Below are 288,358 nucleotides of genomic sequence, written 5' to 3' on the forward strand. Positions count from 1 at the left end.
TATAATAGTAGCTTAAAGACAATTCTTTCAAAGGCAGGGATCCATTTTTAAAAATATTTTGTTTAAGGTTTTGAGTTTTACATTTTTCTCCCTCTATCTTTTCCCTCCCCACTCCCCCTGAAAGAAAGCAATCTAATATAGAGTATATATGTAAAGAAGAATCAAATTAAAATGGGAAAAAAATTAGAGAGAAAAAAGTCATAATACATTAAACAACTTTAAAAATTGAAGATAGTAAGCTTTGGTCTGTATTCAAACTTCACAGTTCCTTCTCTGGACATGGATAGTATTTTCCATCATAAGTCCTTTAGAATTGTTTTCAATTATTGTACTGCTGAAGTGAACAAGTCCATCCAAGTTGATCATCACCTAGTGTTGCTGTTAGGGCATTCTTCTGGTTCTATTCACTTCCCTCAACATCAGTTTTTCTTATAGAATAATAACATTCTATCACATTCTTACACTACAATTTGTTCAGCTATTCCCCAAAGGATGGGCATACAGTTATCCATTGTTTTGTCGATAAGGACTAATCTTATGCCTGGGGGCAAGGACCTACTAAATCTTTGCGGGGGGGGGGGGGGGGGGGGGCAAATCATTTCAATGGAGTTCAGTGACCTCATCATTTGAGTTGGATAAGAATTCCAGGTGAGTCAGATCATAACTCAAATTTATATCTGAGAAGAATCCACAGAGCTAGAACATGGCATCATATTCCTAATATCATGGTCTTCTTTGAGAACAAAGGACAAGGGGCAGCTAGATGGCACAGTGGTTAGAGCACTGGCCCTGGAGTCAGGAGTATCTGAGTTTTAAATCTGGTCTCAGACACTTAATAATTAGCTAACTGTGTGACCTTGGGCAAGCCACTTAACCCCATTGCCTTGCAAAAAAAACCCGAAAAAAAAAAAAGAAAGAGAACAAAGGACAAACAACAAGTGAAGGGGATAAAGCAAGCACGAGTTGTGTGTTGTTCTAGCCATAAATGCTTCCTACTCCTAAGTCTCCTTGCTATGGTTTTGTAAGTTTATGCTATCTGCCGTGGAAACCACATGCATAGGTGAGAGTTGTTTCTGATTTGTAGACAGACTATTCTTATAATTTATCTTTGGTTTATTAAATATTTCTGATTAAGAATCAATGGGAAGTAGGGGCAGCTAGGTGGCACAGTCGATAGAGAACCTATCCTGGAATCAGGAGGACCAGAGTTCATATCTGACCTCAGACCCTAATTACCTAGCTGTGTGACTTTAGGCAAGTCATTGCTTTGGAAAAAAAGACTCAATGGAAGGCTCATCTTTTTTCAGCAATAAAAGATGCAAGATAATTACAAAGACTTTATGGAAAATGCTATCTGCATCAAGATAAAGAATGGATGGACTCTGAATACAGATTGATTTTTATTTTTCTTTGTTTTTTTCCCTTTTGGTTTGTTTGTTCTTTCACAACCATGATTAATACAGAAATGTTTGACATAATTGAACACATTTAATTTATGACAAATTACTTGCCATTTTTTAGAAGGGGGAAGGGAGGGAGAAAAATTTGGACTCAAAATCTTGTAAAAATGAATGGTGAGGGGCAGCTAGATGGCGTAGTGGATAAAGCACCGGCTCTGGAGTCAGGAGTACCTGGGTTCAAATCCGGTCTCAGACACTTAATAATTACCTAGCTGTGTGGCCTTGGGCAAGCCACTTAACCCCGTTTGCCTTGCAAAAACCTAAAAAAAAAAAATGAATGGTGAAAATTGTCTTTATATATATAATTGCAAAAAATAAAATACAGTGGCATCTCAATACTTGTCATTAAGTTGTTCTGGAACTCGACAAGAGATGAAAATGATGAGTAGGGAATGAATTTTTTCCATAAGAAATGATGTAATTAGAAAATTATTCTCTCAAGAGCCTGTTTCTTGTGTTACCAGGAAAGGTCACTCATCCCCCAGAAAAACTCACAGTGGCAGTTCAATCCTATATTTGGCTAATATTAAGGGTATGTCTTTAAGCTAAAATTAAGTAATGAGATTGTTTTATAATATAGAACCTTTAAACTAAATAGATATGCGTAAAAAAGCAATTAATAAATAAAATGTACCTTTACCTGACTGAGAGGAGTTCCTGGCATAATGTTATTTGTCCTTCAGTTTACTGTGTAAAATCACAGGTTTCACTTTCTCTTCTGGAGTCATCTGAGTATGAGGTCATAGATATGAATCAGGACAACTGAAAATGGCCTTGGATGCAAGTGGGAGACTTTGGTCTTTTAAAATGAAGGTCTTTCCCAGGTCACAGTTTACCTGAGGCAATGCCCATGTCTTTAAGTTAAGTTAACTAATTAATTAGAGAGAAATGAGACAAAGAGGCCAAAAATGGCTACTTTTACTGAGTCAAAAAAAAATTAAACTGGGAGGCAAGATGCTCAGGGTTCCTCAGTGATTAAGGCAGGTAAGAAAGGAAGCAAAGAATAGCCTCTTTTAAATAGTAAAAAAAAAAAAAAAAAAAAAAAAAAAGGAAATCTGGGAAGGGAGATCCTCCTGGTTTCTGGTCAAAACAAAAATTATTGTTACTTATATTCACTCTGAAGTAAGCAATGAGAAAATGGGTTTAGCTTGGGGTTCTTTCTACACTATTTATGCATTCCCTGAGACTGGGGGTTGGACTTCTGTTTCATCGAGAGGGGCTCTGAGTGGCAAGCAAGGGACAAATGACAAAGCTGTGTCATGACTTGTGCAAGTTCTATGATGAGTCTCCTGCAAGTGCAGAAAGCTAAAACATTTTTTCATCAAAATACGACCAGGAACAGGTTTGATGAGTTCTGAAGCCCACAAGTATAGAAGTACCACTGTATTATTGAAAAAAAAAAAGGAGTTAATGGAGTACAAACTATATAGGATTTGAGTGGGGAGAGGCTTAAAACAGGGAGACCAAATAGTTGATTATTATAATAGTTCAAGTAGCATGTGATAAGAACCTGAACTAGTATTGTGACTATATGTGCAGAGAGCAAAGGATGTATATGAGAGATACCATAAAGATAGAAAGGATAAGATTTGATTAGGGAGAGTGAAGAATCAACGATGATACAAAGAAACCTAGGTAAGTGGAAAGATAAGCAGAGTTTGGAAGATGAAGGTTTTTGAACCATGTTTTTGAACATGTTGAATTTGAGATGTGTCCAGGATACCCAGCTCAATATATCTAATGGGCAGTAGATTGTTGTTATTGTCTGTCCTTTCTCCTCTAAGAGGATCAGGGTAGTTAGTAACCTAGACAGGAGAGAGATTATAACTATATATAAGTATTGTTTCCATATTGCAGGCAAATGCAATCTGGAAAATCCTCATAAGATTTTGGGGGTTTCCCTTTGTACCAGAAACAAAGTCTGAATTTTTTCTTCCATAGGGAGTTTATAGTATTTTATTATAAAATTCAGGTTGATATTATACAATTCTTTTCATATATTTTATGCATTTATGAGTTTCTATACCTTTTCTTTGTTATCTGTTGGCCTTTGAATGTTGTCTGTGGCTTCCACAAAGCTCCCAAAAAATTCCCATTTAATTTTTTATGCTAACTTGTGACAATGTTAAAGGAATAGCTGTAAATAGACCTGGGAGTCATCAACATAGAAATGATCATAAAAACTCAGGGGTAGGGGCGGCTAGGTGGTGCAGTGGATAAAGCACTGGCCCTGGAGTCAGGAGTACCTGGGTTCAAATCCTGTCTCAGACACTTAATTACCTAGCTGTGTGGCCTTAGGCAAGCCACTTAACCCCATTTGCCTTGCAAAAACTTTAAAAAAAAACTCAGGGGTAGAGGGGGAAGAGAGGGGATGAAGGCAGGGAGATTGCAAAGTAGGGCAGAGAGCAGTTTATGTGGATACCAATAGAGAGAATACAGCTAAAGAGAAAAAGGCCCAGGACCAGCATTATGGTAGAACCATATTTAGTTTCTCTGATAGGGATATTGAAAGAGCAAAAGAAACTGGGAAGCCATAGCCAAACAAGGTAAACTAAGGGAGCGCAGTGTCACTAAAACCCAGAGAGGAAGTCAGTTTCTAGGAGTGTTGCTGGAAAGGGGGATAGCTGTGGTTCATTTAGTGAGGAAATCACAGAACTCTAACTCAGGGAGGTGAGAAAGGCTTGACTTCAATTTTCAGGTTGCACAAACATTTCATAGATTACTACAAAAGTTCACAAGTTACTAAGAAGGTTTTTGGAGAAGCAGCAAGATAAGTTTCAGTATTAACTAAAAGGTCAGACTGATTACCAGAAGCTGAGGGAAAGAAGGGGTAAAATGAAGGCAGGAAATCACTGATCCCTAATAAGGGAAAGTAGTCACATGGGAAGCAAGCTTAGGTACTTCAGTGAGGTGAAGATGAGTTTCTAAGAGGGAAATAAAGTTAAGCAAAAAGAGACAATTACAAGCTAGAAAAGGTGAGTTTCTAAAGAGTAGTTTCTAAGGAGACAGTCAAGTTAAAAAAGATAGCTATGAGCTGGGGAAAAGGTGAGTTTCTAAGATATGGGATTACATGAATCCAGCTTAGAGAAAGGAAGGGGAGATGAAAACAGGCAGCAACCCTGAAGTCAGAAGGACCCAAATTCAAATCCAATCTTAGAAACTTGACACTAACTGTGTGACCCTGGGCAAGTCACTTAATCCTGACTGCCTCATATATAGGGCTGTCCCAGTAGTCCTTCATATCTAGCTATTGGACCCAGATGATTCCTGAGGGAAAAGTGAGACTGGTGAATTACTATAGCATTCTCTCACACAAATCCAATTCACTTACTTGTCACAATATTACCTAGATGTCATGGTCTTCAAGAATGAAGGCCCGACTTCACTTAACTAGGAGTTAAGTACCTGGGTATGTTGGGGGGGGGGTGTAAAGTATGAGAGAAAGCAATCCATTCTTCACTTAACAAGGGGTTAAGTACCTGGGGGGGGGGGTAAAGTGTGAGAGAGAAAATAGGCCCTTCTTCACTTAACCAGGGGTTAAGTATGTATGTGTGTGTGTGTGGGGGGGGGTAAAATGTGAGAGAAAATTGGCTTGGGGGAGGGGCACAATTGTTCAAGAAATGCTCTGGCTTTGGATGATACTTTGGTTCATGAGGAATACTCATTAGGAAAATTTAATGGGGATGGAAAAGGATATATCTTTTTCTCGGCAGTACATGGTACCTTCACCAAAATTGACCATGAATCAGGTCACAAAAACCTTTTAATCAAAAGCAGGAAGGCAGAAATAATAAATACACACCTCTCAGACCATGACAATAAAAATTACATGTAAAAAAGGGTCATGGAAAGATAAAACAAAAACTAATTGGATATAAATTCATCTTAAACAATGGGTGTATTGAGCTGGCTAGGTGGTGCAGTGAATAGAGCACCAGCCCTGGAGTCAGGAGTACCTGAGTTCAAATCTGGCCTCAGACACTTAATAATTGCCTAGCTGTGTGGCCTTGGACAAGCCTTGCATTGCCTTGAAAAAAATCTAAAAAAAAGGGGTGTATCAAACAGCAAATGATAGAAAAAAATTAATAATTATATCCAAGAAATGATACAAATGAAACCTCATACCAAAATTTATGGGATGCAGCCCAGGTAGTTTTGAGTGGAAATTTTCTATCTTTAAATGCCTATATGAATAAAACAGAGAAAGAAAAGACAAATGAATTGGGTATGCAATTAAAAAGCTAGAAAAAGAACAAATTAAAGATTCTCAATTAAATACCAAATTAGAAATTCAGAAAATCAAGGAAGAGCTTAATAAAATTGAAAGCAAGAAAACCATTGATCTCATAAATAAAACTGAGTAGGTTTCATGAAAAAAACAATAAAATAGACAAACCTTTGGTTAATCTGATTAAAAAAAGGAAAGAAGATAAGTAAATTACCAATATCAAAACTGTAAAGGGTGAACTGACCATCAGTGAGGAAGAAATTAGAGAGATAATTCAGAGCTACTTTGCCAAACTCTATGTCAATAAATTGGACAACTTGAGTGAAAAGAATGAATGTTTACAAAAATACAAACTGCCCAGATTAACAGAAGAGGAAATAAATAATTTAAATAATCCCATCTCAGAAAAAGAAATTGAGGAAACTATCAATAAACCCCCTAAGAAAAAGTCTCCAAGTCTAGATGGATTTACAAGTGAATTCTATCAAACATTTAAGGAACAATTAATTCCTATTCTATATAAACTATTTAAACACAATAGGAGTGGAAAGAGTTCTGCCCAAACTCCTTTTATAGCACCAACAATGGTGCTGAACCTTAAACCAGGAAGAACCAAAACAAAGAAAATTATAGATCAATCTCCCTAATGAATATTGATGCGAAACTTAAATATAATTTTAGCAATGACACTTACAACAAGTTATTATTAGGATAATACAACATGATCAGGTAGGATTTATACCAGGTAGATAGGGATAGTTCAACACAGAGCTGTCTGCTCTAGTAACAAACCAGCTATTGTGGAAGCTGGTGGAATGCAAGCTTTAGGACTTCACCTTACAGATCCAAGTCAACGTCTTGCCCAGAATTGTCTCTGGACCTTAGGAATCTTTCAGATGCTGCAACTAAACAGGAAGGAATGGAAGGTCTTCTAGGGACTCTGGTTCAGCTTTTAGGCTCAGATGATATCAACGCTGTCACCTGTGCCGCTGGCATCCTTTCTAACCTCACCTGCAATAACTACAAGAACAAAATGATGGCGTGCCAAGTTGTTGGAATTGAAGCTCTCGTTCGCACTGTTCTTCATGCTGGTTCTAGGGAGGATTTCACAAACCTGCCATCCCTGCACTCTGTTGTTTGACCTGCAGACACCAGGAGGCTGAAATGGCTGAAAATGCTGTCGCCCCCCTTATGGACGCCCCGTGGTGGTGAAGCTTTCACATCCACCATCTCATTGGCCTCTGATAAAGGCTACTGTTGGTGTCATCCGAAAGCTTGCCCTTGCCCAGCAAATCACGCACCTCTAGGTGAGCAGGGCGCGGTTCCCGGTTAGTCCAGCTGTTGGTGCGAGCGCACCGGGACACCCAGCGCCGGACCTCAATGGCTGGGACCCAGCAGCAGCTTGTGGAGGGAGTTCGTAAGGAAGAAATTGTGGAAGGCTGCACCGGGGCCCTTCACAATCGAACCATCATCAGGGCCCTAAACCCCATTCCACTGTTTGTGCAGCTGCTGCGTTGCCCTGTGGAGAGCATCCAGAGTGCTTGCGGGGTGCTCTGTGAACTGGCTCAGGACAAGGAAGCCCTGAAGCGACTGACGCTCCTCTCGAAACCAGCTTGTGGGGGCCCACGCAAGCTGCAGTGTTGCTCCGGATGTCTGAGGATAAGCCACAGGACCACAAGAAGCGTCTCAGCTGACCAGCGCCCTCTTCAGAACCGAACCGATGACTTGGAAGGGGACTGCTGATCTTGGACTTGACATTGGTGCCCAAGCAGAACCCCTGGGTTACCGTCAGGATGATCCTAGCTATCCTTCTACTCACCATAATTAAACATAACAATAACAAAACCAACAGAAATCATATGATTATCTCAAGAGATGCTGAAAAAACCTTTGATAAAATACGACATCCATTCCTATTAGAAACACTAGAAAGTTTAGGAATAAATGAAGTTTTCCTTAAAATAATAAATAATTTTGATCTAAAAATCAACGAATATTATATGTAATGGCAATAAATTCAGAGCATTTTCAGTAAAATCAGGGGTCAAACAAGGATGCCCATTATCATCATTAGTATTCAATATACTCTTAGAAATGCAATAAGAAAACAAAAAGAACTTGAAGGAATCAGAATTGGCATTGAGTAAGAAAAACTTTCACTCTTTGCAGATGATATGATGATATAGTTAAAGAACTTGAAAAAATCATCTTAAAAACTCCTTGAAACAATTAACAAATTCAGCAAAGTAACAGGATTTAAAATAAACCCACAACCATCAGCATTTCTATATATATGCACAACAAAGCCCAAGAACAAGAGCTGGAAAGAGAAATTCCATTTAAAATAACTGTAGACAAAGGGTGGCTAGGTGGCAGTGGAGAGAGCACCAGCCCTGGAGTCAGGAGTACCTGGGTTCAAATCCAGCTTCAGACACTTAATGATTACCTAGCTGTGTGGCCTTGGGCAAGCCACTTAACCTCATTTGCTTTGCAAAAAACCTAAAAAATAAAATAAATAAAATAACTGTAGACAACATTAAACACTGGGGAATCTACTTCCCAAGAAAAACCCAGAAACTGTGTGAACACAATTATAAAGCATTTCTCATTCAGTTAAAGTCAGATCTAAATAACTGAAAAAATGTCAAATGCTCATGGTTAGGTCAAGCTAATATAATAGAAATGATAATTCTACCTAAATTAAATTACTTATTCAGTGCCATATCAATCAAACTACCAAATAACTACTTTACTAAACTAGAAAAATAGTAACAAAATTCAATAGCAATAAAAGGGCAAGATTAGCAAGGGAACTGATGAAAAAAAAATATAAAGGAAGGTGGTCTAGGTCTACCAGATCTAAAACTATACTATAAAGCAGCAGTCATCAAAACTGCCTGGTACTGGTTAAGAAATGGATTAATGGATCAGTGAATTAGGATAAGTTCAAAAGTAACTGCAGTAAATGACTAAAGCAATCTACTATTTGACAAATCCAGACATCAGCTTCTGGGATAAGAACTCACTATTTGACAAAAATCTTTGGGGAAACTGGAAAATAGTATGTCAAAAACCTGGCATAGACCCAAATCTCACACCCTATACCAAAATAAGGTCAAAATGGGTACAGGATTTAGACATAAAGGGTGACACCATAGATAAATTAATAGACCAAGAAATATTTTATCATATCTATGGAAAGGGGATAAATTTATGACCAAACAAGAATTAGGGCATATAATAAACTGCAAAATAAATGATTTTGACTATATTAAATTGAAAATTTTTTGCACTAATAAAATCAATGCTGCCAAAATTAGAAGGAAAGCAGAAAGCTGGGAAACAATCTTCATAACCAAGAATTCTGATAAAGGTCTCATTTCTAAATTAGAGAATTGCATCAAATTTATAAGGTTAAAAGTCATTCCCCAATTGACAAATGGTCAAAGGATATGAATAGATATTTTCAAATAAAGAAATTAAAGCTATACATATAATCATATGGAAAAAAGTTCCAAATCATTACTGATTAGAGAAATGCAAATTAAAACAACAATGAGGTTATCATTTCACACCTATCAGATTGGCCAAGATGAGAAAAAGGGAAAATGATCAGTGTTGGAGAGGTTGTGGGAGGATTGGGACATTGATGCATTGCTGGTGGAATTGTGAGTGGACCCAACCATTCTGGAGAGCAATATGGAACTATGCCCAAAGTGCAATAAAACTGTTCATACCTTTTGATACAGCAATTCCAATTCTAGGTCTAAATCCAGAAGAAATTTTTAAAATGAGAAAAGTCCTACATGTTCCAAAATATTCATAGCAGCCCTTTTTGTAGTGGCAAAGAATTGGAAATTGAGGAGATGATCATCAATTGGGGAAATGGCTAAATAAGTAATGGTACTTGAATACTATGGAATATTATTGTTCTATAAGAAACCATAAATGGTTGGACTCTAGAGAAGCATGGAATGACTTACAGGATCTGATGCTGAGCAAGGGGAGTAGAGCCAAGAGAACAATGTACACATCAACAACATTATGAGATATTCCACCTGAATAGAAGCACCTCCTCTCAGGAGTTCAGAGAGCTAGGACAACTGTATTAAATCAGCTATGGACAATGTTATCTCCATCCAGAGGAAGAAAAATAAAACAAAACAAGTGATTAATAAATTTGCTGAGTAGTTGATTTTTGGTTGTATTACAAGTTCCTTTCACTTCCAGATCCTGTAAAATAGAAGCTTCCTAGTTTTGTGTGGTTAAGTCCTGGCTGTGACTCTTTAGTATTTAATTTTTTTTTCTTTCTGACTACTTGTAGTATTTTTTTCCTTGACCTAATAATTCTGGAGTTTGGCTGCAATATTCTTTTGAGTTTTCATTTTGGGACTTTCAAAAGGTGAATAGTGTATTCTTTTAATGACCAATTTACCCTCTGGTTCTAATATATGAGGGCAGTTTCCTTGATGATTTCTCGAAAGATAATTCCCAGGCTTTTTTTTTAATCTTGGCTTTCAGGTAGTTCAGTAATTCTTAAATTTGCTCCTGGATTTATTTTCCAGATGAATTTTTTTTTCCAATGGAGTATTTTACATTTTCTTCTATTTTAACATTCTTTTGATTTTGACTGATTTTTTTACAGAATACCTAGTTTCCACTTGCCTAATTCTAATTTTTAAGGGATTATTTTCTTCAGTTAATTTTTGTACTTCCTTTTTCATTTAACCAATTCTACTTTTTAAGGAGTTATTTTCTTCAGTGGATTTTTTTCCTATTTGATCAATTGTATATTTTAAGGAATCATTTTCTTCATTCAATTTTTGACTCTTTTATTTCTTTTCCTAGTTTTCTTATATCTCTCATTTGATTTTTAAAATCCTTTTTATGCTTTTCCAAGGCAACTTTTTGAGTTTGAGACCAATTAATATTTTTCTTTGAGGCTTCACATGTAGACTTTTTGACATTGTTATTCTCTTCTGACTTTGTGTTGGATCTTCTCTGTCACCATAGTAGCTTTCTATGCTAAAGGCTCTTTTTTTTTAAGGTTTTTGCAAAGCAAATGGGGTTAAGTGGCTTGCCCAAGGCCACACAGCTAGGTAATTATTAAGTGTCTGAGACCGGATTTGAACCCAGGTACTCCTGACTCCAAGGCCGGTGCTTTATCCACTACGCCACCTAGCCGCCTCTTAAAGGCTCTTTTCTATTTTTTTTTGTTGTTGTTGTTGTTCATTTTTTAGGTTATTTTGTGACTTTTAAAATTGAGCCTTACTTCCCGACACAGGGAGTACTGTCCCAGGTTTCTGGGTGTTGGGCCATAGGCCTGCTCCCTAGCTTTCTGAATCAAGGTGCTAGTGGCTTTCCCACTGTCGTGGAGTCACCTGGTCTAGTCATGCTTGTTGTTCCAGGGTCAACAGTTTGCTTTCTGGGCCTAGATATCTAGAAGCTGTCCCACTGTGCCAGAATGGAGGGGCCTCATTTCCTGATCCGTGCTGTGGCCCATTGCTGACTTGTCTGGACATCATCTGCACTAGGCTATGCTCCCCTTTTATCCAAGGGAGACAGGCTTTTTTTTGATGTCCTTCTAAGTTATCTTAAGCTGAAAAATTGTTTCATTCCATTGCTCCAGAATCCATTTAGAGAATTGATTTAACATTGCTTTGGAGGAAACTGGGGAGAACTTAGGCAACTTCCTCACTTTTCTCCATCATCTTGGTTCTGTCCTTTCCTATATAAATTGTACTTCTGATTCTGCTCACCTTATTTTGTATCAGTTCACATAAGTACTCTTAGATTTCTTAGATCTACTTCTTTTGTCCTTTCTAGTAATTCAATAATAATCCATCACATTCATCTATCATAATTTACTCACCCATTCCCCAAATGATAGATACCCCTTTAGTTTCCAGACTCTTTACTATAACAAACAATAATATTATAATTTTTTTGTATATTTTATCTTTTCTCTATTTTTTTGCTCTCTTTGGGTTTAGAATTTGATAACACTGAGTCAAAGGATATTCAGTTTGGTGATATTGAAGATATAATTCCAAATACCTTTCTAGAATGTCTAGAACAATTACAGATCCATAATAGTACATCATGTCTTTTTTTTCCTGCCAGGTCTCCAAAAATATCATTTTCCTTTTTTTTGTCATCTTTGTCTGTTCGTTAAATGTGAGTTAAACTCTGAGATTCTGATTATTAACAAGTAATTAGGAACATTTTTTCACAAGTCTATTGATTATTTGGATTTCTTTCTTTGAGAACTACCTGTTCATAATCTTTTTATTATCTAACTTTTAGGGATGACTGTCATTTGCATAAGGGAATAAATTCAGACTTTTAGTTGAGTAAATTACTGCAAAAAAAATTTTTTTATCTCAGTTAACTATTCTCTTCCCTTAGAAGAAGAGGATTTCAATTGATTAGAAGAGAGTAGGAAAATACAGGGTACCACTGGATAATCGTAAATAGTACAGTATGACTATAATACAGAATACATGAATGAGAATAGTGTGAAAGAAAGATATAAAGATAAACTGAAGCCAGATTGTAGAGAGATTTGAATGCTAAATCAATGAGTTCATGTACTATAGGTAACAGCAACTTGTTAAAAGTTTTTTGGGCACAGATTGATATGATCAGATCTATGTATTAGAAAAATCAGCCAGGTTACCTGATAAATGTGGTCCTCTTTCCCTCCATTTGAAAATCTCTGGTTAGCTAAGTGGAGTGTGAAAACTCATCAGGCCTTTAGAACATCAGTCCAAGTCCAAAGGGCCTTATTCTATGTGAATTGGTCGGTTTATGTCCTTAGTTGACCATAAAGTCATTGGCAATAAGTCATCAAAGTATCTTCACTCCCTGGGTCAGTGAAGTCTTAGGGACAACTTCCTTACCTTTGGGAAAATTAACCTAACTGACATGGGAGGGGGGGAAACCCATGATGGACATTGACTCTATGGTTAAATGTAAATATAAGCAACTCTAAAAGTATTTCATATCTCTACCTGGAAATAATAAATACATCAAAATGTTCATTGAATTCATTCTTTTTTTTATTCAACTCACACTTGAAGGCCTATAATATGCCAGCTAATTGGGGATTCAGAGATGAGAGTGTATTTCAAGATGTGATCACTGTTTTCACAGAGTTCACCTATATCATTGTGAATCAAAATAAGAGTAAGATATATTTAACTGTCACCCACAGAACTGCCTCTTTCTACAGGAGTGACTAAGCCTCATTTTCAATCAAGATGAATTATTTTTGGAAAAGAAACATGACTTCCCATTTCTTTTTTTAGGTATAATACTTTTTAAAAATTAATTTTTAAAATTCTTAAAATATATGCTTTAGTATTTATAAAGAGAAATCATCATATTCAAAAAACATATTCTCCAACCATGAATAGTCGAATAAACACAAGTCGGAGGTATCAAACCCAGTGATGTCAGGAAATCTGAGTTTGTTGTTCCTATAGCAACATAAATTCATTTCCTTTCCATGCCATAAATTGATAATATAAAGATTTGGTGCTACTATCACGTGGAGAAAAAAATTACTTTTTAGCCTTCTCTGCCTATGCACATTTCCATGTGCAAATAACCATAAATGTATATTGTTGTGGTTTTGTGGACAATGAAAAAGCTTCTTCTCAGGGTTGTGGTAATTAGAAACGTGGTGTGAAACTGTCCTTCAACACTTACCTCCTGCCTGATTTTTGACTAATTTTTTAAAACAGAAAAGAAAAAAAAAACAATTCAGCTTCTAAGAGCATAGATACAGGAGTACCTGCTGTCTCTCTTTCCTCAGCAACGCCCTCAAACTGAATAGTGACTGTGAAAATAAAAAGCAACCCTTTATTTATGTGCAAAAAAATCAACAGTTACCACAGATAAATATAACCATAGATTCTCAAAGTTAGAAGGTACCTCAAGGATCAGTTAGATGAACTGGAATACTTTCTAAAACCTCCCTAGCAAGTACTCAGTTTCTGAAAGGGAAGAATCTGATGATGATGATGATGTTGATGTTTGTCCTTTGTTTTTGAAGACCATGACATCAAGGAGGTGATGCCATGACAAGTATATGAATTAGGTTTCAGTGAGGGGTGCTGTGCTAAGTCATCAGTCTCACTTTCTCCTCCAGAGTCATTTGGGTCCAATAGCCAAATATGAATCAGGATGACTAGAGATGACCCTGAATGTGATGCAGTCAGATTTATGTGAGTTGCCCAAGGTCACATAATTAGTAAATGTCAAGTATATGAGACTGAGTTTTGTTTGGGGAGTGGGGCAAGAAAGGGTTTCTTTTTTTCCCCTCTCTTTCTCATTAACCATAGCATCTAATATAGGAACCACATACCCAGAAAAAGACATCACATCTAGTGGGCACAGTTGAGGGAGAGATCCACAATAAAAACAGACATGAATATAGAGAAGTTATCATTTGATGCCAGAAGTAGCTTCCAGGAGTAGAACCCTTAGCAGAAAAAAGAAAAGCAACTATGGACTTGAGAGAGAGCTAACTCTATCTATTGAGCATTGAATTTTGTCAAGATTCCAGGAGAGAAAAGTTTTTGAGACTTTGCAGTGTCATAAGACCATGTGTGCCTCAAAATAATTGTACTCCATTTGATCTTACTCTTCCTTAAGATTTTATGTGTATTTGTGGAGAATGCACCTCAGAATAAGAGAGGAATGTTTTGTAGCTACTAATCTTACTCTGCCAAATTAACATTTCTGCTAAAGCTCATTTTAACAGACTATTGTTGGGAAATTCACTGGTAGGGGCTCATATGTATGACTTCAATAATGCAAATAAAAAGCACACTGAAACAAAATCAAATGCCAGGGAATAGATGAGGATATTTACCTTCTTTGTTTCCCTGGAGACCTAAGGGACCATGAGAAAGTTGCCCTTATTTAGCCCTATAAGCTACCCTAGAGCATATTGTAGAAGTTGCCTTCTGAAATACAACCAAAAACTAAGATTTTGAAGTGGGTAAGCAGTCAGGAGGAGTGGGGTTATAAATGTAATGGAATGTTATTATATAGAATAAAAGAGGATGAAAGTAACGAAAAGCAAAATAACCTTGACAATGTAAATTAACAGACTGCTAAAAGGAAACCAAACTGAGTAAATGAAAAATTCAGTGAAGTATTTGAAAAAATGGGCAATGAGACAAATCTCCCACCTCACTGCAGAGAGGTAAGGAGGATTGCTGGCCAGGATGAGTCACTGCATAGTGGTTTGTTTGTTTAGTTGTTTGCCTTTGTTACTGGGATGAATCCGCTCTAGATGAAGGGTCTTTTCCCCCCTTTCCAGAACTGTAACATAAAAGTAAAAGTGATCAGTTAAATTTTTTTTTTAAAGTATGGTCCAGTTCCTATGAACTGATGCAGGGTAAAGCACACTAACTCAGGAGAATAACATGTCCAAAGACTATAATAAGGTAAATGAAAAAGACACTAAAATAAAGTTACATATTGTGTAACTATAATGACAACTCGACCCTGTGGAAATGATGAATGTATATGCCTCTCTTCTTTCCTCAGAGAGCTAAGGATCATGGGTGTAAAATGTTGGATATTCTCTCAGATGCATTTGCTATGTGGATTTTTTTTTTCTTTATTGCTTAATTGTTGTTCTGAGAGCTAACCCTTGGAGGGGAGCTACCATCAAAAGGGAATGGGTCAGAAAGTGAGCAGCAGGGGAATATGAGGAAAGAGAACTGAAATTATCAAAACTCTTGGGCAATTAAAAACACTTGAGCACCAGCATATATATCAGCAGAGTAAATATTAATAACAGAAAGGAAAATGGCTTCCAGGCTATCTAAATGAATCCAAATATGTTTAAATTAATATTGCAAGACAAAATAAAATGAATCTAATATTTGATGAGCCAGGGGACCTGGTAGACTTTCTAGAAAACATGAAATTACAGTAGGATATTCCCAAATGGTTAAGTGAGAAAAGCAGCATTTATAGTTTGTAGAGCAGAAATAAATAGCAAAGTAGGAAAATTTCAACCCAGAGTAATAAGTCTTAACAAAGAAGTAAAAGAGAGAACAATTGATTGGTATTAAACATAAAACACAGAAATGAAGCACAATCTGAAAGAAGAACAAAAAGCAAGAACATTAAAGTAAGTGTGATATTTATATAAGTAAAACATAGTGTTTGGGGCAGCTAGGGGGCACAATGGATAGAGCACCAGCCTCGGAGTCAGGAGGAGCTGAGTTCAAAATCAGCCTCAGATGCTTAATAATTACCTAGCTGACCTTGGGCAAGTCATTTAACCCTATTGCCACCCCTCCCAAAAATCCATATTTAGATATATATATTATATATATATGTAAATATATATGATCATATATATAAATGTTTTGCTTTTATAAACATCACATTTTCTTGTTGTTGTTGTTGGTGGTGGTGGTGGTGGTGGGGTGTGTGTGTGTGTGTGTGTGTGTGTGTGTGTGTCTTATTTTACCCCAATTACATATTAAAATAATTTTTTACATTTGGGGTTTATTTTAACTTTTGTGTTCCAAATTCTATCCCTCCCTCATTCCTTCTTTTTCATCCCCTGAGAACAATAAGCCATCAGAAAACCTTTCCATATTAACTATCTTGTATAAGAAGACTCAAATAAAAAAAATGAAAGAGTGAAAAATAGCATGTTTCAGCCTCTATTCAAACAATATCAATTCATTCTCTGGAAGCAAATAGTATGCTTAATCATTAGTCCTTTGGGATTATTTTAGATTATTGTATTACTGACAATTTATCATACATTATTGCTGTTGCTGTGTACAATGTTCTCCTGATTTTGTTCACTTTACATCAATTCATGTAAGTCTTTCCAGGGTTTTCTGAAATCCAATTTTTCCTAGTCATTTATTATAGCACAATAATATTCCATCACAATCATGCCACAGTATATTTAGCCATTCCAAAACAGATGTACATCCTTTCAATTTCCAATTCTTAGAAATCACAAATAGGTTTTCCCCTCCCCTCCCCCCTTTTTTGGATGTCTTTGGAATATAGAAATAGCAGTGGTATTGCAGGATTAAAGGGTATGCACATTTTATTGCTTTTGGGGCTTTGTTCCAAATTGCTCTACAGAATGGTTGAATCAGATCACAACTCCACCAACAATGCATAGTATGCCTGTTTTCCCACATCCTCTCCAACATTTATCATTTTTCTTTTTTGTCATATTAGCTGATCTGAAAGGTGTAAGGTGGTACTTCAGAGTTAAAACATATTGTTTTTGAAGCAGGTTGTGCACTGATAACTTAAGCATTATAGGACAACCAGAAAAAATAAATAATAAACCTAAATACCATAATGCAAGAAATAATACAAGAAAATTTCCCAGAACTTCTGAACACAGAAAATAAAGTATTAGTCAAAATAAAACACAAATCATTTCCAAAAAGGAAAAAAAGAAATTCTAGAAAGCAACTCCAAGACACATAGTAGTTAAATTTAACTAATTACAAACATCAAATTCCTTAAATGATCTTTTATATATAAAGGTAAGGAATTTGAATAACTACTCTGTATCTACCATAAACTTTATAAGGAAATAGAAAATTCAGAAGTTCTCTTTTTTCTCCCCAGGTAAAAGGGTCTCCCTTAAGGGCAGGAGGAAAGGGCAATTAACAGTTATAAAGGCTTCAAAGAAGTTACAAGAATTAAGCAAATGTCATTGAATTTAGTAGTTAAGAAATAATTGGCAACAAAGGTAATATAAATAATTCAAAGTAACTTAAGAATTCCATAAACTGTCCTGGAACCCATTAGTACTGTGGTACCTCAATACTCTTCGGCTTCATAACTCATCAAACTCATTACTTGTCACGTTTTGACAAGATAAAGCAATGTTTTAGCATTCTGCACTTGCTTAAGATTAATCATTCTTGCTAGAACTTGTATGAGTCTTGATGCAGTTTTGTCATTTGTCTCTTGTTTCCAACTCAGAACCATTGTCAACCATCAGTCTCAAGGTAGCTCCTGAACCCCAGGCTAAGTTTATATTTTCTTTGATTGGTTCAATGAATGAAACTAGAAATTGTTTCTGTTTTGACCAAAAAACCCTAGGGCCTCCTCTCCCAGATTTATTTATTTGTTTGTTTTACTATGAAAAAGAAACCATTTTTGTCTTCATTTCTTACTTGCCTTAATCACTTGGAAGCCCTGAGGGTCTTGCCCTCCTAGTTTAATTTTTTTTTTGGGGGGGGGAGGCTATAGAGGACTAAGAAAAAGTGACCATTCTTGGCCTGTTTATCTAATCTCTCTACCTAGGTAGGCTTAATCACTGAATGGGCTTTGCCTCTATCAGACTGTGATCTGGAAAAGATCTTAGCTTTAAATGACCAGGGTCTCTCACTGCACCCAAGGCCTTCTCCAGATAACTCTGGAGGAGAAAGTGAAGCTGGTGTAGTCTGTAGACTGAAGAAAACCAGATTCTTTCTCATTGTGACATTCTGGGTTCCACACCCAGCCCTGCTGAATGAAGGGGAAATATAAAGGAAAAATATTATCTGTGCTTACTTGCCCAGCATATGCTGTGGATATTTGACTTTCTTTCAATTGTTATGTAGTACCTCAATCTCTTCTGAGATATAAATCCACTGAGATAATAGGGATAACCCCAACTCTTTCCCTCCCAATTCCTCCCTTACTCTTCCTAAAGCATGTACCATCTGCCCTGCTCCCCTCATCAAAGTGTATATCTATATCAGTCACATTCAGGTATTGGCAGTGAAGGGGTGCAGAGCACTGGCCTTGGAGTCAGAAGAATGGGACAGCCTCAGACATTTGACACCTACTAGCTATGTGACCTTGAAGTCCAAGGTCCTCATTCAAATTCAATTTATGTGCTTGTCATAGCATCACCTCCTTGATGTCATGCTTTTCTTCAAGAACAAAGGACAAACATCATCATCACAGCCAGGTAGCACTCCTTAGTACCTCTCTAGCTCCACTACTACACCTCCCAACATAGACAGCATGCTAGGCTCCCTTTAAAAGCACTGCCCTTTTTGTCTGTCAGGCTGTTGCTGTTTTTACCAACCCAGCTATAAGGATGGTCTTTCAGCTGTCTTCCCCTCTTTTTTTCAACTTTACTTCCTTTCTTAGGAACCTTACTGCTCTTTGTAAATTTCTATGGGAAATCTAGCCCATTTTGCTATACAAATCTCTGTACTTTGATATTTATTACCTTAAACGTTTGTAGAAATACAAGAAATAAAGTAAAATCTGTAAGTTCTTACACTACTTGGACAGAGCAATGTGAATTTTTCATGAATTTATGAATTCCCAACAGTCTTGTTAAGCCACTAGTCAACCTACCAGCTGGCATCAATGCCACTAGAAGATATTTTTTCTCTCACATCTTCAGTTTCTTTATCTGTAAAGGGAGTTGAACTAAATTTCTCTAATAGCAATAAAGTTGTATTTGTGGGGGGGGGGGGTTTGTGTGTGAATCTGTGAATTTTGTGACAACCACTTTGAATCTACTTAGTCATTACTCCAGGAAACTAACTCTCCTGGCAAAGATGAAAAATGTACTTTAAAGGAAGCTTATTTGGAACAGTTTTGGATTGTGTACTTTGATTCCATTAAGAGTATGACTTGATCAGGACCTTGGCCAAGTTGGACTCTCCTGGTAGCAGAAGAAAAATGGTTTGATATTTTCTCCCAAGAAATATGTCATCTTTGCCTCTTTCTCTATCCAATGTGTCTCAAGATGTTTAAATATAAGGCTGTTATGTAATTTGCAGTAAATGCAACAGAAAGTTCTAAGGGTACTTTTAATTCAGGTCTTTGGGAAGGAAAACCAGTCCACAAGCATTTATCAAGTGTCTGTTTTATGTGAGGTACTTGGAATAAAAAGGCAAAAGTCAAATAGCCCCAGTCTCAGGGATTTTAAATTCAAAGTTCTTCACAAACTGGTAACCTGCCTTTCCAATCTTCTTGATCTTTACTCATTCCAACTGACATCCAATCTCTTTACTATTGATTCCATACATTTTCACTGCTGTCCCCCATACATGGAATGCTCTCCCAACTCTTTTTTTGCTTTTTGGCTTCCTTCAAATCCCACCTAGAATTTGACTTACAGGAAACCTTTTCCTATTCCCCTTAATATTTGTGCCTTTCCTCTGCTGATTATCTCCAATATGTGCTGTATATTGTGTGGTAGTTGTAGAGAGTTGTTTGCAAGTTGTCTCCTTTTTTAGACTGTAAGCAAGGCCTTTTTTTTTGCTTTTCTTTGTAATCCCAGACTTGGAACAGTAGGCACTTAATAAATGTTGATTTGACTTTATTTTATTGGGGAAGAAAACATGTTCATAGAAGCAACTTACATTGAGGTATCACTGTCAACTTCCTAAGCTGTGTTCTAAGTGTCACTATTAATACTTAATGCCTTGATATAGAGGGGCATTAACTTCTCCAATATGTGCTGGATTGAACAAAACTCAAGTTTTGGTGCAGAATGTGCTGGATATATATATATATATATATACACACTTACTGTGTCAGGTTTAATTTAACTCTTTTTTTTTTATATTTGTAAAACTCTCTCTGGGTTATTCTTACAAATTGCAGTTGCATTCAAGGATTGATTGTATCCCCAAAGTACTATTACTGTCTCAGGTTTTACCACATGAATGTTTACACCTAACACTATATCTGTGTATACTATTATCTGTGTTTGCCATTAACAAGTAGATATAATTAGTTCTTCTCAAATGAATTTACTCAAGTGACATAACAAGAAAAGTAGTGATATAATTAGTTCTTATCAAAGGCATTTACTCCAGTGACATAACAACCTCCCCCTCTAAAAAAAAAAACCCTAGGGTACACTTTCCCACAAATACAATATGGTGGACATTTAAAGAAAGAGTGGGCTCAAATTTAGAATGAGGGAGTGAGACACAAGTGTAACATCTATGGGTATCAAAGGTAACTCCCAACTCTTGGTAGACAGGGTCTGAAAACCCCCTTTCTCTTTGTAGAGAATTCAGTCTGGTTTCCTATGGCTGTTGTTCTCAGTTTCTTGAAGCTCAATTACCAAGACTCAAGTTATTTCCTAAAAGTTATTTCTTCCCTCTAGTGATTACCTCTCTGTATCTATCTTTGCCTGGAAAATGTATCTTTATTCTCATTGGATGAAGATTCTTCTACAGGTATAACAGCCCTACTTTGAAGTTACATGATAAATATGGAAAGTAGGAGGGAGAAAAAGAAGACTCCCTTCTACTCATCCTATAGGGATCTCACTCCATTACTGTTCTGAGTTTTGTCTGCCTTGAGATCTTCAGGGTTTAGCTATTTAATTCCACAGACATGGCTAAACTATTTGCTTGACCAATCACGTTGTTTTTTTCTAGATGGAATTAGAGAAATTTTCATATTTCATAAAGGGAACTATATGTTTCTACATCACCATAAAAAGAAAAGTCAACAATTAATCTTATGTTAACCTTTTTTGGCCCTACCCACACCAAAACACTGACTTGGGAACTTTCTGTATTTACCCTGTTTCCCTGGGATAGGTTTTATCCACCATTTCTCCAAGTTCTAGGATCCATTTTGACTGATGTTGAAGAGGCTTGTAGAAAGGAAGGAGCTGGGGTTTTTTTTTTGTTTTTTTGTTTTTTAGTTTTTGCAAGGCAATGGGGTTAAGTGGCTTGCCCAAGGCCACAGAGCTAGGTAATTATTATGTGTCTGAGGTCGGATTTGAATTCAGGTACTCCTGACTCCAAGGCCAGTGCTCTATCCACTGCGCCACCTAGCCATCCCTGGAAGGAGCCTCTTCAACATTGTCATAAAGACCTGCTTATTAAGAGGAGCTATTAGAGATGGCGATAGGGGGAAGGTTACCAGTTGCAAGTAGATTAGGGATTTATGAACTAGAAAGGATAGAGATGATCTGCTCATGATCTATAGATTGAGTGAAATCTTTACTGCTAATCAAGCAGGAGACAGAAGAAAAAAATAATAACCTATTCTCTTTCCTTTGTCTCTCTCCAAGGGGAAGTCAAGTGTTCTAATGCATGGTCTACTCACTTTCATTTCCTTCTTCCATCTATCCCTGTGAAAGACAATCAGGGTTATGATTGATTGAATCATTTCCTATATAGTTAGAGTAATTTCTAAGTCTTTAAATTGTAATAAAAACTGTTGGTCCACAAAAAACAAAATTATTTAATGTATTCTATTCAATGTGTAGTCATAAAGATTGGGATGGAGGGAGTTCCTCTTTCAAAACAAGAAACATTTTAGTCCCTAACTGAACAAGGGGCAAAAGGGGGAATTGTGTGTGTGTGTGTGTATGTGTGTGTGTGTGTGTGTGTATAAAGATGACATATTTTCATAAGAACTAGAGAACCTGAAGCCAAATATACCATGAGACTCTAATCATCCTCCTTCATAGATTTAAGCTTTAGAAACATCCTTGGAGAGGGGGGAAAAGTCATATCCTCTTGGATGAAAGTGACTTGGTAATTGATTGGCTCTCATACACATTTTGAAGGAATCCTAACTTTCCTGAGGAGGAGATCAAGACTGTCATGCAAGCTCAGAAAATTAGCAAATCAAAAACATAGGGTTGCTTGCTGAAGTGATACTACTGTAACCTAAATTAACTCATGAGATCATTTTAAAAATATGAATGAAACATCTATGTTTTCTGTCACTTCCTAACTGGCATTTTAATGGTGTAATCTGTTTACTTTTCGGTACTACAAATAATATCTTAGCATGTAGAGCTGGAAGAATCCTTGGAGATCTTTAATCCTTTTCTTTTTAAAGAGATGAAAAACTGAGGTTCAGAGCTGTAAAATTTGTTGAGGGTCACTCAGTAGTATCAGATTCAGGATGGAATTCAAGTTCTCTCATTATAAATACAAATGTGTGTTCCATTATACCAAATAGTCCTAGTAGGACAATCTTTGTAGAATCACGGAATATTAGAGCTAGAATGTACCAACTTTTTCATCCTTTCAGATGAGGAAACTTGAGTGTCAGAGAAAGGAAATGATCTTCTAACAGTCACATAAGAAGTAAGTGAGTCAGCATGAAGTACTGATGGACTTGGATTCTTCCTACAGTCCTACTTTCGACAATTAACAATCATCTCAAATCTTCTCTGGTACATTTCTCTACTTTGGTTCAAGTTTTCTTACCTTTAAAGTGTGAAGGGATTAGACTAAAAAAAACATTTTGGCAAGGCAATGGGATTAAGTGACTTGCTCAAGGTCACAAAGCTATTTGTTAAGTGTCTGAGGTCATTTTTGAACCCAGGTCCTTCTGACTCCAGGAGTAATGCTCTATCCACTGTGCCACCTAGCTGTCCCCTGGACTAAGTTATTTCTGAAGTATCTTATCTCTTTAAAATTTATTTTCTTTCTCAACTTAACAAATGTCAAATAAAATGAAAATTTCCTTTAATATTGGAGAACAAGAAAGGATCATTTATGAAACTGCATTTTTTATTATGTAGAACTTGCTTTTCTTTTTAGGAATGCAATAAATTCAACATATTCCTTTTTTTCTTTTTAAAAATTTAAATAGTATTTTATTTTTCCAATTACATATTGTAAAAAATTTGCAAGATATTGAGCTCCAAATTTTTCTCCCTCCTTCCTTCTCCTTCTGTCTTCTGAAAAAAGTAGGTAGTTTCATATAGCTTATATACAACATGCTACTGTGCTATGTATTATTCCTTCTGGTTTTCTTTGAGGATAGAAAGAGGGAGACCCCTTCTCCTAATATTCCCACCATTGGGAAAAAAAGAGAAATTTAAAGAAAGAAAAGAGGAAAAAACCTTTGTAAGAAATATAGCTTAAAAAAACCCCAAATCTCCACATTGGCCTTGTCCAAAAATGTATTTCTCATTCTATATCTTGAATCTATCACCTCTCTACCAGGAGGTAGGTAGCATGCTTTGTCATTTTTTTTCTGGAATCTTTCTTGGTTATCACACTGATCAAAAAATTTCAAATCTTTTAAAGTTGTCGTGTTTTTGTATCGATTGTCATCCTGGTTCTTCTCACTTCATTTCAGAGCAGTTCATATAAATCTTCATAGTCACTTATATACCATCTCTTTTATATAGTCTCTTATAGACCATAATTTCACTCATTCTTCAATTGATGGGTACCCCTTATTATTCAGTTGACAATATAAAAAGGAATGAATATATACATATAGTTATAATATGAAATTTTTTACACATGCTTGTGTATGTTTTTTATGATCATACATATATATGTAGTACATGTAATATATTACATATGAGTTTCATTTCTTTCATCTCTGGGGTATTTCTTGGTTAAAGAATTCACAGCTTAGTGATTTTTGATGAATAGTTACAAATTGATTTCTAGAATGACTTATTTCTCTATTTCCTTTTCTATATTCATTTATAATAACTCTTTTCACTTAATTCCAATTGTTTTCAGTATAATTTCTTTCCTGAAGCCCTCCTTTTTTTGAACTATTCTTTTTTTTCTAAATTATTTTGTAGTTGTTTATCTATGTGAATGTGGTATCTCCTTAGTAGACTATGAGCATCTTGAGCACAGAGACTGGTTTTTTTGTTATTTTTTGATTTATCTTTAGATAACCAGCACATGGAACAATGTCTCATACATTATCGATGCTTAATAAGTACATATTGAATGAATGTCTATCCCAATATTTAAAAAAAAACCCTCAATGTTCTGACTTTTTCTTTAGATGAAAAGCTCATTGAGGATAAAGTGTGCTCCTTTTATATTTTAATGTAATTCCCAGGGTTCAATATATGATCTCACATTAGAGTTTTGTTTTAGTCTATCCAAATCTAACCCAGCCTTTTGCACAGCAGATGAAAACACCTTTTACTTTACTGGGGAGACTGAGGACATTTGAAATAAACTTCCTTAATTCCCATCATCCTTTTTTCTTTAGTGCTGAATATCCTCATGTATCTTATTTTTTCCTCCATTATCAAAGGAAAAAGCTACTTTTTTTTAAGGCCGTCCAATTCCTTCAGGCCATCAATCATCCCTCTTCCAGAGTCTGGTGCCACTCTATCTTTCCAGCCATTACTCCTTTCACATATTCTGCATTCCAGCAAAACTGTACTACCCACCATCTGTTCTTATCCTGTTCTCTCTGGGCTCTAAGCCTTTGTTTACAAAATCCTCATTCCTGGAATGGGATCCCTTTGCTCATTTCCATCTGTTGAACTCCTTCATCTCATTCAATGCCCTACTTGGATGCCACCTTCAGGAAACTTGGCCTCTCCTTTCCTCCCCCCCCCCCCCACCAAAAAATTCTCTCCCTCCAACCCACTTTTTTTTGGCAGAAATTTTACAGGATCGATCCTTTGCTCTCATCATATTCTGTGTTACAAGTATTCCAGTAACTTGTGAACATACAATATTCTCTTTCTTGAATGGTAAGTTCTTTGAAGGCAGGCTCTGAGTCATTTAAAATTTTTGTTTTCCAGTGCTTCACACAGGGATTTGTACTTTAAAATATTTGCTGAATTGAATTGAATTCCAGGACAAACTCAAAACCTACTTTCTCTGAAGCTTTCTGACCTCTCACTTTTTCAACTCCTATAGTTCTCTGCCCCAGATAAGAAGCTACTTCATTATATTTTTGTATTGTTTTCTAGGTGCTTCATGTGGGTCAGTTTTGCTCCCCAATTGCTTCATAACCCCCTGGAAGACAGGGACTAAAATCTTCAATTTAATGGAATGCAACAGATATTTGCAAATGTCTATTATGATGATACAACTGGAGAAGAAACAAAATTCAACTGAGTCTCATGCATAGACTTTACAGTTTGCACAGAATTTACAGTTTAGTAAATGGATCAAACAAAAATAGATAATCATATTTCACGATAAGAGCATCAAAGACAGTAAGCAAAAATCTGTGTTAAATTTGAGAAGCAATTTTTTTTTAACCAGATTGGTTGTTATTTGAATTGAGCTTTAAAGAATAGGTAGGAATATGATTATTTTTTATTTAGGAGATCTGGGTTCAATTTTACCTCAGATGCTTAATGGATGATTACATTCTTTAACTTCTAAGTCTCACTTTCTTTATCTGCAAAATGAGAATAATATTGCATCAATATTGAAGCATTGTTTGTGTCTGTTATTGTATTTATCATCAATAGGTGAAAGGGTAAAGAGACAATATTCTATTTATAAAGAACATCTTGAGTAAAAGCAAGAAGGCAGGAAAGTGCATGATATTCAATCTGACTGGCATATACAGTACATGGGACTTTGCCTTTCTCATGGCACAGTAGAAAGTATATTCTACTTGGAGTGCTGAACTTGATTCCAGACCATATCTGGGGCTGCATTCTAGGTCTGCCACTTTACATGACCTTGAACAAGGTTCTGGGTTCTCATTTACAACATCTGTCAAATTAGGGAGTTGGGACTAGACGGCCTGTGAGATCCGTTCCAGCTCAAGATCTATGATCCTTATACAGCTCTTAGGCTGTCTACCACAAATTGTTCATGTTTGACTGGTTTTGCATTGATTACAGGATGCATAAGCAGAAGAAACTGGTCTTTCTGCATCGGTATCAAGCATCTTGTATTTTCAGCCTTTTATAGCTCATAGGTGCACCTGTTAAATTTCTAGATGATACATTGGCATTTCTTTCTTCCTACCCAAGCCCTCTGTTCATCCCAGTTAATCTCTCAGGATAGTGAGCTCTTAAGATCATAAGCTATTGGAGCTGGAAGGGACCTTAGAGATCCTAGAGAAAAACCTTTCCTGTTTTCCTTAGTTGCTAGTGTTCTCTCAAATTATTTGATATATGTCTCTAGTAGAATGTAAGCTGCTTGAGAAGAGGTGAAGTTTTTCATTTTGTCTTCACATCTCTATCCGTGAAAAAATGATTTAGATTCAATTACCCAACACTTCCCTCTTGGGCTTCAGGTTCCAAATCTGTTGAATAAGGGGATAGGACTAGGTCTCTTTAAATCTTTGTCCCCCTCTACAACCTATGCTCCTATCTTTGACCTTATAGATTGTGTTTGGTAGGCAATGGAAAGTCAGAGAGCATTTTTAAGCTGGGAGAGAGGGGTGTGTGGCGGGTGGGTAGGACTTGACCGGAACCTTTTATTTTTGTCTTCTCGCTCTAAAGTATGGTCTCTTGTATCATCTCCCAGACTGTGGAGCTTGGTTCAGCTTAAAGCTGAGCAGGAAGGGAAGATCTGGTCAAGAAACCAAACATTATGGAGCAGAACACCCACAAGGTGGACTTTCCCAGGAGTCCATAAAGGGAATTAAACTCCCTTCCAGGGAAAGGGGATAAGGGTTGAGAAAACTGGATCTAGAAGTCAGAGGACTTCACTTATCATGCGACCTTGGGCAGGTCAGTTGCCTTCTCTGGGCCTCAGTTTCCCCTTCTGTAAAAATAAGGGTTTGAATCAGACTCTTAAACCCAAACCCTAAGAATCTTCTCCCACCACTGGCTCCACCTATTCCCCTCACTACCTTCTCCCTCTCCTGCCCATCCCGACTTAGCCTCCTCCCCGCCCCCCCCCCTTCCTTCCCTCCCTGACAGGAATCCGGTCGCCCTTAGCAACAGCAGCCAAGGCTTGCCTCTTCCCGCTTCGACTATTGGTCGAGTCTGCTGCGGAGGGGCGGGGCCCGGGGGGTCGGTCATTTCCGCTCCCGCCCGGGGTCGCGAGGGGAGCCGGAGGCAGCGGAGGAAGCTGGGCGGCGGCCATCTTGGATCTCTGAGGAGAGGCGGCAGCGGCTTGCGGAGATCCGAGCGGGCGGCGGGCGGGGCCGGGCGGCGGGAGACGCTGAAGGGAGCCGGCAGTTCCCAGGCCCCTTCCATGCCCCGCACCCGCGGGCCTCCCCAGGCTGCCCTCCGCTCCTCTCTGGGGACGGCCGGCGCCGCGGTGTGGAGGCCCCGGCGCTGAAAGCCGAGGCGAGGAAGAGGGGCAGCGGCGGCCGGGCCCCGCGTCCTCCCTTCCCCCGCCGGGCCCGGCTCTGCGCCGCTGCGCCCGGGCCGGGAGCCGGCACGGACCCTAGAGCCCCCCGCGCCGCGCCGCGCCGGGCCTCGCCCTCCCCCCGGCTCGGCTCCCCGGACTTTCCCACGCCCGAAGCCTCCCCGCCCCTCCAGCTGCCCCGGGGCGGGGAGGGGGAGGGGAGCCGCGTCCTGCCCCGGCCCGGGGGGTGCGGGGCGGCCCCGGCACCATGCAGCCCGCCGCCTGCCCGGGCATCCGCGGGGCCGAGCCCGGGATCTAGAGCGCCGCGGCGGGGGGAAGCCGCCTCCCCCATGCTGCCCCTTCGGAGCCCCCACTGAGATTGCCCCGGGGCCGCCGGACCGCCATTCTTGCCCCTCGCTTCTCGGGCAGCTTTTCTTGTTTTTTCTTTTTTGTTTTTCTTCTTCATCGTGGGGGGAGAAAGTGAATTAAAATGTCCACTAGGACCCCTTTGCCTACGGTCATTGAGCGAGACACTGAAAACGTAAGTAACCGCGATCCGGCACTTAGTTGGCAGCCTTGGTCTCCTGGGAGAGGTTTCACATAGTGAGCACTCCTCTTTTCGGAAGCTAAATATCAGCGGGGGGCATTCTGCCCCCAAATCCGAGAGACACGGTCTTCTAATAGTCAGCCTCCAGCAAAGATTAGACGCCTGTTGTGTGCAGCAGCGTGCGGCACTCCACAGCTGACAGATCCCGGCTAGTGTATGCTTGAAGCAGCTCTACATTGGAGATGACCCGTGCGAAACCCAACTTGTAGGATTACCTTGCTGACCTTGTCTCAGCCTCTCAGAGACTCAGTTTCCCTTTTGCTAAATTGGGTGTAGTAATACTGGCGGTACCTTCCACATGGGGTTACCAGGAGGAAAGCTCTGTGTAAACCAGAAAGCGCCACATACTATATAAACTGTCAGAATTTTTCCTTGGTTCTGGGACAAATTCTAAGTTTTGCATTGTTCTGAACAAAGCTGCACACAGTGGACAGTTGAAAAATTTACCATCAAAGAGCAGTTTGGCTTGTTCTCTTGAAATATTTTCGAACTGTTTCGATATAGTGAAGCAATATCTACTGATTGGGCTGAGAATGTATTTTGTGTTCCGTTGATGGGAATGTTATTGACTCTTAAAGTCTAAAAGTTGCTGTTAGACTGACTAGTCTGTGTAACTGACCATTCCATCAGGATGTTTTAAGACATTGCAGTTTTGGTTTCTCTAGACTTTCTAATTTGGGTAATGCATATCTAATAAGATTGTCAGTTAAGGACTATAAGTTTTAGTACTTAATAAAAATAAAAAATAATAATTTGGACAAAATGAGCATGGCATATTTTATGACATATTCTTTTTAAAATAAAAAGTTTGAACTGGCAGAAATTGTCTTACAAAATGCTGCCTTTAAGAAGTCCTTTATGGGGGCCGCTAGGTGGTGCAGTGGATAGAGCACTGGCCCTGGAGTCAGGAATACCTGAGTTCAAATCCGACCTCAGATACTTAATAATTACCTAGCTGTGTGGCCTTGGGCAAGCCACTTAACCCCATTGCCTTGTTAAAAAAAAGACCCTAAAAAAAAAACAAATCCTTTATGATCCCTTTGGGTGATAGTGAAACCCCCCCTAGATTAGAAGACATTCATTACTCATACACTTAGAAAAGAATGGTTTTTGAAACATTTGTTTTTGAGGAGGGGAGAAAACTTTTTTTATTAAATCAGTTACTGCTCTTTGTAATTCTTAGAGAGAAGTCCTTAATCTATTGTCCTCAGAAGCTTTTAAAAAATATTTTGATAACTGAGTTGGTATTCTTGTAATCATGTGTATTTTATTTTATTCATTTAAAAAGTATTCATTGAAGGTCCATGAGTTTATCAGATTGCCATAGGGTTGTCTGAAATTAAAAAAAAAGTTAAGAATCCTTGTTTAAAGTGTGGACGTAAATCATATCTAAATGATTGTCTGAACTCAGTTTTTATAGAAGAACTGATTTAATTGTTAACTAAAATTCTTTGTGGTAAAATATCTACTTAATTACTGGAAGCTAAATGCTGTACTCAAGATTTAAAAGCTTTTTATTACATGCCTACTATGTGCTAGATTTGGGACTACAGAAATATAAATAAAAAAGGCCCTTCCCACTAGGACGATATGCATTCTATGGGGGAAACTATATACACAGGCAAATAAAAACACAAGATTCAAATAGATTACTTTGATGAGCATTGAAGAAAACTTGGAATTCTAGATGGTAGAGATGGGCAGGGAAAGCCTTCCAGGTATGGGGAACAGGGTACAAGGTATGGGGAACCGGTACTGAAGTGGAAGATTTATAGAAGCACCAAGTGGGACAGTTCCATTGGACAATAGTGAAAATGTGATCAGTTTTAAAAAATGTTCAGGCCAGACCATGAAACACTATAACAGCCAAACAAAGTTGTATTTTAATCTTGGGGTAATAATGAACCGTCGGGAGTCTGAGTAGGATAGTAAGCTGGTCAGACCTCTGTTTTAGTAGTATTATTTGGACACTTTTGTAGAGGATATATTAATGTTGGGGAAGGCAATGAGATCAATTAGAAAGGTTGTAGTCTAAATGGAAAGGTGAAGGAAGGCCTATACTTGGACTGAAACCAGTGATAGGGGAAGGTGACTGATTTTAGATTTAGGAAGTTTCCTTCCTAAATGTTCTTCACACAAAACTGCCACATTGAGCAGTAGTTATCCAGAGTTATCAAATGCTTTCTTAATCTTCACACTGCTATTTATTTGTTGGTTAAGCCATCTGGTAATTTGTAAAATCTGGGATAGAGTATCTCTAGCATAATGTTGAGGATTGTTAATAACAATTATAAATGGTATGTTTTACTTAAAGGCACTAAAAACAGACCTGTACAATAGAAAAAAATCTTAAATATTTAATGGGTTAAATATTTTTTCTTTGAAGAGCTAGTCATTGATTTCTGACTTGATTTTTTTTTCTTGGAATGCAAAGTGGTGTGGAGTAAGCAAAAGGTTAGTTATATTTGGAATAAGGTCACAAACAACTCTAAATTGAAGCTAAAAACTAATGTAGCAGATCACTATTGATTGTAGTGTGAGGCAAAAAGCTTATACCTGGTATTTCCTACTCAAACATATATTTTAGATTGTAAATCTGGATGAGGGGAAAATGTACATTTTTAACTTAGGAACAAGTGCTTTGGGACTTTTTTACTGCTATATGCAATAGTTTCCAGATTTAACTTTTTGCCCCCTTTAATTAAGTGCTGTCATATAAGTTGCAACATATAAGTTGAAACAAAACTGTCCCTGCTCTAAAGGAGCTTTCATAGGATGAGAACTCAGATAACTATAAATACAAGCTTTATGATGTTGTGTAGGTAGGAAGAATCTACAGTAGAATGAATGGTAAATAGTTAAAAGATATTATAGTTTGAGAACTGAGAATCTAGTCCATTTCTTTTATTTAAGAACTGAGGCTCAGAGAGATTAACAGGGTCCTGCAGGTAAGTAGGTAAGATTGGATTTCAAATCTAGGTCTCCTGACTCTAGAAGTAGAAAAGGAGGGAACAAATAAGAAATTTTAGTGTTGACCACTAATTAGATATTGATGAAAAAATCAAAGGTGACTGAGGATTTTTGCTTGAGTAATACTAAAGAAGGTGATGGTTACCATCAACAAGAAAAAGAACAATGACTTGTACAAATAGAGAAGTAACTTTCAGTTTTGGACATGCTGAGTTTGGGTCTCTGAATTTTGATTTATCAGGTTGTAATTTTGAGAGTTAATTTAAGAAATATATAAATTCTTTAGGTTTTAAAAGCATCCATTTCTTTGATTTTTTGAGTTACATATTTTCAACTTGGAGCATGTATTATGTAAATTCTTTATATAGTATATTTATATTTCTTACCCTACTAAATGAGAATTGCTATATCTGTTTCAGCTTTGTTCACCAAAACTTGTTTATAGTAACTCTTGTCTTGACTTGTTCAAGAAAGATTTGAGATACTCCCTGAAGTATATGTCTCAAAACTACAGCTCTTATTCATATTTGACACAAGCAGTTTCTTTCTTCTCAGCTTCTTATAAATTAAGTTTTAAGTTTTGCTTGCCCTAGTACTTTTAGTTTTAAGAAGTAGACAGTTTTCCTAATTTTAGATGATGCTTCAAGGGATATATATTGTATTGTGTACTGAAATTCAAGAACTTTATAAAATAATTGATCCTAAAAAATGTTTTACGTTCATTCTTGCTTAATCTCACAATCAAATGAGATGGATACTGTATCTATTATCCCATTTTACAGATGAGGAAACTGAGGCTTCAAGAAGATATCACGGTAGTTAATATTGCCATTAATTTAAAATAATGAAATATATCCTATTGTAAATTGAATACTGTAGTATTTCATTACTACCCCCACCCTCCAAACCTCTATTATAATTTGTTATCTGAATCTCCAATAAACTGATAGGTATGTAAAATGATGAAAGATTTAGAATTTTAAACTTTAGAAAGAATTCTTTTTTTTTTTTTTTGCAAGGCAAATGGGGTTAAGTGGCTTGCCCCAGGCCACACAGCTAGGTAATTATTAAGTGTCTGAGACTGGATTTGAACCCAGGTACTCCTGACTCCAGGGCCGGTGCTTTATCCACTGCGCCAGCTAGCCACCCCTAGAAAGAATTCTTAAGAGAATTCTTATAAATGTTGTCCAACAACATTTATAGTTTAGTTAAATAATCTTGAAGCATCATCCAAAATTACCAAAATTGTTGACTGCTTAGAATTTCATTAAACAAAGGAAGAAACTGAGTTCTAGGCACTTAAGGGTCACATGCCAACACAATGGATGTTGGAATTCATTACATACCTATGTAATTATTAAGTGTCTGAGGCTGGATTTGAACTCAGGTACTCCTGACTCCAGGGCCGGTGCTCTATGCACTGCGCCACCTAGCTGCCCACATACCTATGTTTTAAAGAACTTTTCTGCTACCTTAATTTGTTTTTGAAATGATTTATTAATATAGTTAGGAAGGCCCATTACACCTATAAAATCAGGTATAAAGAAAGCAATAGTTGGTTAAAAGCAAATATTTAAAGACTATGGAGAGTGGATCTTAGTAATAGATCATAATAAAAAAGCTGAATTTTGACTGTTCTGTTACTGACATGTTTTCAGACCCTGGAAAACTTACCGAAACTCTAAAGTGGATGCATTAAAAAAATTACCATACACATCCTCTATTTGTAAAAGTGACAGATAATATACTTCCTGCCAAAGATTTAAATCCTGATAGATGTAAAATGGAAAATAAACATGTGTTTAGGATTTCCTATAGAGAATGAACTTTGCCACTATAGATAGTCACTAGTTTCTTCTCTCTGTAAAATGACTAAAATCATGCTTAAAATCTAAGGGATTGTAAAAATGAATTCAGTGTCTAGAGTTAATATAGCATATAATTTCACAGGATTACTCTTTGTGGGTGTGAAAAATTTTTAATTTTTTCAACAAAATATTTTCTCTTCCATTGGAGGGGGAAAAAAAGACAAAACAAACTCTTATAACAAGCATTCATAATGAAGCAAAATCAAATTCCCACCTTGGTCATGTCCAGAAAATATTCGATAAATATTTGGTCAATGAACATTTATTGAATCCCTACTCTGTGCTAAACAATGGGGATACAGAAAAAGCAATGCTCCAAAGAACTCAAAATTTAATGGAGAAGACATCATGCAAATAACTATGTATAAACAAATTATATATGGAATAAATAAGAAATAATTAATAGAAGGGACTAGAATTAAGAGAGATTGGGGATTTTAGCTGAGAATTGAAGGAAGCCAGGAGGCTTTTTCATGTATGAAGGCAGGCCACCGAACATACAGAGTTAGAAAATAGATTGTCTTAGATATGAGGTATGCAAGGAAGCCAGAATCACAGGATTAAAGAATATAGGAGAGTGTAAATTTTAAAAAATAGTGGAAAGATAGGGGGGAAGCCAGGTTAATATGATTTTAAAACAGAACTTCCCTCAGTTTTGGCACTTCCTTCTTTCATTGAAAAACTATACTCCTTTCAAGAGTTTTATCATGCCTAAAACCATAGTCTTAAACTAGATTCCTTGGGAAATCCTAGTTTCTCTACCAGGGCATTGTAAGAATAGGTTTCCATAGCAAGCATGTTTAAAACTCCGTTTACTTCATAGCTTCTGGCAAAACCTGAAATGAACCAGGTCTTGAAAGTTCTAGACCATAAGATACAGAAGGATTGCACAGCACCGTAATTTGAAACCTTTCTTTTCCTTCAGTCATACGTCCTTCCAACACATTTTCCTGGAAGTGCTTTTTGAATCAAAGTACTAAATCAAAATAGATATATTTGATGTGTGTGAGACTGGAGAAGCAGTGTGGTATGAGGAAAGATTTGAAGTTGGGAGGACAATGATTTGAATCTTTTGTTTTCTTTTTTTCCATCTGCATAACTTTGGGCAAGTCACTTCCTTTCTCTAGTCCTGTTTCCTCCTTTGTAATGAGGAAGTTGGACTAGATTATCTCTAAAATCCTGTCTGTTCTGAACTCTGATCCTATAGTTTCATCACTAGCTTGTTTCTGGAACAGGATCAGTGATTTTAGGTAATAGCCAGGAAAGCTTGCCCTTATTGGCAGAACTGGTAGAAGAGCAAGACAAAATTTTTTCTTGTTTTATCTTTACTTAGGTAGCTATTTGAATATTCTTAAGTGAATAGGATAATCTTTCCAGAATAGCTTGAAAGCTCCTTTGTATAGGGATAATAAGCATTCCAAGTATTAAATTTTGAATCTCCAGTAACATTTGGAATGTTTGCATGAAGGATATATTTGCTTGAAATTTTTTTCCCCTTAATGATAGTAATTGATTTCATAGGATTCTAAGATTATAGATTCTAGAACTAGAAGAGACTAGAGATCATCAGGTTCAGCTTCCTCATTTATAGTGAGGTGTGAAGATCATAGGGGTGTTGGAATACATATTTACCTACTGGTTCTCTGATTTCAAGTTGGTGAATTAATATTTTTTTGTCCTTTGCTTTGTGTTAAAATGTCAACCTGAGAACAGAATGGAGTAAATACTTGGTAGAATAGAGAATTTTTCCTATTCTGAAGCTATTTTACAAGAACCAAACCTTCAGCTTGAGCTTGATGAGTACCATACTTCAACTGAATGTATTGAAGGCTTATTAGAAAATGGTTTCTAAATGAAATTCCTTATTGATGAGATTTTCAAATGTTAAATTTGTAATTTTGAACCATACATCTTAAAATATAAAATTTTCCTCCCTAAGTCCTCTATTCTGTCTGTGTTATTCCTATTAAATTAAACCCGTGGATAGGTGAGTTTTAAAAACCTTAGAACAGGAAGTATTTTCTAGAGATCAGCCAGGCTAGTTTCTATCTCTAATTAAAACTTTTAGACAAAGTAATACTTTAAATCTCAGCCAACTTCCTGCATGTGATACAATTAATAGCATTCCTAGCCCTTCCCCTTCCTCCTCTTGTCCCTATTTCCCCTCCTCATCAGTTCTTTTCTCTTCTCTTGGACCTGTTAGTGCTAGATAAGTCTTTTCCAGTTTATACTGGATGGTATTAAAGAGGTTGCTGGCTTTTTTTTCATATGGCATCAAAAAAATTGATTAGAATTAAATTTATTTAGAATCTGTGATTTTCTTAGTTTGGAAACCCTTCCATCTGAATCTCAGGTTATAATAGTTACATGGTTATTAAATGTCACACCTCTGATGCCAGGTAAGGACTATTTGACAGAAACCTATGGGGAAAAAATAGACAGCAGTCTGGTAGAAATTAGGTTTGGATCCCATAGCTCATACCGTGTATCAAGATAAATTCCAAATGGCTATGTGGATTAGATAGAAAAAAATTGCATCATAAATAGAAGAAATTGCCTATAGGTAGGGAAAGAGTTCATGACTAATCAAATGATAGGATCACATAAGATGAAATGAGTAATTTTGATTATCTAAAAATGTTTTTTGCAAATAAAAATTTGAAGGAAACAGGGTAGCTGGGGGTGGGGGGAGAAGAGAAAGGTCTCATTCAAGATAAATAAGAGACTTATTCAAAGTTATAAGACACAGACATTGTCCAGTAGATTGATGGTCAAAGGATGTGATAGTTTTCTGAAGAAGAAATCTAAGTTATCCACAATCATTAAGAAAAAAACCCTAAATCACTAATAGAAAAAAGACAAAGAAAATTCTTCTTAACCTATCAGACTGACAGAAATCTTAAGAGAGTTCATAATTGTTGGAGGAGCTGTGGGGAAAATAGGTAGACAAATGGACTCTTGTGAAACTTTTGATTTGGTCTCTATATTCTGGAAAGCAGTTTGACTGCTATGCCCAGAAAATTACCAAACTGAATTTACCCTTTGACCCTGCCACAATACCACTACTTGGTCTTTACCCAAAAGAAATTAGAAGAATCTATATGTACAAAAATATTTATAGCTCTTTTTGTAATAGCCAAAAATTGAAAACTAAGTGGCTGTACTTTAGGGAATGACTAATCAAATTGTGTTATGTGAAGGAAATGGAATATGATTATACCATAAGAAATGATTGTTAGGGGCGGCTAGGTGGCGTAGTGGATAAAGCACTGGCCTTGGAGTCAGCAGTACCTGGGTTCAAATCCAGCCTCAGACACTTAATAATTACCTGGCTGTGTGGCCTTGGGCAGGCCACCTAACCCCATTTGTCTTGCAAAAACCTAAAAAAAAACCCCGATTGTTTTAGAAGAAACCAGGAGACCTCTAAACAAAGCAAACCCAGCAGAACTAAGAACAGTTTACACTGTAATTTAGAGAAAAACAACTTTAAAAGACTTTAGAACTTTGACCAATGCAATTAAAAGACTAAAGAGACTAAAAGGACAAGGCTTAAACATGCAACTTATTTTATTCAGAAGAGAGAAATGATTAACTTAAAATCCAGAAAGAGATATACATATTTAGACATGGTTAATTGGGGGTATTGGTTTTGGTGGATTATTTCAGTATGTATGGAGAGATTTTGTGAATTGAAGAAAACTGGTTTGACTGGTATATCCTCAGACTCTCAGGATGCATGGAAGACTTGGAGACCGGGCATTGCCATCTCCCCCCTGGATGGCAGTGAAAAGTTAAGTTCATTTTGAACTTATTATTCATTCTTCCCTTTTTTATTGGGCTTTTGGAAAGTTTGAAAAGGTCTCTCATTTCATTGATCTTGTTCAAATTGTTATCTTCCCCTGTTGATCATAGGTCAGTCCTATTTATTAGTGTTATATTATCTCATTGTGTAAAACTCTACTTAAAGTTTGAGTCTTAAGGGTCTCTGGGCCTTCTACTAGAGTGTAAGATACTATTGCATTGCCAGATGCATGTCTCATCAATCCTTCTCCCACCCCTCATCTCCCAACACATGCTGTCTTTCTTTGGATTTTAGGCAAAGAACTCTGCACACTGAGATAGTTGCATCTGTTTTCTTACCCTTTTGAGTATATGACTCTGTTCATCCAAACTATCCTGCACTCAGATTTTTTAATAATTTGCTCAGTTAGGGAGGAATTAATGAGAGGGCCAAATTTATAGAAAATTACTTGAAAATTTTTGAAAAGTAAACTTTTTAAAAAACTAACAAATTTGTAGTAATCCTAGTTGGCACAATTCTGTGACTTCCTCCAGCAACCTAAGAATTAGAGCAGAGGGGAAGCTAGGTGGTGTCAGCCATGGCATCAGGAGTTCAAATCCATCCTCAGACACTTAATAATTACCTAGCTGTGTGACCTTGGGCAAGTCACTTCATCCCATTATCTTGCCAAAAAAAGAGAATAATTAGAGCAGAGAAGTGGTAGAAAGGTGGGAGGCGGGACTAGTTAAAGTCTTTGAAGAAAGGAAAGTGAAGCCCTAGATAGGGTGATGGATTTATAGAATAATCCCATCCCAAAAGCATTTATTAAATATCTATTATACACAAAGCATTGACTTAGAGTATATGAAGACAAAAGAAAACAAAGCTAATAAAAAAAGTGACTCAGAAACAGAGGAAAGATTTGGAAATTATGATTAAAAAAAAGAGGAATTTCATAATCTGAGATCAGGGGGGGGGATGGCAATGAAATCCACGAACAATGTAGTGGGTAACAGTCGAAGTGAAGATTAGGTCACTTGAGAGTTTGGGTTGACCTAGGAAACCAGTCATAGAGTATACAGTTAGCATGCATTATGTAGTCTTCAAGATTGAGAAAGGGGATTACAGTTGTAAAGATTGTGAATTGGATACTAAACTCCTTGAGAAAGGGAATCTAGTATCTTTTCACCTGAAGTATCTGGACAGGGTGATAGGGATTGATGAGAATAAATCACGAAAGAAGAGAAAGATTGATAATGGCAGGGGGGAAGGGTTTGGAAATAGCACTGGAGAAAGGAAAAAAATACTCTTTTCTACCTAGTGAATTTTGGCTTAATGATAGGATAACCTGCTCTGAAGACATCCAGGTTTCTTGGAAGTGATGAAGTTTGGAAATTGTGTGAGATCAAACATGGATGCAATGCAATGACTATTTGGATTTTAAGAAGGATAGAATTGAAATTGTTTTCTTATATAGAGATAGTGGATTTAAAATCTAGAAAACAACACATGTATTTAGACGTTTCTTGGTTCTCTGGAAATAACATCTATCTGTTTCAGTTACCTCATTTGTAAAATGAGGATAACAACAGCATTTACATCATAGTTATGAGGATCAAATGAGATAATATTTGAAAAGCCCTTAGCACCAGTACCCATCCCATAGTAAATACTTAAGAAATGCATGTTCCTTTCCCTACTCCCTTATCTTTTCTCATGATATTCAAAGTATTTCCTTTGTCATACTCTTTGCTCCTACAATGGTCTATCCTTCCTACACATCCTTCTAAGATGTGCCTTAAAAGCAATTTCTGTTATTAACTTTTCCTGAGATTTTCTTGGCTACCCCACCTCCCCCAAAGTAAGAACTGTATAAAGTTGGACTATATCTCTCAGTGATCATTTATTCCAACCTATACCTAAAAGATTGCCATCTCTCTTCTACCTTCCACTACAACATATCTGACAGGAGGTCACTCATGGTCTCTGTTAGAAGACTTTTAATGAGGAGGAACTACATCCTAAAGCAAGCCCATTCTCCCATTATGGATAGCACTTATTGTTAAGAAGGGGCAGTTATGGAATATAATATTCCGGAAGGAAAAAGAGCTCAGAATGCAACCAAGAATCAACTACCCAGCAAAACTGAACGTCCTCTTCCAAGGGTCCTCTTCCAAGGAAAAAGATGGACTTTCAATGAACCAGGGGAATTTCAGATGTTCCTGGCCAGAGCTGAACAGAAGGTTTGATCTTCAAATACAGGACTCAGGAGAAGCATAGAGAATGGAGGAGAAGGGGAAAATATGAGGGACTTGATGATGAACTGCATGTATTCCTGCATGGAAAAATGATGCTGATAATTTTCATAAATTTCTCATTTAATAGAGCAGGTAGGAGCTTTTATAGATGCAGCACAGGAGAGAACTGAATTTGAATATATTGTAAAAATGGAGTCAATGGCTAGAAGGGAAATGTAATGGGAGTAAGAGAAAGGAGAGGTGGAATAGGCTAAGATATTTCATATAATAAGATTTTTTTTTTTTTACAATGACCTGTTGCAATGATATGGAAGGGGGGAATGAGGGAACCTTCACTCTCATCAGAGGTGGCTCGGATAGGAAACAGCATATATACTCAATGGGGTATACACATCTGGAGTAAGAAGGAGGGAAGGGGGGGGATGTGAGTGATGGAGGAGAGGGCGGACCATAGGGGAGAGTGGTCAGATATAACACATTTTCTTTTTTACTTCTTGCAAGGTGGGGCTGGGACAACAGGGCTGGGTGGATGCTGAGCCTTAGGGGTGGTATGTGGGCTCAGGGCCTCTTGGCCCCAGGGCAGGGGATCTGTCTGCTGCACCACTCAGCTACCCTACAGCACATTTAAGAAGAGGGACAGAGTGAAAGGAAAGAGAAGATAACAGTGTATGGTAGTGGGGAAGTATGAATGGAGCGAGTTGTGATCAGCAGTGGCAACAGTGGAAAAATATGGAAGTTAGCTTTTGTGATGGACTTGTCATAAAGAATGTGATCCACCCGTGACAGAGCTGTTGGTGTTGGAACACAGACTGAAGCACATTTATTATTATTATTATTATTATTATTATTATTATTATTATTATTATTATTATTATTAGGGTTGTGGGCAAATAGGGTTGGGTGGGTTGCCCAGGACCACACAGCTGGGTGATTGTTGGGTGTCTGGGGCCGTGTTTGGGCTCAGGTTCTCCTGACTGGGGCTGGCGATCTGTCCACTGCGCCACCTCGCTGCCCCTATAATAATTTTTTCTTTTTTTTTTAGGTTTTTGCAAGGCAAATGGGGTTAAGTGGCTTGCCCAAGGCCACACAGCTAGGTAATTATTAAATAGTGTCTGAGACCAAATTTGAACCCAGGTACTCCTGACTCCAAGGCCGGTGCTTTATCCACTACGCCACCTAGATGCCCCTATAATAATTTTTTAATTTTAATTTTTTTCCTCTTTTACTTTACCGCTCATGAGGGTCTATTTTTTTGGGGGGGTATTATGTTTACTCTTAGACAAGAATATTTTAGTAATGTATTAAAAATCATTTGTACAAAAATAAAATAATTTTTTAAAAAAGGAAGGAGCAGATAGATTGTCCAGCAGATAGAGTGCCTGACCTGGAATCAGGCAGTTATTGTTCATTTATTTTAGTTATGTCTGACTCTTTATAACTCTTGAAGGGTTTTTTGGGCAAAGATAACTGAAATAGCTTATCATTTCCTTCTCCAGCTCATTTACAGAGGAGGAAACTGAGATAAACAAAATTAAGTGACTTGTACAGAGTTACACTGCAACTAAGTATCTGAGACTGGGTTTGAATCCAGAAAGAGGCATATCACCCTATCCATTGTACCTACTATTCTGAACTTTACTTGTCATTCAAGATTTCCTGGTTTGGTTTTTATAACCTGTTTTATTCCTCAAATTCCTGACTTAACTACCCAAACTACATTGGACTTATTTATTATTCCAAACTCTCTCTTAACCGGTGGTTTAGCTACTAGAGTCAGTACTAGCTGTATGATTCTGGTCAAGTAATTTAATCCTGTTTGCCTCAGTTTTTTCATCTGTAAAATGAGCCAGAGAAGGAATGGCAAACCATTTCAGTAGCTTTTGCAAAGAAACACTCCCTCCCCCCCCCCAAAAAAAAAAAAGAGGTCACAAAGAGATAGTTGGGACTAGGTGAAAAAACAAAACAGTTGTTGAGAAATTTTTTTTGACCTCAAGCTTAACTTTGCATCACTGCTGGTTTTCCTAAGATCAGCAGGGAACTTAAGAGTGTTGATCTTCTTTACCCCCATCTCCTCCAGGTTAATATTCCTTTCCTTCATTGGCGCCCAGTATGACATGAACTGAAGGGCCGCTCATTCTATATTTTGGATGTTTTCAACTTAACAGTATTCTTCCTAGAGTTGATGCCCAACTTTATGATATTCCATATTTTTTCCCATCTCATCACATGATAAAATGAATTTATGTTCTTGTTTTATATTATGTGGTAGAATTATATACTCCTTGAGGTCATTTACTGGATTATGTCAGAAAATCTTTTCCTGCACAAAGCTCTGCACGTAATAGATTTTCAGTGTTAATATTTCTTGAATGAATCGCTCTTGTCATTAACTTTTCTTTAATACCTATGCTGTTTTATATTTGAGAAAATTTTAAGCATCTTCCACTTTATTTTTTGAATGTTATTTTATTTCATTTTTTTCAAATAAGTTTCCAACGTCCTTTTTTTGTAAGATTTTGAGTTCTGCATTTCTCCACCTTCCTCTTTTCCCCATGACAGTGAATAATCTGAGATACATGCACAGTCATGTTAAACATATTTCCATATTAGTCATTTTGGAACATCTTCCACTTTAATAAGAATTGATTACAATTTATTTTCAGTTGAGTTACTGTCAGATGGGTCTCCTGAAACCATCCTATGTATTAATATTGGTTTAATTAGTACCTATGTGTAAGGAAGAAGTTTAAATAGTCAAAATTTTGAATTAAATTCAGTGACTTTTATTTTGGTTATCTACTGTATGAAAGACAAGTTTACTGGGTGGATAGAGCTGGCCTCAGTTCCTGCCTATAATGGACAAGTCACTTAATGGAAAAGTATCTTAAGACACCCCCCCCTCTCTCTTTTCAATTTATTTATTTATTTTTATATTTTATGCATTTTATTTTTTTAATTTATTTTTTATTCTCATTTTGTACAAATGTTTTTCTTTACATTAATAGAATATACTTGTTTACAAGTAAACAAAATACCCCTCCCCCATGAATATAGATAGCCTTGCTTGGGCAAAAAAGTAAAGGGGGGGAGAAAAAATTATAATTAAAAAAATAATAGTAATAATTGTAGTTATGGCCAGGTGGTGCAATGCACGAAGCACCAGCCCTGGAGTCACGAGCACCCGAGTCCATATCCAGCCTCCTAAACCCAATAATCACCCAGCCATGTGACGTGCAAGCCACCCGATCCCCACTGCCCTGCGAAAACCAAAAAGAAGGGAAAAAAAGACCCAAAATAAAATAAAATAGTAATAATAGTAGGGGTAGCTGGGTGGCAGACAGAGCATTGGCCCTTGAGCCAGGAGCACCTGGGTCCGAATCCAGCCCCAGACACCCAATGATCACCCTGCTATGTGGCCCTAGGCAGGCCACCCAGCCCCACTTGCCCTGCACCCTCCCCCAAATAATAATAACAAAAATGTGTTTCAGTCTTTGTTCCAACATCATCAACTCTGTCGTGAGTGGATCACATTCTTTATGATAAGTCCATCACAAAAGTTACTTCCATATTTTTCCAATGTTGCCATTGCTGGTCGCAACTCCCTCCTTTCTTATTTCTCCACTACCATGTACTATATTTTCTCTCTTCTTTCACTCTGACTCTGCTGTAGGGTCGCTGAGTGGCGCAGCAGACAGATCCCTGGTCCTGGGGCCAAGAAGCCCTGAGCCCCATACCACCCCTTAGGCCCAGAATCCCCGTGGCCCTATGGTCCTGGGCAGGCCATCCAATCCCAGCCCCTTGCAAGAAGTAAAAAAAGAAAATGTGTTATATCTGACCACTGTCCCCCCATGGTCCATCCTCTCCTCTTTTATTCACATCCCTACCCCTTCCCCCTGCTCCTCCCTCCTTCTTACTCCAGTTGTCTATACCCCATTGAGTATATTTGCTGTTTTCCTCTCCTAGCCATCTCTGATGAGAGCAAAGGTTCCCTCATTCCCCCTTGCCTCCCCCCTTCCATATCATTGCAATAGCTCATTGTAATAAAAAAAAATCTTATTATGTGAAATAGCTTGGACTATTCCCCCTCTCCTTTTTCTTTCTCCCATTCCATTTCTCTTTTTTTCTTATTGACTCCATTTTTACACCATATTTTATCTTCGAATTCAGCTTTCTCCTGTGCTTCAACTATAAAAGCTCCCTCTACCTGCTCTATTAACTGAGATGGTTCATATGAATATTATCAGTATCATTTTTCTATACATGCAGTTCATCCTCATTAAGTTCCTCATATTTCCCCCTCTCCTCCAAACTCCATGCTTCACCTGAGTCCTGTATCTGAAGATCAAACCTTCTGTTCAGCTCTGGCCATTCCAAAAGGAACCTTCGAAATTCCCCTGCTGGAAGAGGACATTCAGCCTTGCTGGGTAGTTGATTCTTGGCTGCATTCTAAGCTCTTTTGCCTTCTGGTATATTGTATTCCAAGCCCTACGAGCTTCCAATGTAGTTGCTTCTAAGTCCTGTGTGATCCTGACTGCAGCTCCACAATATTTGAACTGTGTCCTTCTGGCTGCTTGTAATATTTTCTCTTTGACTTGGGAGTGCTGGAACTTGCCTATAATATTCCTGGGGGTTGGTTTTTTGGGATCTCTTTCTGGGGGGATCGGTGGATTCTCTCCATTTCTATTTTGCCCTCTGCTTCTAGAATATCAGGGCAATTTTCCTGTAGTAATTCTTTGAAAATGATGTCAAGGCTCTTTTCCTGATCATGACTTTCAGGTATTCCAATAATTTTCAAATTATCTTTCCTAAGTCTGTTTTCCATATCAGTTGTTTTTTCAATGAGATATTTCACATTTTCTTCTAATTTTTCATTTTTTTGGTTTTGAAGTATTGATTCCTGATTTCTGGTAAATTCATCAATCTCCCTGAATTCTATTCTTTGTCTGAAGGATTTGTTCTCCTCAGAGAGTTTTCTTATCTCTTTTTCCATCTGGGCAATTTTGCTTTTTAAAGCATTCTTCTCAATAACTTTTTGAACTGTTTTATCCATTTGACCTAAGCTGTTTTTTAGTATGCTATTTTCTTCAGCATTTTTTTGGACTTCCTTGACTAAGCTGCTGACTTCATTTTCATGTTTTTCCTGCATCTCTCTCCTTTCTTTTCCCAGTTTTTCTTCTAACTCCCTCATTTGATTTTCAAAGTCTTTTTTGAGCTCTATCATAGCCTGAGCCCAATTTCTGTTTTTCTTGGAGTCTTTAGATGCAGGAGCTTGTGCTTCCTCATCTTCAGACTGAGTATTTTGATCCTTCTTGGGCTCATTTGCAAAATATTTCTCAGTGGTCTTCCTCTTGTTTCTTTGTTCATTTTCCCAGCCTAAGCCTGTTTTTTGGGGGTGCTTCCTGAGCTTTTGGGACACTCCCACAAGGGTCTCAGTGTGTGAGGCTCTGTCCTCCCTCCTGGTCTGTGAATGACCATAAGCTCCCCCACTCTGCCACAGGGCTGAGTTGGAGGGGGCCCTGCTGTTCTATGGGGGGGCCTAGGCTGTGATCAGGATCTGAATGTGGTCAGAGCCCCAGAGTCCTGTTCCAGGGGCAGAGGACAGAGCTCTGCAGTCTCTCTTCACTCAGCTCAATGGGCTCATGCCCTGGGGGCTCCTGCTTACCGGCTCTGCCTGCTTCTGTTTCTGGGTTTAGGCTGCGGAAAGACCAAGCTGCTGGCTGTGTGCCCTGAGGGCTGGGCTCCACGTGCTCGCTCTGGCAGGGGTCCCCCCCGCTGTTCCCCCACTTTGTGCCGGTGCTCCCTGGGGTGCAGCTCAGGAGACTGGCCCGCTGCTGTGAGCTGAGGCTCCCAGAGCCCTGGGGCTGCCTCCGGGAGGCTGAAGTTCTTTCGCTCTGGGGGGCCACCCCTCTGGCGGGCCGCCCCTCCGGCCCCAGGGAGCAGAGCCTTTTTGCTCTTTTCCAGGTTACCTTGAGTAGGAGAACTGCCTCACTGGGTCCCTTTGTGGATTCTGTCTCTCGAAAGTTTAGTTAGAGTCCTTAGTTTATGAGTTTTTATCAGAGAGCTCCTAAGACTGGATCCCTTCATGTGGCTATCTTGGCTCCGCCCCCTCCCCCCAAGACCCCTCTCTTTAAATAAATTGAAAAGAAGCTGCTGACATTTTTTGGTAAGGACTGTGTTTCTTAAACCTTGATTGCTCTCAGTAATCACAGGTCTAGTCTGTCTTTTATTCCTAGCTACTTTGTGTCTAAGATGTCTGAATATTGTGGAATTTTGCTTCAGGAAAAGATAATAAAATTGACAAATAGAAAGTTGATAAATAATGAGTTGTTTTTGATGAGTTCAAGCCACCTGACCTGTATTAATTACCTTCTAGGTTATTGAAAAAATTGGCATTTGAGATTGAGTCATTATCAGTGATACTTGAAAGATAATATATGCAAAATGCCTTGTAAAACTTAACTTCTTTATAATTTTGTTGTGTCTGGAAATGATCTGCAATATTGTCCTCCCCCAAACTGCCCTTTCCCCATGTCAATTACCAAATGGATTTAAAGAAAAGGGAAGAAAATAGAACCTGAAACTAAGTACAGTGAACTTGACTTGCTTCCAAAATTTCCAAAATGTATCATTAAAGGTTAATGATTCATGAATGCCTTGGAAAGGAAAATACTGATAACAAAATCTGCATACATTCAGGGTGAATCTAGACTCTCAAGATATTGGAGTGACTGTGGAAGCACAATCATTTAGACTACTCCAAGGATGAAAAAAATTCTTTAGACTAAATAATGATCAAGAAATATGAGGAGAAGCTATAATCTTTGCATTTTGCTAGCCTAGAATTGCACAAAAAGATGGCCAAAAGACTGCTGTCCTAGGAAGGGAATCCAGACAAAAAAGTGCAGTTCGGTTTCATGGAAACCTTCCAGTTTAGGATGAGGGGTAAACCAGGGAAACCTGTGCCTGATCGTGTGGCTATCAGGACATGGGAACCAGATTCAGGGTATGTTTAAGGACATCTGGAGCATATATTTGAGCTTCTCCTTAACCTGGGCTTGGCACCCTATGGACCCAGACCAGAAGAATAAGAACCAGGGCTCACACTGGATAATATTAATAATATTTATATAGCTCCTCCTATGTGTCAGACACTGCTAAGTACTTTACAAATGTTATCTCATTTGATCCTCACAACAACCCTGTAAGGGAAGTATTATTATCATCTCCATTTTAGAGTTATTTGCCCAAGATCATAGAGCTGTTAAGTATTTAAAGCCTATGTCTTTCCGACTTAAGACCTGGGGCCCTATCACCTGTGCCACCTAGTCTCCTGTACTGTAGCTGCTCCTGAAGTCCTTCAAGAATAGTTATTAACAGGGTGGCTAGGTGGCGCAGTGGATTCAGGAGTACCTGAGTTCAAATGCTGCCTGAGACACTTAATAATTCCTAGCTGTGTGGCCTTGGGCAAATCACTTAACCCCATTTGCCTTGCAAAAAAACTAAAAAAAATGAGTTGAAAATGATACTAGAAAAAAGTGCAATATGCAAATTAAGAAAAGAGAATTTGAAAGAAAAAGAATTCAGTTCAGTTTCAGATATATTTAAGTTTAATATGTCTATAGAACATCCAATTCAGAATGTCTACTAGACAAGAGAAGAGAATCTGGAGGGTGAAAGTGGTTGATTGAATTTATGTGAGCTTATGAGATCAAGAAGTGATCTCAAGTATAAAGAGAGAAGAGGGCCCAGGATATATTATGGCACAATGACTGACCTCACCTCTAACCATTTTTGAGGATTAGAGAGAGGGCAGTACCATGGCAGCATAGCCATGTCTGTCCCTGTCATTGACAGTTAATGCGGACAAGGATGGCAGATACCTTCTTAATGAGAATATTCTTAGCCGCACAAAACTGTTAAATTTTTGGTGGGAGCATTCACACCTCATTAAACCATACAGATCAAGTCATGATTTGATGCTTTTCTGTAGACTTTTGATGTAAATGTTAATGCAATTTAAGCTTTAAATTGTGCCATTTGCACTTTTTTTCCTTGAAAGTTAATGGTTAAATATTTACCAGACTACACAATACTACATATTTTCCTCCATTATGAATATGTTGAACCTTGATGGAATTGGACTGCATGATATACATATAAATGTGATTTTTTTTTTCCCTTTAGAGTAATTGAGATGAGATTGTCCTAAGAAAAATTAAGCAACGGGTTTAAGCTTTAGATGACCTTGAGTCTTAAAACATTTCCTGTATTCTCTAAAATTGAAGAGTAAACACTTTTTGCTTAAAATTGAGTGTAGTGTTATTTGTGTGCCCCATTTTTAAGAAGACATGATATATACGGGGCGCTAGGTAGCACAGTGGATAAAGCACCGGCCCTGGAGTCAGGAGTACCTGGATTCAAATCTGGTTTCAGACACTTAATAATTACCTAGCTGTGTGGCCTTGGGCAAGCCACTTAACCCCATTGCCTAGCAAAAACCTTTAAAAAAAAAAGGAAAAAAAAGACATGATATATGAACAACTGAATTTACAAAATAACTGGGGATGTGAAGAAAGTTTTAAAAAAAGCCACTGTTCTTAAGGAACTTGTATTCTAATGAGGATAGACATATGACAAACAATTGTGGACAAAATAGAATTGGAGAAAATCAATAGAGGGAATGCAGTTCTAGTGTCAAAAGACATATCAAGGAGACTGCTTGTAGAAGATGGGATTTTAGTTGTGATTTTGAAGGTAGGAAAAACACAGATAAGGAGGGGGAGAATTCCACATATGAGGAATAGCTAACCAGTGAAAATTCCCTGAGTTTGGAGATATGGAATGGCTATGGGTTAAGATGTGAATAAGGTATATAAAGACTGGAGAGTTGAATTTTAAGTTATGAAGGGCTTTCAATGCCTGAAGATTTTATGATGTCCCAAAAGTCTAAATAAATTGGAAATGATGAGGAGTCAGTGGAATTTATTGATTAAGAAAAGGGATAACTTGATCAGGTGAATTTGATAGCAAAGTGGAAAATGGATGGGCCTCCATGGGGAATGGTTTGGGATCAAATTCTAGTCTCAGGGAAACCAACCAGAAAATCAAGTGCATAGTAGAAGTTGAGCAGAAACCAGAGAAATGTGGGGATGAGGGAAAATTACTTCTATTTAGATCTGAGGAGGAGGTACACTTGAACTGGACTTTTTTTTTTCTCTTAAGATTTTATTTTGAGTTTTACAATTTTTTTCCCCTAATCTTACTTCCCTCCCCCCACTAAACTGAACTTTTAAGATGCATATCATTAGGTCTAAATATCAAGAGACATGGGGAGTGTGTTAATCGTAATTAGGTTTATTTTGGACCATGAATGAAAAATAGGACAAGAGAGAGATTTTTCCTCAACAAGAGAAAAGTCACTAAAAGTGTCTCCAATACAGTTGTCCTGAAAGGTGGTAGTAGAGCTCATTGGGAAGAGACTAGTTAAGTGAGACAAAAACTTGGGCCACCTCTAGTACTCCAAGACAACTTAAGAGAACAGTTTACAAAAGGTATATATGTCGCCTTAGAGGAGGTAGGTGAAGGAGAGATGGTCTAAAGATGCTATTTAGTTTTAAAAGTTGTATTTAAAAGTTGAGAGCTTATAACTTGGAAAATTATTTAAGTTAGCAACTTATGTGGTTATGTGACTAATATTAGTGTTTAAAGGTGTACCTTTTGAATATTGAATAGTGGAAATTTTAGGAAAGCTTGATTTTAGATAACTTATACAGAATCAGTTTTGGTCTTGAGCAAAATTACTTCTAACTGTAAGTTTAAAGTTTGTAAATGAGGATGGTACTTGTCTGCAAACTTATTCCATATAGGTTTGTTGTGAAGAGCAAATATAATTATGCACAAATGCTTTTGGGAAAGGGTTCTATAAACCTAAATCCTTATTATCGGTGTTTTAAGAGAATCATAATTGTAAATTAGTTTGCTTTTTCAAATCAATAACAATTTCCTACATTTCTATTCTTTTCCTCTTAAATTTAAGATTGAGAGGTTTTAAATAAATGCTTACAGAAGTTGATGACATTAGGAAGCTAAAATTCATTTTAATTTATAAGCAGTAATGTTATTCTACTAGAGACTCTTAACATTTGTCAAGTACTGTGTGTTCTTTTATATCCTTATTCTCGCACATGTTGTTATTACCTTAGCACACATCTCATGGAGATGGACGTCAAGAAATTACCTCTCGAACTGGGCGCTCTGGAGCTCGCTGTAGAAACTCAATAGCTTCCTGTGCAGATGAACAACCTCATATTGGAAACTACAGACTTCTGAAAACAATCGGCAAGGGAAATTTTGCAAAAGTAAAACTGGCAAGACATATCCTTACAGGCAGAGAAGTAAGTATGGATTATTACATTTTTTTTTGTAAAGAAAAGTGTCTATGATAATCTGTGTCTGTTAAATGTTAAAATGAATATGATTCTTCAGAAGTGAATACAGAAGTTAATACATAAAATAATACAGAATAACAATAGGTGTTTTGTTTTTATCCCCAGCATCTCAGACCAGACCTGGCATTCACATAGTAGACTTTTATTAATTGTATAGTGCAGAGATAAAGTAAATTAACCATTAATTTTCAGTGAGTGCTGGAACCAGAATTTGAACTCAGGTAGTCTGACTCTAATGTCATCAGTTTTTCCATTGTATTGTGCTTCAGTCTCTGAATGATTAAAAAGCTAATAATGGTCCTAAAGAATAGAAGCCTAAAAGTGAAAGCAGAATATTAAGAAACTAGTTGGAACAGTTTGAGTGATCTTGAAGTGAGGAAGATTTGGGATCACAACCTTCTCAGATATTCACTATCTATAGTCAATCAACCTAAGATAAGTTTACTTATCTTTAAAATGGAAATAATTGTAACACCTGCCTCGCAGATTTCTTATGAGGATCAAATTAAGTAATATATAGTGTTGAAGAGCTTAAAAAGCAAAATCTCGTACAGCTATATAAATGCTATCATTATCTTTATTATATGTATTATCAGAAAGGGTCATTTACAATTACTATTTTTGCTTAACTATTTTCCTTTGTTCCAAGAGAAGGTTCAATTCCAAGAAGGTTGATAGGATGGGATATCCAGTCCCCACTGTGAATTAAAAACAAACCAAAAAATATATTATTAATACAATTTTTTAAAGCTCACTAAGTATAGAAAGAGACTTTGATGATTTAAGACCTTGATTTCATTCTGAACCAGTTATTAACTCAAAGCCCTTACTTACACTGTATTAGTACTTAGTTTCATCTTTAATAGTCTTATAGCAGAATGAATGCTGAGTGTTCAACCTAGCTATTGTCTGCATTTTGTAAGGTAGAGAAAAATCTTCCCATTTCTTACCTCATAGGATTTTGGTAAGTATAAACAGGAAATATTTTGAGTTCTTTTGAAGAAAGGTATTACTTAGTAAGAATGATAACTTAAAAAAAAATACCAAATCCTTTCCCTTCTGTTATTTAAGGGGTCAATTTCTAGTTGTGGGTATGATACTCTAAGCAGTGCTACAGAAATGGTGCTTGTATATTTTATCAATCATTGTTAATATAAATGTAGTTTTAAAAAATTATTCTTGCTACTAATATGGTCTGTTATGTTTATTATTTTTCTTATATTGAAATTTTAGCCTGTCAAGGGGTTTTTTCCCCTTAAATTCTGAATGATAGGAATAATGAAAGATACTAAAGCTAGACCCAAGATAGGTATGTGGTGTCAAAGAATCAATAATAGGATAGTGCAGACAGGAAATTTTATTGGAGAAATAAAAAAGCAAAGAAAATATTTTTTACTCCTAAAGGTGTCTGTTCAATTCATTGTTGGCAGGAAACTAGCCTGATCCCTCTTGAATACCAGGAATATGTGGAATGGGGAAGGAAGGAATTTCCAAAAAGAGGGATTATAGAAGTGTTTGCTGTTTCCTGAAATACTTTGAGTATTCCACTTTATCATAAAATAATTATTTCTTTGACCTACATGAAGCATATTTCTCTCATAAAAGGGTTGCTTCAAAGGAGACTTTCTTGGATGAGGAAGTATAGATTAGAAGTAGATTGTGGAAGCACTTAGTTGTCAGACTGCAGAATTCGTATTTTGTCTTGTAAACGGTTGGGGGTGCTCACTAAAGACTTTTCCTTTCTTTTACATTGATAGACCTATACTTTAGAGAGTTTATTTTGCCAGCATTACTGGGGTAATTCATTATTTCATAAAAACTGTTCAAAAAACTGTTAAGCAGCATGGCAGAAACATGATTTAAACTAGTCAGTAACATCATACCAAGATATACTACAAATGAATATAAGATTTTGTGTCTACATAAGAGAAAGAAGGAAGAAATTGCTTGTTAGATTATATATAGATAGGAGAACCAAGACCAAACAAGACTCAGAAAAATCACAGAAGGGTAAAATAGAATAGTTTGATTACATTACATAAAAAGTTTTTACTTGAATAAAACTAGTACAACTAAAATTAGAAATAAACTTAGGAAAAGGTAAATGGGGTAAAGTTTGATAAAAGTCTTATTTCTATGCTATATAGGAACTGACAATTCTCAATTTGATAGTGAATGGATAATAAAGTCTTCAGGGAAAGAAAAGCAAGTTAGCAATATGAAAAAATATTCTAAGTCACTAAAAATTATGAGAAATATAAATTGAAAAATTTGAGGTTTCACTCAGATTGGCAAAATTAACAAAAAATGGAAATGATATTCCAGAAAGGCTATGGAAGAAGGTCTCATTTACTGTTCATGAAATTGTAAATTAGCATTGGAAATGATGGAATTCCTGCTGAGATGTTAAAACACTTAAAAGATGATGTTAAAGTGCTGTACTTAATATACGGCAAATTTGGAAAAGTCTGCAGTGGCCATTGGATTGGAAAAAATCCATTTATTCCCAATCTTTAAGAAGGACAATGTCAAAGAATATTCAAATTACCAAACAGTTCACATGCCCCAAGGTTCTGCTTAAGATTTTGCAAACTAGGCTTCAGCAATGAATACCCTGAAAATTACCAGAAGAGCAGATTGGTTTTTCATAGAGGACAAGAGACCAAATTGCCAAAATTTGCTGGGTTTTGAAGGAGGCAAGAGACTTCCAGAAAATCATCTGCTTCTGCTTCATTAATTACACTAAAGCAAAACTATGTGGATCACAACAAAATGGCAAGTCCTTCAAGAGATCATTTTACTTGTCTCCTGAGGAATTTTATGTGGGCCAAGAAGCAGCAGTTAGAACCAATTATGGAATAGCTGATTGGTTTAGGATTGGAAAAGGAGTATGACAAGGGGATGTGTTGTCATCTTATTTATTTAACTTGTATGCACAATCTTTCTTGTGATGTGTCAGGTTGGAAAAATCAAAAGCTACAACTAGTTCCATCATTCGTGGCAAATGGAGGGAGAAGAAATTGAAACAGATTTTATATTCTTAGGCTCAAAGATCATGGTAGATGGTAACTGTGGTCATGAAATTTAAAAAAAAATGCTTCTTGGAAGGAAAGCTATGGCAAATTTGGAAAGCATAGTGAAAAGGAGAGAGACATCACATTTTTGACAAAGGTCTGTATAATTAAAACTGGCATGTGTGGTGGTGAGAGTTGGACTATAAGGAAAGTTGAACACTACAGAATTAACACTTTTAAATTATGCCAGAGACTACTTCAGGAGTCCCTTGGACAGCAAGGAGATTAAATTAGTTAATACCTAAGGAAATTCATTCTGTCTATTCACTGGGAGGTCTAATACTGAAACTGAAGCTTAAATACTTTAACTTCACAATGAGAAGACTGGACTTAATGAAAAAGACCCTGATGTTGGGAAAGACTAAGGGGAAAAGGGAATGGTAGAGATGGATAATTTCTCTCCTAGTAGCAACAAACATGTGCTTCTATAAAATAAAGGAGATAGAGGAGAATTGATGAGCCTCACATACAATAGTCCATGGAGTCACAAAGAGTTGGGAAATGACTAAGCAGTTAAATCATTCTGGAAAATATTTTAGAACTCAGTCCTAAAAGTTAGTAAATTTTGCATACTCTTTGACCCAGCAATACTTACTCTTTAACTCAAAGAAATCAAAAAAGAGGAAAAGGACTTTTTTTTAGGTGTTTTTTTTGTGTGAGGCAAATGGGGTTAAGTGGCTTGGCCAAGGCCACACAGCTAGGTAATTATTAAGTGTCTGAGACCGGATTTGAACCCAGGTACTCCTAACTACAGGGCCCGTGCTTTATCCACTGCGCCACCTAGCCGCCCCAGGACATTTATTTATAAAAATATTTAGAGCAGCTCTGTTTGTGGTTTTAAAGAATTGGAAACTAAATGAGTATCCATAAATTGGGGAGTGGCCAAAAAAATTATGGTATATGAATGTGATGATACATCATTGTGTTGTAAGAAATGATCAAGGGAATGTATTAAATGATCAAGGGAATATTTTTAGAGAAACCTGAGAACCGAAAGAAAATCATCACCTTTGAAAGACTTAGGAATTTTGATCCTTACAGTGACTGACCACAATTCCAAAGAACTTCTGATGAAACATGCTACCCAGAGGTATATAAATGGTAGATTCAGAGTGCTGATTAAGATGGATTTTGGGGGACATGACCAATGTGAGAATTTTGTTTTGTCTAAATATACATGTTTGTAGAAGAGATTTTGTTTTTCTTTATTAGTTGAGGAGTGGAAAGGAAAAAGGTGGATTTTCACTGGTGCAAAAAATTAACTTACAAATTGAATATTCATTATTTTCCTCCTAAATGTTCTATAAAACTTCCATATAGTAAATGAACCATCTTCTTATTAGTCCCTCAAGTTTAAACTCCCTTCTCAAATTATTGTACTCTTTATATATAGTGATCTGTGATTCAAAAGTGAGCAATGCATAATTGAATTGGTTGATTCTATGCATCAAGACTGTGAAAGAAGAAAATTACCAGAGTAGGAATTTTGAGCAGGAATTGTGAGACTTGAACAATAGATTTAAGAGTGAAGTAAGGGGAAGAGAGGGAGAGAAGTAAGGATAAGTTATTAAAATTGAAGAAAAGCATTTTTAGAGTTAAAAATCATGAAGGTAGAGTCATTTTATGATAGATCCAAGATACAATAATCTCTGTTGATGGATAAGGTAAAATGAAGATCTAGCTTACATAAGTTGAGTAAGGAAGAATAGGATATTTGTGGTAATATCTCCATAGGGGTGGTGCTTTGGATAGAATTATGGAGTCAAGAAGACTTGAGGTCAAAACCAATCTTATGCATTAGCTTCGTGATCCTGGACATGTCACTTAACTCATCTTATTTTCTTCATTTTTAACAGAGGTAGTAATAACTCTTTCCTTTTAACCATTGCTGTGAATAAAATGAGATGTTTGTAAAGTATTTTACAAACTTTTAAGCTCTGTATTACCAGCTGTGTGACCTTGGGCAAGTCACTTAACCCCATTGCCTTGCCAAAAAAAATCAAACAAAAAAAGCTCAATATTAAAAGCTAGTTTTTATTATTATTGTATACTGTTGTCCAAGATGAAGTCAGGGATTTAGAATGGAGAATAAAGACTATAAACCTTATCTTTTCACATAAGACAACAGTACTAACCTGTAGACTTTGACCATGAGATTTTAGGCCCAGTGTATTATATTTGAATAATAGCAAATAACATAATTCAATTGTTGTCAATGTATTGAAATGTGACATTAGGGACAGCTAGATGGCACAGTGGATAAAGTGCCAGCCTTGGAGTCAGGAATACCTGAGTTCAAATCTGGCCTTAGGCACTTAATAATTGCCTGACCTTGAGCAAGTCACTAAATCCCATTGCCTTAAATAAATAAAATTATAAAAAAAAAACTAGAAATGTGGCTTTACATGGTACTCTAGATTGAGATTGATGTGAAATTAATTGAACTATGAGGGCCAGAAAATACTGATTAGTTAATGTCATTTCAGGGGAGTGTGGAGGTTTCTACTGGTGGGTTATAGGTCCCAAGGCCTAACAATTCTAACATTTTTTAAAAAAATTAATCATACTTATCAAATATATGGGTAACAAAACTTGAAATACTGCTATTTGATATAATTGATGTAAGTTGGGTACCTAGGCCCTTTTTCCCAAAAATAACCCATAGACTATTAGGGATGAAGATAGAAGAAATTCATGAATTGGTTATGGTTTTGTACTGGATCACCTCTAAAATTTCTTCCACTTCAGATTCTATAAAATAGTCATAGCAAGCAGTTAAATAAGCCTTCCTAAAAATTGTTGGGATTTATTTTATCTGTAGTCAAACTTTGATTTATTTGATCATGATTGGTGTATATAAGGTCTACCTGTACTGATATGATAAAAGAGCAGACTACATCTCATGAGGTGTCGCCACAATTAAGCATCTGGTCATTAAGTTATTTAGTTCTGAAACTTTGCATGATCAAGACCTATGATAAAAGGATCTGAGTATCCAAAATCTCATGAGACAGAACTGAGTAAAAAAGCTAATTTTAATGACGTATTTCCAAAAATGTCCTGTATGTGATTGCAGCCACTCTGAATGCAAGCAGCGTGGTACAACCATAATTTCAGAGTACAAAGAGTACAGTTTTCCCAAATTCAAGTTTATAAGTATCATGCATCTGTTACGTGTCAGGTACTGTCCCAGTTGCTAGGTAACAGTGAAGTATAGTGGGAAAAGTGATGCTTAGAATTGAGAGACCTCTGTTCAGAAAACTCAGTTGAGGGGCAGTAGGTGGCACAGTGGATAGAGCACTGGCCCTGGAGTCAGGAGGACCTGAGTTCAAATCCATCCTCAGACACTTAATAATTACCTAGCTGTGTGACCTTGAGCAAATCACTTAATCTCATTGCCTTGCAAAAAAAACCCCACCAAAATACAATAAAATGTATACTCAATCTTTTTAACTTTTAAAACACTAACTCCTAGTGTTGACCCTGTCTTTCCAGTTTTTTTGACCATTATTCCTTTACCACTCTACTGTTGTATTCTATGTACTAGTGTGATTTAGCTGTACAAAACAATCTTTTTCTCATATAAAATACTCAAGCTCTCATTTCTCTGGATTTGCCCTGGCTATCTTAAATGTTTCCCTTCTTCCTTTCCTCTCATAGGTTCTCATTCTATTTCTTGATTCAATACTTCATATTACATTTATATTTTTGCAATATATTTATATGTGTACTTCTAGTTTCTCCTATTAGTATGTAGTGAATTCATTCTTTGTTTTGTTTCTCTTGTATGTATCATGCTTGATATATTAGGGACTCAATAATTTGTGAATGATAAACTTCTTTATTTTTTAAAAGAAATGTAGCTCCAATTTTTCTTTGTAATTTCATTAAACATAACTTCCTCTTCCACTCTTTGTTATAGCCAGTATGACCCATGACCTCATACTTAATACTCCATCTCTTTCTCCTGTCTTCTTGCCTTTGTTTTGGCTATCTCCTACCTGAAATATATTTCATACTTCTCATAGTAACCTTTTCCTTTATGATGCAATTCAAATATCCCCTTCCTTTTTTTTTTTAATTTTATTTAATTAAGGCAATGAGACTAGAAGTGACTTGGCCAAGATCACACAGCTTAGGCAGTTATTATGTTCCTGAAGTTGTATTTGAACTCAGGTCATCCTGAGGGTCGGTGCTCTATCCACTGTGCCACCTAGCTGCCTCCAAACAACCCCTTCAAATGAAATCTCTTGATTTTCTCAACTGCTAGTTCCTTTCCTTTTAAGCTGTTTTATATTTAATTATTTTGTATCTATTTTAATTTCTTCTCTTTATCTTAATTATATATTACTCATGTGAACTTATTGTCTTTTCCTGTTAGTATTTCCTTTGGAGTAGAGATTGTTTTCATTTGTTATATTTATATTCCTAGTGCCTAGCACAGTGTCTGGCACATAGTAATACTTAATGACATTCTTATTGACTGATTTGTAAATCTAAAGCATTTTGCAGACTTTTAAGCATTATACAAATGACATTTGTAATTATTGCTATGGTGCTTAGGACAAGTTGAATATAAGGTAATGAAAAGTAATGTGAAATAAGTTTTAAAAGATAGACTGTATTTTGAAGAGTTTTAATTGTCAAAAGTAGTTTTTATTTTATTCTAGAGATCATATATGTGTTTTAGGAAGATTAAGATGTCAATCTTACTTAATAATTGCCTAGCAATGTAACCTTGGGCAAGCCATTTAACCCCATTGCCTTAAATAAAAAAAATTTTTTTAAAAGATGTTAATCTTGTAGCAGATTTATACAAGTGGAGAGAGACTGGAAACATAAAGACAGTTTTAGTAGTTTATGCTGGGAATGAGGTGATAAAGGGGCCTGAACTAGGGGTGGTGACCATATAATTGAAGAGAATGAGAAAGCTTCAAGAAATGTGGAGAATGGACAAGACTTGGCAACTCTTTAGGTTTGAGAGTCTAGGGAGAGGGAGAAGTTGAAAAGCTTAAAAAGTGGACAACCAAAAGAAAATTATGTTTTCTACAAAAATGGGAAAGGGTATGGTTAGATGAGTTCCATTTTGACTGTTATTTTGAGATGCATAGAGGACATTTAGATGTATAACTAGCTGTCCAGGAAGAAGTTAGTAATGTCAGACAGGAACTTAGGAGAACTACAGATGGTGATAAGTAACTCCAAAATTCACAAGAATTAGAAGAGAGACAACAGGAAGAGGAAGAAATGGATAATGATTTTATAAAACTTCTAAAAGTACTCTTTAGGGGCAACTAGGTGGCACAGTGGATAGAGCACCAGCCTTGGAGTCAGGAGGACCTGAGTTCAAATGCAGCCTCAGACACTTAATAATTACCTAGGTGTGTGGCCTTGGGCAAGCCATTTAACCTCATTGCCTTGCAAAAAAAAAAAAAAACCTAAAAAATAAATATAAAAAATTAAAAGTACTCTTATTTTTTCTCCCTTATATTAAGATGTTAGCATTCTATTATATAGACCCTTCTAAATGTTGTAACTTAATTTTTCTAGTTTTCTCTTGCCTCTTGTGTTTGTATTACAAAGTTCTTGGAAGTTTTGTTCAGAAATGATAACAGTTCTAAAGTGAATTTCCCTTCTGTAGCACATAACTTAATTTTGTGTAGATGTTACAATTGGTTGCAAATTCTATATTTTATTTCTGCTATTTTTTTTTTAATTTGTTTTATTTTTCCAATTACATGCTTTGGTAGTTTTTCAACACTCAAATTTGTAAATTTATAAGTTGCACATTTTTCTACTACTCCTTCCCTCCCTATTTCCATTGACAGTGAACAGTCAGGGTAAAAGTTGTACGTGTACATTTCTGTTTAACATTTACATATTAGTCATTTTGTGTAAGAGGAATTGGGATTAAGAGAAAAGAAAAAATATGGAATAGAAAGGGAAAAGATAAGCTAATTTTTAAACATGGTCTATTTGTTCATATTCTGAGGTTTTGGTTTTTTTTCCCATCTGGATGTGGATGGAATTGTTCATTACAAGTCTCCCAGTATTGTGCTATATCTCTGAACTGCGGAAAGTAACTACATCTATCTTAGTTGATCTACTCACATTATTCTTGTTAATGTGGTCTTGGTTCTGTTTCCTTCACCCAAGTTCAGTTAATGTAATTTTTTTCTATGCTTTTCTAAAGTCTGTCCTCTTATGGTTTCTTCCCCACCATTGATATTTTACTAGTTTGATAGTTTCCTTCCACCCTTCCCACCCTGCTTCCCTCAGCAGCACACAGTATGATGAATATTATACATTTGTGTTTAACATGTTTACAGATGAGTCATTTTCTGTATGAGGAATTAGGACTAAGGAAAAAGAAAAAATCAGGAGTTATATAAGAGAAAATTTTTAAAAGTGAATACAGCATTCATTCTGATTCTGTGGTTTTGGTTTTGGTTTGTTTTTCTTCCTCTGGATGCAGATAGCATTGTCCATAACAGGTCTTTGAATCGATGAGAGGAGCTGAATCCGTCAAGGCTGATCAACTCACAATGTTGTTCTCTTGGTTTTGTACAGTTCTCTTGATTTTTGTACAGTGTTCTCTTGAGTTTGCTCTCTTCATTCAACATCAGGCCCTGAAATTCTTTCCATGCTTCTCTAGAGTCTGACCATTCATGATTTCTTATGGAATAGAATTCCATAACATTCATATACCAAAACTTGTTCAACCATTCCTCAATTAATGGAAATTCCCCTTAGTTTTCAATTCTTTGCCACTACAAAAAGTAGTGAATATTTTGAAACCTGGGACTTTTTCCATTTTTTATGATTTCTTGTGGATATAGACCTAGTAAGGACATTGCTGAGTCAAAGGGCTTGATCAGTTTTATTGCTCTTTGGACATGGTTCCCACCATTGCTGTTCAGAATGGTTGGATTAGTTAACAACTCTACCAATCCTCCCACCATCTCTCCAACATTTATCATTTTTCTCTTTTTGTCTTCTTAGTCAATCTGATAGGTGAGGGGTGGTGTCTCAGCTGTTTCAATTTGCATTTCTCTAATCAGTAATGATTTTTCATGTGATTATATATAGCCTTAATTTTTTCACTTAAAAACTGCCTGTTCTTATCATTTTGACCATTTATCAATTGGGGGAATGACTTTTGTAACCTTATAAATGAGATGCAATTCTCTGTATATTTTAGAAATGAGATCTTTATCAGAATCCCTAGCTGAGAAAATTATTCCCAGCTTTATTTTTTCCCCTCTAATCTTGGCAACATCGGTTTTATTAGTGTAAACCCTTTTTGATTTAATAGTCAAAATCATTCAATTTGAAATTTATAATGTACTCTATTTCTTGTTTGGTTATAAATTTCTCCCCTTTTCCTTAGATCAAATGGATGAATATTTCTTGATCTGTTAATTGTTATCTTTTATGTCCAATTCTTCCTATACCCATTTTGACTTTATTTTGGTATAGGGTGTGAGATGTGGGACTGTGCCTAGTTTTTGCCATACTATTTTTCCAGTTTGACAATTTCTTCATTTGAAAACTGTCTATTCATAGTCTTTGATATTTGGAAATGATTGTAACTGTATAAATGTACTGCAATTTTCTATATATTTTAGAGATGAGGTCCTTATCAGAACTCTTAGTTGTGAAGATTGTTTCATCTATGGTGTTACATTTTATGTCTAAATCCTTTACTTTGTTGTATTTGTTCATTGTGTCCAGTAGTTTTTGTTTTGTTTTTGCTATGCAGTAGGGTTAAGTGACTTGCCCACATAGCTAGGTAATTAAGTGTCTGAGGTTGTATTTGAATTCAGGTCTTCCTGACTGCAGGACTAGTGCTCTATGCACTGCACCACCTAGCTGCCCTCCTAATAGTTTTTTAGATAATTTTCTCCAGTTGTCTAAGTAGACCATCATATTATCTACAAAGAGTAAAAGTTTTGCTTTCTTATTGTTAGTTTTAATTGCTTCAGTTTCTTCTCATTGCTAAAGCTAACATTTCTAATACTTTATTGAATAGTTTTGATGATAATAAGTATCCTTGTTTCACCCCTGATCTTAGTGAAAATGTTCCTAGTTTATCACCATTACATATAATATTTGTTGATGGTTTTAGTTAGATACTGCTTATTATTTTAAGGAAAACTCCATTTATTCCCATACACTCTAGAGTTTTTAATAGGAATGGATGTTGTATTTAATGAAACACTTTATCAGCATGTATTGAGATAATCATAATATCTGTTGGTTTTGTTATCGATATGTTTAAATATGTTGCCACTCACAGAATTCTTTTAGAAAATAGTACTCCATCAATAGATAAAAGGGAAATGTAACAGGAGAAAGAAAAAGGAGAGTAGGAATAGGCTAAGATATTTCATATAATAAGATTTTTCTTTATTACAATGAGCTATTGCAGTGATATGGAAAGGGGTAAGACAAGGGGGAATGAGGGAAATCTATGCTCTCATCAGAGGTGGCTAGGAGAGGAAACAGCATATATACTCAATGGGGTATAGACATCCAGAGTAAGAAAGAGAGAAGGGGGACAGGGGTAAGGGGGGGGTGTGAGTGATGGAGGAGAGGATGGACCATGGGGGGAGAGTGGTCAGATATAACACATTTTCTTTTTTACTTCTTGCAAGGGGCTGGGATTGGATGGCCTGTCTGGGACCATAGGGCCTGGTGAATGCTGGACCTAAAGCGGGGTGGTATGTGGGCTCAGGGCCTCTTGGCCCCAGGGCTGGGGATCTGTCTGCTGTGCCACTCAGCTACCCTACAGCAGAGGAAGAGAGAAAATATAGTACATGGTGGTAGAGAAGCACGAATGGAGGGAGTTGTGATCAGCAATGGCAACAGTGGAAAAAATAATGGAAGTAACTTTTGTGATGGGCTTATCACAAAGAATGTGATCCACCCACGACAGAGCTGTTGGTGTTGGAACACAGACTGAAGCACATTTTTTATTGTTATTATTATTATTATTATTATTTGGGGGGGGCGCAGGGCAAATGGGGCTGGGCGGCTTGCCTGGGGCCGCCCAGCTGGGTGATTGTTGGGTGTCTGAGGCCAGATTTGGACCCGGGTGCTCCTGGCTCAAGGGCCGGTGCTCCGTCTACTGCACCACCTGGCCATACCTAAAATTATTACTATTATTTTTTTATTTAATTTTTTTTGTTTTAATTTTAATTTTTTTCTCTCCCCTTTACTTTATCACTCATGTGGGTCTGTATTTTTTGGGGGGGTATTATGTTTACTCTTGAACAAGAATATTTTATTAATGTATAAAAACATTTGTACAAAATAAGAATGTATAAATAATTATAAAAAAAGAAAATAGTACTCCATTACATACATGTATATATATGTATGTATGTATATATATGTGTATGTATGTATGTATATATACATATACATCTAGATAGATAGTTATACACACACCCTAACTTGTTCAGCTATTCCTTAGTTGCTGGGCATCCCCCTGAATTTCCAATCCTTTGTCACTACAAAAAGAGCAGTTGCAAATATTTTTTTCCTTTGAATATTTTACCTCCCAACTCTATTCTCATTTATATTAGAATCTGACAGTATTTCTGCTGTCCTTCTTTCTTACTTGGTACTTGTGAGAGCTCTTTGGTTATGACATTTTTGAACTTTTTCTTTTGGACTTTCAGGAAGTAATCAGTGAATTCTTTTTTTTTTTAACATTTTATTTGTTTTCCAATTATATACAATAGTAAATTGTACCCATCATTTTTTTCAAGGCTCTCGAATTCTACAATCCCCCCCCCCCAGGCTGTCTGGCAGTGTCTACATTGTTTCCATACCATACATTGATGTAAATTGAATGTTATAAGTGTAAACATAAGAATAAACATTAACCCCTCCCCCCCCCAAGAAGATGAGAAACCTCGAGAATAGAGAGAGAAAAAATTGTACTTCAGTCTGTATTCAGATTCCAACTCTGTCTCTGGGGTGAGTTCCTTTCTTTATCATAAATCCACCAGAGAAGGTGCTTCAATATTTTCCCCTCAGTTGCTATCACTAACTGTACCTCCACTCTATTAGGAATTCTTTCTTGCTTTGGCTTCTGGTTCTATTGGATCTGAATAATTTTCATTTATTATTTTGAAATAAAGTATTCTGAATTTTGTCTTTTTTAAATCATGATTTTTAGTATGTTCAGTGATTTTTAAATAATTCTTAAACTTTTTCTTGATCAATTTTTTTTTTTAGGTTTTTGCAAGGCAAATGGGGTTAAGTGGCTTGCCCAAGGCCACACAGCTAGGTAATTATTAAGTGTCTGAGATCAGATTTGAACCCAGGTACTCCTGACTCCAGGGCTGGTGCTTTATCCAGTACGCCACCTAGCCGCCCCGATCAATTACTTTTAATGGTGGAGACTTTTTATCTTTTTATTTTATTCTAATATTTCTTGTTGTATAATGTCTTTGATTCTGTTTGACATTCTCATTTTCAAGGTCTCTGTAACTTAGACAAGGTTTACCACTTTTGTTTTCTAAACTATTCTCCTTCTAGAGCTTTCATTTCTTTTTCGTTTTACTTTTTCCTATCCATGCATGTGGTCCTTGTAGGAAGATATCATCTACATTGTAGGGTGTGTGTGTGTGTGTGTGTGTGTGTGTGTGTGTGTGTGTGTGAGAGAGACAGACAGACAGACAGACAGAGTGTGTTCAACCTATGGTCTGAATTGTATAACCTGAAAATGAAGGAACATGTGACTACATGCTCCAACAGTGCAACATCACAGTTCAAATTAACTCATATTTAACATGACTTGACTTTTTTCACATAACTAATGTGGTCTCATAAACTCCCAGCATTTTTTTTACAAAAGATATGCATAAAATCTTTCTTAAAAAACAACAAAATATATACATATAAGAATTAGAATCCTTATTTTAAACTGGTATATGATTTGTAGTACTTGCAATAGACAACATTATTGTATGCAGCATTAATTGAAATTTTGTTATAGAACTTGAGAATAGATTTCAAGATTTCAGAAAACACCAACTGCATTTCAGTATATTTGCTATTCCATTCTCAGTTAATGTCAACATGTTGCTTGTAAACTTCCAAATAGAGTAAATAGAGTTCAATCATATATAAAACTTAAAAAATTATTCAGGTGTCTTTATTGGTCTTTTTATAGGTTGTACCTGTCTAAAGAAAACTATCTGGCATTTTGTGATCATGCCTTGTTCATGATGTCTCTTTTGGGAAATATGTATTTATTATATTTGTAGGCAACTTTTTTCCCCTGTGAAGCATATAAAAAAGTAAAAATAGAACAAAAATTTCAGATGAGCATCTTGAAAGTATTTTTCACATTACCACAATCTCTATCAAATCAGATATAGATGTATGGGTATTGAAAAACAGATTCAGTTTTCACATTAAAAATGGCATCTTATTTTTTTTTCTTTAAAAAGTAAATGTTTTAGGGGTGGCTAGGTGGCTCAGTGGATAACGCACCCGCAGTACCTGATTTCAAATCCAGCCTCAGACAGTTAATAATTATCTAACTGTGTGGCCTTGGGCAAGCCACTTAACTCCATTGCCTAGCAAAAAAGAAAAAAAAAGTAAATGTTTTATACTCATTTTTATTATAATTTATTACATTTAATTATACTTTACGTTATTGCATTGTATTATTATGCTCATTGTTGAAATGGGTCACACTATAATCATAAATAAATCTTAAATTCTATATGTGGCCCTTGACAAGTTTTTGTTGGGCAGTGTGCCCTGGAAGAGCTAAAAGGTTGAACACCCATGATTTACAAAGATTTAATAAATTCCTACTGTGTGCCAGACTCTTGCTAAGCACTAAATATAAAACAAGGGCAAAAATATATCCCCTGCACACACAGAGCTCATCTTCTAATGGGGGGAATCAGTATTCAAATAACTGTGCATACAAGATATCAAGTGGGTCATTATTTCAAAGGGAAGACTCTAGCAGTCCTCAATAACCAGGAAAGGCATTCTTAAAGTCAATGAGATTTGAATTGAAACTTGAAGAAAGCTAGAGAAACCAATAGGCAGAAATGAAGAAGAATATTCTAGGCATGGAAGATAGCCATTGCTAAGTGGTGCAGTGTATGGAGCACCGGCCCTAGAGTCAGGAGAGCCCGAGTTCAAATGCGACCTCAGACACTTATTGATTACCAGCTGTGTGACCTTGGACTGGTCCTTTAACCTCATTGCCTTGCAAAAAAAAAAAGAAAAGAAAAGGCATAAATCATTACATAAAAGGAATAGTAAAGAAGACCAGTGTGTCACTAGAGAACTCAGAAATGTAGTAAGGTATCAAGTTGTGAAGGGAGTTAAAAGACAAACACAACATTCTAAATTTGATCCTAGAAAGCTGGAGCCACTGGAATTTATTGAGAGGAATAATATAGTCAATCTATACTTTAGGAAAATTCTTTGGGCAATTATGTGGACTGGAGTAGGAAGAGTGGGAAGAAACTTGAAGCAAGAAAGCCATTCTGGTAGTCCAGAGATGACATGAAGTGACTGTGACCTGCTCTTGGATGGTGGCTTTTTTAGTGGAGAGAGGTGTGTACAAGCAGTACTATGAGTTTGAATATGTAGAATTAGTATAAAGGAGGAGTTGAGGATGATGTGTAGGTTACAGGCCTGGGTTACTGAAAGTTCCAGGGTGGAGTGGGGGATTAATGGTCATGACCTGGAGGAAAAAGTACCAAAAGAGACTGAGAATGAGCAGTTAGATAAGTAGGAGAACCAGAAGAAAGCAGTCCTAGATAGGAAAGAGCATTCACTTTTTAACAGTGTCAAAGAGTAAAGAAGAAAGTCAAGAAGGATGAAGATTGAGGAAAGACCCTTAAGTTTGGCAATTAAAAGGTCATTTGAAATGTCAGAGACAGTAGTTTCAGATGAAGGATGTGGTCAGAAACCAGACTACAGAAAGTGTAGAAGAGAGTAAGCGGAGAGGAAATGGAGGAACCAATTGTAGACAACTTTCTCAGGAAATTTAGTCATTTGGAGAAGGAAACAAAGCTGGTGGAAATGAATGGATCAAGTGAAGGGTATGTGTTAGGATGAGGGAAACATGGGTGTATTTTTAGGCAGTAGGGAAGCAGCCACCAGAGAATGAGAAATTGAATATTATTGAGAGTTGAGGCAGGTAGAATGAACAACAGGAATAAGGGTACATAGAACATGGAGGCTTTGGGATGGTTTGATATGTTTGGTCCTCTGCTTGGTCTTGATTTATGTCATTTCAGTTCCTGTGTTGACCTCTGCCTCCTAAGGTTCATTCCCCTGGGTCTTTAGGCCTTTCTTTGAGTCAGGAGAGACAGAGAGAGACAGAGTGTGTGTGTTCAACCTATGGTCTGAATTGTATAACCTGAAAATGAAGGAACATGTGACTACATGCTCCAACAGTGCAACATCACAGATCAAATTAACTCATATTTAACATGACTTTTTTCACATAACTAATGTGGTCTTTACTACCACAAAAATGCTGTTATAAATATTTTCAAAAATGGAGTCTTTTTTTTAACTGGGTCAAAAAAAATGAACATTTTAGTAATTTTATTTCCATAATTCCAATTGATTTTTATAGTGGTTGTCCTTTTGCTTCACCAAAATTGCATTAGTGGACAGTTTGATCTTTTATTAGAATGTCACAATAGCCAACATTTTCTTCCTTTCTCTAGTCTTATTCTTTACATATGTCCCTCTTTTTTTTTCTTTTTTTTTTTTTAGGTTTTTGCAAGGCAAATGGGGTTAAGTGGCTTGCCCAAGGCCACACAGCTAGGTAATTATTAAGTGTCTGAGACCAGATTTGAACCCAGGTACTCCTGACTCCAGGGCCAGTGCTTTATCCACTGTGCCACCTAGCCGCCCCTGATCTTTTATATTACCAATTTACTGGCTGCAAAATGAAACCCCCTGTTCTTCAGCTGTGATTTTTTTAGCATGGCACAAAAGAGTGTATATGGTAGTAAGAATCATACAGTTTTTGAATGTCTTATAAATATAAATTTAGCTATTCTCTTAAATGTTAGATCCTTGCTCATTGGGTCTACTATTAGAGGAACTGTGTTTTTATCAGTTTTGAGATCCTTGCTGTAAATGAAGCTAGAAGACAAGATGTTTGTAACTAGATGAAAATATAGCTTTCTTTAGTGCATTCAAAGTCATCAAGAATCATCTTTTTGGGGTGGCTAGGTGGCACAGTGGATAAAGCACTGGCAAGGAGTACCTGAGTTCAAATCGGCCTCAGATACTTAAATAATTACCTAGCTGTGTGGCCTTGGGCAAGCCACTTTAACCCCATTGCCTTGCAAAAACTTAAAAAAAATGAATCATCTTTTCATGGGATCATCTTTTGCTGTGCTCAGAACTATTTGGAGAAAGGCCAACATCTTTTTGCAAAAGTTGCAGATGTAGAGAAATTCTATGATAACTCAAGACCTTGCAAATTAAATCAAAATGTGCTTTCACATATATCATTGCTTGCCTTCTCAATAAATGGGGGGAACTAAAAGTGAGAGAATTTAGAATTCAAATTTTTTTAAATGAACACCAAAAATAACTGATTAACTTTTTTAAAAAGAAAAATGTTAGGAAAATGTCATTCCAGGAATAAGGAATGAGAGAGACCCAAAACCTTATAGAATACACAGAAGCCAGATTGCCAGTATACAAAGAATATCTTCTACAAGAAAAGAGATAAAAAAGTATAATGAAGTTTTGATAAAGGCTCCTACTCAGCAGAATTTTTAAATTGAATCTTGTGAGTACCAGTTTTCCATGCATTGTGTGTGAGAAAGAATTTAGAGTAGCATATTAGAAAGTGGGTTTTTGAGTTACGATGACATAGTTTGAAGTCCCAGTTCTGGTATTAGTATATGATGATTATGATATTCGTCCTGTTTAAATATATTTTACTATTGTAAGAAATATAAATGAATTTTTGTTAAAATATCCTAAACATTAACTTCCATAGAAGCATGCTTTTGTTTTGATTTAAAAAATAACAGTCACAAATAAAAAAAATCTTTGCAGAGTTTGATTTATGTCTGGTTCTTAAATTTTGCTTATTACTTTTTGGAAATAGGCATTTTTAGAATTTTTTTAGCTATACTTTTAAAATTCAAATTCTTAAAAATTTATAATTTTTCTTTTTTCCATTAGGTTGCAATAAAAATAATTGATAAGACTCAGTTGAATCCTACAAGTCTACAGAAGGTAAGGCTTTTTATCTTGTGAACATTTTGGGGGAAGATAGTTGTTAACCATCATTCTTTCCCATTCTATTAATTCTTTAATATTTGTTCATTTCATTCTCGGTGTAATAAAACTTTTCACCCCAAGGTATTTTGGCAGTTTGAAATGTATGAGAGAAATTCCTTAAACCTATTAAAATTTCAATCTTTTATGAGTTACCAAGACCAAAAAGTTAATTATTTGATAGCTGTTCTTCTATGATGAACTTCACCATGCTATAACTTTATTTTTGCCCTGTATGAAGAAATTTTCAAATGGAGATGATTGTATTAAAAAGTGTCATTCTAAATTGAAACTAGTAATTAATTACCTTAAATTTTAAATTTACAAATATTGAAATTTACCAGAAACTTGAATAATCCTTATTGGCCACTTTCATTAAGGAAGACAATAAAAATTCAAAGAATAAAAATGGAGAGGCAGCCTTGAACAGTAGGAAGGGTATTATATTTAGAATCTGAGGACCTGAGTTCAAAATGTGACCCTGCTGTTCTACTCATTGACTTTATATAAGTTACTTACCTTCTCTGGGCCTCAGTTTCCTCATTCATAATGTGAGGGCATGGGACTAGATAATTTTTAAGGCTGTTTTTTGCTCTAAAACCAATCTGATACATACTAAAGAATCTAAAATTAAGACTTTTAAAATAGACAAATCATTTAGCATTATTGTCTTTAAGTAGTTAGAGCATGTTGAAGGGAAGAATTATAGTAAATAAAAATTAAAAGATCTAATTATTATACCTTCATTTTTACATAGTCCAGACTATATACTGCTGAACCACAATGGTTCAGTGAGTAAAGGAATGATAGAGGTCAGTGATTTTTTTTTTAAAGTCTTATTGGTTTGCTTGGTGTTTTTGACCAGATGGCACAGTGGATAGAGCACTGGCCTTGGAGTCAGGAGGACAGAAGTTGGAATCCATCCTCAGACATTTACTAGCTGTGTCACCTTGGGCAAATCACTTAACCCTGATTGCCTCACATCCAGGGCCATCTCCAGTCAAACTGATTCATGTCTGGCAACTGGACCCAGATGGCTCTGGAGGAGAAAGTGAGATTGGTGACTGATCACAGCACCCCCTCACTCAAATACAGTTCATATGCTTGTCATGGCATCTCTTTCCTGATGTCATCTTCTTTGAGAATGAAGAACAAACATTAGTGGCTAGGTGTTGATATCTTTAATTAGTTTCATGCTTATTTTTAAAGCATTAAGAAAAAATTTTGAATTAATTTTCAGTGGTTTTTGTTGTTTTTAGTACTTTCATTGTTAAGATTTCAAAATACTTAATATTCAAATATGTTTTCATGGTCAAAAAGCTTTTCTGGAAAAGGGCAGCCTGATGTAGTTTGTTTTACTTTGGGGGGATTTTTTCTTTATAAATTTTGGTTTTCAAATTCTTTATTTTCCTTTAAACCACTAATCCCTCTTCTCCCTCCCTCCAATTTCTTCATGTGAGAAAAATTTTCTTCTTTCTGCCTCGCCCTCCTCCCCTCTCACCATGAATGCATTTTCCCATCCCTCAATTTTATTTTTTGGGAGAGATTATCCCATCATGTTCAACTCATATTTATTTCCTTTATCTGTGTACTGTTACTACCCTTAGAACTGTTACCTGCCCTAAGAACTACTGTTCTTAGCAGTTTGTTTAGAGGAGAATAATTAAAGACTTCAGCTAATTTGCCTCTGATCAGTGGATCTTGGCTCTGCCACCCTCAGACCAAGAGTTTATGAATCATGAGGAAAGAGCCAATAGCTGATTAGTTTGAAATGGAAAGTTACTAAGGAAATGATCAGTGGAGCAGACTTCTGGAGGATATAGGAGAGAATTGGGATTGAGCATATAAATAAGAATGCTTATCTTAATAAGGAAATGATTCACTTTAATCTTCAGACTAGAACAGGTGATGAAGTTAGTAGAGAAGTTGTAAGGTGTATTGTTTAGAGGGAGAATTGAGGAATGACTTGTATTCCAAACCGAAATCCTGATTCTGAAATATCTTTTGATTAGAGACTATGCTTCTTCTGATAATAATACTTCATTTAAAATGCCAGTCTGTTCAATTGGCTTGTGTAAAATCTTTTTCCCGTTCTGTTTTCTGATCACATTCCTGATTTGTGTGTGTGTGTGTGTGTGTGTGTGTGTGTGTAGTTAAAAGATATATATGTGTGTGTGTGTGTATGGGGGGGAGACTGACTTGTTTTCAGATGTCACATAACCTTGTTAAAATTTACTTTATTGGTTTTTATCTTTGAAAAGCAAGTGATTGTTGACTTTTGTGGAGTTAATTAAATTCTGACAAGCTTGACTTTGAAGAAGAGATGAGAACATGTATCTAGGTAGTAGGAGAGTCTGGATATGAAGCATTGCCTATACCTTCAGATTTATTTGAAGTATTTGAAGTTTTACAGAATGGCTTTTTTTTCTTTTTCTTTCTTTTTTTTTTAAAAAAAGGAGACAGAGCTAGAGTTGGAGTCAGTTCTTAATTTTTCAGTGTGCCCTAAAATTGATGTTTTAGAGAAGATTGTGATATACATTGGAAGAGAAAGTTGCTTACAATAAATATGTATGAGATCAGAGGTCTGATTTCCCCACAAAAATAAAGCAAACTATGGCTCTATGAATGGGAGTTAGAGGAGTATACAAACATATGATGTAACAATTATATAAAATATTGATCAGAATGAAAAATTTAAGGGAATTTTATATATTAGGATCCAGGGGAATGTTTATTAAAATATTTTATTTAGTATTAATGAAGAGACATAATGAAAAGAGAGCTGGCCTTGGAGTAGAGATGATAGGGTGACCAGTCTTTTTTCCTCACACTGATTGACCCTGGACATGTTACTTGTTGGGCAAGTCACTCAACTTCTTAGTCTCTAGGCAACTCTTGCTACTTGGAGAAAAGGAGCCCATGACCTCCTACTCTCTTCTGCTACTGCCAGGGAGTTCTCTGCTGTCACTTGAGAGTGAATTCCCAGGAAGAAAACAAGAAAATGTCTGCTGACAGGAACATCAAGGTGTAGAAGAGCAAGAAGCTCATCAAGAGTCTGAAAGACCCCCATGGCAATGGCACTTGCATGATATTATTGATCATTCTTCCCAAAAAATCTCAAGTGACAATGTTAGCAGATGAGCTTGAAAACTTTTATAAACCATTTTTTTCAGTTCTGGGAATTATAATATCTGTACAATAAAGACTCCATCTCTATAACAAAGTACTGTCAAATGTTCTGCTTGTTTACTGTGGAATAAGTTTAGCAGAATAAGAAAAGAAAAAGTATTGATTTTGAACCTTTCAAACCAATCTGTATATCATTTTATCTGTAACAGCAAATTCCATATGGAGGGGGTCTAAGGTAAGCAAATTTAACTTTATTGTGATAGATGGTAGTAGTGAACTATCTGACACTCTCTCCAAGGATACTGAGAAAGCCCTGAACAAATTCACCAAAGAAGCACAGCTATGTAATGAAGGTAGTGAAGACTACTGTGCGGTTGTTTATTTCTTGGAATAAAAGAAGTGTGATTGGTTCTTGGATCATTTCTTATAACAAAACTTTATACCATCACTGTATTAAATCAATATGACCTATTTGATCCGACTGTTAACTTTGAAATTGGGCAAGACACTGGGAAATGCTGTTTAAGACTTTAAGATTTTAACAAGAAGAACTAAGAGATTCTTCCAATCTTTGAAAATCTGGATATAATGAAATATGTTCTTCATTACCAGAGCACTGAATTTGACTTGAGAGCAAGAGGATGAATCTCAATTTACGGACAAAAGGACAAGAAAGGAACATGAGTTGATATGAGTATCACAGAAATATTTACTAAAAACCTTTTGAATTTATAGCACCTTTGGAAATTTGACAGACAGGTCACAAGGAAGAATCTCAGTTTGAAACTTCCATCTCTCTTGAAATCACATATATTTTGTGGTAACCAGTAGGTTTCCAGATAATAGAATACCAAGGGGAGACGATACATTTTTTTTGCCCCGATGACATCTAGATAGTATACCTTTATCCATCAAAATATACTTTATCTTCCAGAATCTACCCAAGGAGTTGAGAGTATGGTGAAACCAAAATTGATCTCTGTCTTATAATTGGAAAATTTTCAGACCTAGATCCATTAACTTTGGATATCGAAAACAAAACCTCAAAATACCCCTGCTTCATGCTTTGATTTGTTACCTCTAAGTATAGTAGCAAAAAAACTAAATTTCTAAATGTAACTTTGGACTAATTTGAAAAAGTCACAGTTTTTCAGTTTTTACTCATTGGTGATATTGCTCTTTTCATTTAAAAAGCTACTTTGTTATCATCATGTAGGAAGCAAAAATTCTTTAATTGTTATAAAATATTGAAAAGTAAATAAAGGTAAAAATCTAACTGGTTTATTATTTTGAATAGAGAAAATTTCAAGCACTGCATTTTGTGTTGATTCATTTACATGCTGTATTTAGCTTATATTGCTTAAGAAGAAGAGGGGCGTGTGTGTGTGTGTGTGTGTGTGTGAGAGAGAGAGAGAGAGAGAGAGAGAGAGAGAGAGAGAGAGAGAGAGAGAGAAGTGAAAGCATTGGAACCAAAAAACCAAATAGCAAAACCACATGTCAAAAATATCTGCATTGGTGGTAAATGTTCTCAACAAGAACTCCCTCTATGTTCCTGAAATTATAAATCCAGTATAAAAAAATTAGTATAATGTTTCCTGGAGTTTGTATAATTAAGCTTTTGTGTTTACTGAGTTGAGTAACAATTTTGGTCACATTCCTCATTGATTTGTTTCCCATTGGTTGCAATTTTGTATGTACTTTGGATTTGGTCTGTTTTATTAGGATGCCTAAAACAAAGAAGGGGCATTAGATTTAAGGCAAATTTGTTTTAGTAAAATATTAAGGGGGGTAACTATATATTTAAATGGGTAAGAGTCAGTTCGTAGACTCATTGGAGAATTTCTACAAGCCCAGTTTTTCCTCAGCTATTTCTGTACAGAAAAATTAATCTAAAATTAGTTCTACTCCTGGTTGTCTTTGGATGCTTTTGATCAGTTCTCTCTAGAAGTGGCTAACATTTTCCATCACGACTCCTTTGAAATTTTTGTGGTTCATTGTATTAAATAGAGTAGCTAAGTCTTTAACAGTATCATCAAATAATGTTACTGTTACTATATACAGTGTTCTCCTTGTTCTGTTTACTTCACTTTGCATCATCAGTTCATATAAGTCTTCCCAAGTTTTTCTGAAATCATCTCTTCCATCATTTCTCATAACAGAACAGTATATTATCACCATCATTTCCAACAACTTATTCTTCAATTTCCTAATTAATGGGCCATCTACTCAGTTTGCAATTCTTTGCCACCACAAAAAAGGAGCTGCTATAAATATTTTTGTGCATATAGGTCTTTTTTTCTTTTCGTTTATCTCTGTTATATATCTCTATGCAATAAGTGGTATTCTTGGGTCAAAAAGTATTCAGTTTTATAGCCCTTTGGGCATAGTTCCAAATAGTTCTGAAGAATAGTTGGACCAGTTCACAACTTCCCCAGTACTGTATTAGTGTATATTTTACATCACCTCCAGTATTTGTCATTTTCTAAAAGGGGTTATTTTTTTTATTTCTATAGCATTTTATTCATGTAAATTGAAATTTCTCTTATTATTTCTTTTTTAATTAAAGATTTTATCTATTTTGAGTTTTACAAGTTTTTCCCCAGTTTTACTTCCCTCCTTCCACTCCCCACAGAAAGCAATTTGTCAGTCTTTACAATTTTTCCATGTTGTACATTGATCCAAATTGAGTGCAATGAGAGAGAAATTATATCCTTAATGAAGAAACAAAGTATAAGGGATAACAAGATCAGACAGTAAGCTTTTTATTAAAGGGAATAGTCCTTGAACATTGTTCAAACTCCATGGTTCTTTTTCTGTATACAGATGGTATTCTCCATTGCAGACAGTCCCAAATTGTCCCTGATGGTTGCACTGATGGAATGAGCAAGTCCATCAAGGTTAATCATCACCCCCATGTTCTGTTAGGGTGTACAGTGTTTTTCTTGTTCTGCTCATCTCGCTCAGCATCAGTTCATGCAAATCCCTCCAGGCTTCCCTGAATTCCCATCCCTCCTGGTTTCAAATAGAACAGTAGAGTTCCTTGACACACACACACATATCGCAGTTTGCTAAGCCATTCCTCAACTGAAGTACATTTATTTAATTTCCAATTCTTTGCCACCACAAACAGGGCTGCTATATAAATATTTTTGTACAAGTGATGTTTTTGATCCTTTTTCATCATCTCTTCAGGGTATAGACCCAGTAGTGGTATTGCTGGATCAAAGGGTATGCACATTTTTATTGCCTTTTGGGCATAATTCGAAATTTCTCTCCAGAAAGGTTGGATGAGTTCACAGCTCCACCAACAATGTAATAGTGTCCCAGATTTCCCACAATCCTTTCAACAATGGTAGTTATCCTTTCTGGTCATTTTGGCCAGTCTGAGAGATGTAAGGTGATACCTCAGAGAAGCTTTAATTTATATTTTTCTGATAAGGTAATGATTTAGAGCAATTTTTCATATGACTACGGAATGCTTTGATATCCTCATCTATAAATTCTCTTTCCATATCCTTTGACCATTTGTCAAACTGGGGAATGGCTTTTTTTTTTTTTTAATATGACTCAGTTCTCTGTATATTTTAGAAATAAGTCCTTTGTCAGAAACATTAGTTGTAAAGATTGTTTCCCAGTTTACTACATTTCTTTTGATCTTGGTTGCAGTGCAACTTCTGTGCAAAAGCTTTTTAATTTAATGTAATCAAAATCATCTAGTTTGTTTTTGGTGATGTTCTCCATATCTTCCTTAGTCATAAAACTGCTCCCCTTTCCATAGATCTGACAGGTAAACTAGTCCTTAATTTTCTAATTTGCTTATAGTATTGTTTTTTATATCTAAATCCTGTAATCATTTGGATCTTATCTTGGTAAAGGGTGTTAGGTGTTGGTCTAATCTAAGTTTCTTCCATACTAACTTCCAATTTTTCCAGCAGTTTTTATCAAGGAGAGAATTTTTATCACAACAGAATAGTTGGACTCTTGGGCATATCAAACAACAGATTACTATAATCAATTCCTGCTATTGCACCTAGTCTATTCCACTAGTCCATTTCTTAGCCAATACCAGACAGTTTTGATGACTGATGCTTTATAATATAATTTTAGATCGGGGTAGGGCTAAGCCCCCTTTTTTTAAAAGGGGTAATTTTTAATAAATGGAAAGAATATTTTTAAAATCAGAAACTTATTTTAAATTATACAACAAACTGAAAATTTAGAGGAAATAGATGAATATTTTTTCCCAAAAACTGTAAAAACTTAATAAAAAATACATTGATTTGATAATCTGTATAACCTACGAGTACATGAAAAGAATTTCTATGATAAAACTATTTTCAAAGACATAGTAACTGACCTGAGGAAGTAGAAAATTCAAGGTTTTGTCTGAGAAGAGGATAATACAGTAAAAACCTTGATACTCATTCTACAGATTTTCAGTTATGCCAGTAAAATCCTGGGGATGGGATGACTGTTAGGAGAGAGCAGATTGTGGTGATTCTTTTTGAGATTGGACAGAATGAATGGTATTCTTAAAAAGTTAGTAAGTAGGGCAGCTAGGTGACACAATAGAGCACCAGCCCTGGAGTCAGGAGAACCTGAGTTCAAATGTGGCCTTAGTTATTTAATAATTCCTTAGCTTAGCTGTATGACCTTGGGCAAATCACTTAAGGTCATTGCCTTGCCACGAAAAAAATTAGGAAGTGAAGGAGGCGGTAAGAAATTAAGGAAAGATATGGGGAGACAGACACACACACACACACACACACACACACACACACACACACACACACACAAGGAAAAAAACCCAAATTAAGGAAGTAAATATGCATCTATTTGAATATCTTACTATATAATTAATTATCTAAATATTTTTCTAATATTAAACTATCCTAGTAGATATTCCTTGTATGAATCACAATTGATTGCAATGAATTATTTCCTGGATACAATTTTATATCTCCCTGCAAAGATGTTTTCTACATCAGTATTATGAGATATATCTATCTCTATATATCTATAGAGATAGATATATAGATAATTATGAGATATATCTATATAGATATAGAGATAGAAAGAAAGAACGAAAGAAAGAAAGAACGAACGAACACTGGCTTTCCTGTTTTATCACCTTAGGATCATATTTGGATTAAAATGGTGTTAGATGGCTTTATGTCTTTTTAAGAATAATTTTGGTTATTGTTTGAACCTGGATTCCTCATACTCTGTTCCTCCATCCCATTCTGGTCTTCCCTTCACCCCTTTGGCAGATCATTTGAAGCTAGCTCAGTTTTTTCGAGACTGAATTATTTTTTTTCACCTACCTTGAGTAGTTAATGATTTTGTTGGACTTTTAAAATGGTTGTTAAAATTATTTTGACATCTTGTCTGAATGTACCCCTATTCTTCCTCTACTCAGTGAGCCATTTCTTGTTATTTAGAATAAAACAAGCTACAGAGAGAAAAACCAGTCCAGTACAAACTAAGCCTCATCCCACCTGACTATGATAGTATATAAAGTGCTCCATGCTCCCACTTCTGCAAAAAAGGGAGGGATACGTGTTTTCTTGATTCTTTAGGAGTTTAAATTTGGTTATCACAGTTTCATTAGTTTTGTTATTTTTCTAGAAAGACAATTCTCAAAGAGAAAGGGAATAATTAGAAATGAATTTGTGATAGTTTACAAATGTATTTCTCATGTGGTCTTGAAAAGGTGTTTCATCAATCATATTTCAGCCACTTTAGAAGTTTGAAAGTTTAAATGAATCCTAATATGACATGTTTTGTGAAGCCCTATCTCCCATTACTGTCTGGATTCTGGTGATTTTTAAATCTTCAAAATGAAAAGTTTCAGATCAAATTTTAAATTCTGTTAGCCTGAAATAAGGATAAAATCCAAAATGTGATTGGTTCCCATCTGACCTAGACTTAAGATAGGAAACTAAAACCTATGCCAGCACTATTCCTATTTCATAAGTTAGTCATAGGCAAGAAACATCAAATATGTGAAATTAATCTGTAGGAAAGGAATGTGTATGTGTTCATTTTTGCCTATGAAATTTTGTACTTCACCAGTGGCATAGTCTGTTTAGTAAATTTTATGTATTTCATTTTCTTTTGTTTTTTTTCTTCTTTTTAGCTCTTCAGAGAAGTAAGAATAATGAAGATTTTAAACCATCCAAACATAGGTACTTTTGTTTTATTTTAAATGCTTATTGAATCAGATGAATTCTGGGAAAGGCATGTCAAAAAGTTGAATGTCTCTTCCAAGCAAGGTGGCCCTTATGTGATTATATTTTCTTAAAATGTAAAATTGTTATGGCTTTGATTTTCCAGAATTCCACCTAAGATTATATGTGATCTGTTTCTTAAGTCTGTGGAATTCTTGCCCTGATATAGTGAATTATTAGATGTTCAATTAAATGTTTGTGAATTTAATACTTAAATATAATCATTTTGTATCTGATTGAATATTTTAAATAGGGTTTAATATACTTTTCATGTGCCACATTTGTTACTGTTGCAGAACTTTTACCCAGACCATTAATTCTTAAATGGATAGAGAAGAAAGAGATGAAGAAATGGAAATTTTTTATAGGTTATAAATCTATCTTCCTTTATGTAAGAAGTGTGTTCCTGAAAAGTTGCTTATATATATCAATCCATGTTTTAAGTCACTAAGGAAATTTGCATTTTAAAGTGCCTTAGTGTGATACCACTTTTGAAGCAAACAGTCATCCCCCTTTTTTATTTTGTGTAAACCTGATTTTCATGTTTCATATTATATTTCAATTAGGATTATGCCCATACAGCAAATAAACAAAAGATGGTTTAAAAATAGTATAGAATATAGGGAAATCATTGTTTTAAAAAATAGATACCATTTTCAGCAATTATGTGGTTTGTAAAAAATCAGGTATTTCACTTCTTGAAAAAGTTCATATATATATATCTTTAATAATTAAAGATAAAACAAATTAGAATTCATTTTTCTGAAACAGTAGGAAATTATATTTTTCCTTACTAAAAATTAAAAATGGTCCTCCCAGAATTCATGAAAGCACTCTATAAAAAAAGTCTAACTGCCATAATCTGTTATGGTATGAAGTTGTAATCTGTATCAGTGGAAGAAACACAACTTCTGATCATATATGTGAGTGCAGGCGATGATACTACCAGAAGGAATCTAGACAGCATGACTAAGAACTATACAATTTTAGTTCAATTTAGGAAATTGAAGATTTTCATGGTTTAAGGAATATTTTCATTGCTTCTATCTGAAAACAAATGTAAAAGAAGAGAAAGGGCATATTTGGCAGCAAAATAGCTAGTTAGTGAAATTTGTGTCTAAAACAGGATTTGAATTTTGGGCCTATATGTTAAAATCTAAAAGAATGGTATATTGGCTATCAGACAAAGGTGGAGAAAATGTTTTTTGCCTGGTGTCTAGCAACTCTAATCAAAAGGGCTTCCTTTTGGAAAGGGGGAGAAAGGAAAGTGCTGTGTATTTCAGCAGTTTTGATAGCATAGAATACTAGCTCCAGTTTAGTAGTAGCAATGCCAAGAAATCCATGTGCAAGAAAGATGCTCTTAGGAACTTCATGCCTTCAGATGATTGAAAAAATGAAGAAATTCATTTAATGAGCTTGAGATTCTAAAGCAAAATACCATACCTGTCTAACTTTAGTAGATAAAACAAAGTTTTGGCAACATAAGACTTACTCTTGTAATATGACTCAGGAAAATTCTTCTTTATTTGGAAGTAACCAGCTAGGTAAAGGAGGAATGTAAGGTAGAATTATATATTAAGAAACTATATTGATATTTGGAAATTTAGAAAATTGAAGCAAAAAGAATATTGAAAGATTTTAGAGTGAAAATTAATGGAAGAGTTCAAATGAACTTTTCTTATATCAAAAACACTGCCTCATCAAGACATGAAAAAGATGAGTTCTGGAAGTAGACTACAAGTCTAGTATGGAATCATGAATAGAAATAATGGAGGACTTCAATTATTTAAACATTGGAACTCTCCTGTAAAAGTCTAGAAATTGATTTCTTAATGATAATTTAATTCTTCAAAAAAAGAAGGAATCAACAAAGAGAACTCTCATCCTGGACTTGATAATGCATAGGCAGAACTGGTTGCTAAAGTAGAAGTGATACTAACCTTAAGAGGACTTGGCTATTCTATCTTAGAATTTTGTTACAGAGTAGAGGACAATTGACCATAAACACCACAGATTGTGGGAGTGCAGATTTCTAAGGATTCACAGAAAGGACTATAGAATCCAATGGATTAAAATTCTACATCAAAATCATTTCCACTGAATTTAATTTTCCTTAGTAAATATTTGGCTGACAACAAAAAACAATTCTGAAGAGTTGGAATATGGGAAGTCTTTGAAAATACCAATGTGAAAACATGGGGAGAACTTACAGATGCTTGTAGGAAATGGAAGCAAGGTCAGGTTACAAAGCATGGATAGAAACAAATTATCTCTATAAATACAATGACCAAACTTAGGCCAAGAGGAGATAAGAAAATGTACCTCTCCCTTCTTTGCAGAGGTTGAGGGGCAGGGGAGCTTTAAGCACTTGGGACATAGCATATATACTGTGAGATTTGATAGTAAGTATACTTTGCTGAGCTGATTTTTCTTTTTTATTATTTTTTTTTCAAGGCAATGCGGTTAAGTGGCTTACCCAAGGCCACATAGCTAAGTAATTATTAAGTGTATGAGGTTGGATTTGAACTCAAGTACTCCTGACTCCAGGGCTGGTGCTCCATCCACTGCGCCACCTAGCCGCCCCTTCTTTTTTATTCTTTGCAACAGATGATGGCTCACAGGGAATTGGAGGGAAAAGATAGATATTTTGAAATTAAGATAAGAAAATAAGATAAAGATATAGATTTTTAAAAAGAAAAATAAAAGTAGCATAGCCCTATGGCTATGACAGAAAGATTGTTGACTTATTTTAAACTGTAGAGAAAAAGATCAAAGAAGAAATAGGACTACTCAGGATAGGATAAAGACAGTGGATGATAGGTATTTGGCAGAAGAATGCAACTCTTGTTTACTTCTGTTTGATACGTCAAGGAAACTCATTTAAGAATTGGAAAGAACAAGAATGACTAATGGGAACTTGAAAATCACAATAACTGTGGAGATCGTAAAGGAGATGTAACTAACTTTGAAAAGTTCAAGTTGCCAGCCCCTAGTAGACTTTGTAACCCCAGGTACTGAAAAAATTGATGATTTTAATTGCTAAGCCATTGTGATCTTTGAAAGCTTGCATTAAATGACATTATAAATTTATATAGTGTTTTAAGGTTTGCCAAGCACTTCACATATCTCATTTGATCCTAACGACAACTCTGTGAAGTAGGTACTATTATTATTTTCCCCATTTTTTAGAGGAGGTGTCTGAGGCTGACAGAGATTAAGTGAAAACTTGCCCAAGGTCACACAGCTAGTTAAGTGTCTGAGACAAGATTTGAACTTCAGGTGTACCTGACTTCAAATCTATCTAAGCTGGATAGCAGGTTGGCTTACATTAGTTTTCTTTTCTTTTCTTTTCTTTTCTTTTCTTTTCTTTTCTTTTCTTTTTTTTTGAAAGGCAAATTGGGTTAAGTGGCTTGCCCAAGGCCACACAACTACATAATTATTAAGTGTCTGAGACTGGATTTGAACTCAGGTACTCCTGACTCCAGGGCCGGTGCTTTATCCACTACACCACCTAGCCGCCCCGACATCAGTTTTCAATCTCCATCTTACACCATATACCATAATGAACTCCTTAGTACTTAAGGTTGCATTATAAAAAACAAGATCAGGTAGCTTTCATAGTTGTCAATAATAAAGCCAGTAAACATACTAAGCACCTATTATGTGCTAGGCACTGGTAAGTGCTAGAGCTAGGAGCTCCCAATCTAATTGGGGAAAAAATATGAAAACAGCTATGTACAAACAAGATATATAGAAGATGACTAGTAGATAATAGAGAGAAGGCACTAGTATTAAGAGGGATTCAGGAAAGGCTTCTTGTAGAAGATAGATTTTTACTGTGACTTGAAGGAAACCAGGGAACAGATGAGAATGGAGAACATTACATCCGTGAGAGACAGCTAGTGTCCAGAGTGGAGAGTGATGGAGTATCTCTTATGAGGAATAATAAGAAGGCCAGTGTCACTGGATTTGAGTATGTCTTGGGTGTAAGAGGCAAGACTAGACTAGGGGAGGGAAAGAGATGGAGTGCCTTTAAAATAAGATTTTATGTCTTATCTTAAAGATGATAGGACCAACTGGAAGTTATTGAATAGTTAGAGTTGACATAGTCATACTTAGACTTTAGGAAGATCACTTAGGCAAATGAGTGAAAAATAGTCTGGAGTGGGGAGAGATTTATGGCAGGAAAACTAACCAGCAAGCTATTGCAGATGTCCAAGGGGAGTATTTGAGAGATTTTAGGTTAAGTAAAATTGATAGTATTTGCCCCTACGTCATTTTTAATAATGGTAATTGAATCCAACTGGACAAAGATTCTGCAAAGGAGACTAAAAGAAGGAACCGTCATTCAGAAAAACCTTAATGAAGTAGTGAAAAAGAAACCTAGAGAGAAGAGATTATGAAGAAGACAGTGATTGACAGTGTTAAAAGTTTATGGAGAAATCAAGAAGGAAGAGGATTGAGAAAAGGCCTTTATATTTGTTGATCAAGAAATCATTAATATTAGAGGAAACAGTTTTAGTTAACTCATGAGTTTGGAAGCCCCAGTCTATAAAGAGTTATGAATAGGGAGGGAATTTTTTTTAACAAAATGGTAGCAAAAGGTAAATTAGATTATTTTATGTGAAATTGTAGGATTTTTTACGTTAAAACCGGGGTCCAAGATAAATGAGTAATACTCTGTCTCGCTCTTGCTCTTTTTCTGTCATGTTCTCTCAAACACAAATGCATGTGCACACATGCACACATGAATAAATGGTGAAAGGAACTCTTAATGAACAATTCTTTGGCAAATAAGTTGCGATCTATAATCAGCCATATGAAAATGACTAAATCCTTAATTATAGAAATACAGATTAAAATAGCTGTAGCTTTACTTTATTCCCAATAAATGGATATAGAGGATAAAAATTAGTTGTAGACTTTTTGGAAAGATAATATTACAGCTATAAAATTGTCTGTTTGTTTTGGTCATTTGGAATCGTGCTAAGAAAGGTGACCAGAATATTCTTATTTTTTGACCCACTGCTAAGGTGTTATACTCCAAAGAGATAAAAGACAGAAAGATTTCATATACACTAAAATATTTGTAACTGTATATGAGTAGCAACACAAAACTGGAAATGAAATCGATGCCCCTTGATTGAGGAATAGCTAAACAAATTGTGGTACATAGAGAATCCTAGCAGACCTTCAGCTGATGCAAAGTCAAGCACAATCATAAAAAAGTACAAGTGAGATAATATAAATAGAATGAACAGTAACATTTCCAATCAAAACTGAGTGCTATGAAGTTAAAACTGTCTGATCTTGAAGAAGAGTTGAAAATGTACCTTACTTTTCATTTCTCTCTCTCTCTCTCCCCCCCAATATATATGTGTGTGTATATGTATGTACATATATGTGTATATATACACACACACATATATATTGGGGAATATAGAATCCTCCAACACTGTATATAATGTTAAAGTTGTTTGACAAATTAGTTTTGAAGCTTCCCCCCCTTCTTTTTTTATTCTTTGTTTTAAGGGGTGGTTCTCAGAGAGGAGGTAGCATATATTTCTAAATGAAAGTAATATAAAAAAGGTTTATCAACAAATTAATATAAATCCTTTTTAAAAAATGATCATGATTATTGGGGCTGAAGAAAAGCATTAATTTTCCTCTCAGTCTTTCCATCTTTGAGCTGGTCTCTCATATCTGAAAGTTTAGAGTTAAATTTGGATTTTTCTCTCTTTCATCTCTGATATCCTATTACTGACAGTACAACATGTGTAATAATCACTTTCACTTTGTCCTGCATTCCTTTTCCATGACTACTGTCCTAGAATAATCCCTTATTACCATTTTTCTATACCATTACACTAGCCTCTTAATAGATCATCTAACCTCTTAGTGAATAAGAGAGTGTGCATAGGTCCAGAGAGAAAGCAAGAGAAGCAATGGATAGAAGTTAAAGAGAGGTGGAATTCAACTTGACATTAGAGAAATTTCCTCATGATTAGATTTATTCTCTCTGAAAGTTGTCTGATAGAAATGATCACTTTGGATATTTTAGAATGGACTCTTATTGGCCTAAATGATCTTTGCATTTTTAGCATTGAAATCCTTATGTTAATCCATTCTTTCTAACTTTTCTGTCAATTTATTAATTTATATGATTTGGGCAGATTTCTTAATCTCTTCAGGCCTGTCTTCTCAATTATAAAATGAGGCAACTTGGGTAGACATCCTCTTTTATTTAAAAATTCTATGGGGTACAGCTTGGTGGCGCAGTGGATAGAGCATCAGCCCTGGAGTCAGGAGGACCTGATTTCAAATTTGGCCTCAGACTCTTAATAATTACCTGGCTGTCTGTGACCTTGGGCAAGTCACTTTTTTTTTTTTTTTTTTTTTTTTTTAGGTTTTGCAAGGCAAATGGGGTTAAGTGGCTTGCCCAAGGCCACGTGGCTAGGTAATTATTAAGTGTCTGAGGTCGGATTTGAACTCAGGTCCTCCTGACTCCAGGGCCAGTGCTTTATCCACTGTGCCACCTAGCCACCCCAAATCATGTCATTCTTAAAAAAAATAAAGTACCTGTAGTTAAAGACTCAGTTGGATTTTACTTTTGATTTAAATTTTGCCACTTTTGATTTAGATTTTGCCTTTTCATTTTCTAATATCTTAAATGTTTTTTATAGTTCATTTAAAATTTGATTCTGTGAATGCCTCATGAGAGCTTTTACTGTGCAATTTTGTTTTACAATAGTACATGATAAGCCAAAGATTCTCTTCATGCTGTGATTTTTTTTTATTAATAGTTCTTTCACCTGCTGTACCAATACAGTTAATTTCCTGACTCAAAATTCTACATTTTGAAAAAAGTTGAATTAGTATCTTAATGCTGTTATCATTTCAATGTATTGCTGATTAAGTATAATGGTACTTTGGGTGACCATTGATTAAAAGGTGAAATTTGAAGTATTAATGATTAAAGTATCAAAGCCAAAATTAAAGAACTCAAGTGAGGTTTGCTTCTTAAAAGTTTAGATTATGAGATAATTCTTATGACAGATTTAGTTGGTTTAAAATTCAGAAATATGAGCTATCAATGTCTGTTATGATTATAGGCTATATATATTAGTGTTTTGTTATGATTATATACTATATGTTTAAAGGAAGAATTATATGTAATACCTTTTTGGTAGAGATGGAAAGCGCTTTTTTTACTTTATAAAAACAAAACTTATTACTATCACGCTCCATTAGTCCAACTTAAATTTCAAATTATCTTTCAATTACTTTGATAGTCTGATTCTTTTCCAAACATTTTATCAAAATCATTAAGTGATATAAACCCTAGATGATTTTAAAAGTTTCCATAATTTCTACTGCCTTAAAAGAGATTAAGTATTTTATTTGTTTTTAGCTTTAGAGGAGTTTGAGGTCCACTTCTTTGGTTTTAAAAGAAAAGAAATGGTAACATTTTCTAGTAATGGTTATTTCATGGCGACTTCAGTTTGCAAAATAAGGCTTTGAAGGAGGTTACTTCAGATTACATGTATCAAAGTATCAGAAAATATTAGTCCCTTTCTCTATACTCATAGTCACTGTCATCATCTATAACTTGGATTGTAATAGCTTTCTAAATTTGTGTCCCTGCCGCAGGTCTTTTAATTCTAATACATCCTCTCCCCTTCAAGATAATTTTTTAAAAAGCATAAATCTTATTATGTTACCTCCCTAATTGATAAATGGTTCTCTTGTTACTTCTAGGGTGAAATATAAAATCCTTTGTTTAGCACTGAAAGCTTATTATAGCCCATCCCCTTCCTATTTTCCCAGCATTTACTGGTCTACTCCCTGTTCCTTGAACAAGAAGATTTCCATCTCTCCTCTCCCTACCTGACTATCTCTCTTCCCTTCTGCCTCCTAGTTTCTCTGTCTTCCCTCAAGACTTAACTGAAACCCACCTTTGCAAAAGAGGCTTTTCCCCAATCCCCCCCCAGCTGTCATCATCTCTCATTTTTTATCTATTTTGTGTACTCCTTATGTACCTAGTTGTTTACATTTTGCTCCTCCTTTAAAACATATACTCTTCAGTGATAGGATATGATTTTTACTTTTCTTTGTGTCCCCTCCTAATTTAACACAATGTTCAACACATAGTAGAATAAATGCTTGTTGTTCTCCTATAACAAAAAATAGACATTTACTTTCTATTTATCTTGTCTTTTGGAAACCCTCAAACCTAATTGAAAGCAATTCACCTTGACTTTGGAATCTATTTGCTCTGGGGGACAGCTAAGTGGCATAGTATATGGAGTACTGGCTCTGTAGTCTGGAGGACCTGAGTGCAAATCCAGCCTCAGACACGTAATAATTACCTAGCTGTGTGACCTTGGGCAAGTCACTTAACCTTACTGCCTTGCCAAAAATAAACAAAAAGAAAAGAAATATTTACCCTGCATTGTAGTTTTTTAAAATTAATTTGACATGCCAGGAAATTAAGATGGGAATATTATCCAGAATATTGGCTTTTTAGATTCCCATGTGTTTGTGACTTATTTTAGAATTTCTACATTTCTAATACTAAGCTACCAGAGTGCATCTTTTTTGCTAGTTCTGGTAAAAGTAGGAACAACATTCTATAACTAAGGGAATGATAGAACAAGACTCTCATTCCCATAGAAAGTGAATTCATTCTCTCTGAAAACTAGTATATTCTGAGGATACTGTCTCCCATTTATCACAGAATCTTCTATTTCTTTCAAATTTTGCTTCAGATAGTTATTTTTTATAGGTCCTTGTTCTTTGTGGAACATTGAAATTTCACAACTCAACCAGTAATTTTAACTAAAATAATATCCCAAAAACTGAAATAAGAAAAGTAACTGAGTTGGTAGCTTAAGGAAATTGTAGATAGCCTATAATATTGTTGCCCTAGTTTAGGGTTCCTTCTGTCTTTTCTTAATTTGTCTCCTTAAATACATTTTTTTCCATAACTGCAAAATTAATATTTCTATTGCTGGTCTGATGATATTTCCCTTTGATTGGTTCCCTTTTTCAGTTAAAATAAGGTAGACATTTAACTTAGCTTAGCCTACTTTTCCAGCATTATCCCATACAAATTTAGTCCTTGTCTTCTATGTTCTGACCATACTGTCTACCTGTTAACTGAACTTTTCAATCTTTTTCGTTGTTTTTTTTTTTTTAATAGACTCTCCCCTTATCGGGAAATACACTCCTTTTTCTACCTGTTAAAATCTTTCATTTCAGTGTTTGGCCAAGATATCATGTATACCTTCCATGGAGCCTTTCCTGATCTCTACCTCTGCTCTCAGTGGAAAGTGCTCTTCCCTTCAGATTTTTTCCTTTTGCTACCATTGGAATGAACATCCTTCCTCCAACCAAACCAGGATCACCCTGAATTGCTGGGGAAAACCTGACAAAGCAGGGACAGGATGCTCCCCAGCTACTCAGCTTGTTTGCTTTGCTGACAAGGTTTGAAGGAGTTGGAAGAACCACTGATTCTGCTCCTTCCTAGGTGATGGAGGTCCACAGGTCTTAGCATGTGCCCTGCCTCTGTACCTTTGCAGACTTCTGATGCTTATGTCTGACCTACTAATAGAACCTAAGGATTCTGTATTCTTAGGATTCCTAAACTTTTCCTTCCAAGTCTGAAGTTTGAAACTTATAAAGTCTTGAGTACTATTTTGAAGGTGTATATGTGTATATAAGAGATGGTGTTGAAGAATGAGAGGGTTATGTTCCTTTGAAATATGAAGAGAAAAATAGCAATTTTATATGTGAAGAAAATTTACAGGTAAGAGTCAGTATTAAATATGATTTATCATGGTCTGCTACGTACAAAGTGAATTTATTAGAGTGTATTAGTAAAAATCTGTATTTTCATTAAATTTCTGATTTTAATCTTTTTATTTGCTAAAGTATATGAATGTGTGTATATGTATACATATAAACACACACACACACACACACACACACATATATATATAGTAACCAGCTGTCATTTTTTTTAAAGGGATCTGTTTTTGAAAACTTTAAAAGGGGGAAAAAAATCTATGAACTTAAAACCATAAGCTTAAACAAAATATATATATATATTGACTCTCAACATTGCTATTAAATAATGCTGAAAACAAAAGTATATGCTCATTTTGTTATAAATTTTACTTACATTTCCTAATCTCCCCTCAGTTAAGTTATTTGAAGTAATCGAAACTGAAAAAACACTGTATTTAATCATGGAGTATGCAAGTGGAGGTAAGTACATTTAGTTTTTCTTTCTTACTAATATATGTATGTTTTTAATTTAATTAATTAATAAGAAGATTACATAATCCAGATAACTAGTATGCTGACTTTAAGATTTCCTTTAAAATTCAAAGTTAGCATATTTGGGGGCTACTTAAGAAAATGATCCAAAATGTAGGTAATTGTTATGTGATTCTTTATTACTATGTTTCTGTGGCAAAGTCTCATGGGTTCTCTTTAATATCTTTAATATTCTTTTAATATCTCTTTAACAATAATAAGGAAGTTTATTAATATTATTTTATGTTGTTGGCTTCTTTCAGCTACAGTACTTTGTTAATATGATCCACAGTAATCATTTGTGTATTATAAGGTTTCTTTTTAATAGTATGTATTTCCTGAAATCTTAGGGATCACAAAAAAATAGTGAAATTGTGAAATAGTTAAGCGAAATGAAAAGCTATTATGTATTGCTTTAAATTTGAATGTGGGTAACAATTGTTGGATAAGAAGGCATGGATATATTTCAGTATTTTCTTAGGAAAGGAATACTAACTTCTAGAAGCAGGGAGGGGTCCAGCCTTTTAGCTCTTTTATTGGACTGCAGAACCCAACAAAAACCTCAGGGACCACATAGAGAATTCAATAACCATTCACAAAAACAACACAACCATACTACCTACCAGCATAACTGGCACAAAGGGCTTGAATGGACCTGGAGGACCTCTACACATTGGACATACCTGAAGAAAATTCCAGAGCTATTGAAATACTGAATTGGGAATAAAGTGATTGATTACTGAATATTTTTATATATATAGCAGTTCTATATAATTGGCTTCTTTTTAGTCAATTAAGTTTTCCTTCTCTTGAATTTTCTATAGAGTATTATTTAATTTATAGTATATTCCACAAAACTCTGAAAAACTTTTCTTTTATTAAAATCTTGTTTTCCATGAGTACATTCTAATAATCTTAATAATCATTCTACAGAACCAGGAGATATAAATGGTTAATAAATACTTAATTTTTCTTTAATGAACTTGTAAGTAAAAAGTTGTACTCTGAACCCAGTGGAATAAAAAGTTTTACTTTCTTTTTTATTTTCTAACCCACTGAATATGATGACAAGATTTTTCTGAAGTGGCAAATGATGACAATTGGTTCATTCTAACCTTTTCAATTAAATACCATTGTCTCTGGATTATCTGCTGTAACAGAGAATGTTATTTTATGTTTTTTAGGGTTTTTTGCAAGGCAAATGGAGTTAAGTGGCTTCCCAAGGCCACATAGCTAGGTAATTATTAAATGTCTGAGACAGGATTTGAACCCAGGTTCTCCTGACTCCAGGGCCGGTGCTTTATCTACTGCGCCACCTAGCTGCCCCGAGAATGTTATTTTATAACCTTTCCTTTCATTCATGTGCATTTTTCACCTTCTTATTAAAGTATATTTTAAGTAGATCCAAAAGGAGTTTTGAGAAGAACATTTAATTCCTGTCCTTTGTAGAAGTGGAAACAAATTTGCCTCAGGTTACACAGCAAATTAGTTGTAGAACCAGGACTATTTCTAGACTGCCTTACATTTTTTTTCTGCAACATACTGCAGTCAGTAATCAACATACATACTGCTGCAACACTGTCACAGAATTATAGTTTCAACAATGAAAGGACAGCTGGCTAGACTTAGGTGAACTTAGAAAAACCTACCTAGTCCAATCCATTCCCAAATAAGAATTTCTTATACATTGTACTCAGCAGAATACCCAGCCTTTTTACAAGTTCTTTTTTTTTTTTTACAAGGTCTTTACATGGAGATATTCATTACTTAACGAAGGTAGCCTATCTTACATTGGAACTGAACGGTCAAATATTATAGTGAGTAAAGGTTTAGATTTGGAAGCATGAGGTCTAGGTTTGAATCTGGCACTTAATTTTGTAATCATGAACCAGTCACTTTTCAGGGTTCATCATTTGTTAAAGGATAATAGTGCTTTCACCACTTATCTGGTTGTTGGGAGGAAAGTACTTTGCAAATCTTAAAAATGCTGTAGACATATGAACTTAGGAAGATTTGTTTGTTTGTTTGTTGGTTGGTTTGCTTTTTCCTCTAAACTTCTGCCTCCCCACAGCACATGTGGATATAGTTGTGAAGTTCCCCTTAAATAATCTCTTCTTCAGGCTAGCCATTGCCAGTTTCTTTAGCTTGTACTCATGATTTCAAGATTGATCTTGTTTTTACAGTTCATTGGAAATCTCCAGGTTATTGTTAGTCTTCCTGTGATACCCTAAAACTGATGTAGTATGTGATATGACCATATGTTTGGACCCTGACTATTTTCTATTAGTTATCCCTAAAAATATGAAAGCCTGCCTATTAAGCCATTTTACAAGTTATTAGTAAATTCTATACAGCATGGGCCCAGAACAGATCCTTCAGAGATTCTACCTTCAAAAATGACATCAAACCATGAATGACTGTACTTTGGGTTCAAGTATGTAATCAATTCCAAAACTACATAGTACTATGTTTGTCTGACAACTCTTTTCCTAATCTATAGCATTTCCTTAAACTTTCCCCAAATAAAATAAAATAAAACTCCTACTTGATTCACTCTTTCTTACTTAAAAACAAATAATATATCTTCTCATCTCTAGTCTTTTTTTCTCCAGTGGTTTATTGGACACAACTTTAATGAATGTCTCATATACTTAAACTCACTATATTACAAATTGAATTTATAATCTTTCTTTAGAAGACACTATTTCACCTTCCTCCCACTTCCAATCCCCAACTTGTGTCCTCTTGACACAAACTAAACTCTGGTACAGACCCTGATTACTTCATTCCTAGACTTCTGCAACTTCTAGTTGATCTTCCTGTCTTAAGAGCTCTCATGGCTCTAGTCTACCCACCACTCCGCATCCTTAAAGTGTTGGTCTGACCATGTCATGCTTCTCCCCAATTTAGTAAGTTCTAATGTCTCCCTTTCACCTTCAGGATCAAATATAATATCCTTATATGCCCTTACTTCCCTTCCAGTGATTTGGCCTCTTTCCTGTTCCTCATGAAATACACTTCATCTCCTAACACTTCATTTTTACTGATTGTCCCATATATCCTCAAGTTCTCTTCCTTCTTAGCTTCACCTCTTTTCCTTTTAGTTTATTTCTAATTTGTTCTATTTATTTTAATTACATATGTATCCTAAAATTTATTTCAAAATCTGTTGGACAGTGAAGTCCACTTTCCTTCTCTTCAAATTGTCTTAAAATTTTCATTTTAGGCCTCTTTTTCTTGATTTCTGAAAAATTTTATTACATTAACATGCCTTTCTCTGAAATATTTGAAATATGCGCTGCCAAATTCTAATTTGTGATCAATTCCAAAATTCCCCATAATTCTACCATAGCTACCAGATCTTCCTAGTTAATGAAAATCAAGCCTAGATTTTAGAAATTCTTGGCATTTGAACATTAAAATTCTCTTTAAGGAAAGAAAATAAGTTATCATTTGGTATCCTTTTGATGAGTGAATTCTGATACATTCTGGATAATCTACATTCTCATCCCTACAGTTCTATATTTTAATGTCATTCTTGTGATCTTTCCTCCAACTCATTTATTTCTACTTTTTCAGATTCAGACATCAACTTTTTGGGTCATTCAGTACAATTCCTTTATTTTACAAATGAGGGAACTAAGACCCAGAAAGAGTGAGTGACTTCCCCAACTCTACACAGGCATTAAGTGACAAAACTGAGATTTCATTTCAGGTTCTGCAACCTATCCACAATACAACATTGCTTCTTTTTATCCTGATTGTCTGCAGTGTATTGAGCTAATAATACTACTTCCACTCTTCCTTCTATTAATCTTTACCCAAATGTCATTCGAAATACGCTTCTCTTGCCTGAATTACTTTGCCATGAGTATGTTGTCTACTTCCTTCCCCTGTCCTCTTTTACTTGCCCTATTCTTTTTGAACAAGGTATACTCTTCCTTAATCATAATCCATTCCCCTTCTGATAACAGATTCAAATTTGCCTCATTTTGTTAGAATCTGATTCATTTCTTTTGTTATCCATACTTTGTTCACTTGTATATAATTATGAGGCCTTAAACTTTTAATGACTCTTTCCTTGGATTTTGTCTTCTACAAATTTCTAGTCATGGGTCAACAATATAGCTTTAGTTTTACATTGTCACTTTTTTCTGTGATGTAAAACTTGTGGCAAAGAACAGTAACACGTAAGCATGTGTGATCTTGGGCAAATTAGATTTCTTCATCTGTTTAATTGGGAAATGAAATGAATTTGTTTCTAAAGTCTATTGCCACTCTAAATCTATAAGCCCATGTTCCTATTTTGCTGTTCCTTTGCCAAATCTCCCTTCCTTTTCCAAGACTTTTGCTTCTGTTGACAGCATTTTTGAAAACATCACTCATGAATACGAGCTTATCCTGCCAAGATTTCTTTTTAGGTTTTTGCAAGGCAAATGGGGTTAAGTGGCTTGCCCAAGGCCACAGAGCTAGGTAATTATTAAGTGTCTGAGGTCGCATTTGAACTCAGGTACTCCTGACTCCAGGACTGGTGGTGCTCTATCCACTTCGCCACCTAGCTGCCCCAAGGACACTTTTGACTTATTTATCATCACTTGTTTTAAAAGACACTTAAACCCATTTGCCTTGCAAAAAAACAAAGAAAAGGAAAAGGGGGGGGGAGACAAACACTTCAGTAACACTAATTTTTTATTGAGTTGCTTTTTAAACTATTGGTTCTCTTTCTCATGATTCTTCTTTGTACATTTAAAATATGTAAAATTTTCTGAGTTAGTATATTATAACTTTAAACAATTGTATGTTTTCCCCAATATTATTAATTTAAATTAAAAAAAGAATGTTTACAGTATTTAAAGATATAGTGATTTTGACAAATGTTTTAATGCCTTTCCCTTTTTTGTATCCTCTTTCAATCAATACTGAATTGATTGTGAAATCTGAAGTTTTCCATACTATTATTTAATTCTTCCTGTATTTAATCATGTTTCTATTAAAATCAATGCCAAGTCTTGGGCATTATATGCAAAAATGATTCTTCACTGATAAAGAATTGATTAAATTGGGATATTTTGAAACAGCTTTTAGTGCCATGTTCTGCTACCAATTCTTTCAAGTAATTAAACAAAATTAACTAACATTTTGATAGCTCCCACAATACTTTACATGTATAAATCTTATGTTTTCTACTGAGAAGTCATACATATATTTCATCAGCTGTTTTCCAGGACTGAGAGTGATCATATCAGTTAATCTTAGTTTATCGACTATAATTTTTGTTTTCATATGTCGCTTTCAGTTAGTTACCTTATTTATTGTTATCACTGTGTATGTTCTTTTCTTAGTTTTATTTTCTTTGCTTTCTATGACTTCATTTCTTCTCATAGCTCTGAATCCATTATGTCCGGGGTCTTCTTCCCCGGACTCCCGAGTGAGCTCCTCAGTGGGCACTGCTTCAGGCGTCCCTGGTGTTTTCCCTCCCCCGGGGATCAGCGAGGAGGGACTCAGGCAGACACGTCTTCAGGAGGCATATGTTTTATTAGGTGCAGAGGGATCCCCCGAATAGCTCAGGGTGATGGCTAATATAGGGGGTTCGTTCTGGGCTGCCACCCCGATCCGCCCCGAGGGCAGAACCTACCACCCGATTGGAGCAAGGGACACAGGCCAACCAGGTGAAGCCACTGCTCCCCTTAAGGAACCGTGTCTTCTTTAGATTGGCCTGACCTCACTCTCGGGGAGGTCCTATCCACTCAGGCAGTCAGGGCCGACCCCCGACACCATTAGGTTCATTGCTTCTTCCAGAACAGTAGTAGTATTCCCTTGTATTTTAATATCACTTTTTGTTCTGCCTTGAACTGTGAGCATCCATATCATTTCCAGTTTTAATACCACAAAATGTTACTAAATTTGTTTTTAGTAGATTTTATTTGAGTGTTAAAAGTAGCCTTATAATGATACTTTACTTCATGAAGTAGATGTAGCTTGGTCCTGAAAAGTTATATGCAAGTTGTCATTTTCCCATTTGTTTATAATTTTAATGGCATTTCATTTTCATTTAAATTTGAACTTCATTTGGTTATTTCTAATCACTTATTTTTTTTAATTTTTTTTTTTTATTTCTACACATTTCTCTACTTTTCCAACATTGGTCTATAAAGAAAAACCTGAATGTCTCAGATAGCCACTCTTTTTGGGGGGGGGGGGCACAAGGTCACACTGCTAAGTAATAAGTATTAAGTGTCTGAGGTTAGATTTGAACTCAGGTCCTCCTGACTCCAGAGTTCATACTCTATCCATTGTGCCACCTAATTGCCTCCCAAAATAGATACTTTTTAAAGGAAGTTTGAAAACTTTTTATGGAAACAAAGAATTTAAAATTTAGTAGGATCTTATTGAGAGACTGACTAGAGATTGTGGTACGTTAATATTGGAGTATTACTTTCCCAAAAGAAATAAATGTGATAATGAAGAATCAGAAAAGCATTAAAAGACTTAGAGAAATTGATGCATAATGGAATGGAGAACCCAAAAACCATATGTAGAATGACATCAAAAATTTTAAATGGAAAGGATACAAAAAAAGAAATCTGAATGCTGTGTAATTGTAATGGCCACACTTAGTCCTGAAGAAAAATTTCCCTCTTTTTTTCTAAGAAGGTATTCAGTATTCACATATTATTAGTTTGATTGGTTTATTCATTTTGGGACAATAGGCATAGTAAGTTGTGAAGAATGGAGGGCATTTGACTTCCACAGAATGTAAGAAGAGATTGTGTTTTAAAAACATATATATATATATTTTAGAATGACTAGGGTCTGCCTGTGTCTGTTGTGCCTAAGTGAGTGTAAGACAAAAGAAATGACCCTGACCAAACATGGAGCTGAGTGAAGGAGACCAAAAACTTGGTCCAGTTAATCAAGGCTTGACCCAGGGTCCTGGTCCTCTACAAGTACACCTCCTTAATGAAGTCCATACATATTACTATGATTCCCCTGTTCTCGTCAGTATAATGACCGGGGTGGGCGTTTTGATTAGATTGTAACCCTGATGATTTAGACCAATAACTGACTCAGAGGGGAGGAAAAAGGGTGAACTTTCAGTCTATGTATGAGACTAGACATTGTCAAAATTCAGGGCCTTTCCCTCTAGGGGAAAAGGGTCCTTTTCTGCAGAAAAGTTAATTAATATTTTAATCAAACTGGATTAAGTTGTAATTATGAGCCATTTATAAGATAAGTGAAGGTGATGGAAAAACAAAAGATAAATAAAAGCATACTGAACACAATGCCATGGGAAAGCTATTAAGGAGCATCATGGCTTATAATCGTTATTAACAATAAACTTTTATTTAAATTTGTTTTGATAAACACATATATATATATTCCCCAAAATTTTAATTCTGAAAGTATAAGCTGCATAGTGAATAGAGTTTGAATCCTGACTTTAGCTATATGACCTCTGTCAAATCATTTAATGTTTCTCATTGTCTTCTCATCTCTTAAAAAAGGGAATAATATCACCTGTACCACAGGAAGGTGACATTATTTTATGATCATCAATGAGGATCAAATCAAAATATGTAAAGAGCTTTAAATGCCTTAAAGAATAATATAAATGTTGGGGTGGCTAGGAAGGTGGCACAGTGGATAAAGCACCGGTCCTGGAGTCAGGAGTACCTGGGTTCAAATTCGGTCTCAGACACTTGATAATTACCTAGCTGTGTGGCCTTGGGCAAGCCACTTAACCCATTTGCCTTGCCAAAAAAAAAAAAAAAACCCTAAAAATAATTTTATAAATGTTAACATTCAGGTGTCAGAATGTATAATTTTAAGGGAAATGTTTTTAAGTTAGATTTTACTGACAAAAATAGTATGATAGTAATTAAGCTTAAAGCTATCTGTAGTTAGAATTTCATATCTTTTTTTGGTTGGATTTACAACTGATTTTGAAAGGTTGCTAGAGAATGAAGCTTTTTTTAATTAAGTAGAGATGAAGCTTTTAAAATTCATGTTAAACTTTAGTTCTCAGTAGGCTTCGTTCTACTCACTATTATTTTTTCTCAATTATAGGTGAAGTGTTTGACTATTTGGTTGCACATGGAAGAATGAAGGAAAAGGAAGCCAGAGCTAAATTTAGACAGGTATGCACAAAGTTCACTTCTGGACTAAACTGAGAAGCTAACAAACATTTATTTGGTTTTATAATCATTTATGAGGTGTAGAACAGTGGTTTCAAATCTTTTTGAGTATGAAGGCTCCTTTTATTAGTTTTCAGAAGGTGTCTTTCTCATATTTTGTTAAAGTTCATTAAGCTCATAATGACAAGTCTTGCTGTGCATATGGATTTGTGTACCTCTAACAATAACTTCATGGTAAAGATCCTTCTCTGATACTTAATATAGTGGGAATGTTGCTCTGGGTTTTGAAGGCTGTGCTGACAGTAAAAGCTCTTGTCAGATTTTATCAAGCTAGAGAGGCTTTTGAGTATGGACCCTCTGTTTAATGGGCTTTATGTTTTCCATCTGAGAAACAGCACCATATTGATTTATCACCCGAAGTTTGGCCACCAGATTTTTATGGAAACAAGAATCAGTTCATCAAAGACATTTTATCATAATAGGATCATAGAAATCACAAGAACTTTAGAGTTCATCTACGAAGAAAGTAGAAGATAAGTTGCTTATGGAACCAGGTACTAACTGATTTTGGCCTTTGTATCTTTAACACCTGGCACATCATTGTAGGCAGCAACTGACTTTTTGATACCCTTGTTCTTCCTTAAAAGTATGATGAGAGGAAAGGCTTTAGTATTCTTAGTATGTAAATAGTAAATTTCTTTCCTGAACTCAATAACCCATTATATAATAGTCTGCCATATCATACAAATCCATTTTCTTGTTGTGTGACTGTTAACTAAATCCTTCTTCCATGCTTAAGAAGCTGAGATTATAGTTATCATATGCAGATGTAGCAGGAAGGGTCTAACCTAGATAAGTAATGAAGAAGCCCTTTTGGCCTAAGAACTGTTGAAACCAATAGTACCTGGGTGTATATATAGTTATAAAAATTTGCCTAGATGAACAGAGTTGTAATTTGAAGCCTACAAACTTTGGAAATGTGCAAAACTTATCCATTTGTAGTTAACTCTAAACATGAACTGCTTTCTTGAGCCAAGTCATCAAGTCAAGCAAAATTATTCTTTAAAGTGAAAATGACCATATAGTATAATTTCATTTTTCCATTGTTTGACAAAGTCTTGAATGTTAAATGTAAAGTATACAACACCAAAAAAAATCTTGTAACAGTTTTTCTCTTCAATTTTCATGCTGCTTTACCTAGCTCCAGGTAATTTTGTTTTTGAATTGTGCAGTTATTAAGAAATGAAAAAACTGTAGATTACCCATGAACTAATTAGGGATTTCAAAACTCTGACCTAGAGTTTTCTACAAGGGCTTCTTAGGGATTTCCTTTAAAGTAAGTACAGTCGGGTGGCTAGGTGACACAGTGGATAGAGCACCAGCCCTGGAGTCAGAAGTACCTGAGTTCACATGCAACCTCAGATGCTTAATAATTACCTAGCTGTGTGGCCTTAGGTAAGCCACTTAACCCTATTGCCTTGCAAAAATAAAAATAAAGTAAGTAACAGTTGTGGAAGACCAATTTTATTTTATTCCTCACTTCTTACAGCATTCCTGTAAAGTAGATAAAATATTTATCTCTATTTTATGGTTAAGGAAATTTATCCATAGGACTCAATTTATTAGTTACCCAAGGCTACAAAACAAATAAGTCATAGAGTTAGTGCTAGAACCCATATGTCAACCTGCAGGTGTTTTTTTTTTTTCTAGTGAGGCAGCTTAGGTATAATTGGAAACTGCATTAAATTTGGATTTAAAAGATAGTGTCACTGTCACAATCTAATCTCCATAGCTAGCATTTACATAACATTTGTTTACAAATTTTATCTCATTTGAATTTCAACACCCTTAGATGATAAGTGCTATTAAATGTATTTTATAGATTTTTATAGATGAAGAAACTGAAACAGAAGTTAACTCACTTTCTTTAGAGTTGTGCAACCAGTAAATATCAGTGTGGATTTAACCTGAGGTCTTCTTGACTCCAAGTATAGTGTTTTACCTACTTTATCAAAGTAGTCACAGCTTTTCTGTATCTGTTTCCTTAAATTGATATATGATTCTTGTTATTAGTGGTATATTTTTTAGACTATAATAGTAGATAGGTAGTTTTATTCCAATTTGCCAAGTACAGACTAAATTTTTGCTTTCAGAAGCTCTTTCCTGAGCTATTTCATATATTAGTCCTTTAGGTGTCATAGTGGATAGAGCACTGGCCTTGGATTCAAGAGGACGAAAGTTTGAATCCAACCTCAAACACTTGCACTTACTATCTGTGTGACGTTGGGCAAGTGACTTAACCCTAATTGCACCCAGGGCCATCTTCAGTTGTCCTGATTTGTATCTGGCCACTAGAACCAGATGACTCTGGAGGAGAAAGTGAGACTGGTGACTTAGCACAGCATCCCCTCACTCAAATCCAGTTCACATGCTTGTCATTGCATTATCTCCCTAATGTCATGGTCTTCTTCCAAAATGATGGTATTCTCCATCATAGAAACCCTGATGAAATGAGCAAGTCGATTAATTAATCATCAACCCATGTTGCTGTTATGGTGAACAGTGTTCTTCTGATTCTATTCATCTCACTCAGCATCAGTTCATGCAAATCCTTCTAGGCTTCTCCAAATTCCCATCCCTCCTGGTTTCTAATAGAATAATAGTGTTCCATAATGTACATATACCACAATTTGTTCAATCATTCCCCAATTGATGGATATGCACTCAATTTCTAATTCTTTGCCACCACAAAGAGGGCTGCTATGAATATTTTTGTACAAGTAATGTTTTTACCCTTTTTCATCTATTCAGGGTATAGACCCAGTACTGGTATTGCTGGATCAAAGGGTATTATGCATATTTTTATTGCCTTTTGGGCATAATTCCAAATTGCTTTCCAGAAAGACTGGATGAGTTCACAGCTCCACCTACAATGCATTTAGCATCCCAGATTTCCCACATCCCTTCCAACAATTATCATCCTTTCTGGTCATATTGGCTAGTCTGAGAGGGTGTGAAGTGGTACCCCAGAGCTGCTTTAATTTTCATTTCTCTAATAAGTAATGAGAGCAATTTTTCATATGACTATGCATTACTTTGATTTCCTCATCTGTAAATTGCCTCTCCATATCCTCTGACCATTTGTCAATTGGGGAATGGCTTGGTTTTTTTTTAAATTTGACTCAGTTCTCTATGAGTCCTTTGTCAGAAATACTAGTTGTTTCCCAATTTACTACATTTCTTTTGTTCTTGGTTACAGTGGTTTTCTGTACAAAAGCTTTTTAATTTAATATAATGAAAATTATTTAGTTTGTTTTTAATGATTTTCTCCATCTCTTCCTTGGTCATAAACTGTTTCTCTTTCCATACATCTGACAGGTAAACTATTCCTTGATCTTCTAGCTTGTTTATTATACTGTCTTTTATGTCTAAATGCTGTACCTATTTTGATCTTCTATTGGTATACGATGTGAATCTTGGTCTAATCCAAGTTTCTGCATTACTAACTTTCAGTTTGCCCTACAGTTTTTATCTTAGAAACTGGACTCTTTGGGTTTATCAAACAGCTGATTACTGTAATCATTTCCTGCTTATTTCTTTTGCACCTATTCCACTCATCCACCACTCTATTTCTTAGTCAATACCAGACAGTTTTGATGACTGGTGCTTTATAATATAATTTTAAATCTAGTAGGGCTAAGCCTCCTTCTTTTACATTTTTTTCCATTAAATCCCTGGATATTCTTGACTTTTTATTTCTGCATATGAATTTACTTAAAATTTTTTCTAGCTCATTAAAGTAATTTTTTAGAAGTTTGATTGGTAACGGCATAAATAAGGAGTTTAATTTAGATAGAATTGTCATTTTTATTATATTAGCTTAGCCTATCCATGAACAGTTTATATTTGCCCAATTATTTAAATCTGATTTTTTGTGTAAAACGTATTTTATAGTTGTTTTCATAGTTTCTGAGTCTGCCTTGACCGGTAGACTCCCAAGTTATTTTATATTGTCTGAAGTTACTTTAAATGGGATTTCTCTTTCTAGCTCATGCTACTGTATCTTGCTAATAATATATAGAAATGCTGAGGATTTATATGGATTTATTTTATATCCTGCAACTTTGCTAAAGTTGCTAATTGTTTCCAGTTAATTTTTAAGATGATTTCTTGGGATTCTCTAGGTTATACCATCATGTCATCTGCAAAGAGTGAGAGTTTTGTTTCTTCCTTCCATTTCATTTTCTTCTCTTATTGCTAAAGCTAACATTTTATGTTTGAAAGATTTATTTATGGGAAAACAGTGTGGTATAATAAATAGAACACTGGGATTAGAGTAATCGGATTCTGATCTTATTTCTGTCTTTACAAGTAACTTGAATATTAACAATTCTATGACCAATCGAACTCTTCAGCTTTCTTATTTGAAGGCCTTTCGAAATATGGAGTGGGTAAAGGGATTTCAGAGGAGTTGCTATGTCTAGAAAATCAGAGAAGTCTGACATACAGACATTGAGACCCAGATTACTTCCTAATCTGGAGCTGGGACCTCAAACTCCCTTGACCTGGTGAAAGATTAGGTTATTGTAAAGCTGTAATTTTTTGGCATGGTTTTTGTGTTTGTTGTTTGTTTGTAATTAGGTTTGAATTTCATCTTCAGAGGCCTGTGAAGATAGGGAAACTTCTGTAATTGACGTTGTTATACTCCCTCTTCAGGTATCTATGAATGATCCCTTTTTTTTTTAGTTCACAATTTTTGGTTTATTTTATAGTATTGCAATAATCTTGTTATAATAAAAATAACCCCTCCCTTCCCCCCTACCTCCCAAGAAGATGGGAAACCTCAAGAATAGTGAGAGAGAAAAAAAAAGTATTTCAATCCGTACTCAAATTTCAATGGCTGTGTCTGGGGTGAGTTGCCTTCTTTATCATAGGTCCACCAGAGAAGTTGCTTCAGTATTTTTCCCACAGTTGCTATTAGTAGCTGTATTTCCCTCCGATCTATTCCTCCCCGCTCTCATTTATTCTGTTCTCTCTCTTCTTTCATCCTGTCCAATGAGTACCCTCTCCTATGATCTTCCCTCTCTTCTATCACCTACTTCACCCTTCCCTCCCCCTATTTCCTCCTTATCCCATCCCTTTCCTCTCATTTTTTTCCTCTAGGGTAACATAGATTTCTATACCCTATTAAGTGTGTGTGTTATTTCCTCTCTGAGCCATTTTGGATAAGAATGAAGGCTCACTCTTTCCCCCTCACCTCCCCCCATTCCACTCCATTGAAAAAGCTTTTTCTTGACTCTTATATGAAATATCTTGACCCCTTCTTCCTCTCCTTTCTCTTCCTCCCAGTACTTTATTTTATCATCCATTTAATCCATCTTTTTACTATATTATACCATTATATTCCACTCCTTCCTGTGCCCTTCTAACTGCTCTTTATGAGTTATCAGTATCTTCTTCCCATGCAGGAATTCAAACAGTTCAACTTCATTATGTTCCTCATAGTTAGTCCTTCTCATGCACCCCCTCTATGGGTCACCGAAGTCCTGTACTTTTGAAGATCAAACTTTCTCTTCAACTCTGATTGATTCAGTAGGAAAGTTTGAAAGTCCCGTTTCATTGAAAGTCCATCTTTTCCCCTGAAAAAAGATGTTCAGTTTTGCTGAGTAGCTGTTTCTCGGTTGTAAACCAAGATCTTTTACCCTCCGGAATATCATATTCCAATCCCTACGAGCCCTTAATGTAGTTTCTTCCAGATCCTGTGTAATCCTGACTGTAGAGCCACGGTAGTTGAACATAGTTGAATTGTTTGTTCCTGTCAGCTTTTAGTCTTTTCTCTTTGACTTGTGAGTTTTGGAATTTGGCTATAATATTCCTGGGAGTTTTTCTTTTGGGATCTCTTTTAGGAGGTGATTGCTGAATTCCCTCAATTTCTAGTTTACCCTCTGCTTCTAGGATCTCAGGGCAATTTTGCTGTATTTATTGAAAAATGAAGTCTAGGCTCTTCTCCTGGTTGTGACTTTCAGGTAGCCCAATAGTTTTTAAATTAATTCTCTTGGATGTTTTCCAGGTAGGTTGTTTTTTTCCAGTGAGATATTTCACATTTTCTTCTAATTTTTGGCTTCTTTTTGGAAGAGTTTTATTTCTTCCTGATTTCTTTCAAAGTCATCAGCTTCCTTTAGTTCAATTCTGCATTTGAAGGAGTTATTTTCTTTAGAGAGCTTTTTTACCTCCTTTTCTAGCTGGCCAATTCTGCTTTTTAAGGCATTCAAGTCTTTATTGAGCTCATCCATAGCCTGAGCCCATTTTCTATTTCTTTTAGAGGGTTTGGATACAGAAGCTTCGAGTTTATCATCTTCTGAATCTTCCATGGGACCAAAGTAATTTTCTACAGTCAAATTCTTCTTTTTCTTTTGTTTGCTCATTTCCTTAGCCTAAGACTAATTTACCACGCTTCCAAGGCTTTGGAGGGTTTTGGGGATACCCCACTGGGACCTTTATTCCTCCAAGGTTTTTATGCTCTCTTGCCTATGCTTTGATATGTAGATTACTACAGGTGCTCCCCTCTGCCTTGGAGCTATGAGAAGGGTCCCTGCTAGACTGTCTTAGTTTGGAAGCCCAGACTGCAACCTGGATCTGAGTGTGGGCAACCTGGGGAGAGCAGATAGACCTCTGCAGTTTCCCCTGACCCCCTTTACCATGTATGACCTGCACTCTGGAGCTGCAGGCTCGCTTCCCCCAATTCCTGCTACAGGTTCTCACCATAGGACTGTTCTGAGGCAGCATTCCTGCACTCAACTATGGTGCAGCAGAGTTCTCTTACTGTCCCTTTAAGTTGTTCCCAGTGATTCCTGGGCTGCCCTGCTCTGCGGCCATGAATTTTTTCCAGCCCCCAGTCCCAGTGAAACATACCTTTCCTGCAGAACTTCTTAGTTGTCTTGGACTGGGAAATTTTGTCCCTTGGTTTTTCTATGGGTTCTGCCTCTCTAATTTGACATCTTTTTGGAGTTTTGGGGGGAAAGAGTTTCTGGGAAATCCTGCCTTCACGCTGCCATCTTAGCTCTGCCCCCCTAACATTTCTAACACAATATTGAATAGTAGTGGTGATAACAGGCACCCTTGTTTCACCCCTGATTTTATTGGGCGTGCCTCTAGTTTATCTCCATTGCATATAATGCTTGTTGATGGTTTCAGATAGATACTGCTAATCATTCTAAAGAACATTCAACTTATTCTTAGGTTCTCTAGTTTATTTAGTGGGAATGGGTGCCGTATTTTGTCAAAGGCTTTTTCAGAATCTATTGATATAATCATAATTAGCTATAATAATACCTAACTGGGATAAATCCTGCTTCGTCATAGTGTATTATCCTAGTGAAAACTTGCTGTAATTGATATGCTAAGATATTATTTAAGATTTTTCCATCTATATTCATTAGGGAGAATTTAACTCTTTTATAGAGAAACAACACACACACATATATGAGAATAGAAAATATGGCAAGAGGTTATTAAAAATCTGTGCCCAAACTCTCTTATCTTCAATTGTTTTTATTGGGTTTTAACTTACAGCAACCACTTTCATATGGGAGGGGACTGTTTCAGTGTTACAAAATTTAGCACTTCTTTCTCTTCTCAAATTATATGACTTGTTTTATCAGTGGCTAAAATATTTACCAATATATAATAGTAAGAAATTATTTAGATCTTATGAAAATGAATCACATGTAATAGTTTAGAAAGAAGTCTTTGGGTTTACTTTGATTAAGTTTAAATTATTTGATCTTGAAGTAGACTGGGTTTTGCAGAGACTAAGTAAATTTTCAAAGCACCCAATAAACTAGAACAATAAGCCTAAACTAGTAAGATGAATTAAATTAGAGCCTAGACCACTTGTTTCCTAGTCAAATATTCTTTTATTATGCCACATTTTAGATGTAATAAACATGAATTCTTGAATACCTTGAACTTCCGGTGTTCTACCTTATCAATTTGCAATCGTGGGTGTAAAAACTTCACTTTCTTCATTCTTTATTATAAGGATGCCAGTTATCATTAGAAAATATACTACAATGCTCCAATTAGCTGCACAATTTTTGTTTTGTTTTGCTTTTTAAATCTAACCTTACATCTTCACCCACTTTCTGGTGATCTTTTTGGCTTATGCCCCTTGATCACTCCCAGATGGCCTGCTTAGAATTCATCCAAGCTGCTTTACTGTTCATATAATATTGGTTGAATGAGAGTAACCAATTAATTCCTTTCCTTCCTGTGATACTGTTGACCAACAGATGTATTTGCAGTTCCTTTTAAGGTCCTCTAGGCTTCTATATTGTAGTGCAGTTACCTGACCTACTCTGAGATAACTTATAAAGATCATTGGAACTTCCCCATCCCAAACTTCTTTTTGTATTCTTAGCATTTTGTGTATTGCCTGGTACGTTTTTTTCATTTGTGTCTGACTCTTCATAATACTAGTTGGAGTTTTCTGGGCAAAGATAATGGAAGATTTGCCATTTCCTTCTCCAGCTCATTTTACATATGAGGAAACTGAGGCAAACAGAGTTTGTACAGGGTCACATAGCTGGTATCTGAGGCAAGACTGAAATTCAGTTAGATGGGTCTTCTGTTTTCAATCCTGGCACTCCTTATCTACTGTACTACCCAGCTGCCAGCTTAGGACATAGTAAATAATAAATCTTTCATTCATTCATTAGCATTCATTTTTTTGTTTTATTAAGTGTCTGAGGCCGGATTTGAAATCAGGTCCTCCTGACTCCAGGGCCAATATTCTTATCTACAATACCACCTAGCTGCTCTCATCACTTTTTTAAAAAGTCTTTTCCATGCCAAAATGTCTTCAGTTGTTTCTATTACTGTCTCTTTTAATGGATTTCCTCAGCTCAAAATTCGCAGAATTTATATAAATTGCTTTATTGATACAAATAGCTTTTATAGTAGCTGTTGCATGTAAACTCTTAGAAGGTATTCTAAGAAAAACAGGATTTTCTTCACAAAACTTATCTCACCCACCACAAATGCCACTCAAACAGTCAATCAAGTTGTCCTCTTTGGGTTCTTATTTACTTTTGTTATGATGTCATCTGACTTACATTAACATAGTCCTATACATACCTACACATACAAACTGTGCTCTGGAAAGCACATTTGATGTCTTTTAATATTCTTGCTATGGGGCGGCTAGGTAGCATAGTACATAAAGCACTGGCCCTGGAGTCAGGAGTACCTGGGTTCAAATGCGGTCTCAGACATTTAATAATTACCTAGCTGTGTGACCTTGAGCAAGCCACTTAACACCTTTTGCCTTGCAAGAACCTAAAAAAAAAAAACCAAAAAATTCTTGCTATGCTTGAGTATTAAACTGCCTTGGTTTTATTTGGACTATACTGACCTGATCCTGAATAATTTGGCATTCCTGTGACTTTTGAGGTCTCTTACTGACGATTAGCCCTTTCTATTCCTTGCAGTGAAATGTTTTGGGGTAGGGGGAATTGAGGTTACATGCAAATGATAAGAATGAAACTTAATGGATTTATTTCTAAAATAATAACTAATTTTTTCCTCAAATTTAAAGAGTTCTATAACAATCTTTGTTTAACTCTACCTATCTTAAGTACTATCCAAATATAAAGTATTGTGAAACCAAAATACTACTTTTCCAGCATACTCCTCATTTGCATTCCATCTATGCTTGCAAATTATTCCTCTCTCCACCCCCACCTACCCAAAGACCTCTCTTAATCCTTCTAACTTCTCAGTACATCTTTGATTTTTTTTCTTTCCTTTCACATATAGCAAAATTTATCAAAGAAGAGTTTACCCTAGAGGTAACTTGACCTACTGGTTTCATTTTACTCCTAACACTCCTGAATGAGACCAAACCAGATTAAAATGTAGTTCCTATCTGACTTTAATATGTTTGATGTATTCATTTTAAAAAATTCTATCAATGAATTTATAAATCATAAAACTTGCAGCAGGAATCTTATGTATGGTCTAGTATCTGCCTCCTTTCCTAACTTCCCCCCCTCCCCTCCCACTCTTTTGACACCATTGATTTTCAATTGTAAATACATCTACAGAAATTCTTTCTTGCTATTCAGTCCCCAAAACCATGTTGAATTTGCTTTGAATAAGAGTCATTGGTAACTACTAATTACCATAGCTCTTGGATTTTTTTTTGTAAATGAACTTTCTGTAGTATCTCATGACATTAAACTACCATTTTCTCTCATATTCTCTCTTTAGATTCTCTAACATTGTTGTTATGCCTCTTCTGTTGCTTTTCTTATTGCTTTACATTCTTTACTAGGCTCCTTTTCTTGCTGCCTCTCCTTTTCCTGCAAGGCTTGTCCTTAGCCTTCAGAAGTTGAACCAGTAGAGATCCAAGTGCTGGAAAGTCTTTGAAAACTGCCCTGCAGCAGACTGCGTAGTTTCCAAGGGCCAGTCTACATAAGTACAAAGGCTCATTAGCAATAGTCTTTACACTTTGCAACGAATTCTTTAAACATGGCAATCTATTAAGAAAAAAATGCCAAATGGCCATCAGTTTTATTCAGGCCTCTTATTCTTCTACAGTGTCGTGTTGTTAGAAAAATCAGAAGATGGTACTAGGAATCATATCAACGTTAGCCTACCTGGTGCTTGAAACTTAAAAATGCTTGTCTAGTTACTTAGGTAAACATATTACTGCAGAAATTCAGTATCAATATCACCACTGACTAACTCTCCTTTTAAGTAAAACCAGAAGACAAAAGGAAATTCTCCCTGAATGGAAGGATAGACAAGCACATTCTCTTTCTCTTTCTCTCTCTCTCCCTCTCCCCTCTCCCCCCCTCATTTTTTTACAAGGCAATGAGTTGACATGCCACGGTCACACAGCTAGTATCAAGTGTCTGAGGTCAGATTTAAATTCATTTCTTCCAAACTGCTTGGCTGGTGCTCTATCCATTTCACCCCCTTTCTTCTCTGGCTTCCCTTCAGATCATATAAATCTTTCATGTTTTACTGAGAGTGTGTGTGTGTGTGTGTGTGTGTGTGTGTGTGTGTGTGTGTGTGTGTCTGTTTTTGCAAGGCAGTGAGGCTAAGTGACTTGCCCCCAAGGTCACACAGTTAGGTAATTATTAAGTGTCTGAGGTTGAATTTGAACTCAGATCCACCTGACTCCTGGGCCATTGCTCTATCTAGCTAGCTGCCCTACTTATTTTATTCTCTTTTGAAAGAAAAATAAAGGACTTTGTTAATTTCTTGTTATTGTGGAATATGTCAATATGGAATTTTTTTTTTTTTTTTTTTAGATTTTTGCAAGGCAAATGGGGTTAAGTGACTTGCCCAAAGGCCACACAGCTAGGTAATTATTAAGTGTCTGAGACCGGCTTTGAACCCCAGGTACTCCTGACTCCAGGGCTGGTGCTTTATCCACTACGCCACCTATCTACCCCAAATATGAAATTTCTGATAGAGCATTTGACCATCTCCTATTGCAGTGTTCATGATCAAATTGCAAGAATACCTCGAAAAAAATTTGTTTATATTTTGGGAAAACAATTTACTGATGTTTTTATTTCTGTGAAACAAGATTTCTGATTTTGCTGTCTCTGGTATATTTGAGCAAAGATCAAAATATGAGTATCACTATAGAATAAAAAATAATGAAATGTAATAATAGTAATAATCAAGCAACTTGCTGATGTTGAAAAGTGAGAGATGGAGAAAACACAGACTTATTATTCTTTCCTAAATATATTGAAGCAAAATCACATTGAGGAAGCCAAAAAGGCCTAGAAACTTCATCATCAAATATATACATAACAGAAGAAGGCAATAACAGTACAAACTCACTTGCAAGTTCATATGGAAGAAGATAGTGACTGGAAGATCATGATTAGTATTGTCTCTGGTCAGTAAATATTCAAGATTCATACTCTGTAATTTGGGCTGTGCTAAGCTGGAGCAATACAAATTAAGGTTAAAGACAAACAAGGAATTCATAGTATAATGAGGGAAAATTATTACATATATACAAACTAAATACAGGACTTTGAAGTAATCAAAAGAGTAATTAGGAAAAAATCCTAAGTAGGACTTTAGCTGGATCTTAAAGGACACCAGGAACCCAGGTGATATATTGAACAATCTAGGCATGGGATATAGCAAACCAACATGCTTGGAGCTTGACAATGTGAAGTGATTTCTGGAGGAAACCATAAGGAGACCATTGTTATAGGATTTCAAAGTACCTAGGTGATGGATATTGTAAAATATAAAAAGACTGGTGGCGCAATGGATAGAGCACCAGCCCTGGAGTCCTGATGATCTGACTTCATATCCAGCCTTAGACACATAATTGCCTAGTTGTGTGACCTTAGGAAGTCACTTAATCTCATTGCCTTAAATTAAAAAAAAAAAGAAGAAGAAAATATAAAAAGACCGTAAGGTGTGAAATAGGACCAAAGAGAAGAAGCAAAAATCACTGAATAATTAAGAATGAAATTAGGGCAGTTTGGTGGCACAGTGGATAAGAATACTGGCTCTGGAGTCAGGAGTACTGGAGTTCAAATTCAGTTTCATACATTTAATAATTACCTAGCTGTGTCACCTAGTGCAAGTCATTTAATCTCATTGCCTTTCAAAAAATAATAATAATAATGAAATTAGAGTAGAAAGGCAAAACAATAGATGAAAAATGGAAAAGATTTGTAAAAATTTTCAACATTGAATTATAATAGAACTACTATATCTGGACCCTAGCATCAGTCTTTTTTAACTCTTAAATGACAGAATAGTTACCTAGCTGTGTGGCCTTGGGCAAGCCACTTAACCCCGTTTGCCTTGCAAAAACCTAAAAAACAAAAAAAAAAAGACAGAATAGTTCTAGAGTAGAAAATATCACAGGCTTAACAATTGAACTAGATCATTTAATTATGCAGAAAGGAGAGAGTCATACTAGAAGCGACATAATTTTAAGTGTTGGAGGGATAAGTTCTCAATGCATAAGAAAAGGGGAGAGATGCCAAGGCCTGGAAAAATCTTGGATTTTTATTTAGTATTATTAGAATTTTGGATTTATTTATTCTTATTCTTAATTGGTCCTATTAATACCAGTTCAAGTTATAATCAGTTTTTAAACCCATCCTTAAGGAAAATAGACACAAAAATGTATTTGCCAAATTCATTTTATAGCATACATTTAACCACTCTTCATATAATATGTTGGGAAAGATAAAATAGCCTAAGAACTCTCTAAGTCTTATATCTTTTGAACATTACTGTGTTTCTAGTTGAGAAGAAAACACTAATTTTCATATGATTACAGTATATGATTGATGTGATTTTAGAAATGCCTGTTTAGGGGTGGCTAGGTGGCGCAGTGGATAGAGCACCGGCCTTGGAGTCAGGAGTACCTAGGTTCAAATCCGACCTCAGACACTTAATAATTACCTAGCCGTGTGGCCTTGGGCAAGCCACTTAACCCCATTGCCTTGCAAAATCTAAAAAAAAAAATGCCTGTTTATATCGAAATGCAAGTAGCTCCCAGCAATATTTCTAGGAAGGCTCATAATCAGAAATTAGAAGTACTTTCTTATCCTTTGAATATATTGAAGAATTTTTAATTTATACTTTCAAACTATTCATATATATATACATATATATATATATATATATACTTTATTTAGTCAGTATTTAAACATTTGATGCAAATGAAGCACTGTACTAGGTATTGTTGATACAGATAAAAAGAAATAATCCTTTATCCCAAGTTTATATTCTGTTGAGGAAGACATATATAGGTGTAAAGGTGGTGCAATTAAATGTATAGAACCAAATACGAGTTAAGAAGAGGAAGATACTTAAAAATGAGAAGGAACAACATTTTTGTAGAAGGATGGTACTTGGACTTTGTCTTCAAAGAAGAAAGTCATGTATGATAGTGGCTTCCTTAGTCATACTCCTTCCTAATAAAGGGATCACTGAGCCAATATTTTTTTGTAGGTTATAACATTTTTGTAGCTCTTAAAAGATTCTGTATTGCTTTCATTAAATTCAGCTAGCATTTGTAAGTCAGTACTTTGTGCAGAGATTATAACACTACCTAGTTCCACTGACATCAGACATTTCCTAGTCCTTTGACCCTGTACAATTCACTTAACCTTTGTTTACCTCAGATCAAATGACAGAATGGTAAATGCTTTATGGATGTTGGATATCATTATCATTATTTACTTGTATATATAAAATAAATAATCATGTTCCTTTTCCCCTATATTCCCATCAGTTTTGAACTTTGTGATTCTTGGCAATTTAGTGAGTAAAAGATAGTATCAGCTTCAATTTGATTTTTCTTTGATTTTTAAAGAACCTAAACAATTTTAGATGATTATTGATTCTTTCTATTCTCTTCAAGAACTGACTGTTCCTATCCTTCAACCACTGTATGTTAGAAAATGTTTGATATTCTTATTCTTTTTATCACTTCCTTGTATCAGTGAGTCTTGGTTTCATTTATGTCAGTCTGAGAAACCTTGAGGGTATTTGTAATTTCATCTGTGAGATCAGACTTTTGTCAGCCAAAATACATTGTTATTTTTCATGATTTATATTAACAGGTTAAAGTAGGTATGTTGTTATTTTTAATTAAATTAATATTATTAATTAAAATTTCAACTTTTCATTTCCAATATGTTAACATTAGAAGATATGTCACATAAACAAAGTTTTTTTGACCCTCTGTAATTTATAAGATTGTAAACAGGTTTTGAAACTAAAAAGTTTGAGAATCACTGCCTTCTAGCATAATTTACGTCCTTTAAGTCCACAAATATTTTCAATTTAGAGTTTATAAATCATTCCTATTCACTTTATTTTTTTTTTGTTAAGGGAATTCAGTCTGTGCCAATTCAATTAATTTTTCATTATTAAGAGGCAATAAAGTTTTCTTTATTTCATGAGTATTTTTCTTGTTTCAATCACCACTTTCACAAAAGACACTTGCTTAAAAATTATATTGTTTGCTCTGTATGTTTTTTGAAAATTTGGCCTCTTTTTTCCCACCAACCTTTGAGATAAGAGTATTGCTCTGTGATTGTCTCTTTCACTTTTCTCTCTTTCTTTATCTGTGATTTGCATGATAAACTTTTTCTTTTCCTTCATCCATTTTATTCTCCTTCAAGCCTTTTGCACATATTTTGCGTTCTTTTTTTAAACAATGTTGTTGTTTTCTTACCACAAATATGGATTGCCTTGATATTTATCAACAAGCAATTAAGTGCCAGGTACTTTTCTTTTTCTTCTTTTTTTTAAAGGCACTTTTCTAAGTACTAGAGATATAAGTAGAATGGAATTCAACAATCCTTACTCCCAAGACTTACATATATTGGCAGACAAGGTGAAAACTTTGGTTTTTTTAGTTATTAAACCTTTTTCAGCTAAAACAGTGCCAAAGCTTTTATTGTTATTAAGTGACACCATATACCATAGCATTCCCATGCTATCCATGAGATTTTCTTGGTTAAAGATACCAAAGTGGTTTGCCATTTCCTTTTCCAGTAGATTAAAGCAAGCAGAGGTTAAATGACTTGCCCAGAGTTATATAGTAGAAAGTGTTTGAGGCCCAGAAGATGAGTGACTTCAGGCCTATCCTTTGACCAACCTAGTTGGAACCCTCTATATAAACAGAATGAGTACAAGGTGAATAGATGAATCGATTATTATCAGTTTGTGTAGAAGGTAGTGCTTAAAATGCATCTTTAAACTAGACTAGATATTCTCTGAACCTGATTGAGGAGATCACATTCTGGGCAAGGTAATCATCAGTTCAGAGGGAGTCATTTGTTAGGGGAAAAGAAAGAATAAATTTTTCTGAACTTGTCAAGTACAAGAAAGGAAGTGATGCCTAATGAGTCTATAAAGATAGGACTAGGTTATGAAGTTATTTTTTAAAAAAACTATAAAGTGGTTTTTTTAAGTTTATTATTTTTATTTTTCCCCACGTAGCTCTGTAAAAACAATTTTCATCATACCTCCTTTTGAAAAGGCAAGCAGTTCGATATTGGCTATACGTATGCAGTCATGCAAAACATTTCCTTAATAGTCATATTGTGAAAAAAATACAGACCAAAAAATCACCCTCAAGAAAAATAAAAGTAACAAAATATGCTTCAGACTGTATCCAGAATATCATCAGTTCTTTCTCTGAGGATTGATTATATTTTTCATCATAATTCCTTCAGAGTTGTCTTGGATCATTGTATTGCTGATAGTTTTTTGTACACAGTATATTTCACTTTGCATCAGATCATGTAAGTCTTTTCAGTTTTTTCTGAGACCATCCTGCTTATTATTCGTACACCATTATAATCACATGCCACTATTTATTCAGCCATTCCCCAATTGATGGGCATTCCCTCCATTTTCAACTCTTCGCCACCTAAAAAGAACTGCTATTGACAGTTTTATACATTAAGGTCCTTTTTCTTTTTTTCTTTTTCTTTTTTTTAGGTTTTTTGCAAGGCAAATGGGGTTAAGTGGCTTGCCCATGGCCACACAGATAGGTAATTATTAAGTGTTTGAGGTCATATTTGAACTCAGGTACTCCTGACTCCAGGGCTGGTGCTCTATCCACTGCACCACCTAGCTGCCCCTCCTTTTTCTTTTTTGTTTTTTAAATCTTGTCAAAGAAGTTTACAGTTCATTCTAAAGGCAACAGGAGGCTCTAGTATTGAGACTGCATAGTCGTGATGTCATATTTGTGCATTAAAGAAAATTGATGTAATAATTGTAGCTAATGGATTGGAATAAGGGTCTGTTTGTGTCAAGGAGAGATATAGAAGCTTCTAAAATTGTGACAAGATGTAATGAGGGCCTGAACTAAGGTATAGACAATTTGAGTAGGGAGAAGGGCTTAGAATGCAGAGATTTTTTTACAAATAGACATCAAGGTTTAACAACTGATAACATAGGAAGGAAGAGATGGAGGTATCCAGGTTATGCCAAGGTTAGGAACCTTTGTGCCTCAAAAGATGATGATACCTTTGGCAGAAATAGAGAAATTTGGAAGAAAGAGTTTGAGAAGAAATGCAATGAGTTTTGTTTTAGACTTGCTAAATATGATGTGTCAGGAATACCTAGAGACAACAAAGTGATTACGTTTCAAAAGAGAAGGATGAGAACTAAGAAAAGTATTTTCAGATTTGTCAATTAAGAAACATGCTAATTCAAATTCGGCCTCAGGCACTTAATAATTACCTAGCTGTGTGACCTTGGGCAAGCCATTTAACCCCACTGCTTTGCAAAAGAAAAAAAAACACTGCTAACTTTGCAGATGGTACTTTTGAGTAATGAGGTCAGAAATACATTATTTCTCAGTTGCATGTAAAATAAAATACATGCTCTTTTATATTGTAATCCAACTAACCCTTCCAAAACCAGTGTGACCTTTTAATCTTCCATTAATTATTTCTGTACTCTATGCTTTAGTCTGGTGGTTCTCAAATTTTTTAGTTTCAAAAACCCCTTTATACTGTTAAAATTTATTAAATTTTCCTCCCCAAAAGAGGTTTTGTTGATGTTTATCTGTCAGTATTTATTATATTAAAAATTAAAACCTCTGACCTTAGGAATCACCCTAGGATCTTGAGGACCTCCAGGGATCCCTGGACCACACTTAAAACATGACTGAATTAATGGCTGCTTCTTAACCCCACACAGGTTTCCAACTTCTGTGTGCCTTTTGCTTATTTCCTTCACCAGAAATTTTCTCTCCTTTCTTCCCTTCTCATACACATATAGACATCTGACTTGTGCTTCAAAGTTTAGATAGAATCTCTTCCATGGAACCTTCCTTGATGCCTCTTTCTGTACTCAACAAAATTCTAGATTTAAAGTTAGAAGTGTCATTATAGATTTTCTTTTATTCCCTCATTTTACATATGAAGAAACAGATTGAGAAAAGAAATCTCTTTCCATAATACTTCATTTATACTCTCCTTCCTCACATCATGTTTTTCTTTGCATTATAATTGCTTGAATATATTCTATATTATAAATTCCATAAGGATAAAGGCTGTTTGATTAATCTTTGAATTCCTCATAGGGCTTTTTATGTAGGCATTTAGTAAGTGTTGAATAAATGAATTTTGGTTCCGGAATGCCTGTACTTAGAGTTGACTTTGAATGTGACTAACATTCTAGAAATTTCACTTGAGATTAAATAATGTTATTATATTACAAAGACCTAACTCAGGAGTCATTCCAATGTTGAACCTAGTCAACATTCATTTTTCATACTGAGGCAAAATCCCAGTCTAAGTAAAATTGTTTTCTCTGAATGTTTTGTTAATTATGGATATTTGAAACCCTCCCTCCCCAACCCCATCCATTGAGTTGGTGGCCATATAAAGTTAAGAGTTAGTAACATGATTGGTAGAATTGGAAGTTTTTACCACCTTTTGTGGAGAGCAGTTTAGAATTATGTCAAGAAATTGGCTAACATTTCCATACTAGATATAAAGCCCAAAAAATTGAATGATAAAAAGACTAGATACTTCAAAATTGTTATGGCAGGCAGAGAACTGGAAACTAAGCTAATATATCTATCAGTTGATAGGTATACTATGCTAGATGAATGTTATACTCTATAAGAAATAATGAATAGTGAATACAGAGAATCACAGAAAGACTGATTCAAAATGAAATAAACCGAAGCAAAAAAGTTGAAAATGAATGTTGTAAAGTTAAATGACCAGATTTAATCCTCAAGAGGAAATAAAAAAGGTACATCCCTTCTTGGCAAAGACTACAGGTATAGAATTATAAACTGTTTTAGAATTGTGCTGTTTGATTAGTCTTGCTGAAATGGTTATCTTTTTATTCTTTGTTATGAGGGAAAGGTCTCTAAGGTGGCGGGGGGATAGAAGAGAAATACTTTGGAAAATATTGTAGATATATTAAAAAAAAGAGGCAGTCACTTATCTCTAGGAACTCACATTCTTGTGAGAAGAGAACCCATAATAGTAAGTCTCAGATATAGTCCAAAGCCCCATGGTCCCTAAAGTATAGCAGCAAAGCATAGTAATTTGTTGTTTTTCCATCATGTCCATGTCTTCAATACCTCATTTTCTAGGCAGAGTTACTAGAGTGATTTACCATTTCCTTCTCCAGTTCATTTTACAGATGAAGAAACTGAAGCAAACAGAACTTATCCAGGGTCATACAACTTGTAAATGTCTGAGACCAAATTTGAACTCAGGAAAACGAGGTTTTCTGACTCTGGTCCTGACTTTCTTTCTCCTGTGTCACATAACTAGTAATATATATTCTCTAACGATATTTCTGTTGATAAAGCAAAATTTGGTTTCTTAGGATTTTGGTAACAAAATCTTTCTCTTTCTGATCTTTAAAAGCACTGACTGCTGTGGAGGCAGAAGCTGTAGCCCCAGCAGAACCATTTGCCAGATCTCATCTCTACAAGTATCACATTAGATGCAGAACTAGTGATCTAATGGCATAATAACTATATCATAGGCTCTTAAGCTCCAGTTTCAAAATCGTCCCTATGTAACTGTTGAGATAGTAGCGATAGTTTGATATATTATTTTACTTAGGAGTACTTTGTCTTTCTCTGTTGCAGGTTTACATTTCCAGGTGTTTTTGTTAAATAGATAGAAGTTTGAATTACATGAAATCTACACATTGGGAAGATTAGAAGGGAAAAGTGTCTAGTATTTAAGATTACTTAGAAAAGTAGATCCTGACATTGATATTTTCTTGTAAAACAATTTTACATCAAGAAGTATCTTAGAGGTCATTTAATCCGATCCCTTTATTTTGTAGAAGACAGTTGATTCCCAAATGATTAATAATGGCCACACAGAGAAGGGGCAAAGCCAGAACTGGAACTCAGTATATTATTAATTAAACCACACGGAGAAGTGCATCATATGTCAATAGGTGACATACTAATGCTTTATTGGTGGGACTGTGATTGAATCCTAACTATTCTGGAAAGTAATTAGAATTTGTTCAAGAAAGTGACTATAGTGCCCTTGCCCTTTGATTCAGATTCCTCTACTACTAGGCATACAGCTCAAGGAAGTAATGATTTAAAAAAAGGAAAAAGACTCCACACTCCAAATTATTTATGTTTTGTTTTGTTTTGTTTTTTAGGTTTTTTGCAAGGCAAATGGGGTTAAGTGGCTTTCCCAAGGCCACACAGCTAGGTAATTATTAAGTGTCTGAGACCGGATTTGAACCCAGGTACTCCTGACTCCAGGGCCGGTGCTTTATCCACTACACCACCTAGCTGCCCTTCCAAATTATTTATGGCTTCACTTTTTGTTCAAGCAAATATTTGGAAACTAATACATGAGATGCACATGATTGAGGAAATAATTGAACAAATCATAATAGAACATGAAAAATTATTATTGTTCTTTAAGGAATACTAGGGATGAAGCATCAAGAGGAAGATGTATTATGAACCACTGCAAAGTGAAGTAAGCAGAACCAGGAAAACAATACATATGAGGACAACAGCAGTGTAAATGGAAGAAATAGGAACAAAAGGAAATGCAGGGAAAGAAAAGGCTAAAGAAATAAGCATATATATGGACTTTACTGTGTGTCTAATCAATGTACTTAATGATTTTTACAAAATAATTACCTCATTTGATCTTGACAACACCCATGCAAAGTATGATTTATTCCCATTAGTTAAATAAACTAAGAAAAATGAGTTAAATGACTTGTCTAGGGTCACACAACTACTACATGACTGAGGCCGGCTTTTTCTTAAGTCTTCTGGTCTCTCAACTGGAGCTTTGTGTTCCTTCTAGAATGAGATGGTAGACTATACTTTTATTTTATTAGAGATGGTTTGTAATTATTCCTGCTTTGTCTCCCTTAAGATTATTTAAAATCAGAGTGCTGGATCTTCAGAGTCCACTACAACATGTCAGAACAAAGGGTTAGGAAGCCCTCAGCCCTTCTGTGGAAGTTCACACTGAATATCTTCTATTTCCCTCCATAAGATATCTTATTATACCACCTTTCACTCACTCCCCTTTCTAGTGGAATTCTTGAGTTCTCTTGGGAAAGGGGTATCTGACTTTGCTCAAAGGTTTTTTTTTTTGTTTGTTTGGGTTTTTTTGCCCTTGCTGTTGTTGATTTGGGAGAGGGGGATGCTGTAATCTATATGAGTTTCAGGTTAATGTTGGATGAGTTATGTGAAACTGGGTAGTCTGCCTTCTGTTCAAGTAGACATCTTAACCAAAAATCCCAACTTGAGCCCTTTTTTCCCCACTATATTGGTTGGTTTTGCTCAATTTTTACCCCAATTTTATTATTATAAAGTGTGACTTTCTGGGAATGGGAGGTATAAAATAAGAAATTTGTCTATTATATTCATTTACCAACAATGGTTTTTTAATAGTTCTAATTTATAAAAAGCATTTCCTTTTTATTGTAAATATCATTCATGTAGTCATCATGATGAAAGCTACGAATTCAGCTAGTTCATTCTTAATTAAGGAATAATGTGAGTGGTATAACTCAAGCAATATAGTACTACCTTTCTGAACGCTATAGACAATGATACAATAATCCAAAGAATAATAGTCTTGTCATGAAGAACTTGTTTGGAGACTTGACTCCAACCTTGGCAATTCATTTTACTTTCCTCTCCTTAATTTACTCATCAGAATAATGATTTCCTTCTAATGAAATTGTTTTGCAGAAAGCTATTTTGAATCACAGAGATATAAAGATAAGGGCAGCTGGTACTACAAGTGGTTAGAGCACTGACCCTGGAGTCAAGAGGACCTGAGTTCAAATTTTGTTTCAGACATTTAGTATTTTTGTGACCCTGGGCATATCACTTAACCCTCAATTGCCTCAAAAATAAGCACAAAAAAAAGAAAAGAAGGAAAGTTGTGCATTTTTAGTTATTAATGAGGTACGTGTATCTTGAATTAGTTTTCTAAGAATAGCAAACTTATTCCAAGCAGCTCTTGGCACTTCAGGTCAGACTGGAAGTGTAAGGGCAATTCACTTATCAGTAAGGAGAGTAGTTATGGAGTAGAGAGAAGAGAGACTTTTACTAGATGATTCACTTGAATCTAATTAGACCTAGATTTTAACATATCAAAAGTGTAGTCCAAAATCTATTAGCATAGTTATAAATGTAGAGCCTATTTTTACATTGCTTACTGTCAGGGTCCGGGGGAGGAAGAAAATGTGAAAAATAGTATAATTCACAAGAATATTGTTTTCTGAGACGGCTGGTAATGAATTTATATTCAAGTGACTAATATTTTGTAGAATATTCAAATACTGATTGCAAATGTGTAATGGCGATTTAACTTAAGTTAAAATTTTAAGTCTTGGCTTGTTTATAATTAATTCGTGGTGATTATTTAACCAAGCACTTTTTTTCTCATCCAGATAGTATCAGCAGTGCAATATTGCCACCAGAAGCATATTGTTCACAGGGATCTTAAGGTAAGTATAAATAAATAGAATTTTACTAGGTTCTGAATGAAATTTATTGGTACATGTGTATCTCTTCTAGCTGTGCTAATAATAAATAACCAATTAAATCTGACTTTTAGAGAAGAAATTTATGCTTGATGATATTTTTAAAAAACCATTTTTAAGCCACATTGGAGAGGGAAAAAAGAAAGAATGTTAAGAATTTTTTGCTGTGGTAGTGTCATTTATAGTCATTATTTTGTCGGTACATAACTACCTGAGTCATTTTGACAAGACTTCCCTGGTTTCAAACTATTTATCTCCTCAGCATCCTTTTGGAAACTAAGTATTTTTACTTAAAGTAAAAAGATACTTTAGTAAGTTTAGTCACTGAATAAAAAAAATTTCAGTTGTATTTGGTTAAGAGTCCTCTAAAAGACGTTAATTACTTTGTTTATGGCTTAAACTGATGTAGAATGAAGTCAAATCGATGTTCTTGTTTTATGGACATAAAAACATGAATTCTAATTTATGTTCTATTTTTTCTAGAAAAGCTTCATTAGATAACTAAAGTTTTCTTCATTATATCTTGTCTATAACTTTTTTTTTAATAGAAAAGCTAGGTGATGAGGTGGATAGAACACTGGATCAGGAATCAGGAAGATCTAAATTCGTATTTGTCCTCAGAAACCTCTGTGACCCTGGGCAAGTCCTACTTGCCTCAGTTTCCTCAAATGTAAAATGATCTGAGGACAGAAGCAACAAAGCTAAACTCAAGTATCTTTGCCAAGGAACTTCCACAGGGCATCATGAAGAATTGTATGCAATTAGGGGTGGCTAGTTGGCTCAGTGGATAAAGCACTGACCCTGGAGTCAGGAGTACCTAGGTTCAAATCTGGTCTCAGACACTTAATAATTATCTAGCTGTGTGGCCTTGGGCAAGCCACTTAACCCCATTTGCCTTGCAAAAAAACCTAAAAAAAAAAGAATTATATGCAACTAAAGCAACATAGGTTGTTTGTACTTAGTTGTTTGCATGTTATTTCTACCCCTTTCAGACTGATTTCTTTGAGAGTACAGACAATTTTTTTTACTTTTCTTTGTATTCTCAATGCTTGTCACAGTTCTTAGCACCTAGAGACATTTAATAAATGTTGTTGACTTGACTTGTAGATCATCCGTAAAAAGACATTACATTAAAATTAGTAATTATGCTATTTATTTTTGTAAGAAACCCATTTTTCCTTAATGTTTTTCTTCTAGGCTGAAAATCTGTTGCTAGATGCAGATATGAACATTAAAATAGCAGACTTTGGTTTTAGTAATGAATTTACTGTTGGAAATAAACTGGACACATTTTGTGGCAGTCCTCCATATGCAGCTCCAGAACTCTTCCAGGGTAAAAAATATGATGGGCCTGAAGTGGATGTTTGGAGTCTAGGTGTTATTCTTTACACTCTTGTGAGTGGTTCCCTTCCTTTTGATGGACAAAACCTAAAGGTATATATATAGTGATTTCATTCTTATTATTAAATTCCACCAAAACTGGTGATATTTTCAAGTACCACCAAATAAAAAATTATGTCAGCTAAAAAGTTGTAAAATTGTATCACAATAATGTTATATTTTCCTTATCTGACCTCCCAAAAGGAACTGAGAGAGAGAGTATTAAGAGGAAAATACAGAATCCCTTTCTACATGTCCACGGATTGTGAAAATCTCCTCAAACGTTTCCTGGTGCTAAATCCTACAAAAAGAGGCACACTAGAGGTAATTGTCAATAGGAGAAATAATAGGGAACTTTGAAAGTTCTTTGATTGTTTTTAGAGCTTTGCTTGCTTACCTTGTCCAAAGTACTTGATTTATTCTGAAGACTTTTAACTTGAAGCATTTAAGAGGACCAGAGAAAAGTAAATAATAATTCTGATTATCCAGAAAAGGAAGAATTCAGTCAGCAAATGATAGGCTAGGGAGCTTGATTTAAATTTTTTGCAGTGTTCTAGAAATATTAAGGAAGTGGGTAGTGAACATTTAAAGAAAAGAAGTAGTAATCACAAAAAGCTGTATAACTTAAAGACTAACTTCATTTTTTTATGGGATTACTTAAATTAGTCAAACCAAGAAAATACTGTTGATAAATTTAACAAGATATTTCTTTTAAAAAAAAAGAATAGAATTGTGGACAAGTTGGCAAGATGTGGACTAGGCAGTAGTACAGTTTAGGGTATTATAAACTGGTTAGAGCTAAGATTATTCATGACTGGTTCAGTATCCACTATATAAAAGCAATCTCCAGGAGAGCATCCCAAGGATTTTTCCATAGATTTTTGCTGTCTAATTTTTTTTTTAATAACGTGGATAAAGATATAGAGACCATGTTCTGTTCATAAAATTGATAGCCAGGTAGAATGGCCAACCTAGATACTGAGTCAGAATGGGTGAGGGGATTCTCACATCAAACCAAATATAGTAAGCAAAACTTTAAAAGAAGTAAATTTAGTCTTATATTCAGGTTGGAAAAAATACAAGCTTTACCAAATACATCATTTGAAAACTACATGTTGAGTTGTAGTGGAATGAAGTCCACTTAGAGGGAGTCGGCTCTATTATATGAAAACATAAATGGAGAGGAACCCACCACCAATCCCTTCCCCACCCCACCCCAAAAAAAACAACCCAGACTAATTCAGTTTTAACCCTTTTTTGAAAGGAGCATATAGTCCTCCTTGAAAATAATCCTACTTTACTCTGCTCTGGATAACATTACATTTCTGAATGCCATGCTTTAGAGAAAGTTTTGATAAGCTAGTACATAATTAAGTTGTAGTTTAAGCTTATCCCATATAGGAACTATGTATATACAATCAATGAAGGAAACCGGGGTGGGGTGGGGCATGGGAGTGATCTTGGAGTAGAAGAAATCAAAAGAACATGATAGTTTTCTTCAGATATTAGAAAGACTGTCATGTTAAATGTTAGACTTGTTCTGCTTGGCTCCAAAGTAGATAAGAGAATGAGTAATTAAAGCCATTTGAAGGTAGAATGAACTGCCTTAAGAGGTGGTGATTTCTACTTGACTGAACACCTTAAGGCAGATCATCATTTGTAGCTTATGTTGTAGAAAAGCTTCTTAAAGGAGCAGCACAACAATATAAAAGTCTTGAGAAAATGATATGCTAAGAAAGTATAAAACTTTTTCCCTTTAGTTTTATATAATGAAAAATCTGAAAATTTTAAAATTCAGAAGTGTTATATATAATGAAGTAGTTAAAGTATTCCTGTGATGTTGTTTTTGATTTTTACTCTTCTACTTTTGAAAAACAATTAATAGTTCACTTTTTTGTAGCAAATCATGAAGGACAGGTGGATCAATGCAGGACATGAGGAAGATGAACTTAAACCATTTGTAGAACCAGAACTAGACATCTCAGACCAGAAAAGAATAGGTAATCTTGTGTGGATTGTTGGTGTATGGGCGTGGGTATATGTGTGTTACAGAAAGCGGGGGAGTGCCGGAAAGATTATTTTAATGTTTGTGTGTGTGCATGTTTATTTTATATGCATATAAATATATTGTTGTCACTGACATTCAGAAGCATACATGAACTGTACAAGGAACAGGTAATAATTGGTTTACATATGCATCCATTTTAAGAAAAATAGAGTCATTTTAAGTCAGTAGAACATTTGATCCTGAAAAATAATGTTTTGTTATATAAACTTTCTTGTACCCTTCTTTTAGATATTATGGTGGGAATGGGATATTCACAAGAAGAAATTCAAGAATCTCTTAGTAAAATGAAATATGATGAAATCACAGCTACATATTTGTTGTTGGGCAGGAAGTCATCAGAGGTAAGATTAATTTCAGAAAGGAATGCTGAAGATATCTTTTGTAATCTTTTTTTTATTTAATACTTTTTATACACAAATAAGTCCAATGACTTACTCCTTTTTTATTAACTACTGTCTTTTCAAGGTAATGCCTCTTAAGTGTCACAGATAATCTCTGCTTTCATAACATGTCTACGATTAGTATTTAAAAACAACTTCACAGCGGCCATGGAGTCAGGAGTACCTGAGTTCAAATCAGGCCTCAGACACTTAATACTTACCTAGCTGTGTGGCCTTCGGCAAGCCACTTAACCCCATTGCCTTGCAAAAACCTAAAAAAGAAAAAAAACTTCATATGTCAACTGGTTGTGGGAGTAATGTATATTTAACAAATGTATTTGTTTTCTGCCTTTTGCAGCATATTTTGGAAAAATATATATTCCATTTCCCTCTTTCTTTATTTTTGGATGACCATCAATAATGTCCTTGAGTTTTCAGCTAGAATTTAAAGATCTCATTAAAATAACTCTTATTATGTGAGGTTCGTGTTTTATATTTTTATAAATCGTTTGTATTTGTATGTATGTTGTCCTTTTTCAATTTTTCCCTAGCTGGATGCTAGTGATTCAAGTTCCAGCAGCAATCTTTCACTTGCTAAGGTTAGGCCAAGCAGTGATCTTAATAATAGCACGGGACAATCTCCTCACCACAAAGTCCAAAGAAGCATTTCTTCAAGCCAGAAGCAAAGACGATACAGTGATCATGGTGAGTGATCCTAGCAAAGAATAGTCTTTGCTTTTCCTTTTAAATAGGTAGACTGATTGTGACCAGTGGCCATATGAAATGATATAAAGCATTTACCTCACTGCCTAGCCAGGTGCCTTTTTCTTTTTTATTTTTCTGAGTTCTTTTGACTTCTGCTAAAATCCTGATATGGAATAAAGAGAGATGAACTCTGGATTTCCAAAGGTTGCCACAGTGCAGCTGAAGCCCTGATAGGTTTCACTAAAATGAAGCATCTAGCACAGTAACTGATTTTGTGCCTGCTATTTGAGGATCAACCTAGGCCTTAAATAAATAAAATTTTTTAACAATGTTTCATCAACACCTGATTATTGGGTTATCTAGCTGGCCCAGTGGCTAGGGCACAGGCCCTGGAGTCATGACTTCAAAACAGTCTTCAGACACTTTAATAATTGCTTAGCTGTGGGACCTTGGCCAAGTCACTTTACCCCCATTGCCTTGCGGAGGCGGGGGGGGGGGGGGGGGGACAAACAAAAACACCTGATTATTCAGGTCTGGGTCAGAAGACTATTTGTTACAAGTAGTTTTTGTATTATATTTTACCTTTATATATATATATATATATTTCTGTTTTTATGTCCCTATTTTGTTAGTGATTTGTACTGTGTGTGACATTGCCCGGTGAGCAAAGAAGCAGTTAATTGATGCTTTTTTAATGATATTAGAATTTGTATATTTCAAGAGTTTATATAAAATATTTCTCTTTCCTCTTTTCCCCCTCCAAAAAAATAGCCAAACAAAACTGTGGTCTGTAAACAATTCCCTTTGACTAAATAAAATGAAAATATCACTCATTATGTTATAAGAACATGAAAATTTTTTATTGGAATTTGGACTTTTTCTCCTTGATCTTCCACCTCATGGTTCACCAGAATCAGTGAATCTGAATTTTGTTTTTTCTCCTTTAGCTCAATGCTGCCTACCCCTCATTATGGAATGTCTTTTTTTTCCAAATTATTTAGCAACTAAAATAAAACTTTTGAGTCACCTCGACAACCCCCTTCCTTCTCACTTTCTTGCTCAAGTGTGTGTGTGTGTGTGTGTGTGTGTGTATTCTAGCCAAAAAGGGCATTTCTCTATGGTCCAATCTTGTTTTTGACTCTCTTTTTTGTTGTTGTTGTTGTTATTACTATTACTAGAATGATCTCCTTTCAGATCTTCTAACAAACCTCTTCTCTTAGTAAAAGAAAAATAGAGTGATAGTCTAATGTTTTTCCCACTATATATTCTCTTATCTCAACTTGATGAGATTTTTTAGCATATATTTTTATTGTCTTTTTTTATAATACATTTCCTACCATCACAGAACTTTTAGTCTAAAAAAAGAATGTCACATAAGAATATTTTTAAACGAAATTAATAAGAAATTAACAAAATTCATTCAGTTCTTCTGTATGGTTTGCTGCCCAGAGCTCAGGGAGATTCATAAGCTGATAAAGGAGGTAATCATTAAGAATGCTGTGTTCCTAACTCATAGGGGAGAAAGGATGAGCCAGTCAGTCAATAAACATTTGTTAAACACCAGCTATGTTCCAGGCATTCTTGCTGAGTACTAGTGATACAGATATGATAAAGAATAACAGTCCTTAGGGGCGGCTAGGTGGCACAGTGGATAAAGCACCGGCCCTGGAGTCAGGAGTACCTGGGTTCAAATCCGGCCTCAGACACTTAATAATTACCTAGCCGTGTGGCCTTGGGCAAGCCACTTAACCCCATTTGTCTTGCAAAAAAAAGAAATAAATAAATTAAACCTAAAAAAAAGAATAACAGTCCTTGCCTTCAGTGAACTTACAATCAAAAAGGGGAAAGGTAACACCCAATCCTTCCAATCAGAAAAAACAGAGGATAGGAAATATACTGATGAGGTGTAATAACAGATACAATGGAGTTTAGTCCAAAGAAGTTTGACCAAATGAGTTTAAAAAACAAACCCAAGCATAGGCATTTGGGATATGTATCTGTTATAATTTGTTTGACATAAAATTATACTTTAAAACATGTATCTAATGAGTGCACACACAATTTAGGATGGAATGAAAAGAAAGGAAAAATTATCTGTCAGCTAAGATATACCAGTTTTTATAAACATATATTTAGTTTGTATGAAATGAAAATTCTTAGCCTTTAAGATATTAGTTTTTTCTGAATTATAAATATGAATATTGGATAGGATTCATTGGCTAAAATTTTCAAAGATCCTGTCATGAAAGGTGATGTGTATATAAGCATTTATAGGTTGATTAAAACCTAAATAATTCCCTCAAACTTCTCATGTTTTTCATTGATTTGAATATTTATCTCTGTCAGTCAAAATTTTACATGAAGTCAGACCTGGCTATCTTTTTACCAAATGAAAAATGTTATAGATTTGAAACAAATTAATGATTGTCTCAAAGTTAAATAGATCAGGCAATGTTAGGCTTTTTCATAAATGGGAAAGACAGATAAAACATTTTGAGCTAATGACATGTCACCTGTACTTTATGTTTTTAGCAGTATTCTACTGGGGGGGGGGGGGGGTTCTGTTTTGAAACTACCAAACTTCATCCTTCTTTCCCAACAGAAAGTTTTATTCACCTAATTTTTCTCCAGTATTCTTAATTTAGAATTTTCTGGAGATGAGCCATGTTTTCTTATAGCTATAAAATCTAACTCCATCCCCCTACCAAATAAAGAATATTATAGATTTATATGGTGATATATAAGATTTTTTTTTTTGCAAGGCAGATGGGGTTAAGTGGCTTGCCCAAGGCCACACGGCTAGATAATTATTAAGTGTCTGAGACCGGATTTGAACCCAGGTACTCCTGACTCCAGGGCCAGTCCACTGCGCCACCTAGCCGCCCCAACTATATAAGATTTTTAAAGTATTTTTCTTAAACATGTTAAAAGGGTATTTTTCTTTTCTCCTGTATATCTGAACCTCAGAGGTAGAATAACTGGCTGTATTCATACAACTAATAAGTATAGGTACCCAAGTCACCCAAGTTTACTACATTTATACTGTCTTTGAAAGTATGGTCATGCATTTTCGTTTTTCATCTATAAAATTGAAATGATTAATTTTTCAAATTCTTTGTATTTTGAATTCTCTGCTACTGCTTAAGTGGACACCGGCTCTTTCTATGCTTTTTCCTGCCTTTGTGAACCACAATTTCATTGTATTACATAGTTAAATTCAAGGTAAAATTTGAGACAACTTAAAGGAAATATTTTGTAATTATGTAATACTATTCTGTTCCAAAAGGTGAAGGCCTCTCTTGTACAAAAAAGGATGTAATTCAGTCAAATTTCCAAGGTGAAACCATGGCTTCTGCATGATTCTGTGTGCATCAATAGCATAGTTGATTTGGTATGACTACAGTAACATCCTCCCAAGATGTTTTCCACAGGATAGCTACCAAAAACTTCTTGATTGTGAGATCATTTAAAGGAAGGATTATGGAAAGTAGATAGCACCTAACAATTTCGATTTATTTATGGAAAATTTGTTTATCAGGGGGAACTTCAAAGAGGATTTTACTGCATTATCTTTTTATTTCTTTGAAATAGTTCTTTTTTTGCCCTGCTTGTTAAGTACTCTATTTTCAACAAGTCAGTATTAGAGATTTATTCTAATTTGAAACAAAAAATTCTATATTTCAGCTGGACCATCTATTCCTCCAGTTGTGGCATATCCCAAAAGGAGTCAGACCAGCACTGCAGATAATGACCTCAAAGAAGAAGGAATTCAGCCACGTAAATCCAGCAGCAGTGCTGTTGGAGGAAAGGGTTTAGCACCAGCTAGTCCCATGCTGGGTAATGCAAATAATCCAAATAAGGCAGATATTCCTGAACGGAAGAAAAGTGCCACTATTCCTAGCGTAAGTCATGTTTGTTCAGTAGAGGTACTTAATGTTCTTTTGTAATATCTATTTAGAACATTCAGATTTTTGTCCATGATTCTGATTTTGTATAGTATAGTATAGCAACAACTGTCCTTTAGTTCTCACCGAGACAGAGTAGTTGAAGAGGAAGGAAGTATGATTTTGTAATCATAGACCTTGGGTTCAGATCCTAATTCTATTACTTTCTATGTAACTTTTGATAAAACACTTTGTCTTTCTGGATTGATTTCCTAAGCATATAGTTCTAGATTTAAAACAGAATCGTTTGGAATCATCTGGTCCAAATGCTTCATTTGAAAGTGAGGCCCACAATGATTAAGAACTTAAAATATTACTTAATTGTCAAAAGGGTTCATTATGTAACCCTAGAGACAGGTAGCACAGTGATAGAGTGTCAGGCCTGAAGTCAGGGGGACAACATTTAATAACTGTATGAATCTGGACAAGTCACTTAATCCTGTTTGCCTCAATTACCTCATCTGTAAAATGGATTGGATAAGGAAATAGCAGTCCACCACAGTATCTTGGCCTTTAAGAAATTCCCAAAGTGATCACAGAAAGTTGGACACAACTAAAATGTTTGAACAATCATCACATAATCATGTGTCCTTGTTTCTATAACAGGTAAGTAAGATGAATATTAAGGAAAGAAACAAAATATTTGTTATTTTTAATTTTTAGACAATGTTTTATTCTTGCTGAGAATAAAGTCTAACTAGTTAATCAATTTCCTAAAGGTATACTGGTTATTCAAGTTAATTCTCAACTTTACCCACTTTTTTGACTTTTGCTTCTGTCTCCTTAACACCTCTGGATTATTATGCTAATTTTATTTTTTAATTTTATTGGGAGTCAGAAAAGTTAAGAATTTTCATTGACTATTATATTTGGAAAAATCCTTAGTACATATATAATCCAATTTCCTCATTTTATACATGTGGAAAAGAAGTCTTAAGAGAGAAGTAGTGACTTAAAGAGACTGCCCTAGTTATATTCTTGTGACTGCCTTTTCCTGTTCTCTTGTTTCTCCTTTCAGTCATTAGAAAGTTATATTCCTGTACATTCCTGCCTTAGTATTTTAATAAATGTGATTCATGATTTCTCGTTTATGATTGTGACTTTTTCAAGTTACCTTTCATTGTGTTTCACCTGGGTTGATTTTGGGGTACCGTGTGTAAATTATTGAGGGCATTTTTGAATAAGGTAACATTAATGGACAATTATTGATCAGTAAAGAAAAATGGTAATGCTCCTCTAAAGTATTGTGTGACCCATATTTGGGCCTCAATTTCCTGTTGTATAAAATGAGAGAATTGGTCTATGGGATCTCAAATTTTTCTTCCCATCTATGATTTCCTATTATTTAGAGATGCTTGATTTTAAATTATCTTTGAATATATTTAATTGTAAATCTGTTGACTTTGCTCTTGATATCCTATACTTGATTTTTGGAGTAGCCCTGATTTTATGAATACTTTTTCATTTATTCTTCTGCTGTACTTTGTCTGCTGAGCAGCTAACTCTGAGAAAGATAATTCCGTAAAATTTGGAGTGTGCCATTGAGATCATCTTGTAGTGAAAAACATGAGAAATAATTTCTTTTGTGATTATTTTTATAAACTTTGCATTAATAAATTGAACTTTTCTTTATAAAAAATAAATGCTATTCTTTTAGAATAATTCAACATCTGGTGGGATGACACGACGAAATACTTATGTTTGTAGCGAAAGGACTACTGCAGATAGACATTCAGTGATTCAGAATGGCAAAGAAAACAGGTATGGAGCTTAAACTATTAGCAAAGATGTTTGATTGTCTCATGTTTTTTTCCATAAAGTCATTGTTTGTGTGTGTGTTTCTTCATTGTGATTAGCAAGAAACATAAGACTCCTAGTTTGTCTCTTATTATTGTCTGTACTTAATCACAGAAACTCAAGTTGTAAATTCCTTCATGGTTAAGGCAATAAGTTAAGTTAAAAAGTAGATTATTGGCAATTAAACTAATTGGAATAATTAAGTAAGAAAAAACTGGGTTGTGATATAGGAAGAACATTTTTACTTCCATCTATATCAGGCAATAGTCATAAAGGCCCACAGGCAGAAAAATAAGGAACCTGATGCAGAACACTACTATTAGGTCATGTTGGAGTGGGAACTGTGCTCTTAAAATTAATTATAATATAATATTACTTATAATTATGAAGTATTATGAGGATAATAGCCAGAAAAATTTGAAATCAAAGTTCAAATCTGAATTTGTTCTGGAGGGTATTTGGACTATGACTGGAGAACATGTTTGGTCCACGTGTAAGTATTTTGATGGATATTCAAATTATAAAGTTTAGCTTTTTAAAAAATACATGTGTAAGTTATACAACATGGCTAGTTTATCATTATTATTTGAATTCTCTTCAGTGCTATCTAATTCTTATGTGTAACTACAAGTTGCTGCTTTTGCTTTCATGGAATTAATTATACCCATCTGTTTTTATTTCATTAGATCCAGTAAACTTAACAATCACTGAAATCTTAACTCAGTACCCGTCTTCCTCTATCCTTCAAACATCTGTTTTATCATCATCCTCTTTTAATCAATTTCCTGTCAGATTCTGTTCCTCAAATCTTGTACTAGTTGAATTTGACATGAAAGTAAAAATGTGTCTGTTGTACTATAATATAGTTCACTTGAAAAGTTCACTTGATAGAAAACATTGATGAAGGTATGCTGAATGAAAGTTCCTTCCTTAGAAGTCATAATTTTCTGAAAATGGAATTTTGTTGTTCTGATTTTCCAAATGATTCTTGAGTTTGAGATGCACTTTTTTCCTTTGGTTTGTGTAGATTTTTTAAAATTCTAATTTCCTAATAAGATTCATTTCCCTTAAAAAGAAAGTTTTTTAAAATATAATTTGATTCATTGATTTAATTTTTCACTTAATTGACCATAGATACCTAAATTCTGGGGCGGCTAAGTGGCACAGCGGATAGAGTGCTGGCCCTGGAGTCAGGAGTACCTGAGCTCAAATCTGGCCTCAGACACTTAATAATTACCTAGCTGTGTGGCCTTGGGCAAGCCACTTAACCCCATTGCCTAGCAAAAAAAAAACTAAAAAGAAAAGATATCTAAATTTCAGACTCCTATTTCTACCTTTTTCTGTTAAGACTATATTACTGGGGTGGCTAGGTGGTGCAGTGGATAAAGCACTGGCCCTGGAGTCAGGAGTACCTGGGTTCAAATCCGATCTCAGACACTTAATAATTACCTAACTGTGTGGCCTTGGGCAAGCCACTTAACCCCATTGCCTTGCAAAAAAAAAGAAAAAGAAAAGATTATATTACTGCCTTTTTCCCATTACTTTATATTTTTAAAAGCATATGATCTTCTATATTATTTTTTTCAGTTCCAAATTCTCTGCCTCTTCCTCTCCTTTTTTTACCAAGTGAAAAGGAAAGAAAAACAAAACCTATTACAAATATGCATAATTAAGAACATTCTACACTGCCCATGTTTCAAAAAAAAATAAAAACTTTTGGCTTCCCCACCAGCAGTATTCTAATGTGTTATTCTTATAATCTCATCATGATGCAAATGTGTCCCTAAATTCCTAAAAGACATTCCAGATTAAGTGTTTGCTACCACAAAAAAGAGCTGCTATAAATATTTTTGCACATGTGAATCATGTTTTCTTTGATCTCTTGCCCTGTTAGACATATTATTACCAGGTCAAGTGGTATGCAGTTTAATAGTCTTTTGAACATAGTTCTCATTTGCTGTATCTTTTAATCTTTAAATTTTTTTTATTTGCATGTTCAATTTTCAGCATTTGTTTTTAAATTTTTGAGTTCCAGATTCTGTCCTATCCTTGCAAGCAATTATTATTTTATACATGTTTAGCCTTATAAAACACATTTCTGTATTAATCATCTTGTATAAAAGAATACAAGAACACCCTCACTCCCTGCAATAAAAACACCAAGTAAAATAAAGTAGAAAAATGTACTCTTTTTTTCTGTACTCAGAGTCTTATCTGTTCTTTTTGTAGAAGTAAGTAGCATTTTCCATCATGCATCTCTGAAATTATTTTGGATCAATGTAATGCTGAGATTAGCTAAGTCATTCAAAGTTGATTATTTTATAATTTTGTTGTTACTGTAAACAATGTTTTCCTGGTTATGCCCACTTCAGTTTGCTTCAGTTCATGTAAGTCTTAACAGGTTTTTCTGAAAGCATATCCTATTCATGATTTCTTTTAGCAGATTATTATTCCATTATAATCACATATCACAAGTTGTTCAGCCATTCCCCCGTTGATGGGAATGCTTTCAATTTCCAATTATTTGTATACAAAAAGAACTGCTACAGATACTTTTTTGCAAAGAGATCCTTTTCTCTTTTGTAAATCTCTTTGGAATGTATTACTGGGTCAAAGGGTAGACATAATTTTATAGCCCTTTTGGGCTTTGTTTCAAATTGTTTTCCAGAATGGTTGGATCAGTTCACAATTCAGGAATGATTCATTAAAATTCCAATTTTCTCATATCCCCTCCAACTTTTGACATTTTCATTTTTTGTTTAGTAGTAAGTGTAAGATTGTTTTTTTTGTGGGGGGGGTTACATTTTTTGCAAGGCAATGGGGTTAAGTGACTTGCCCAAGACTACACAGCTAGGTCATTATTAAGTGTCTGAGGCCGGATTTGGACTCAGCTTCTCCTTGATTCCAGGGCCAGTGCTGTACTACCCAGCCATCCCAACCTCAGGTTGTTTTAATTTTTATATCTCTAATCATTTGTCATTTAGAGCATTTTTTCATGTCATTATACATAGCACTGACTTGTCTATGGTGTCTCTAGAGCTTTTATTTGGAGTTTCAAGAGGAGACCAGTAAATTATTTTTATTTCTTCTTTACCCTCTTTTTCTAAGAGATTTAGATGTCTTGAAATAAGAAGAATGAACTCTTTTTTAGGTCACAGTATTTCAGTGATTTCTTAATTTTTTTTTATTTCTTTTCCAAGTCATTCATTTCAGCTATGAGCTACTTTAGAATTTTTTTTTTCAGTATTTTCATTTCATATTAATATTTATTGCTTCATGGAATCCTTGGCTTCTATTTTGTTTTATTAATTTTCAGGGAGTTTCTTGCTTGAGTAGAATTTTATACCTATTATTTCTAACTTAATTCCCTTTCCATTTCTTTATGTTGCTATTGAATCTGTGTCCAAGCTGTGTTTTTCTTTTAGGATTTGCTGAAAGATGTTTTAGAATTATTCTCTTGAGGCTATATTTTGTGGATTTCTCCTACAATTCTTGCTTAGGTGATTGCTTAAGTTTCTTGGTATTTCAATTGTTTTTCTGAAAAGTTTGCAGTATTCTTTTGTTTTATTTTGTTTTTCCATGTTTATAAAGATTTTTATTTATTTTGAGTTTTACAATTTTTCCCCTAATCTTACTTCCCTCCCCCCACCCCAAAAGAAGGCAGTCTACCAGTCTTTACATTGTTTCCATGGTATACACTGGTGCAAATTGAATGTGACAAGAGAGAAATCATATTCTTAAGAAAGAAACATAAAGTATAAGAGATAGCAAGATCAAACAATAAGATATCAGGGTTTTTTTTTCCCAAATTAAAGGTAATATAGTCCTTGGTCTTTGTTCAAACTCCACAGTTCTTTCTTTGATTACAGATGGTATTCTCCATCACAGACAGCCCCAAATTGTCCCTGATTGTTGCATTGATGGAATGAGCGAGTCCATAAAGGTTGATCATCACCCCCATGTTGCTGTTAGGGTGTACAGTGTTTTTCTGGTTCTGCTCATCTTGCTCAGCATCAGTTAATGCAAATACATAACTCCAGGCTTCCCTGAATTCCCATCCCTCCTTGTTTCTAATAGAACAAAAGTGTTCCATGACATACATATACCACAGTTTGCTAAGCCATTCCCCAACTGAAGGACATTTACTTGATTTCCTATTGTTGGCCATCACAAACAGGGCTGCTATGAATATTTTTGAATGTGATGTTTTTACCCTTTTTCATCATCTTTTCAGAGTATAGACCCGGTAGTGGTATTGCTGGATCAAAGGGTATGCTCATTTTTGTTGCCCTTTGGGCATAGTTCCAAATAGCTCTCTAGAAGGGTTAGATGAGTTCACAGCTCCACCAACAGTGTAATAGTGTCCTAGATTTCCCACAGTCCTTCCAACAATGATCATTATCCTTTCTGGTCATATTGGCCAATCTGGGAGGCATGAGGTGGTACCTCAGAGAAGGTTTAATTTGCATTTCTCTAATAATTAATGATTTAGAGCATTTGTTCATATGGCTTTAGATTGCTTTGATCTCCTCATCTGTAAACTATTAGTTGCTATAAAAATGTAATTGACTTTGTTGGGATCCAGAGAGTTCATTCATTTGCTAACATTCACAGGTTAGTTGTAACATCAGTATTAGAACCCAGATCTCTTCCTAACCTAATGTTCTTTCCTTTAGACTTCTTTGTTTCCTGTCTATCATAATATCTCCCAAAACACTATTTCTTATTCATTAACGCTGATTTATGGAAAGCAGAAAACCAGGAGACAATTTTTTAGCAAGTTTCTCTAAGAAAGACTTAATTTCTCAAATATTTAGAGAGCTGAATCAAATTTATAAGAATACAAGTTGGGGGCAGCTAAGGTGGCACAGTGGATAGAGCACCGGTCCTGGAGGCAGGAGTACCTGAGTTCAAATCCAGCCTCAGACACTTAAACGTAACTGTGTGGCCTTGGGCAAGCCACTTAACCCCATTGCTTTGCAAAAAAAAAAACTTGAAAAAATAAGAATACAAGTCATTCCCCATTGGATATGTGGTCAGATGATATGAATAAGCAATTTTCAGATATTCTATAGTTATATGAAAAAATGCTCTGAATCATTTGTGATTTGAGAAATGCAAATTTAAGTACCACCTCATACCTTTCAAATGGCTAATGTGACAGGAAAGGAGAATGATAAATGTTGGGAAAATTAGGACACTATTTCATTGTTAATGCATTAATCATTCTAGAAAGCAATTTGACACTGTGCCCAAAGGACTATAAAACCGCACACTCTTTGATCCAGCAATACTACTACTAGATCTGTATCCCAAAGAGATCAGAAATAGGGGCAGCTAGGTGGTACAGTGAATAGAGCACTGACCCTGGATTCAGGAGGACCTGAGTTCAGATTTGCCCTCAGACACTTAACAATTACGTAGTGTGTGGCCTTTGGCAAATCACTTAACCCCGTTGCCTTGCAAAAATGAAAGAGAGAGGGATATTAGAAGTGAGAGGCTAGGTGTTCAAGTCTGTTTCAGCTGCTTTCAGGTCTTAGATATTTTCACAGAAGCATTGCCTGACTGATGATACAGAAGGATTAAAAATGCAAAGAATCATGGGCAGTGTGGTTAAGTGACTTGCTTAAGATCACACAGCTAATAAATATCAAATATTTGAGGCTGCATTTGAATTCAGGACCTCCTGACTCCAGGGCTGATGCTCTATCCACTATGCCACCTAGTTGCCCTCCGAGATATATTTTGACTAGATTGTCTGAGAGTTTGAGACTAGAGGGTAGGAGGGAAAAAACTACTAGCAGGATAGTGCTGTCACATCCCCATTACCTGAGTCAGTTACCAGTCAAGAAGTTGTAGAACCATGTCATTAATATCAGATGTTTGGTAAGCTCCTTTTTGTGCAAGGGATTCTGCTGACTTAGAGAAATGCAGTATATACATGCAATCAAGAAGAATGTAGAGAAACAGACAAAGTACTGAATAAAAATTTTAGGAGTATAGCTGGAAGACTGTTGATGCCAAAAGAATATAAACATTGCCAAGGGGCTTTTGGCCTTCTTACCTTTTTCAAGATGGGGTGGAATAAAAGTTGTGTAAGTTTTTTTTTAAGTTTGAGCAAGGACTGGAGTGGAACTTTCGCCAAAGAAGCAAAGTAGAAGTGGTTTTATAGCAGAAATAAATAAAATATCATTCCTTTGCTACATTAGGAGTTGCAGAAGACAACAATGATCTAGAACAGGGCTTTGCATAATCTTCCAAAATTTTAAAAGAAAGAAAACATGGAGAAAATACTCAGACAGGGTATAAAATGTCAGAGAAAGAAAGTGAAGTGACCCAGGAAAACAGATGCTGCCTTTCAAGAAATCTTCAATAATTGTCTCAGGTAGAATTTGAACTCAGATCCTCCTGACTCCAGGGCCAGTGCTCTATCCACCACACCACCTAGCTGCTTCTAGTTTCTCTGTTCTTTACATTCCTTTTTTATAAAACTGATTCTACTTTTGGTTTGTGTCTGGCATTCTGTTTCATTAGCATTAATCTATTCTCTCCAAAGTCTCTTAATTTCTAAATCTAATGATTTTTTTTCCTCAATCTTCTTTTTTGATCTTAGTCTTCTTGTTCTCCTATTTGACTATTCCTTCTCAGTCTCTTATTGATTCCTCATCCAGGTCATGCTCGTTAATTATTGGCATTCCTTAGCTTTTTTTCTCCCTCTCTGTTACTAATTTAGGGTCTCATCAGCTCTCAGAGGAAGGTGCTTTCTAGTTCTTTAAATCCAGTTCTAATCTATATTCCGAACCTATTTCACCAACAGTCTCTTGGACAACACTAGATTTCCTATAGATGATGCATTATGTCCAAAAAAGAAGTCATTCATTTTCTTCTTAAACCTTCCACTTTCTTCCCAGCTTCCTAGTAATTGTTTAGGGCACCAACCATCCGTCTGGTCACCCAGGTTTTTTATTTCTTATATGCATCCCTTTCCACTCACTTACGTAGAGTTCGGGTTCAAGTTCTTATCATCTCAAGTCTTGACTATTAGAATAGCTTATGGTTAAGTTTCTTCCCACTTCAGTTCATTCTTCACTACTACCAAAGTGGTTTTTCCTAAAGCCACAAGTGTGATGATGTCATAAATACATACTCCCAATAAATTCCAATGGCTCCTTCAATGAATTAGAAATCTAATAAGCAACTACAGCAAGTGGCTTTCACCCCAGAACTGCACAAGAAGTCATCAAAAACTTAAAGATCCAAAGGAAATTGGACTGCCAGGAAAGCCAGTATTAACACAGGCTAGCCTCCCAGGAAATCTAATGAAGTATCAGTAACATATGTAGCCTACATGAAGCTATAATAGAGGGCTTCTGCTAAGAAAGCCCCAGAATGAGTAACTTGGAAGTTGTGGGAGTACAGCAGTCATTGGCCATCTGTTGCCACAGTCCTTAAATTAGATATCCCATACCAAGGAGCTGTGAGAGTCCCATGCTCTGACCTGAAAATTAAGTATTGAATCTTAAAGGTCATTATGAGAACTCAGCTGATCCTGGGATGAAAACAAGCAAGTTCAACAACCCTACCCAAAAGCACAGCAGGAAGATAGAACCATACATTGTCACAAAGCCTCAGTTCAGACCTTGATTGGCAGGTAAATCAAAGACACACTGGCCAATATCAAAAACTTTCATAGATCCTCCAAAATTAGGATATGCATCTATAACAACTGCATGCAAAAATTCAAAGGGTTTTCTGTAAGGACTATATGATTACCTATGAGATAAAATAAAAATGAAAAAAAGGTCTTGAGAAAAAATTAGAAGGAAAATTAATAGTGTAGATAAGCTTTAACCAAGAAACCCTAAAATATGGCAAAGAAATCAATGATTACAAAAGAAAATGAGATAATAGAACAAAATAAAAAAAATTAGAAAATATTTAATGTCCTGTAACAAAAGAAAAACTAATTATTTCCTGAAAAGAACTCTAAAAGGAAAATGTCTCTGAAATAACCATAACCAGAATCTTAAGCTCCTGTATCAAAGGAAAAATAAATACTACAAGCATGTAGAAAGGAGTTTAGGAAGCAATGTAAGGACATCCAAGATCCAAGGGTTTGCTAGAAAGGAGAGTAGATCTTGAAAAAAGATAACCCAGAAGACCAAAAGTACAAACTTAAACCATAATAACTTACCTGCTAAATAATATTTAATCCTGTGGGAATATTAGGATAGAGGGTGGATTGGAGGATGGACCTTTTATGGGAATAAAGAATTTTCCAATTATTTTTTTTCTTTTTTTTTTTGTTTTTGCTAGGGTTAAGTGGTTTGTCCAAGGCCACACAGCTAGGTAATTAAGTGTCTGAGACTGGATTTGAACCCAGGTATTCCTGACTCCATGGCCAGTGCTTTATCCACTGGGCCACCTAGCCACCCCACCCCCCATATTTTTTTTTTAAGATTTTATTTATTTTGAGTTTTAGAATTTTCCCTCCATTCTTGCTTCCCTCCCCCCCCCACCCCCCACAGAAGGCATTCTGTTAGTGTTTACATTGGTTCCATGTTATACATTGATCTCAGTTGAATGTGATGACAGAGATTCATATCCTTAAGGAAGAAATATAAATTATGAGATAGTAAAAATTATTATAATATAATGCTCTTTTTTTTTTCTAATTTGAGGGTAATAGTCTTTGGTATTTGTTCGAAGTCCATAATTCTTTCTCTGGATACAGATAGTATTCTCTATTGCAGATAGCTCCGAATTGTCCCTGGTTTTTGCGCTGAAGGGGATGAACAAGTCCATCAGGGTTGATCATCACTCCCATGTTGCTATTATGGTGTACAATGTTTTCCTGGTTCTGCTCATCTTGCTCAGCATCAATTCATGCAAATCCTTCCAGGCTTCCCTGAATTCCTGTCCCTCCTGATTTCTAATAGAACAGTAGTGTTCCATAGTATACATATACCACAGTTTACCACTAATATTTTTAATGAAAAGATCGAACCCAACCAGAATCTTTAAATTGCAGACCAGATAGTTATGTCTACATAAACAAGGAGTTTTATTTGAACAGTTCAAAGGGTATATATAATGGTGTAACTCTAACATTCTAATGAGAGAAGAAGCAAGTGTCCTTTCAGATCCTTAATGTCTTCATAAGGTATTTTTGAATCTAAATGTGGAAAACACATCTTGGGGATGGATTGATTCTGTTCTGTGTATTGGAAAGAGAAGAAGAAAATGTCAAAACAATGCACTAGGATGAACAAAAGAAAGAATGGGGTGCAACTTGCTATTTCTCATAATCAGTGTAAATGAGATAAAGACTGCAAATACGGAGGAATAAAGGAGGGAAGTGAACATCAGAAAAACCTTATCTGAAACAGACAAGGAAGAATTTAATACACACTTTGATGTAGAAATATCAGATTCAGTGAGTAAATATGCAGGAACAAACTATAGGTGAACTTTAGGTGAAACTATAGGAGGAAATAGCTTCAGGCAAAACAAATTGATTTCTGATCCAAAAGAGGAAATCAGAAGGGGAGACTAGAAGCAGAGAACTAGAATCTAAAGAATGCTGTAGATTGCCTCTTAGATAATGCATTGTAGTATATGAATGTATTGAAACATTATTGTGTGGTTGTAAATAAAGTGAAAGGATTTCAAAGATTTCTGGCTAGTTTTCAACTGATGCCAGTAAACAGTTTACACAAAGACAGTAACATTGTCAAGAAAAACTAACTTTTTTGAGAGAGATAAAACCTGTGTTCAAGGCACTGATCATGTCTCCAGAGGATTTGCTAATAAAACACTTCAACCATATCCTGTTAGGTGATCAGTCAACTCAAAGTTGGTAGCTGTGTGTCTAGAAAGAAGGGAACTTAAAAGAGGTGATGTGGAGAAAGAAATAAGATTTGGTAGCTAGATGCATGTGTTCAGAAAATAAGAGTGAACAGGCAAGGATCACAGTGAGGTTACAAACCTGGGTGAATAAAAGTATTGTGATATCCCTGACAGTAAAAAGGAGAAGTTTGAGAAGAAAAAGAATAAATTCTTTTAGACATGTTGAGTTTTAGGTTTAGAGCATTTTTAGTTCAGAATATCCAATAGACAGTTGGTTGGCTAGGATTTTGTATATATACATAGATAGAGAAGAAAACTGAGTTCCAGGAGAGAGGACTCAGGAGTTGAATTTAGTTGTTATTGCAATTAGTTCAGTATTACAGGGCTATAATATTTCTCAAATAAAATCTATTAGAAACTTTTTGTTGAAAGATAATGTGACTAAAGATTTCATTATACTGTACCCAGCCTGATCTTCAACCAGTAGTTCGAACTTTTTTACTTTATTGGGACCTTTTCCTCATTATATGAAAGCATCAGAAGATGACTTTAATGTAGGGGTGGTGATATTGCATGGGGGGAGAGGGGGAATGGTTGGGACATTGTTACTGTACTATACTTCTGCTGGGAAATCACATTGGTAAATTTACTTGAGTGGTTCTATTTTTGTCTAAATAAGCACGACAATCTTAAAGTCACTTGTGATATGAACCTTGTTGAGCATGATTAGCTTCCTTGGAATGCTTCCTTCTCTTTACTTGGTGTCTTATAGCAATCCTCTCAAGAAGTTTGAGGTATATTTACAGTACTTTACACATAGTAAGCACTTAAATATTTTGTTAAGTTTTTTGCATTCATTCATTTCTGTCTCAACCTCACACAGTTTTCTTGTTCCTTGAATGCATTCCTTCCTCATTTGTGCCCTCTCAAAAGCCTTATCCATCTTCAAGGTTCAACTCAGATGCTCTCTTCTCCTCCATGAATTCTTCCTTAATCATCTCGATTTTCAGTTCCTTCCCAGTTTTCATTGTGCTATACTTAGTACCACATCCCTGAGTAAAATATAAGTTGGTTTAGAAAAGGAATTGATTTTAGTTTTGTCTTTATTTCTGTAGCACTCTAGAACAGTCATTTATTAAATATTGGTTTTGTTCAGTTGAAAAGGCATTTCTATTCTTTTAGAATCAAGAGTTGTAAACTATATTATTTGCATAAAGTATTTTTTAAGGCAGGTAGAATGGAAGTTTTAAGTGAATCTATTGTACCCCTAATTTGCTGGTCCATTTTACAGTGGCATTTTTTTTTTAATGCTTGTATATATTTAAAGTCTATCTGGAGTACAGGATTGTGATGACTTATTATAATGAACTTTATAATAAAACTTCAGATCTGGGGTGGCTAGGTGGCGTAGTGGATAAAGCACCAGCCTTGGAGTCAGGAGTACCTGGGTTCAAATCCGGTCTCAGACACTTAATAATTTACCTAGCTGTGTGGCCTTGGGCAAGCCACATAACCCCATTTACCTTGTAAAAACCTTAAAAAAAAAAAATAATTAATAAATAAAAAATAAAACTTCAGATCTCTAGGATTTTTCAGTATTTAAAATACATTTATATGAACATCAGAAATGTGAAAGAAACTATTTTCTTTGTAAACTAATATTAAGTATTTAAGTTATGGATTAGCAAAATGCTCTGATTTCCCTGTGCACTAATTCATAATAAAAGTTTTGGTTCTTTAACAGAAATGAACTGACTTGGGGAAGAAGGTATTTGCTTTAAACTGTAGTTACTTTTTTTTTATTGGTCCATCATACTGTTGTTTCTGCCTCTGCCTTAAACCCAAACCCCCCCTCACAGCCTGACAGAAATGTTCGCTTATGCAGCTAGTCCTGCCTCAGTTTGTACCACATCTACTACCTGTTTTCGGCTGAGACATCAGAAGTCGATGTCCATGTCAGCCTCTGGGCAGACCAAGATGATGTTACCTACAATAGACAGTGAAGGAGATAACTTCAAGGATATGTAAGAAAAAAAAACCCCACAAAATCCTTGTGATACTAATGTGATCCCACTGCTTTAGTTGTGTGCTGTGGATTTTAGAGTCCTGGAGTCTATTATGGCTGTCTATAAAATGTCCTTTCTCACATTTTTCTTTACATTCTGTCTGGTAAAATCTTCCCTCTATTTCTATCTCTGTATGTGTTTCAGTGCCTTCTGCATAGTTGTCAAAGTACAAGGAATTCTTCATTCCCTCCTCAGTTCTTTTAGCATGTGAAATGGTACTTTTTATGGGCTTAAAATTTTTCAGTTGCCTATTTTTAAATTCCACTTGTGTGTTCCTTTATTAAGATTATTTTTAAGTGGGAAGGTTCTCTGCATGTAGGCACATTGTGAGAGGAGAGGCAACAGAAAAAAAGATTTAGTTTAGTCATTCTTTGTCCCAGAAATTCCCTATCTTGTCCTTGTCCCTAAAAATCTATGTGCACGATTTTCCCACATTTCCCTGAAGGTTTGTGTTCCCTTTACTTCCTATTCACTTCTGGCCTATTTTTTTTTCCCCCATTTCTTTTGTAAAATATCCTTCAGTTCTGGATTTCTAGAAAAAGTTGTGGTTGTAACTGTAATTTTATAATCATGAACTGTTTGCTACAAAAGTTAGACTGTGAATAGGAAGTCAAAATTATGATTTGCTATTTCTGTAGCACTGTTCCTGACCAGAGAACTCCAGTTGCTTCAACACATAGCATCAGTAGTGCAACTACTCCTGATCGAATTCGCTTCCCAAGAGGAACTGTCAGTCGTAGCACTTTCCATGGTCAGCCCCGGGAGCGGCGGACAGCAACTTACAATGGCCCACCAGCATCACCCAGCTTGTCACATGAGGCAGCTCCACTTTCCCAAACCAGAAGTAGGGGCTCATCTAATCTTTTTAGCAAATTAACATCAAAACTCACAAGAAGGTAAGTAAGTACTGTGGAGTTGTTTTAATTGACAAGATGGAAAAAAATGACTTTTCCTCTTTTATGTATGAGCCACTGTTCAAATGCTTCTCATTTCAACTTGTTTTTCTAGTCAGTATAGCTTGAACATTCATTAGTTTACTTAGCCTTCATTAATTTTTAGAAATGTGATAATTGAAAGCCTTTGGAATTAATAGGTAAAGATTTTTAATCTTTTCACTGTACTAGAAGTTAGCATTTAGGGTTTTGAGCTTCCAGTGATGCTCAGCAAATAATCACCAATTAAGAAAATAGGGACAGTATCCTCTCAAAAATGAAGTGTTCTGTGCATTGACTTTCATGCCCTTGAAGTCCAATATCATTATAAAAGGATCAGAAGATTAAATAAAGATATACAATGACAGACCAGCTTGAAATCAAGGAAAACTTTGTTGCTCTCAAAGAAATCCAAAAATATGTTATTTAGTTGAATTATCTATCTTTGGAGGTACTCAAGCAGAAAATAGACAAACTGTCTAGAGGGAATTCCTAATCAGACATAGGTTGGACCAGATGGCCTCTTCAGTTCTTGTCGAACTCTAAAATTCCATGATATATAGATGGGGTTTACCTAAGGTTTGAATATTGAAATGGTTCAAAGAATACTACTAGCCTTAGGAGTTTGCTAAAAGCCTTCTATATAATACAAATTTTTTTTATTACTAATTATAAAAATACTTTTTTCCTTTTCCTTTCCACCCCCGTAAGATTCTTTGTAATGAAGGATATCCTGGAGGCTCTTTAGGGGAAAAGAAAAAATTATTGATGAAATTGTGATCCTTTGCATAAACAGATAGTGAAAGATAGGTGTTAATTCTGTCGTTAGGAAATCTGAAAGTCATTGTAAATTCAAAATCCCACCTCAAAAGATTCCCCTAGTGATAGACTTCTATGAAATTAAATTTGCCTAAATTTGAGTATATACTTTCATATAAAGTTTCTCTGTGAATGTTGGACTGTCTATACAGATTTTCCTGTTTGTCTGCTCATCTAGGCACAGCTTCTTCTCCTGGTCTCTTATCTTGCCACTTTTATTTTTATGTGACCTATATTGTTTAAGATGTGTGCTGAATACTTCAATCTAGTAGACCCTTTTAATGACTTGTCTGGATCATTAGGGCAAAACTTTAAGCATAGGATTCTTGTTTGAAAGGGACCCTAGATAACATCTAATCTAATCTCCTTTTCTGAATTAAGAAACTGAAATTTCAAGTCCAATAGTTGGGGAATTTTTTAGGAGTCATCATTGACTCAGACTTAGGGAAGAGCACTCAAGTCTCTACCTCTTTCTCTTTAACAATAGAGCCAGCTCTGAACCAAAATATATCCGAGTTATGAGCCAATAGAAACTGCACACAATTTTGTATACACATATCCATGTACTATCCTGCAGCCTACTATGTGCGCAGCATTGCACATGATTAAGCTGTGTTCTTAGCTCTTGTTGGCATGGTGACCTAATAGAAAAAAGAATATAAGGCAGACTGTGTTAACCACAGGAGACACAAAGGACTCTGGAAAGAAAATTTCTTAGTACAATTATGTCAATGATCCTGAATGACATAAAGCAAAGGTAACCAAACCAACAAGGAAACTAAAATTATAATAAAAATCTGACCTAAAATACTTTTCAACTCTGAAATTGTGATTTATTTTTCTAAGAGTGATTAAAATGTGACATAACTACTTGGTATCAGTGTAATAAGTATACACTCTAAAAGCATAAATAATTCCTTTCATTTAAAGAATTTAATAGCCCATTTTGTGACAATTCACTATCATTAATGAATTTATCGATTTCAGATCTAAAAACAGAAATGTGCTGCTTTTGAAAATACATTACTCAGAGTAGTGTTCAGATTTAACATACAAAAAGATAATTTTTTATTTGGCTGATTTTTTTAGTGTTATTTATTTCTAAATGTGTTTCTATTTAATTGTAACATTTTCACGTTATTAGGTTCAAAGTTTAGCATGGGATACTTGTCACCTAGATACTCTAAAGAAATTGAGCAATATGACTTGTTTATAACTATCACAAGTGACTTGATCTGCTTTAAACAAAAATCTTTCATTTCTTAATGTAACTTGACATTTTTAAATAATTTAATTCAATAAGCAATTATATAAAAATGTGACCTTTGTTTCTGGCATTTTTTTCCAAAAAAATTCATATTTTTCTGCTTCAGGGTAAACTTGATCTCTTGACTTTAAAATTCCAAATTAAGAACTCAAGAATATTCAGTTGAACCAATTACTGGCTCATTTTCAGCCAACATCTTGAAACAGTTTCATTATATGTTAGTAAAATGAACTTTGTTTTATTGTGTTTTTTTTTTTGTTATCTCTAATCTAATTGACTGGATTTTTTTTTTCATTTTAGTTTGTACAAATCATCTTGGTTAATTTTGCTTTTGGCTTAATTTCTTTTAGAAACATGTCATTCAGGTTTATCAAAAGGTAGGACCTTTATATTTCCATCCCCATTCCCAAATGGCTTCTGCAATTAACCTCAGGTTTGGCTTTATAGCCCTGGTTTCTCTTAAAACTAAAATTTCTGCTGAGAACTAAAATACTTGTTTCTTTTAGAGTGAGTGTGTGTGTGTGTGTGTGTGTGTGTGTGTGTGTGTGTGTGTACACATATATGGAAAGAATTATATGAACTCTTTCCAAAATATAAGGGCCTGTGGTACCCATAATAACAAGAGGCTAAGCATGCTCTGTGCATTTTCTTTTCTTTTGTAGAATGATTAGCATCTGAATAATTTGGTCTTTATACTAATACACTTAGCATGATTCTTTTTGGAGAATGAAATATTCAGTAACATTAATGAATTATTTAGCCACTAGCATGCCAAAGGTGAGTGATATTTGTGTTAATCACAATTTGTTTCTCTGTTTAGAGGGATTTATTAAAAAAAAAACTTGAAAATCAAAATCATGGTGAAATTGGCCCAAATTCAAATAATGCTATTTATGTAATGTAGTCCACCTAGAAGACCTTAAAACATAGACAACTGTATAACATCAACATTTAAGATATTTTGGAGTCAGACATTTTGATGTCTTGATTTTATCAACAAAAGTAGTAGGCTGTATCTAGTGGATGAGAATCGTGAAGTTTATTTATGACCCAAGTTCCCATCATCATTGTATGGTACTCACGCTACCTCAATTTTCTTATTCATTAAATACGGTTAGTTCTTTTTTTTGTCTTTTTTCCAATTCCGGGGCATGTAGTGTACATCCCTTAAACTCCTCTGAGACGATCATTAAATATTTTTATTGTTAACTAAAATTTAATGTGATTTGAGTAAAATTAACTTTTTTTAATCAGTTGACCAATATAAAGTTCATACTTAGAGAGAGACAGAGAGAATGAGAGTGTGTGTGTGTGTGTGTGTGTGTGTGTGTGTGTGTGTGTGTGTGTGTGGTTATCTGTCCTACAAGTATATTGTTAGATATTCACTTGAAATTATTCCTGAATTTTGGGAAATGTTACTTATGATTCCAAGTTATAAATAAATCTGGTATCTCTATTACTTTTTTAAAGATAAATTGTCATATGTAGATAGTTATGCACTAGTATAAGATTTCTTTTCTCTTTCCCACTTCCCTATGCTTCTGCATTCTTTTCCTTGAGGCTCCCAACTGAATATGAGAGGAACGGGAGATATGAGGGTTCAAGGTGAGGGGAATCATTTTTATTTAAAGTTTTACTTAATTGCTGCAACTGCATCTATGTGGTGAAGATAAAATATTACTTGAATATTGTTTTTTCACATTGACATGTTTGTGTCTTGCCGTTTTCCCAAATGGGCAACTTGTAATAAGGATATCTGTTAAAGAAGAAATAAACTAAATTTATTACTGTTTTCCTTCAGTGTGTCCCCAAACCACTATCTTATATGTTGAAAATGAGTTAATTTTAATTAATATCGGTATTTGTTTTAGTGTCATTGAACAAATTCCTATTTGATTTATTGTTTTCTACAATGCTAAAACTGGGCAACAATGTCCAGTTAATATTAGTAGTAGGAGGTATAATGAGGTGGTCAGAAAAGAAGTGTCTCCCCATTCTTCAGTGATAGCTTTATTTAATGTATCTCATTGGGTTGGTTTTGTGTTTGTGTGGGGTTTTTTTCCTTAATTTCTACCCGTCCAACAAAGAATTAATGAATGCTTATTCTGTACACAAATTTACATTGTCTAGGATACTGGAATATATGACATGATCCCTGAGGTTCCATAAGCTGTGAATGACTTTATTTAAAACAGAGTATGATATATACACATATATTATATATACTATACATATTAGAAAGAACATAAGATTTGGGCTTGAATTCACATCCTAGCAATTTAACCTCTCTGTTCCCTCATCTGTCCTCAGATTTCTGACAAAAAAGTTGAATATTGGCTTTTATAGAAGGAAAAAGTGTAGATTGGTCACACTAGCTTTTCTTCCTATAAAATCATTGCCATATTTAGCATTTTTTAATATACTAGATATTTCTAAAACTTAGGTATTCACATTTTTATCATATTTATATGACTTAGACTATCTGTTTTGATGACAGCTTAATTATAACTATAGATAATATAATCTGGGAATACCAGAATGTCTTGGGTGCTAGAAATGTTTATTCTCATTTTTTAACCATTAAAGAAAAAGACTCAAAATGATCAATTGATTTTTTAATATGACTAGAATTCCAAAATACCACATTTGCTTTCCCATTTTCAAGAGGATATTTTTATGCACAAAAAATTAATGATTTTTTCCTAGAATAATGATAAAGTTGTACATCATTATAGGAAATAGCCATATCAGTGATGGATTTTAACTGCTCATTGTCAAAAACAAAAAAATAACTATTTTAGTGTCCTTAGTCCTCCTGAAATTACAAAGAAATCCTGGCAACCTAGGGAGAACAGAATATCCTGTTTGTCTCTTTGGTTTTTCAAAATTTTTTTTTGTGAAATAGTAACTCAGATTTTTAGCACTTTAAAAAGGTTTATAAAGTGTTTCCTCAAAGCAGGAAGAGATGAAAAATAAATGAGTATGGGATTGTAGGAAATTTTTGGCCAGATAGGATTTTAGTGACATAATAAATTTTTTAAAAAGGTGTTTATGATTAATTGTGATAATGCTCCTTGATTTGTTCCTTAATAAAAGTACAAATACCCAAGCCCATAGCATTATCTTTACCCAGTTGGAAACTATTAGGAAATGTGCAATGGTATATATGCATTGTTAAACACATGTTTAATGTGCCATATGTTTCACTAACTAAAGTACATGTTAGTTTTCCTATGGAGTTGAAAATAAACCTGCCCCTGTGCATTTCAGTCGCAACGTGTCAGCTGAGCACAAGGATGAAAACAAGGAGGCAAAGCCCCGCTCCCTACGGTTTACCTGGAGTATGAAAACCACCAGTTCCATGGATCCCAATGACATGATGAGGGAAATTCGAAAAGTCTTGGATGCCAATAACTGTGACTATGAACAGAGAGAGCGGTTCTTGCTCTTTTGTGTCCATGGAGATGGGCATGCAGAAAACCTTGTACAGTGGGAAATGGAGGTGTGCAAACTGCCAAGACTGTCACTGAATGGCGTCCGCTTCAAGCGGATATCAGGAACATCTATAGCTTTTAAAAACATTGCTTCCAAAATTGCCAATGAGTTAAAGCTGTAACAAAGTTAACTATGTTGTAAATTAAGTACCAATGTCAAGTGTTTTCCTGAACACTTATGGAAATGTATAGAATAATATTTAGGCAATAACTTCTGCATCTTTAAAATCATGGTATTAAAAAAATATATGTATGAAAATGAGCTGCTCAGCCAGGAAAAAGAGTTGGAATTTTTTTTTCTAAGTGCACTGCAGCATTAAAGTTGCCTATTCTGTAAAATATTTACCCCATCATTTTATTTACATTGTTCTAAAGGTCTCTTAACAGTCTACAGAATATATCCATTTAAATATGCCTCCCATTTGTGTGGCTGTGAGAGTGTATAGTTATGTGTTTATAGTATATAAGTTTAAAGTATTATATATATGTAAACAAGTCCTGACACCAACATCCCAAGCTGTACCAATACCTCTTTGGAAGATCATTTTGGTGCTAAAAATGGATATAGCCAAGGAGGAAACTTTCATTTAATATAAAAATCAGCATAGGAATAGTTATAATTAGTGCGGGTTTACAATTTGCTACTGTGGAATTTTCTTTTTCTTTAAAAAAAAGTACAAAAGGTTTGAATTTCCAGTTGTGAACATTGCTTATGTGCTGGGTTTTTTTCCTTCCCAAGTAGATCTCATGAGATCATTAAAAAAATTTCATTTTTCCTCAATAGAGTTTTGCATTATGTCTCCTAGTATTGTATTAAAACTTGTCAAAAAAAAATAACTGAAGCATAATATAAATATCCCTCCTAACACCAGTAGGGCCCTTATAGTCCAGTGTTGCCCAGAGACAGACGGTTACCTAGAAGCAGTGTTAATGGTGGCCATTTAGTGGAGCATTAGCAAAGGATTATCATGGAATATGCTTGTATATTTTCACATCAACTGAAGTGCCTCAAACTAACTCTGTGTATTAAATTTTGAGTTTATGCAGGGTTGTTATGTTTGGAATTGCAGGGGTGGGGGTGGGAAGTGTTTTTTAACCTGGCACCTTTTTTCAGAGAGGAATTAGAGCAAAAAGTACAATTCTTTGCTATGTAAGAAAGGAATAAAATATACAGAGCAACTTAACTCTTGATTTCTAATAAGGAGACCCATGTATTAAGAACTGCCTTTATTAGATTTGTTTTCAATGAAGTATGAAATTTTCTTACTCTTTGGTTTATAGCATGTGTCAGACTTTCAGCCTGACATTTTGTCCTTTGTTCTCAAAAGATCATGACATCAGAGAGGTGATGTCACAAGCATATGAATTGGATTTGAGTGTGGGGGTGCTGTGCAGAGTCATCAGCCTCACTTTCTCCTCCAGAGCCTTCTGGATCCAGTGGCCAGATATACATATGAGGCAATTAAGATTAAGTGACTTCCCCACAGTCACACAGCTAATGTCACGTGTCTGTGGCCAGATTTGAGCTGCCATCCTCCTGACTCCAAGGCCAATGAGTGCTCTATCCATTGTGCCATCTAGCTGTAGTACAGGCTTTTCCCACTTCTTACATGGTAATGTCAGAGGATATAATTAATTCATCTATCAATTTGTGATCATAGACTCTTGATAGGGAAATTGTTGACTCATAATTTTTTTTTAAACAAGTTTTTCTGGAAACAATTTTTTTTTCTCTTTACAGAAACACCAAAGGGTCATTTATTTGCCCCTCTGGCCTTAGTTTCTTAGTTTGCAAGATGAGAGAGAGAAGAGCAAGAATGAAACAAGATCTCATCCCTAAGCCCCTTTTCAAATGGCTCTGAATAGCAGTTACTTTCAAGCCAGCTCTCAGGGAGAAAATCTTTCTAGAGACATTTAATGCTTTAGGTTAATTACCTTTCATTTCTGAGCTCTAGTTGGATTTCTGTTTTCTCCTTCACACTGTCATATAATGAAACCCAAGGTGCAAATAGTACCTTTTTGGGTCTTAGTTTACTCTGCCTCTTATTTTTGCTTTCTCATTGTCAGAAAATGTTAGGTGATAAAACAGTAAAGCTTTTTCCCCAATTATTAATAATTAGTATGATTCTTACTTTATTGATTTACAATTGACAAAGCTGTCATATATTTCTATCGTCATAGGTGAATTACATGTGTTAACCAAAAAAAAAGAAAAGAAAATGTTAAGTGACACCAGAGATAGCAAGTAAATATCTTTCTATTTATATGGAAAATGGGAAATATTGAGATTCCAGAAAACCATTTCCAATAGATTTCTTTCTGCCATGTTTTCTTTTTTTCTTTCTAATGACTAATTCCCCTTTGCATCTAAATACATTGCACCTTTGTTTCTGAAAATTCAGAAATCCTTTAGAACATTCAGGTCCTTAATGGTTTTTTCTTTATGTCAGCAGAGGGCAGGAGACAGGAACACTTCTGCTATAAGCTTCATGATTCAGCAAAACAAACCACAAAATAGCTATACAAGAGTAGCAACTTGGACATCATTAAAATTATTGCCCTAGAAATTATCCCAACACTTTAACTTCGTGTTCAAGGCAGATAATAATTGCATTTCATGCTTTTCTGTTTAACAAAGAAAATAATAGAAAAGGTAGGTCATCCAGAAGATTTTAGAGGTTAGTGAAATATTCTTACTGGTACTTTGACAAAGTACCTAATCGAGGCATATTAGCTATTTGGTGTTAATTTACTTGTCTCTTTTCTTAGAAATAAGTAGCATTATTTATATCTGAATCCTTTATAACTTCCCTAATAGAAAGACATCTACTTCAGGACCTCTAAATAAAGTGAAAGGATTCCACTACATCTTGAGGTAACCCATTTCACAGCTCAACAATTTTACATCAAGTTTTGTTATGCCTTCTGGTGCCAGGCAGAACAATTTTAAACCTCCTTTCCTGACTTCATGGGTTTAAAGATAGCAATCATGACCCCGTAAAGAAGTTTTCTTTAAGCAAGACATCACAGGTTATTTCTATATATCCTTTTTGGCATGGTCTCCAGTCTTCTTGCTACCCTGTTCACCTTCCAGCTTGTCATTTCTTAAAACCAAAACACTTCTAAGAAATGATTGAACAACTATAATTTTTGAAAGTTGAAGACTTAACACAGAAAACTGGTAAGACATTTTTGGTAACATAACTATAGCATATGGTTCTCCTTGAGCTTGGGTCACATTGGTATTGGGTTTTTTTTGGTTGTTTTTGTTTTTTTAAATGATTGCTATAAGCTCCTATTATAGAAACTCTGTAACTTTGAAGATCCTAACACTAGATGATTATTAGTTGCCTCATTGTCTTACAGATCTACAGTTCCAGCAACAAAAGTAAATCAAGTCATAGGGAAGAAAAAAATGATATTTGGGAGCAAAAAGAAAATCTAAGGCATTAGCCCTTGGGTGGGTCTCTTCTGATTCATGAATATGGGATATCACATTGGCATTGTCCATTGTGGAGAAGGTTCCAGTATTTGCAGAATTAATAAACCTGAAACCGATAAAAATTTTACTACTTCTTTGTGCAGTGAATATGATGTCACCCTCAATAGTTTTACTCTATAGCTTGATGCTAACATTATTTTGACAAGCCAATACATGGTGAAATATAACGTAGTTGGGGTTAGGGAATTTGCAGTGTACCTTAGGAAAGTTATTAAATTTTACATGGAAATCCATTTCTTAATGAACAGTGTCACCATAATCAAATCTACACATCAATGCCAAGGCATTGTGCTTAACCAATACTTTACTTTTTTTGAAGTTTGAAGAAAAGTGAAGATTCAAGCATTTGTATTCTTTATCTTTGACTAAGTAAATCCCTGCTATAAGTAAGACTGGTAAACCAAGTTAGACCCTTTATTAGCTCCTAACCTCCCTTTATTTTATAGATGGAAAACTGAGTCTCAGACATAGGAAATCACTTTTACCTAGATCATCTGACTCTCAAGTGTCCATTTCACTGTGCTATATGAAAATTGTGAATATGGGTGAAAGGTTTAAAACAGCAGTTGTTAAAAAAAATTATTATTGATCTTTAAGTTTCGCTTTTAAGACTGGAAAATTTCGGTAAGATTTGGATGTCACATTTTAAGAAGGAGCTTTATTAAGAAAAATAGTCTTTGATTAAAAGAACACTGACCTTGGAGTCAAGGAGTTAGAATCCAGTGTAGCTCTATGACCTTGGACAAGTCACTTAACCATAATTTCCTCACATCCAGGGCCATCTTTAAGTAGTCCTGATTCATATCTGGTCACTGGAGCCAGATGATTTGAGAGGAGAAAGTGAAGCTGGTGAAGTAGCACAACACCCTCTTACTCAGATTCAGTTTATGTGCTTGTCATGACATCACCTCCCTGATGTCATGGTCTTTTTTGAAAATGAAGGGCAAAACATAAACTAAATGGCTTTGAAAGGAGATATTTCATAATATAACCAGTTGGACTTAATAAGATATTTCTATTTCAAGTAATATTTAATATCAAGTCTAAGCTGATGAAGCACTTTGTAACCTTTTTCTAGTATTGTATCCTTAGTAGCTATTCATTTTCCAGATTTTGTTTTGAAGACACTTTGCCTTCACTTAATGACAGTGATGAAAATATCTAGGTTTCATTTATTCAGGGTTTTTTTGGCCAAGATTTAACAATTCTTTACATTCCAGATTTCCTTCTGGCAGTATCATTTGTGATCACATGAACCCAACAAATAATTGTTACAGTGAGTCTGTTTTAAGGGAGTCTGAAACAGGGACATCTCTTTTCTTGCTGCCCATTTCATTAGATTTCACTGAGTGATAGAGGGATCCTAAGATTTAGACCTGACAGTAACTTTAGAAAGGTTTTTGATGAAAGAACTGGACTAGAGAAGTCTTGCTGAGTATTCTAATTATTCATAAATCTTTTAAAACACCAGTATTCTAAGGTCCCTTCCAATTCTAATAGTCCCTGAAACTGCATAACACTGGCTACAAATTAATATGGCCTAGATAACAACAGAGAGAAGACAAAGGACCTGATTTTAGAACCTACCTCCACCACCTAGTGATACATATGACTTTAGTAAATCAATGAGTCTCAGTTTCCTCATCTTTAAGATAAGGATGTTAGACCACATGACCTGATCTAATCCAACACTAAACCTGTTCTTTAAAGAGGTTTTCTTTCTGAGATGATAGTAGATAACTAACAGTTAATGACCACTTGGTGGTGCTGCAACAGAATTCTAAAAACAGAAGGCATTTATGTAATCCTGGACAAAGCCCAGTGTTACCTATTGTATCCAATGTGCCTACTATTTGTAAGGCATGGTTTGTCCATATGGTTATATTAAGTACAATAGTTGTCAGAGTTCCATTAAAAAAACAACTTTTATCATTATGATTATCTTGGAACAGATCAGAATTAGACCTGTGTCCAAATGTTAGGTAAAAAAGGAGAGGAAAAGATCTGAAGTGATAAAAGAGGAAATAAGAATTGAACACAAGGTAAATAAGTTTTTCCCAGAGGACATGGTAAACAAACTCTTGGGCAGAAAGTAGCTACTTGGTCTTCAAGGAATGGTGGTGTAAATTGTCAGTGTCAGAGGTTGAAGAGGCAAATGATTTGTCTTTCCTACTGAGGGGTGGTTAGGCAGCTAACTAATGTGAATCTGACATTAAATATAGAATTATAAATTAAGTTCTTGGAGTAAATGTTCAAAACCTGAAAAAAAATCACAAATTTTAAGACCCAGCTTGTCCCTAACTTGCTTTATGATCATAAGCCAATAAGTCACAACCTTTGTCTGAACCTCATTTGAAGAATGAAACAGCCTCCTCTTTGTTCTCAGAAATGACTGAATCAAAAAATGGATGAGAAAGTGCTTCAAATTCAGCTCTACAAACAATTTAAAGGAGTAGGGAGTGGATCCACCTGCTTCCACAACATAATCATTAGGACCCAGTCACTTCAATCTTGATAATCAACCGGCAAGTAGTCATGATTAATATAAAAACAAGCCTGGATCCCTTTATCAGATAAATACATTCATAAAGTAGTTTTAAAACTTTCCACAATATATGGATAAATCTTTAATGCCAGAGGATTGTTAGGGTTTGGCCGTGGGATGAAAATAGCTGAAACCACAATTGGCAGAGAGAATTGGACACAATTCTGGGTCTGTCAGTTTGGGAGTTTTCATCCATTGATGAAAGAATTTCAGTTGGGTTTATCAGTTCCAGAATTGACACCCAGAAGAGGAAGGAAAAAAGAGGCTCTTGAAAAGGAATCGCTCTTGGGCCAGGATTTTAGGGATTCTCCACCTCTTCCTCTCTTGACCATATGATGAACCCAGTAGGAGATACTGAATGTATTGGGCCAGGGTCAGCAGTGGAACAATACACCAAAGAGACACAGAAATATCTCCTTTGAGCCTGACTACTACTGACTATGGATTAAAGTAAGCCAGAGTCTATTGGCTCTTAGTAGAAGCTTACCTGTAGGTACTCATGAGCTATAGTATTAGAAATAGTCTTCCACAAAGTTACTCCTAGACATCAAGAGAAGCAGATACCCCTCTAGCAGTCCAACCTGGGAGTATAAGTTGGGGGATTGGTCCCAGAAAGAATGCTACATTAAGAACCTACTAATTGCATGAACCTATACTTTATATGGTCAATATTAAATTGTAAAAGGGATGTTGGTGAGCATTTGTATATCTAGTGGGGATAACAGGGATTGGAAAAAGCTGAACTGGATTAGTAAAATGTTCCCTGGAGAAGAAAGTATTATTTAAATACTGGAAGGGTCTTCAGAGAATGAACATTATTGGAATTCATTCAGTTTGACCTTCGACCTATGTGTCTATTGTGTGCCTCCCTGTCACTGGTACTGGAAAAGACAAATATGAAAATACTAATAAAACATTTATGAAGCACTTTCTGAAGATACAAATAGAAAAGAGAGTTCCTGTTCTCAAGAAGTTTATGTTCTAATGGGATGATAGCACATGGAAAGTCTTTATTGCAAATCAGACAATTCCCATATCCTTTGGGTGAAGCAGCCAGGCAAATACTAATGGATCTCCTTTAAAGTCATCTCTATTGAACAAATAATCAATTTTTTTATATTGAACTATTTGATAGTTCCAAAAATTTATTCTATAGCCTTTGCTGTAGCACCAACTGGAAAAATTGCTAAAGTTGCATCTCCACATGAGTTTCCTTTTAGGCCATCATGGATTGGAAATGTTGCTATTCTTGGGTTTGAAATCATGGGCTGTCTTCAACGGACCTGAGAGAAGATGATAGTCAAAGCAGTGATGGTGGTTCTTGCTTGGAACATGCTGCTTCCTTGTCCCTCCTGCAGGATGCTTTGTTGATTGAGCTTGACTGGATTATAGTAAAGTGCTGTTATCCAACATAGGAATTAAAATTTTCTTACAAGAAGGTTTCTTTATGATGATACTCTAGGTGACCTTTCTGTATGATTATTTAAAGTAGAAACTGGAATGTGATTTTAATAACTTTAACCCAGTAAGTTTTAATGGTCTATGGTAATACTCAATATTGTAGCATCTGAAAGAAAACAAGGCTTCCCACTTATTGCCCATCTTCCTATTTCCAGGGAAGATTTTATTCCAATCACCTAAAAAGGTAATGTCCAATCTGCATCTTGAAAACTCCCAGAAGAAAAATGTGTAACAAAGACTACCAAGCCCTGTCTTCTTGACCCTCTTTTCCTCCTCTCATTCCTCTTTTTTTTTAATTTCCCCCTTTGCATTTCCTTCAATGTTAGGTCTATAGGTAGCTTCCATGTGTTCAATTCAATTCCACAGCATTTAATTGGATACATGTAACTTCCAATTATGAAATTCAAGAAGTTATGTGTCACACATTACTTGCTAAAAAACCTAGGTGCATTTAATAAAGACATCTTGAAAGACCCTCATTCTGTGAGTCTATCCTTTTTTGTTGCTATAAAAACCATATCCAAATTATCTTATTCAGAAGGAAATAACAAACTTGTTAAAGGTTTATGAGAAAGGAAGCAGCATAATCATATCTATGCCTTAGAAAGATGATTAAGTATATTTTAAGTGGAAGAGAGAGAGAGAGAGATTAAAAAAAGGCCAAATAAGAGTTCATTGCTGTAGTCCAGGTGAGGTTTCAGGGTGCTTGAATCCAGGTGGGGGTGGTTGTTGAATTACAGAGGCAAGATGTTCAAAAAGGAGAAGAGGGAAGATAACAGATTCAGTTGCTGGATAACTAAGAAAATGGTGGTAACTTCCTTTTTCTGGCAAGTTGTTAATAGCATATCCCCTCCTCATTTACAACAACCATCTGTTCAGGCCCTCATTCTTTCCTACCTGATCCAAAATTACTTCCTAACTGGTCTCACTGTCTCAAGCCCTCCTCTCCATTATGCCAAGAAGGCAGCTACCAAAGTGATTTTTCTAAAGTAAAGATCTGACCATGTCATTTCCTTATTCAAAAAGTTTCATTTGCTTTCAGTTGCCTGGAACTGATATTTAAGAAGGCCTTCACAGTTTAGTTCTAGTTTTCTTTTCCAGGTTTCTTACATTTTATTTACTTTCCCAAAATCTGTATTCATTCCAAACTGATCTGCTTGCTATTCCTCAAACACAAAAATATTTAATGTCTCCAGACCATTGCAGATTGTCCCCATGCTGAAGTTCATTCCTTACTTTATTCTGCCTTTTATCTTTCTTCATTTCTCAGTTCAGGTGTCCTACCTTCCTCAACTGCTGGTGACTTTCACTCCAAAAAAAAAAAGTATTTGAAATATTTTGCATCTGCTTTTTGTGTATATATGTTATTACTGATGAAATGTAAACTACTTCAGACCATTCCATTTTTGTCTTTTATCATTTGGCATATAATGTTAATTTGATTCTATACTTCCAGGGTCACCTTTTGATGAGAAATCTTGGATCTTGATATGTGCATAGAGAAGAAAACCTAAAAAGGAATAATCCCAAGAAATGAGTTTTTACTTCAATTTTCGGCTTACATGAGCTTTCTAATTTTTTTTCTTTGTTGACTAAGGATCAAGACATTGCATTAAGGTGTTTGAGAGAAAGTAGCAAAGAAGCATTTAGGACCTTCCCATTGGCTAGCACAATTTTGCAGTAATGGGACTTCTCCTTATCTATGTCTAAGATATATTTAAATTCAAAAACACTGCTCTCTTGGGTCTTTATCTAGTAAAGAAGGTCCTTGTCTGATGGAAGTTGCATTCAAATCGCTGGCTCTTAGAATTCAGAAATGAGACAGAACATGGAGAGAAGGAGCATAGGGGACCTGGTCTACTGTGACCATGTTTCCTTGGAGACCAAGAAAGCATTCTTTTTTATTTTCTAGCTCTTAGGAATTGCTTCAAGAACTCCCTTTAATAAAGACTCTGCCAAAGGAACAAGATATAAATGCATTTATTAAAGCAGAATTTTTTGATAGAAATGTACCCCAAAGGAGAATGAATTCCTATTTATTCCTAAAATGTCCCTTGATAAGGACTTCTGCTTTGAACGCCAATGTTACACTAATCTATTTCTCTTCCAAAAATAAGCACGCTTTACAAGCAAGGCACTGGCATAGAGGGCTTTAGCAGGCCCTTCACTCAAGGAACTTAGATTTTAAAGAAGCAAAAGATTTAACTGTATTAGAATTGAAGAGTTAGTACACAGTCAAGCAAGTTTCTATTAAAAAAAATAGAAGAGGGCAAGATCACTTTTGCCAGAAGATCAATGAAGAGGAAGGCTTCATGGAAAACAATATCTGATCTAGGAGAAAGGGAAGAATTGGGGTTATGCATGAGAAGGAGCCTTTCAGAATTGGGGAACACATGAACAGAGATGGAACAGGTTATGTGGAGTATGAAAAGGGGAGTAACATAATTAGTCAGGAAATAGGTTGGAGTCATACTATCAATGACTTTCAGTGCCATTATCAAGAGTTTATTTTATTCAGTAGGTAGAAGGAGCCACTGAAGATTTTTTTTATGGAAGATTGAAAGTCATCAGTGCTTCAGGATAGACTAAACATCTTGCACCTGAACTGGAGGATTTTAAAGGCAAGCAAAGGAATGGGGAGATGTCTTAAGAGTACAGTATATAGGGGCATGGCATAAGTAATAGGGGAAGACTCCAAAGGGGAGATGAGGCTTAAGTTGGACCAAAAAAAATGGTTAAGAGTTTAGATAGGAAGAAGGAAGGCCTTCCAACAGGATATAGTGGGGTATGCAAAGACAGGAAGGTATAGCAAAAAGCACTGACTGGCATCCATTAGAGAATCTGGTTCCAATCTTACCTCTTGTTTATCTGTGTGGGCTGGTCCCAGCCTCTCTAGGACTTCTCTACAAAGTCTGAATCTATAGTACTGTGAGTGTGCCTAGATATCATTTAAAAATTAATATGGATCCTTCAAAGATCAATGCAGTTAATCTGAATAAAATTATATTACACTTTAATTGATGATTTAATAAGTTGCTCTGGTCTAAATTACTTTATCCCTTTCTGACCAACCATTCTAATACTGATCCTATATATTTCTCTGGTCCTCTAACAGACATAACCATGTACCTGAAGTCTTTTAGTTTTGATAGGACCCACTTTGCAAAGCATGTACTTCATTGGCAAAGCCTTTTAGAAGCAGTATACACCTACATGCCACAGTGGGGAAGCAGAGGAAAAATAATAATAATGAGCAAAATGTATCCTGCTTTGAGGCTATACAAAATTTTCAACACATCATCTCCTTTGAGCCATAGAAAAACTGAACAGGGTAGAGCAATGTTATCCCTGATTATGAGCAAGGAAACAGATAAAGCAATTTGCATCAGATCATGCACCTAGCACATGATAAGGCAGCAACTTGAACCTGAGTAATTAAAGATGTCAGATTGTGTAATGATCCATCTTAGGGGAGGGCAAGGATTCCCCTTCAGAAGCACTTCATGCATTGGAAGCCAGATGACCACTTGTCAGAGATGTTGATGGGATTTCTGTTCAAGTCTTGATTGAACTAGATGATGTCTGGGGTCACTAAAAACACAGGATTTTAGAGTTTTAAGGTAACTTTGGTGGCCATCTAGTCCAATCATAACCAAAAGAAGTCTTCCATAATACCTAATAAGTAATATTCCAGATCTGTCATGAAAAGTGCCATCCAAATCCAGAGGAAGAACTATGGTATCTAAATGCAAATCAAAGCAAATTATTTTCACCTTTTTAAATTTGTTTTTTTGCTTTTCCTCATGTTTTTTTCCTTTTGTTTTGATTCTTTCACAGCATGACTAATATGGAAATATTATAAGAGGCTTGTGCATGTCTATTTTATGAGATTACTTGCTATCCTAGGGTAGGGAGAGGGAAGTTTGGAAGGGAGAAAACTTTATAAAAATGAATGTTGAAAATTATCTTTACATATAATTGGAAAAATAAAGAATAAAAAAATAAAATTTTTTAAGGTTACTCTCTAGCCTCCCTTTGAAGGCATTCAGTGAAAAGGAATCCCTTGCGAGACTACTCTTTCCACTTTTCAATTGCACTAATTATTTGGACATTTTTCCAATCCTAAATTTGCCTCTTTATGACTACCACCTGTTGTCCCTGCTTCTTCCCTCTGTAGGCAAACAGAACAAGTCTTCTTACTCTTCTAAATGACAACCTTCAGCTACTTGAAGGCAGCACTCCTTCCCCTGATCCTCTGCAATCCCATCACTGTCCTTAAACTACTGTTAGAACTAAACACTGCTCCAGTTAGGAGTCCATGGGAGAATCCAGGGGGACTCTCACTTCCTTGTTCCTAGAAATAATGCCAATTCTAATCCAGCCCAAGATTTATTTTCGTTACCACACCATACTACTACTCAAACTTTTTCAGATAAATTCTTGTCTAACCAATCTGAGAGTTCTATTCTCGGATCAGCATTAGTGTTTACTGTGAATGATCTTGTTACAGGTACCATGCCTCAGCATAGCTTCTTTGAAAAAGCATTGTGCAGGGGTGGCTAGGTGGCACAGTGGATAGAGCACCAGCCCTGGAGTCAGGAGTGCCTGAGTTCAAATCCATCCTCAAACACTTCATACTTACTAACTGTGTGACCCTGGGCTAGTCACAATCCCAACTGCCTCACAAAATAAATGAGATACACACAAATAGCAAAATAGTTTTCCTTACTTTGCTTCCCCATTCAACTAGATGAATGCCTAGTTATTGCATTCTTTATTAAATAAGAAACTTCTTTGCCTGCTATGAAAGAACTTAATTAATTGTCCCCCATTTTTGTCCTAACCAAACCTATCTCCAAATTCCTCTTACTGTTCTTAGTTCTGCCCTCTAGGGACAAGCAGAGCATGTAAATATGCTCTCCTGAAATGGATCTTCACATGCTGTATTGCTCTCCTTATTGTTTGCCATCCCTATATTTTGCTCATGTTTTTCTGCCCCAGTGGTTTCAAACCCAGATAAAAACAAGAGCCACCATCCTGTACATAAGGATCCCTGCAGGCTACATATTGATTTAGAAAACCACACATGGTTATATGTTTATTTTTAATAATTTTGTTTTTCAGTTATGATCAACTCCTCATGACCCTATTTAGTGTTTTCTTGGCAAAAATAATGGAGTGATTTCCTATTTCCTTCCTCAATTCATTTTGCAGATGAGAAAATTGAGGCAAACAGGGTTGAGTAATTTCTCCAGGATCACACAGCTAATAAGTATCTCAGATTCAAACTTAGGAAGGTGAGTCTTCCTGATGCCAGGTCTAATGCTCTTAAGCACTATTCCACCTAGTTGCTCCTGTGCCTATGGAAGATATGAGTAATTAGGAAAAAATAATAATAAAATGGATTATAATTATAATAACTTTAACATCTGTGGCTAATGGATCTGAGTTAAGTCATAAGACTTGATTAGCCTGTTTATGACAGAAGGTATTAGCAGAACCCACTTCCTTCTATATGAAGTACAGCACTTTAAAATTTCATAAATGATTTTTAGAAATTCTCACACTTTTCATTTACTTTGATGAAAATTTAACTATAATTAAATAGAAAGTAGAAAAGGAAAAATATTATTTGTAACGGAGACATAAATAGAAATACTCTAAACTGAATCTATTGTTCATCCCTGCTCCATCTTTATCTTCTTTTCAAGTAACTTATGTTTGCATTAGCACCTAGGGACTCTCAAAACCTTTTACACATGACTCCATTTGAAGATCCTATAACCCTCTTGTTTACATAGCAAATGCCTCAAAGAAATTTGAGAAATGGACCTTTTTCCAGTCCTACCTTACTGACCTCATTTCCTTCTCGGTAGATTGGGTCAATTGTCCTTGCTCTACCACCCCCCCTGGTGTAAGGAAAGAAATTCAATATCATTCAGCACATTGAGCACCTATGACGGGTAAGGGCAATGGGCATTTTTATTTAGTGCCAATTTTGAGCTGGATATAAAGCTAAGCACTTTTTACTATAATCTCACTTGATCCTTACAACTCAATTCATAGTTGACAAAACAGGGATAAATAGTGACTTACCCAAAGTCACACCACTGGTATCTGGGGCTAGCTTTGAATTCATCTTCCTGCCTCCACACCCAGTGCTCCATCCACTCTACCTCCAGCTGCTGGGCACTATATTAAATGGTAGGAAAGGGAGCTGTTATGGCCTGGGGAGGGAGGAAGTGATTAAAATACCACCTTTGGTTCGTGATCAGGACAAATGTCACAAATGGGTCTTATTTTCCTAAAATATTTTTGTTTTCCAAAAAAAGATAATCGATCCCCATGTTAGCAAGCTAGGTGGCCCTACTGTTCAGTTCCAAATTGCTCCAGAATGTAAGTCAAGAGAATGATGAGCTCAGGGATATATGTATGTGTATATATGTATATTGTAACCATTTATCCATATATATAAAAATATATTTTAATTGTAGATATATATACATACATATATGTGTATGTGTACATACATACATATGTTTGTTCAAGGAATGTTCTTACCACTTCACATAATCATAGAACCTCAAGTTTGGGGACCATCTAAGCCATCCTTGAGCACTAGCTATCAAAACCTGACAGATACTCAGACCTCTCTGATTGGGTACCTCTAGTAATAAGCAACTTAAAAGAATCCCTAGATGCCGCATCACTCTAGAAGCATTGAATCCCAGGGTCAAAAAGAATCTGATTTTCTACTCCCACCTTTCAACTAACCTAACATACTACCATGCTTTCCCTAACAAGGTTAATCAGCTTGTGCTGATCAACTCTAATGACAGGGAGTTCATTATCTCCCAAGGTAGACCTTTGCACTATTGGAAAACTCCAAATGTCATGAAAATAAAATATGGTTAAAATATAAAATCACAGAGCTAGTAGGAGCATCAAATTTCAAATAGGCTAATTATTTTTTTCTGAGGCTGGAAACCCTCCTTACAACCCGCCTGAATACTGGTTTATAGTATGGGAGAAAAGTCACTGATTTTGAAAGTAAAAAAATCTGACTAGCTTCAGATCCCAGCTTCACTTACCGTTAGTGAAAAGCAACTCATGACCTCCCAAAGCAGGTCATCCTGATATTGGATAGTCTGATTTTTTTTTAGTTATATTTTTTTTTCCAATTACATATAAAGTCAAATTTTGGACAGACTGATTATTGTTTTAAAAGTTTTGCTTTACCTAAACCAGCCTCAGCAATGTGAACTATTCTCCTGCTCTGAGATGCAGCAGACCAAAGAAATGTACAAAATATTAAAGTGTACAAAAATATTTAAAGCAGCTTTTTGTAGTGGCAAAGAACTGGAAATTGAGGAAAGGCTCATCAATTGGGGAATGGCTAAACAATTTGTGGTACATGAATGTGATAGAACACTGTTGTTCTATAAAAAATAATAAGGGACAAGACTTCAGAATAACCTGGAAGGACTTGCATGAACTGATGCTGAGTGAAGTAAGCAGAACTAAAATATTTTACAAGCTAACAGCAACACTGCATAATGATCAACTGATGGACTTGGTCATTTCAGCAGCACAAACATCAAAGACAATTCTAAAAGACTTGTCATGGAAAATACCATTCATATACAGAGAAGGAACTGTGAAGATTAAATATAGAACAGAGCTTAATATCTTAATTTTTTTTTTTTAGATTTTTCAAGGCAATGGGGTTAAGTGGCTTGCCCAAGCCCACACGGTTAGGTAATTATCAAGTGTCTGAGGTCGGATTTGAACCCAGGTACTCCTGACTCCAGGGCTGGTGCACCCCCTAGCCACCCCTATCTTAAATTTTTAAAAGTTGTCTTAGATAGTATGGGTTTTTTCTCTCTTAATTTTTTTTCTAATGTTTTTTTCTCTAATATTTTTCTTTCACAACATGATTACTATGGTTCTATGTTTAACGTGCTATACATATATAGCCCATATTAGATTACTTTCAGGGGGAGAGGGGAGGGAAGGGGGGAAAGAGAAAAATGCAAAACTCACAACTTTGCTAAAAAAAATGATTATTGAAAACTACCATTGCATGTAGTTGGGAAAAGAAAATATTAAAAAAAAGAAAACAGTAATCATGCAACAGCACAACCCACCCCCAGTCTCTTCTGGCAAAACGCAATCTTTCCCACTCTTCCCCAAGATATGGTTTTTACTTAAATAATAATAACTAACATTTGCAATAATGTTTCAAAGTTTGCAAAGCACATTTGTTATCTAATTTGGTTCTCAGAACAACCCTGTAAGGTAGAAAAATGATGAGGAAAATAAGACTGAGAAATCAAACAACTTTCCCGGGGTTTGAAGTGTTTAAAAAAGAATTTGAACCCAGATTTAAATGCTGACAAATCCGTCTCAATGTCCACTTGTCTCACTGCTTCTGGACTAGGTTTTATCTCCCTCAGAATTCTGCTTCCAAAATTATCACCCATTTACTGAACTGACTTCCTTCCCAAAGTCATCTTATATAAGATAATCTTATGATTCAGTGAATAATATGTCAACATGTCCACTGACCACAATGATTTTTCACAGAATAAGAAAGTTCTTTATTAACCATCATGCTCTCAATACTGTCATATTTCAGAATTTTTAGATGTAGTTGCACATTTGATTAAAAGTGTTTGAGAACAGTGGTGGCTAGATCTTAAGAGAATGTAGAGTGACTCAAATTTACAGAAACTGGAGGTTCTTTGGAACTGCTTATGAGTTAATGAAAAAAATGACTATTTAGTCATTCCTTCCCTTGATAAAGTTAGTGATGGCATTCCTTACATGAATAAAGGTGTGCAGGGGCAACTAGGTGGCGCAATGAATGGAGCACCAGCCCTGGAGTCAGGAAGACCTGAGTTCAAACACAGCCTCAGACACTTAATAATTACCTAGCCATGTGACCTTGGGCAAGTCACTTAACTCCACTGCCTTGTTAAAAAAAAAAACTAAATAAACTAAATAAATAGAGGTGAGCAGAGGCCACACCTGAAAGATCAGTTTCTCTAGCTCTCCCTAAAAGGTATCCTGTGTCAAATTCCTCCCTCACCTAGAAAATGATTCAAAAGAAATGACTTCATTTCTCATGGGTGCATCCTTTCTTATTGAAGATTGCCACTCAGAGTCAGCTGACAGCGAATGCAATTAGTTGGGAAGATAAACTGTTCTGAATTGTGTTCTCTGATGTAGTAAAGAAGTTCAATCAAAATATGACAGCTTGTGTTTTCTTAGTGTCTTATACAAAATGCATATCTCTGTCCATCAATCAAGCAGCACCAGCTCTCTCTCTGGTGCTTGCTGTGCCATTCAAGGTTGTAGGGAGGATACTGAGATAAATAAGACACAGTTCTTGCATTCCCATTGCTCACCATGGGGATGGGATGTAAAGAGGCCCCAGTCCAGTGTGGGACTTGGAGCCAAAAAGCACAAATTCTATGCTAGCTTTTTCACTATTGACTGTGCTACCCCGTTTTTTTCCTTCAGAGAGTCAATCTGGCCTCATCTACAAAATAGGACTACAATCCTCACCTCAGGAAATACAGTTCTTTAAAGAAAAAATGCTGGGAGAATGTTAGCTCCTTATTCATTCTCTTGAGCTATTGGATAATATCTACTTGACATTTTAATGGGTTCATGATCTCATCAGAATGGGAGCTTCCTGCATGTTTTCAGGACCTATACTTTTATTGTACAACTTCCATGGAAGATCTCCCCAGTGTGGTCCTATGTAATATAAGTCATTCAAGAGCTGTCCCCATCCCCCACCCCCCAGTGGGTGATGCAGGTTTGATGACAAACAGGATGGCAGAAAAGGGGGAAAGAAATCATTGATTGGGAGTAATGAAGGAAGATTTGCAGAGAATATGCAAAGAAAAGGAAAAGTTGCTATCCCGGGTGAAGGAGAATGAAGTAAGCCTCTGCTCATAGAGGTTAACTATGAATTGGAAAGGAGGGAGAATGATTAAATGGAAAAAAAACACAAGATTTGGAATCAGAAGATAGAAATATGCCAATGATCAGTTGTGAACTTAAGCAAAATCCTTTTCTTTTGTGAGTCAGAGGACTCAGTTTCCTCATCCTATTCAAGATCAGTAATCTTTTTTTGTTTGTTTTGTTTTTGCTAGGCAATGGGGTTGTGACTTGCCCAAGGTCACACAGCTAGGTAATTAAGTGTTTGAGGTTGGATTGGAACTCAGGTCCTCCTGACTCCAGGACTGGTGCTCTATTTCCTGTGCTGCCTAGCTGCTCCCTATTATATCAAACTTCTCATGTTATAGGGGCTATTACTTGGCTGCCCCAATATCAGTAATCCTGAGTATATTTATACTCATTATTTCAAAAGAAAGTGACTCTTTTATTTTTTAGGTTTTTGCAAGGCAAATTGGGTTAAGTGGCTTGCCCAAGGCCACACAGCTAGGTAATTATTAAGTGTCTGAGACCGGATTTGAACCCAGGTACTCCTGACTCCAGGGCCGGTGCTCTATCCACTGCGCCATCTAGCTGCCCCTAGAAAGTGACTCTTGAACCACAGTTTTGTGGGTTTTTTTTTTTTTTTGGCAAGAGACCATCAGGGCGTGGCAGCTAGGTGGCACAGTAGATAGAGCACCGGCCCTGGAGTCAGGAGGACCTGAGTTCAAATCTGGCCTCAGACATTTTATAATTATGTAGCTGTGTGGCTTTGGGCAAATCACTTAACCCCATTGCCTTGCAAAAGAGAGAGAGAGAGAGAGAGAGAGAGATCATCAGGGCTAAGAGACTTCCCCAGAAACACACAGTAAGTGTCAAGTTCCTGAGGTTAGATTTGAACTCAGGTCCCCCTGACCCCAAGACCAGTGTTCTAACCACTGTACCACCAGTTTGTCTATTGTGTAGACAAAAATTGTCTACCCAGTTTTGCATATTTAAATTTATAATATATTTTTATAGATTATATATCTAAATAATATCTAAAGGTATGTACATCTATATGAGATATATAAAATATAAATATGTTACATATCTGTTTATATTCCATTTTTATCTCTAAATTCTGTGAACTTCCCAACCAGTCCTTTTAGGCTAAAACATGAAGAAGAGAATGAGACAGAAAAGATTATGCTGGGATTAAATCATGGAGGGTCTTGAAATCTAGGCTGAAAGAGTCTGGATGCTATCCTGTAGGCCATGGGGAGCACTGGAAGATTTTAGAGTAGAAGATTTCTGAGTGTTCAGAATAAACTGGATTAGGAGAATCTGGAGTTGGGATGACCCCTTAGGAAGTTTTTATGGATTATTTTTAATCAGGGTGAGAAGACATGAGGATCTAAGATAAGGTGGGGGTCATGGGAACAAAAAAGGGGGGGATAGGATAGAGATCTGAGGGAAGAATTAATAGATGGAGAAACAATCTTTGCTTACTGTTCCCCTTCCCCACCCTTCCATGGCCCTGGCCCCCAGGCCCCAGGCCCCAGGCCCCAGGCCCCAGGCCTTGGGCTGTTTTGTATTTCCTTGCTAAGTGTGGATAACACTTGCCAGTTTAGCATCTCTCACTGAATCTAATTCACATCCTTGATCATTTTTGGACTATGAGGCCAGATTTCTTATCACTTGCCAATTTCTACTCCCTCCTCACCCTGCCTAGGAAGAGAGAAAAGAATGAATATTTGCCAGCTTCCTTGGTACCTAAGGGACAGACCCCTGGACAGATTGTCTGGGAATTCAGGCCCCTCCCACTGCTACTTAATTTACACTAAGGACTAAACTTAGCATCCCTTGAACCACAATGCATCAGAGCTAGAAACAACTTCAGATACCAATTCTTTTAATGGTCTTTTTTATAGATGGGGAAACTGAGGCACAAAAGGGAAGTGATTTACAGAACTACACAGTATTGGCCAACATTCTCCTGTATATTAAAAAGTGTGGTTTTTGAGGCTGACAACTGCTGCCTTTGGCTGGCACATCATACAAGTGAGAAGGGAATTATTTACTGTGCTACCTAGCTGCTCCCTATTATACCTATTATTTTTTTTTTGGTCATTTACTTAGGGAGTAAATATCTACATAAGTAGCCAGGAGGAGGACTCAAGATGACTGGTGGGGTGGGGAATAATAATGTCTCACATTCATATGGACATTTTGCTGTAATACAATTGTGAGATGGGTAGCACAACTATCATTCTCAGCTGTTCCCCCATCCCTATTTCACTTTTTGCCTGGGGGTGGGGGGTGGGGTTTAGAGGCATTCGGGCCCAAGAGACTTGCCCAGGGTCCCACAGCCAGTTAGTGTCTGAGGCTGGATTTGAATTATCAGGTTCTCCTGACTTCAGGGCTGGCTCATGATCCACTCACTGCACCACTTTAACTGTGCCCCCCCCAACCCCATTTCTCAAAACTCTTGACAGGACTTTCTTGGTTCTCATCCATCTGCATTGGCTCCCTTTCCTTTTTCTACCCCCAATTCCCACCCCCTAATTCCCAGTACTTTGTCCATGACCATTTTCTCTATCTACAGAGATTTGTTCTTTTGGCCATCTCATTTATTCCCATGGCTTCAGTTATTAGTCCTAATTTCAAATCTCTCTCCAGTTCTGAGGCCTCCCCTGAACTCTCTTCTGAGCTCCAGACTCTTTGTCCTCACCTGAATGCACCTCAAATTCAACATTTCCAAAAATGTTTCATCAAGTTCTCCTAAAAACCTGCTGCTTGCTTCTATCAAGATTTCTAGGGGCAGCTAGGTGGCCCTGGAGTCAGGAGGACCTGCATTCAAATCCAGCCTCAGACACTTAATAATTACCTAGCTGTGAGAGTACTTGGGCAAGTCACTTAATCCCCATTGCCTTGCCAAAAAAAACCCCAAAACCAAACCTAAAAAAAAAAGAGATTTCTATCAGTATCACATTACTTGGACTCAAAGCTTAGTTGCCAAATCTTATGGATTCTACATTTTTACAGACTCTCAGAGCATGCAAAGACCCCAAGGATCCTTTCAATGATGCCCTGGCCACACTCTGCTCAAGCATTTTCAATGATGTAGACTCATTGCCTCCCAAAGGAAGCTTATTCTATATTTGAACAGCTCTAATTGTTAGGAAGCTTTTCCTTATTCTGAGCTGAAATCTGTCTCTGTTGAACTTCCAGATATAACTCCTTCAAGGACACTGAAGTCAGAGCCCAGGAAGCTTATCCTTTAAGAGGCTATTCGAATTCTTAAGGGTACAGTTATTTTTTTCCTCTACAGAAGCACCTGCCTTACATGGGCACTGGAGGTGGAGAAGCAGGTGGGTGGACAGACAAATCAATCAGCAAGCATTTTTTTTAAGTGCCTACCACTGTAGGTCTTGCCAAGCACTGGGAATATAAATACAGAAATGAGACATTTTGCTGGGAGGCTATATCATGTTCACAAATAAACAGGAAGATAATAGGAAACAGTCAATAAAAAGTGCCTATTAGATGCCAGGCATTGTCCTAAGTAATGGTGCTACAAAAGCGTGCAAGAAACAGTTCTGCCCTCAAGGAACTGCCAATCTAATAGGGAAGATAATAAGCAAGTATGCTATATATAGGATAAATAGGGAATATTTAACAGAGGGAAGGACCTAGTATTAAGGGAGATTGGGAAAGGCTTCTGGTAGAAGGTGGGGCTTTGGTTGGGAAAAAAAGAATACAGGGAGGCCAGGAGGCAGAGATGAGGGAAGAAGGGCATCCCAGGGATGATAGGTAGGGGACAACCAGAGAAAAAGGCCAGAGCTGAGATAGAATGTTTTGTTTGGGTCAGTATCAGTTCCTCAAAGAGCATATGGCACAGGTGTAAGATGATTGGATAGGTAAGAGGGGAACTAGGTTGTAAAGGGCTTTGAATGCCAAACAGAACATTTTGTACTTGATCCTCAAGGTAATAGGAAACCACTGGAGTTTCTTGAGCAAAAAGGTGACATGTTTGGACCTGCACTTTTGGAAAAATCACTTTATTGGCCAAATGGAAAATGATTGGGTTGGGGAGAAACTTGAGGTAAAGTAGGCTATTGCAGTAATTCAGGTATCAGGTAATGAGGGCCTACACTAGAATGGGGGCGGCAGAGTCAGAAGTTAGAGGAGACATATTCTAGAGATACTATAAAGGTAACCTTGGCAACTGATTGTATAAGACAGGTGAGATAGTATGTGTCAGATTTTGAGTCTGAAGGACTAGGAAGATGGTGTTGCTCTCTACAAAGATAGAGAAGGATTTTTTGTGGGGAGAGTTTAGCCAAAAAATGATTCCATCTTCAACATGTTAATTTTAAAATGGTCATCCAGTTTAAGATGCCTGAAAGCAGTTGGAGATTGGAGATTAGAAGTCAGCAAAGATATTACAGTAGGTTGGGTAGATTGGGGCATCAGCATAGAGAAAAATCATTAAAAACATTGTAGTTGATGATGTCATCAAGTAAATTTGTATGAAGGGAGAAGAGTTCTTAAGAAGGCCTATGATGAAACTCTGAGGACATTTATGATTAGAGGGCATGGTCTAGAGGAGGATCCAGCAAAGGAGACTGAGAAGAAAAAGACTGGTAGGTAGGTGGAAAAGTCGGAGACAGTAACATCCTGAAAGCCTAGGGAGAAGAGAGTTCCAAGGAGGAGAGAGAGTGATCAACAGTATCAAAGGCTGCAAAAAAGTCAAGGAGAATAAAGACTGAGAAAAGTTCATTGGATTTGGCAACTGAAATCATTGGAACGATAAGGTCAGAAGCCAGATTATAAGGAAGGAGAGAGAGAGAGAGAGAGAAAGTCTTTTTGAGTCTTTGGTACCTAGCCACCAAGGGTAGAAGTGATAATAGTTGGTAGGGATGAAAAGATCAAATGAGGGTTTTTCAGAATGGGGATGTCTCTATATTAATTAGGTCTTTATAAACCATGGTCCTCTCCATCTCAATTGCAGGATACAAACAAGCCTGGATTATCCCACCAATTGCAGCCATCTAGTATCTTGACTCAGTTCTATCACCACATTTAATCTAGGATTAAAAATACAAGGAAAATATCTTAATATTTTATAATTTTATTAAAAATTAGCTCATTCTTCATTCCACTCAGATTCCTATCTCCTTCCCAACTTTTTATGACCGAAAGAAGACATTCATATCTTAATTTATTGAGTTAGAATAAGAAATAAAAACTACATTAAAGTGTCTAGATGTTCTAATAAAAGTCTAAAATCTCCATTTACTTCCCTTCAATCTTTACTAGTACAACTGGATACCCCCTTAGGCTATTCAGGTTTTCCAGTTCCCTGTGAGGAAATCATCTTGGTTATTCTCCAAGAGGACACCACTGATAACTGTTCTCCTCCCAGAGACCCTCCCCAGCACACTTCCATACATATATTAATGTAAAGAGTCATTTCTTACTGACCCTCTCCTTGGCACACTTGTCTTCTCTCTTGGTTGGGTCAAAACAGTGGGGTTTCTCCCAGTTAGAATGTAATTTTCCTGAAAGGGAAGGGCTTTTTCTTTTTGTGTCTCCAGGGCTTATTAGCATATAGTAGACATTTAGCATTTTATCATCCATTTGAAAGTTTTCAGCTCCAACACATGGAAATTTAGAAGCCAGGAGGGTGGGAAAGTATATCTGAGGTGGTACCATGAGTGGAGTACTGGTGCTGGAGCCAAGGAGGAACTAAGTTAAAATATGGCCTCAGATACTTGTTACCTTAGCTAGGTGTGTGAGCCTGGGCGAGTCACTTAATCCAGATGACCTAGACAAAAAAACAAAACAGAAAGGGTATTTGGAAAGACCAATTAGGGCCTCAAACTTCCCTTTACCATTCAATCCACACCCTTCTTTGGCAAGAGTGGTAATAGATTTTTTAAAATGTCTTCCTCATCAGAACATTAGCATCCTTCCACAGCTCAGCCCTGGTTTTTCCTCTGGCAACTGAAGATCCAAGAAATTGTAGGGGTCAAAACTCAAACTATTTCAAAATAATAAGTTACATATTGGACTTTACGGATAAATCCAGTTTCTGCTTGAACAGCTCCAGTCATGGGAGACTACCTTGAGAGAAAACCTATTCCACTTTTGGACAACTCTGCTTCTTAATTTCAAATCAGCCTCTATGACTTTTATTATGCTGTTGGAGACTGATCTCCAAGTCAGGGTGCAGACCTGGGTTGTTCCAGACCAGTGGCTTCATGAGCCTGATATTCTAGTCCTGTGATGGGGAATGTATTGTTACAGTCTCTTTGAGAAGAGTGGAATGGTGATCCCTCCTCTAACCCCCATCTTGAGTGGTCCCTAAGGAAGGGGATTATCCTTTCTGAAAAAATTGATGAGTTTGATATCAGGTTGAATTATTCTGCTTTTGAGGTGATAAGAACTTTGTCCAGCTTCTGTTCATTTTCCTTTTCCTTTTTTGAAAAAAGGGACTTCAGATATTAGGGATTCGGTCTTCAGTTTTTCTGTGTCAACCCTGAAGGTCATCAAAATGTAGAAAAATTAAGGCTTTTCAGAGGTGGGAGAAATCTTGTGAATAGAGGGCACCATCATTCCCAGAAGTCTCAAATGAAGTGATTCTACCTGTGACTAAAACAACTGCTGTTAACAAACCAGTGAATGGTGTGGCCATGGACTACACCAGCTGCTTCTTGGTTGTGGGCTCTGGGGTGTGGTTATGAGGATCCCAGTTGTGATGGATGGGCAGTGCAAGGATATTTTGAGGGACTTTTATGTTGTAGTCATAGGCATATTTTATTTCAATATACCAGTCATTTCCCCCACCTAACAAAAACACCTCCACACTACCTTCCCATGAAAGATAGTTGAGTAGGATCATTTAAGTAATGTATTCCCATTTTAGAGGAGTGATATAAATTGATTTATCCATCAGAGACACCTTTCCTCTTTCCTTCCCCCACAATCACAGATTTGGTAAGAAGAACAAAAAATGGAGATCTCTAAGTTGGGACTAGCATTGTGTGGGATAGAGTTATTCTCTTCTTTCCCTGGGACACTGCTCAACACTCTGACCATGGGCCTGAATACAAGAGTTCATAGGCTGAAAGAAACAGAAAAAGTGGGGCACAAGCAGACAGACCCAATTGTAGGATTTCCTAAACAGAGATTCCTAAAGGAATTCAACCAGGCTGAATATTATCCAAAAGGTCATAGTTAAGAGGATAGAGGAAATCTCCTTCTCTTCCCCCCTCATTTCCTCTGGGAGTAGCCCTGGAAATACAAAAGACACATGACAACCTAAGGGAAGGGTGAGGTGCTGAATCACCTTCCCCTCCCCTTTTCTTAGTAGTTTCTCATCTTCTGCCCAACTGAAATCATGAAGGCTGAGGCCCATCATGGCACTAGTCTGTCCAGTGGGTGAACCAGAATGCCAACATGTAAAAAGCATGAATTCAACTACTAAAGTAGCTGTAGGACAGTCTGCCATCCAGAGCCTCAGGCACCTCATCTGGAAAAAAAGGACTATTATTTAAATAGATTTTTAACAGAGAGGTAGCCTCAGAGTAAAGAATAGAATTCAAAACCAGTTGATATCTAACCTTCTTTGTAAGGTGGGATAAATCACCTAAACTCTTCAACCCCAGGTAGTTTTCTAAGACCAGCAATTACAGAACAGATTCTGATTAGCATTGCTATCAGTATGATAGCTGTGTTACCTTGGGCAAGTCACTTAACCCTGATTGCCTTGCATGGGGCCATCTCCAGTTATCCTGATTCATATCTGGCCTATGGACCTAGATAGCTCTGGAGGGAAAAGTAAGGCTGGTAGCACAGCATCCTCCCCACTCAAATTCACATGCTTGTGATGGCATCACCTCCCTTAATATCTTGGTTTTCTTCTAGAATGAAGGATAAACATCACATGGAATCAGTACTTAATAAGAGAGTAAGGAAAAGGTCCTTACTTTCATTTGTTTATATCAACAAAATCCCAGATCCAAATGAGGAACTGATAAATGTTAAACTGACTCTCTGGAAGGAAACATGTATCTTAGTCTTCATTGTTAACATTTTCTCCATCATTTTCTAACTTTTGAATATGAACAAAGCAATAAATCAAGCCTTGACTTGTAGCCTTTGCCAGTTTCCAAGTTGTAAATTCTCACATTGAACATTTAACAATCTGTCCTTGGGAGTTAATAGGAGCTGACTCCAACTTTCCTCTCCCTTTCCCACAAAAAAAAAAAAAAAAAAAAAAAAAAATTATATATATTACCAAAAAAGTACAACCTAGGATTATAAATTTAAAGGGAGAAGGGAACTTGATTCAACATTGTACTTCATAGATGATGAAACAGAAGTCTAGAAAGGGGAAAATTACTTTTTCCCCAGAATTATCAAGACAAAGCTGCAGCTTAAACCTGGGTCGTCCAATTTCAAATCCAGTATTCTTCCTCATTCTTTCATGTTAATCTCAATGTTAGAGGGTTAATTGCAAGGATAATGAGTGATACATCTCCTAATTTTTTTTATAGTTCTTTATTCAAATTTGTCATTTTCTCTATCATGTTCTATATTATCTTATTACTATATATTTCCTGCTCCCTACCATCCCCATTAGTCTATAAACTTTAAAACTATGTTGAGTTGAATTGAATATAGGTAAAATACATCAAACCCTCAAGTCCCTTGAAATAGGCCTCCAAATTTGGGAATGGATAGATAGCCTGCATGCCCTAAAAGCAGTTGGTAAATTTTCAGTTCCTAGATCTCCAGTATTATAGAGGCACCAAAACTAAACTAAGCCATTTCTAAGCAGAAATTCCCAACCACATCATTCCTAATAGCTAGTCTTTTGCCTGAAGATTTCTGGTGATGGGGAACCCACAACTCAGTGACAACTCAAGACACCTAAAGAAAGCTAGTAGTCCCTAAGTTTTCTTTTTTTCATTAGGCATCCCCAATTCAACCCTAAAACTCAGTACACAAACAGGTGATGTAATGGAGATGCAAAGACAAAACCAAAATGACTCCTGCCCTCAAAGCCAGCCTATCAGTGCTAATTGGCTTACTGACAGACTTCATAGAGCTTTTCTTCATATGAAAATTGACTTCTCCAGTCAGTATTCTTATAATGCAATATCCCTAAATGAACCTAAAATAATCAAAATTCCCTGGTCAAATCATTTCTCAAGTGTTATCATCACCTTAGAGGTAAAGTGGAATTTCTATCAAAATGTGGGATAGGAACTTGAATTTTTGGTTTTGCATCTGCTCTGATTCACCAAGTACCTTGCTTTTGTAGGAGTTTAATAAATATTTGCTACGTGACTGAGGAAATGAAGTGTCTCCCTGCTTTTTCTCTTCATTTCCTGAGGTGACATCACAAGCCCCAAAGGGGCAGGTCAGTGACTTGACCTTTGTCAAGGAGCTGAAAAATAAGAAACACTGCTTTCAAAGGGCTGTTCTAAGTTCTCCAAGGAGAGAGGTTATCTGGTGCCCCATAAAAGACTGGTAAGGCTTATTACATGGGCAGCTAGGTAGCACCTTTGTGGATAGAGTGCTGGGTCTGGAGTCAGGAAGACTCATCTTCCTGAGTTCCAATGTGACCTCAGACACTTCAGAGCACTGTGATCATGGACAAGTCACTTCCTCATCTATAAAATGAACTGGAGAAGGAAATGACAAACCCTCTAGTATCTCAGCCAAGAAAAACCCCAGACAGGGTCACACAGAATTAGAAATGACAGAAAAACCATTGAACAACAAGAAGTCACCTATTGTACTCAGAACCCAGAGCTTGGAGAGAGAGAGAAGAGATGTGATTAGATAAACATGGACCCACAAATAGAATTAACATTAATGTATTATTCATTCTATCAAGATTGTGAAATATTCCATGTCTTAATCCCACCCCAGGACGATATGAAGTCTAGATTAAAACAATCTTTTCTCTCACAAATGACCAAGTCTAACAGGCATAAGATACAAAAACAGCATGTTGGTAAATTCACTAAAAAGTACAAACAAAATGCTATGTGACATCAGAGGGAGGATCATTTCTGATAGAAAATTCCATTTTTTTCCCCACTGCACAGAAAAAGAAACTAAGACCTATATTCAAGGTGAGAGAATTTGCTCAAGGTCACACAAATTGGTTTCCAAGCCAGGTCTCCTGACTCTAAATCCATGAATCTTTTGACATAGAGAAAAAATATTCCCACTGAGTTCTTATGAAAGGTAAGTTGCTGCCAAATAACACTATCACCAAATAGAGATTCCAATGATTAAAACCTATCTTTTATTATTCTTAAGCCCAGGTTCATAGCTCTGAAAAATAACTCTGAAATCTGATTAGGGTTCTAACAAAGCTTATATGGTTTTCAATTACGTCAGAGAGACAGAGAAGTGATTTTTGTTTGTACACTCTTGACAAAGAGGAGGCAATAACACACACATATCCTCCAAGGCTACTAAAGTTTAAAAAACACATGGTTTGTCATCAAAAGACAAACTAAAGCAAGTTACATATTAAAATGAAGTTTGCAAGATTTGGAATTTACAATGGGCTAATTGAGACGGGAGATTTAAATTGCCAAGACGACAGGGAGTCTTTGAGATCCTTCCACAAATAAAGAAGTCAAATTACTTTGGGAACTAAATGTCTGAGGTTCTTCAGTAAATTTTAACATTCCATAGGAAAGATATCATTCAGTCAAATAACTTTCTACACAGGAGAGTCAGCCCTGAACATCAAATAATAAAATCTTAATAAAAGGAAATAAAAAATTCTTATGACACTTTCTATTTTTTCCCATTACTTCAGATTTACTCATACCACCATAAAATAATTATGGGTGCCAGTGTTCTGCCTCCTCCCAGAGCCAAATACTCACAACTTAATGAATATCTCCAATCCCTGCATCCCCAAAATGGCATGTCTAATGAAGGCCTTTTAGGCATCAGTGAAGGGGGATGTTAAGGATAAGAGAAACCTTCCTCATGTTGGGGATAAAGGAAGGCCCTTTCAAATCATATTGTATAGTACTAACTCTTCTTTTTTCCATTCCCTCTCCCTCTCTTCCCCAACTGCACCTGCCACATGGAGTAGACAAACAAGACAGAACATGCTAAGTCAGTAAAGGGGAAGAAGGCTGTGCCAAAGACAGCAAGTTATGGGTCATTCATTCCTTTCTTTCCTCCACTGGACAATAACAACTTCCTACCCCCCACTCAGAGGGCCAAACCATTTATCAGAAGATCTTGGCCAAACCCTTCACAAAGGCACCAAAGGAGGCAGTAGCCTGGTAATCTTGAGAGCTTACCTCCCAGGGAGGACCTGTGTGTCCAAACCATTGTTTGTTCTAAGGCTTTCAGCCAATCTGAAGTTTTCACTTATCTAAGTGAAAAGGGAGGAAAGTCCTAAGACTAAAAGAGATTGGCAAATTCTCAAAATCACATAACAGTTCTAGCAGAGTTGTGTGAGGAATAACAGAGCAGATGACCCAGAGCTGCCTCTAGGGAGTTCACAGTTTGGGGAGAGATTTGCATTATAAAATGGCAGATCTGTTAAGTATTAGGTTGGGGTCAGATTCTGAATACCACAAGAGTCTGAGGATGTGAGATAGGGAAGGTTTCCTGGAAGAGGCTGATTTTGAGTCAGGCTTGGGAGACTAGACAAGACTTGTAAATGCAGAAGAGAGAAAAGAAGACATCCCAGACAAGGGAGCAGGCTAAAGGCATGACAAAGGGGAGATAAACCTGATAGATATGGAAACACTGGGGACACAGGTCAAACTAGAGCTAAAAGAAACAAGGGAAGATCAAAGAAGATTCTGGATCTTTGCTTGGGATAGATGAGACAGTGATAATTGACAGGGGAGGGCATGGAGAGTTGTTCATTTCTTACTTCTCTTCTGTTTTCTCTGCAAATAATATTACTGTTAGCCTGGAAGTGACAACAAAAAATGTATAATAAAGATTGAAGAACAATGTAGGAAAGAACATAATAGTAAGAGGATACAGAGTGCCCTTGAGGACTGCAAGTGACCATACCTTGAGAAGCTGCAAGAGTCAGGAGATATGATTATTAAACTTTGTTAGTGATACTGGAAAGACATGAATAAAAAGTTGCAAAATCAGCGGACAAATGTTCACCTGGTTTTCAAAAAAGGGAATGGAACTGGGTCTGCAGATGGTGCTTGACTTCAAATCTTGGGGAAAGTCTAAATGAATTAAAGAGTTGACTGGTTAACATCTAGAAAAGGAAGCAGTGATTACAGCACAGTTCTAACACTAACAAGAAAAAACAGATTATACCTAGCTAACCACATTTCTTTTTTTAATGGAATTGCGAAACTGGTAGATGAGAACAGTATGAATATAATTTTCTTAATCTTAGCAAGTATATATTTAACAAAATAATATTCTTGTGAAGAAGATAAAGAGATCTGGATTCAATAATAATACAATCAAATTAAATATAGAATTGTCTGAGTATTTGTTAGTGACTCAATGGGAAAATCTCCAGGTCAATACTTCATCTTTGACTCTGTCCTCTTTAACATTTATCAGTGATAGGCACACATAGGATGCACATCAAATTCATAGATGACTCCACATTCATCTTAAGTTCCTGGAATGCTAAAGTAGAAAAATCAAAAGATAACTGGAATAAAAGGCAAGTTTGGCCTTGGAGTAGAGAATGAGGCAGGGCTAATAGAGTTTTGTCAAGAAAACTCTGGTCATAGCAAAAAATCTTTTTCAGCAAACAAAAAAGTGTCTCTACAAAGGGACATTAGCATATGTAGTCAGTATTGAAATCAAATTGACTATATACTTTGCAGCCAACAGTAGTCAGTTAAAATAAGACCTGGCCCTGACTGTGGCTCAGATAATGATTTTCTTATTGTGAAATTCATACTTAAATTGAAGAAAGTCATCAGACCATAGAGGTATAACATCCCTTATGATTGTGAAAAAGAAGTGACAAGAGATTTAATTAGATCTGGTAGATAGAATTCCTGAAGAATCATAGACAGAGGTTCATAATATCATACAAGAGACAGCAACAAATAAAACATTTCAATATTTAATATTTATTTATTCTCATTTTGTACAAATATTTTTTATACATTAATAAAATATTCTTGCTTAAGAGTAAAAAAAATTACCCCTCCCCCCAAAAAATATAGACTCGCTTCAGTGATAAAGGGGAGAGAAAAAAATTAAAATAAAAAAAATAATAGTAATAATTGTAGGTATGGCCAGGTGGTGCAATAGACGAAGCAACAGCCCTGGAGCCAGGAGCACCCAAGCCCATATCTGGCCCCATACACCCAACAATCACCCAGCTGTGTGACATGCAAGCCACCCCAACCCCACTGCCCTGCAAAAACCAAAAAAAGAAGAAAAAAAGACCCAAAATAAAATAAAATAGTAATAATACTAGGGGTGGCTGGGTGGCAGACAGAGCATTGGCCCTTGAGCCAGGAGCACCCAGGTCCAAATCCGGCCTCAGACACCCAATGATCACCCTGCTATGTGGCCCCAGGCAGGCCACCCAGCCCCATTTGCCCTGCACCCCCCAAAAATAATAATAATAAAAAATGTGCTTCAGTCTTTGTTCCAACTCCAACAACTCCATTGCAGGTGGATTACATTCTTTATGATAAGTCCATTGCAAAAGTTACTTCCATATTTTTCCATTGTTGCCTTTGCTGATCCCAATTCCCTCCTTTCATATTTCTTCACTACCACATACTATATTTTCTCTCTCCTTTCACCTAGACTCTGCTGTAGGGTAGCCGAGTGGCACAGCAGACAGATCCCTGGCCCTGGGGCTGAGAGGCCCAGAGCCCCCCTACCACCCCATAGGCCCAGTATCCACCTGGCCCTATGGTCCTGGACAGGCCATCCAATCCCAGCCCCTTGAAAGAAGTAAAAAAGAAAATGTGTTATATCTGACCACTCTCCCCCCATGGTCCAACCTCTCCTCCATCATTCACATCACCCCCTTGCCCCTGTCACCCCCCCCTTCTTACTCCAGATGCCTGTACCCCATTGAGTATATATGCTTTTTCCTGTCCTAGCCACCTCTGATGAGAATAAAGATTCCCTCATTACCCCTTGGCTTCCCCCCTTCTATATTATTGCAATAGCTCATTGTGATAAAGAAAAATCTTATTATATGAAATATCTTGGCCTATTCCCCCTCTCCTTTTTCTTTCTCCCATTACATTTCCCTTTTTTCTATTGACTCCATTTTTACACCATATTTTTATCTTCAAATTCAGCTGTCTCCTGTGCTTCAACTATAAAAGCTCCCTCTACCTGCTCTATTAACTGAGAAGGTTCATATGAGTATTATCAGTGTCATTTTTCTATGCAGGAATACATGCAGTTCATCATCATTAAGTCCCTCATATTTTCCCCTTCTCCTCCAGTCTCTTTTTGATTTTTAGGATTTTTTTTTTGCAAGGCAAACGGGGTTAAGTGGCTTGCCCAAGGCCACACAGCTAGGTAATTATTAAGTGTCTGAGACCAGATTTGAACCCAGGTACTCCTGTCTCCAGGGCCTGTGCTTTATCCACTACACCACCTAGCTGCCCTCTCCTCCAGTCTCTATGTTTTACCTGAGTCCTGTATTTGAAGATCAGACCTTCTGTTCAGCTCTGGCCATTCCAACAGGAACATTTGAAATTCCCCTGGTTCATTGATAGTTCATCTTTTTCCCTGGAAGAGGACATTCAGTTTTGCTGGGTAGTTGATTCTTGGTTACATTCTAAGCTCTTTTGCCTTCTGGTATATTATATTCAAAGTCATGGAATCGGAGGGCAAAGTAGTTATTGAAAGAGTACATTGATCCCCACCAGAAAAAGATCCTAAAATGAAAACACCAAGGAATGTTGTGGCCAAACTCCAGAACTATCAGATAAAAGAGAAAATCCTGCAAGCAGCCAGAAAGAAACAATTTAAATATCAAGGAGCCACAGTAAGAATCACGCAGGACCTGGCTGCATCAACATTAAGGGATTGAAGGGCCTGGAATGAGATATTTTGAAGAGCAAGGGAGCTTGGAATGCAGCCAAGAATCTACTTTCCTGCAAAGCTGAGCCTTCTCTTCCAGGGGGAAAAAAATGGACATTTAACGAAATGGAAGAATTCCAAAAATTTCTGATGAAAAGACCAGAGCTAAACAGAAAATTTGGACATCAAACAGGAGGTTCAAGAGACACATGAAAAGGTAAAAAAAAGGGGGGGGGGGCGGTGAAAGGAAAAAAAATGCAATCCAGTAAGTTGAAACTGGCTATATCCCAGCAGGGGAGAAAAAAAGATTCTCATAAATCTTAAGAATTGTAACTCTAACTGAGAGAATACACCTAGCCAGAAATGATGGACATTCATGACCTATCCATGAGACTGCTATCTAATGGGATGTAACTGGCTTTAACCCCACTTGGGAGAAAGACTCTAATAATTCTCAGGAATATTATATTCCAAGCCCCACGAGCTTTTAATGTAGTTGCTGCTAAGTCCTGTGTGATTCTGATTGCAGCTACACGATATTTGAATTGTGTCCTTCTGGCTGTTTGTAATATTTTCTCTTTGACTTGGGAGTTCTGGAACTTGGCTATAATATTACTAGGGGTTGGTTTTTTGGGATCTCTTTCTTGGGGGGGATCCGTGGATTCTCTCCATTTCTATTTTGCCCTCTGCTTCTAGGATATCAGGCAATTTTCCTGTAGTAATTCTTTGAAAATGATGTCAAGGCTCTTTTCCTGATCATGACTTTCAGGTATTCCAATAATTTTAAAATTATCTTTCCTAAATCTGTTTTCCATATCAGTTGTTTTTGCAATGAGATGTTTCACATTTTCTTCTAATTTTTTCATTTTTTTGGTTTTGAAGAATTGAGTCCTGATTTCTGGTAAATTCATCAATCTCCCTGAGTTCTGTTCTTTGTCTGAAGGATTTGTTTTCCTCAGAGAGTTTTCTTATCTCTTTTTCCATCTGGCCAATTTTGCTTTTTTTAAAGCATTCTTCTCCTCAATAACTTTTTGAACTGTTTTATCCATTTGACCTAAGCTGGTTTTTAGCATGCTATTTTCTTCAGCATTTTTTTGGATTTCCTTGACTAAGCTGCTGATTTCATTTTCATGTTTTTCCTGCATCTCTCTCATTTCTTTTCCCACTTTTTCTTCTAACTCCCTCATTTGATTTTCAAAATCTTTTTTGAGCTCTGTCATAGCCTGAGCCCAATTTCTATTTCTCTTGGAGTCTTTAGATGCAGGAGCTTGTGCTTCTTCATCTTCAGACTGAGTATTTTGATCCTTCTTGGGATCATAGATAATGTATTTCTCAATGGTGTTCCTCTTTTTTCTCTGCTTGCTCATTTTCCCAGCCTCAGCCTGTTTTTGGGGTGCTTCCTGAGCTTTTGGGACACTCCTACAAGGGTCTCAGTGTGTGAGGCTCTGTCCTCCCTCCTGGTCTGTGAATGACCATATGCACCCCTCTCTGCCACGGGGCTGAGGTGGGGAGGCCCTGCTGTTCTCTGGGGAGGCCTAGACTGTAATCAGGATCTGAATGTGGTCAGAGCCCCAGAGTCCTGTTCCAGGGACAGAGGACAGAGCTCTTGCAGTCTCTCTTCACTCCCTTCCCTAGATTCAATGGGCTCATGCCCTGGGGGCTCCTGCTTACTGGTTCTGCCTGCTTCTGTTTCCTGGATCTGGGCTGCTGTGTGCCCTGAGGGCTGGGCTTCACATACTTGCTCTGACAGAGGTCCCCCACTGTTCTCCCAATTTGTGCTTGGTGCTCCCCGGGGCGTAGCTCAGGAAACTCCCCCGCTACTGTGAGCTGAGGCTCCCAGCACCCTGGGGCTGCCTCCGGGAGGCTGAAGTTCTTTCGACCTGGTGGGCCACGCCTCTGGTGGGCCGCCCCTCCAACCCCAGGTAGCAGAGCCTTTCTGCTCTTTTCCAGGTTACCTTGAGTAGGAGAACTGCCTCACTGGGTCTCTCTGTGGGTTCTGTCTCTTGAAAATTTAGTTAGAGTCCTTAGTTTTGAAGATTTATGAGAGAGCACCTAAGACAGGATCCGCTCTTGTCACCATCTTGGCTCCGCCCCCCAAATAAAACATTTCAAAAAAAATCAAGAATGCAAAATGGTTGTCTGATGAAGCTATAAATATTGGAGAAAAGGGAAAGATATTCCTTTTGAATTCAGAATTGCAAGGAGAGATAGAGCAATGAAAAGAAATGGGGAAAAAACAATGGTATGAGAAAAACAGGAAATCTCTTCTAGAAAATTAGAGATATCAAAAAGGATGTTTGATGCAAAAATGGTTGGAATTTAACAGAAGTATTAGAGATTAAGAAGAGATGGGAAGAACATACAAAAGAATATACAAGAGAGATCTTAACATAAATGATAATCATAGAACCAAACATCCTAAACAAAGAAGTCAAGTAGACCTTAGGAAGCATTGCTGACAATAAGGCTAGTGCTTTTAAAATCCTAAAAGATGACATTGTTAAAGTGCTACATTCAATATGCTACCAAATTTGGAAAACAGCAGTGACCATTGGATTAAAAAAGATCAATTTATTGTCCCAATCCCTAAGAAAGGAAATGGTAGTAAATTGAGTCAATCTTACTACTTAAAATGAGTAATCTTTGTCAAGTAAGAAAAATCATTCAATCAGAGAGTTAGGAACTAAGTTTGGGCAAGATCTAAACAGCTCTATTCAATCAATAATCGACTCAAAGCTTTAGACTAAATCCAAAAAGTCTTCATCAGTTTAAAAGTTCTGAAAGCCATTAACACAGGTAGCATGTTTGGATTGGTGGAGGTACTAAAACCTTCTCCCTATGGAGATCATGTCAAACTAGAGCACTATTTTGCAATGATAAATTCAAGTCTGGAGGCTTAGATGGTGGAAGCCTTCCAGGCAGTAGGAAATGACCTCTGCTTTGACCTTGGTCTCCAGCACTCCATCCCCACACCCACCCCATTCTTGGCTGGAAGAATACCTTACAAACTTCGAAGATTCTGGATTTTTCAGATTTTTATGTTGCTGTCCTAGGAGAGTCTCTGGAGTAGCTGATGGCAATGACTGCACTGGGAGGAACAGAGTGGATGCAATGAGGAAAGGAAATCTGGAGCACTATTAGGAGCCCAACAGAAAAGCTTTATTAAATCTAAGGGAGAAATCTTGAGGACTCCATCAAAAGAAATTTATGATTTTGTCATTTTAACTTGAACCTACTTTCCCCTGGATTCTTTACATACTTGTAGAACAATATGTCGTAGGTTTTGGGTAGGCAGATGGATGTTTAGTACAATTTACTCATTTCTAAAAGTAAGTTGTAAAAAAATTAAGATATTTATCTAGCTGACATATCAAACTCACAATAAGGGGAATAAAGTGAAAGCAGCTTGTGAGCTATAGCAATAGAAAGACACTTATCAAACCTTCAGAGTCCCCTAGAATGCAAAGGAAATGTAGTATCCAAGCTCTAAGGCCTCCATCAGTCAGTGCAGGTGGGAACTGGTAGAGTAAATTCAGGGCAAGTGTTACTGGGGAAAAACTTATAGGAATACAGAGATCTGACAGCCTCTTTGTCCTCATCAGACCTCATCTGGATGTACTTGTTCAGTTCTAGGCACCAGACATAGGAAAGGACATTGATAAGTCAGAGAGTAGACAGAAGAAGACAACTAGAAAGGCAAAGATCTTTTTTTTTTATTTTTTATTTTTTTTTATTTTTGTTTTTTGGAGGCATTTGGAGTTGTGACTTGCTCAGGATCATACAACTAATAAGTGTCTGAGGCTACATTTGAACTCATCATCTTCCTAACTTCAAGACTGGTGTTCGTGTTGGGAGCTGCGGGCAGCCTGGATGCTGGGGTGTCCATGTTGAGAGGTTTCGGTCCTCGGGGAGACTCGAACCCCACAGCGGTCAGGGCCGGTGGAGGAGCGGGCATGCCCTTCTGATAGGCCGAAGCGAAGCAGGAGCCCAAAGGGAGCAGCTGTTGGGGGAGCTGCCAGGGAATAGACCCTGAAGTCAATCCTTGAAGTTGCCTGTTTTCAAGTCACTTTAGCCACTTGAATTCCAGTAGGCCTGACCGAAAACAGTGTATTTATTTACTAAAGCAGCAGCAGTAAGATTAGGATGCCTGTTGTTATGAAGAGACTTAGAGATCCTGATGTAAATCCTTGTTTGTTGTGCTGTCCTTGAGGCCTAACAGTAGAGGGATATATAGAACTGACTTCTTCAAGCTAAAGTACTTTTGAAAAGGAATCAGATGTTTCTACCAGATGTATGGATGAAAATAATTATGACAGGGAAATGTGTACCACTTGCTTCTTGAAGTACAGAAATTGCAAGAAATTTTGGAATGCCATTATGGTAGAAAGACGACGAACTGGAGTTAAACCACATATGCCCACTGCTGCAGAAAGAGAAAAAATCTTGGGAGCAATAGGAAAGATGCCCTATTAAAGATTATATGCAATAAAAAAAAAAGACTGGTGTTCTATCTACTGCTCCACCTAGCTCCCCCAGAAAAGGTCTTTAAATCAATGTCATAAGAGCATTAGTTGAAACAACATCATTTTGTTTTTTTAGGTTTTTTGTAAGGCAATGGAGTTAAATGGCTTGCCCAAGGCCACACAGCTAGGTAATTTTAAGTGTTTGAGGCTGGATTTGAACTCAGGTACTCCTGACTCCAGGGCCAGTGCTCTGTCCACTGCATCTATTATACTGACTAAAAAATGGAAAAGGGCAGTGAGAGAACAGATAGAAGAGGGATATTAGGACTAGATTTTGAAAGACCTTTAATGGCAAGGGGTAGACTAGGAAGGATGAATTTAGGACAAAAGACAATAAGCCTGGTTATGGCTGACTCCTAGAATATGCTACCGTATCTAGAATTAGACTTTGCCAAAAGAAAGGAGGGGAATACTGGAAATAGGAGAATCTTCCAAATTCTAGATCTTCTTTACAACAAGACCTATTCTTGTAATGGAATGATGAACCATTAGGAAATAGAGCAGGCCACCTGTGATTAAGGAGCCCCACATTTCCTTGGATTAAAAATGAGATAAAGGCATAATCTGAATCTAAGAGTTGGTGTTCTGAACTGGACCTGAAGCAGAACTGGTAGATAGAGTTCAATATTAAAACAAAAGGAGACACTCAGAGACCAGAGATCATTCAATAGTTAACAAAAAAGGTTTTCTTGGCCAAAACAAGGAGACTATTCAACAAGGATAAATATTGAGGACCCCAAATTGATTCAACTGACTGAAGCTCTTTTGTCTAAGATGTCCATCTGTTCTTTGTTTGTTTGTTTGCTTGTTTTTTAACCAAAGAGAGAGGGTCAAAGGGAGAGTTATTGGATTTCTTTCTGGGAGCATAGTACTCAGGTGACCAGGAAGTATTGTCAAGAGTCTGAGTCTTTAGTCCACTAAGCAAACAAGTCTCCAGTATGGTTTGACACCATTTTTGAAGACATAAAGGTTAAGTGACTTAGGCCAAAAGAAAAGAAAATTTCCTTATCCTGTGACCATTTGCCAATTGGAGAATAGTTTTTGGTCTCAGATATATATATATATATATATATATTATATATATGCATATATAGTCTTAGTTTCTGATGTGTCTCAGATTTTTATTAGCAGTGTTTATGCAAATTTTTTCCATTTGATGGTTTGTCTTATTTTATGTGAATTTCCTTTATTCTTGCAAAAAAAATTTTAAAGGTTACATAGTTCATTTTGTCTCCAAGGTCACAGTGGACAATTCCAGAACTTTCCCAGCCACCACTTCTCCTCTGGCAATTTCCCAGCCCTCTCAGACCCAGTTCTAAGATCAAGATCTAGCTGTCTCTGGGGAAGAATTAAGGGAGGAAAAAAAGGGCCCAGCAAATCTGGGCTGGGCACTTGTCTCACCAGCATGCTCATAAACTATAGGCAAACAGGGGCAGCCCTCCAAGGAAAGCCTAAGACAGTATTCATTGTGCTTGTGTGGTGCCTTACACACTAGTCTTTCTTGTCCCGAAGTTATGACCTTAAGTTCAACATGACCATTTCTCTGTGATATGCTTCACTCAAAGGTGTTGGGGATGTTATCAGTTAGATTTTACCATATCTTTGAAGTAAATATTTCTTTGTTAAAATTAAAAAATAAAAACAAAAAACCATAATAATAATAATAACAAACTATAGGCAAGACAGTCAGAAAAGCACACATACAGCCCTAATAGAAATCAAATTTGATTAGAAGAAAATCTGGTCAAATGAGAAAATAATCATGCTCAGTCTAAGAAGTGCCCTTCTCCTGATGCTCATACATGTTCCCAGAACATTTCTTTACCTTTACCTTTCCAGAATTCATCTCTTCAAATCTTATGTCCTAGGCCCAGCTTAAGTTGGAATCACAAAATATCAGAGCAGGAAGAAAACTTTGAAATAATAACTTGAACCCTGGTATTTTATAGATGAGGAAGTTAAGGTCCAAAGAAAGAAGTGATTTGCCCAACATCACACAAACAGTGGTTAACATAGGATTCAACATGTCCATCATTCTATGATGCCTTTTGCACACTTCATCCAAGAATCTTTCCCTGATTCCTCTGACCAATCCCCTACCTCCAAAAAAATCTGCTATTATTTTCTCTATTCCTTGAACCTACACAGGTCTCTAGGCTGAACAGTGTTCCATTTATGTTGTATTATCGTCTTCTTGAAAGAAAAGTATGACCAAGCCAGGGTCTTGTTCTGATTTCAGGCTTTAAGGAGCTTTGGTTTCATTTCTCTGGAGTCGCCTTTCAAACTATTATTTGACCATTTTTCAAGAATATTGTCATGCAGAAAATCAAATTATTGCTTAGCCAACCCTTTAGTAACAAGTTTCTCCCTCTTTTGCAAGGCTGGTTCTCCAATGTCCACTAATATTAGCAGTCACAATATAGTCTAATACTTCAAACTCACTTCAGTGACAGACAACCCCTCTGTGCCTTAGTAGATAATGAATTGATGTAGTTGAAAAATCTTTCACCTAGTGGGCAACCTCTGGCTTTGTGCCTTTTAACTAGGCTGCTCCATTGACGTAGGGGTTCCACTAAGAGCCCTCCTGGCCTTGCAATATATTCCTAAGCTTCACTAACAGAGCCTGCAGGCACCCCAGGGACCACAGTGAGGCAGCAGAGGAGGACTAATAACACTGAGAACTCCAAATGGATGTGAATATTGCCTCCATGCAGGCAGGCAGGCAGGCAGGCAAACAACAAGCATTTTACTAAGCTATGTGCAAGCCAGGTACTAAGGGCTGGGGATAGTAAAGCCAGTCTGATGAGGGAAGGGGAAAACTTATAGAAGGAGTGGGAAGGGGTGGGGTACCAATGGTGGGGTTCATGGTACTACCACACCTATTATCCTGTGCAACTGCTGTCTTTGCCCTCAGGTAAATTGATGCATGACAACCAAGAACACAAGCTGTACATCCATTATCTCTTGTTCTTCCTACATGACCAGCCCACCTCCTATTTCAGTCATACTGCTCCCTGATGGTATCTTTTATTGCAAAGTTCTTTGTTTCCAATATGTCACAGCCCACCCACACCTCCCAGGTGTCTCTGCTTTACCATTTGGGTGAACTCCAATTTTGATTCTTCAGAGACTGTGATATCCTCAGCAAAGTAGAGAGAATTCTGATATAAAAAAGATTAGCCTTCATTTCAGGGAAAACTTCAGAGTTGGTTGACTTTTAAAACGAATGAATTTAATGTTTAATAAAAGGTTTTCCTCACAACTACCCTGCAAGTTGGGTAGTACTAATTTTACAGAAGAAATCAAGGGCCCTGAGAAGGAAGTGACCTGCTCATGGACACCCCTAGTAAGTAAGTACTGGAACTGGGACATGAAACCAGGTTGCCTAACTCTCAATCCAGTGGAATTAACATTTGTACTGTGTACCTCAATCTCCTAATTTACTTCCTGGGGAATTTGAGAACCAGACAGGGGACTCACCTGTCCCATTGAATTACTAGCAGAGTTGGGAGTAAACTGCCACCACCCTTTCCCCCAGATCTTTTTTCCCAAGCAGTTGGTCTTGAGGAAATAGGACTGAATATTGGCTAAAGGTGTAACTGATATCTTTGAGCCAAAGGGAATGAGGATAAGAGACAGCTTGCTATTTTAAGGGAGCAGGAAGAAAAATCATAGAAGAGAACAAAATCAGGCTACTATTATCTTCCCATCTTCTAAACCAGACATCCCATGAGCTGGTGCTTAAGACATTGATTAGTCTTGAGTCCACTGGAGATAAGGATGGGTCAATAACCCTATTGAATAAGTAGAAAACTGAATTCAGGAAAAAGTGGCTTTCAGAAGTTTCTCCATGAGTTTTGGTGACATGGTTCTACTAATAGAACCAGTCCAGAACTACACACAATATTTGTGCAATCCAGAGCTTTATCCTGGGACCTCTTCTCTCTTTGCAGTTACTCAGTGATCTAATCAGGCTCCATGAGTTCAATTATTTCCCTGCTGATAACTATGATTACATCTACTCCTAAATCTCTTTAGCTCCACTGCTATACCTTCAGCCAACCTTTGACATCTAGATGTCCCATGAGCATCTCAAACTCTTTTTCTGTAAAACTCATCCTTCTAACTTGTTATTTTTATATTTCTGTTGAGGGTACTACCATTCCCCTAGTAACTCAGCTAGTAAACTCAGTTTTGAGTCATCCTTAATCCAACTCTCCCCTTCCCCTTGTACGTAGTCTTGTTTTTTTGCAAGGCAGTGGGGATAAATGACTTCACACAGCTAAGTAATAAAGTGTCTGAGGTCATATTTGAACTCAGGTCCTCCTGACTCCAGGGCTGGTGCTCTATCTACTGTACCACCCAGCTGCCCCCTCCTTGTATGTAGTCTTAACCAAAATACCAGCTCCTGAATTTCCCATGGAAATTATTCAATCTCTTGAATCCCTTCACTTTTCACTATTGCAGCAGGCTTCCCTGCTTCCAGGCTCTTCTCATTCCCCTATTCTTCAGTGACTTCTATGACCTAAGATAAATTCCAATTTCTTTTGCTAAAGCCTTTCCTTTAGCTATAGTATCTAAGTAGATCTTATATGGATATATGTATTATATACTTTCTCCACTTGCAGCCAAATGAACATCCTTGCTGTTCCCTCTAGTCAGTTCTAATACTTATTTTGAAAATGCTAATTTGTCCTACAATATTAGAACAATCAGAGCATAATTCAGAACCTGCAGTTTTTTTGGTCTTAAAAAAGTAGAGAACTGCACCACTTTTTTTTAAAGGTACAGATGTCATATTTGTGTGTCTTCTGGTGCAGTGGGTGGAGAACTGGACTAAATCCAATTCATAATCAATGTACTCCATCCCCACTCCACTTCTATGGAGGGCTTGCAACTTATAATTACATGTGGCTACTACATATTTTATCTATCATTTTATTACACATTTCTTATATGTTTTAAGTGTGGTACTCCCATTTTTCCCTTAAGCCCTGGAGTTTTCATAGAATTTTAGGTACTGATGCAGAATTGACTCACCCGGAATTGCCATCTCCATTCTTGGAATGCTATTTTCCTGATTTCCATTAATGCTAATACTTAATGGTATCCCTCCCTCATGTCTTTGTATCATCCTCTAGCATAGTTGTTTAAATGCTCATAATTTTAAGCAAAACAGATCCAGCTAAGACCACCAATATTCATTAAAAGCAATCCCTGGCTTACTTTTTTTAAAGGTTTTTGCAAGGCAAATTGGGTTAAGTGGCTTGCCCAAGGCCACACAGCTGAGACCAGATTTGAACCCAGGTACTCCTGACTCACCCACCTAACCGCTGTTGTTTATCCTTCATTTTTTTTTTGTTTATGGGCAATGGGATTAAGCGGCTTGCCCAAGGCCATACAGCTAGGTAATTGTTAAGTGTCTGAGGTAAGATTTGAACACCAGGGCCGGTGCTCTATCTACTCTGCCACCTAACTGCCCCCTTTTAAAATGACTTTCAAGCAAGAGGGTGACCCCCCCCATCAAACCAGGGACTTGCTTGATCCCTAGTCCTGTGAAACCAACTAATTTAGACAGCCCCCTCTGCCAACATTCCCCCAACTTAACACTGTCAATCCCATAAAAATCCTCAAAACTATCTCTGGGCACAAAGTAAATTCCATTTGGGAGGCAAATGTCTTGATTAATTATATCCATTAAGCTCTAATAAAAACATTCAAGGTTGGGGGAAACATTACATGTCTTTATGGGATGGACTGTCCTGGGAGGGATGAGATAAGAGTATGTATGGGGTGGGGAGGCAGATCAAGGATTCCTTCCTCTAGTTAAGATATCTGGTAAACCCCTCCTTCCTCTCTGAAATTCTTTGTTTCTAGGGGTCAGAAAGAAAATGAGAAAATGCCTCAGCATGATTCTTGTTTCTAATTGCACTGAGAACAGGGTCAGGCCAAAACAATAGTTTATTATTTCTGCATTCAGCAACATCTCAGCCATCAAAAATAAAACTCTAACACCAAAGGATGGAAGGAAGACTTCTCTACAGCATGATTAGGTGGGCTGCATCCAGAGCCCCCCAGGGTGCCACGGGGGGAAAGGATGGTTATTCATTCATCCAATAAATTAGGAAGCGCAGAATTGTGGGGGAAGGGCACAACTGCTCATTTCTGGGCTGGCATAAGGTCATCGATGGACTGCCCCTGCTCCAAACGCTTCTCCATCTCAATGATCAACTTCACACCATCCACCACCAGCTGTACCAGCTCCACCTCAGAGAAGCCCAGTCGGTCAGCATTGGAGACATCAAAGACACCACCCACAGCTGCTGTGTCCACACCCCCTGTGCAACAAAGAATGAAAGAAATCTTAAGAGATCTTTCAGTTCAACCCCTTCAAAAAAAAAATATGCAGGAAGAATGTTGACGGAGTTGTGAGATTTTTCAGAGTCCAACTTGTTAAAAGTGCTAAAGGCAGGGCACCTCAAACTCATAAAAATAAAACTCATAAAATATTTCTCCAACCTCAAGTACCCTGATCTCTCAAGTGGATGTAATAAGTAACATCGCCACCCTGACCCTATGGAAGTCATTTTGTAAATCTCAAAAGTAGCTTTAGAGACAAGAAGAACTGATTCAACTATTCTAGCCAGTGAATGGCAGAGCCAAGGACCTTTGAGTAGAACAGAGCCCTGGAGAACTGAGAGTTAAGGATCTGGACATAAGTTGTTCTGAGATTCAGTTGATATGAACACCTCTATGGCACTAATTAGTTCTGCAACCTCCAGTTGCAAAGATTGGTGGAGTGAAACAGAATGCCTTCTGTGGGGGGGGGAAGCAAGAATAGGGAGAAAAACTGTTAAACAAAGTAAAATCGTTCTAAAAAAATTGGTGAAACAGATACTGCTTTTCTAATATGAAGAGGTGTCCCAAAGATAATATGTAGCACGTCTTTTATTTTCATTCTGGTGATACTTTTATATCTATACACATAGGCTGCATGGTTGTGGCAACCCTGGCTTCTACAAATCTTTCAATCAAAAAATCTCCCATTTGCCTCCCTTTGTCCTTGACTATTACTCTCCTGCTTTCTTTTCCATATTCACACACCCATCACTGCTCTCCCCCAACATGCCTGAATCTATCCTTTATTCTTACCCTGATCCTTGCTTCCCTTGACTGTCCCAGATTCTTACATACCTGTCCCCCTCTTCTGCAGCCTCAGCTTCTTCAACACCTCACCAAACTTCTCATGCTTGCCCAGGTGAGGAAGTTTGATATGCACACCTGCTCGTAGGCCTGTACCCAGGTTGGAGGGGCATGTCAGGATATAACCCAGATGAGGATTCCACATGAACTCGTAGTTCTTGGTCTTAAAAAGGGTTTCAATCTATACAGAAAGGAAATATATCAGGAATCATATCAGAAATGCCACCATGCCCTACCCTTGGGGTTCCCACCCCATGGAATATAACTTCACCCCTGAACAAAGTCTGATGAGCAACTTCAATATGCTTGATGTCCAATGGGTGGCACTAGCAATCAACATTATTAGAGATACCAGGGGTTGGAGGTTTAAAAGATGAGAGCTTGTCGCCTTGAAGGTGAGGGGAACACTCACAATGTAAGGCAGGATCTCAAGGGCCCCTGTTGATTCTTGTTGGCATGGTTCCCCATGAGGCAATTAGGGAATAGCACCCAACCCCTTCAGGAGGGAACATGATGACTCTCTCTTCCCAGGGACGGGGGTGGAGAGCAAAGGAAGGAGCCTAGTGGCGTCAGAAGCAAGTCCCCAGGGACTGATGCCATGGTAACCAAGGAAGCAGATGCCACATGACCAAGTCAATCCCACAGAGACAGTGAAAGCCTAACATCACTTCTCAAAGGCTTTGGACAAATTTCTGGCCACCAGGTTAACAAAGAAAATTGGGGGGAGGGGGGTCTGGAGGGGAGCCAGGCAAACCACAGCCTCAGATTTGTGTCTTGCTGGGGCTACCTGGGACTTTGAAAGATGACACCTCCCACATGGCAAGCACAGCCATATGCAAAGGACAATCAGATCCAATTACTATAGTATTCAAAAGTCAGTATCATTCATACAACTCTTCCTCTGAATCCCCCCACTATAGCCCAAACCAATGTGAAATAAAATTTTTTTAGGTTTTTTTTTTTTTGCAAGGCAAACAGGGTTAAATGGCTTGCCCAAAGCCACACAGCTAGGTAAGTGTCTGAGGTCAGATTTGAACCCAGGTCCTCCGGACTCCAGGGCCAGTGCTTTATACACTATGCCACCTAGCTGCCCCCCAATGTGGAATAATTGTGTAAGTTACTGATTTCCCAGACATCTTACCTTAAACAATGCCTGGTACATAGGAGCTTAATATCATGGGACTGACTTGATTATTAACTGAAACCTCTATTTCCTTAGAGTGCTTTTAAATTACCTACTGGGAAATGACTCAGAAAGAATCCTATAACCTCTCCCTGCAACCACCTTCCACCCCGAGCAGCCCCCTTACCTGGGTGAGTCCATTGCAGAAGCGTGTGAACACCTCCTTCATGTTCCCCCCCTTCTGCATAGAGATGACCCTCAGGTGATCTTCCTCATTGATCCAAACCAAAAAGGTCTTGTTGTCATTGTGCCTGGGGGCAGAGCCCAGAGTTTAATTCTCCTTTCCACACAGGGTGAGTTCAGACCACCCCTCCAGTGGAGTTGTAGACACCCTTCCCAAGAGCCCTCTGTGAAGGGATTCTATAGTCACATCACCCGAAGGAGACTGAGGTCAATGCTTCAGTTTAAACTATGGAATCTTAGCTAATCTAGTCCAAATCACCTTAATTTACAAAATAAGGTAAATCAAGACTTAGGAAATAGCTTGCCCAAAGTCCTAAAACTAGAAAAGGTGAGAGGTTAAATCCAGGATAAATGAATTCAAACCTTTTCTCCTTATAAGAGTGGGTGAGATTCACTGAAAGTTCAGGACACAACTTGGAATGAATGTTTTTATTAAGCTCTTAGAATGTGAATATAGATGCTAACTACTTGGGAATATGAATAGAAAACAGTTCCTGCTCTTCCTTCTTGTATTCCTTTGGCAGTGTGATAATATTTTCAAATTTAGATTTCAAAGGAAATGAATTCAAAGTTATCAAATAAAAACTTGCATTAACCCCTGATCTAGTTCAATTCTCCACTATTCCACTTTATAGATGAGATAATAGACATCCAGCCACTAGTCACTAGTCACAAAACAGGAACAAAAGAAAATGAACAAGGTCACATATCTGCGATGGCAAAGTTTTCCCTGCTAAGGCCTCACTCAGGAAACCAATGGCCATGACCTTGGCATGCTATCTCCAGTGTAGCAAGACCAGAGAATGGTCTTTCTGGGACAAAGCATCTGTGTCTCCAGCCCACTCCCTGTGAAGGTCAAAGGAAGGTAGCCCAAGGCAAAGGGGGAAAAAAAACCAAAAACCAAACAAAACCAGACTCTGACACCAGAATCTCCTGCCTCCCTCCCTCCACCTGTCTTGGCAAAGAAGGACACTCTGAAGGTTCGTCTGCCCTGCCTTTGCAGTTCCATCCAGTCCTAGCCTTCTCCTCCTCCCCACTGCTGCATCGCTCTACTTCCATTTCATGGTTACAGACTCCCCTCAGCCACCTGACTACTGTGATGCAGCCAAGCTTCAGGACAGAGGACCTAGAAAGGGGGGTGGTGGTGGTATAATGTGTGACAAAAGGGAAAAGCTACACCCTAGGACCTTAGTGGCTCCATGACAATAACTCTAAAAATAGATTTCAGCCCTAAAGAGCAAGGAATTTAGATCTGGGTAAGGACATGAAGCTATTTCTTTTTGTGATGGTTGGAATTTAAGAAGGGTGAATTTGGAATCAGAAAGATTGGATTTATAAATCTTCCTGTTATTTAACCAACTGTGTGACCTTGGGAGGGCCACTCACAGACCTCTGGGCTTTTTCAGTGTAATGAAGGGGTTGAAAAAATGTTCCAAGGTCTGATTTTGCTATTCTGATCAATATATTGAAGGCCTCATGATGAAAATGCTAATAGATAGAACTGATGATTAAGTGCAAGACTGAGAGTCGTATTTACTTTTCTGTATTTTTTTGCTCCTCCCCACTCCAACTTGGAAGTCTGTTTTGGATGACTTCATTTGTTTCTTGCCTTTCTCATTGGGTGGGGGTGGGGATAACAGAATTTAGAAATAAATGTCTATGGTCTTTCTAAAAGTAGAAAGGGGGAGTGGTGAGGTTAAGGTTTGATGGCAAAAGCCCAAGTGAAGATTTGTATTTATATACTTAGAGCTCCAACCCTAATACTGATGTAAGTGCTGAGCCTGCATTGTGGGATCCCACCTAGGTGTCAACTCAGCACCTACTCCTTCCTGCCTTAAAGAGACAAATTAAATCATCAAGAGGTTGTTTGTGTATGGTGGATAAGGAGGGTAAGGAGATGTGGATGGGGTGAAGATCCAAGAGAAAAAGTTCATTTATCCAGGTCACATAACCAGTTGAGATCAGGGAGGCCTAGAATTCAAATTTCCTCACATTTCTGGTATCTTCCGGCCCTAGAACCCCAAAGGACCCTCAGCCAGACTGTCTTAATGCCCACAGGGGGAACTCTCCCTTTCCAAGAATATACCAGATGACTGAAGTAGTCAATATTGTATGATACTTGGACTTGTCAGCTAGAATCCTTTTCTAGCTGACTATTCCAACAGGTCATTCCTCTTTCATAGGCAAACCTTTTTACCAAGAGGGCAAGGGAAAAATTGCTTTGTTGACCTTATAGTATGATCATTTACATTTCTATTAGCAGTGACCTGGGCATGCAAAACACCTCCCTATCACTGGACCTTAGATGCCCCATCTGTAAAATGGGAGGAAAGAGGTACATCTATGTTTTTTACAGTTATTTTATCCCTTTTTTAAACAGAACTTTAGTGACTTATTCAAGCTAGTAAATATCTGAGGCTAGGTTTGAATTCTAGACCCACTCTTATCCACTGGACCACTCTAGCTTAAAGGAATGATTTTTTGCATGGTCTCAGGGATGACCTCCCTTTCATAAAAGGGGTTTAACTAGATGATCTTTGTAGTCCCAGTTTTAGTCAAGTCTTAGGTCTGAATTCTAGTTTTGCCTAAGGACTCACCAAATGCCCCTGCCATCAGGCCAGTCTCGGGCCATGCCAGAGGCCAAAAGGAGTGGGGAGACAGGCTTGTCGAAAAGGAAGTGGTCATCAATCAGCTGCTGCTGTTCCTGCTCAGTCATATTCTTCAAAGCATAGTACTTCCCATTCAGGTCACCTTCCAGGCTAGCCAGGGCTGTGAATAATCAGCAAGTCAGACCTGAGGTTTGCCCATAAGCCACAAGACCCTTATATACCCCCTACAAAAGAAAACAAGCTCTCAAAAATTTCAGGAGGGGGCAAATAACAGAGCTGAAGGGGCTACCACCCCTTCCCCCAGATGATGGTTAACAAGCCTCTTAATAGTCAGATGACCTTCAGGGTTCTTTTGTCTATCCTGCCTGTACCTGAACTGGAATCCCCACCTATAATATTCCTAAAGTGCTAGTCTTAGTTTTGACACCCTCTTGGGAAAACATCTAACCACCACCCTGGCAGCATCAATTTAACCTTAGTAAAATGGGGAATTGCATTTGGTCCCATCCAGTTCTCACAATCTCCCCAGAAATGGGGAAGAGAGGAAAGAACAGGATCTGATGAAGCCTCATCTATCAGGGCTGAAACCCCCCAAAGCCCACCCTAGGGAGAAGACTATCTCATCTGTCACCAAAGTTACAAAGGAAAAGCTTTCACACATCCACTCTGCAGAAAGGTGAGAGGACTTGAACCACACCTGAGGCAGGGATTCAGCCTAAGACTTCCAGTCTGGTTAATACCACAGATGGCTCTCATCTCAAATCCCCTAAGGGAAGTTTTTAAGGTAATTGAGCTGTCCCAGCTTTCAGTGGGTTCTATGAAGATCAGTTCCACTCTTTTCCAACTCTCAAAAATCTACAACCTTTAACTTCCATAACTGAGGGCTGCCCCTGAATCTTTGGGAGGTGGCAACAGGAATGTTTTGGGAGGAATTATTATGGTATTTTTAGTTGAAGGAAATAGGATTAAGAGGTTAAAATAATTTGTTCAAGGTCACACAACTAAGATGTTGGAACTGGGACTCTTTTGGGACACATTCTTGACCTCAGGATCCAATTAGTGATATTTAGAAATTCCACTCCCTGCTGGAAACCAAGGTCCTGATTTCTAGTTACAAAAACTTTAAGCTCTTCTATAACTCCCTAGTGAGGGAAGCTCTGAAGCCAAGGTTGAAGGACAAGCCAACTGGCTGCCTAAGAGGCCAAGGGCATTCATGGGGAGGTGACACTGAGCCCCAGAGCAGATTCTTCTGAGCACCCTGAGATATGAATTAACTTCTCCCAGAAGGCCAGGTTCTCTACCTCAGAACTGGGGCTGAGGCAACACTACTGCATCCTTGGCTCACCACCTTCCCATCACACCTTGGAATAAGAGGACAACTGACCCCCCTTAAGTAAGCTGCTACAGCTTCCCCTCTTGAAGATTTCTGAAGACAAGTCACCAAAAAACAAAGCTCAAAGAAATTTTCAGCAATTATTCTCATCTTAAAGGACAATGAAGTCATAAGTTTTCAAGCACTAAAGATAGACCTTTGGGGTGGGACAGATGACTTCACTTCTATTGGGGTCTGTCTTCTGCAAGCTAATATTCTATTACTCAAGGTCAGAAGAGCCTTGCAAGTTAGGAATAGAATATATGTCTTCTGGCAGGCAGCTAGGTGGCGCAGTGGATAGAGCACCGGCCCCGGAATCAGGAGTACCCGAGTTCAAATACAGCCTCAAGACACTTAATAACTACCTAGCTGTGTGGCCTTTGATAAGCCACTTAACCCCATTGTCTTGCAAAAGCTAAAAACTAAAAAAAGAATATTTGTCTTCTGGGCCCCAGAGTAAGGGTGTTTCCTCCTACTGTAAGCCCATTAAAGATGCTGGGCCTCCCCCAAGGGGCTACAGAAATCCAGATTCTCTGCCTGTTAATCAGATGCACCCCCATCGCCCCTCCTGAGGTAAATACCTTCCACAGAGAGCTTCTCTATGGCCCGGCGCTCGCCCCGGCTACAATGTGGGGGCAGGCAGAATCCTCGGATGCTCCGGCCAGTTCGAACACGAGAGCTCAGCACATAGTTGGGATCCAGGTCATCACCACCCTGGGGAGGAGGAGGGAGAGGAGAAAAGAAGAAAGCAAAGAGGGAATCTTTCAATTGGCTACTATCTCCAATACCTTAAGATGTAGATGTCCTCAAACCCTGCCCTGACCAAGTCTATTATCTCTCCCCCTACTGTGCTTCAGATTCTCCATACATCCCTCCTTCCAAGCCCCTAGTTACTTTTCAATCCAGCAGGGGTCTGGGATAGTCTAATCCCCTTAGCATTTTGTTGAGGCTTAAGCTCAGCCCATATAAGGGCAGGCAGCCAGAGACTGGGGGAGGAGGAAGGGAACAGACCTACCTGCAGATTGTCAGGGTTAAGATCAGTCTTATGCTCATCGGAAGGCTTGTAGCCTCCATGTCGGTCCTCAATGATAGGATCAAACAGTTCCTTGAACACTTCATAGGACTCTTCATCTCCAGCTACAGAGCCCACAGTCATGATGAATGGGTGTCCTGCAATGAAATGGGAAGGACGGGGAGAAAGAAGCAGATGTTAGCAACAAGAGAAAACAGAAAGGGCAAATAACAGAGCTGAATTATTACTTTCAGAAACCAAAAGGGTCCAGAGATATTACTTTAGACCAGCTACTAAACTTTAAATATTGAAAAGACATGTTCAAGATTACATAGTAAGTATTTGAACCCAGGTCTCTTGGCTCCCATTATCTTATAAGAAAATCTTTACCCCACTACCAATTGGGAGTGGGGAGAGGAAGGGAAATATGCCTTCTATGGCAAATTTATGTGCTCTAGTGTGAAGGTTAGGGCAAAGGATGTTGTTAAAGAGCCAAAAGACAAATGATTTGCGAAGTAGCTGAGAAAAAGAGAACTGACATGAAGTGGGGGGGGAAGGGAGGAAATAAAACCGGAACTACGTTTTCCAAATTTAGTTGGTAAAAAGCAAAATTTTTTTTTCCACATGGAATATACCAAGGTTTCCCTCTTCCCAATCTGCTTCCAGGGAAGGAAGGATGGATGGGATATTCAGGTTTGGACTAATATATAGGCATCTTGCTATGGCGCACAATCCAAATTAAGCAAAAAGCTGGCTCCCAAACCTCCTATCAGAGAGAGCAAGATGGGACCTGAGATCGTTTCTAGAACAACATATAGCAACGTCTTCAAAAAAAGATAGGAAAGGGGTGACTAAGTGGTCCAGGGACTAGACCACCGGCCCTGGAGTCAGGAGGACCTGAGTTCAAATTCGGTCTCACACACTTAATAATTACCTAGCCGTGTGATCTTGGGCAAGCCACTTAACCCCGTTGCCTTGCAAAAACTTAAAAAAAAAAAAAAGATAGGGAAGACAAGTCGACCCCGATAACCTTCCTTCAACGGTGGCACAGGGCAAGGAAAGCGGGGGGCGAGCGCACCTGGGTTGTCCACGCCGGTCTGGATGACATCGTCCAGAGTGAAGCCGCTGGACGTGGCCTTGTCCCGGAGCTTTTCGTAGAGCTCGAGCGTCAGCACCTTGGCCATGTGGTTGTTGTGCGAGGACAGGTCGGGATACTCCTCCTCGGCGGGGTAGCGCGACTTGAACATGTTGTGGCTGTTGGAGAAGGGCATGGCGGCGGGAGGCTGGGGGGCAGTGCCAGGGGGTCACTTCTGCAGCCCCGGCTTCTCCGGCGCCCCCTGCACCGCCCTGCCCGGAGCCGGAGTGGCGGCCGCGGGGGAGGGGAGGCTGCGACAACGCCCCGCGCAGTATGTGGGAGCCGCTTGGCCGCGGCCCGCCTACCCGCCGCCCCCCGGCAGCCCTCCCAAGGTCAAAGGCGCCGCAGCCCGGGAGCCCCGGAGGCAGCAGCCCCCCCCGCCCGGGAGCCCCGGAGGCAGCAGCCCCTCCCGCCCGGGAGCCCCGGAGCCAGCAGCCCCCCACACCGCCCGGGAGCCCCGGAGCCAGCAGCCCCCCCCACTGCCTCCACAGGGGTAGCGGTTTGAAGCGGGAGGATGGGGGGCCGCCCCGCCTCGCCCCATCCCAGCACCCCCCATCCGCTGCAGCTGCCCCGGCCCCCGCCCTGCTGCAGCCCCAGGGCACGGGGATGCCCAGCCACACGGCCGCCCGTGCGCCCCGGGCAGGTGCGGGGCGCGGGGCCGCACTCACCCGGGCGCTGCGGGGGCTGCGGGATGCTGCTGCGGGGCCCGGGCCAGCTCAGCTCCGGCGCAGTCACCGAGTCGCCCCGGCGCAGCCCTCCTCCGCTCTTATAGGGGCCGGGACGGGCCCTCCCATTGGTCGGTATTTATATCCCATTCATTCTATTGGCCCCTGGCGAGGGGGCGCCGCCCCGCCGTCTTTGTCTCAGAAGCAGCTCGATGCCATCCATTTTGTTGCCCTCCCTCCTCCGTCCCATCCCCCGGCCCGGGGCCCGCCCCCTCCTCCGGAGCCCGAGGCGGGCAGCGAGGACAGCCCCAGCCCGAGCGCGGGGCACCAGACCCGGAGGGGTGCCCAGAGATGCAGGGGCGCGGGCACCTGAGAACGCGGCAGAGCCGGGATTCCAACCCAGGGCCTGGTCCTGCCTCCCTGGCACGCCGCAGCCTCCGCCGAGGCCAGCCCCCAGGCACGGTCTGGCCTCCCCAGCTCAGCCAACCTTGAAAGGGGGGTGACGCAGGGCTCTTGGTGCTGCAGACCCAAGGGTAGGTGGATGTCACCGGGATCAGGTGACTCGAACTCCTGTCTCCACCACCTTACGGCAAAATCATAAGACGTCAAAGTCAGAAGTGGGGGAGGGAAAGAGCGGGGCTCCGCGGTCCATTTAGCCCGGGTCCCTTATTCTATAAACAGCGAAAGTGAGCCTCAGAAAAGGTGAGGTGGCTTTTCCAAGGTCAAGAAACCTTAGAAACTACCAAGTCCACCCCTCTCTTTGTAAAAATGAACAAAGAATGAACAGATAAATGAAGAGCAAGTCCAGGCTAAGGAGAATCTGGAGATCCGGGGTGAGTCCTAGATCAACAAGAGTATTAGACCCCCTAGGCAAGGCTTCTTTGCTTCCGCCAACAGATGATGGTACTGGATAATTTTTAAGGCCCCTTGCAGTTCTGATGTTTCTATAATTCTATGAGAGGAGAACTGTGGTGTAGTGCAAAGAACAGAATTCGGAGTCAGAGGACTTGCATTACAATGTGCTTCTGCACTCAATTTGGATCAATGTACAACATGGACAGACAGAGTGCTTTCTGTGGGGGGATGGGGAGGAAAGTAAGATTGAGGGGAAAAATTGTTAAATTCAAAATAAATAAAATCTTTAATAAAAAAATGAATGTGCTTCTGACACTTAATCCTTTCTGCGACCTTGGCTAGGTTATTTAATCTTGTTTGGTCCTCAGGCACTTCATCTATGAAGTGGAGATTTGGAGAAGACCATCTCTAGGTCTCTTCCAGCTCTGGAAATTTGCTCAAAGCTTCCTGACTTTAGCCTTGCTGGTGTTCTTAACAATCTAACGTGCTAACTACTTAGTTCAAAAATTTCTAGACTCTCAAATATTCCCTTCTTTCCTTCCTCCCCTATCCTCAGGCACACATGAAGTACACTTTGACCCTAGAATTGTCCCTTCCAGGGTCAGTTTTACTGGACACTGACTTCCTGGTTGTTGCTCAATCCAGACACTTCCATCTCCCTACTTAGGTGATTTTCACTACCTGTCATCCTTCTCTTCCCTCATGCTTTCATCCTCATCACCATCTCCTCTTGGTTTCTCTGGTTTCCTTCAAGTTCTAGCTAAAACTCCACCTTCTAAGGAAAGCCTTTTGTAGTTCCCCTTAATTCTCTCCCTCTGTTGATTATCTCCAATTTATCCTCTCTAGAACAGGTTTGTACACAGTTGTTTTACATGCTTTATGAAGACTATGAGCTCAGGCAATAGGTGTCAAAGAGCACCAGCCCTGGACTCAGGAGGACCTGAGTTCAAATCCAGATTCAGACACTTACTAATTACTTACCTTGGGCAAGTCATTTAACCCCATTGCCTTGCAAAAAAAACCAAAAAAAGAGTATGTGCTTCTTGAGGGCAATGCCAGTTTATTGCCCTTCTTTATATTCCCATTGTTTAGCATTGTGCTGGTACACAATGGGCATTTAAAAATTTTTTTCTAACCGACTACAAGGGGTTCCAGGTATGTATTATGTAGGTTGGTGTCCTAGAGAGAAAGTGGATGGTTCTCCAAGGACTTGAGCACTTAAGGAGAAGCCAGAGACTGATCTTCTTAGGTATTAACAAAGTTTAGAGAGCAAAATGATATGGTGGCTGGGGAATAACATCCAATTGGGAGACAGGAAGCTGTAATACTACTTCTCTGGTGACCTTGGTGAATCTTAAGAGTTCCAAGAGGTTTCAGTAATCAGCAAGGAACCAGGTCTGACTAGGAGTCAGGACACCTGGTTTCTGCTAGTTCTGCAATTGCTGAGTGAATCATTTCTCCTCTCTGAGGCTTAATTTCCTTCTCTATAAAATGAGGGAGTTGACTTGGGGATCTCTCAGTTCCCTTCCACATTCCAGTCATCTTTCTCCCATCCACCATGGAACCAGACACCCAGTGCTAAAGGACTTAACTCTTACAATTCCAGAACACTCCTCAGCATTCTGATTGGGAAGGGCCACTTTGTACTCATTTTTTTTGCTGCCTGTCTGCCTTTAGTTTCTTCCCCCAACTATAATCAAATCAGTAGTACTATTGCTTCCAGTAATTGTGTGCTAATGTAATGTAAAGTGTATAGATGATAAGCTACTCTAATCAAGACAAGGATTCAAGCAAAACAATTCCAAAGGACCCTTGATAAAAAATGCTATCCATCTTTGTAGAGAAAACAGCTGAACTCTGAGTGCAGATTGAAGCAAACTTTTTAAACTTTATTTTTCTTGGTTTGTGTGTATATATGTGTATTTTCTTTTCCAACATGGTTAACATGGAAACATGTTTTTCATGATCTCACATTATAATTGATATCACATTGCTTGTCTTTTCAATGGGAGGGGGAAGGGCATGCAGCAGAATATTTGAAACTCAAAATTTTAAAAATAAATGTTAAATTTTTTTTTTTACAGTACTGTCCAAGGAAAGATATTTTGGTTTGGAACGTCTTAGAGATGCTGAGTAAAACCATAGGAAGTACATCTAAAATATCTTTCCTTGGACACCATTTCCTATATGAATATTAATATATAAGTATCCTTTTTGTATTTCTAACTGTGCTAGGAACAAGTGAGCACTTAATAAATGCTCTTGTTTTTAAGCAGCTTTTCTTTTTTAAGGTTTTTTGCAAGGCAAATGGGGTTGAGTGGCTTGCCCAAGGCCACACAGCTAGGTAATTATTAAGTGTCTGAGACCAGATTTGAACCCAGGTACTCCTGACTCCAAGGCAGGTGCTTTATCCATTATGCCACCTAGCCACCCTGAAGCAGCTTTTAAAAAGTTTTCTCTGGGACAGGCACTGTGCTGTGAGTTAGGGATACAAGAAAAAGTAAAAACATTTCCTGGTCTCAAAGAGGTCACATTATAGAGAGGAAAATAACATCTAAATAACTAGGTGCATACATAATATATATAGAGTAGATTGAAGGTATTCTCAGAGGGGGAGACACCAGCATCTAGAGGAAAGGCCTTCTTCAGAAGCTGTTTGGAATTGTGACTTAAGCACAAAAAAACCAAAAAAGGTGGAGGTGAAGGAAGGAAGGTGTTCTAGTCCAAGGGACAGCCAGTACAAAACAGAGGAGACATAGAGTGTCCTGTATTCAGAACAGTAAATAGCCTAGTGAGTGGAAGGAAGTATATAGTCTGTGTGGCTGGGGCCAAGTCATTTAATCACCTTGAGCCAGTAAAGGGAATTGAACTAGAAGACCTCTGAAACCCCTAAAATCGGTAGAGCTAAGATCCCATGATTCTAAGTCATTTTTCCCCTTTCATCTCACTTGGGAGAAAACCAATGCAACTTCAGCTTGATGATGTTTATCCTTCATTTTCAAAGACCATGACAGCCAGGGAGGTTATGCCATGACATGCAGGTGAATTGGATTTGCATGAGTAGGTGCTGTACACCTCATATTCTCCTACAGTCATCTGGGTCCAACAGCTAGATATGAAAAAAAGACTACTGGTTATAGCCTTGCATGTGAGGGCATCAGGGTTAAGTGACTTGCCCAAGGTCAAACAGCTAATAAGTGTCTGAGGTCAGATTTGAACTTGGGTCCTCCTGACTTCAGGGTCAACCCCTACCTACTGTGCCATCATAAATTGGAACACACAGAACCCAGCTTGTCAGCTAAATTTGTTCACTATTCCTTCTTGGAGTGGAGGGACACACCACCTCCAGACAGATGTTCTGTTAAGAGTGAGTTTTAAGATTACTTTCCTAAAAAGTCAACTCACCCAAAGCCTGAAAACAAGTATCTCTAAGTGGAAGAAAAATAAATGGAATGTGGAGGGAAATCCCTGAGCCACAAGCTCCATATGAGAAATATTATCCCATAGATCCCTCCCTCCACCCTTCAAAATTATTCTCCTTTTGAGTGAGTTTGGACTTTGGCTCAGAGCCTAAGTTTTATCTGTTGTTTATCTAGGAATTGTTCTAAGGAAACACTTTCTGCCAGAGAATAGAACAGTTTAACCCAGGCCAGACCAACCCTGAATAATCCATTCTCTGCTTTTAGGTTCAGAGAAATTAAGGGAGTGTCCCCTCCCAACCTGGGCTTTCAATCTGGCAGCCAACTTTTTTCAACCTGGGTGGGCCTAACTCCAATATGCCCTGATCCTCATCTGCCCAGAACTATCACAGCTAGGCTAGGCAATACAGCAAATAGTGCTGGACCTGCAATCAGGAAGACCTTAGTTCAAATCCAGTTTCAGACACTAACTGTGTTACCCTAGGCAACAAGGGTTAGGCAACTAATTTATCTGCTTGAATTTCCTCATTCATAAAACCAGGAGAAAAAGCACCTATCCCTCAAGGTTATTATGAAGATCAAATGAGCTAATATTTTTAAAGCAAACCCTAATACCCTTTATAAATGCTGGCTAATATCAGCCTTATTATTTTTTAATATAATTTACCTTTTTTTTAGGTTTTTGCAAGGCAATGGGGTTAAGTGGCTTGCCCAAGGCCACACAGCTAGATTAAATGTCTGAGGTCAGATTTGAACTCAGGTACTCCAGACTCCAGGGCCAGTGCTCTATCTACTGTGCCACCTAGATGCCCCTATAATTTACCTTTAATGAGAGAATTTGGTACCCAAATATAACAAATTTAAAACATAATAATGTAAATTATTTTACTGCACCATTTTAGTTTTTTTCTGTAGCATATTGTTATAAATGAATGAAAAGAAAAACCTGCTAGAGAGAAAATTGTATATTTTATTCACAAACCTTGCAAGATACACCTTACAAGGTATGGGTACCTCAACTAGGGGTGAGGCACAAATTGGTCTTGGAACCTCAGGTAATTTATGGTCTTCAGAAACTCTTTCCCCTCCCTCTTGGATGTTCATAGGCTCTCAGAGTTTGAGTTACAATCTAAGAGGTCCACCCATTCCATGACATGCCCCTCATATGATTTCCCCCACACACATCATACCAGACATATTATGCATGTGTATGGAGCAAACTCCCAATGAGAATGATCACATTGACTCAAGCTTATGAGTTTGCTCATGTAGTAAAATATTAATGGAAGTTTGTGTTAAAAGTGAAGTATGTGTGTCAATATGGCAATAAGGCAAAATGTAAATTGTAATAAGTTCCAGAATCTCATTGTTTTGTGATGGAAACACATGTTTTGATCTGAATAAGATGTTAAGCAGTTTCTCTACTAGAAGACAAGGTCTCAAGGAGTCAGAGCTGGAGAGGATTTTTTTGGAACAGATTCAGAAGATGCTGAAGGACATTGGATGCCTCCAAGGGAGAAGAGAAGAAAAGAGAGGAGAGACACTGGACCAGTTATCTCCACCATCTCTCACCTATGTGTACATTGTTTATCTGTAACTTCCCCTTGACTCTATAAGGGTGACACACCTACTTATGCCCTTCTCCTTACAGAAAGGAGGAGGGGAGGCAGGGTGAAAATGTTCTCCATTGAGAAAGAAAGAGGGAGATTATTGGGTGGCATTATTATAGCTATGTGAGTCTGTATATCCTATCTAGGGAATGAGTCCTATCTCTGATTTAAACAACAGGGTGTTAATAAAGGTGGGAGGAGAGTCTAGCTGGCAGAAGTGAATGCCCAGTCTTTTGGTGTGGCTGTTGGACTTGCCATAGTTCACAGCAGTTTGAGAATTGGTCTTGGGTACCCCTTGGTCTGGCCTAGATTCTCAGTCCGTGGTCAGAGGTGCAGGGTGGCACAGAATACTGATCCAGAGGAGAGAGATACCAGTGGCATGTGACTGAGTCAGTTCAGGGTGACGATTGTTTATAACTGGCCAGGATATTTGCCTGGGGAGCAGCAAATGTCTGCACATATCCCGAAGCAGGACTCAACAACAAGATAGGTGGCTTCAGACTCATGTGAGATTAATGATGGTACCTGGATCCCTTGTAAAAGATGTGCAAACTGGGGCATTTGTTAAGGGAAATTGATTATGAGTTAGTATGGACTTGCAAGGAAAAGTGCTGAAATGGCTATTTGCAAGAAAGGTAATTTAAAGGAACATCATTCTTGGGGTGGATCCAATGGCACAAAATCAGGAATTTACTTTGATTAGTTTTTGGAGCCAGGAAGACCATTCTTAAGACATTTGGTATAAAAACTTGCAGTGGAAGGAGGCACAACAACTTTGGAAATATACCTATTATCATGATGATTATATGGCCTATTTGCGAGGGTCCCCTGGGAAGTAAAGAGGAGGAATAGTATTATCCATTTGTTGGAAACTATTCCTGGAAGACCAACTAGCACTAGAGGGACATTATTGGATTTGTAGGACTACTGCCTAGACCCAGTTGTCCAAAGAGTTGGTCAGGGAGTTATCTAGACTTAAGGGCCTACTACCTGGGCACAGGATGGGAGTTGGGTCTATGAAACCCCAGTTTATATCCTGAATAGACTAATGAGACTCCAAGCTGTAGTGGGAAAATTACCAATCACATAGCTAGGGCCTTGGACTTGCTGGTTGACCAAACAAGAGAGGTGAGTATTCAACATAGATTGGTACTAAGACTACCTGTTGACCGAGGAAGGAGGAGGCTGTGGTAAACTGAACTTGTCAAGCTACTGCCTAAAGATAGATGACAATGGGCAGGTGATAAAGAATATAACCAGGGATATTAGAAAGTTGGCACCTGTTCCAGTCCAAACCTGGACAAGCCCAATTAGTACTTCTTGGATGAATTGGTTTGATTCATGGTGGAAACAGTTATTGATATCTTACTATTGGCCCTAAGTGGGATAATCCTATTAGCTATTTGTGTCTCACATGTATGATCCAGTTAATAACTCAAATAGTACAAAATTCTATCAGCAAATTAGTACAGGTGTACAGCTCTAATAAGGAAGAGGTAAAGATATTGAGAGGGAAAGTCAGTAGTCCTATCAAGGATGAGGATGGAAAATTAATTTGAGGAAGACACTGCTGGTGAAGTGTGAAGACCAAGTTGTTATTAAAAAGAAAAGGGGGCCCTAGCTGTGTGGCCTTGGGCAAGCCATTTAACCCCGTTTGCCTTGCAAAAACCTAAAAAAAAGAAAAGAAAAGAAAGAGAAGGGGGGAATTGTGAGGAATATAGGGTGATGGTCTTCACAGGGTATGGAGGGGAGCCCTTAGGGAATCCATTACAAAGGGGGAATGGCCCAGCCAATCACAAGACTGGAAGAGTCTTCCTAATCCCATTCCAGGGATAGCAAACCCCAAACAGGTTCTCAACCCCAAGAGTGACCTAGAGATCTTGACCTAATGCAACTGAGTTTGTGCAATTAGGTAATTGAATATTAACCCACACACCCCTGTGACCATTGGGGTTCATTAGCATATCATGCTTGGTATGATGTGGGAGGGGATCATATTAGGGGCATGTCATGGAATGGATGGACCTGAACCCAGGTCTCCTGACTCTGGGGCTGGTGCTCTATCCATTGAGCCACCTAGCCACCCCCTAACATACAAATTACTCTTCAAAATTCTTTAAAACCATTAAAACATCTTAGGTGGCTTTAAATTTCCAACATGCACTATTAATTTCATTACAACAGAACAACAATAAGAGTAACAAAGTAACACACAAATTCCTCCATTATTACATTATTCATGAACCCACAGATCTATCCCAGAAAGGGTCATATTTTTTTTTCACATTTTCCTTCAAAGCAATCACATTAATTCCAGGCTTTAACAATATAGTATTTAAATAACATATTCACAAGAAATAACTAAATATTGCAAATATAATCTCTTTGCAGATACAAAAGAATATCACATAACTGATAAACACATCTTTATTCATCAGTAAGTTACTTTACAATAGGGCCCATAATTGCAATTTGTTCAGAGCCCCCCCATCAGCTGTTTGCAGTTACCAAGAGAGAAGTCCACATTCTTGACTTCTTTAGAATTAAACATACATTGTTAATATTCATTAATCATAAGATTCCTATTTAAACATCTCATTTTCCTTAGAACAAGAGCAAAATGAATATCCCACATTCTTTACACTTTTGTCTCTTTACTCAAATTCTCAGAATCCAATCTCATACATGATAAATTTAAAACCCCAATGTAATTACAATTCAACTAACTTCCCAACAGTTTAGTTTGATAAAAAACTTAAGAGTACCTTATACAGAGAATCCAGCACTCACATTCCAAACGCTCTATCCAAAATAAAAACACAATTGTTGGCATTATTAAACTGTTGGGAGCCAGGGTCTCTAAGCTGTTTGACACAGTCGAGGCAAGAAGACTCAGGGCAGTCACACTGCCTGATGGAACAACATTTCCTTCTTCAATATATATAGGGATTCCATGTATACTCATATTTATGGGTCTATTATTGATTGCAAAACTTATTCATCCTAATAGTGGAATGACTATAAAGGAAGGATTTCAGAGAAATTCCTTGAATAAAACAGATTGTGAACTCTGTCCAAATTTAACAGGACTGCCTCTCCCTGAGACATACAAAAGGCTTCAGCATTATTAAATCTTTGGAAGACACAGCACTGGGAGTTCCAGGGAGATGTCAGAATATATACAAGGAAACCAGATACAAGATGGATCAGGTAGAATTCCAGGGAAATTAATAGTTTTGCCCCCCTTGTCATACACAGGAATATATGATAAAGATGGTGAGAGAATAGTTAGTATAGGTAACCAATATGTGAACTCTAACAGCCTTAGTTTATTGGCAAAGAATAAAAAGTCATAGAAACCGTAGAGTCTACCAACAAGGGCTGAAAGGAAAATTAGTTATTGAAGGAGTCAACGGACAGGTGGACAAACAGAACTACCCTCGCTATAGGTTGTCAAGGGAGCATATTGAAAAACATTACATATGCGGTACAAAAACATAGAAGCATTCCATTAAACAAATTATATCAAAGATTATTCTAAGGAAAGTTCTGTTTAATCAATAACTTTACTATGCAGCAACAAACTAGGCAACAGGCAGGTTGAGGTCATCACAGTCTGAGCAGGGACAAGAAAATTAATTACATGATTGATAATCACACTTGTAATCACTACATGATCAAACTTGTAACTGTATGAACTATGTGATTAATGATGAAAATTGTATACTTTTGTAACCAAGGAAATGCTTTTAGTTTGATTGTTTCATATGATTCTAAGACTATAAAAATAAATCTAAGCAGCTGACAGTCAGTCAACCTGCTCCTGCCTTTACCCACTTGTTGACTCAACTCATTTCGACGACTCTATCCCTCCTGTCAAGTTCCAAGGACCCCTAGGAGGCTGGACCCCCGCATTAAACTTAACATTAAAACCAATTAGAGCTTTTTCCCAAAAGACACCAGTAAACATCCCTGATAACCTAGGTGTTTCTCTTCTTAGTAACCCGTAAAATACCACTTTTCTTTAACCCAAAGGTGTTACAATAGTTTAAAATTCCAAACCACATAACTCCTTGCAAAAGTTACAATAGTGTTACAATAGTTTAATCCTAAAGTAATTTAACAATCTAGGTTATTTAATTCCTCCGATTCTGTACAAACTTTGTCAGAATGTTACAACACTATTATCCCTTTTTTAAAACCCTCAGTGTGCTTCCCAAAACTCTAGTTCAGAAACTTGAGAAACAATGAGAGTCATCACTCAGGCCACATGGCTAGCAGATATTCATTAAACGTGATTTCCTTTCAATAAAGGAGTCTCTCTTAATCCCTGGGTTTTAGATATTTCTTTTTCTTTCCCAATCACATATCCCACCTGTGGAGAGGTCTCTTTTCCTTTAAGGCTTAAGCACTTGAGCTCTCCTGTCTATCCCCCCCTCCACGAGTGGGTGGGGCACTTAGGTAGATTCTTCTAGAGGTAGACTCACTCAGTCTATGGTTCAAGTCTTAACCAAATGGTGGATGGGATTGAGACCACCACGTATCCAACCCACCACCCCTTCCCCCAACCCAGGGAGAAAGCATGGGATCTTTCCCAGACACTCATAAGGATAAAAAAAATCTTCCCTCCTATAACTCCTCAATCTTTCCCTTAAAGGTTCTCTCTTCTCTTAAACTCTCCCCCAAGTACAGTTTTTTCTCTTTTAAGAATCCCCCTCCCTTCCCTTAACTCTACACATCTAGCACATCTACCACTGGCTCAGTGAGGGAAGGGCTGATTTCCATGTGGGGGGCCGCTGCACATTACTTCCTTTCCCCCCCACCTTCTGAAACTCCTGGGCCCAACTCCCAGCTAGCCCTCTTTTAAAACTTAAACTGGGTCCTCAGACCCAGAAATGCCTAAAACAGACACTTAGACAAGACAGGACAAAGAACAAATGCACACACTCCCTCAGGAACATTCAAACCCACACAGCACTGGATCCAATCACCTTCCTTACTTTAGAGAACATTTCTTTTTCTCCTCCCTCCAGACTTTCCCTTTCCTCTTGGGCCCTACTGTAAGCCTCCTCTCTAGAAGCAGCCAGAGGATCCCACCTATGTTTTTTTTTTAATCTTTTTTCTAACTTACTTAGACATAATTTAGCATCCCCAATTATCCAGCATGCTGCATATATTCCACTTCCTCTTTATTTAAAGGTACCTTATGGTTCGCTACTCATCAGACCCGAACCTTGGCCACCAGACTGTCCTTGCATGGGGATTTGTGGCCATTCAGAACAGCAGTATCTGATGAGCTTACTCTTCTCTTGACCCTGGACAGCATCCTTGCTGTCCCAGCTAGCTCATTTCCTACCCAAAGACTTCTCCTTGGGTATTGGATGGGGGGGGGGGGTCTCTTCCTCCTCTCTCTGAGGCACATTTTAGACCCCTGGCCTCCTATCTAGGACTTTCTTTCCTGGAATTGTCTAGAATCAGTCTCAAAAGATAAAAACCGAAGTTTCCCTACCTTTCTGGGTGGTTTCCACAATTTTCCATCACTCTCCCCATCAACGGCCGGGTTTCAGGTCCATTCAGAGATCCACCAGTGGGAACACCGGAAAAGAAACAAGGATCTGGCTTGAAATCAAGCTCCTTCCCCTGGTCTCTTCTGGGGCTTCCTCAGGGGGTTCTGCAGATCCCGAACATGGTCTCCCAAATTGTTATAAATGAATGAAAAGAAAAACCTGCTAAAGTGAGAGAAAATTGTACATTTTATTTATGAACTTTGCAAGATACACCTTACAAGGTATGGGTACCTCACCTAGGCATGAAGCAAGAATTGGTCTTGGAACCTCAGGTAATTTTTGGTCTTCAGAAACTCTTTCCCCTCCCTCTTGGATGTTCATAGGCTCTCAGAGTTTGAGTTACAATCTAAGAGGTCCACCCATTCCATGACATGCCCCTAATATGATCCCCCCCCCAACTCATACCAGGCATGATATGCTAATGAACCCCAATCATCATGGGGGTTGTGGGTTAATATTCAATTACCTAATTGCACAAACTCAGTAGCATTAGGTCAAGATCTCTAGGTCACTCTTGGGGTTGAGATCCGGTTTGGGGTTTGCTAATCCTGGAATGGGATTAGGAAAACTCTTCCAGTCTTGTGATTGGCTGGGCCATTCCCCCTTTGTAATGGATTCCCTAAGGGCTCCCCTCCATACCCTGTGATGAACATCACCCTATATTCCTCACACATATAAATAATGTAAGCATATTTTGACCTCTAAACAACATTAAATAATAACTGTAATTAATTGGAATGCTTAGTAACTCATTATTACTACTATAAATAATCATCTATAATACCATAACTCTAGGTCCTAGAGGAGATAATAGACAATACATAGTTCCCTCCTTCATATAACCTTTCTAGTGGAAAGAATTTGGAATAGGGTAATCTTAGTCCCTTACCATTTGAGAACCTCAAGTTCCTCATCTATAAAATGAGAATAAGAACAATATACTCCTTTTCCCTTAGTGTTTTAAAGAAAAGTATTAGCAAATCTAATAGAAGGAGTCATGATTTTTATTCCCTAGATATGTTTTCTTTCATTGTATGACAGGAAAGGACAAGATTTAGCATCCCTTTTTTTCATTTGGAGTAAACTAAGGGGCAGCAAAATGATACAGTGGATATAGTGACAGTCCTGGAGTTCAAATGTGGCCTCAGACACTTACCATCTGTGTGACCTTGAGCAAGCCACTTTATTCTTTGCCTCAGTTTCCTCATCTATGAAATGACTTGGAGAAGGAAATGGCAAACCACTCCAGTATCCTTGCCAAGAAAACTCACAAAGAGTAGGACAACAACAAAAGACCCAGAAAGATAATCCAGAAAATTTATGGAATGGACCATACAGTCTTGATTCAAATTCTACAGATTTCCCTGATAGAGATCTCCACAGTAGACTGCCACATATAGAGTCTTCCATATAAATAGAAAGTGAATGTGCCTTTTAGCAGATTTCATTTATATAAAACTAATATCTGCAAAGCACCTTCTACCTGACAATCACATGAGGTAAGTAGGGTGGAGATTATGGTGCCCATTTTACAGATGAAGGAACTAAGACCCCAAAAAAGACTAAATCAATTGCCTAGGGTCACACAGCTGCTAAGTGTCTGAGGAAGTATTTGAAGAATGCCAGGTCTGAGGCACCCCACCTATACATACTACTTCTTTTAGGAAATGTCATTTATAGAGACTTGCAAATGAAGACAAGTCATTTCAAGAAACTGAGGAACAGAAGCAAACACATACTAAGACCTCCAGATCTACAAGTGACTCCTCTTTGTAACTGCTTCCAGACCTCCTTCTCTTCCTTATAAAAGGATGCATTTAGGATTTTGCATCTACAGGCAGACAGGGATGATTTTATAGCTTTTGGGGCTCTTCAGAAGATGTATTCTATGACACATCAACTATGAAGTGGGGCCAGGCTTGAGAACTAGGATGGAATCCCATCCCAGTAGCTTCCTCTTTTGGTCCAAGAACCTCAAAGGGCTATTGGCAGTGGCTGTGAGTCAGTGCCTGGGGTTAGATCTCAAACTCCAGTAGCAAAGTCAAACCAGTTTCTCTGGTGAACAAATGACCTGCCTTCTATGTGAACACCTACTCAGGCTTCAGTTTTGTAAGGAGCATGTGGCAATCCATCAGTCAACAAGCATTTATTAAACAAATACTATATATAAATAACAAAAATGAAATATTCCTTTCCCTCAAGAAGCTTACATTCTCTCAGCAGATTTTCTCTTCATTATGACTTAAATTCTGTTATTATCTCATTTATGGTGACAATGTCTCCCACAGTGTAGATGAAAACCCATCTATGACCTCTTCATTCTGTGTAACTTTGTCCATGTTCTTTTTTTTTTTTTTTTTTTAGGTTTTCTTTGCAAGGCAAATGGGGTTAAGTGGCTTGCCCAAGGCCACACAGCTAGGTAATTATCAAGTGTCTGAGGCCATATTTGAACTCAGGTACTCCTGACTCCAGGGCTGGTGCTCTATCCACTGCGCCACCTAGCCACCCCTGTCCATGTTCTCTTATCATTTCCCCCATAGTACAGCATCCAACAGGTTGGGGGCTTTCTTCCTTTTCTTTTGATGTTGCCAATGGAACAAAACAACAAATATTTATTAAGCTCTCAGTGTGTTCCAGAATCTGCTGTATGTGTGAAAAAAAGATACAAATGTAAGAAAAAAGACAGTTCCTGCCTCTAAGGAGCATATTTTCTAATGAGGAAAAAGTAACAAATAAAAGGCAACTGAAGGGGATAAGAGGATGACTATCACTTCTGAAGAATAAAGGATGACTAATCTGAGTCCTTCAAAATGGGGGTATTGGAAAGAACACACTAATAGAAGAAGAGCACAGAAGGGACTGAGGACTAAGGTATGACTATCATTTATAGGCCCAGGTTAGCTAGGTAAGTGCAGTGTATAGAGCACTGGCCTTGGAGTCAGTCTCAGACCCTTAGCTGTTATGTGACCTTGGGTAAGTCACTTAACCCTGTTTGCCTCTCATCCAGGGCCATCTCCAGTGGTCCTGATTCATATCTGACCACTGGATCCAAATGGCTCTGGAGGACCCTCACTCAAATCCAATTTATATGCTTATCATGGCATCACTTTCCTGATGTCATGGCTTCTTTGAGAAAGGAGGACAAACATCATCATTAACAGGATTATAAATTCTAAACTCCCTCCTTTTACAGATGAAGAACTGAGGTCTAGAAAAGTTGAGTGATTTGCTCAAGATCACACAGGTAAACAGAAGAAGGAAGACCTGCAACCTGAACCCAAGACTTTGGTCACCAAATCCAGCCTTCTTTCCACTTGCAGCATACTTTTTTTTAGTCATCTCACCATATGATCAACCTACCATCTTTTCTGAATTTTTTCCTCCCCAAATTCCAGTTCTATGTAAGGAAAACAATAAGAGCTCACTCCAGTGCTATAGAGTTTTAAAGTTTAGAAAGATCTTTCCTCACAGCCAAGCAGAAAAACATTGAGAGTAGCCTGCCATGGTTGAGAAGTGGAAAGAACTCATTCGGTTCAATCCATGCACAATGGCACACTCACTATTATATACCTGCTGTGTGGTCATCAGGTCTCTGTTGGAAGCCCACCAAGGAGAGAAATTCACTACCTCCCGAGGCAGACCTTTCCACTACAGAACAGTTCTGATAGGAAGTTTGCCCTAATTTCAAGCCTAATTTGACTTCTTTGCAACATTCACCCAAAACTGAGTTCTGCATTCTGCTGTCTAGGGCCCAGAAGAAGCCTAATCCTTCCACCATAGCACAGCCTATCCCTACCCCAAAGTTTTTCTTCCTCAGGCTAAATGTCATAAATTCCTTTAATCAATCCTCCTATTACAGACATACTGCTCTTTACCTCCTCTGAACATACTCCAGCTTTCAATTAACGTCCTTCCTAGACTTTAGCACCTGGAATTAAAGACAATACTCCAAATAAGGTCTAGGAGGGGAAGAGGACAATAGTACTGTATTTTTCCCATTCTTGTAAACTATGTCCTTTTTTTTTTTTAGTTTTTTTTTTCTTTTTGCAAGGCAGTGGGGTTAAGTGGCTTGCCCAAAGCCACACAGCTAGGTAATTATGAAGTGTCTAAGGCCGGATTTGAACTCAGATACTCCTGACTCCAGGGCCAGTGCTCTATCCACTGGGCCACCTAGCCACCCCAACTCTGTCCTTCTTAATGCAGGCTAAGATGGCATTAATTTGTCTACCAAAGAGCATCATGTAGAGTCCACCAAAACTCTTGACACTGACTAGCTGTGTGACCTTGAGCAAGTCACTTAACATTGTTTGCCTTGGTTTCCTCATCTATCTAATGAGCTGGAGAAGGAAATGAAAAACTCCACTAGTAATTTTGCCTAGAAAACCTAATGGGGTCACAAAAAGTCAGACACAACTGAAAAAATGACTATTTGATCCTGTGCTAGTCACAGACTATATGACCTTGTGCTAGTCACTTATATTCTTTCTACCAGCTTTTGCAATTGTAAAAGAAAGATAATAATAGCAACTACCCTCCCGAGTTACAAGAAAAAATTAGATAAAATTAATAAAAAGAGCTTAGCATAGTGCCTGCCAAATAATAAGGGCTTAATGAATGTTTATTCTCTTTGGTCCTTTTCCTTCACTTCTACTCATTACCAATTAATTGATAAAGCTGGATTTTTGGTACCCAAGGGTAAGAACTTTCAGTTATCTTCAAGGAATTTCATTTGATTAGAATCATTACCTAATCCCTAAACTAGTCTAGTTGCCAGTCTGACCAACCATCCTATAACATTAGTCTTCCCTCTCAACTTTGTTTTCTAACAGTGTAGGGGGAGAGGCCTCAAGAGTCATCTCCCATCTGTGACCTTGAGGGCCTCAGTCTTTGTCTTTATTTTTTGTTTGTTGCTTGTTTTAGGTGAAAGAGACTGGAATCTCTGATCTTTGAATTCTGAAAGATTGGAGGATCTCTGGCTGACATTGAAGATTGATCTGTATTCTGCCCTCTGTCCAGAATTAAATAGGAGGAAGATTGCATTTCAAAAACTGTATCATGTTTTAAAAAGAAGCTAAGGTTTTCTCATATTTATTAGGACTTAAAATATTTTTATTCATTTGAATTTAAATCCAAAAAACAATAAAAAAGAACATTTATTTCCATCAAAAATTCAACATAAAACCAAGAATTTCCATTTTATGCAGTTTACTTTTTCAGCTATGTAATAAATACTATGCATCCCTTTCAAAGCTACCTTGATTTTCTGTGCTTACTTTCTGTACTTTATTTTGTTCTAAGGACAACTTTGTGAGATTTTCAGTTTTGATTTCTTGAAACAGCTCTGAAAAAGTCTTTTAAAAACCCATTGTGTTTAAGTGCAGATACTTGAGTATGCTTTTAAACTCAAATCATTCTGCTTTTCATTGAATGAATAATCAGTCTAGTTCAAGCCTTTGTGGTTCATTGTTTAGGCTTTGATAGCTTAGAATGAATGTAAATAGTAATTGTTTTCAGTTTCAGTTCAAAATCTGCAAGGCCTTCTTCTCCCAGATTAACATTTTTGAGTTATCTTTTTTCTCAATTTTTACCTAGCTTTTAGTGGTGGAATAGGTGTTGCCTCAGATAAATTGAGCACTGGGAAAGACTTCAATTTAGAAAGACCAAGATCACCGCCCCCCCCCCCCCTCCCCGTGTCCCCTTGTCTCCACACTGGATTCTGGTGAGTCTGAAGGAGAGAGCCAAGCAGATGACTTGGCACAGCTCTGTTTCACTCAAATCTAATTCTAAGTAAATCTAGACATTAAACTCCTGATGTCATTGGTCCTCTTTGAGAACTAAAAGATGAATAACAACAAGCTCCAATGTTTTATCCTCCAACTTCCCGGACTCTTATCTTCCAACCCCTAAACTCTCTTCTGAGCTCAGATACTTTTGAATTTGTCTAATTATATGGTTATTTGTGTATCTGCCATCTTCCTGCTGGATGTAGGTAAGCTTTATAGGGTCAACAGAGCATACTGTTTTTCCCTCTTTATATCTCCCAGTTCCAAATACTGTTCTATACATCTAGTAAATGTTTACTAGATTTAATTGAATGATTCCAAGTCTTTGTGGTGATGGGGTTAAGGGAATGTAGGCTAAAGGGCTAAACTTGGACTAGTCAACTCTTCCCCATAGTTCTCTGTCTTTTTCCGGGCTCAGAGGGGCAGACCCTCGGAGAGCTCAGGCTGGAAGAGGAGACAGGACTCATTCACATGAGACAACTCCCGGTACAACTCAAGACAACGGGGGATTCCAGTCACAATCAGAGTCACATTTGCTGACAAACACTTTCCTTTAACACCAGAAAAGCAGAACTGGTCAGTGAGTCAGGCCTGGGCTTTTTACTTCTCTTTTCTATTCCCCCTTCTTCCTCCCCCCTTCTTTATTTTTCCAATGGATGCATACCCTTCTGTCTCCTTAACACTTCAAGTCAATAATCATGACTATTATATGAGCTGCTGACGCATGCTAAGTCCCTTAACCTCTCAGTTTCCAGGTAATTTTGCTTGTTTCCAGGAGTTCATATAATATATAATTTCCCATATGAATGCATATATGTAGGGCATCGTGTTAACTTGAACTGTATTTTAGTAAGGGATGTGGAGCGAAGTCGCCAGTCTGAGTCCGGTGGCCAGATCTGGGTCAGGACGACTGGCTATGTGAGGCAGTTAGGGTTAAGTGACTGGCCCAGGGTCACACGGCTCGTGGGCATCAAGCCTCTGAGGGCGGATCTGAACCCGGGGGCTTCTGTCTCCAGGCCAGTGCTCGATCCACTGTGCCACCTAGTTGCCCACTGCGGGGAAGTTTGTTGGGCAGGGCAGGGAACATCTTGCCCAGAGGAATAATGAGGAAACAAGACTGGAGAGGGGCTGGAGCTGTTCATGGAGGGCTTGAAACACGCAGGTTCCGAGTCCCTCACTGGAACACACGGACAGGACAGGACGGGCCGCGAGACCCTGAAGGGAGAGTCCGCCAGGGGGCCGCCGCGCCCAGTCCGGGGGGGCAGGAGGGGCGGCGCGGAGTGGGCAGGGGGCCCCGGCGGGGCTGCGGGGGAGACTGCCCATAGGTCGTAGGGGGGCGGCGGCTTCCGAGGCTAGCAAAGAAGGGGAGAGAGCCCCGACAGAGCGCTCCGGGGCTTCGGTGCAAATCCCAGAAAATGCAACTCTGAGAGGAGGAGCTAGCGAGGGCAGCAAGTGCCAAGGGCACTCGAGGTTGCCTCTGACGTCATTACACGACCCGAGGCGGCACCTGCCCTCTCGGGGCCTCAGTTTCCCTCCCTGTAAAATAAAGAGAGTGGGCGTCCGGTCCTGAGTTATTCCCACCCAGGGCGCCCGGCCCGGCAGCGGGGCCGGAGCCGGAGCCGCGGAGCTGGGGGCGGGGCCGGGCCGGGGCGGAGCCGGAGCCGCGGAGCTGGGGGCGGGGCGGAGCCGGAGCCGCGGGGATGGGGGCGGGGCCGGAGCCGCGGGATGGGGGCGGGGCGGAGCCGCGGGATGGGGGCGGGGCGGAGCCGGAGCCGCGGGGCTGGGGGCGGGGCCGGAGCCGGAGCCGCGGGATGGGGGCGGGGCCGGGCCGGGGCGGAGCCGCGGGATGGGGCGGAGCCTCCGCGGCGTCAGCACGGCGCGCCGGGCCGGGACCACGAGCCTTCCGCCGCCGCCGCCGCCGCCGCCCGGGACCACGTGCGCAGCCCAGCCCGCGGGCCCGGCCGGCCCGAGCAGCCCAGGTGAGGTTCCGAGGCGGCGCCCAGCCCCTCCGCCCCCACCCCCTGCTGCGGGCGGGCCCGGGGCCTCCAGCACCTCCGCCCGCAGCCTCGGGCCCAAGTGGGCCCACCTGCGGCCCGTCTGGTGCCCGCGCCCCGCGCCTTCCCGCCACCACGGATGCTGCAGAGACGAGCCGGGGGACGCATGCACGCGTGCCCCAAGTGCCCAAATATTTGGGGTGTGAAGGGCCATTTTTAGATTTCTAAACTGTTAGACTGTCTATACACACACCCATCGCCTTCTCAGTTTTGCTCCTTAGAATCCTTCCTTACCTTTTTTTTTTTTTTAGGCTTTCCAAGGCAAATGGGGTTCAGTGGACTGCCCAAGGCCACACAGCTAGGTCATTAAGTGTCTGAGACCGGATTTGAACCCAGGTCCTCCTGACTCCAGGGCCTGGGCTCCTAGCCACGCCCCTCCCTTCCCTTTTAAGCTCAGCTGCTAAATGAGGCCTTTTTGATTTCCCTCACCAAACGCTGGGGCCATAAGCTCTTGGTCTTTGCATCTCTAGTATTTGACACATTGAAGTTCAGTAGCTAAAGTGTGTGTTACTCTTCTCCATAATGCATAAATGTATATGTGTCTAACATTATAATATATGAACACGTGCATAGATACTTTTACCCCATCCATAAGGCATAAATATATATATGTGACATATAGGTACGTACTGTGTGTTACCCCTGTTTCCTGGATGTCCCAGACACATCTTAAACTCAACTTGTCCAAAACAAGATTCCTATTCCCCCCCCATCCAATCCCAAACTTAAAAATGATGAATTTTCTGTCCATTCTTCCAGCCTCCAAAATTGCAACCTTGGAGTCATCCTTGAATCTTTCTTGCCTGTCCCCTATCCATTCACTTGCCAAGACTTCCAAATTCTATTTGCACATCTTACACTGGTCCCTTTCTCTTCACTCACGGAGCACTGGCCCAGGATTCAGGAGGACAGGCGTTCTAATTCAGAACCTTGCCATTTATTAGCTGTGTGACCTTGGGCAAGTTTCTTATCTCTGATGGGCCCTCATACAGGGCTGTCTCCAGTTGTCCCAATTCATATCTGACCACTGGATTCAGATGACTGGAGGAGAAAGTGAGGTTGGTGAATTAGCCCCTCACTCAAACACAATTCATGTGTTTGTCATGGTATCACCTCCTTGATGTCTTGGTCTGATTTGAAAAATGGAAAAGAAACATTTCTAGTCTGGATTATTTGTAATGGCCTCTTACCCGGTGTCCTGTTTCCAGACTATCCCCTCTCCAGTTTCTCCTCTGTACAACTGACACATTAATTTTCTTAATTCATAGGTTCACCCAATTCATAATTCACCCTCAGCCATCAAACCCCACTCCCTCCATTTGTTTCCACTCAGTGATATAATATATTGTCAAGTGATTTATAAAGTGTCAGTACTATTATAACTTGTGATGCATAAAAAGGTTCAGGAGGCATAGCTTCTGGCTAAGTATAATTTTATTAAACATGTTAGTGGGTAGTTAATAAAAAGGGTTGTGCTTCAGTGTCAAAAACCCCTCCTGGAACTCACTGGATTATAGAAAGAGTAGATGGTTTTGAGATTGGCAATCAACTCTGATTGGTTAACAGGTAATGAAAGAATGAACATTATAATGAGGGTTGGATCTATTCTAATGAGAGGCTGGGGAATGGGACTTAGATTATGTCAGTTACCTGTAGACCACCCCAATTTTGCAATCTAAACCTACAACACAATGGATCAAATTCCCCTTAGATTAAATTTTTTGCAAGGTTATTTAGTGATAATATAGTCTAGGTGTGGTAAATTTGGGGGTAAGAACGGAGGTTTCCTTAAAAAGGAAATAACCCTGAATCTCTCCTATAGTTAATAATCATTTTTGGGGGGGTATAAAATACCTTTTATTTATTGTAAGTACAGGCTAGCTGTTGAAGGATGGATTTTAAAGTTGTGTGTATTGACTTTTTTCTTTTTTTGTTTTTTTATTGACTTTTAAAGTCATCAGCACACCAGTTGGCGGTATTCCTGTGTGCAGACAACCATGCCCTTTCAGGATGCTGGCAGAGTGATGTAGGATCCCTTTGCTCAACCATCTTTTACATTTTTGACCATATTTTGAGAATGCTTCGTTTGAGAGGCCAAGTTTTTTGAGAGAACAATTGTAAATGCACAGACAGAATTTTGTCCAATAGTTTTAAAACAATAATAATGTTTTTTAAAGTTTATGAAAAGTAGGGGGAAAACAACCCATTGATGTTTGCTGTTATTTAGCCAAAAGAATATAATTATTTCTTTCAAAATTTCAATAGCTGCCTATTGCCTCTAGAATAAAATAAAAGCATTTTAGCCTGACCAGGCCTTAAAAGATCTTCCACACATAATTCCAGCTTATCTTTCTGAATTTACTTCATACTATTCCCCTTCACAAACTATTATTTCCAATCATCTTGCTCTGTTAGCTGTTCTCTGACCCCAGCATGCTATCCCTGGAAGGCAACTTTAACTCCTTGCAATTTCTCGATTCCTTCAAGTCTTTCCCTCTGACTCCTTCTCCCCACCAGACTTTAGCACTGGATAGGTCTTCAGGGATTACTTTGTATTTAACTAGTGTTTATTCATGTTATATTCCCTTCCAGTCCCCTCTCCACACTAGAATCTTAAATTCTTTGAGGACATAAAGTATTTTGGTTGTGTCTGTTTATAAGACCCTAACATCAGCGTAGTGCCTTGTAAATTCTAGTTGTTTAATAAACATTTGAATTGAGTATCTGCTTTCTATAGTTGTCAGTCAACATCTATTAAGTTTTTTTACTAGGTACCAGCTACATATAAAGAAAAGCAAAAGACAATCCCTTGAGGAGCTCAGAGTCTAATGGGACGAGATAACATGCAAATAAGTATTTTAGAGCTGTATACTGGATAAATTGGAGGTAATCCACAAAGGGAAGGCACTAGAATTAAGGGCAATGGGGATGTATCATCTTTATGAACATGTCTCTTAAATCTGTATATCCAACCCTCACTTCTGTTCTAGATCCTTTGCTCCCCTTTCACCTCTGCATTCACCCTGTCCTTCAAGGCTCAACTTTGGTATAACCTCATTATGATGTCTATCTTGACTTTTTTAGTTAATTCACCATATCTCAGATCAATATTGTTGAGCCCCATCTCCCCATCCCACTTACTTAACTTGTCTACATTGTTTTCTTGACCTTGCAATTGAAATCACTGGATGTGATGAGAGGGATGGGGGTAGAAGAATGAAACACAGGCCCTGCATTCTTGCAGTTCAATTTAGTGAAACATCAACATAGAGTACAGAATAATAAACATTTTAAGGGCATTAGAAAGATGCAGATTCAATGTTCTTTGGGATCTAAAAGGAGGGACTTTATTACATGGGTATGTAAGGAGTCAGCAGAATCTGGGAAGCCTTGATACTTAGGAACCATGAAAGTCACTTTACTTCTCAGTCTCCATATCAGCAAAATGGGAATGATAATACTTGTGTGACCTGACTCTTGGAGTTGATGAGAAGATGATGTTTTTTAAAATCCTACTGTTGGATAAAGTGAGCTAGAAAATGGAGGTTTAGTAGCTTTATTGTATTTTTGATAGAGGCCTCCACTGGAAGTCAGGAACTGTGTCCTTTCACTGAACTAGACTCAAGATTTTGATCCTTCTTCTATATTTATACAACTTTATTCTTTCCAGAAGGACAGGAGAGCCCCAGTAGAGGCCTTCATCATGAGTTTCGTTGAATATGAAGAGCTCATTAAAGAAGGGGATACCGCCATCATTTTCTTGGGCCATGGCTCCATGTTCCCTGTGCAAGTCCAGCGTGGAGCTCAGACCCAGACCAAGTATGGTGTGATCCGCCATTCAGCCCATCTCATTGGTCAACCCTTTGGCTCCCGGGTGACTTGCAGCAAAGGGGGCTGGGTATATGTGCTTCATCCCACCCCTGAGCTCTGGACCCTGAATCTCCCACACCGGACCCAGATCCTTTATTCCACAGACATCTCCATCATCACAATGATGCTGGAACTGAAGCCTGGCTCAATTGTCTGTGAATCAGGTGAGCTTAACATGGGGAAGAGTGAGGTCAATTAACATTGGAATATGTCAGCAATAGTGGCTATAAATGGAAATTTTGTAAACTGAATGCTATTTGAAGGAGAACTTATTCTACTGAGAAATCTTTAATCAAAGAAATATTTCCGTATCCTCCATTTTTTTAATTGATATTTTATTTTTCCAATTATATGTCTTGAAACTTTTTCAACATTCATCCATATGCGTATGCACATTTTTAGCTTACATAATTCCTTCTACCCTCCCTTCCCATCCTCTCCTCAGTGACAGACAGTTTGGTGTATCTTCCAATCTTAGATCTCAGTTTCTCCACATGTTAAATGAAAATATTAGACTAAAATGTTACAGGTTTATGAGTAGAAGAGACCTTTACTTCAATTCAGTGTGCCTATCCTGGTCTCTGATTGGTGTGGGCTCTGATAATAATGACATTTTTCAATATTCTTGTATGTGAATATAGCATTTAATTTATCTGAAGGAGATCAGAGTTGGGTAAATTTTAAATGGAGTTTATAATCTCTTAAGGGGGAGAGACACGTAACATAGTATTACATGGTTAGGTACATTAGCAAAGTACCTATGAGAACCATGAAGTCAAAAAGGATGCCTATTATAGACCAGGCAGGATCAGGGAAGGTTTCTCTAGCATATTAGTTGGAATTTAAATAAGGATTTAAAATTTATTTTTATTTTATTTTTTGAGGCAATTGGGATTAAGTGACTTGCCCAGGGTGCTAAGGAGGCATCTGATTCAAGTCTTCCTGACGCCTGGTCCGGGACTCTATATCCACTGTACCACCTTGCAACTTCTTCTAAGGTATGGTGGTAAGAAAATACAGGCCTCCTCCAGGATATCTAGGGTTGTACTGGCAGAAAATAGCAAAACCAGGTTTTCTGACTCCAAATACAGGTTTCTATCAGTACCTCAGGATGCCTTCCTCATTATCTGGGGCAGGGCATGGGTGACTCTTATTTAAAAAGTTTCTTCTTTTTTTGTGACTGTTCCTTTAGCCATAAATTGAAAGAATAGAGCTAGATAATCTCATAAGATTCCTTCTAGCTCATAATCTGATCCTTCTTACTCTAAGATTCCAAGACTCCAATTAATGAATGAGTAAAAAAAAATGCCAGATCCTGCCTGGCAGGGGAGTGGGCTGCCCAGCACTTTCTTTACTTTTTGGAGACATTCCAAAACTCTAAGCTTATTTCTCAGCCCCCAGGAAACCTGATTAAAACGAGTCATCTCCTGTTTTTTTCCTCACTGTTGCCACTATTTTTTGCTCAGTGATTGAGTGAGTATTTTTTACAGGTCTATTCACTAAACAAAGAAAGGCAAATAGGTTAACCAAAGACTCCCTTGCCTAGGAAGCAGGAGTCCTGAGTCTGTAACACTGACTGACATATTCTGTGACCTTGAGCAAATCACTTCCATTTTGAAGGCCTCAGTTTTCCCTGCTGTTTTTGTTTATCCTTCATTCTATGACATGAGGGAGATGATACCATGAAATGCATGTGAATTGGATTTGAGAGAGAGGGTGCTATGCTAAGTCACCAATCTCACTTTCTTCTCCAGAGCCATCTGGATCCAGTGGCCAGATAAGGATAAGGACTACTGGAGATGTCTTTGGATGCCAGACAGTTAGGGTTAAGTGACTTGCCCAAAGACATACAGTAAGTGTCAAGTGTCTGAGGGGATTTGAACTCAGGTCTTCCTGACTCCAGGACTGGTGCTGTATTCATTGCACCATCTAGTTGCCCTCTTGGTAACCAATCAGGAAATTATTCCCCTCCTCTTAGTCTCCTAGGGCTTTTTTGAACCTCTGGGTTGGAAGTGTGTTTCCTGAAAAAGGTGGGAGGATAGACTACAATTGCCGTATTCTCTCATTCTCCAATACATCATTCCAGGCCTGGCTGTCCGCCAGACCCCTGTTGGAGCTTCCATCTGTGCCTATCCCTGGTCTCTGATTGGTGTGGGCTCTGATAATAATAACATTTTTCAATATTCTTGTATGTGAATATGTCATTTAATTATTTGTAAAGTGTATTTCCATCTCATTTCATTTTCACAATAATCCTATTTGGAAGATGGGACATAAAGTGGGAGTAATTTTTAAGATGTTGATGTTTTTAAGATGCTAGATGCTGAAATCCTCCCTGTCTGATGGGCTCAGGTGAGCAAACTGTCTGAGTGGAGATCTTGTTTCAGTGAATTTGTTGTCTCCACAATATGATGGAAGCTTCTTGAGGACAGGGAATGTTTCTTTTATGTCTTTGTGATTCTTCACTGCTGAACAATTGAATCCAGTCTATCCTCCTGTCTTCAGATAGGAGAAAAGAAGTTATGAAAGGAAGAAACATGGAGAAATGTGAAAGAGAGGGGGAGAAATGTGAAAGAGAGGGAGAGAGATGGAGAGAAGATAAAAGGAATTAGAGAGAGATGGGAAAAAACCAAGGAATGAGAGAGAGGGGGAGAGAGTAGACAGAAAGATTGAGAAAGAGAAAGAAGAGATAGAAGGAATGACAGAAATAGAGAAGAGATAGAGTAGCAAACAAATTTGAGAGGAGACAGAGAAACAAAGAGAGAAGAGGAAAGAGGGAGCAAACATTTATCAACCGCCTATTATATACCATAGAGATATTTCCAAAAGTGATATAAGTATTGCCTTCAAGATTACACTCAATTAGGAACACCCAACTCTTAGAAGAATGGTGGCCAGAGTAAGGGAGTTTTACCCTGAGAGCTGTTAATTGGAGCTGTAGGGCAATAGATGGTTGGTACTTTCCGGAAACAATGATAGTACTGATTTGATTAGTAGTGCTGATTGAGGAATGCTAGATATGGCAAAAAATGAAAGTAGTATAGATTTGCTCTGCCCAAAAGCTTGATAAGATTTCTTGAGGTTTACAGATCCCAATCATACTGACTGTCCTTAATTGACCAACAGTGGGTCTCAGGTTAAATTCATTTTTTCATCTGTGAATTCAAACTGCAATTGTTTCTATTTTGGCCAGAAACCCTGAGGGTCTTCCCCTCAGAGACTGATTTTTTTTTTTTGAGATCTCTTCACTGAGAAACCTTGTAGGTCTTAACTTTTCAGATTAATTTTTTTTTTTGGAGGGAAGGAAAAGTAGTCATTCTTGTCCTCTTCTCCCTGATATCCCTTACCTAACTTTAATGACTGAATGGACTGGCTTTGCCTCAATCAAACTGTGACCTAAGAAAGACCTAGCTTTTAAAAGGTCAAAATCTCCCAAATCTACTATATTCAGGACCAGTCTTTCTAAGTCATATCTGACCACTGGACCCAGTTGATTCTGGAGGAGAAAGTGAGGCTGGTGACTTTGCACAGCACTCCTTACTCCATGGAGTTCACTTGCATGTCATGCCATCACCTTCCTGATTTGAGAATGTAAGGACAAACAACAACAGAAAGTAGTATAAACTATATATATATAAAGTTAATGGAATGAGAGAAAAGAGGGTATAAACCTGCTGTCCCCTGTGGAAAACTGGATAGAATTTGAAACATTACCTTGGGCCATGGGAAATTATGGGATTTTTTCACTTACTCATCCACCAGTCAGATAACTCAACCATTAATAGTTTCATGACTTGGACTTTTAGTTTCTCCACTGATCATCCTCTTCTTGATCCAGTTTAGCTTATCAAAGTCATCCCCTAACTATAATATCCAGCATTAAACTCCAGGTGTGGTCTGACTTGGGGAGAATATAGTGAAACTATTACTTGTCATTTTCTGGATCTCTATGCCTCTTAGTGCTACCATATGGTAATTGTCAATTTTATAAACTTGTGATCCACTAAAATCAGCAAATGTTTTTTTTCTGTAGATGGGAAATTGGTATTTCTACCTTAACTTGGATGGGTATAAAATTTAATTTCATTATCACCTCATTTTAATCTATCAAGATCTGTTTGCATGCTAGTCACTCCATCATACAGCCTGTTAGCTATCCTTCCTGCCTTTGTTATATCCAGATTTTATAAGTTATATCTTCTTTCTCCAAATTGACATCAAACTTTTAATAATTTTTCCAGGTACAGTCATTCAAGTAGTCTCACATTCACCAAACCTTCCTCTTACTTATTAACCCAAGTCTTTCCATCTTGTACACAAAAGTGCCATCTACAAGCTGTCAAATACTTTGCTGAAGTCTAGTTCAACTAGATCTAAAACACTCTCCTAATCTCTCCTTTGGCCGGGCTAGGGATGAGGTTAGTCTGGCTTGATTGCTTCACTTTTCCTTTCTAGAGTGCAGCAGACATTCCTTTCTTGATGTTCTAGATTTTGGCAAGATTTGAAGTCAGACTCTCTGGCCTATTAAAGTGCAGATTTTACTGGGTTTTTTGGTTCATTTGTTTGGTTTTTTTAAATTGGAACTACCTCTTATTCCTGTTGACCTGAACTTTGAAAGATCACTCCATCGTGTCTTCTTTTTTAAATTTTTAATTCATTTCGTACTTAAATACATAAAAACAAGAAAAGAACATTTCCATATACACACAGCACAACTTAAAAAGAGAATTTACTATAAAACTACAAATTTACATTTCACATTTGTTTACTTTCTTTAAAAACTATATAAGTACTACTCATTCTTTTCTTTTCTTTTTTTTTTTTAGGATTTTTTTGCAAGGCAAATGGGGTTAAGTGGCTTGCCCAAGGCCACACAGCTAGGTAATTATTAAGTGTCTGAGGCCAGATTTGAATTCAGGTACTCCTAACTCCAGGGCCGGTGCTCTCCACTGTGCCACCTAGCCTCCCCTTACTCATCCTTTTCAAAACTACTCTACTTTATATAATTCCTTCTTCATTTTTTCTATTCCTTGCTGTGTATTTTTAAGATTTTCCCTTATTATCTTCACCCTAGAGGTGGCTACCATTGGACACAAATATTCAAAAATTCTAGGACAAAATGGTCACTTATTCTCTCTCTCTCTCTCTCTCTCTCTCTCTCTCTCTCTCTCTCTCTGGCTTGCCCAAAGTCACACAGCTAGGTAATTATTAAGTGTCTGAAGTTGGATTTGCTCTCAGGTCTTCCTGATTCCAGGGCTGGTGTTCTATCCACTATGCCACCTAGCCATCTCCCCAGCAACCAGTTTTCTCATCTTTAATCAGCATCAGATTCAGAAGAACAGTTTCCTTTATTGTTTCCTCCATCTTTTGAAGAATGAAATTCCAGAGTCAAGCCAAGAACATGTCATCTCCTCTGCTTTTGGCAGAGAGAGCCCCAGCATATGTCTGCATAATTGAAGTCTCCCATCACTGTCATGTTCTGTATCCATGCAGGGTAGTGAGCTCCCTAATATCAGAGCTCTTCAAGCAGAGTCTGGGTGATAACTTGATGGGGATGTCAAAGAGAGGGATTACTAAGATATAGATTGAATATGACCTCTGAGGGCCCCCTGCAGCAGTGAGATTCTGTGGCAGGGCCAGAGCTCTTGGTCTAAGTACCATGGACACAATCTAGCCTTAGCTATACATATATGGGGGGTGAAGCCAGAGAGAGATGGGGAAGGAGATGGAGAGAGAGAAGAAAGGAGAGGAGAGAAAAGAAGAGAGGAGAATCCCATCTTATTTGGAGTCTGGAGACCTGACTTAACTATGTGACCATGGGAAGTTCTCTTCTCAGTTTCTTTCAATATAAAATAAGGTAGTTGGGTTATTTGATTTCTAAAAGCTCTTTCTAGCCCTGATATTCTTCATTTCATGTTCTAATGGCACTCCTGTCTCCAATTCTGTGATACTCTTGGACAGTGAGCATGTAGCAAATGGCCCTGACCTATTGCTTGGTCAGGTCTCTCTGTAGATAATGACTTAGAGGCTTGTTTCCCAGTCACACTCAGTGCTTAAGGCACTGCTACTATCTTTAGGGCAAACAAAAATGATGAGATTTTAGCTGCTGAGACTTTTTGCTAAAGCCCTTTGGCTAAAGCTTATCCCTTTCTTCTCTGAGGGGCTATTTTATTTCTAAGCTATCCTGGTCCCTTTAAAAGATGGTTTGGTTTTGCCAGTGACTGGAGTATTGAATGGGCCCTTTGTTTGAGGTCTGTTTTCATCCTGCTTTTCCTGTTGAGGATTGTAATTGGTGTGTTGGGTAGAGAGAATTTAGAGTAGAAAAGGCTTTTGATGGAATAGAAGGGCTGTCTTTTCCTAATCAAAGAGAAGCCCAGAATGTCAACACTGGAAGTACTTTGCATAATATAATGTGAGGACTGGAGGGAACCCTGAAATAAAGGTTTTCCCCCATATCTGGGAGTTACCTTAAAGATAATCTAATCCAACCATCTTATTTTTAAAAAGGATAAACAGACCCGGATAAAGAAAGTGATTTGCTCTAGATTCCATAGCAAGTGAGGGCCAGAGCCAGAACTTGAACCCACATCTCAGTTCCCAGCCTAGATATTTTTCTACCCTAGCACCACTAATATCCCATTAGAACCAAACTGGCTTTTGGAGAGGAGAGGGAGGTCAGGTATGTGTAGTATCATTCAGTTAAGACCTAAAGCAGAGTTTGTGGTGCTGTTCCTGGGAAGGATTCAGAATGAGTGTATGTCAGAATTAAAAGGGACCTCTGAGCCCCAATTCTGTGATTGCCATTACCATTGAGTCCATATCAAAATGGCCATAGCCATAGAACCTACAACTTGGTCAAGTTTGTTTACAGATAATGGACAGAGCCTTGCTCCCCATTATTCACAAAAACAATCATAGTGATCTTCTAATTAAGTCCTGTTACTTTTCAGTGAGGGAAACTAAGTTCTAGAAAGGGAAAGTGACTTGCCTAAATTTGTGACACAGGTAGAATTTTAATTTTTGTTTTTGCAAGGCAATGGGGTTAAGTGACTTGCCCAAGGTCACACAGCTGAGTATTAAGTGTCTGAGGCTGGATTTGAACTCAGGTTCTCCTGACTCCAGGGTCGTGCTCTATCCACTGCACCATCTAGCTGTCCCCACAAGTAGAATTTTAACCTACATTTTCTGATTCCCATGTTAGGGCATTTTTCCATCACAGCATGAATGAAGATGCTTAATGTAGTGGGAGGCCAATCCTTACTGGGACAGCTTATGCCCAAACTGACCTTTTCTAACTCTGAACTAGATTGGGACCTGGGTTTTAAAAGAATTTGATTTAGAGTTAGTCACTCTAGAAAGGAGAGCAGAGAGTTTTTTCCTTACCACCCAGCCATCTTCTCCAAGTTGAAACCCTTGGCAGAAGAAAGGGGTGACTGAGTAGTGGGAGGGATTGGAATAATGATGAGAGCCAAGAACAATGGTTGTTCAGATATGGGCCCCAGCTCTGGGGTCACTCAGCACTTGTGGGAAGTTCTGTGTTGTATTTTTTTTTTTAACTGATGTTAGGAACTTTTGATGTTGCATTTATGTATCCTAAAATCATTTCACTCTCTCTGAGGGAATCTTCCTTCTTTACATCAGTTTTGTCTGACAGTCTGAAGATGTCTATAGATGTTTTCTCATATTTGCCTGGTTTTCATTTTGTAATTTGTAATCAATGAGTCTCACTGGCTCTCAGTTTTCTCCCTTGCTGAGTAAACATAGTCCTGCTATATAGAATTGCCTCCAGCACCCATTTGAACCTAGAGTTCCTCTCCTCAGTGTCTTTTGTTTGTTGTAATAATTTTGTTCAAAAATGTTTGTTTTGTTTTTTCATCATTTTAATTTTTCAATATATTCTTCCTTATTTCTCCTCTGAAATATTCATTATAACAAAGAATAAAAAAGAAAGAAAAATATCTAACAAATAATATCTCATGAAGTACTATTATATATAGTCAACAGTCAGTAAACATTTAGTAATTCCCCATTATTGCCAGGTAGTATGCTAAATGCTCAAGATACAAAAAGGGGCAAAAGATAATTCCTGCCCTCTAGGAGGAGACAATTGGGAGAATCTAATAGAAATGTATACAAACTGAATCAGTCTCCAAGATGATGAGAGTTCAATGAGGAACTTATCCCAAAGGAAAGCTATATGTTGGTAGACTGTTCCCTTCCCCACCTCCCATCCCTCCAAGCTTTTCAAGGACAACCTTCAAGGTTGTTATTTTGCTTTGTTGTTATTCTTCAGTCCTGTCTGATTCTTTGTGACCCTATGGACTATATTGTCCATGGGGTTTTCTTGGCAGAGATACTGGAATGGTTTGCCATTTCCTTCTTCAGTGAATTAAGGCCAGCAGAGGTTTAAGTGACTTGCCAAATTCACCCAGCTAGTAACTATATAAATCTGGATTTGAACTCAGATCTTCCTGACTTCAGGTGCAGCATGCTATCCACTGGGCTACCTAACTGCCTCCTACCTAGGACATAATAGGCACTTCATAATGTTTTTTGATTGATTGATTCCAAAATCCCCCAAAGAAGGATGTACCTTTTTTTTTAATTTAAGGCAATGGGGTTAAGTGACTTGCCTAGACAATTAAGTGTCTGAGGTTGTATTTGAACCCAGTTCTTCCTGACTCCAGGGCTGGTGCTCTATCCATTGTACCATTTAGCTGCCCCTAGGTATATTTTTATCTCTTATTCCTGAGATGAAGCTAGTCCATTCTAATTTCACAGTATTCAGTTTTGATTATTTTGTTGTTGTTCTTTCCATTTCAATTTTTGCCATTTTATTTCACTTTGTGTCAATTCCTAGAACTCTTCCCCATGTTTCTTTGTCATCTTTATTTCATGGTGTGGTTTGAGAAAAAAGAACCTTTTACAGTTTACAATTCTTTTTAGATTTTTAGTTCATATCCTTTGACCACTTATCCATTGGAAAATGATTTATTGTTATATTTTTATCTATATATCTTGTATAAGAAATATCAATATTTGTTGTAAAAGATTCTTTACCATTTGACTTCATCTGTACTGATTTTGTTGTTGAAAAACTTTTCAATTTCATGTAGTCAAAATGATCTATTTTGCCTTTGTTCTGTGATTACCTTTGTCCTTTGTTTAATTAAGAACTCTTCTAATAGCAATAGCTAAGAAAGGTCCTTGATTGTGTTCTCTTCTAATTTTTTTGTTAGTATATGATATTTAATATTTCATTCATGAGTTTATTGTGAAAGTCAGGCCAGCGGATCAATGGAGAGAGCACTGTGCCTGTGTCAAGGAGACCTAAGTTCAAATGTAGTCTCAGACACGTATTAAGTCTGCTTCAGTTTCTTCAATTATAAAAGGGAATAATAATAATATAATATAATAATAATAATAATTGTGAGTTCAATTGAGATAATATTTGTGAAGTATTTAGAATAGTTTCTGGAACAAATGTATACAAGTTGAATCAGTCTCCACAAAGATGAGATTTCAGAAAGTGAACTTATCCTGAGGAAAGCTGTATTTTGGTAGTTACCCCCATTTGATTGCAAGCTCCTCAAGGGCAAGAACTATCTTTTGCCTTATTTCGTATCTTCAACCCTTAGCACAACAACTAACACACATGTTGTTCAGTTGTGCCTGACTCTTCTGACCCATACTGTCCATGGGGTTTTCTTGACAGAAATCCTGGAGAAGTTTGCTTTTTTAGCCAATTGAGGTTTAAGTGAACTTACATAGCTAGTAAGTGACCAGAAATGCTATTTCCCCTTTACTCCTATGGTTTTTTCCTTCATTATTTCCTTTAAGATTCTGGACCTCAAGGGGCAGCTAGGTGGCGCAGTCAATAGAGCAGTGGCCCTGGAGTCAGGAGTACCTGAGTTCAAATCCAGCCTCAGACACTTAATAATTACCTAGCTGTGTGGCCTTGGGCAAGTCACTAAAACCCCCTTGCCTTGCAAAAAAAAAGATTCTGGACCTCTTAGGGGCAGCTAGGTGATTCAGTGAAAAGAGCACTGGCCCTGGAGTCAGGAGGATCTGAGTTCAAATGCAGCCTCAGACACTTAATAATTACTTCTGTGTGACCTTGGGCAAGTCACTTAACCAACTCCACTGCCTTGTAAAAACCAAAAAAAAAAAGATTCTAGACCTTTTGATTTTTCAAATGAATTTTTATTATTTTTTCCAGTTCTCTTAAGTATACTTTACTTGGTAGTTTGGTTGGTATCCATTAAATTTGTAAAACTGATTAAGTAGTAGAATCATTTTTATTATTTTGGTGTAGCCTCTTCATAAACACTGTCCTTTAGCTATTTAAGTCATTCCTTATTTCTTTTTGTAATTCTATATATCTACAGGGCTTGACTATTTCCAAATAGACTTCTAGATATTTTATGTATTTTGTGACCCTTTAGAATGATGCTTTCCTCTATTCCTCCTGGATTTTGTTTTGCTGCATAGAAATCCAATTGATTTTCTAGGGGCAGTCATAGTGTTTATTTGATTACAAAAGCATAGAATAGACTTTTTTTTTTGAAAGTTAAAAGCCCCCTTCAGATTCCCAAGTGACATTATTTATTAATCCTTCTGGAGTTGTTTACCAGTTCTAACTGCTCAATCCTGAGCTGTATTCCAGGAAATATCAGACCCATCCTGCCCTCAGAGAATTTATAGGGTGACATGTGGAACAAAGGTGGGGAAATAGATAGGGAACTGAACTTGGACTCAGGAGACTATAGGATCTTAGTTTTAGATCATAAAAGGACCTAGGAGGTCAGCCAGTCAACCCCTTCATTTTACAGAAGAGGAACCTGAGTCCCAGAGAGAGATTAAGTGACAGAAACCAGATTGGCACTCAGGTCATCCTAACCCCAAAGCCCAGATTCTTTTCACTGTTTCACACTGGGTTGGAGTCCTGGCTCTGACTAGCTCTGACACTTTGAGAAAGTTGCTTCAATTTTCCGAGCCTCAATTTCCTTATCTATAAAATGGGGATAATAATAACTTTTGCTGCCTTCCTTACAAGGTTGTTGGAAGAGAATGCCCTTGTAAACTATACAGGAGCTTTTATTATTGTTGTTAGTGAGCTGATAGAGAATGAAGAACAAGATAGTGGGTAGACTAGTGCCAATCCCTAGATTGCATTGTCCAGGCAGAAGATGCTGCAAGATTTCAGAGGAATGGGCTATTGGAGACTGCAGTGAGCAGAAAGGGCTTCATGGAGGATGTCACCCCAGGCTTGTACCAACATTTGCCTCTTTCTCTCTGCCTCTCCACAGGTTTCACACCCTCCAGTCTTTTTTATATAGCCATCATCCCCACTGAAACCCTGTCATCTTAAGAGCAACTGTTAATTCATTGGATAGCATTCTGGGCCTGGAGTCAAGAGGACCAAGTTCAAATCCGGCCTTCCTTGCTAGTTGGGTGACTCTGGATAATTCACTTAACTAATGTCTGCCTCAGTTTCCTCACCCCTAAAATTGGAATAATAAATAGAATTTACCTCATAGGGTTGTGAAAATCAAATGAGATAGTATTAGCATCATGTCTAGCATATAGTAAGAATAAATGCCTGGTTCATTGAGTTGAATGGAATTATTTCATGTACTTTTTTTTTTTTTTTTTTTTTTTTTTTTAGGTTTTTGTAAGGCAAACGGGGTTAAGTGGCTTGCCCAAGGCTACACAGTTAGGTAATTATTAAGTATCTGAGACTGGATTTGAACCCAGGTACTCCTGACTCCAGGGCCCATGCTTTATCCACTACGACACCTAGCTGCCCCCATGTACTCTTTGATGTAGCCAACCTGTATTTACTTTCTGCGCCTTAAGCATACTATCTACTTTCTCACTTACTTCATAATGCATAAATGGAAAATGCAGAATGAGCATCATTTCAGAAATATTTAAGGAACATTTGAAAATGTGTTTATTTTCTTTAGAAGTTGTCTTTTTGAACTTTATTTATTTTTACATTTTAAATATTCATTTAAAAATTTTGAGTTCCAGATTCTCTTCTACCCTCCAATTCCTCCTCTACTCCTTGAGAAGGCAAGCAATAAGATATCCATTATACATGTGAAGTTATGCAGATTTTTTTCCTTATTAGCCATGTTGCAAAAGAAAAAAGGAGGAAAAAAGAAAAAATTTTAAAAGTGAAGAAAAATTATGCTTCAATTTGTTCTGAGTGTCCATTAGTTCTCCTTCTAGAGGTGGGATGGCATTTTTCATAATGGGTCCTCAGGGTTTGTCATGAATCATTGTATTGCTTAGAGTAACAAAGTCTTTCACAGTTGTTTGAAAATTTATTATCTTTACAACTTGGCTGTTACTATGGTTCTCTCACTTCACTTTGCATCAGTTCACATAAGTCTTCTCAGGGTTTTTTTTTTAAACTACCCCATTTGTCATTTCTTACAGCACAATAGTATTCCATCACAATCATACACCAGTATTTGCTCAGCCATTCCTCTATTGATGGGCATCCCCTCAGTTTCCACTTTTTTGCTACACCACAGAAAGAGTGGCTATAAATATTTTTATACATATTAATCCTTTACCTTTTCTGATTTTCTGGGGGTGTATAAATAGTAGTGGTATTGTAGAACCAAAGGCAATGCCCAATTTTATAGGCCTTTTGGGCATAATTCCAAAGTGCCTCCCAGAATGTTTGAACCAGTTAGCAACTCCACCAACAGTATGTCAGTGTCCCTATTTTTTCACATTCCCTCCAGCATTTGTCATTTTCTTTTTCTGTCATGTTAGCTAATCTGATGGGTATAGGATGGTATATCAGAGTTATCCTAATTTGCTTTTCTCTGATTATTTATGATTTGAAACTGAATTTGTGATCTGTCATTGCCCTGTGTGATTCTCTCAATGATACTGTGATATCTTTCAATGTTGTTTTCCTCTGTTCTCTTTGCTTCCTCCCCTCTCCCCCCCACCAAGACCCCCAGCACAGAGGAGAGCTCAGAAAATAGGAGGTGATGTGGCACAGTGCAAGTTATTTCAATCATGCCTGACTCTTCATGATTCCATGTGGAGTTTTTCCAGTTCATTTTACAGATGAGGAAACTGAGGCAAACAAGGCTAAGTGACTTGCCCAAGGACACACAGCTAAGTGTCTGAGGTCAAATTTAAATTCAGATCTTCCTGACACTAGGCCCAACATTCTATTCACTGTGTCACCTTGATGCCTGTGCAGTGAGTACTGAACTTGTAATTAAAGACTTGGATTCGAATCCTGGCTCTGTCATTGATTTTCTTTTTCTTTTTAAAATATAAATATTTTATGTTTTCCAATTCAATACAATAGTAGTTTCTATCTATCAATTTTTGTAAGGTTTTGAATTTTACAATTTTCTCTCCACTCTTCCTTTCCCTCACTCCCCACAGAAGGCAGTTTGATAATCTTTACATTGCTTCCATGCTATGTACATTGATCAGAATTCCTTGAGGAGAAAATAAAATATTAGTGATAGCAAAATTATGTAGTACGTAAGACAGCTATTTTTTTTTTTAAATAAAAATCTTTGGTCATAGTTTAAACTCCACAGTTCTTTCTTTGGATACCGATATATTCACCATCGCAGATACCCTAAAATTGTTCCTGATTATTGCACTGATAGAATAAGCAGGTCCATCAAGGTTGATCATCACCCCCATGTTGCTGTTAGGGTATACAGTGTTTTACTGGTTCTGCTCATCTCACTCAGCATCAGTTCATGAAAATCCTTCCAGGCTTCTCTGAATTCCCATCCCTCCTGGTTTCTCATAGAATAGTGTTCCATAATGTACATATACTATAATTTGTTCAGTCATTCCCCAATTGATGAACAGTTTCCAAATCTTTGCCGCCACAAATAGAGCCACCATGAATATTTTTGTACAAGTGATGTTTTTAATCTTTTTCATTATCTTTTCAGGATATAGTGGTATTGTTGGATCAAGGGGTATGCACATTTTTATTGCCCTTTGGATATAATTCCAGATTGCTCTCCACCAACAATGTATTAGTGTTCTAGATTTCCCACATCCCTTCCAACATTGATCATTGTTCTTTCTGGTTATACTGGCTAGTTTGAGAGGTGTGATACCTTAGAGGTACTTTAATTTGCATTTCTCTAATCAGCAATGATTTAGAGCATTTTTTCATTGTCATTGATTTTCTATGATCTCGAGCAAATTGCTTCTCTGTGAGGCTGAGTTTCTGATCTATAAAATAGGGTTGGTAATAGATATCACCTGGGATATGGACTGTATAGATATTAATAATGTTTGCCTCAGTTTCCTCATCTGATACTTATCTTATTGAGGTAGTATTTTTCTTTTCTTTGGTAATTCTATTATTCTATTATTTCTGTAATGTTGGTTGGTTCTTGTCCTTATTGAAGAAGACCAAAATGACATCACTATGTTTGAGACAAGTTATACAGTGTATCCTACTGTGGCTGATCAGACCAATAAGAGCTCAGTATGCTCTATTTCAGGTTGAACATAAATAGTCTGTGTGAACACCTGGGGTATTTACTCTAAACTTAGGTATGTCTCATTTCCTTTGAGCTGCTTCAATTCTGCCTTCCTCAAATAGTGCAGCCCCCTACTGATGAGGGGCACACCATACTGGGTGGTCTTGTGCCAATGTTTCCCAAGTTGTACAATGAATTCTAAAGTTCTTAAGAGAAACCTTCAGGGTGTCCTTGGCTTCTTCTGACCCCTGTGTCAGCTCTGTCCTGTGTGAGTTCTCTATGAAATAGTCTTTTTGGCAAGTGTATGTCTGGCATTCCAACAACATTGCGCTCTCTGTAGTAATATTGGAATACTGGATAGTTTAGCTCAAGAAAGGCCCTCAGTGTCTGGTACCTTCTCCTGCCAGGTGATCTTCAGAATCCTAAAACAATTTAAATGGAAGTGATTCAATTTCCTGACATAGCACTGGTGGATTGCACAGGTTTCACAGGCATATAGCAATGAAGTTCACAGAACAACTCTGTAGACCTTCGGTTTGGTAGTCAGTCTAATATCTTTTCTCTCCCACACTTTCTTTTGGTGCTTCCAAATACTGAGCTAGCTCTGGCAATGTGAGTGTCAAACTTCATTGTCAGTGTGGACCTCCTTGGAAAGGACACTGCCGAGGTAAGTGAACTTGTCCATGGTACTCAACTTCTCCCATTTGCTGTAATCAGTGTTCCTACATATGGATGGTGTGCTAGCTGATGGAGCCCTGTGTTTTCTTGGTGTTAATTATTAGAACAAAATAGGAACTCTCAATGAGTAAATTCTCTTTACCTTTACAGATCAACAGTTGTTCTGCAACTCATAGTCTTTGAGAGCTGTCTGGTGACAAATCAAATAGGATAACATTTGTAAGCTTCTCTAGCACATAATAGGCACTGTATAAATGCTTATTTCACCCCATTCCTCTTGCTCCAACAACTTCAGCTACTTGCCTAGAAGGTCAGAGATAGGATTTGAATCCAGATCTTCTTAACTTTGAGACCTGCTTCCTATCTATTATCCCACTTTGCTGCCCCCTCCAGATTGATGTCCTATGAATACAAAATTGAGGATCAAGAGTATGGTTTTAGCCAAAAGCAGGTCATCCTAAAATAAACCCATTTCCTTTTCTTCAAAAATTAGGTTATTAGACCAGACTTGGAGAGATGCTGGACAAGATATAGTTAGGCTGAATTCCTTTTTTTGCTTGTTTTTTGCATATTGATGGGGTTAAGTGACTTGTCCAAGGTCACACAGCATTAAGTATCTGAGGCTAGATTTGAACTCAGGTCCCCCTGACTCCAGAGTCAGTGCTCTATCCACTGCACTGCTTAGCTGCCCCAATTAGGCTGAATTTTAAAAAAGTATTGACTAAACCTCACTTGCCATTTTTCCTGGACAAGATACAGAGATACTGGGTAGATGCTGGTACATTTGGAGAGAATGGAATGAGTTGAAAGCATTGACCTAAGTGATCCTTAATATTGGATCTGTTTGGAAGGAGTACCTCAGATGTCTATTCTTGACCTTGTCTTAGGTAGCAATATCAACAGCAAGAGTATCAGATTTACAGATGATATTAAGCTGGTAGGTAGAGCTAACATGTTGGTGGCAGAGACAATGCAAAGGATCTTAAAAGGTTAATAATATCAATCTTGACTTTCATTTCTTTACTTCCTGGTCATCTGTGAGAACTTCGCAAAATGATTGCAAATGCTTTATCTCTATACAAATATACATATGATACATGTATACATACCACATGCATACTTTCACAGATACACGTTGCATGTATACATACATATATAGTGTATATTCATACTCATACTTTATATCTAGTTTATGTATAGTCTATATAGTCATAAAGTTTATGCATTATATAACATGATACCTACATAATATAACATATAATCACAGTTCTTATTTGTTAAATATATCACCAAGTATTTGGAAATAGGAAGAATGTTAATTTCTGAAGTGCTTGTGAACTGTGTACAAAGCCCTGGGGAAGGCCTTTGAAAGAACAATCAAAGGATCTCCCTTAAAGTGGTCTGGTGGAAGAGGGATTAACCCTCCTCTGTGTAGCTCTGAGGGTTGTATGAGGAGCCCTGGGTGGAAGCTGCAGAGAGGCAGATTTAGCATGTGGACAGGATAGACTTCCTATTAATTAGCACAATCCAGGAATGGAAGAGGCTAATTTGGAAGGAGGCAAACAGTTTGTGTGTTGATTTCTATTGGTAGAGGGATATAAGCAAGGGCAACTACTTTTTTTTGGATTTTTAGAGAGGATTCCTGTTCGTTTTGAAGAATATGGCTTCTGATGTTGCTTCCAACTCAAGAGACTGTGTATTCTTATGAAGACCTTTAAAAATGTTCTCCCTTAGTGTAGGGAGCCATTCTGCTGGTGAATTCTACCTGCTCTCTGATACTGCAGTTGTTGACCCCCTCTGGAGAGCAAACTTTCTGAGGGGTAAAACGAGATGAAACTCAAGCCTAGCTCTTTTGTTCCTCTTGTAGCCCTAATACAAAGCCGGGAGCCTGGGTTGGAATTTCAGTCCCAGCCCCCATTGTGAAGAGTGGGGAAATTCTGCCCTGTCTTCCCCCTCCCATTCCCCAACACATGCACACTGCTCCCTGTGATAGCAGCATCACCATCCCCCCCCCCCCCCCCAGTCTTTCTTAGTGTTCCATCTGTCTCTCCTTCTGCTGGAAGGGAGGCCCTGCTGGGAAAGGCAGCAAGGAGGCAGATTGTGACTACAGAGATCCATGTGAGGGGCTTCTCCACTAACCCACCCTCTCCCCTGCCCATCCCCCAATCACCCAGGTCAGGGAGCTCTGTGGATCCCCAGATGCCTTTTGGCACTGTTCTCTCCTTACCCCACCTCTCCTCGTATCTCTACTTAACTAGACTTTCAGATGGGACCTAATGTACCCCACATCTACCTCCAAGCAGTTGAAGTCATAGTTTCTAGTTTTTGAGGTTTCAGAACTAGGAGAGATCTTAGACATCCTCATAGAAAGCCTTTATGTTATAACTCATAAGATTTAGAATTGGGAAGAAAACTTGGAGAAAGATGGAGTCTAACCCCTTCATTTAAAAGATGGGGAAACAGGCCCAGGGAGGTTAAGAACTTTGCCTAAAGTCACACTGAGCAAAAATTCAGATCTGGGGATTCCAGCTCCAGATTCAGTGCTCTTCTCGTTTAGTCTGCCTGCCTCAGGTCCGCCTGCCACTCATCTGTCAAATTGATCTGACTAGGTCACACATGTTCAGTAAGCTCCAGTGACTCCCTATCACTTTCACTATCAAATCAAACAGAATCTCCAGTTTGACTTCCAGACCCCTTCCTAATCTTTCCAGTTTTCTTACATCATGCTTACCCCTTCAAAGGCCACTGGCCTGTTCCTGTTCCTCACCCCTCTTGTGATTCGGGTCATTTTCTCTGGCTGTTCCCAATGCTTAGAACTCTCTCTTTCCCCATCTCTGCCTCCTGGCTTCTTTGCAGCCCCAGTTAAAACCTCCCTTTCTACAGGAAGCCTTCCTGATACCCCTTAATTCTACTGCCTTCCCTCTCTTGATCATCTCCAGTTTATCCATGACTTGTTCATAGTCACTTATATGCTGTCTTCTTATTAAATTCTAATCTCTTTGAGAGGAGGGGCTGGTTTTTCCCTTTCTTTGTATCCCATAGACTATGGCACATAATTTTCATTTAGTACATGGTTATAGACTTGACTCTTCACACTTCACTGTTCTGCATTGCCTTTTCCTTTAATAACTGTTTTCTAATTGAATTTTATTTTAGAGAAGGAAAGAAGAAAATCCTATCCCAAAATGTTTTTTCCGTGGGGTCAGAGTTGATAAAGAAGTACTTAGTAGGGTCTCCAGGATAAGAGTTGTGATTTTTGCCCCATGCCTGTTTTCTTCTTTGAGAAAGGAAGCCTAGGTTGGACCTTCGGTCTCTGAGTCTCAGTCTCCATCTGTGAAGTGGAAATGATAACTTGTACTGCCTCCTTCAACAGAGGAGTTGCAAGGAAACCAATTTATAAATCTTTAACTGCTAATAGAGATTGAACTGTTATGAGTATTTTTATTACCCAACCTGAAATTTCCACTCTAGTCATCATCATAGAAGATGCTTAATAGACATTTGTTTAATTGGATTTATAAGAGAAAGTATAGTGCGGTGGAAGAAGCCATGGGAGAAATCAGAAGACCTAGGATTAAGGCTTGGTATTGCCATTTAATAACTGTGACTCTGGGCAAGTCACTCAACTTCTCTGAGACTCTGTAAAATGGAGTAATAATTGCATTTTTATATGCAATCAACTTTATTATACTATATCATGATAATACTTGTTTTATCCTATAAATTAAAAGTAACATTTTAAAGTGAAATAATAATTCTATATAACACCTAACCACTAGGTCTATTGTGAGTACAAAGCTTTCTAACCCTGAGACTTTATAGAAAAGAGAACTGCCAGTTGAATAAGTCTTTAGTCCCAAATAAGTGTTTGCACATGGGCTATACTTTACAATTTCTAAAATATATTAATATTTACAAAATTTTTCCTATTCCCTGTCTCACTTCAATCCAGAGAAGGAAATGGAGTAGGGGATATTATCCCATTGTATAGAAGAGAAAAACCAAGGCCCTACAACAACCTACATAAGTGACTTACCCAAAGTCAAACCAGATTACTGATTCTTAAAAGGCATTCCATGAACTGTGTAGGATTTACATGTGCAAGGGAATCAACCTGGGAATTATTTGGAATTTTACACATGCATTCATGTTGCCAAACATAAATAATTCAGTGTTCCTTCCTCATAGCGAACATAATTTGAGAACCACTGATTGGTCTCATACCAATCTAGAGCCCAGATCACCAGACCTTTGTTGTCCAAGGCCCTTTCCTTTGTGTCACAGCCTGTTCTTCAGAATTTCAGAGTAGGGAGAGAACAAAGGCAAAGATTACTTACTTTCTCCCAAAGACTCCTGATAAGAATTTGTGCCTGTTGTGAACAGGGGGCGACCATTCTGGTCCTCCTGACTCCAGGGCTGGTGCTCTATCCACTGCGCCACCTAGCTGCCCCGGGGCCAGCCACTCTGGAAAACCATTTGGAACCATTCCTTAAAAACTATATGTCCTTTGACGCAACAATACCACTAGTACAGGTCTACACTCCCAGGAGATCTAAGAAAGAGGAAAAGGACCCACGTGTACAAAGATATTTATAGCAACTTTGTGCAGTCGAAAAAAAACTAGAAATCATGGGAGTGTCTTATCAATTGGGGAGCAGCTGAACAAGTTATGGTAATGAATGTATGGAATACTATTGTGCTATAAGAAATGCTGAAGGAGATGGTTTCACAGAGAACTGGGAAGACTTATGAATGGATACAGGGTAAAAATAAAAAAAACAACAAAATAAGAGTAATATTGTAAAGATGATCAACTTTGAAAATCTCATGGTCTCTGATCAGTGGAATAACTAACTACTATTCCAGAAGACTTATGATGAACCATGATTCCTACCTCTTAATAGAGATCTGATGAACTCAGAGTACAGAATGAGACATGTTCTTTTAGTTGTAACCAGTGCAGAAATTTGTTTAGCTTGATTATTCATATTGCAGGATGTTTTTTCTTTCTTTCTTTATTGAAGAGATGGAAAGGAGAAATGTGAATCTTTATTTAAAAAAAAATATTTTTAAGAAAAAGAAATGAATGCTTGCCTGGCCCCATGGCATATTCATAGTAACCACCAAATGAATGAAGTGAGTCTGACTGGCTTCCTGCTCTATCTGTCCCAGGTACAGGAAGTGGTTCCCTCTCCCATGCCATTATCCGAACAGTGGCTCCCACTGGACACCTGCACACAGTAGAGTTTCATCAGCAACGGGCCCAGAAAGCAGAGGAGGAGTTCAGGGAGCACCGAGTGGACCGCTGGGTGACTGTGAGGAACCAAGATGTGTGTAAGAATGGCTTTGGTGTGTCTCATGTGGCCGATGCCGTCTTTCTTGACATCCCCTCACCCTGGGAGGCCATTGGCCATGCCAAAGATGCCCTGAAGGTTGAAGGTAAGTTATAGTAGACCATTGGTTTCATGGTATTAGAGAATATTTGGGGCAGCTGGGTGGTGCATTAGTTAGACTAGTTCTAAAGTCAGGAGGACCTGAGTTCAAGTCCAATCTCAGACACTAAGTAGCTGTGTGACTCTGGGCAAGTCACTTAACCCTGATTACCTCCCCCTGGCCCCACCCCCCAAGTATATATGTATCAGAGTGAGCATGAGCATGTGTAGGTGAGTTGTGTGTGACTTGGGGCGGGGTTGGCATACATCCCCTTTGTGTCTATCAGTTACTGTTTCTCATTTGAAATAGGGTCATGACTGCTCTGAAGTATATTGGTGCCGATCACTCCAACAGAACCCCTGTTTCCTTGGAAAAGGGAGAGGAAACATTTGGAAAAGACAAAGCAGCATATAAGTGTATAGTATAGAGAAAGAACCCTGGCAGGAGGCCTTGGAAAACTTCTTCCACTCTCTGGGCCTCAGTTCCCTCAGTCTATAAATGGAAAGGTTTTGCTTGGTTCTCAGATTTCCCTTCTAGCCCTGACATCTTATAGGTCTATAATTCTAGAACAATTTTTTACTCTGACATTCCATAGTCTCTGTATGTGACTCCTTCCAACAATGTCAATTTATTCTCTTATGTTCTAAAGTACTTTCTTATCTTAGCATTCTGTGTTTGATGTTCTTTTATTCTGTGTTCTGTGTCTACTTATATGTAGAGATTTTCTCCCTCCCACCCTAGGATAGCAAATAATCTGACGTGCATGTACATTGTGTTCTATGTTCCAAGGCCCTGTTCAGCTCTGACGTTCTATGTTCTAGGATTCTAAGACCCCTTTCTACTCTGACGTTCCATGTTCTATATAAGGTTTCTTCTAGCTCTGATATTCTGTGTTGTGAGATTTTTTTTTTTTTTTTTTGGTTTTTGATTTTTGCAAGGTAGTGAGGTTAAGTGACTTGCCCAAGTCCACACAGCTAGGTAGTTTTAAGTGTCTGAGGCCAGATTTGAACTCAGGTCCTCCTGACTCCAGGGCCCGTACTCTACTACGCCATCTGTGACATTCTTTGTTGCTCTAAGGCCCTTACTTGTCCTGACATTCTTTGTTCTAGGTGTTCTTTACTCCCTCTTATTCAATATTGCTTCTCACAACTACCTGCTCAGCAAAAGATAGGAGATAGTCTGTGCTTTGTCCCATCTGCTCATCTACCTACAAGGCCTTGGCCTGGAGGGAGGAGAGAAGACCTCCCAGCATCCATAGGTACTGAATCTAAGCTTCACCAGAGAGCTGAGGTCAGCCAGATGGTAATCCTGGGCCCATAGAGCAGGAGATGTGTATGGTACTGGACCTGGCCCAGCCTCCTGCTGACTACAGTGATTGGCAGAGGAGGCTAATACTGAGAATACCTCCATTTTAGCACCTTAAAGTTTTTTTTTAAGTTTTTTTTTTTAAGTTTTTGCAAGGCAATGTAAGTGGCTTGCCCAAGGCCACATGGCTAGGTAATTATTAAGTGTCTGAGACCCAGGTACTCCTGACTCCAGGGCCAGTGCTTTATCCACTGTGCCACTTAACGGCCCCTTAGCACCTTAAAGTTTAACAACTGCTTTCATTCATTGCTCCCTGAAAGAGCAGGCTTCATCATAGCCATCCCAGAGGAAATCTGAACTGTGACCAGCCCTGCAGGCCCCTGAAGCAGAGGAGGCAGGACATTTACTGGCCAGCTGGCTCTTGTGGGGTCAGACGATCTTCAAGATCATCTGTTCCCAGATTTTATCCCCTCTTCCCTGGTCTTTATGAATTTATACAAATTATCCCCTGTTCTTCTAAAAGGCTCCCTTCTCAAAAGGGGAGTGTCTGTCTGTCTGTCTATCTGTCTGTCTCTCTCCCTTCAAGGCCTAGAAGTCTTTTTTTTTTAAATGTAGTTGAAGTTAATTGACTTAGCCAGGGTCACACAGCTTAATAAGTGTCTGAGGCCAGGTTCTACTGCCTCCAGGCTATCCACTGTGCCACCTAATTGCCCTGATATCATGAAGTCTTCCCAGATTTCCTCTCAACTGAAAATGACCCTTTCCACTTCAGAGTTTCCCTGAGCACTTTGCCTGGTTCTCCTTTGCCCTATCACATTCGAATTTAAATCAGATTTATCTGTGTATGCAATCTCTCCTATCAGATCATCACAGCCTTGTTCTTAAATCCATGGTCAAAGATAGATGTCTGTACAGGTAGGTGGAAAGATAGGCAAAAGAGATAATATTTTCATACTCTGTCCATACTCTCTGTCCCCCAGCATAGGACATAGAGAGGCACACTGCAGGTCATTTATGTCTCTGTCTTTCTATTTATCCAGGAGTGTGACACAATGAGAAGGTGATAGTTATATATTTCTCACAATTCTGCAAATAGTGTGTTGTGTATGTGTGTTTGTATTTATTCTCTCCTCCTGAGCTATGTAACTCAGTCTAACCAGGGAAGTTGTGTTTCTTACAAAGCAGTTTTAGTAAAAGCAGGTATGGCCTAGAAAGCCAGAAAAGATACTTATTAAAACAAAAAGAGGATGCTTAGATTGTTACAAAGGAAAGAATATGTCCTTGTTAGCAGAGCCATTTCAGTAGACCCAAGAATACTTGTACTTTCTTTATCATGTTAGCATTCCTTAGGGGCCTACTTCTGACTTTATCAAAAGGAGTTAACTTCCTTGGAATATTTAGATTCTTTGAGTTTTCTTTTGTAGCACTGCCAGAGAGATTTAGGTTTGAGGGGAGGGAGATATTGAAAGGGAGAGATCACATAGCAAAACAAAACAATAAAACAGACTGGCAAATACATAACAAAATAGAATGTTATGTTATTATTTAACAGATTACTTTTCATTCTTTCAATCCTTTTGATGGATAGGTAGGTAGGCAGAACATTTGTCAATTGTTTATTTTGTAATCAGCATTGTGCCAACAAATTAAAAAATGTAAGACATTATGGTTATGGCAAACCTAGGTAGCATAGTGAATAGAGCACCAGCCCTAGAGTCAGGAAGACCAGAATTCAAATCTGGCCTCAGACACTTAAATAGTTGTGTGATCCTGGGCAAGTCATTTAAATCCAAAGCCTTTTTTAAAAAAAAAAGACATATTACAGATGCCTATCTTAAGTGATGAATTGGGAGGGGGAAGGCCAAGAGGGTACTCTAGGGCTGGGAAATCAGGGACCTTAGAAATCACCTAGTCTACCCTTCTCATCTATTTATTATAAACTTAATGTCAACAAACACAAATCCACAAACAAGAACCAAACTGGGCAAACTTTTACTATTTGTAGTTTGGTTTGACAAATGTGAAAATTAATTTAAAAATATCTATTTATATCATATTCACAAATTATATTTTTGATGCAGCAAACACTTCTCAGCAAACACCCACCAAAAAATCTTTTGCAAAGAACATTCCAAGAAAAGTGGTTAGTTTATTGATTGCTCATAGAAGGGATGTCTTCTTTAATTTTGAGAATGTACTACAAACGTTGATCATTGTAATCCATAAAAGAAGAGACTGAGTGTTGTAGTGGATAGAGCACTGAACTTAGAATTAGTGCTGGATCAAATAATTCTAATAATAATAAATCTAAATAAACAATAATATACTTGAATAGTAATCCAAATAATTAACTATGTGAATCTAAGCAAGTCAACTGTGCCTCTGTTTACTCATCTTTAAAATGAGGTTAGACTTGATGACCACTCATATCACTTCCAATTCTAAAGCTATTTTCCTCTCATCTAGAGTTGAAAAAAAGCCTCCTATGCCATTGAATCTACCCCCTTGGGGGAGACCTGAGGCTCAGGGACATATGGGATTTAAATTTTCTGGAGTCAGTGTTCTTTACATTGTACCTTACTTCCCTGAATTTTATTATCTCTTCACATAAAATATATACATATATATATATAGATAGATATATAAATATATATATATGTATAATAAATATTGTTCCTTCACTCTTGTTTCATTTTCCCAAGTTTCTCTGAATTCTTATTGTTTGTGTTTCTTGGCATGGTAATATTCCATAGCATTCCTATACCATCATTCCTTTAACTCTTCCTCAGTTGTTTGGCACATTTTTGTTTCTAGTTTATGTTATTACAGATGCAATAAACATTTTTTTATATAAAGATAAGAAAATATGTGCACGAGTCTCTTCATGTTGTCAGTAATCTCCTTGTGATATATAATCCCAGTAGTAGATGTTCTGGGTCAAAGGATATGAACAATTTAGTAACTTTTCTTGCATAATTTCAAATTGTTCCTTAAGACTGTTGAACCAATACTTAGTTCCACCAGCATGAAATTAGTGTGCCCGTCTTCTCAGAGCCCTTTTGAACCCTTCTTTCTTCTTCTTTTATTAGCATTAGTGATAGTTATTTTTATTAATAAAGACATTAAAGTTACATATAGATTTTTATGTATTGTTAGTGAGAAGCAATAGGGTGTAGAGATACTGTAGAGGAAAAGCAGCTCTAGATCACAGGAATGAATCAATCCGGAGGCATTTGTTAGCACATATTATGTTATAGCTACTATGCTAAGTGTGGGAGATAGAAAATAAATGCAAAAAAGTCTCTACTCTCAAGAAGCTTCCTTTCTAAAGTGAAAACAATCGCTACTTTAATGGAGATACATAAGGCAGGTAGAAGGTGGATCCAGCAGTGCTGGATGGGAAGGCACTTGTAGTTGGGGGGCACCAGGAAAGACCTCTCTCCTGCATAAGGGAACTTTTGACCTGATTTTAAAAAAAAAATTTTTTTCTGTAAAAACATTTATAATCAAGGAAAGCAAATTCTCAAATTGACTTCATCCCCAAATGCGTCTCATTTTGCACCCCTACACCAACTCTTCTCTTGTCAGGTCAAAAGCGTGGTATTGGTATTCTTTTAGCATCTTTTCACATTTGATGGATGTGAAGCATTAACTTTAGGGCTGGTTTTTAATTGGAATTTGTCTGATTATTTGTGCTTTTGAACATTTTTAGGTTATTATTAATAGTATTTTTTTCTTTGAAAATTGCCCACATGTCTGGACTGTTTATCCTTTGGGGAGGAGAGCTTAATTGTGATAGTGTTAATTCTCTATAGATTTTGAATGTCAGACTTTTATCAGAATAATTTAATGCAAAGGTTTTTCCTCTGTGTATCTTCTTTTGTTTTTTGCTGCACTGATTTTTTTTTTGAGCAAAAGCTAAAAAAATTTATATACTTAAAGATTTTTGACTCTCATGACCCTGTGTCTGGCAAGGAATTTTAGTTTAGTTCCTCAAGCATTTGTTAAGCAGCTGGGGATACAAGCAGATTAACAAAATAATACCTGCCCTCAAGGTGCTTATATTTTCCCAGGGGGAAACTACATATATAAAGATAAGAAAATATAAAATAAAAACAAAAAGTGTAAGAGAAGAACTAAAAAAATCAAACAAGGGAAATCAGCAAAGGCCTCTTGTTGGAGATGGCTTTTGAACTGATCCTTGAAGGGTTTCCAATAGGGAGAGATGAGAAAGGAGAATATGGGGAGCAACCTGCACAAATACATGAAGATAGGTCGTAGAATATCAAATATAGGAATAGTAGGTAGGCTGGTTTAGCTGGAACTTCAGGTTCATAAAGTAGGAGTGATGTGCAATCAGTCTATAGCCATATTGTAGAAGGCATCAAATGTCAGAAGAATTTACATTTTATTCTAAAAGCAATAGGGAATTAGTGAAGCTTGTTTTCTTTTTGTTTGTTTGTTTTTGGCTAGGTAAATAGGATTAAGTGGCTTGCCCAAGGCTACACAGCTAGGTAATTATTAAGTGTCTGAGGATGGATTTGAACTCAGGTACTCCTGACTCCAGGGCTGGTGCTCTATCCATTGCGCCACCTAGCTGCCCCCCAGGGAAGCTTCTTGAAAGGAGGAGTAACCTGTTTTGAGAATGAGTAGATGAGGAGAGGCTGGAGGCTGGAGGATTTTGAAATCCTCCAGGTAAGAGGTGATGAAGCACTAAACTATAGTGGTGGCTATGTAAGAAGAGAAGAGGAATGGTATTGGAGAGATAATAATAATAATGATTGTAGCTAATATTTATTTAATTTTAACTGTAGCCAGGCATTGTACTAGGTCCTTTACAATTATTATCTCCATTTTATAGATATGAAAATGAGACAAATAGAGATTAAGTCACTTGCCCAAGGTCACACAGATAGTGTCTGAGTTTGAATTTGAACTCAGGTCTTTTTGGCTCCAAACCCAGTGCTCTATCCATCAACAAGCCCTGATAACTTCTTTCCTCTTAATATCTTTTTCTTCTAGGGGTTTACTAAACTTTTTGTGTAATATTAATTAATGATATTGGTCTGTAATTCTTTTTCTCTGATTTATCCTTACCTGTTTATTAAGACTCCAACTCATTCCTTTTTTGATTCACACCTCCAGTAAAAATGTACTACATTGGACCATTCACATTCTTTTAACTTCTTTACCCTTCATTTCAAAGTCTTCCTTGGCTCTTCAGTCTCCCTCACTCCTAATACTCAGTCATTTGGAGGGCAGCTAGCTGGCACAGTGAAGTTAGTAAGGCATAGATTCAAATCTGACCTCAGACACTCAAAAGCCAGATGATTTTGGGTAAATCACTTAACCTTTTTCTCAATATCCACAACAATGAAATGGTCAGAGTAGCTCTTGCCTCCCAAGGTTGTGATGAAGATCAGATGAGATATTTGTAAAAAGCACTTAGCATAGAGTCACTTCTGATACGTAGTAAACATTATATAAATGCTAGGAGTATTATTATATCCAAATATTGTGTATATATCCTCCACAAAAGGTCTAATATCTGTCTCACTTTGGCAATCCATCTCACTTCTTAGCACATCCGCTCTAATTCAGGCTCTTATCACCTCCCTTGAATTTTGTAACAACCCCTTCATTGCTCTCCCTCTTCACTTTTCTAGTCACTTTGTTGCTGGAGAAATTGGTGTCACCAATAAAGATTGAGAGCTGTTGAAAGTGAAAGAATTCATTACCAGTCCTGAGTTGAAATGGCTCAGGATTTATTTCACAAGCCTGCAAAATTTATAGATTAAAACCTTATTTTGAAGAGACAGAAAACTATTGGTCAGCATTGTGAGGAAAGGGTCAATAACAAAAGACTAGGCAATATGTCTGAGGGAAAGAGACAAAGGAGAGTAGCCAGGAGACATGGCTGGGCCAAGACTCCAGTGGAGGCCTCTGTGGAGCAAAGGGCTGAACTACAAAGTTTTAGGAGCGTGAGGGAGGAAAGAAAAGAGGCCATAGTTCTCTAGTGACCAAGGCCAGAAGCATGTGGTTCTAGCTTAGAGAAAGAATGTGGTTATCTTGACAGGGGGCATAGGTCCCCTGACTTAAATGCATTTCCATAGTGGGTTGGATAAGGTTGGTGCTTGGGGAGTGGTTTAGCGCCTGACTCCAGGTATTCTCCAATATGCGTGCCACAGGGGTGGTCCTCCAAGTTGGGGCCATGCACTGGTCTTTCCTGTCCCAAAGTGGGTGACCTTTAAGTCCAACACATCATTTCCTGTGGGTTAAGATGATAGTTGCATCTGCATGTAATCTAGCATCTAGCTTGATTTACCAGAGGGAGCATGGTCAAGGTCAAAAGTGATCGTCAAGAGGATAACAGTTCAGACAGGATTTTAATAGTGCAAAAGCTTACAAAATTTGTTTCCAATTACAATATTTCCTATACCTATAATTCCCTGCATCAACTTCACTTTTCAGATCATCTACCACAGAGCTGCCAATGAAATATTCCTAAAGCATAATTCTAACCCTGTTGTTTTCCTGCTTAAGAAGCTCCATTGCCTCCCTATTTCCTCTCATATACAATACAGGTTCCTCTTTTGGAAGAGTTAAATCTCAGGGCAGCTAGGTGGCACAATGGATAGAGCTATAGAGTTGGGCCTGGAATCAGGAAGACTTGAGTTCAAATCCAGCCTCAGAAACTTACTAGCTTACAAGTCACTTAACCTCATTTGTCTCTGTTTCCTCATCTTTAAAATAAGTTGGAGGACATGGCAAACCACTCAAGTGTCTTTGCCAAGAAAGAATCCCAAATAGGATTGTGAAGACTGAAAAATATCAAACAAATTTTAATTCCTGGTTTGAAGCCCTTGACAACCTGACTCCAGCCCACTTTTTCCTAGACACGCTATACATTTATTCCCTTTCATGCACTCTACAAACCAGCCCAGTCATTCAATTCTTCATATATTCTCAGAGTAAATCCATAACATAAAGCACAAACTAATTATGTTAAAATAAAGATGATTTTTTCCCCCATTCAATTTCACTGATCTCCAGAAATCTATCCATGGATCTTAGGTCAAGAAACCTCCACTCTAAGATTTTTGTCTAATTAGCTCCTTTCCATATGAATGACAGTACGAGAATGTCACTCCTCTCAGTATTTGGATCTTGGAAAGAGACTCCAGCCTTGGGTAGTTCAGAACCCAAGCAATATGAGTGTTTTCCAGCTTTGATCACTGCCCCCAAAACTTAGAGAAGGTGTTTTTCCTGCCCCCCCCACAATCCCCTGAGATTAAATGGGGAGACACTGGCTTTTGTATCTTAATCCTTCTCTTTTCTTTCTCTCTACTCCAGGGCCTCCCACTGCTTTAGTTCTGGGACACATGAGCTCTCAAAAACATCCCCTCCATGCTCACACACTCTTCAACGTGAGGTTGCTTAGTCACCAGTAATTGCAGTATCAGAACCAGAAGATCTGAACTTTTAAAGCTGGATATAGGAACTTCAGGTGTTTCTAAAGGAAGAAACTTAAAATCATTTATAAAAGATGACTGCACTGTGGTCCTAGGTTGGGAGAAAGGAGAACCAGGAGCTGCCCTAAGGTTTATGGGTCTCTAGTCTATGGAGTCCTTATAGAGGAAGCTGGATGGAAGACCCCTTTTAGGATGATCACAGAGGGGATTCCTGCTCAATTACTGGTTAAACTCAATGACATTTGGGCCCTTCTCAGCTCTAAAGTTTATGATTTCTTCTACTTATGCCACCAAAGGCCACATCTTTTGTCCCTTGGCCTCAGTTTCCTCTGCAGAAAAACTGAGGAGTTAATCAAAGGTGATCACTTCCTTCTTCTTTGCTCTGAAATTCTCTATTCCCTGCTTATGCTGTCAAAATAACAAACTCCCATTTCTAAGGCAGTTTAAGAAGTATAGCATAGGCTCCTAAACCATGCCACAGGGCTTCTGACTTCCAGGCTTCAGACCTTGCTCCCCTTCTTACCCCCTTATTCCCAGGGTGATGTTTTCCTACCACCTTATTAAAAACCTTTTCTGAACCCCTTACCATGGAAGGAATTATGGAAAAAAGCCCTGAATCCTTTCCTCTCCTGTCTCCTGGGGCAGCAGCTGAAGAGCTGAGGAATGTCTCCACCCCCTCCCTTCCATCTTTCTATTTTCCTGGTAGGGAGTTTTTTTACTTCACCAAAGGAATTCATTCCCTAAAATGTTGCAGCAACTGGTAGCTGAGCTGGGGATTAGAGGAAGAGTGGTGAGAGACACCAAGGCTGCTTCCAGAAAAGATTATAGAACCTAGACATGGTTCCCTTGGGGGCAGAGGGTATAGAGAAGCAGGTGCTGTTGGAGTGGGGATGGAATGTACATCACCCCACTTCCCCAATCCCACCTGTGCTCCAGACAAATTTGAACCTCAAGAGCAACAACTGGGATATATAGCCCTGGATTTCAGTCTCTTGATCTCCTGAAAGTAGGGATTATGGATACAGTTTGTCTGGTTTATTTCTTCCTATGGGTTCCTGTCTGCATTTTGCACTGTTCTCCTTGGGGAGGAATTATCTTTCCCCCTAAGTCTGCTCTCTCCCCTGCCTTCACTGTTTTACCATCTTTCCCCCTAAATCTGCTCTCTCCCTTGCCTTCACTGTTTTGCCATCTTTTCCTCTCCCTTCCATGTTCACAACTTTGGGGTTATCTTTAATTCTCCCCACTCTGACTACCCATATGTGGCCATTTGTGGGAGAAAGTGTCCTTTACTGGGCAACGTGTTCTGGCCTGGGGAGAGGAGGGCTGTCTCTTCTTCCTATCTTCCCTTCTCCCTTTTCTACTATACCTTCTGACTTTGTACTCTTCTCCTCTCCCCCCTCCCTTGCCTCTTCCCTCTATTTCTTAACTTCTTTTTTCTCCTTTCCCTTATATCAAGAAATCTCCATTTTTTTTTCCTCTCTCAACCTCCTCTTCTATATAGGGAGAGAGGTGATCACCAGGGTAACAGGGGAAGAAGCCAAACATGATTTTCTCTCCCTTCTCCCAGCCCAGAGCTTGCTTTAGAGAACACCAAACATCTCTGACCCTTTTCTTTGTGGCCTGACTCAGGGCCAGGAAGCATGTGTGAATGAAGAGGTGAGAGAGGGGTACAGGGAGAAAATTAACAAAGACTCTTAGCTCCACTGTCTTCCTGGGTTCACAGAGTTCTCCTCATAGAACTTAGGTTCTGAGATTGGTAAGATCTTCCCACTCCCCCTCCATAATCCTTGCCTAAATTACTTTTCCCTGGTAAAGGATTTTCTTTTTTATTTATTTTGTATTTTTTTTTTCCAATTACAAGTAAAGATAGTTTTCAACATTCATCCTTTTGCAAGCTTTAAAGTTCCACATAAGAGATCTTCTAACACTGATTTGGCCCTTGAGATCTGAGTCCTGTTCCCAGGGAGCTTCCTATTTGGAGGATACTAAAGGGAAAAAACTTAACCCTATTTGCTTTATTTGCTTTGCAAAAACCTAAAAAACAAAACAAAACTAGGGGAGACTTATATATGCCAACCATTAACTACAAGAAACGTCTCAATCCTTGATTCATTCAATAGACCTTTTCAACACTTATTGTGGACAAATGATTGATATAGTCACTAGGTTCTGGGGGGAGGAAGGATCAAGAAGGCTCCCCAGAGTGGATCAAAGTAAAGCTGAGTTGGATTTGAGGTGGTGGTGGTGGATCTGCCCTTCTCTCAAAGGCAAAATGAATCTCTTCAGATATATCCTTGCCTCTTATGACCACTCTATGCTCTGAGTTATACTTTTCTGCTAAGTGACACAAGGTTGGCTCAGCTGGCTATGTCCTTGTACCAGGTGAACAAGGCCCAAAGGAGTGCCTTCTAATAGGATGTGTGGTGTGGCAATTAACCAGCATAAAGTCAAGTTTCTTTGTGTACTTTACATGGACAAGAAGGCATGCCTTCTCAGTGTGAGAAAGTAGAGGCTCAGGGACAGGGTTTGGAGAGGGGATTCTTGTGCCTCCACACACAAAAAATTCCTTTGCTTGGGAGAAGCTCTTCAACCCCTTATCTTGCACCTAAATCTCCTTTACTGTCTTCCCGACAGACTTTGCTGGAACATTTCCAGTCACCCTGACTGGGAAATTCACTCTCCCAGGAGAGGGCTGGAATCTTGGACAGCTCTGATCCTTTTGTTAGAATCTTCTTACTCCTGATTCTGCTTCTCTTGGAGCTTCATGGAAGGCTTAAGTATGGTGTAGCAGAAAAAACACTGGATTTAATGGTAGAGCATCTAGATTTGAATCCTGTCTCTGTAACTTAAATATCCTTCCAACCACAAGTAAATCTCTTAACTTCCTTGACAGTCAGTTTTCTGAGAGACTTGAACTAGATGATCTGTAAGTTTCTTTTTAACTTTAAATCTTTAAATCTTTTAAATCTTTAAATCTCTTCCCTATAGAGATCAAACACAGATCCTTTCATGAAGAGAGCCCTATGATTGGGGATTCTGTTTACATTCCCTGGGACTTGGGGTACCCAGGGAAGGTGGGGAGGGGAAGCAATAAAGACAGAAAGGACTTGGGGAAGAATTGCTTCTCTATTGACAGTTTCAACTCATCCCTTCCAAATGCAGATACTAATGATCTAGCTGGCCTTGGTGTCCAGAGCCAAATATAGTTAGATGATTTAAAAAAAGGTGACTCCTTGATTCTTAGAGTTGAAACAGAATTCATGACCATCTGGTCCAGCCCTAGGCTGCTTTACTGTTGACATAGGAAGAAACAGTTTCAGGAAGGGGGAGGGATCTAGCCTCAGGTCACACGGCAATTTAAGGGCAAAACTTTTGTTTTTGTTTTTGTTTTTTTGGCAAGGCCATGGGGATAAGTGATTTGCCAGAGGTCACATATCTAGGCAGTTATTAGGTGTCAGGTCATATTTGAACTCAGGTCTTCCTGACTCCAGGGCCTGTACTCTATCCACTTCCCCACCAAGCCAACCCCCCTGGGCAGAACTCTTAAACACCAACCTAATTATCTCAGCTCTCAAGCCAGTGCTCAAAGATCTCAGAATCATAGATCTAGTATCTGAAAGGATTTCAACAGGCATCTAGTCCAACACCCTCATTCTACTGCTGGGGAAACTGAGACCTCAGGAGGCAGAGTCTTGCTTAAAGTCACACATCATCTGAAGTGATATTTTAACCCACAATTTTGGACTCCAGGATCAACTAAGACCCTGACCAACATAATTCATTGATAGATGAACACTAGTTCATCTGGAATTAAATCAGATGACCCTAAAGCTTCCTCTCCTGCTTTCCCATATGTTCCAGCCCTAAATCCTATGACTAAGATTAGGACTGCATTTAGTCAAGGGAAGATAATAACATTTCTGTTTTATATGTGTTTTCCCTCCCACTTCTTCCCTTTCCTTTTGTTCCCTTTACCCCTACCCCTAATCTTTCTCTCCTCTACTCACCCACTTCCCCCTAGGTGGTCGCCTTTGCTCTTTCTCACCCTGCATCGAGCAAGTCCAGAGGACCTGCCAGGCCCTGGCTGAGCATGGGTTCATCGAAGTCACCACCCTGGAAATCCTACTACGAGAGTACAATGTTCGGACTGCTAACTTGCCCTTGCCAGATCTGGGTGGAGCCCTGGACCCCTTGCCTGTCCTGGGCGAGGCGCAGTTTAAGATTGGGGTGCCCTTGAAGGAGACTGTGGGCCACACTGGCTATCTGACCTTTGCCAGCAAGAGTTTGTTTTGATGCTGCTGATCTGGAGAGGGAGGAGGCTGGGAGATGGAGGGAAGGGGGGCTGGGATGTGTGGAGTCACCTAATTTTCTTTCCTTGGTCAGAGAATGCCTTATATAGTCAGGCCTGCCAGGCCTGGGCTTTTGTAGAAACGCCACTCAGCAGCCTGCACCCCGGGTTTTGGAAACCAGGCAAGGAATCTGGCCAAGTCCTATCTAGGGTGTTTACTTTGCATCTTTTCACTCATCCCCACCCTCTTTCTTGAACTCCTCCACCATCCCTCCACCCCCACTTCCCTCCCCCCAACCCTGTGGCCTGGATTAAATTTATTTAGATTTGGGAGATGTTTTCTACTACCATCCCCCTCATCCCACTCTAGGCTCATTTCTTTGAGTTTTTATTTTTGTTTTAAAAGATAAGAAATTGTCCCTCCCACCAGCCCTGCCACTACCCTCCCTTTCACATCCCTCTGTGGATGCTCTGTCCCAAGGAACAAGGGAGCCCTGAGGTTGATTCAGAAAAGCACAAGATTTAAAGTTCACTCCCTACTCTGTTATTCCATCATTTGTACAATCTGGTCAAGTGACTTCCCCTCTCTAGATCTTAGTTTACTCACTATCAAAAGCCCTTTCTAACCCTAAATTCTGAGATTCTAAAAGATCCTGGGTGGCTAGTAAGGTTGGGTGGCCTCTGGGCATTAGGGAATGAGGAGGTGGGGAGAAAGTAGAATATCTCTCTACCCCCCCCCCACACACACACACACATACCCCATCCACACTCTAAGCCTGGCTTTGAGGATTGGGTTCCAGCTGTTCTCTGGAGCAAAAGCCTTCCTTCTCCACTGTTTCTCTAAGTCCCTGGATAGGAAAGGGCCTCTCTCACCCTTGCCCTGGAATGTTACAGCTGTAAGATGGAAAATATACCATCTTCAGCACATGGATAACCTCTCTGTAACAATAGAGAACTTAGTACATTCTTTTAAAGGCTCATCCTTCCCATGTTTCTTTACCCAGATAGTCTTTGGCCTGGTTTTCACATCAGTCTAAGCTGTTTCTTTTTCCCAGGCCTCCCCTGGAGTACTGGATCACATTTCCATCTCCTGAAATGGTCCCCCACATCTCTGAGGGGAGCACCTGAGGAGACTTTCCCTGAACCTTCATTTGTCAGAATTTTACTTGGAAGCAGTGCTCAAACCTGATATCAGGAAAGAGTTTCCAGTAATCAGAGCCCAAGGAATGTTTCTGGAGGTAATGAGCTGCCTGTCATTTTGGGGGTATTTGGTGATATTGTAGAAGGGAATCCTACTCAAGCAGGTATTGGACTAGATACCCTCTTAAGTGCCCTTTAGGTCTCAGATTCTCTGAGATATATAAAAATGGGCATATTGGACCCTTACAGAATCATGGGATCTTGAATCTCTGAAGGTTATCTGGCCCCTGAGCAGTTTATCTGCTACAGAGTCTAACCTTTGTTAGAAGACCTCCAGGAATAGGCCACTCACTGCCTCACTGGGTCTCAGCTGGCCCAGTCAGGTTTTGGATAGCTCTGATTTTTTGGTCAATGATTTAATGCTTTGAAATTGGCTTGGCACTTAACAGCCCTGTGAGATAGCTAATAAGCACCCCCCCCCCTTTTAAAGCTGGAAATGACCTTTTAAATGAATAAGAAACTTTTTCCTTTATCAGGCTGAAAACTGCCTTGTGAAACCAAAGAGAACAGGTTCTAATCCATTCCCCCCAATAGTCCTTCCAATATTTGAAGACAATGATTCCATGTATTTCCTACCCAAGCCTGCTTTTCTCCAGGATATGTCCAACTGACAGGCAGCTCATTACCTCCAGCCTGTCCATGTCTGTGGTATCCCTGAAGGTGCAAGAGTACAGAATGGATTCCTGACTCCGCACCCCAATACCTGCCTGGGGTTGCACTCATTCTGGGGAAATGAACAAGTACAGATTCTAAACCTGTAGTTTATTTTTAGTTGTTGTTTTTTTATTTTTGTTTTTTGTCTTTGCAAGGCAACAAGATTGAAGTGACTTGCCCAAGGTCACACAGCTAGGCAATTATGTGTCTGGGGCTGAATTTGAACTCAAGTCCTCCTGACTTCAGGGCCAGTGTCCTATCCATTGCACCACCTAGCTGCCCTAAACTTGTAGTTTTAAATGGAAATTCCATCTGTTCCCACCAGCAAAAAGAGTGGAATCAAGAAAGAAAGACCCTTACAGAATCATGGGATTATGAATCTCTGATGGTTATCTGGCTCCTGAGCAGTTGTGTGTGTCTGTTGTGGGAGATGTGACATCCTTGACTCCCAAATTGAACTTTTGAAAGAAGAGAAAAAAGATTGTCCATCTGTCTGTCCATCTCTCTCAGGCTCATTGGAGTCAGTGCATGCGTGTCCCTGGATGTGCATATGTGGACACTTGTGGAGAGACATGTATAAGCATCAGGACATGTATGTCTGTGCATAATAAGCGGCTATGTCCTAAACACAATGACTTTTGGAGTTAAAGCTTAGTCTGGATTATTGCCTGACACTTTAATAGGTGCATGACCTGGGGCAAGTCTCTGGGGTTAATAATAACAACCCTTCCTTCTAGGGTTATCCAGATCCTCAAATGAGAGAGGGGATATGAATTTATTTGGTAATTCTTGTCAACATGAGCCTTCCCCATGGTGCATATGTGTTTGTTTGTGCCTCTCTAGGGGAGTTTGTGTAGAGCTCTGGCCATTTCCTTGGGGGAGAAGGGGTGACAGGGAGCAGCTGGGCTGCCTTGGGGTCACCGGGGTGGGTTGTGTTCTCTGTGGACTGCCAGACCACATCCTGTTGCTGAAGACTGGAGTCAGGGCAGGACCTGGAGCCAGCTGGGTTGTGGAATGGTCCTGGGGGGAAACAAGAGAATATCCCATGTGGTCAAGGCCAGGACTCCAAGAAGGGGCAGGCCCAGCTCTGAAGAGTGCTGAGCCTTCTCTCACCACATCCTTTTCCTGAAGCTTATAAAGGTTAAGGGACTTTAATTCTCACCTCCACATCCAGTACACTTCCAGGTAGAACCACTATTACTGCAATGAGAAATAATTGTACAAAGGAAGAAACCAAGGCTCAGTGTTGGAACTGGGACTCCTGGGTCCACATTCTTCTTTCAGGGAAAGCTCTAAGATGACCACGCACACGCACATGCACACTCTGATCTCACCTTAACTGCCAGTCTCTCTTTCTGGGGCTCTCTTGGTCACATGGCATCAAAACATCTGAGTTGAAAGGAAATTCAGAGATTGAGTTCAAACCTCTCATTTTCTATAAAATGAGACTTGTTGAGTCCCTTTAACCCAAAACCACACAAGTGCTAGAATTTCAATTCCAGACCTCTGCTACCCAATCAGGTTCTTTCCATGCTATCAAATAACATTTACATGATGCTTACCTTATGTCACTGTGTTCAGTGTTTTATGATCTCTCATCTGACCCTCATGTCTCTTAGAAAAGTAGGTAAAATTATCACCATTTTACAGATGACAGAACTAAGGCAAATGGTGAAGTGACTTGCCTAGGGTCACACAGCCACTTAAGTTTCTGAGACAGGATTTGAATTCAAGGTTTCCTGGCTTCAGGCCTAGTGTACATCTTCTGCATTACCTAGTTGTCCCTGATCTAACATAAACCTAGAGGGCTTTGGGGAGAGAGATTGGCTTTCTAGTCATCTTAGTGATGGAGGTACCACAACTGAAGTCTCCTGGGAAGGCAGACAGTTAATATTGGCTATGGCCGCAGGTGAGGCTATTGGTTTCCAAATGACCATTTACATAAAAAAGGAAGAAAATGGTGACTGTATCAGTCACCTAAGGAACCAAACCCTTTTCAGGAAGATCACTTAGAACTTCCTTCACTTGTTGAGAAAGAGGTCCTGTCGTGCTTGGCATTCAATCAATGCTTACTGACTGACTAGAGTTTCAGGGTTAGGTTTTGTATTTTTTTCTGCTTGTGAACCAGGTTTTTCCTAAAGTTTTCTCCCTTGGACTTAATGGTCAGGAAATTTATATTCCCAGTGCCAGCTCTGCCATTGTGTTACCACAAGCAGGTACAATGAGGGCATTGGACTATGGCCTATTTCATCCTTGATCTTGTGAAGTATCTCAGATTGTTGGTGCTCGTTTTATGGGATCTGTTCTCAATCCTGGGATTGATGACTAACGAACCAAGTCATCCTCAAGCTCCAAGGTCTCATGCACTCCACAGTATCTAAAGTGCTGGGGGAGGGGAAGATATACAAGAGAGGGAAAAGATGAAATCCATAGACCTTGGCAGCAGATCTGATGGGGGATTAGGAATGAAAGATGAAGAGGAATTCAGTATGACTGCTAGATCAGAAGACTGGGAGGTCAGGAGGGCTCTCCACAGTGAAAGGGACCTTTGCAAAAGGAGTGGACTTGGGATAAATGAGTTTTGTTCTGGATGTGTTGAATTTCAGTTATGTTTGGCACATCCAGTTTGAGATTAGGAGAGGCTAGGTCTGCATTAGTGAATTTGAGAATTATCAATCTAGAGATGATAACTGAATCTATTAATTGACCAGATCACCAAGTGAAGTAAAATAAAAGGAGGGAAGAAAGCCCCATGTAACAAAGTAAGGTAAACTGAGGCACAAAGTTCCAAGCATGATCAATTTAGCATGAAGGACAAATTTAACAATAGTATTTCAGCTTCCTCAGCAAAGCTACAACCAAAGGAGGGGGATAATAGCTTTTATAGTTTTGGGAAGTATTGAACAAAGGCAGAGAACAACTTATGATTAAAAACAGGGCTGGCAAGCATTTAAGGGCATGAGGTCAACATGATTGGTTACAGGGATGAGAGGTAGGAGGGTGAAATATGATTGTTTGGAAATTGGAAATGAAGGGCTACCAACAGTTTCCTTCCTCCTTCCCTCCTGTGACTTAAGAAATGTTCATTATTTGAGTCTGTAAGGTCAGAGATAGTGGACCAGACTTTTTGGAGAGCAAGCCTGACATCTTTGAAGGATACCTTTGTGGTGTAAAAATGCCAGATTGGATACCTTGTCTACCTGCTTCCCTCAAAGATAACTGATTTCCAAGAGGCAAAAATAGAAAGTGAGTATCAGGAGAACTGGATTTCTAAACTTAACTCATTACAGGCCAACTGAATTTACAAACTAACTTCAGAGATGAAGAGCCATGACTTAGGCAATTACAGGAAAAAAAAATCAAAATAATCAACTGAAAATAGACTCAATAAAAATGATAGTCAATTTAATCTTTTCCCTAGGACTGCTGCATTTGTGACCCCAGTGAAGATCTGGTAAAGAAGACTGGGAAGGAGCAATTAGAAAAGTAGGAAGACCAGGAGAGAGTGATGTCACTGACAACCTAGAGAAAAGATAATCCAGAAAAGAGTGAATGAGGATTGAGAAAAGGCCTTTAAATATGGTAATTAAGAAATAACTAGAAACTTCAAGAGAGAACAGTTTCAGTTGAAAGATGAAATTGGAAGCCAGAGTGCAGAGAATTAAGAACTGGGTTGGAGAAGAAGAAAGGGATAAAGAAATTTCAGTTGTAGACAGCCTTGGTGGGGGGTGGATTAGAGCTATCAAGGATGGATCAAATGACAGTTTGAGAATGAGGGGAAAGACATGTCTGCAATATGGAATCCTCCAGGAAAGAGTGAAGATTAGAAAAAAGAATAGGGCTGGGGGTGGCTAGGTGGTGCAGTGGATAAAGCACTGGCCCTGGAGTCAGGAGTACCTGGGTTCAAATCTGGTCTCAGACACTTGATAATTACCTAGCTGCGTGGCCTTGGGCAAGCCACTTAACCCCATTTGCCTTGCAAAAAAAAAAAAAGAATAGGACTGAAGGAGGGGAAAACTGGAAAGAAAGGGATGGAAGGCAAGGAGAAGGGTAACCTCTTCATGTAAAGCTGTGAAAGGAAATTGTGGTGGTGACCCTCTGATAGATGAGAAAAGGGAGCTCTCAGTGAATGGCCTCCATTTTTTCAGTGAAATAGGAGACAAGGTTCTCAGCTTTGAGAATGGATAAAAAAGGTTTAGAAAAGCTGTTGAGATTTGCAGATAGTGAATTGATTAGGGGTGTGTAAAAGGATTTTCTTGCTGAAAGTGGTCAGCTGAGATAATGTAAAATAAATTTATAGTGGGTCCAGTGAGCAAAGTTTTGTGGTTTTCTTTATATTCAGTAGCAGCATGTGAATAAGAAGAAAGACATCTAAGTAATCTAAGGCTAAGGTTTGGCAGGGCAAAATGAGCTAGAGGATAAAGGAACTGAGATCTTTCTTTCCCTGTTTCTGTTCATCTTCAGAAATCCAGATACTCCAGTTGAGGTCCCCCAGGGCTGGAAATGCTTAAGGCAGACACTGTTAATATTGTCACTGAGGGAGGAGGAAAATGTATGTTCGAACTGGTTCACCAAGGGTAAAGGGCATATAGCTGCAGAGAATAGGAAAGAACTGAGGAGGAGGGCTAGAGGTAACAGAGAAGATGAAGAACAGGTTAGGGAATGGTGAAGCAGAGGGAGAGATGGAATAACAGTAAATTGTGATTAGAAAAGGAATTTCAGGGTTCATAAACACAGAAGTTGAGCATTTGAGAGTGAGGGCAAGATCAAGGATATGATCTTGATCTGTGGTTGTTGTGGTATGGAGAAGTAGGTCATGGGAAATTAGTAAATTGAAGATATGACTGGTTAGGGTGTTAGAAGAAATGTCAATTAAGTATGTTGAAGCCCCTAGGATGAAGGCAGGAATTGGGAAGGAAGGATGGAGCCAGATACGGAACTAACTCATTAAGGTGAAAAGAGTCTCCTAGAGGTCAGTAGACAAGAGTTATCAACTTTTTAATTGGGTGGGTAAAAGTAGATAGAATAAACTTGGAGGAGGGTAGTAGAGAATTTAGAAGTTGAAATGAGTATTCCAATTCTCCCTCCTCAACCAGTTGGGGTGAAAGGAGAAGAATCAAGACCTTGATGTCTTTCAAGATAATTAAAAGAACCAGGCTTGTGGGAAAATACCCTGGGTTCAAGTCTCTTCAGAAAAAAAAAGTGCCTCTTGATCCCATTGTTTCCTATTGGCCTCCCAACAATCAGCGTGATATTATAGGGGAGACAGATGGGCTACAAAAAGTCAGAAGATAGGAATTTGGATTCCAGCTCTGTCTGGAATGGCCATACAACCATAAGGCATTAATTTTTTTCATCTGTAAAATGACATAATTATATTAAATAGTATCTAAGACCCTTTCTAGCCCTGAATCCTTTGAATCTTGTATGAGGAAAACAAGACTGGTGGAAACTGAGGCCCAGAGAAAGGATGAGAACATAGAACCCTGGATTTTGAGTCAATCTAGGCTAACCCCCTCATTTTATGCAGAAGGAAAACATTCAGAAAAGGGAAGGAATTAGCCCAAAACAGGTCAGAGACATCTAGCATTCTCCTCATGTGGAATGCTTTCCATCTGGGTCTCCTGATTTCATCAGCCTGGGCTCTTTCCCTACACATATATTTTCCCCAGGTCTTTCCCATTTAACTATCACTTTTGGTCCCCACTATCCTTTCTCTCAGCCTCAGAGGAGACAAGGGTCTGCTAGTAACTTTGGCAGCAGTCAAACTAGTAAGGAAGGACAAAGCCACACTGGAAACACACACACACCCTATGAAATGCCAAACACAACATGCCCCCTCTGGAGTGTTGTGCTCCTTCCCAAACACTCAGGAATCAAGGAATCTTTGTCCAACTTGTTCAGATGTTCCTGTGACCAGGGGTAGGAAAAGCAGCATGAGATCTGCATGAAGGGATATGTGAAAAAAATAGAACCTAAAGAAATATATACTATGACTACAAGGTAAATGAAAAGATAATTAAGAGAAAGTCAAACTCTGATCAACTGAAAAACCAGTCTAGTTTCCAGGAATCAGGGAGTGAAACTTGCTTTCCCCCCTTAGTGTTAGGTGGAGGACAACCAGGTCAGAATGATGTATATGTGATCTGATATAACCAACTGCATCAGTTTTGGGGTTTTTTGTCAGAAGAGAAGGTTTGACCTGGAGGGACTGATATAAATACAAAAAACATTAATAAATTGTTTTTTAAGGAAAACCAATTTTCTTTAAACCCATCTTCCTTTTCTGAGGGATTGCTTCCAGAGCCCTGTGTCTGTGGGAATAGTCACAAGCTAACTTTCCCTGTCACAACATCATCCAGTTATACATGTGGCCTTAATGACCCTAATATGATTTCTCTTTCATCACACTCCATTTGTATCAATGTATAACATGGAAACAATGTAAAAACTGACAAATTGCCTTCTGTGGGGGCTGGGGGAGGTTAGGGGAAAAATTGTAAAACTCAAAATAAAATCTTTGATAAAAATTTTTTAAAAATTAAAAAAAAATAATGACCCTAGAAGGAAGGTTCAGAAAGTGCCTGTCTTAAAATAAGGAAAAGGAGGCCTATAGACAGTGTTCCTCACAGTCATACAGTAAATAGCAGGACCAGAATTTAAACCCATTCCGTTGAATTACTTGTGTTCTTTCCCATTAATTTTTGCTGATCCTGAAACTGAAAGTCAGAAGACCTGAGTTCAAATTCTACCTTTGCTTCTCCCTGAGTGACCTTGGACAAAGTGCTTCTCCCTGAGCTTCAGTTTTTCCATTTACTAAATAGCATGAAAATACTGGGAAGGATAGAAAGGTCACCTAGAGAAGAAATTAATTTGTTCTGCCTCAGTTAATAAATGTGTTTATAGTCAGGAAAGTACAAAGTCCTGCAGGATCTCTGAGTTGGAAAGAGCCTCAAAGATCACCTTGTGATCACCTTTTTATGGACAGGAATCCTCTTTACTCTGTCCCCGATGGCTGCTCACCAAGCCTTGAAACTCTTCAGTAATGAAATCTGCTAGATCCTAAGGCACCACAGCTCTGGCTTGTTTTTGTTTCATTTAAATAAATGTTCCATTGATGCTCTCTTTCCACACTGATCTCACTTCAAATGAACTATACTCCTGCCTCCCAAAAGACTCCCTTTTAACAAAGAAATACAGTTAAAAAAGCAAGAAAGAAAAACAACAAAGAAAGGGGGGAAAGAAGGAAAATGTGATTAATTCTATACTTCTATTTCTCTGAAGTCATAATTGATCAATCAACACATTAAGTGCCTATATGGGGTTAAGTGACTTGCCTAAGGTCACACAGCTAGGTAATTATTAAGTGTCTGAGGTTGGAGGGCATCACTTTTTAGGAAGGACATTGATGAAATGGACTGTAATTAGAGGAGGGTACCCAGGATGGCAGAGCTGGAGACAATACCATATGAAGAGTGGTTGAAGGAATTTAAAGACCAGAGTAGTAGTAGTAGTAGTAGTAGTAGTAGTAGTAGTAGTAGTAGTAGTAGTAGTGTTTCTTTAAGAATGGCATAAAGTATTTAAAGGGCTGTCATGTCAGGGGAGGACTAGATTTGTTCAATTCAACTCCTTCTGAATTTTTAGACATGACCAATATGAGAATATATTTTATTTGATTATGTCTTGCAAAAAAAAACCCTAAAAAAAAGTGATGCCCAGGGGCAGCTAGGTGGCATAGTGGATAGAATACCAGCCCTGAGTCAAGAGGACCTGAGTTCAAATCCAACCTCAGACACTTAATAATACTTAGCTGTGTGATCTTGGGCACACACACACAAAAGTGATGCCCTAAACTATAAATAGTCTTGGATATGTGATCTGATCAGGTTAGAGAATGTTAGGACCCTCTCTTGGGCTCCTTTTCAATATATGATTGTTTTATTTTTTATATTACTTGTGTCTTCAACTCCTAGCGCAGTCTGAGCTCCTAATTCTTGTGAAATTATTAAATGATTGGCCACACACTATATTTTGGTTTTAGTTCACAAGTCAATTTGAGGGAAGGAAGAGAAAATGAATTCAATTCGTTTTGTGAAATAATGCCCCATACTCTGACTTTCTTGCCCTTGTTTCCTTTCCCTACTGTCCAATGGTTACATGCAGGAAGAATGGTACTAGTAATGACATCAAAGGAAGCCATCATAGCTGCCCTTGTGTGACTATTCACACAAAAACAGTCCTGGCTTGGGGTGGGGTCAGTGGAAGGAGGTAGAAATGTGATGAAGAGAAGTGGAAAGCAAGATGAGAAGAGCTTCTTTCACTGTTTAATAGATTTAAGACTAGAAGAGTAACCATGAATACACCATAGTTCAATCCTTGCATTTTACAAATGAGTAAACCAAGGCCCAAAGAGGTGAAATACTTTCTCCAAGATCACCCAGATAATAAATAGCTGAGACAGAATAGATTTAGAGATTAGAGAGACCTTAGAAGTCATTCAGACCAAAGGTACCAGGCAGCCAAGCTGTCTGTCTGTGGCCTGTAACACTCTCTTTTTTGTTTGAGACCGGATTTGAACCCAGGTACTCCTGACTCCAGGGCCAGTGCTTTATCCACTGTGCCACCTAGCCTCCCCAGCATTCATCTTTTGTAAACTTTTGAGTTCCACACTTTTCTACCACCTTCCCTGCCCTCCCCCTCCCCATGACACTGAATAATCTAATATAGGTTACACATATACAAGCATGTCTAACATATTTCCATATTAGTCATATTGTGAAAGAAGAATCAGAACTAAGGGGGGGGAACATGAGAAAGAAAAAAATTTAAAACAAGTTTTAAAAAGTGGAAATAGTATGTTTTGGTCTGTCTTCAGTCGCCATAGTTTTTCCTCTGGATGTGGATGGCATTTTCCTTGCTAAGTCTTAGAATTCTCCTTGATCAATGAACTGCTGAGAGGACCTGAGTAATGGCCCCTTTTCTATTTGAATTTGACATCACTGATCTAGCTCAATCCCTTCATCTCAAAGGTGAAGCAACAAGGCCCAAAGGAGAAGTGATAGGTCCTAGGTCTCACAGGTTCTAAATGGTGATTGGTATGACATTCAAGTACTGAGGTGTTTTTTAGGTTTTTGCAAGGCAAATGGGGTTAAGTGGCTTGCCCAAGGCCACACTGATAGCTAATTATTAAGTGTCTGAGACCGGATTTGAGCTCCAAGACTAGTGCTTTAACCACTACACCACCTAGCCACCCCTAATCATCTCTTCATGGTTTCCTCATCTGTAAAGTAGATCCAATGATAATGGTCTTACCTACTTTCCCTAGTGGTGGGGAGGGTCTGTTGTACCTCTGCACTTAGCCCTCTTCCTTCTGTTGATTATCACCAGTTCATCCTGTATATATCTTGTTTGGACATAATTGTTTGTATTTTGTCCTCCCTGTTATTCTATGAGTTTCCTGAGTACAGTATTTTACTTTTGTATCTTCCCCCAGCTCCAATGTCTTGCCTAGAAAGAGAAACTTGTTGATATAAAAATACCATCCATAATCTTTTAATCCCATGGATATTTTATGATTGCCTAAATATTCCCCAATATACGCTGCTTCTCCCGCCCAATTTCTGTTCAAAACTCATTTCCTTATCCAACCACCTCCAACCTTATTGCTCATTCCAGCAGACTGCTTTATGGTCCTGCCAAGGAACCTTCAGCCAGAAGAACTTGACCTTACCATGAGCCTCTGGTGTCCACACTGGCATGGCTGCTGACCCAGCCGCTCCCCATCAATCCTATCCCTTTCAGACCTCAGATCTTTACTGAGTTCCCCTCTCTGCTTCTTGTCTTTCACTTACTTCTAAATACTTAAATGTCAAGATACATGAGAGCTACACTGTTCAGGTCATATCCATGGTCCTTTGCTTTGTTCTATGATTCTGTGAAGACTTGTACAGCCGTTGCCTAATTAACTCCATTTAGAAGGGGAAAATGGTGCCCTGGCCCCAATCCAAGAAAGATAACTCCCCCTCTTCCCTCAAGATGTAAGACTGGGAAGTGTCCCTCACTCCTGCTGGAAGGCAGATGCAGACACATGTCTGCAAGCAGGAAGCCCTTCCCAGCCCAACCTGCTGTTAGTGCCCGGGAGATTACTTTCCATTTACACTGGTACATAGTTTCATGTTTAATTACTCTTATGTTGACTCCCTCCTAGAATGTGAATACTTTGAAAACAGGTTTTTTGCCTTTCTTTGTATCCCTGTTGCTTAAGACAGTGCCTGGTACATGGTGAGCATTTGATAAATACCATTGACTATGATCAACAGGATATATATATATATATATATATATATATATATATATATATATATAGGCTTATGTATACCAGAGAGTGCTATTCAGCAATCTTTGTATAACCTCCCAAGGGGTTCTCTGTGATCCCTGTTCATAAGAAATCCCCTCCCCTGCCCACCCCCTGGCACTGACTTGGTCTGGCACCCTCAGGCACTCATCCTCTTCCCTCATTCCATCCAAAGCAGGATGCAGAATGGAGCCCCTTCCATCCTGCTTGCCCTCCTTCCCGCCCACCCAACCGCTGTTTCTGGGGGATGTCTGAGAACTGAGTCCAGATCTGAGTCCTGAGAGTGAGGCAGCAGCTGCAAAGGCCTGGGCTGCGGCAGAGAGGGCTGGGAGACATCCACAAAGGCTCTGAGCCGGGGAGGCCCAGGAGGGCGGGAAGGAGGGAACAATAGGGCAAGTGTGTGTGGCCCTGCTAGAGAAAGGGCTGCTTGTCAGCTCATTCTCTCCTGCCTGCTGGGAGGCCTGGGCCAAGTTTAAGAAGAATAGGCTTTTACTGGGGAACTGAAGCCTCCTCCTTAGCGTCTAGCACAACCAAATTGGGGTTTTTCCAAGGTCAGGGAAAGTCATAGACTGGTAGTCAAGACACCTGGCTTTTAGTCCTATTTCTGCTCCACTATGGGACTTTGAACAAATGACCTCCCTGCTCTAGAAACACCTTTTCCCTGCCCAGGTTGAACCAGAGCAGACTTTCTTTGTGTCAGGGACCCCACAGGCACTCTGGTGAAACATGCAAACTCCTTCCTAGAACCATATTTTTAAGTGCACAAATAAAACATGTAGGATTAAAAAGGAAAATAATTATATTAAAATATAATGAACAATAAATTTTAAAAAGACAACAAGTTTATGGACTTAAGAAACTGGATTAAGACTCCTGCATAGTCTCTCCTGATCCTTGCAGTTCTGACATTCTTGCCTTAGCTATGACTCCTGGATTCTATGTTCTAAGATTTCTTTTTTCTTTGACTTGCTTTTTTCCAAGGATTCTCCCGGTTCTGATGGTCTATGATCCCTTCCAGCTCAGATGGTCTATGATCCCTTCCAGCTGTGTCTTGTGATAATTTCTCTGACATAGCGTTCCATGATTCTAAGACCTTCCCTGCTCTAACATTCCGTGTTTTATGATTCTGCTCTGACATTCTGTGTTCTATGATTCTAAGGTCCCTTCCATTCTGGCATTCTGTGTTCTATGATTCTAAAGTCTCTCCCAATTCTGATATTCTATGTTCTGTGATATTGCTCTGATATATTGCATTCAATGATTCCAAGTCCCCTCCCAGTTCTGACATTCCATGTTCTATGATTCCAAGACCCCTGTACTAGCTTTAACATTCAGTGTTCTATGATTCTGCTCTGACATTCTACAGGCCCTCCCAGTTCTATCATTTTGTGTTCTATAATCCTGCTCTAACATTCTATGTTCTATAATTCCAAGGCCCTTCTCTACTCTGACATTCTGTGTTCTATTCTACTCTCCAGTTGGGAAAAGGCTAAATTGCTAAGAGTCTAGGATGAGTGGTAATGAAGCTGCCGACCTTTTAGAGAAGGCTCTTTCCTTCTTTCCCAAGTGACTAGAAACTTGCCTAAACTATAGCTAAGTAAGGAAAGTAATACAAGGTCTGGATCTTGCAAGAGAATTATCCATTTCAAGGAAAACTTTCCAGACTCTAAATGAAAGTCATCCTATCCACTTTCCAACTCCCAACCAATCCTCCCCAATCTAAGACAATAATCAGACATGGAATAGGTGGAATTGATGCTCTTGGTCCATGAAGCCCTAGTCCCTCACAGGCTATTTCAATAATTCTTTACTAAGTTCCCTGTGAACCTGGTTCTGGGTGCAGTCACACTATGGGGGACCCAAGGTGGAGACGAACCTGGCTTCAAGTCAATTCATTAAGTTTTTATAAAGGACCTATTATGTGTCCAATACTGTGCTAGGTTTTGGAATATAAAGACAAAAAATGGAATAGTTGCTTTCTTTTTTTTAGGTTTTTGCAAGGCAAATGGGTTAAGTGGCTTTCCCGAGGCCACACAGCTAGGTAATTATTGAGTGTTTGAGGCCAGATTTGAATCCAAGTACTCCTGACTCCAGGGCCGGCGCTCTATCCACTGTGCCACCTAGCTGCCCCAAATAGTTGCTTTCTTTCAAAGAGCTTACATGACTGTGTGTGTGTTTGTGGATGTGAACATATATACAAGCCAAATATAGAGAGAGTAAATATAAAGTCTTTTGAGGTACTAGGCACTGGAAAGATCTTAGAGGAGGTGACACCTGAAATAGGTATTTGATGAAGTAAATGAAGAGGAGCAGTCATTTGGGAAACCTATGCAAAGACTGGAGATGGAATGTTTGTCCTATAAAGGGAAGAGTAAACAGGACAATTTTAATGGAAGGTAGATTGTGTAAGGCGGAGTAATATTTAGAAAAATAGGTCAGAGTCTGACTGTGAAAGGCTTTTTTTAAAAATGCTAAACAAAAGAATTTGTATTTTATTCCAGACAATTGGAAATCAATGAAAACTTCTTGAATTTTTTAGTGACAGTCATTGTGTTATAAGAATGTCAATTTGGCAGCTAAGTACTACAGAGGATGGAACACTAGGCTTGGAGTCAGCAAGTCCTGAGTTCAAATTCAGTCTCAGACACTAGTGGTGTGATCTTGGGCAAGTCACTTAAGTTCAGGTTCTTCAACTGTAAAAAGGGGATGAGAGTAGCACTTCTCTCCTGGAATTATTGTGAGGATAACATTTATATGTAGCACAGATCTCTTATATAGTGGGTACATAAGTCCTCTTTCCCTCCCTCCTTTTATTTTTCCCTTCCTTCCTTCCTTCCTTCCTTCCTTCCTTCCTTCCTTCCTTCCTTCCTTTTCTTCTTCTTTCTTTTCATCCTTCCTTTCTTCCTTCCTCCCTCCTTCCCTTCCTTCCTTCTAATGAAGATTTTGCAGCAGCAGAGTGATGTGATCAATCTAGTGCATTAGGAAGATTAGTGTGGCAGAATGTTTAGAATGAATTGGTGAAAGAGACATACTGATGATGAAAGACCTATAAATTATAAAACGTCTAAGAAGTGATGATATCTGACTTGGTATGTGTGGAGAGGGAAGCAATAGATTGTGAGAGATGTGAAGGATCTGATGTAGGAAATATAGAAAATGAAAGAGCCAAATATGTTGATATTATTTTTGATCCCAAATATCTAGAAAGGTAACATTTATGGAAATAAGGAAATATAAACAGTAATTTTAGGGGCAAGGCTTGGTTTGGGGGCTAGGTGTGTATATTTGGGAGTTATCTGCATAATGTTGACAGTTGATGCCATGAGAGCAAATGAGATTACTAAAGGAGAAAGCATAGAAAAGAAAAGAAAAAGAGAGGAGAGGGCCAAAGACAGCACTGCACTGGGAGGGATACCTAAGTTTAAGGGGTCAAGGATAAGAAATCAGAGAAGGAGTCAAAAAAAAAAAGGGTCAGGAGTTAGGAGAACAGTGATGCAGAGAAATTAGAGGCCAAGGGCAGCCCCTGGAGTCAGGAAGATTACTCTTTCTGAGTTCAAATTTGACCTCAGACACTTATTAGTTATGTGATCCTGGGCAAGTCACTTAACCCTGTTCCTCAGTTTACTGAAAAATGAGCTAGAAAAGGAAATAGCAAAACCCTCCAGTATTTCTACCCCAAATGGGGTCACCTGGGGCAAATCACTCAACCCTTGTTTACCTGAGTTTCTTCATTTTTAAAATGAGCTAGAGGAAATGGTAAACCACCTCAATAACTTTGTCAAGAAAATCCAAGTAATGGCTAAATGGCACAGTGGATAGAGGACCGGTTCTGGAGTCAGGAGTACCTGAGTTCAAATCCGGCCTCAGACACTTAATAATTACCCAGCTGTGTGGCCTTGGGCAAGCCACTTAACCCCATTGCCTTGCAAAAAAATAAAAAATAAAAAAAAATAAGAAAACCCAAAAAGAGATCATGAAGAGTTGGAAATACTGAATAGAATAACAGCATCATAGAAGCCAAAGGAATAAAGAATATCAGGACTCACTCTCACTTTGGGGCACAGGTCTGAGAAGGTCAAGAGGGACCCCTTGGAAGGAGAGATTGGCCTACAGAAAGGCCAAGGAGGATGAGGGCTGAGAATAGGCCTTTAGAGTAAGCAATTAAGAGGTCATTGGTGACAAGGGAGAGAACAATTTCAGTACAGTGTAGGAGAAAGAAGCCAGATTACAGGGTATTGAGAAGTGGGTGGTGAGTAAGTAGAGACAGTGAGCTTAAACTACCCTTCATTTAAATCTTTTCCTCTCCCACTCCTTCCTTCTACTAGCTCTTACTGAAACTTGACTTTTCCTGATGACACAGACTCGCTAAGCCACCCTTTCCTAGTACCTTCCTTCCACTTATTCTCCAGGGCTCTTTCGTTAAGGCAAGGGAATTGGATTATCACTCCTTGCTCCCCATTGCCACTTCCAGGTTCTCCCCTTACCTCTATCGCTCCATAACCTTTCTTCTTTTTTGGTTCATACTGTTCTTATCAATTATCAAAATAAAATCCTGGTAGATATCATCTGCAGATCCCCAGTGTACTCTCCTTTCTTTCTCCATGGGTTATAATAACTGGTTTTATAATTTTTCTCTCTTCCCCAACACCTGCCCACATATTTTATTATTATTAATTTGTTTCAGTTATGTCTGACTCTTTGTAACTTCATTTGGGGTTTTCTTGGCAAAGATACTGTAGTGATTTGTCATTTCCTTCTCCAGTTTGTTTTATAGATGAGGAAACTGAGGCAAACAAGGTTAAGTGACTTGTCCAGAGTCACAAAACTAGTAAGTATCTGTGGCCTAATTTAAACTCAGAAAGATGAATCTTCTGACTCCAGGTCTAGTGCTCTAGCTGCACACCCACATACTAAGAGACTTCAATATATATTTTATATATATATATATATATATATATATATATATATATATATATTCTCCCTCAAACATCCAAACCACTCAGTTCCTCATCCTCAGCCATACACAAAGATATATATCATTAATCTTGTCATCAGCCACCTCCATATTCAAGAATTCTGAAATCATTGTTTATTGACTTTTGACCTCCCCCTCTGCTTCCCTTTCATAACCCTACTCTTCATCTGTACCATGCTCTCCAGTCTCTTGCTCCCTCAATTCTCTGCCAGATCATTACCCCTGCACTAACCATTCTCTCCTCTTCTCCTCACCTCCCATCTTGACACCTTGGTGAACCATTTCAACTCTATAGTCTTCCTCTCTCTTAAATCCCTATCTCCTTTATCATATTGCCAATTATGTCCAGTTAACCCTCAACCTGGGACACTCCCACTATTCATCACCTTTGTGCTTACACATGTGCTACTGAATAAAGTGAGAAAATCATTCAACTATTCTGCTTGGGTCCATTACAAATTTACCTCAAATAACTTCAACTACACCCTCACTGCTGTGTGGTAATCATTCTATAGCTCCCTTATCAACTCACCATCCCACTCTCCACAGCAGCTTCTCCAAACTTTTTCAACCCTCCTCAAATTTTTCATGTTCCCTCTCCCCCATTCTCTCAGTTAAGAAATTGACTTCATATTTTAGAGGGGTACAATGAGGTCATTCACCTCACATTGTGAGTCACATTGACTCCCTTTCCCCCTTTTTTATCTCCTATCATTCAGATGCTTTCTGCCACTTTCTCTTCCTTCATCCCTATCTAACATGATGAAGTGACCTTACTTCTTACCAAGAATTACCCCTTAACTGTTCAAGAGATCCCATTCTATCACATCTCACCCAACAGATTGCTTTTCTATCATCCCAATTTATCTTTAATCTTTCCCTCTCTATGGCCTATTTTCTATTGCCTGCAAATATTTTCATGTCTCCCCACTCTGAGAAAAAAAAATTACCAAACATGACTCTTCTATTCCTGGTAACTATCTATCATCCTATATTTCTTCAGCCCTTTAGCTAAACATCCTTGAAAAGGCTATCTCCAATCCATACTTCTACTTTGCCTCCTCTCATTCTCTTTTTTTTTAAGATTTTTGCAAGGCAAATGGGGTTAAGTGGCTTGCCCAAGGCCACACAGCTAGGTAATTATCAAATGTCTGAGACCAGATTTGAACCCAGGTACTCCTGACTCCAGGGCCTGTGCTTTATCCACTAGGCCACCTAGCCGCCCCTCCATTCTCTTCTTAATCCTTTATAATCTGGTTCCTGACTTTTCCATTCCATTGACATTTCCCTCTCCAGTTACCAATAATCTCTTAGTTGCCAAATTCAGTGACCTCTCCTCAGTCCTCATTCTCCTTGACCTTTCTGTAGCCTTTGACCTTGTTGATCACTCTCTCCTTGATAGCCTCTTCTCTAGGTTTTTAGATTCCCACTGTCTCCTGACTTTCCTCCTCCCCCTCTGCCCTCTCTTTCTCAATCTGCTTTGCTGGATCCTTCTCCAGCTCTTGCCTTCTAATTGTAGGTAGTCCTCAAGGTTCCATCCAGGGCCCTCTTCTCTTCTCTATACTACTTCTCTTCATGATCTCAGCAGCTCCATGAATTTAATTGCTATCTCTGCTGATGATTCTCTAAACTACCTATCCTGCCCCAATCTCTTAGCTCACCTCCAGTCTCCATCTCTAACTACCTTTCAAACATCTCCAAATGGATGTCTAGTAGACATGTTAAACTTAGCATTTTCATAGCAACATGTCATTTTTTTCCCTCTTAAACCTTCCCTCCCATTCACTCCTTTCCCATTGTTGTAAAGGGCAATACTGTATCTCTAGTTCCTAATACTTGCAACCTAGGAATCATCCTGGTTTCCTTATGATCTTTACTTCCCTTCTCTCCCCTCATATCCAAGATGTTTCCAAGTCCTGCCAACTTCATTTTTTCAACATGTCTCAAATGGACTCCCTTCTCCTCTCTGATTTTTGTCATCATTTTAGTGTAGACCCTCATTACAGCATGCCTGGATTATGGCAATAGCCTCTGCATGAGTCTGCCTACCTCATCTCTCCCCAGTCTAGTCCATCTTCTATTCAACTAATAGTTGCATTCAACTAAGTGATTTTCTTAAAATGCAAGTCAGATTATGTCACAAACACACACACACACACACACACACACACCACTTATTCAATAAACTACAACATTACCCACAGGAGCAGATACAAAATGCTCTGTTTTGCATTCAAATTCCTTCATAGCCTAACTCCCTTCTAAACATTCCAATCTTCTTACACCTTATTCCCCAGATGAACACTTCAATACACTAATAAGACACTCCACCTCTCTGCTCTAGGTATTTTCTCTGACTGTCCCTTAGGCCTGGAACTCTCTCCCTCCTTAGCTCTGATTATTGACCTTTTTTACTTCCTTTAAATCCCAACTAAAATCCTACCTTTTACAGGAAGTCTTCCCTAACCCTCCTTAATTCTAGTACCTTCCTTCTGTTAATTATTTCCTATTTATCCTGTATATGGTTTGCTTTGTATATATTTGTTGGCATGTTGGGCAAGTTGCCTTCCCCATCAGATTGTAAGGTCCTTGAAGTGAGGGTCTATTTTTTTGTCTCTGTTACTCAGGAGCTTAGCACAGTGTCTGGCACATATAGATGCTTACCAAATATTTATCAATTGATTGCTTCTTCCTAAATATTTGTCAATGAAGGAGAAAAAAATAACTTGAAAGGATAGAAGGAATTAGGGAAGTTTGTTTAGAACATGTTTGTAATCAGCAGGAAAGGAGTCAACAGAAAGGCAAATCAAAGATGAGGATGCAAATGGAACAAAATTCCAGGAAAGGATGCAATGATGAGCACATATGCAGTTAACCTTGCCAGAAAGGACAATTTCTCCCTCATAGACTGGAAGAAAGGAGGAATAGTGAGAGAATACAGAAGGTTTCTCAACTTGAGAAGCTAGAGGCTGATGGAACCTAAGCCATATAGCCTCAATCTTCTCAATGAATTAGAAGGAAAGGGCTGGGAGTGAGAGGGAAGGGGTGAAATGAGGGCACTGAAGAAAAATAAGGTTTTAGAACAGTCACTGCCAAGGAATGGGATAATAAATTAGAGATGAATAAAAAAGGATTTGTGTGTTGCAATGAGGTCTCAATTGTGGATAGGTTTTGTTACTTTTCATTGAACCCAGTCAGGGTAACTTTCAAGAGAAACTCTGAACTTGGAAATAGTAGGGAATATGAATGATGGAGGGATCCTTGGTTAGGAATTAGCAAGAGATCGAATAATCAATGGATTCAGGAGAGGGGGGGAAAAGGGAGGAGATTGGGAGAGGACACAGTGGAACTGACTGTCCTTGGGTTTGAGGTGGAGTAAGAGGGAAACAAAGCTAGAATATTAGATCAGATGATTCCTAATGTCCTTTCTATATCAGATTCTATGATCCTGTGATACTTCACAAAGATGTTTGTGAAATCTGAACAAATGTAGAGATACAAGGTCTAGTTTTAATCAAGCAAGACAATAATAATAATAATAATAATTATTATTATTATTATTATTATTATTATTAGAATTTCTATTCCTCTAATGCTTCAGTGTTTGCAAAATTCTTTCCTCATAACCATCTGTTGAGTTGGAAACATGTTCAATACTATGTCAATTTTACAGAAAGGAAATTGAGACTTAAAAAGGAAATGTCTGGTAATTACTAAATCTTGGAGCTAAGACCCAGATTTCAGTTGATGAATCTCAAATAGGGGAAGTAACTCTGCCACACACACACACACACACAGCCTAGTGAGACTTACTGTAGCCCAGGTTTTGTGCCTTCTTTACAGTACTTCTTTTTTCTTATACCATAAAATTATCTTTTGAGAATCATGAACATCTCTAAAGTCTGTATTTTAGCCCTTGGTCACTGAGAGTCCAAGTTCCACACCTACCATCCCCCACTTCCATGATGTATCAGACCATACCAAAAACATAAAATCATTGGGAATTTCCTCTAGTAGGTCCCTTAGTCATTCACCATATTCAGTTTTTCCCTTGAAATCTCTCTTACATTTTTCTTCATTCCCACAGCCTCTACATTAATGTAGGTCATAGTTACCTCTATTGATTATTATATCTGCCTTCTTCTATCTAGTAGATTCAATTTAATTCAATTCTATATTATGTTAAAGCCTTTATGCTGGTCACTGGCCTCTCAGATTTCTAGCCTGTCCCTTTTTTTTTTAAGGAAAGATTTTATTTTGAGTATTACAATTTTTCTCCTATTCGTGCTTCCTTCCCACCACCCCCCACAGAAGGCATTCTGTTAGTTCTTTACATTGGTTCCAGGGTAAGCACTGATCTCAGTTGAAAGTGATGAGAGAGAAATCATATCCTTAAGGAAGAAAAATAATGTATGAGATAGCAAAATTACATAATAAGATAACAGGTTTTTTTTTTCTAATTTGATGGTAATAGTCTTTGGTCTTTGTTCAAAGTCCATAATTCTTTCTCTGGATACAGATGGTATTCTCCATTGCAGATTCCCCAAAATTGTCCCTGGTTGTTGCACTGATGGAATGAGTGAGTCCATCAAGGTTGATCATCACTCCCATGTTGCTGTTAGGGTGTACAATGTTTTTCTGGTTCTGCTCATCTCACTCAGCATCAGTTCATGTAAATCCTTCCAGGCTTCCCTGAATTCCCATTCCTCCTGGTTTCTAATAGAACAGTAGTGTTCCATGACATACATATACAATTTGTTAAGCCATTCCCCAATTGAAGGACATTCACTTAATTTCCAATTTTTTGCCACCACAAACAGGGCTGCTATAAATATTTTTGTACAAGTGATGCTTTTACCCTTTTATGATCTCTTCAGGGTATAGACCCAGTAGTGGTATTGCTGGATCAAAGGGTATGCTCATTTTTGTTGCCCTTTGGGCATAATCCCAAATTGCTCTCCAGAAAGGCTGGATGAGTTCATAGCTCCACCAACAATGTATTAATGTCCCAGATTTCCCACATCCCTTCCAACATTGATCATTGTCCTTTCTGGTCATATTGGCCAATCTGAGATAGCCTCTCCCTTTCTAACCCATTCTCCACATGCTGACAGATGAATTCTGTAGACATATTCCTATTGCCTGGAATGTCCTTTCTTCCTTCTCTCTCCTTCCTTCCTTCCTTCCTTCCTTCCTTCCTTCCTTCCTTCCTTCCTTCCTTCCTTCCTTCCTTCCTTCCTTCCTTCCTTCCTTTCTTCCTTCCTTCCTTCCTTCCTCCCCCCCTCTTTCTTTCTTGGATATCTGCCTATTCTTCATATCAAATGCCATCTCCTTCAAAAAGCCCCTTTCCCATCCCATCCTCTTTAAATAACATTTCTACCAAGACTTTCCATAGCACTTATATGATGTTATACATTATAGTAATTCCCCTCATATTAGTGTAGGTAAAGCAACTAATGGGCAACTTGTTCTGCATTTAAAGTTTTAGAGAGTTATCTGAGGTCACTGAAAGATTAAATGATTTGCTCAGGGTCACATGTCAGATATGAGAGTGAAATCCAGGTCTTTGAGACTCTAAGGCTTGGTTCCTTTTATTTTGTATTGACATTGTATAAATTTTGTATTGACCTATGTATGTGACCAGGAGATGTATAACCTCCATGAGGGCAAGGACTGTTTTTATTTTTTGTCTTTGGATTCCTGGTCCAGGAACAGAACCTTGTTTTAGAGTGGCTGCTTAATAAAATATTTGTTAAATTGAATTGAATTTCCAGTCTGATTTCCCTCTGTTTCTCCTGAGGATAATGACTGGTTTCCAAGAAGGAAACCACACCCTAGTCCCTAGGATACAGCCAAGTCCCTGCCTCTTGCCCCAGAAAGTTTGGCTATTTTTTGAAGATGATAAAAGTCATGAAGAGTCCCTGGACTTTGTCAGATTTCATCTTTGACAGTCAGGATTGTCTCCCTGTTTCACTCATTTCCCACTCTCATTTCTTCTTCCTCATTTTTATTTGGCTTCTCTCCTGATCTGGAATACCTTTCCCTCTCTGGTTCAGAGTACCACCTTTAGTTAAGATTCAATTCAAACATCATTGCATTAGAAAGATTCAAGGGGTTACCACTGATCTCTTCCTTTTCTGAACTTCTATAATCCCTCATTGCATGTACCTCATAACCTGTCACATGCTTGTGGTGTTGTCTTTACTGTAAGTTTCTTTTTTTCAAACTGTTTGGAAACTCCTTGAGAGTAGGTAGGACCCAAGTTTGATTAGTAGGGCTGAGCCATAAGGCCAGCCAAATAGGGGTCTCAAGATGTCTCAAGGTTGGGGCAGCTGATGGAGCACCAACCTTGGATCAAGAGGACCTGAGTTCAATTCCAACTTAGTCACTTAATAATTACCCAACTGTGTGAACTTGGTAAGTCATTTAACCCCATTGTCTAGCAAAAAACAAAAAAAAATATATCTCAAGATTAATATCCTGATTAAAGGAATGAAGTCATCCACCAAACTGAGTCTAGGAAACAGGATTTATAATCCGATAATTTGTCACTCCCTACCCTCAAGAAGTAGTTTCACTTCACTTTCCAGCATTGCCAGGCTCCCAGATTTTAGCATTTTGGTCCTTAGAACCTCCTATCTCTGTTCTTGATCCAATTTGAAAACAATTCCTTCCATTCTTTGAGTCCTTCCAGTTTCTTTAATCATTCAATAAGCCAATTTATTAGACTTAATAGTGCTAAACCATGAGGAGACAAAGACAAAAACACAGATAATCTCTACCCTCAGTGAGTTTATATTCTATTGGTGGAAGCTGTTCCCAAAGTAGATAAGAGCATATCTACATCAATATTCTATGATTCTAAGACTATATTGAGCTTTGACATCCTATGTTATACATTTTTAAAGTTTCTTCCAGGTCTGCCATTCCATGCTCTTATTTCTATGAATCATTCTTCAGAAGTTATTGATGATTTGCCTTTAGCTAGAATTGACAAAATCAGGATGATTAATAAATCCATTAACAAAAATTAAATAATGCTTCCCAAGGACCAGCACAGAGACCCTCTTCTCTCTCTAGGGTAATGGGCAAAATGAACCCTTCGTTCCTACCAATTCCCTTCCCTTCCTAGCAGAGAAACCCAAGGATTGGATGATAGTCTCAAAGTATAATAATAATTATAATGATGATGATGATGATGGTGATGATGATAAGTTTTTCAAAACTATATTCCTGGTAAAAAAAAAAGCTAATTTCTTTATAACCATCTACCAGTACCCTCAATTACCTTCACTTTACAGTAAATAGTAAGTCATTGACTATCTCTCCTTATATTAATTAAAACTCCAGAAGACAATGATCAGGATGTTGGAAGACTTGCCCCACCCTTATAATGCTTAAAGTCCAGGGAGACATAAGAATTAATCAAATAGGGGCTGCTAGGTGGTTCAGTGAATAGCACTGGCCTTGGAGTCAGGAGTACCTGGGTTCAAATCTGACCTCAGACACTTAATAATTACCTAGCTGTGTGGCCTTGGGCAACCCACCAAGCCCCATTGCCTTGAAAAATCTGAAAAAAAAAAAGAATTAATCAGATAGTATTGCATAAGAATGATCAACTTAATGGGATATGGGATGGTCTCTAGGGAAGTTTTGTACACTCTTGTTATGTGTTTGTGAGTGTGTGTGTGTGTGTGTGTGTGTGTGTATTCTGTTCCCTCTCCTTGCTATTTTCTGATCTCCCTCAGCTTGGAGTGGTCATTATCAGAATGGCTTCCACCTATAGGTTAATGATAAGTCCCAGAGGAAAAAAATCTTCAAATTTCACCCCTTCCCTATATTTTCTGTCATTTTTTTAACCCTATATTTTTAAGTTTTACATTTTAACCTTCATTCATCCAGGGCATCAGAATTGATCTTTTTTGCCCTGATCTTTTGTGTTAAAGTGTGTATCTCTGTTTGTGTGGACATTGATTTGTATCTTGGTGTTGGCGTCTGAAATTCTATGTCCCTGTGAGTGCCTACAGACTTACATGTGTATTTGTGGTTTTAAATGTGTGTGCCTCTACCTGTGATCTTTAAGATTTTTTCCAAGTCTATGAATTTGTATATGTTTCTACATGCATGCATATTGATATATTTGGTATATGTGCTTTTTTTGTATGTTTCCATGTGTCTCTTACATGTATAGCTATATTTCTGAATAAGTATGTCCATGTGTATATGCTCATATTTCTGTCTTATATATGCCAATGCAGTATCTGTGTCTATGTATGATAGATTAGCACCTGGGAGAAGGTTCTAATACTAGGGCTAGACCTGGGAGTTTTGATCCATAGTGTTATTCTTTTTTTTTAATTAGGTTTTTGCAAAGCAGTCACTTAACCCCATTGCCTTAAATAAAAAAAAAATTTTAACTTAAAAAAAATAAAGTTTACAAAGTTCATGCTCAATAGATGCTCACAGTCTTAAATCCAGAATTCCCCTGGGGAATGCAATCTGATTGGCTGGGTAACAGTAATCCAACTGGTATGTACTAAATCCCTGTGACCCTAGCTCAGTCCTCTGTTGAGAGCAGCATCATTTAGATAGTATGAGTTCTGAACCAGGGATCAGAAGACCTAGATTTTCCATCTGGCTCTATCCCTGATTTCCTCCATGACTTTGGTCAGGTCACTCCCTCACTTTAGACCTCAATCTCTCTATCTATAAAATGGGAGTAATATCCCTTACACTATCTCTTCAATTCAATGAAATTCAAAAGCATGATTAATAAAAGCATTTACTAGTTGCTAGGCTCTGGATACAAAGATAACAAAACAGTTCCTTCCCTCCAGGAGGGAAGGACACCTTATGCAAGCAGAGAATATTATCAAACAACCATTCATTCAACAAACATTTCACAGAATTCTAGGGAATGTCACTCTCATTCCCTTTACAGATAAGGTCAGGAGAGACATAGGAATTTAGTGCTCAAGGCTGGTCAGAGACAGAGCTGGGATTAGAACCTGGGTCCTCATCAAGTCCACTGATGTTTGCAAGACTTTCTTCTGGACCATGCCTTGGAAGATCCTGAAATGAAGTCCTTGTTCCTTCCCTCCAGGAGCTGCCAACTGAGTAGAAAGAATTTAGAAAATCCTGCCATTCTAAGGTAGTTTGACCTATAAGGTAGTCCATGCCTGATCCTCTCAGATAGCATTGGAGGAAGGTTCTGTTCCTTCCCCTGTCTAGTTAATCTTTCCTTCAGACCTTGCCAACTCAGCATCAGCCTGGGTCTATGTATCACAAATTCCAAACCAGGAGGATTTGAGTTAGAGGCTCTTGGCAACTTGGAGGTCAGCATGAACTTGCAGATGCTGCTGGGGAGTAAAAACTGGCTGTCTCCCCTCTGTCTCCACCCGGGACATCTGGCTTTCTATCTAGCCTGTCTCCAGGGTATCCAAAGGGCAAGCAAAGAAAACAGGACAATCCTAATGGCCTTAGTCAGGACTTTCTGGCCTGAGATGACCCAAGGTCCTTTCCATCCTAGTCCTGAGATAGATGAGAGAAGGAAGAGAAGACTACGTACAGAAGGGAGAAGAGGAGAAGAGAAAGGGAGACAGAAGGAGATGAAGAGAGTAGGGGAGAGATAAAGACAAAGATAAAGTGAGAGAAGATGGGGAGGAGGGTAAAGGGGGAGTGAAGAAGAGAAAGAGAAAACTGAAAGATGCAAGAGAAAGAGGCTCCACCTTTTCAAGTCAGAAGGCTATTCTCTCCTGGGGATAGATACCAAAACTTGGGACAGGAAAAACAATCCTAGCCTCCTGCCTGGGGTTGAATGAGGAAGGGTTGGTATTCCTCTGTCCTACACTTGCTGATGGGGGTGTGGGGGGGTTTAGAATAGAGATGAAGTGGGAGACAGAAAAGGGGGAGAGTGGAAGAACCTTTGCTTTAACAGCCTTGATCTTTAAGATATTGATTTTTTTAAAAAGAATTTTGCAAGCAATGGGATTAAGTGATTTACCTAAGGTCACACAGCTAAGCAAGTAATAAGTGTCTGAGGCCAAATTTGAACTTAGGGCCTCCTGACTCCAGTGCCAGTGCTCTATGCATTGCACTACCTAGCTGCCCCAACAGTTCTGATCTTTAGGTCAATTTGGTGGCTGCTTCATATATTTGGGGAGGGAGATGTGACCTGTGTATGTGTATGTGCATGTGGTGTGTGTGGGGGGGAGGATGGGAAGGCAGTTGAGCTTCTCTGGGAGCAAGGCCTGCCAGAGAAGTAGGTGGCATCCCTAGCTCCCCAAGAAGTAGGTGGCATCACCCTGCTCCTAAAATCTCGTTTCCCATGGAGCTTCCCTCTCCTAGCTTCCTCTCCCCACCCCCATCTCCCTCACTAGAGCAAGGACATCCAGATCGTCTACAAGAGAGTTGGTTTCGGGCACAATTCTGTGACTAGGGCATTTCAAAGTCAGGCTGGGGCCGGGAAAGAAGGAGGAGGAACTGGTGGCTCCCCCATGACCAGAATAGATCAGCGCCAGTGGCAAACTGGGTCAGGCTGGTCCCTCCTGGCCAGCCACCTGCCTTTGGAAAGGAACAAGGCTTTTTTTCCCCAACAGTGTCCTTTTAAAGAAGGGGGCGGGGAGGGGAGGCAGGGGCATATTTTTAGAGAGAGAAAAGCAGCTGGGAAAGGAGTTTGAAACAGAAAGTTATTTTAAAACAAAGGCAGTGCCTCTGCAGCCTTAGGGGTTGGGCAAGTTGTGTTTAAGGTCCTGTGCAGCTTTTCCATTTTGTGGCTAGGCTTCCCACTCCCTCATTTTTATAGTGAAGAATCTGAGGCCCAGAAAGGGGGAAACCAAAGAAATCAATTAACAAGCATCTGTTAAGTGCCAGGACCTGGGGATTAAAAAAACAAAATGGCACTGCCCCTGACCTTAAGAGGCTTATATTCTATGAAAAAAGAACAAGTCACTTGACTATGAGGTAGAGAACGGGGAGTGGAGGTATTGGCGCTTGGGATTCTATTGACATAGGGAACATACAGGGAGCTGAAGCTTTCTCCTAACCCAGACCGGCCAGCATTCTGCAATTTACAGCCTTAATTATCAGAGGTGGGGCTTCTGCTTTCCATCTCTGCAATCTCTTTTCTAGGTTGAGGACCAAGATTACACCAGAGGTTAGCAGCCGATGTCCCTTCCAGCTCAGACATCCTTGAGGTCCAGCCTCTGGCCTCACCCTCCAACACAGGCTTCTTCTCCGACCTGGTTAAGGGGACCACCTTTGAGACCAACCAGAGACGGAACTGACAAGGGATGTCTAAACATGCCCTTAATGAAAGACTTGGCGGAGAGTTATTCCCCGGGATGCTGGGGCTCAGATGATGTCAGTTAACCTCAGCCTGCCTATTTGTGTCTGTGTTTGACTGCTATATTTGGTTGTCCTATGTGTGTTTACTGTCGGCTGGGAATGTCAGTACCCCAGGGCAAAGGAACCTATCTGAGTGAGTCCCTAGCGTTGTTATACCCAGGTAACTACCACTCAAACCCAGCTTCCTGGCTCCGATGGAGAGGCTTAGGATCTTAAACACAGAGCTGAGGGGTACCTCATTTAATTCAGCCTCCTTTCTCCCCATTCACAGATGAGGAAAACTGAGGCCCCATCACTTAAGTCCAGAGGCTGGTTAGCATTTGTTTTGTATGTAGGTTAGAGTGGAAAGCTGATGGTCCCAGATGTAGTAGAGCCAGCCAGGCCTTTTTAAGCTCAGGTCTTTCCCAGGTCTCAGTTTGTCTGAGCAACCCTCCCATTCAGTAGCTGAAGGCTAGAGGTAAAGAATTGAAGTCTAATGGAGGAGAAAGAGGCTAATGACTTTTCATAGTTCTGCCTTACTAATTCCAATTCACTTTCGAGTCAAGACTGTTCTGTAGACAATGGTCCTCTTTGAAAATGAAGGAAGAGGGGTGGCTAAGTGGTGCAGTGGGTAGAGCACTGGCCCTGGGGTCAGGAGGACCTGAGTTCAAATCCAGCCTCAGATACTTAATAATTACCTAGCCCTGTGGCCATGGGTAAGCCACTTAACCCCACTGCCTTGCAAAAACTAAAAAAAAAAAAAAAAAAAAAAAAAAAAAAGGGAAGAACAATGAGAAGACTAGAATGTAAATGAGATCCCTTCCAACTGTTAAACTCTGTAATTCTTCAGGAGCAGTTCCGCTTTCACTCAGAAGGAATCTGGGTGATGGAGAGCCTGGAAGAACAATAAATACTTCTGAATATCCTTCTCCTTCAACCTTTCTGTTGATCTTCTTTCTCTCCCCTTTTCTTAGTTAGATATTAACTTACTTCCATTCCTACTTCTATGGGAGGAAACCCAGAATCCAACTTCCATCTAGACCCTAAGACTCACTCTGCCCTTCACGGTGGTGGCCACCCAACCTCATCCTCTCCCCCATCCATCTCTTGCAGATAAACCACAGCTAATCTATTCACATTGCTTGGGCAAGCAGGAAGTTATCAACTACAATCCGTCTGGCAAAATGGAGGACCACCTGGTCTTACCATCTGCCTTGTTACTTAGGCTTCCTATCCTCTGGGTCTTACAATCTATCCTGCTGATATGGCCTCCTTACCCGCAGGCACTGCCATCTGACCTGACAGGGTACCTTAAGGACCTCTCAGTATTCACCTTGCAGCTAAACCTTCCTTTGTATTATCTCCTCCAGTTAGAGTATGAACTATTTGAGGGAAAGGTGTGTCTTGATTTTATATTTGTCTCCCTAAGTGCTTATTCATTCAGTCATTCATTTGTTCATTCATTCATTTAGTAATGATTCTTATTCTTCAAAATGACAAACCCAATCAGGATCATGTACCTGTGTATAGGTAGGAAGAGAACTAGGATTATAAACCCAGATCCTCTGACTCCATTTTACCACACTGCCTTTTTTTTGGAGGTTAAATGACTTGCCTAAGGTCACAGAGCTAGTACATATCTGAGCCCAAATTTGAACTCAGGTTCTTCTAACTCCAGGGTTCTAACTACTTTGTCACCTCGCTGCCCCTTCCACTGCTTTTTAAAAATTTTTTTTATTTATTTAAAGCAATAAGGGCTAAGTGACTTGCCCAAGGTCACACAGCTAGGCAATCATTAAGTGTTTGAAGTTGGATTGGAACTCAGGTCCTCCTGAATCCAGGGCAGTGTTCTATCCACTGCGCCACCTAGCTTTTCCACTCCTTTTAAGGTATTACATGTGATAGAAATTTCACTGAACTTGGAGTCCAAAGACCTAGATTCCAAAACTTAGTTATATGACCTTGTTCCATCAGATAACTCTCTGAAGCCTCATACCTGATAGTGTAAAAGAGTCTTCTTTTTATCTTAAGTATGTTTTCCAATAACTCTTTGTCATGGAAAAAGAGAGACCATGTAGCTTAGTGGCTAGAGATCCAACCTTGAAGCCAGGAAGGACCTGTGTTCAAGTTCTGACCCATTTGACCCTAAGCAAATCACTTAAACTCTCAGAGCTCTAGGCTACTGCATAAGACTGTAAATTACAGAAAAGATGTTGACCTTCATGGATGGAAATTTCTTTATCTGAGAATTTCCCATATTAGTGAAATCATAAGTCAGCAATATTTGCATTTCCTGCCTTACTGGATTGGGGTTGGTTTGTTTTGGCCACACCTATGATTTTATTTATTTGTGTATAAGGAAACTCCCTCTTATGATACAGACTTGCTCCTGCTTTGCAGTTTATAGAGCATGACCCAGGAGGCTGAGAGGTTAAGGAACTTGTCCAGGGGTCACATGGTCAAGGTGTGTCAGAGACAGACTTGAATCCAGGTTTTCCTGTCTCCAAAGTGGTTTCTTTATTGGCTGAGGCAAGATGGGCTTTTGCTGGGGCCAGATGAGATAATGGATGAAATCCCTTTATAAATTGTAAAATGCTTACTAATAATATTGAAGAGGAGTTGTCTAGGCAAAGGAGGTGTTAGGATGCTTAGGATCACAGATTTAGAGGTAAAAGGGACCTAGGGGGTGAGGCTTTCAATTCAATCCTTCATTATGTTGGAAGATGAAAAAGGGTTATGCAGCTTGTTCAAGGTTTTATATATATATGTATATATATGTATATGTATATATATATATACACATCAAAATCAGAATTTGAACACAGAACCTCTGACTCAGTGTCCACTGTTCTTTTTCCACTGTTCTTCAATACTTTGAGAGTCAACTAGGATAAGGTATTTATTTCTGATCTCTGGCACTGACTTTTGTGCTTGAAAGAAAACAGGATCCTAATTACACAGTTTCAATAGTCTGGATTTGAGAAACAACCCTTACCTGTCATAAGAAGACAATAACTGGGGCATTCCTTCTGGTATTTTATACAGTTAGCTTTGCAAAAGCTTCAATGCTCCTCCAAACCATCAAGTTGCAAAATATGCGTTGATTGTATCATCCAAACTTAAGAAATAGATTTGCTTTTACCTAGAACCAGATTTTAATTGTTTCTCTTTCAGACTTTTTTTTTTAAAACTTTATCGAAGGGCAGCTAGGTGGTGGAGTGGATAAAGCATTGGCCTTGTACTCAGGCATACCTGGGTTCAAATTTGGTCTCAGACACTTAATAATTACCTAGCTGTGTGGCCTTGGGCAAGCCACTTAACCCCTTTTGCCTTGCAAAAACCTAAAAAACAAACAAACAAAAAACTTTATCAAGTAAAGACTATGAGATTGCCTTCTTGTGGGGGGTGGGGTGGGGGAGGAAAGTAAGACTGGAGGAAAAATTGTAAAATTCATAAAACAATTTAAAAAACTATCAAAATGACTGAATAAAATATTTCTAGAGGCGGCCAGGTTGCACAATGGATAGAGCACCAGCCCTGGAGTTAGGAGTACCTGAGTTCAAATCTGACCTCAGAC

The 288,358-nt window shown here is 37.9% G+C and overlaps 3 protein-coding genes and 1 pseudogene across 10 annotated transcripts; 3 read left to right on the forward strand and 1 right to left on the reverse strand.

Moving 5' to 3' along the window:
• Window positions 1-7,516, forward strand: part of LOC141504314 (catenin beta-1 pseudogene) — a 9,084-nt pseudogene extending 1,568 nt beyond the window's left edge.
• A 19,928-nt stretch (window positions 7,517-27,444) lies between these two features.
• Window positions 27,445-147,842, forward strand: MARK3 (microtubule affinity regulating kinase 3). Of its 6 annotated transcripts, XM_074213175.1 has the most exons (19): window positions 27,445-28,224; window positions 49,370-49,561; window positions 67,900-67,953; window positions 77,264-77,312; window positions 87,558-87,623; window positions 95,742-95,812; window positions 118,268-118,324; window positions 119,558-119,794; window positions 119,945-120,064; window positions 121,641-121,740; window positions 122,037-122,149; window positions 122,740-122,893; window positions 126,578-126,795; window positions 128,495-128,598; window positions 140,343-140,507; window positions 141,188-141,445; window positions 143,918-143,944; window positions 145,128-145,172; window positions 146,838-147,842. In XM_074213175.1, the coding sequence occupies exons 1-19, from the start codon at window positions 28,174-28,176 to the stop codon at window positions 147,181-147,183; spliced, it is 2,427 nt and encodes an 808-aa protein (XP_074069276.1). In that variant the 5' UTR covers window positions 27,445-28,173; the 3' UTR covers window positions 147,184-147,842. The 6 variants fall into 6 exon arrangements, with proteins under 6 accessions (XP_074069276.1, XP_074069271.1, XP_074069272.1 ...); XM_074213170.1 differs by lacking the exon at window positions 140,343-140,507 and having other exon boundaries at window positions 27,448-28,224; XM_074213171.1 differs by lacking the exons at window positions 140,343-140,507; window positions 143,918-143,944 and having other exon boundaries at window positions 27,448-28,224.
• A 41,607-nt stretch (window positions 147,843-189,449) lies between these two features.
• On the reverse strand, window positions 189,450-199,534 carry CKB (creatine kinase B). Of its 2 annotated transcripts, none has more exons than XM_074213177.1 (8): window positions 199,445-199,502; window positions 198,720-198,895; window positions 197,645-197,799; window positions 197,211-197,343; window positions 195,246-195,417; window positions 192,593-192,716; window positions 191,274-191,463; window positions 189,450-190,417 (listed from the first exon to the last, which is right to left on the reverse strand). In XM_074213177.1, the coding sequence occupies exons 2-8, from the start codon at window positions 198,886-198,888 to the stop codon at window positions 190,239-190,241; spliced, it is 1,122 nt and encodes a 373-aa protein (XP_074069278.1). In that variant the 5' UTR covers window positions 198,889-198,895; window positions 199,445-199,502; the 3' UTR covers window positions 189,450-190,238. The 2 variants fall into 2 exon arrangements, with proteins under 2 accessions (XP_074069278.1, XP_074069277.1); XM_074213176.1 differs by having other exon boundaries at window positions 189,469-190,417; window positions 198,720-198,924; window positions 199,445-199,534.
• A 19,033-nt stretch (window positions 199,535-218,567) lies between these two features.
• Window positions 218,568-256,603, forward strand: TRMT61A (tRNA methyltransferase 61A). Of its 2 annotated transcripts, none has more exons than XM_074213178.1 (4): window positions 218,568-218,654; window positions 222,400-222,763; window positions 242,948-243,214; window positions 256,007-256,603. In XM_074213178.1, exons 2-4 carry the CDS (start codon window positions 222,433-222,435, stop codon window positions 256,276-256,278), a joined length of 870 nt encoding a protein of 289 aa, XP_074069279.1. In that variant the 5' UTR covers window positions 218,568-218,654; window positions 222,400-222,432; the 3' UTR covers window positions 256,279-256,603. The 2 variants fall into 2 exon arrangements, with proteins under 2 accessions (XP_074069279.1, XP_074069280.1); XM_074213179.1 differs by having other exon boundaries at window positions 218,584-218,654; window positions 222,403-222,763.
• The last annotated feature ends 31,755 nt before the right edge of the window (window positions 256,604-288,358 follow it).

The sequence above is a fragment of the Macrotis lagotis genome, chromosome 1 (genome assembly GCF_037893015.1).
Source record: "Macrotis lagotis isolate mMagLag1 chromosome 1, bilby.v1.9.chrom.fasta, whole genome shotgun sequence".
In the NCBI taxonomy this organism is placed as follows: domain Eukaryota; kingdom Metazoa; phylum Chordata; class Mammalia; order Peramelemorphia; family Peramelidae; genus Macrotis; species Macrotis lagotis.

Excerpts from the sequence above, each read along its gene's own strand:
- TRMT61A (XM_074213178.1), top strand. The coding sequence starts at position 222,433 with ATGAGTTTCGTTGAATATGAAGAGCTCATTAAAGAAGGGGATACCGCC. Across the intron at positions 222,764-242,947 it reads CTCAATTGTCTGTGAATCAG|GTACAGGAAGTGGTTCCCTC; the intron begins GTGAGCTTAACA and ends TATCTGTCCCAG. Across the intron at positions 243,215-256,006 it reads AGATGCCCTGAAGGTTGAAG|GTGGTCGCCTTTGCTCTTTC; the intron begins GTAAGTTATAGT and ends ACTTCCCCCTAG.
- MARK3 (XM_074213175.1), top strand. The coding sequence starts at position 28,174 with ATGTCCACTAGGACCCCTTTGCCTACGGTCATTGAGCGAGACACTGAA. Across the intron at positions 121,741-122,036 it reads CTCAGACCAGAAAAGAATAG|ATATTATGGTGGGAATGGGA; the intron begins GTAATCTTGTGT and ends CCCTTCTTTTAG. Across the intron at positions 143,945-145,127 it reads TCATTCAGGTTTATCAAAAG|GCTCCCAACTGAATATGAGA; the intron begins GTAGGACCTTTA and ends CTTTTCCTTGAG.
- CKB (XM_074213176.1), bottom strand. The coding sequence starts at position 198,912 with ATGCCCTTCTCCAACAGCCACAACATGTTCAAGTCGCGCTACCCCGCC. Across the intron at positions 197,344-197,644 it reads TTAACCCTGACAATCTGCAG|GGTGGTGATGACCTGGATCC; the intron begins GTAGGTCTGTTC and ends CCTCCTCCCCAG. Across the intron at positions 195,418-197,210 it reads AGAGAAGCTCTCTGTGGAAG|CCCTGGCTAGCCTGGAAGGT; the intron begins GTATTTACCTCA and ends GATTATTCACAG.